Source organism: Hippoglossus stenolepis, chromosome 3 (assembly GCF_022539355.2).
Source record: "Hippoglossus stenolepis isolate QCI-W04-F060 chromosome 3, HSTE1.2, whole genome shotgun sequence".
In the NCBI taxonomy this organism is placed as follows: Eukaryota; Metazoa; Chordata; class Actinopteri; order Pleuronectiformes; family Pleuronectidae; genus Hippoglossus; species Hippoglossus stenolepis.
The window spans coordinates 7627067-7883941 of record NC_061485.1 but is presented as its reverse complement, the minus strand read 5'-3'; the positions used below and the strand labels follow the sequence as shown (position 1 = coordinate 7883941).

The 256875-nt window shown below is 41.5% G+C and overlaps 10 protein-coding genes and 1 long non-coding RNA gene across 31 annotated transcripts; 3 read left to right on the top strand and 8 right to left on the bottom strand.

Annotated features, from left to right (window-relative positions):
• Positions 1-3357: 3357 nt before the first annotated feature.
• Positions 3358-6948, bottom strand: LOC118104478 (troponin I, slow skeletal muscle). The gene is made up of 8 exons (XM_035151379.2): positions 6854-6948; positions 5553-5586; positions 5371-5377; positions 5210-5251; positions 4980-5111; positions 4797-4886; positions 3977-4153; positions 3358-3759 (listed from the first exon to the last, which is right to left on the bottom strand). The coding sequence occupies exons 2-8, from the start codon at positions 5564-5566 to the stop codon at positions 3670-3672; spliced, it is 552 nt and encodes a 183-aa protein (XP_035007270.1). The 5' UTR covers positions 5567-5586; positions 6854-6948; the 3' UTR covers positions 3358-3669.
• Positions 6949-10298: 3350 nt separating this feature from the next.
• On the bottom strand, positions 10299-14726 carry csrp1b (cysteine and glycine-rich protein 1b). Its single transcript, XM_035151378.2, has 6 exons — positions 14583-14726; positions 13615-13725; positions 12968-13136; positions 12244-12373; positions 12051-12144; positions 10299-11383 (listed from the first exon to the last, which is right to left on the bottom strand). Exons 2-6 carry the CDS (start codon positions 13721-13723, stop codon positions 11307-11309), a joined length of 579 nt encoding a protein of 192 aa, XP_035007269.1. The 5' UTR covers positions 13724-13725; positions 14583-14726; the 3' UTR covers positions 10299-11306.
• Positions 14727-21538: 6812 nt separating this feature from the next.
• Positions 21539-109049, top strand: nav1b (neuron navigator 1b). Of its 15 annotated transcripts, none has more exons than XM_047339276.1 (33): positions 21539-21681; positions 53298-54112; positions 54345-54433; positions 68246-68348; positions 70078-70431; positions 86561-86705; positions 88183-88483; positions 89820-90579; positions 91061-91471; positions 92388-92429; positions 92517-92677; positions 93191-93364; positions 93741-93793; positions 94159-94182; positions 94724-94801; positions 95567-95575; positions 96652-96735; positions 97699-97810; positions 97894-98015; positions 99158-99166; positions 99776-99957; positions 100168-100327; positions 100609-100804; positions 101164-101261; positions 101345-101440; positions 101845-102013; positions 103628-103863; positions 103959-104113; positions 104209-104280; positions 104918-105114; positions 105226-105344; positions 105485-105682; positions 105803-109049. In XM_047339276.1, the coding sequence occupies exons 2-33, from the start codon at positions 53325-53327 to the stop codon at positions 105884-105886; spliced, it is 5781 nt and encodes a 1926-aa protein (XP_047195232.1). In that variant the 5' UTR covers positions 21539-21681; positions 53298-53324; the 3' UTR covers positions 105887-109049. The 15 variants fall into 15 exon arrangements, with proteins under 15 accessions (XP_047195232.1, XP_047195227.1, XP_047195230.1 ...); XM_047339271.1 differs by having other exon boundaries at positions 97567-97810; XM_047339274.1 differs by lacking the exon at positions 94159-94182 and having other exon boundaries at positions 97567-97810.
• Positions 104030-105566, bottom strand: LOC118104479. The gene is made up of 3 exons (XR_004695042.2): positions 105199-105566; positions 104903-105080; positions 104030-104095 (listed from the first exon to the last, which is right to left on the bottom strand). It is a non-coding gene; the product is annotated as an uncharacterized LOC118104479 (long non-coding RNA).
• A 926-nt stretch (positions 109050-109975) lies between the features above and the next one.
• Positions 109976-121278, top strand: mybphb (myosin binding protein Hb). Of its 2 annotated transcripts, XR_004695041.2 has the most exons (12): positions 109976-110293; positions 112970-113104; positions 113760-113927; positions 116830-116918; positions 117013-117208; positions 117291-117430; positions 117540-117699; positions 118607-118743; positions 119878-120064; positions 120172-120225; positions 120873-120904; positions 120992-121278. XR_004695041.2 is itself a non-coding variant. In XM_047339286.1 (11 exons), the coding sequence occupies exons 1-10, from the start codon at positions 110041-110043 to the stop codon at positions 120201-120203; spliced, it is 1497 nt and encodes a 498-aa protein (XP_047195242.1). In that variant the 5' UTR covers positions 109976-110040; the 3' UTR covers positions 120204-120225; positions 120992-121278. The 2 variants fall into 2 exon arrangements, 1 of the variants encoding a protein (XP_047195242.1); XM_047339286.1 differs by lacking the exon at positions 120873-120904.
• Positions 121279-125683: 4405 nt separating this feature from the next.
• Positions 125684-157182, top strand: LOC118105330 (synaptotagmin-2). Of its 4 annotated transcripts, none has more exons than XM_035152961.2 (9): positions 125684-126403; positions 144485-144725; positions 144853-145013; positions 147105-147236; positions 148479-148646; positions 149719-149886; positions 150358-150475; positions 152251-152384; positions 152558-157182. In XM_035152961.2, the coding sequence occupies exons 2-9, from the start codon at positions 144509-144511 to the stop codon at positions 152771-152773; spliced, it is 1314 nt and encodes a 437-aa protein (XP_035008852.1). In that variant the 5' UTR covers positions 125684-126403; positions 144485-144508; the 3' UTR covers positions 152774-157182. The 4 variants fall into 4 exon arrangements, with proteins under 4 accessions (XP_035008852.1, XP_035008855.1, XP_035008854.1 ...); XM_035152964.2 differs by having other exon boundaries at positions 125687-126403; positions 147114-147236; XM_035152963.2 differs by lacking the exon at positions 125684-126403 and adding an exon at positions 126636-126722.
• A 1200-nt stretch (positions 157183-158382) lies between these two features.
• Positions 158383-165163, bottom strand: LOC118105429 (protein phosphatase 1 regulatory subunit 12B). The gene is made up of 7 exons (XM_035153184.2): positions 164780-165163; positions 161582-161598; positions 161349-161487; positions 160654-160755; positions 160196-160246; positions 160025-160075; positions 158383-158719 (listed from the first exon to the last, which is right to left on the bottom strand). The coding sequence occupies exons 1-7, from the start codon at positions 164879-164881 to the stop codon at positions 158633-158635; spliced, it is 549 nt and encodes a 182-aa protein (XP_035009075.1). The 5' UTR covers positions 164882-165163; the 3' UTR covers positions 158383-158632.
• Positions 165164-167614: 2451 nt separating this feature from the next.
• On the bottom strand, positions 167615-185455 carry LOC118104374 (immunoglobulin-like and fibronectin type III domain-containing protein 1). The gene is made up of 24 exons (XM_047339167.1): positions 184193-185455; positions 180209-180291; positions 177143-177265; positions 176916-177055; positions 176618-176717; positions 176482-176508; positions 176098-176143; positions 175823-176015; positions 175318-175431; positions 175059-175221; positions 174703-174975; positions 174282-174617; positions 173836-173960; positions 173545-173686; positions 173148-173441; positions 172764-173063; positions 172276-172452; positions 171803-171931; positions 171358-171666; positions 170617-170702; positions 170298-170490; positions 169512-169808; positions 168619-168945; positions 167615-168547 (listed from the first exon to the last, which is right to left on the bottom strand). Exons 2-24 carry the CDS (start codon positions 180240-180242, stop codon positions 168543-168545), a joined length of 3933 nt encoding a protein of 1310 aa, XP_047195123.1. The 5' UTR covers positions 180243-180291; positions 184193-185455; the 3' UTR covers positions 167615-168542.
• A 119-nt stretch (positions 185456-185574) lies between these two features.
• Positions 185575-198746, bottom strand: igfn1.4 (immunoglobulin like and fibronectin type III domain containing 1, tandem duplicate 4). 2 transcript variants are annotated; one of them, XM_035151207.2, is made up of 24 exons: positions 198590-198746; positions 195999-196101; positions 194356-194478; positions 193862-194001; positions 193435-193534; positions 193162-193237; positions 192886-193078; positions 192640-192753; positions 192318-192486; positions 191922-192194; positions 191432-191776; positions 190985-191041; positions 190214-190249; positions 189484-189599; positions 189094-189235; positions 188711-189004; positions 188314-188616; positions 187832-188011; positions 187608-187736; positions 187411-187490; positions 187017-187209; positions 186405-186701; positions 185963-186289; positions 185575-185873 (listed from the first exon to the last, which is right to left on the bottom strand). In XM_035151207.2, exons 2-24 carry the CDS (start codon positions 196042-196044, stop codon positions 185869-185871), a joined length of 3738 nt encoding a protein of 1245 aa, XP_035007098.2. In that variant the 5' UTR covers positions 196045-196101; positions 198590-198746; the 3' UTR covers positions 185575-185868. The 2 variants fall into 2 exon arrangements, with proteins under 2 accessions (XP_035007098.2, XP_035007106.2); XM_035151215.2 differs by lacking the exon at positions 190214-190249.
• A 2633-nt stretch (positions 198747-201379) lies between these two features.
• On the bottom strand, positions 201380-212592 carry LOC118104439 (immunoglobulin-like and fibronectin type III domain-containing protein 1). Its single transcript, XM_035151308.2, has 24 exons — positions 211703-212592; positions 209440-209507; positions 209166-209288; positions 208947-209080; positions 208751-208850; positions 208607-208648; positions 208478-208523; positions 208191-208374; positions 207981-208082; positions 207697-207859; positions 207328-207600; positions 206631-207203; positions 206425-206549; positions 206189-206330; positions 205803-206096; positions 205416-205712; positions 205154-205333; positions 204906-205034; positions 204525-204833; positions 204326-204411; positions 204008-204200; positions 202872-203168; positions 201985-202311; positions 201380-201890 (listed from the first exon to the last, which is right to left on the bottom strand). The coding sequence occupies exons 2-24, from the start codon at positions 209489-209491 to the stop codon at positions 201886-201888; spliced, it is 4176 nt and encodes a 1391-aa protein (XP_035007199.2). The 5' UTR covers positions 209492-209507; positions 211703-212592; the 3' UTR covers positions 201380-201885.
• Positions 212593-212738: 146 nt separating this feature from the next.
• Positions 212739-236408, bottom strand: LOC118104436 (immunoglobulin-like and fibronectin type III domain-containing protein 1). Of its 2 annotated transcripts, XM_035151305.2 has the most exons (25): positions 236221-236408; positions 232464-232549; positions 228348-228467; positions 227176-227318; positions 226981-227080; positions 226803-226847; positions 225697-225730; positions 225004-225187; positions 224781-224894; positions 224531-224699; positions 224115-224387; positions 223192-223962; positions 222692-222796; positions 219575-219699; positions 219293-219434; positions 218814-219107; positions 218378-218674; positions 216188-216367; positions 215936-216064; positions 215524-215832; positions 214969-215054; positions 214671-214863; positions 214272-214568; positions 213343-213669; positions 212739-213240 (listed from the first exon to the last, which is right to left on the bottom strand). In XM_035151305.2, exons 2-25 carry the CDS (start codon positions 232510-232512, stop codon positions 213236-213238), a joined length of 4491 nt encoding a protein of 1496 aa, XP_035007196.2. In that variant the 5' UTR covers positions 232513-232549; positions 236221-236408; the 3' UTR covers positions 212739-213235. The 2 variants fall into 2 exon arrangements, with proteins under 2 accessions (XP_035007196.2, XP_035007197.2); XM_035151306.2 differs by lacking the exon at positions 222692-222796.
• Between the last annotated feature and the right edge of the window lie 20467 nt (positions 236409-256875).

Below are 256875 nucleotides of genomic sequence, written 5' to 3'. Positions count from 1 at the left end.
AACACACAAACACACAAACACACAAACGCACAACGGCATGGAGCCCCAAGTAAATAAAAAACACATAATTCACTGTAACTTCATATGAACACGTTGATCGCACAAGCTTTACACTTCTGCAGCATCGTGTTTCTGCCACGATTTGATCCATGGACTGGAAGCGTTATCCAGTCTTAATTGAGCCTAATTCCAGTAGCAGGTTGTTCAAAGACAGGATTTTAAAAATAAAACTCTCATTCCTCTGGCTCCATCTCCTGCAGCTTCATCAATTCCCGCACCCCTTCCCTGTGTCCTCGCATGTACTGACGTGCTGTAAGCAACACCCTGCGGGAGCTGCCAAGTCTTTTGATGCTCCCAGTGTTTGTTGTTGACGTTGTGTGTGACCCCACAATGAGGATAATGACTCATCAGAGAGGATGACTCCGTTCTGGAGAAGGCCACCGTTTTCTTTTTCTTCTGAGGCAAGTTGGAGCAAATTCTCAAGTCACTGGAGACGCGTTCCGCTGATGTCTGCGGTCTTGTCGAAACAAGTCAGAAGCGAGAAGTTTAAATCAGTGACTCAGATGGCTCAATTATATGTTTTCTATGAAACTATTTCAGGTTAGAAGTGTTGCCATATCAGTTAATAATTACCATGATAAATGTCACAATATTATGTTGTTTTTGTCCTTAGTGACGGTTGTGGTTTTAAACTCTTCTTTAAGAGCAAAGAATGACAAACAATTCAAACACTTGCTTATGTGCTCACAAAACACATAAGCATCATATATATATAGATATATTAAACCTTTGTTACAGAGCTATTGATGAAAAATATATTGTGTGTTTTATTGTTTCTGTTTCGTTTCACAGCCCTTAAAACTATGCTATTGGTGTTTCCAATAATCAAAACAATTATCTATAACCTAAATTTAACATTTTAGGTGTTTTCTATTATTGTTTTCCTATTGAATTTTTTATTCTGTATGATTCAATGACAATTGAATGACGAGCAAAACTAATAAAATCACATATTGAGTCTTTAGGGAATTTATGTTTTTCAGGTCAAGTCCTTTGAAAGAAGGATAACACTGCGTATGTACAGGTTGTATATGTTGTATAATATGTCTACAATTACAAATGTTAAGTGTGTGTTCACACCAAACATTGTTGAACAGTGATATGCAGGAGGAATATGTATGTTTTGCATAGTGTGTGTGTGTGTGTGTGTGTGTGTGGTAATTCCTGGGTTGTGTCGAATATTTTTCCAGTGAGTGTTTACATACAAGTGAGCTGTGTGTGTGTGCTCGATGAAAACTGTGTTAGAACACACACAGTCAACAGATTGTCGACAGACCGTGTGTGTTTATTTTTGTGCGTTTCAACATGTGCCCTTGTGCGTAGGGACAGAAGGGGGAGTCACACACTCATAACCCAATGACCCAAATAAAATCAAATAATCCAATAAAATCACATTACTAATCACATTAGTAAAGAAACTCTTCACAGACAGGTGCCTAACATTTGTCTGTAAGGCAGATACTTTTACTACTCGCAGGTTTTCAGTCACTGGACAAAACTTTGTGTCTGAGTATTTCGAGCTTGTGTTACTTTACTTGGATCGGACAAAGCTGTGGCGCAGCATTAGGAAGTCAAACAATCACAGGAGTCAGATCCATGTACTTAGGGTTACCTAAGTAAGAGTGCAGCGTCCTGATTGTATTGTTGCAAACCCCACCCGTCTGGCACCGGAGTCGGCTCGAACAAACAAGAGAAAGTACTTAGGCCTTCAGCAGTGGGTGAACCTGACATGGCCGCCGCTCCTGAACCTGGATTCACCACACGTCTCAGGACTTTGAAGGGGTTTTATAGTGTTAATACACACCACAGCTTTTATACATGAACATGATGTTGATCCATGTTTTCTTCTTCTGATCTCAACTTTCCAGTCGGTTGGAATATTTCTGTCATGAGCTCATCACACTGACTGTGAGCGGATCCTGCTACCTTGTGGCAAAAAGGAGAACTGCAGGAGATGCGTCAAAGCAAAAACATCTGTATTTCATCCTCTGGGATTTTTATTTATTCATCCAAGATTAGAGAGTCACAGATTCAGAAGTAAAAAAATATTAATCAACAGTGTTAACTGGAGTCAAAGAGAGGTCTCACAAAATATAGTAAACACAAAATTCTAATTTAAAAAAGAGTTGCCTCCTGATTGTTTTTATTTATCTTTAGGGAAGCAATAATATCTAATGTGATTTTGAGTCAATGGATCACGTGACATTGAAGCTATTGAAAAATACATGTTTTTAAAAATATTAATATTCATATAAAATATAGGACACGCTAACACGTAATATAAAGAGGTGTCTACTTAATATTAAGTGTAAAAACAATACCTGATCCAAACTGGAGTCAGTGGGTCACATGACATGGATGCGGCAGGTTCCCCCTGTTCGAACCGGAATTTATTGACGGTCCCTGAGTTCTCTGATCCGTATGTGGAACATCCAACATCAAACTAACTTCAGTGTGGTGCTACACTGGCACATGTCAAACTCCTACCTGATGTGTCACAGTGAGGCAGGCGGTTTAACACCTGGTCAGGCTACTTCATTAATTCACCACCATGAAGCAGACTCACTGGTGTGTGTGTGTGTGTGTGTGTGTGTGTGTTGTCAGTCCAACACTGAGCTTCAAGGCCTGTGTCTCCAGCTTCAGTCTGGTCCTGAAGGATTTTCTCTCCTCTGAGATGTCAGGTATGATCTGCTCCTCTCAACATGGCTTCACTTTTCGCTCACTTCCTTACTGTGTCTCTTCTGCTGCTAATGTAATTTGGCCTGCATACATACATAGTTAAGTGATACTTGATATTTTGGTGAAACTTTGCATGCTGCCCTCAAACCTACTCCTCTTTGAGCATCTAAACATATATGACATTATTTTTAAAGGGAGCCCCAGCACACTGATGAGAAGGAGTGCATTTAAGTAAATACTCCATAACTCGTGGACAGAAAAATACTGACGTAGTATTTCATGAGAGAAGTTGATGTTTTGTTGTCTATGGAGTCTGAGATTTTTTTAGAGCTAGCCCCTAGCGGCGCTCCGTGGTATTGCACTTTAAAGCACTTCCCCATTGGCTTCACTTTTCTGTTTTTTTACAGACATATTGATATGATATTGTTTGTTTGCAGAAATACAACTACAAGAAACTTGTATTGCATTATATTTTTATTATTCAAGTTCCACATATTAGGTTGTGTTTTGTCTTTATTTGTAGTTATTAATTATACAGTTCATGGCTTAAATACCTTATTTTTTTTTAATATATATATATATATGACTTTTACTCCATATAATTAATATTAGCATCAGCCACGAAAAATCCACATCAGTTGTGCTCCAATAATTTAACGTAAGCATGTAAACAAAATCTTAAATCCACAGAAATTACATTAAAACAGCTGATTGATGATACAAAGCTTTTCTGCTTCCACCATTCAAAAAAAGAGAGTCTTCATTTGCTGAGTTTATTTCATGAAGCAAAACACATAAAACATACTGAATATGACAAAGCAAGTAATTGTCTGTGTGACCCTGTGGAGTTTTAGTATCTATGTATTTTGTGAAAAGTCTCCGATCTGATCACAAGTGACTGTATTTGAGATGAACGGCAGCTCGTTGATTTTACTGGCTGGAGCCCGCTGCGTCAAACATCTTCTTGCGGCCCTCCATGCCCGACATGGCTTCCACATTCTTCCTCCAGTCGCTCTTCTCCTGCAGCAGGCACACACACAATATGAGATATAGATTTTATTTTAAGTCTTTAACAGTGCAATGGTTCACTGACTTGGAGTAAGGAGAATGTTTCCTCTGTCATTCTCACTCCTCATTCTCACTCCTCACCCAATTCTCCGGATTTTACCCGGAAGTCATATCTGAAAACGGCTACAAGTGTAACTATATATTTTGTTTGCTTTTTTTCTACACTCACCTTCTCTGTGTCCTCCTTCTTGACCGATTTGAGGTTGGCTCTCAGATCCAGAGAGACCTTGTGTTTTGAGCCCAGCAGGGAGCGCAGGATGGCGTCAGCAGAAACCCTCACTCTCCGGAGGCTGGGTCTCTTAAACTTCCCTCGCAGGTCCAGCACCTTGATGTTCAGGTCTTTGATCTGCGGAGGAAGGGAAGAGTGACGGCCTGGTCACACACTAATGCCGACGTTTGGCAAAACAACCTTTTTGCATCTTGTCCACATGCAAACAGCGTTTTAAGTCTCTAATACAGCTGTATCCGCATGTACATGTAAAACAGAACATTTGGGAAACCATGACGTCGTAGCTCACTTTGCTATGTCCACTGTTTGTTTGTGTAATGAGCTTGAATCAGAGACAACAACAATGGCAGCTATGTACCGATTTCTCTACATTTGGTTAGCATTGCTTGGCCTAATTATGTGTTTGTAGCTAAATTTAGCATTACTGCTCCACATTACCGGCATTCGCAGGCATCTGCCCAATATTACCTGGACCACAGTCCTCTTCTCTGGTGTTTGATGGTGTAGAGTTTAGACTTTATCGCCACCTACTGGCCTGGCACGCTTGTTTGAACATTTGTAATCGTTTTTGTGTTCTCTTCTGCATGTTGATATTTTGTAAAACGAAGGTTGTGTAAACGGACTGCTGCAGTTAGTTAGAGTCACTCTAAAACTGAATTTTCTGCTTATGATACTTGTTGGAATATAACTCTGCAGCTTCTAGACATTGTTTATCGGAGCTTTCTCTTGTTTCAGTCTTTCTTAACTCAAACTCTTTTACCTCTCTGCTGTTGTGCATGACTTTGGCTTCAATGTCGTACCGCTCCTCGTCCACCACGTCTATTTGGGAGTGCAGCTCTTCACATAATGTCTGAATAGAACACAGCAGGGATCAGATGTTATTTCTCCTGAGAAAACTTTATTAGTGACAGAATTTTTTTAGTTGTTAAATAGGAAATTCTACCTCCAGCTCTGTCAAGGACAAGTAACTGATCTGCATCGGGGGAGCTTTCTCCTCCAGGTACTTTGACTTCTCTTCCTCTTTCTCCTCCATCTCCTGCTCCAGGTCCTCCTTCGCCCTGGCCACCATCATGCTCTGAAACATCGCACACATTCAAGATCTAAATCCAACACTTCTGATTTTCTGTTAATCAGACTCTGGTCGTCTCTGTGCAAACGTGACTGAGGACTCACCTTCAGCATGAGCTTGCGTGAGGCTGAGATTTTAGATTTCCTCTGCAAAAAGGAGGATTTTATTTTTAGTCTGACATTTTGTTGACCCAGAGATAATCTTGACATTAATGCTGGTATCAAAGTATTAGATGTCTTAGTCAGCAGTGTCTTTGAAGACTTACCTCTGGTCTGTGGGTCGAGAATAAAGACGGAACGTGATAGACACAGAAACAAGGCGTTAGCAAAAAAAGAAACTTCTATCTAATCATTGTTGTCTTTAATTATGTGTTTCCATAGATACATCTGGTGATTGAAACTGATACTCGTGTGTAAATGGAAAGAATAACAGACACTGGACACTTACACTTTCTCAGGCATCTTGACTATTTGAATTCCCCCTGAAGACAAAAATAAAACATTTTTGTGTTTGAAGCGCTCGACAGTCGGGCCCATTTGGGTCCGGAGCCCCAATGGGCCTTTACCATGGTTTCCACTTTCACTCCGCTACACACACATTCCATTACACAGCCAGTCGTATACTGTTACCAGGAAGAAAATTTGCAGTATATTTATAGACGTGAATTGATATTTTAAGGATTTTTTTTAATCTAGGATTGATTGTTGATGGGCGGATGAAATGATGGACGTGACCCTTTCCCATGTGTTGTTTTTGTTTATCGGTCATTGTTACATCCTCCTCATGGAGCCTGCTGGACACAATCAGCCAGTCACCTCCCGGTGTTGATGGTTCAAACCCCTGCCAGAGAGCCGAGTGGTGGCAGACGGGGAGACGCATGCAAGGCCCCCAACATGGCAGCTACTCTCGATAGATAACGTTTCCCACCTTCACCCCCACTTCTCCACTCGATAAAGACAGATATAGGCAGACTCCCCCAATTCTCGGAACAGAGCTGACCTGACTACTGTTTTTAAAGCACTTCTGACTTTTCCAAGAAACCGACCCCTTGATCAAAATTAGAAAGAGGAAAAAGGAAAATATCTACATAGATTTGGGCGATATTGACAATATAAGCTACGATATAAGTTTGCCGCAACTTATTCAACCTATTCAACACTTATTCTAACCTTTTCTTGAGTTTATCATTATTGACTTAATCTATTATTGAACCTTTTGCCATTTATTTTTCTCTTGATTTATTTATTTGACAAATTCAGCCTTAATTTTACAATTAGTGATTACTGTTCTCTTTGGTTATTTAATCAATGATTATTTTAGTTACTACATCGCGATATTAAACAACGATACAACATTTTACCCATTTTTTCCCATCCATTATTCTGCAGTTAAATTACTTGAGATCATGTGATATTCAATCCAGACAGCAGGGATTTAAAGCCAGTCATAGTTGTAGACATGAGATCAACTTTTTAAATGTTTAAATTAATTGGCAAAAAACTATATTGACAATTGATAAGTAGTAAAAGTAAAACATAATTTGTAGATTAATGAGAAAGTGAATTAGTTGCAGCTAATTTCTTGTCTTTGATTTCAACATGTTTGTTGTCTTATCATCAAATTGATCAAAGACAAAAATAAAAGCACACACACTTGATTATAAAAGTACACACTCTTAACAACTTCATATCTTAGAGGTAATAACTAGAGTTTGATCGATGTAGTGCCGCAGAGACACTTGGTCTTACCTTCTTGTGATGATGCTGCAGACTGACACAAAGTGATGGAGAAAAGAGCACGGCTGAATATTTATCCCACTTGTCCCCCGTCTTTCCCTTTGTCCCTCCTCTCAATCACAAGGAGACTGAAATAGAAACGACACACACACACACACACACACACACACACACACACACACACACACACACACACACACACACACACACACACACACACACACACACACCATGGGAGAGGGTGGTCTCAGGATTACGGTGATTGTGATGCTCGTGTTGTGTTGACAAATCATTGCTTTCTGCGTCTTTATCATAATGTGCGTGAACTTTTATTGGTGCCAGGTTCGGGATAAACTTCTATCTCGTCAGCCATCACTTCATTGGTTTTCAGGCAGTTGTTAATCTGTTTTTCATCTTTTACATGGCAGAACTATTTAAAGCTCTCGGTAGGATCATCTCAACCGTTTGTTCTTGCCAACACGCCCCCCCGCTGTGTTTACAGAAAGTTCAAGTGAAAGCCCTCTTTGTTTTTCCTCAAAGTCGAAGCAAACTTCAAGCAGCCAAAGCCAAACGGCCTGTCCTGTCACTGTGGATGATTTTCTGAGATTTTCTTTGGCTACTGAGAGAAATATTGGAGATGTGCTCCGTCCCCCCCGTCCCCCCCTGAGACTGCAGGGCCCCATTGCTCTGATTAGGATAATAGCTGTAGACAATGCTAAGCCATGGTTTTAAGGCAGGAATGCAGTTTCCAGTGCACATTTGGCCACGGCCGTGCAACTAAACATAGACAAAGTGCAGCAACATGTGATGCTGCCACTCTCTGAATACGTACACACGCTTCATATCGGCCTTCATTAGCGCTTCTCGTGAACCTATGTCCATCATACAAGGTCAATACGTCCCTGAATTAATCCACGAAATCACCTGATGTTTGTGTTAAAGATTTACTTGTGTTTGTCGAGCGCTTTCAAAGTCGGTCACATGCTGTACACGGTAAACTTTGTAATGACACAGCAAGTTTGATCGACGTAATCAAAGCAGGCGCCCGACCGATTTGCGTAGACTGTTTATCAAGATGGACGACATGTCTCCACTTCCTCTCACTTAATATCCCAGATGCTAACGCAACCATCTTGCACATTTGGAGCCTGGGTCTGTGCAGTACAGTCTCCATTGGTACGTTGTGCCCGTCGGTGGATGCTGCAGCGCCTCCTGCTGACAGAGGACGCAGTGTCAGCCTCATGAGACTAAGAGACGCACTTCTGAACTGCTAAACCTGCTGCTATTTAGTACAGTTTCATATTTACAGTTTGTCACTTCCATGGGAAATACAGACCAACAGTCTCTGCAGTGAAATAAATCTGTGGATAAGATTGTTTTTTACACTGTCTGCAACCGTATCACCTCATTATTCTTTTATAGGTATAAGTTAAATGGTAGAAATTTGCAGTAAAAGTTCTCTTGCTGAGTCAGGACTTTAAACTCCCTCATATACTGATTTAATTCATGACGCTGAGATCCAGGCTGTTGGCTCAAGGCAGCTGATTGTAATTCCACTGTATATATGGCAGCAGGATTAACACCAGGGTTTGCTGGACTGTCTCTATAGAAACTAACTCGTACATACAGATGCCTGGGGATTATAAAGCAGTTTGCAGTGAGGCGTACCTTATATGTGAGAGTTTGCTGGAGAATTTAAAATGCGTACGTCAGTTGAATCATGTTGGGGTGTAATGATGATGACAGAGACCTATGAACCCTATGAAGTAGATGGTCTGACTAGATTTAGCAACTTCTGACTGCAAACCTTTGCATTAATGAAGTGCAGAACAAGTTCGAACTGATTCCAGGTTTGTAAAATGTTAGTATTTACATCAAATGTCATATATATAATCTAATTAATGAGCTAATTTGCTTTAAAACTGATTTTCCGTGTGAACACACTGTAGGTAAAGAACAATACAAACTTTATTCTTACAGCACAGTCATCCCACCCTGAGCAGATTGTCTCGGATGGATTTTGGTGTCTCTTGCTGCCTTATTTGGATATTAAGTTTTTATTTTAAAAGAAACTGCTGGAGCTATAATGCTGCAGCTAATACAACAGCTGACATATTATATGTAGTGCCACACAGTAGATATTCTAATATAATGTAGTATGAAGTGCTTATTGGAGGTAACTGTGTGTTACTATGGGGAGCTGAGGCAGGGCAACATTTGAAGCTTATATGAGATCAGACACACAGGCCTCTTTATTGCCCTCTGGTGGGTAAAAGGCTCAAAGGCTCTAACACTCATCTGCCCTTGGTGGGTTGATATTGATGCCAGGATATTTAATGAAAACATTATGCCATTATTTGAGGATGTCTGCAAGGTCGGAGATGAAAAATTATTTTCGTTCCACTTATTTAAAATCCAACAACTTGGAAGCTCTGGAACAGCAGATCTGAGGTCTTGAGTGTAATACCCAGGTTCAGTCAGATTGCTTTGATATTTAAAATGTTATCTAATCTGAGAACTTTGGGATTAATTAAAAGTAAAACATTGAAAGTATTGAACCTTATATTCTTGAATTCCGCAAATATTCCTTCTTTTTCTTTTGAAACATCTCAAAACATTAATGCAATTAAAATGCATCTCACATCGTTATCTAGTTCAGTGGTTCCCAAGCTTTTCCTTGTCAGGGCCCCCAGATAGCTTTAGCTTCTGCCTGGGGGCCCCTTTTGAAAACCCACTGACAAATGTAATAATACAACTTCATATGTTCATTAATACAAGATTTACATTTGTATGTCAAAACTTTAATCATTCCTTTAGATTTCTGTTTTCTATTATAAGTATTTAGAGGAACTGCTGCTGCTTGAATCTATAATCTTGATTGAAACCTGCCACAAGGTGGAGCACTGCTCTTATCATGACAAAGAAGTAAAACATAATCCAGCCATAATCACAATGTAATCATTGACACTGTAACTATTACAAATGTAATCTGGGCTGATTATGTTGCTGTACCCTCATCATGTAATCCTCTTTTACATGTAATCCATTACTACCGCTGGTGGACTAATACTTTTCAACTCTGCATAGATCTCAGACTTTGTTTTGATGTTGATGAGACTCATGTTGCCCTCGGTGCCAAATCAAACAGCTGCCCCCTCCTCCTCCTCCTCCTCCTCCTCCTCCAACACCACCACCACCGCAGCTGCCTGGTACTCCGGTCAGCCTGCCAACTCCTCGGCTCAGGCGGAGACGGGGCAGAGTACTGCAACTCCCTTGTTCACCACAACAGCTGGCATTTTGCTCTGTGTGATGATGATGATGATGGTGATTAGATAAAAATAACAAACAGGCCCAACACCACATGAATGCACACAAACTGATTTCATCCCCTCAGATCAACAACAAGAGCAATTGTGTTAAGGAGGCCATCACAGGGAATTAGAGCAGAGCCTTGTTGTTGTGTTTGTTTCCAGATATTTATTTTGTGCCTCAGAAACAATGCATATTATAAGACAGTATCTACATTATTTGACATGTAAGGCAGTAAGGAGGGAACAGATATGTTTTATCTGTGAGTGAAGCAAGACGCGAGGCTGCTGGTCCATTGGTTGATCCTGAAACGTGTCTGTTCCCACTCACAGACACAAACTCTTTCAGATATTAGTCAAACTCAGTAATTGTTCAGTTCTGTTACAGGGTTTCCAAGGCATCTTGAAAAGTCCACTATACTGTCTCATTTTGAAGGCTCCTTCAAAAGTGTCCTTCCATCCCAGAGAAACAAAAGCTCGGGGTATGACAGACCATTTTTTAAGATGTAATGGTGCCGGCTCCTTCGTGGGTCATGTAGACCACGTCCATTGAAGTGTGTGTGTGTGGCCCCTATGGAGACCTACTGAGAAAACGTAGCATTTCGAAGGTTATTCTCTACGAGGCTACTTCACCTCATCTTCAATCATAGGGAAGCTAAAGTAATTCTGGGACACGGATATTTTCTCTTATCTGATGAACTTGTAAATCTTAACTTGACATGGGCCTTAAATTTCATTCACTAAGGTTTTAACAGGGTCTTGAAACGATCCTAAAATGTTAAACTTGTTGAAACCTGCAGGAACTCTGTGTTAATACAATGTAAGTGTCTCTTTATGACCATTTTCTATTCTAAGATGGAGCAGGGTTAATATTTAAGACTCAGTGTAAATAAACAGAATATGCACATCCAAACCGAGTTAGATTTCAGTCTGTTTCTTTTTTTTAACCTACTAAATTAGACTCTGTTCTATAGCAACACACAGTAAAGAGCTGGTGAACAAACAGCTTCGTATTGGCTTTTGTGCCTCTGTTGTTCTTTCTGTAGCTAGAGTGAAAGTGCAGAGTGAAATAAAGACAGACAGGACCGAAGGATCCTGGAAGCGATGATATGGAAACACACCACACGTTGGTGCCCTGTGAGCCCAGGCTTCAGGCTTCACTGGGAGTGAGCCAGAGCTCCTGCACCCTGACCGAAGCCGAAGCCCTTGGGTCCAAAGTTCTTCGCGTAGCAACCTGTGAATGAAAAGACGGGGAATGAGAAACACTGTGGATAATAACACAGTCTGGCATCTCAATTAAACACTACTGAGAACATAGATAAAGTTCTACTCAGTGGTAAATCTCAGTTTGGAGAGAATCACAAGGTTTGTGTTGATGCCTGTTGGCTGATTGTAACCCCTGATTGGTGCAACATGCAACTTCACCACTAGATGTCACTAAATCCTACACACTGAACCTTTAAGTAATTGAGAGCAACTGTCTCTGCAAAAACTGAGGCAATGGAAAACTGAAGTTAAAGTCATATCTTGATTTTCTTTAAAGGATCATACGAGTAAAAAAAAGAGTTCTGCATAAGTGTAAAAAACTGCAGATTGTACAATTGTGTTTAATGGGGAATTAGATTTTTAGATTTCTATATAATTTTATACATATATAAATATCATGGCCTAGTGGTAACATTTAATTTTTCTTACCAAACGTAACTGTCCAAAACCCAAAGATTTTAATTTGACTGTCGCATATGACAAAGAAAATCCATCACACATCCATCCAGATTTGTCTTTTTAGATGAGACATGAATAACCTCTCATCAAGATAATTGCCAATTAATTTTCTGCCCATCATCCAGGCTAATTGAATGATCCACCAATCTCTTCAGCTCTAGTTGCTCCACACAGACCTTTACAGTAGACCTCCCCGTCTCGATCAGCGACGGTCGTGGACTCCAGCCCTTTGCCACACTTGGCACAGCGAAAGCATCCTTTATGCCAGGACTGAGCAGAGAGCAAATGATTAGATTCAGGTAGAAAATACACAGAGAACGATCAAATCCTCCTCGTCGTGAGAAGGAAAGATTATCAGATGATTCTTACGTTTCCTCCTCCGATAACCTTCTCCGCTGCGTACACTGTTTTGCCACATCGAGGACACACGTCTGAGCCGCCTGCTTTCGAGGCAAACTTGGAGGTGTTGGGGTTGTTTGTCGGGCGGAAAGCAGTTTGTCTGGCCACAGAAATCAGAGCTTTTAATGAACGGAAACAGAACAGCTGCAAAACATCAGCTTCATTACATTTAAGAGGCAAAATCATTGTTTCATTCCTCATTTGAAACAAGAGCCCGACCAATAAATTGAATGTCCAATAATATCACCCTTTATTATAGGTGTCTATAATGTGTATAATGATGTTTACTTTCTTAATTCAAGTTCTATTGTCCTTATTTAGTAATATTTGTTTTTATTTATAGTTATTTATAATAAAGTTTATGGTTAAACTGTAAAATTTTCAAGCCTCAATTACATTTCTTCATCATAAGAGTTTGATAATATGTTAGGAAACATTGCTATTAAAAAAAATAAGTATAATTTGCCATGGTATCATACATTTTTTACTCCTTAATGTCGGCATCAGCTCCATTTCAATAATTTCCCAAATTGGGATCAATAAAGTACATTAATCTATAAATCCATATCGATCGGGCTCTATATGAAACTTTTTATCCAGCACCTGTAGAAGCTTTTTTCTTTTCGATAAATATATTAAAAAGTTACAGTTCTCTGTTGTTAACACTAATTGGGAGAAGTGATGTTTTGCTCACTCTTCAGGTTTGATTCCAAGTCCCTCTCCTGTGTCCATGCTCAGCGTGCCGGCTCCACCTCCGAAGCCGTAGCCCTTTGGCCCATATTTCTTGCCGTAGCACGACTTGCAGTAGATCTCGTCCACATGTACAGCCACTGTGGTGCTGTCCAAGTTCTTCTTACAGACCACTTCACACAAAGAGAAAGGGGGGGGAAAGCACAGTTTATATGTGTAAATCTATGATTATCCCTTCCCACACTTGAGCCCACGAGTTTCCACCGTGCAGCAAAGAAAAAGCAATCCATGACTTAATTCCACAGATGTTTCGCTGTGTCTTCACCACAAACTATGCATGACATCTTTAAAGAGGAAAAATGGCATAACCACTATGTGCTGTGCCTCGGATTAATGCTTGTGCAGTGCTGGAGAGGGAGGGAGCACTTCTACCTTCCTCTGCCATATAAGGACGACCAAGCCTCTGTCACATGCTTCGGTGGATCCAAATAAGGTCAAAGATGTGTGAGTGAAAACCTGTGGATGCTCACTTTCCTTCCCGCGTGCCAAATACCCTGCATTCCTTCCTGCCACCTCTTGTGATTCCACAGTGGTGAAGAGGAAGCGGTGGACAAACAAAGCGGATTGTACCTGCGAACCGAAGATACTTACTGCACAGAAAACAGGATTTGTGCCAGCTCTTGCCCTCGCACTGCACTTCCTCAGCGAAGTAGACGGTTTTCTGGCAGCAGCCGCACTTGCTTCCTCCTCCGAAAGGCATTTCTGTGAGAAAGGGAGGAGAGCACGGCTTGTGTACATTCTCTCAGTCACTGTGTATAGAGTTGCTCGGCAGACTGAGGCCATCTGCGGCACTCGAGGCTACACACAACAATTCCTATAAAAGGAGAAGCATCCGTTTGCTATGATGCGGAGCTCCTTTCGTCCCTGCAGCCTGCTGGCATCACCTGAACCCAACTATTCAAACCTGATTGTAAAATGCAAAGTACCAGTGTAGCTTAGATATAACTGAACTACTTCAAACAGGGAAAATGACATAATCCGTTGATTTAAAATTTGCAGTTTAAGACAGTTAATGTTTTTATATGGAGATGAAGTCATGTAGCTCAGCCGGCAGCTGTCATCCACATATATATTCATTAATATACTACTTTGCTTTGGATAAACAGGAAATTCCCTGCATTTTATTTTGTAATCGAACAATTCTGACCTCGGACAAACCAACAGGCTCCAGACAGATCTGACGAGTTTTATTATGCTTTTTTAAAACAATCCTTTAAAAACAGTGGTAAGTAAAATGTTTTTTAAGGACTAATATGGTGATAAAAAGTTAAAGGTTGTATTTTTCTATACAAAACTCTTGTTAGCAGAGCAGAGGCACCTTTTCAATGGTTGTTTCCTGTCTGATCACCTTCCTGTTGATGCTTGGAACAAAGTTTGCAGCCTGTGCTCCAAGACAATAACAGGATATATTCCAACTTCAAGGTCATTCTTTTTTCAAATGAGCTCATTAAGTGAACATATAAACACACACACTTCAGATCAGATCCTGTGGCTGTATGATATTTGTGTCTCTATGATAAGTTGTTCTGGATCCTTACAAATGTAAACTGGACTCTTACCTGAAGTGAGGCGAAAGTCTGCGGGTTCCTCTCTGTGGCCGTTGAGTGATAACGAGAGACGAGACACTTGTGTGATGACGAGAAGTGAGAGAGGCAGAGTGGTCACGCACAGGCTGCACTGAGGGAGGAGCCGGGGCCACGGAGTCAGACGGAGGGAGTGAGATGTGGGAAGGAAAAGGAGGAGAAAGTTGGTGAGAGGAGTCACTGATGGGGGGGGGGGAATTAACTTGAACTTTTAACAACTTCCTCCTCTGTCAAAGTAACTGCTGTTTATATTTAAGTCTGAATGTTTTTGTAGCAGGAGGTTTTCTGATTCGGCCAAGTACGACTGCTCTGGAATATATCGAGGAAACTGTTCAGCTCAGATTGACACTTGCCGCAGCCGCAGTCTGTTCTAGAAACCACAAGGCAACTTTCTCTTTCTATAGCAGCATAGGGAATTATTAGAAAATCAAGATTTATTGCCAGATGCAGTTTAATATGCAAGGAGAAATTGGGGGCTGTCTCACCTAGGTGCCCCCGAGACCTTGTTGCATATTAAACCGCATCTGTCCATCTCAATAAATGGCCCAAAAATATCTTTAAAATAATATTAATAAAATGCAAGGAGAAAGTAACAGCTGTGGATTTGAAATATGAATGCTTTGTAATTTATTAACCCCCATATGCACCCGGGTGATCACTTAGATCTGTGTGTGAAGCTCTGCTGGTTATTTTCCTCTTAAGTAGCGTTTGATAATTTTTCTCTCATTTCATCTTTAATTGAATGTGTCTACATCGACATTACCAGTTTATATACTGTACAATTTTTTTTTTAAATCAAAAGGCGTCTTATTTCAGAGGAGGAACTAACTCTGCAAATTCATATATTTTTAAACTCTTTAATCAATGTCTTTCATATTGAAAATGGACCAAATGGCTTCGTGCAAAGTCATGAGTTCGGTTGGAGTAATGAACCCAGAGGATTCAACTCTGAATTCAGCTCTAGCTGTTATTTCACTCAGGAGTTGGTGGAGATCAAATCAAAGCAGAGTAAATATTGGACTTAAATCCATCAAGTGGCCAGAAACTGAATTTTAATGTTGCGTGTCGGCTCCGTCCAACTCACCGTATCAAGTTCAAAGGTGAAAAAATGTCAACATTATGTTTAACTTTTGTTTGTGCTGCGCCCGTGTGGCCAAAAGCATCACTTAAGGTTTTCATTTGCAGTCTCTGACCCACAGCTCCTCCATCGACAGGCCCCCCCGGTGAGGGTTTTTCCTACTTGAAGCTTGTTGCTTCAGGGATTTCTCTTTTCCTTTTTTTTTTCTATCCGTCTGGTTTTTAGCAAGTTAAACACATGATCTGTTGGAATTGAGGTCAGATGACTGATTTGGCAAGTCAGGAGTATTTCACCGTTTGGCACCAGAAACCCTCCTCGTCCTGCTGTGTTGTGTTAAATTTGTGTGACTATGTTGAAAAGAGAACCACAATTCCTACAGTTCTCACCAAATATGGTTGTAAACGACCTCGAACAACCTTAAAGCTGAAATGTGACACCTTCCTAGTCATCGAGGGCTGGAATAAAAACCGTGTTCTGTTCAGCGAGGAGCCAGTCAGCTTGATAAGAGTATTTGTAAGTGATGTCTGCCTTTAACCACATATGACATTTTCTCCTGGTATTTCCTGCAGTTGTGTATTTTTCTGTTTGTCTGAGGGGTAATATGAAGGCTTTGTCCTCGTGAAATCACTCTGGGACGTTGTGTTAAGACGCATCTATTCTCTACAGACGCTCCTCCGTGTCCAACAACCATAAATAAAGGAGAAAGTACGAGCAGCAGTGATATCTAGAATTTACCGCTTGTAAATCTGTTCAAAAGGAACATTTAATAATCTCTCTGGCTGCTGCCTTACAAGGTAATTTGATGTCTATTTGGACTCTGTGAGAAACTGTGACCAGACAGTCCACTACAGATTGGTGTAGGGTTTCAGAGAGGTCAGGTCAAACAGACACTGTTTACTTGACACATATTTTGCATGCTTTTGTCTGACGTAGCTGAAGTCATCTGTCTGACTGCAACAACACTGAAGTCAACGTTTAAATTAAACTGAAGTTTCCATAAACTGCCCCACAATAAACCATTACTTTTTACTGTGTGTGTGTCTTCACATGTTTTATTTGGATATTTCATAAAATCTTTTTTAATTTATAATGTTTCTATTCAGATTTCATTGAAATGTTAGTCAATCAATCAAATTTAACTTTTATCGATATTCACAAATCCCAATTTGCCTCATAGGGCTGAACAAGGTGCGATATCTTTAACCATTAACCCTCGACAAGCATCTGCAAACTACAGCACATTCAAAAAAGGAATGATTGAGAGTTTATGTTATGTAAAACCTTAAATTACCACTTTAGTCTCATAAAAACAAGATGATAGTCTTCAACCCTATGTGAGACGAATTTAAGCAGAGATCAAAAACATCCATGCACACAGATCTTTGCCTTTGGCTCGATTCTTCTTATATGGAAACAGGTAACTTTAATCATCATTTTGGTTTAGAGGCTTTATTGCTCTCGATACGATTTATGGTGTGAATACTTGAGAAAGTTAGAGTTGTCCCCAGTATCTAATGTCATCCTCTGGCTGGATGATTATAAAAAAGTATGTGAAAGTTTGTGCATCGTGGTATTTATTTTATATTCCTGACGTATAACTGCAAACTTCTTTATGCCTTCGTTTCAGTCAGAGCCAGTGGCTGGAGGAATGATGTTTTTTGGGTTGTCAATCCATCCCTCCCTTTTTTTCGAACACAATATCTCAAGAACAACCTGAGGGAATTTCCTTAAATTTGGTACAAATGTTCAGTTGGACTCGAGGATGAAGTGATTTTGCTGGTCAAGGTGGCTGTGACCTCACAAAACACATCGTTTGCATTGGGATACCTCAGGGACATGTCTAGGGAATCCTTTCCAATTTGAATAATTATATTTGGGTGGTCAAAGGTCATGGTGGCCTCGCAAAACATGTTTGTGTTTGTTTGTTTTTTTAATGAAAATGTTGTCCAGTTGTAACTTGGACTTTGACATCAATCAATTAGATTTCAGTAGTCAAAGGTCACAGTGACCTCATTCGAGTCTGGGAAAAACGGTTGAAGGAGGCCTACAACCACTTGTAGCCTTTTGTATTCATTGTTTTGCCATGTAATGTTATATGTAAAAGCTGTTTCCTTTCTTACTAAATATTAGTTTGTAATTCCTGGTGTCTGGTGCATGCATGTACTGTAGAAGTGGAATACTACTACTACTCTCACTGAGGGCATCGTTGGCATTTTTCTGCTGATCTTTTACCCTGTGACATTCAACGATTGCACGGGTTCAGGCTCCCTGTCTTTCACACTTTCATCACGCATGTGACCTTTCTGTGATTCTGGACGGATGGGTGGTCACTGCTGCTCTCCAAAGCAAACCAGAGTCTCATGCGATCCGGAGAAGTTGCCGTGTTTAATCGTTCAGTCCCAAAAAAAAATACATGGACGTTTGCACCTCCAGCTCGGCTCAGATATCTCCCCACATGAGAGTGGAATCAGGAAAGGTGAAACTGATAGCGTGTAGTCGATAGCAGGCGGGGAGGAAACGCCATGAGAGAGTGATGCTGCTCGGTCCGCCTGCCTCGCTCTCTCCAAACCCTGCAGGCTCTTCACCATCATAGGAAGAGACAATGATGAACTCAAGAAGACTATTTATAGCCCAGCGTTTGGCCAACAGTAGCCCTGTGTCTCTGCTCGGTGGACATCCGCCTTGGCTAGTAGTGTAGTATATGTGCACATGTGATTATGCTCATGAGAGAGAGGGAGGGAGAGAGGGAGAGAGAGAGGAGTGACAGAGACTCAGTGGATTTAATCCAGAAGAGAGAGGAGAGGATAAGAGGCAAAGCCTGATAAGAGGCAGGGGCTGGGCTGGGCTCTAGTCCATCCATCAGTGTACGCAGGAGTGCTGGCGGCTGGTGGGAGTCTCATGAAGGAATTCGGCACCGTCTCTTTTTGTATTTTTGACCTGACTTGAAGCCAGGACTCCTCCCGCGGCGATGTTCTCCACTTGGCAGTGTTTCCCACAGAAGCTTTGCCAAGTTGTCAGGTGAGGAGGAAGAGCTGGGAGAGGTGAGCCGACTTCACACTGAGGATGTATTTTCAACTCGGCTGTCAGAGTGTGTGAGCTGGTGTTTAGTCTTAAATCCACTGGGGCTGACGGCCATGCCTTTTGCTTCGGTTCAGGCTATTTCAGCCAGAAGAACCTCATGTAGCCTCATTAGGCAGTTTGAGGGTGCATGTTGTTTTTTTAACTTTAATGTGGAGCTGGAAAAAATCTGTTCATTAACTATTAATTACTTGGCCGCTATTTTGGTAACTGCTGAATCATTTAACCCATTTTTTAAAGTTATAAATTCCACCTTCTCTAAGGTAAATATCGGTTAATTTTCTCAGTCAACACTGATATTAAATCACATAAATCTCATTAAAACAAAAAACATTAAAACGGTTAACTGTTTTTTAGCGATGTGCATATTTGGGTTTTGGAGTCGGACAAAACATTTTAATATGTCTGCTTGAATTCTGACAAACGTTGATCGGCAAATGTTGTATCAGTTTAATTAAGAAAATAATCTATAAATTCTGTGACAATCAAAATAATACCTATGAGTTGCAGCCCTAATTATTTAAGAATTTCACTATGTATGTATTTGTAAAATATATGGAACTAAATTAAATGTTTTTTTTCTTGTGTTAAGGAATTTACGTGACAACTTTGTTTAAAATCCACATTTTAGCAATGAGGGCTTGTTACCTCCAACAAGGAGATGATGTTTTCATCTGTTTGTTAGTTAGTGAGCACGATTACACATAAACTACTGGACTTTCTTTGACATTATGAGATTATGACTACGAGGCATTTTAAAAAAAAAATTGTGAATATCTAAATGAATGATACAGATAATTTGATGGAAAACAAATCTGTCATTTAGGGGATTTGTATCAATGAGTGGGTGCAGCTTGGTGCAGCTTGATTGATGACTGTAGAGGTATGCACTCTTCTAGAGTCCTATCCAAGCCAAAAGCAAGCTTCTCTTACACAAGTAGCCAAAAGTGTTTTAATATTTCAATGAACTGGGTTGATGATATAGAAATAACCCTTTGATAAACCCAATTTGGTAATTTTCAGGGGGATAAATGGTTTAATCGTGTTTCCCGGCTGAGGGAGTGTGTCTGCATGTCTGAGCTGAATGACCCTGCTTCATCAAGCAGCAGTTAGACGGAGGTTAACGTGCTTCCTGCTGACTCCTGCCTTGCAGCGCACTCTGCGCTGTGGCCACAACGAGAGGTGGAGACTTGCAGTTTCATGAATTAGTCAGTAGAGGTCACAGCCAGGCAAACATTTCACCGGAGCGAGGATGAGACACACCCTGGTTTCTCTGCCTTGCTGTGCTTTGGTGTGTATTACTCGCTGTAAGCCGCTCTGATGCAAAGAGGGTGAGGAGGTTTATTAGCTGGAGCAGGACGTGCAGGCGTCAGAGTGGGAAGTGCACGTTTAATCAGCTGTGGGAATAGGGCTGAGGGATGAAGGACTTTGCTATCAACTCATTTCACCCGGGCTGTTTGTACCTGTGAAGCTGATGCTTTATCTCGGCACCTTTTAATTAAGATGTGATTATGTTCAGCCTGTGCAATGGGATCTCATTCTGGAGATAGAAATTTGTATCTGTCAAGGTCAGACGGTGTGTGTGTGTGTGTGTGTGTGTGTGTGTGTGTGTGTGTGTGTGTGTGTGTGTGTGTGTGTGTGTGTGTGTGTGTGTCTGTGTGTATGCAGATGAATTACACATTTTTGAGTATTTCTACGTCCGGCCCGTCCGACGTCTCTGACTGTAATCCTCACTTATCTCCTGTCTGCGCCTCAACATGCAGGATGGAGGGCTCCAATTTCCAAACTGCCTCAGTCTTTAATCTCTCCTCATCAACTGTAGTCATCCTGCAGAGAGCTTTAACTTCCACCAGAAGCAATTTGCTCAAATGTGCAAGAGGGGATAGGACGTAACCCTTCATCACGTCCACCGGCCTCCTATCTTCACACCAGTATGCGTGTTGCTGCATTGCTCTTGGCACACGCTCAATTTGGTCTGGATCTGCCACATGTCCTTGGCCTGCACTGATCCTGCCTTGTATGTTGATTGTCTGAGTCATTTTCTGTGATATTTGGCCCCACATCACCATGGGGGGGGGGGGGAGTCTTAGTCACAGTTTGTAATCCCCAAACTCAAAGATTACTCGAGGAGAAAGCATGTGTGTGTGTGTGTGAGCCCATGCTGTCACCATATCCCAACTCCTGTCACTCTTTTTTCCTTGTGCTGACACCTCTCGAGTTCGCCCGCTTTGGCCCAGATTCACAATGAGGGCCGTGCCGAGCGAGCCCTGCGCCCTGTAGGCAGCCAAACGATAAACATGCAGTGACAATTCAAATCAGTCCAGTTCACTGGCTCTGGCTGTGACTCAGGACATTTTGAGCGCCGGGCGGAAAAAGATGCAAAGCTGGAACTGTGACGAGCAAAGAGAGAGATGGGGACGAAGCGAGAGAGCGAGAGAGAGAGAGAGAGTGGAGTGTGATGCGGTTTATGAGCTTCTCACCAGGTTTATGTCCCAGTTTAAGCTCAGCACTTTTGTTCAGAGACACTCGGCCTCGCTGGAATGGTCCATTTGCAAGTCAGAGAGAGAGAGTGAGCGCCTGCCGGCTAAGTAGACTGATCCACAGGCAGTAACTGCAGCAGAGGATCTGTGTTAGAGTATTGTTATGCAAGCAGGAAGGGAGCAGTCCCACTTGGAACCAGGCGTCGGACAGAGGCAGGGATGCTCCGGTCCTCGCTGCTGCACGAGCTGGAGGCTGCTGCTCACTGTCCCATCTCTGTGTTTGCATATGGCACAGTAGAAATACACGTGTCCTGGAGCCGCTGCAGAGTTGGGACGGACTGATGGACACTTGAAGATACTGCTCATCCTTCAGCTTGGCCTTTTATCACTAAATGGTCCCAGCTTCCTTTGCACTTAAGTTTTCTCAAGCTTCTTCTGGGTAAGTTTGAGTTTCTTTCTGAATACTGTGGATGAATAATGTTCATGTTAGACGCCATCATTTAAAAATGTGGATATTAAATTGTTTTTTTATTGATCTTAACTTTCTGCTCCCCCCAGAGTGACCTTGTTTTACAAACCCAGATAAACAGCTGAACCACTACAAGCGCATCACACTGTAGTATTTGTTGAGCATGTGAGCTGCCGGGCGACACAGTCCAAACACCGGGTCTTGTGGTCGACAGAGTATTTCTATCATGTGAATGGCTGCAGGCAGAGGGAGAAGGCCTGAAGGGACCCGGGGACACACTCAAGCTGCTGAACTAATTCCTGCAGAGACTTTTATTGTCCTGCCTGGGACGGGGAGTCATGTGCCCACTAATTGTCTGGGATATGCTGCTGACTCATACCAGAGGCTGCCGCTGCACCAGGCTCACACACTCACACTCACACACTCACACACTCACACACTCACACACTCACACTTTCTCACACACATCAGACTGAGATACAGTCGACTGTGATCATTCCTGTGTTTGATGTTCTTATCAAAGCCCTGAATCAACACGAGTTGTTCACTCGCTGCTGGAAGCAATTAATTCCTCTTGAAATATGCGGTTTCAGTGATGTTTGTTTTTGAAAAGATGATTCGGATGATCACAATCTTTCATCCCAAATCCGTGTTGTGGGTGGAATCATTTGAAATGTCTCAGTGGTAAAATGTTTTTAATCCGTTTCGTCCGCCCGTCACATACACGTGAATGGGAAAGATCAATATCTCGACCTGAGGAAATTCCCTTTAAATTTGACATAAACGTTCAGTTGGACTCCAGGAAGAACTTGTTCGACTTTGGAGGTCAAAGGTCAAAAGGTGAAGGTCACTGTAAGCTCACAAATCACGTTTTGGGCCGTAACTCGATACAACGTGATTTAACACACATGTCATTTTTATGTCCAAATTGTCAAAGGTCACTTATTTAAAACCGTTACCAGAACCAATGGGAGGAGATCAGCATCATATTTCCTGCTGCTTGACTTGTTGGCTGATGCCTGTAACTGCAAGGTGGTAATACTGGTAGTAAAACTAACTTTCAACGATTTCCAGTGATACACTATCACTAACATATCGGTATCAGCGTTATTTACCGACGTGACAACTTCAAAATTTACATTATAAACGATAAAGAAATGATGTACATTTATGTTTACATTTTACATAAAATATGTATATTTTCTTTTCCAGTTCTATATATTTGGCTGTATTTGTGTTTTGTTTTTATTAATGATAAAGTTTATGGGGAAACTGTAAAACATTGAAGCTCAATTACATTTCTTTGTCAAAAGTATTAGGGTCTATGTTGTTATTCCAATTATTATCAATATTTTATATCATCCAGCATGAATTTGTTTCCATCAGTAGGCAACATTTTACTTATTTAAAAAAACTAAACTGCATATACTGCGCTTGACTGGTTGACTGGTGGTGTGGTGCTTGTGTGGTTTTTCTGGTTTTCTGTGTGTGCTCCAACTTCCTCCCACAGTCCAAAGACATGCAGACAGGGGTTAGGCTGGAGACTGTAAGTTGACAGTAGGATTGAACGTGAGAGTGAATTGTTGTTTTTCTCTTTATGATTGATTAGCTCCAGCTCCCCCACAACCTTTAAAAGACATGAGGTATAGATAATGGATGGATGGATGGAAAGCTGCATTAATTGATTCCTCGGCCTCTTATAAACCAGAGTGCTGCATGAATGGAAGTTTTGAACTGATGGGGGCAGTCGATAAAACGTTAGGGGATCACCAAAGCCGATGTCGTGTCATAGATATTAATGATATTCATGAAATTTCACTGGATTAATGAGGAAAGACACGTTTTCAACCAGGCGTTCACTGTCATTTACTCGGTGCTCTGCTCCTGATGCATTCATTTCAGTTCCGCATTATGCTACAGCTCAACCCTCACATGCACTAATGCACACAACACAGACCATTGAGTAATTCAATTCTACACAGGGAGACCATGCACGGCTCTGGGAATACCACTAATGGTGGGTGATGTCACTGCCAATAGAAACACATGTATCGTGCATCTGCAACTTGCTGCCCTTTTGAACTTAACTCACTTCAGTGTCGCTGTGGATTACGGTGCAACAACACAGATTCAGTGTCCTGTGGTGAGACAACATTTACTGAAGTGGTGAAGAAAAACTGCTGAGGGCATCGTGTTGTCTTTTCCCACGACGCTTTCACAGCTGCTTCGATTCTTTGTTTGCTTCTTTCTGAAACCGAGCTCCTGCACTTTGAAAAACATAGCTGATTTCAAATTGGACCTATAATCAGAGTGATTACGATGATTGTGATATTACAGTGTGTGCGTGCACTGCGATGTTATGATAGGATGTTTCAAATAACTGGAGGGCATTATGTTCAAAGAGTGAGTTTGTTTTTCTCTCAACACAAATGCCACGTCTCAGTGTGTCCTGAATTCCTGTGTGTGTGTGTGTGTGTGTGTGTGTGTGTGTGTGTGTGTGTGTGTGTGTGTGTGTGTGTGTGTGTGTGTGTGTGTGTGTGTGTGTGTGTGTGTGTGTGTGTGTGTGTGTGTGTGTGTGTGTGTGTGTGTTTGTGTTTGTGGTTTGGAAAGTCTCTTCCAAGTAGCAGACACGTTCCACCTTGGCTAACCCAAAATGACATGTGTTCCGTCCTTGGAAAACCCGATCCATATTTTATTCAATCCATTTAAAGCTGTTCTACATTATTGAACGTTCAGATGAAAACTTTGTCAGAAATCAGAGAGAAGATGAGACATGAAGGGAGAATGTCAGGGGCCACTTGAAAAACATCTGAGATTTGAAAATAAAGTTGTGATATCAAGAGGATAAAGTGAAAATGAAGTTGTAATGTTACGTGAATAAATTTGAAATAAAGTAATAATTTTATCAGAATAAAGTTGCAACTTTACATGAATAAATCTGCAATCAATGAGAAGAAAAGTCATAACATGAGGAAAGTGGAGCATCTTCTTTATTCTGATTAAATTATGATGTCTTTCTCATATCATGACTTTCCTATCAATCACAGCTTAATTCTCCAAATATTACGACATTATTCTTTAAATGGTATAAAATACTCCGTCTGAAATACAAATAAACTGTGGCAAACGATTTTGTGAGTGGGCCCTTTTAATAAATATATAACGCCCTTTATTTGTTTTTGCTCGGAGTGCAGTCGGATAAAAATATATAAATCATTTGACTTGAACTCAGTCTTCAGGTTACAATTTGTGTCACAGTGAACATCTTGTCAGTCGTTGAGTGACATGTCGAAGTCGCTGCGTTTCCCCCGGAGAACTGACATTTCAGCTCAGCTTCTCCCCCAGTGAGCAGAAGCTGAGCTCAACCACATACTGAAAAAAATGTATTTCATCGTCTGACAGCCGCAGTGGAGGCTCTCCGCTGCTGGAATGTGCCCGAAACAGTCGACTGTGTGTGGAGTTAAACGGTGTCACCAGCTTCACAGGAGGATGAAGACAAACTCTGAAAACCCGGATGGTTGACGTTGGTGCTGAGATGACAGACGACTTGAAAGCTACGCCACAAAATATAGAGATAATTGTAGATGTGACAAGAGCACAACTATTTCCTTTTTGTTGTTTTCTGTGGAATATTTGGTTGCAGATGAGAATGTACAGTTAAAAAAAGTCTTGTTTTTGTATTTTCGTGCATGATGGCAACAACTTGTGTTTTTCTCTCTGTAGCATTTCACCTTGTTCCAAGTTCCTAAAGCCCTTCGTAGATCTGATTTGAGCTCCACTGAATTTGATCCCACATTCCTGTGAAAACCAGATACGCTCACTCACTCACTTGGAGTCTTCGAGTCAGGGAAAATGCTGAATAAGGGATTTTTTTAAAGCTGATTCTTATCCACAATAACAGAACAGCTGTTACCCACAGTGCAACAGAATTTGGCCAAATTTTGATTTCCCAAAGCTATAGTTCTTCCTACAGTTTTAACACATTTTTCTTCACCTCACAGACATTAATGATGGAAGAGAAATGATGCCGATGGGAAAGATCGTTAAAAAATGAGGGAAAAGTGTAAATTAGTCAGATAACGCTAGTTAAGGCAAGGAAACAGTTATGCTGTTGTAGTTATCAGCCTTTGATGGGTGTGACATGACAAGTAGGAGCCCAGTGAATTATTGAAGAGATCCTAGAAACACAAGTGGAATAATGATTTTTATTTTTCACTTTTCTGAAGATGGCAGGATAAGAAGTTTTCTTTAGTGGAGGTTTTCACTCTCCAAGCGCCCTTACATCTAAATCTTTATAAATCCCACACAAACTTTGTGAAGGGAAAACATATTCATCAAACACAGAGTGACAGTGTCAGTGTAATTACAGGCAGACGCAGTGTAGCTGTAAACATGGTGAGATTTGGACAATGCTGAAGATGACAGATCGTGCAGGAGGTTTGTTCCAAGTGACTGAACCTGGAATAAATGCTGATTCAACACGACTCCGCTGGAGATAATGTGCTTCTTAAGATGTGTGTGTGTGTGTGTGTGTGTGTGTGTGTGTGTGTGTGTGTGTGTGTGTGTGTGTGTGTGTGTGTGTGTGTGTGTGTGTGTGTGTGTGTGTGTGTGTGTGTGTGTGTGTGTGTGTGTGTGTGTGTGTGACAGATGGAAAAGGTCACATTTCAGTTGGTCACTTCTGATTCTGTGGTGTTAAATGAGCTCAGTGGTTTCACTGTGTGAACCATATGGAGCCATATGCATCCAGGTTTTCACTCCAACCATTTGAACTGCTTTCACTAAATAGTTCCTGGCTAAAGGTGTGTGTGTAAATATCACTGTAGTCAGATGCTTCAGACTTTGATATGAAAGTTACATGTATGTCATAGCACACTGTTTTCAAATACTGCATCAGTGTGGCATACAATAGTGTTTTCCATATTTCTATGAGGAAAAAGCCTGTGTTTATTCTGTCAGTCACCTCAGTGTCGGCTCTGGAGATGAGCTGTCAGTGACGTCAGCTGCAGAGATAAGAAGAACAGAAGAGGAGACAAGTTCTCCATCTTTATTTAAACCCCATGATATCCTTTATATTCACAATATAAACCTCTGTGAACCACACACGGGCAGAACTCTTGAACTGATGTTGAACAGCTTTTGTTCACACAATCTGTGGGACATCTTAAGGGTTAAATCATTATTTCCGTTATTTGACTTTCTCCCATATGTCATTGTTCCTATTTTTTGGTTTAGATCTAGACAAAGAACACACACACACACACACACTTGCTAAAGTTTTTTCTTGAGAGCCAGAGAGTGAAAAATCTTGTTTTATTTGCTGATGCATGAACTTAGTCACTTGTACTATTTTTGTATAGTTGTTGCTGCTGTTTGGAAGCTTTTAGATTGTATTTCCATTTTCAAATGCACTTCTCTTCTCCTACCTGTTCTAATGACCCAGTTCCACATACACACTGATGTTTGATCAGACAGCAGCCCACACTGACAGACTCATCACAGCGCTGCAGCCTGCTGTGTAACATGTCTTCCTTTTCCCACACCAGCCTCGGTTCACGTCACAGAACTGTGTCAGTTGCATAAGAGCAGCAGAGCTGCAGCGGCAGGTTGTTTCAGTTTGCATGTGGGATTTCACAATACAACATCGGCTGCACAGCTTCTCATCCTTCTTCTGATCCTTCAGGGGAAATGTCTAATTTAGTTTCAGGTTGAAAGAAATTATTTATGTCAAAGCAGCAATGTAACCTGGGATATATATATTTTTAATATGTGAAACGGCCTCGTTGACCCTGTTTGGCTGTAAACAAGACTCTGCAAGTTTTAAATGGTTCAGTTTGGGACTGTGAACAAACATTCAGAAGTAAATTGGTGATGGGAGCTTTTCAGAAAAATGCAAACCAGCACTTTGAGGCTTATGTTTCTTTTAAAGAAAATCAAGTCACTGCAGATTGAAATGTTTAAGTGTCACAGCTTGAGGCAATAAATAGCCATGTGCAGTTTATGTTTATGACTAAATGTTGCAGCTAAAAAGATGTTGCACCAGCACAGAATGTGCCTCAAACGTGTAGGTCCCTGTATGTGTGTTTTTATGGGTTATCTGTGGTTGTAAAACCGGATCTCCAGGCTGCACCTGGTTTATTGCACATTATGTTTTGTCTCTGGTGATCAGATGTAAGGAAAGATATTAATTATTAACACCAGCAGGGGTCCAGGTCCAGAGGGTTGGGAATCGCTTCTAAAATGGTGAATCCACAAAGAATGATGAGATGAAAATGCTGCGGCAATCTGCTCTTGTGAGGGCGGCACAGTGGTTAGCGCAGCAAGGAGGTTTTTGGTATTTATTGATCGTTGTTGTGATCCATTATAAGATCAATAAAATCTCTCTGCGATCACAATCGTGCTTCTCAGGTCTTCGATCATTAGTGAACGAATTTTCTAACCTTTTCAAACTGTATCACTCGGTCACAGGTGCCTGAATCGGTCTCTCCTCTCACGGCCTTACTGACCACAGTTAATCACATAAAGTGACTTATGAGGTTTAAGTCCCTGTAATGAGCCGACAGATTAACTCACTACACTAAACGCCCACTCTAATCTTGGGTGCTTCACAAAGTACAATAGGCTTTAATTAAAACTACAATGTGTTAGTGTTTAATAGTTTTATATTAATCTATCAAATAGTGTTGATCAGCAGAAATTAGAAAATGAACGATGGGACATGACGGATGGTGATGACAAGACAGATAAATATGATTTAAGCCTGTACACACACACACACACACACACACACACACACACACACACACACACACACCTTCATGCTATGAGATGTAGAAAGAGCTCATGGGACCAAAGCTCGGTTCTAATGGCGCAGACCCCCTGTGCTCCCCCTTCTCCCCCTCTTTCCCTGCCATGGTCCTCCTCACACTGGCTGCTTTCACACCAAGAGGACAACCTCTGCGACTCATCTTCTTATTTTTATTCTTTTTAACAGTTGTGACAGAAAATGGTTACAGAAAACATTTCATGCAGACTTTTTTTGGTTTGGATGTGGTAAACTGGAGCTCCGGTGAATCCACACCCCTTCAGTAGAAGACACGTATACAGCGGCGTCCTCGTTTAAAGTAATAACATTTCTACCGTTTTAAAGAATCTGCTCAAGGAGAAGAATCTGGACATCCTGCGGGTTTTTGGACATGTGGCTTTCCATAGAGGCGGCGCGATTCTTTCTCGACCTCTGGTTCTTTCGATAGGAAAGCAGCAGCGTTTCTGGACAGTCCCACATCTTACACAGGTCCTTGAACACGGCCTTGGCCAGAGGGACATTGATTATATCTGGGGACATGTCTAAGTCAATGTCTTGGACTTCGGGCCATGTTTTTCAAACAGGTATTGAGTGAGGAGTGTATTGATTCGTCCACACAAGTTCACTTTGGACTTTGCATACACAGTGAGCTGGTCAATGGCGAAATTGACATACATCTTTTTGGGGGCTCTGCCCGTTCCGTTGCACTGTTGATCTCTGAGACCCGGGAGATCCTACGATGAGCTCAATCTCCATTAAAGCGGAGGTCACCCTCTTGGTGTAGTCACTGGCCTGTTTTGAGAACCACCAGTTCATCAGTGCAGGAAATTGATCCTCTCTCCTTTATGTCAGCGTACATCTTTTTGTGGGACTTAGGAACCAGACACTTTAAATCACTTCAGCTGTACTGCGCCACTAAAATGTCAGTTGTGACGTACCTATAGAAAGGGACATCGGTAATGACAGGGGCGTTTGCAGGTGAAACTCTGTCCTTGGTCTCTGTCCAAGCAGAGACTCCACACTATCCATCAGAGACTTGACTGACTCACTGCTCCGGGACTTAGGTCTCCTTACTGAACTTCTTCCTGACTTGTGTACACATCTTGAGCATCGATGCTGTGGTCAAAAACTTTGCCAAAAGCTTCTTGATCCTCTTCCCCCTCCTTTCCAAACTTCTCATGGCTCTTTGAGGATTTGGAGCCTCTACTCGAATCAGATGATCTGACGCTCTCCTCTTCACTAATTATCTGATAGATTCATCTGCAGCAGCTTTAAACTCCAGAGAAGATTAGATATCCAGCCCACTCAGGTCAGATTCTGACATTTTCGTCACAAGGGGGCTCGATGATGTCGCTCACCTCCTTCCGATGATTTCTGGATAGCTCCACTTGTCCTATAGTCACTGCTGCCGGACTGATGATTCTGAGGATGTTCGTCTGTCAGGCGAGAACTGCATGATGAAGAGTCAGTGCATGAAGAGTTGGTTTTCCCCTAGGAACTCGTTTATAAGCTCAATGTCTTTTGACTGCGTAGTTTCCAGCTTGAACAGGCCTCGTGTAAGCCGGCAGATTTCTTCAACACTCTTAAACACAATTGACCATTTCTCAAGTTTGTTGGCTGTGGTCTGGTGACACTGTGGCAGTCTGGTGGGGCATCCGGTGGTGGAGCATCCGCTGGTGGAGCATCCGCTGGTGGGCAAGACCGGCGGAATTGACCCTCTCTGTATCATCTCCTCTGCAACCAACTCGGTGAGTTGATCCAAACTCACAGACTTTTCGCTGCCTGGTGCTAAACTCTGTGGGCGTCTTACAGACTGGACTGGATACTCTCCGCAGTAAAGAGGAAAGTAGTTATGTCCATGTGCTGTGATCCAGGTCTGAGGACACAGACAAAGTCATGTTCAAGAAAAGTTCTGCCAACGAAACCTTGTGACGTTGTCTGTGGTGGCGCCTGATTTTAACAGTTCCCACTGCTCCATGTAGTCAACTTGAGTATAAAGATCCTCAATCTGCATGCGAATAGTTTCAACTGTCATGCTGGAAGCTCAATGCATTAGATGCTTATCACATGGTGAATGTGTATTGCAGTCTCCTCCATATCTGGGTTCATGTCTATTTGATCCGTTTCTTTCCACTTCGCGCTGCTGACCAAGGTAGTACAAAACGCCCTTGATATGGGACATGAAGGGTATCTCCTTCCAACCATAAGTCATATAGACACATCAAAGAACGATAAAGAACCAAAGACAATTTTAAAGATCTCAAATAATGTTGAAGATCAAAGCCACAAAAAGATTGTGGCTCTAATGAAAACCCGGCCTCTTGTTCAAAGACATTGTTATTTTTAAGGAGCGTTTTCAGTCATGAATTGCGGAGGATGTCAGAGCCTCTTCTTCTTCTCTGTTTGGTTTATTGGCGGGCAGCAACCAACGTCCAAGGTGCATTAGCCTTCCACTGTGTGTTGAACCCCCCCGCACAAAATATTTTATAGAAGAGTCAGTGGAGCATGTAATGCTTCACTTTAATAAGTGTGTTCGAGAGCAGAAAAGCTCAAGAGGAAAGTGCAAAGCAGAGAGGAAGAACTAAGCTTGGAAATAGTAGTTACCTTTGGAATAGGGAGTATGTTCCATTAGCTGGGGAGACAGGATTGAATAAGCTGATTTAATATGAGCTAGATAACTCTGATATACACTCCAACACGGAGGTTGTCACCACGCCACTCAACTGAAGCGAAGGAGAAGCTGTCAAAATATCAATGGTAATAAGAGATACGCTACCGAATGGGGAAGAAGAGGAAGTAGGATATTGACACACACAGTAGGGCAGTAAGGCGCAGCAGCGTTGGTTGTCACCTTCCAATAAACCGAATAAAGAAGGAGAAGAAGACTTGGGACTGGACTTTCTCTGTGATCGTCTTTCTACGTGAAGAACGCAGCAGGAGGTCCTGGGCTCAAACTCTTAAATTCAAGGAAGCACAACAACCGAGAAACAGAAAGTAAATCTGGATGAGTTGTGTTTCACTTGTATACTTTTCTTAAAATAAAATAAAAGCAGATCAGAGATCAGGAAGTGTGTGTGTGTTGTTGTGATGGACACACATGTTTGAGTAGAGTAGAGAAGCTGCTGTTAAACAAACCCACATTTCTTCATGAGTACTGGCAGAGGTCTCTGTGGATGGAAAGCTACTGTTGGTCAGTGTGTGGAGTTGTTGCAGGGGAGTTGGTGGGCGTGTCCGCCTCACTCCTTGTTGTTGTGGTTGTTTGTGTATGTGAAAGTTCAGTGTTCAGGCTCCACGTCAAAACACTCTCAGTTTGTATCTGCACTCTGAAATCAAGGTTCAGGAATTTAGAAATAGCTACGACCACTGGGCAGAGGTGTGCTTGCCACATGCACTCACACACACACACACACACACACACACACACACACACACACACACACACACACACACACACCTTCCATGCTATGAGATGTGAAAAAGAGCTCATGGGACCAAAGCTCCAGTTCTAATGAAGCAGGCCCCCGGTGCTCCCCTTCTCCCCCTCTTTCCCTGCATGGGCCTCCTCACACTGGCTGCTTTCACACCAAGAGGACCCAACCTCTGCGACTCATCTTCTTATTTTTATTCTTTTTAACAGTTGTGACAGAAAATGGTTACAGAAAACATTTCCTTGCAGACTTTTCTTTTGGTTTGGATGTGGTAAACTGGAGCTCCCAGAGTGAATCCACACCCCTTCAGTAAGATACGTATGCCAGCGTCCTCGTTTTAAAGTAATAGCATTTCTACCGTTTTAAAAGTCTGCTCAAAGAGGAGAAGAATCTGGACATCCTGCCAGGTTTTGGACATGTGGCTTTCCTGGGGAGCGGCGATTCTTTTCTCGACCTCTGGTTCTTTACGATAAATGGAAAGCAGCAGCGTTCTGGACAGTCCCACATCTTACAGGTCCTTGAACACGGCCTTGTGGAGGACATTGATTATATCTGGGGACATGTCTAAGTCAATATCTTGGACTTGGGCCATGTTTTTCAAACAGGTAGGTAAGTGTATTGATTCGTCACACCCAAGTTCACTTTGGACTTTGCATACACTCGGTGGCTGAGCTGGTCAGCCCAAGCCAGAAATTGACATACATCTTTTGGGGCTCTGCTGCCCGTTCGTTACCTGTTGATCTCTGAGACCGGAGATCCTGATGGGCTCAATCTCCATTAAGCGGAGGTCACCCTCTTGGTGTAGTCACTGGCCTGTTTTTGAGAACCACCCAGTTCATCAATTGCAGAAATTAATCCTCTCTCCTTTATGTCCGCGTACATCTTTTTGTGGGACTTAGGAACAGACACTTTCGTCACTTCAGCTGTACTACTTCACTAAAATGTCAGTTGTAGCGTACCTATAGAGACATCGGTAATGTGAGGCGTTTGCAGGTGAAACTCTGTCCTTGGTCTCTGTCAGAAGCAGAGACTCACACTATCATCAGAGCTTGGCTGACTCACTGCTCAGGACCGTTCTCCTTACTAGGAACTTCTTCTGACTTGTGTCCCCATCTTGACATCGATGCTGTGGTCAAAAACTTTGCAAAAGCTGCTTGATCCTCTTCCTCCTTTCCAAAACTTCTCATGGCTCTTTGGAGGGATTTGGAGCCTCCTAATCGAATCAGATGATCTGGCGCTCTCCTCTTCACTAATTATCTGATAGATTTCATCTGCAGCAGCTTTAAACTCCAGAGAAGATTCAGATATCAGCCCACTCCAGGTCAGATTCTGACATTTTAGTCACAAGGAGTTTCGATGATGTCGCTCACCTCCTTCGATGATTTCCTGGATGGCCTCACTTGTCCTATAGTCACTGCTGCGGACTGATGATTCTGAGGATGTTCGTCTGTCAGAGCGAGAACTGCATGATGAAGAAGTCAGTGCATGAAGAGGTTGGTTTCCCCCTAGGGAACTCGTTTATAAGCTCCAATGTCTTTGCTGACTGCGTAGTTTCAAGCTTGAGCAGGCCTCGATGTCGCTTCGGCAGATTTCTTGGCCTCTGCAAACACAATTGACCATTTTCTCAAGTTTTGTTGGCTGTGGTCTGGTGACACTTTGGCAGTCTGGTGGAGCATCCACGCTGGTGGAGCATCCGCTGGTGGAGCACTCAGACCGGCGAATTGACCTCCTCTGTCATCTCTGCAACCAACTCAGTGAGTTGATCCAAACTCACAGACTTTTAAGCTGCCCCCGGTGCTAAACTCTGACGGAGAGCGTCTCCCAGACTGGACTGGATACTCTCCGCAGTAAAGGGAAAGTCGTTGTGTCCATGTGCTGTGATCAGGTCTGAGGACACAGACAAAAGTCATGTTCAGAAAAAGTTCTGCCAACAGAAACCTTGTGACGTTGTCTGGTGTTTCTGATTTTGCCAGTTCCCACTGCTCCGCGAGTCAGCGATATGGAATCCTCTCAATCTGCATGCGAATAGTTTCAACTGTCATGCTGGGAAGCTCCAACCATTAGATGTATCCATGGTGAATGTCTGTGTGCAGTCTCCTCCCATATCTGGGTTCATGTCTATTTGATCCGTTTCTTTCCACTTAGCTGCTGACAAGGTAGTACAAACGCCCTTGATATGGGACATGAAGGTATCTCCTTCCAACCACAAGCCATATAGACACATCAAAGACATGATAAAGAACCAAGACAATTTTAAATATCTCAAATAATGTTGAAGATCAAAGCCACAAAAAGATTGTGACTCTAATAGAAAGCCGGCCTCTTGTTCAAAGACATTGTTATTTTAGGCGTTTTCAGTCATGAATTACGGAGGATGTCGAGCCTCTTCTTCTTCTCTGTTTTGTTTATTGGCGGGTAGCAACCAACGTCAAGGTGCATTACCGCCTTCCACTGTGTGTTGAACCCCCGCACAAATATTTTATAGAAGAGTCAGTGGAGCATGTAATGCTTCACTTTAATAAGTGTGTTCGAGAACGAAGCTCAAGAGGAAGAAGTGCAAAGCAGAGAGGGAAGAACTAAGCTTGGGAAATAGTAGTTACCTTTGGAATAGGGAGTATATTCATTAGCTGAGAGACAGGATTGGACAAACTGATTTAATATGAGCTAGATAACTCTGATATACCTCCAACACAGGAGGAGGTTGTCACCCGCCACTCAACTGAACGAAGGAGAAGCTGTCAAATATCAATGGTAATAAGAGATACGCTACGGGAGAATGGGGAAGAAGAGGAAGTAGGATATTGTACACACAGTGCACGGCGGTAAGGCACCCTTGGCGTTAGTTGTCACCTTCCAATAAACCGAATAAAGAAGGAGAAAGACTTGGGACTGGACTTTCTCTGGCGATCGTCTTTCACACGTAGAAGAACGCAGCGGAGTCCTGGGCTCAAACTCTTAAATTCAAGGAAGCACAACAACGAAACAAGTAAATCTGGGCCGGGTTATGTTTCCACGTATACTTTTCTTAAAATAAAAATAAAAAACAGATCAGAGATCAGGAAGTGTGTGTGTTGTTGTGATGGACACATGTTTGAGTAAAGTAGAAGCTGCTGTTAAAACAAACCCCACATTTCTTCATGAGTACTAGCAGAGAGGTCTGTGGATGGAGAGCTATAGTGAGGTGGTGGAGTTGTTGCAGGAGTTGGTGGGCGTGTCCGCCTCACTCCTTGTTGTTGTGGTTATTTGTGTATGTGAAAGTTCAGTGTTCAGGCTCACGTCAAAACACTCTCAGTTTGTATCTGCACTCTGAAATCAAGGTTCAGGAATTTAAAGGGAAATAGCTCGACCACTGGGCAGAGGTGTGCTTGCCACATGCCTCACACACACACACACACACACACACACACACACACACACACACACACACACACACACACACACACACACACACACACACACCTTCATGCTATGAGATGTGAAGAAAATAATAGGTTAAAGCTCGAGTTCTAATGAAACCAGAACCCCCCCTGTGCTCCCCCTTCTCCCCCTCTTTCCTGCATGGGCCTCCTCACACACTGTGCTTTACACCAAAGGGACAACCTCTGCGACTCATCTTCTTATTTTTTATTCTTTTTAACAGTTGTGACAGAAAATGGTTTGAAAACATTTCATGCAGACTTTTCTTTTGGTTTGGATGTAGTAAACTGGAGTCCCAGAGTGAATCACCCCTTCAGTGAAGACACGTATACGCGCGTCCTCGTTTTAAAGTAATAGCATTTCTACCGTTTTAAAGTCTGCTCAAGAGGAGAAGAATCTGGACATCCTGCCGAGTTTTTTTTTGAACATGTGGCTTTCCATGGCGGCGATTCTTTCTCGACCTCTGGTTCTTTTCGATAAATGGAAAGCAGCAAGCGTTTCTGGACAGTCACATCTTAGGTCATGAACACGGCCTTGTGGAGGACATTGATTATATCTGGGGACATGTCTAAGTCAATGTCTTGGACTTCGGGCCATGTTTTTCAAACAGGTATTGAGTGAGGTGTATTGATTCGTCCACACAAGTTCACTTTGGACTTTGCATACACTTTCGAGTGACGAGCTGGTCAATGACAGAAATTGACATACATCTTTTGCGGGGGCTCTGCCCGTTCCGTTGCACTGTTGATCTCTGAGACCAGGAGATCCTACGATAAACTCAATCTCCATTAAGCGGAGGTCACCCTCTTGGGTATAGTCACTGGCCTGTTTTGAGAACCACCAGTTCATCAATTGCAGGAAATTGATCACTCTCTCGCTATGTCCGCGTACATCTTTTGTGGGACTTAGGAACAGACACTTTCGTCACTTCAGCTGTACTCGCCACCTAAAATGTCAGTTGTGGCCCGTGCCTATAGAGACATGGTAATGGCCAGGGGCGTTCCACTGGGTGAAACTCTGTCAGCAGTTCTCTGTGGGAAGCAGAGACATCCACTATCATCAGAGACTTGACTGACTCACTGCTCGGGACTTGGGTCTCCTTACTGAACTTCTTCCTGACTTGTGTCCCCATCTTGAGCATCGATGCTGTGGTCAAAAACTTTTAAAAAAGCTTCTTGATCCTCTTCCCCCTCCCTTTCAAAACTTCTCATGGCTCTTTGAGGATTTGGAGCCTCTAATGTGAATCAGATGATCTGGCGCTCTCCTCTTCACTAATTATCTGATAGATTTCCATCTGCAGCAGCTTTTAAACTCAGAGAAGATTCAGATATCAGCCCACTCAGATCAGTTATGTGTTTCGTCCACAAGGGGCTCGATGATGTCGCTCACCTCCTTCCCGATGATTTCCTGGATGGCCTCTTACTTGTCCACCTGGTCACTGCTGCGGACCCCAGTGATTCTGAGGATGTTCGTCTGTCAGAGCGAGAACTGCATGGTGAAGAGTCAGTGCATGAAGAGGTTGGTTTCCCCCTAGGGAACTCGTTTATAGCTCCAATGTCTTTTGACTTCGTAGTTTCAGCTTGAGCAGGCCTCGATGTCTTGTGATTTCTTCAACACTCTGCAAACACAATTGACCATTTTCTCAAGTTTGTTGGCTGTGGTCTGGGTGACACTGTGGCAGTCTGGTGGAGCATCATGGTGGAGCATCCGCTGGTGGAGCACTCAGGCCAGGCGAATTGACCCTCTGTCATCTCCTCTGCAACCAACTCAGTGAGTTGATCCAAACTCACAGACTTTTTTTTAAACTGCCCGGTGCTAAACTCCTGACGGAGAGCGTCTCCCAGACTAGACTGGATACTCTCAGCAGTAAAGGGAAAGTCGTTGTGTCCGTAATGTGCTGTGATCAGGTCTGAGGACACAGACAAAGTCATGTTCAGAAAAGTTCTGCCAACAGAAACCTTGTGACGTTGTCTGGTGTTTCTGATTTTAACAGTTCCACTGCTCCGCAGTCAACAGTATAAAGATCCTCAATCTGCATGCGAATAGTTTCAGCACAATAAGCTGCTCAGGAAGCTCCAATGCATTAGATGTATCCATGGTGAATGTCTGTATTGCAGTCTCCTCCATATCTGGGTTCATGTCTATTTGATCCGTTTCTTTCCATAGCGCTGCCCAGCCAGGTAGTACAAAACGCCCTTGATATGGGACATGAAGGAGTATCCTTCAACCATAAGCCATATAGACACATCAAAGACATGATAAAGAGACCAAAGACAATTTTAAAGATCTCAAATAATATTTGAAGATCAAAGCCACAAAAAGATTGTGACTCTAATAGAAAGCCGGCCTCTGTTCAAAGACATTGTTATTTTAAAGACGTTTTCAGTCATGAATTGCGGATATCGAGCCTCTTCTTCTTCTCTGTTTGGTTTATTGGCTGGGTAGCAACCAACGTCAAGGTGCATTACACTTCCACTGTGTGTTAGACCCCCGCACAAATATTTTTATAGAAGAGTCAGTGGAGCATGTAATGCTTCACTTTAATAAGTGTGTTCGAGGCGAGAAAGCTCAAGAGGAAAAGTGCAAAGCAGAGAGGAAGAACTAGCTTGGAAATAGTAGTTACCTTTGGAATAGGGAGTATGTTCCATTAGCTGAGGGAGACAGGATTGGACAAACTGATTTAATATAGGCTAGATAACTCTGATATACACTCCAACACAGGAGGTTGTCACCGCCATCAACTGGAAACGAAGGAGAAGCTGTCAAATATCAATGGTAATAAGAGATACGCTACCGAATGGGGAAGAAGAGGAAGTAGGATATTGACACAGTAGAGAGGGCGGTAAGGCACTATGACATGGTTGTCACCGCCAATAAACCGAATAAAGAAGGAGAAGAAGACTTTGGGACTGGACTTTCTCTGGCGATCGTCTTTCACACGTGAAGAACACCTTGGGGAGGGTCCTGGGCTCAAACTCTTAAATTCAAGGAAGCACAACAACGAGAAACAGAAAGTAAATCTGGGACGAGTTGTGTTTCACCTTCTTTTCTTAAAATAAAATAAAAAAACAGGTAAGAGATCAGGAAGTGTGTGTGTTGTTGTGATGGACACATGTTTGAGTAGAGTAGAGAAGCTGCTGTTAAAACAAACCCATTTCTTCATGAGTACTGGCAGAGGTCTGTGGATGGAAAGCTACTGTTGGTCCAGTGTGTGGAGTTATTTGCAGGGAGTTGGTGGGCGTGTCCGCCTCACTCCTTGTTGTTGTGGTTGTTGTGTATGTGAAGTTCAGTGTTCAGGCTCACGTCAAAACACTCTCAGTTTGTATCTGCACTCTGAAATCAAGGTTCAGGAATTTAAAGGAAATAGCTACGACCACTGGGCAGAGGGTGTGCTTGCCACATGCACTCACACACACACACACACACACACACACACACACACACACACACACACACACACACACACACACACACCTTCATGCTATGAGATGTGAAAAGAGCTCATGGGACCAAAAGCGCTCAGTTCTAATGAAGCAGGCCCCCGGTGCTCCCCTTCTCCCCCCTCTTTCCTGCATGGGCCTCCTCACACACTGGCCTTTCACACCAGGACAACCTCTGCGACTCATCTTCTTATTTTTTATTCTTTTTAACAGTTGTGACAGAAAATGGTTACAGAAAACATTTCATGCAGACTTTTCTTTTGGTTTTGGATGTGGTAAACTGGAGCTCCCAGAGTGAATCCACCCCTTCAGTAGAAGACACCGTATACCCGCGTCTCGTTTAAAAAAGTAATAGCATTTCTACCGTTTGAGAATCTGCTCAAAGGAGAAGAATCTGGGCATCCTGCCGGGTTTTTGGACATGTGGCTTTCCCATAGAGGCTGATTCTTTTCTCGACCTCTGGTTCTTTACGATAAATGGAAAGCAGCAGCGTTTCTGGACAGTCCCACATCTTACACAGGTCCTTGAACACGGCCTTGTGAGACATTAGAGATTATATCTGGGGACATGTCTAAGTCAATGTCTTGGACTTCGGGCCATGTTTTCAAGCAGAGTATTGAGTAGGGTATATTAGTTCGTCCACTGAGTTCCTTTGGACTTTGCATACACTCGAGTAGCGAGAGCTAGTCCAGCCATGAAATTGACATACATCTTTTCTGCGGGGCTCTGCCCGTTCCGTTGCACTGTTGATCTCTGAGACCAGAGATCCTAGATCGCTCAATCTCCATTAAGCAGAGTCACCCTCTTGGTGTAGTCACGGCCTGTTTTGAGAACCACAGTTCATCAATTGCAGGAAATTGATCCTCTCTCCTTTATGTCCGCGTACATCTTTTTTGTGGGACTTAGGAACAAAACCTTTAGTCACTTCAGCTGTATAGCCACTAAAATGTCAGTTGTGACGTACCTATAGAGGACACATCGGTAATAGCGGGCGTTTGCAGGTGAAACTCTGTCCTTGGTCTCTGTCAGAAGCAGAGACTCCACACTATCCATCAGAGACTTGACTGACTCACTGCTCAGGACTTGGTCTCCTTACTGAACTTCTTCCTGACTTGTGTCCCCATCTTGAGCATCGATGCTGTGGTCAAAAACTTTGCAAAAGCTTCTTGATCCTCTTCCCCCACTCCTTTCCAAAACTTCTCATGGCTCTTTGAGGATTTGGAGCCTCAATCGAATCAGATGATCTGGCGCTCTCCTCTTCACTAATTATCTGATAGATTTCATCTGCAGCAACTTTAAACTCCAGAAGATTCAGATATCAGCCCACTCAGGTCAGATTCTGACATTTCGTCCACAAGGGGCTCGATGATGTCGCTCACCTCCTTCCCGATGATTTCCTGGATGGCCTCACTTGTCCTATAGTCTGCTGGGACTGATGATTCTGAGGATGTTCGTCTGTCAGAGCGAGAACTGCATGATGAAGAGTCAGTGCATGAAGAGTTGGTTTCCCCCTAGGGAACTCGTTTATAAGCTCAATGTCTTTTGACTGCGTAGTTTCAGCTTGAGCGAGCCCTCCGATGTCGCCCGGCAGATTTCTTCAGCACTCTTGCAAACACAATTGACCATTTTCTCAAGAATTTTGTTGGCTGTGGTCTAGTGACACTTTGGCAGTCTGGTGGAGCATCCGCTGGTGGAGCATCCGCTGGTGGAGCACTCAGACCGGCGAATTGACCCTCTCTGTCATCTCCTCTGCAACCAACTCAGTGAGTTGATCCAAACTCACAGACACTAGCTGCCGGTGCTAAACTCTCTGACGGAGCGTCTCCCAGACTGGACTGGATACTCTCCGCAGTAAAGGAAAATCGTTGTGTCATGTGCTGTGATCAGGTCTGAGGACACAGACAAAGTCATGTTCAGAAAAAGTTCTGCCAACAGAAACCTTGTGACGTTGTCTGGTGTTTCTGATTTTAACAGTTCCCACTGCTCCATGATCAACTTGGTATAAAGATCCCTCAATCTGCATGCGAATAGTTTCAGCTGTCATGCTGGGAAGCTCCAGTGCATTAGATGTATCCACTTGGTGAATGTCTGTATTGCAGTCTCCTCCATATCTGGGTTCATGTCTATTTGATCCGTTCTTTCCACTTAGCGCTGCTGACAAGGTAGTACAAAACGCCCTTGATATGGGACATGAAGAGGTATCTCCTTTAACCATAAGCCATATAGACACATCAAAGACATGATAAAGAACCAAAAAGACAATTTTAAAGATCTCAAATAATGTTTGAAGATCAAAGCCACAAAAAATTGTGACTCTAATAGAAAGCCCGGCCTCTTGTTCAAACATTGTTATTTTGAGCGTTTTCAGTCATAGTGCGGAGGATGTCCGACCTCTTCTTCTTCTCTGTTTTTGTTTATTGTGGGTGTAACCAACGTCAAGGTGCATTACCGCCTTCCACTGTATGTTGAACCCCCGCTAAAATATTTTATAGAAGAGTCAGTGGAGCATGTAATGCTTCACTTTAATAAGTGTGTTCGAGAACGAGAAAAGCTCAAGAGGAAAAGTGCAAAGCAGAGAGGAAGAACTAAGCTTGGAAATAGTAGTTACCTTTGGAATAGGGGAGTATGTTCCATTAGCTGAGGGAGACAGGATTGGACAAACTGATTTAATGAGCTAGATAACTCTGATATACCTCCAACACAGGGAGGTTGTCACCCGCCACTCCAACTGAACGAAGGAGAAGCTGTCAAATATCAATGGTAATAAGAGATACGCTACCGAATGGGGAAGAAGAAAGGAAGTAGGATATTGACACACACAGTAGAGGGCGGTAAGGCACCTTGACGTTGGTTGTCACCTTCCAATGACCAGATAAAGAAGGAGAAGAAGACTTAGGACTGGACTTTCTCTGGTGATCGTCTTTCTGCGTGAAGAAACGCCTTGTAGGAGGTCCTGGGCTCAAACTCTTAAATTCAAGGAAGCACAACAACCGAGAAGCAAGTAATCTGAATGAGTTGTGTTTCACGCTGTACTTTTCTTAAAATAAAAATAAAAAAACAGATCAGAGATCAGGAAGTGTGTGTGTTGTTGTGATGGACATGTTTGAGTAGAGTAAACTGCTGTTAAAACAAACCCACATTCTTCATGAGTACTAGCAGAGAGGTCTGTGGATGAAAGCTACTGTTGGTCCAGTGTGTGGAGTTGTTGCGGGAGTTGGTGGGCGTGTCCGCCTCACTCCTTGTTGTTGTGGTTGTTGTGTATGTGAAAGTTCAGTGTTCAGGCTCCACGTCAAAACACTCTCCAGTTTGTATCTGCACTCTGAAATCAAGGTTCAGGAATTTAAAGGGAAATAGCTACGACCACTGGGTAGTGTGCTTGCCACATGCACTCACACACACACACACACACACACACACACACACACACACACACACACACACACCTTCATGCTATGAGATGTGAAAAGAGCTCATGGACAGCTCAGTTCTAATGAAGCAGACCCAGTGCTCCCCCTTCTCCACCTCTTTCCCTGCATGGAGCTCCCTCACACACTGGCTGCTTTCACACCAAGAGGACAACCTCTGCGACTCATCTTCTTATTTTATTCTTTTTAACAGTTGTGACAGAAAATGGTTACGAAAACATTTCATGCAGACTTTTCTTTTGGTTTGGATGTGGTAAACTGGAGCTCAGAGTGAATCCACACCCCTTCAGTAGAAGACACGTATACCCGCGTCCTCGTTTAAAGTAATGGCATTCTAGATTTTAAGAATCTGCTCAAGAGGAGAAGAATCTGGACATCCTGCGGGTTTTTGGACATGTGGCTTTCCATAGAGGCGCGGTCTTTTCTCGACCTCTGGTTCTTTGATAAATGGAAAGCAGCGTTTTCTCTGGACAGTCCCACATCTTACCTGAGTCCTTGAACACGGCCTTGTGGAGGACATTGATTATATCTGGGGACATGTCTAAGTCAATGTCTTGGACTTCGGGCCATGTTTTTCAAACAGGTATTGAGTGAGTGTATTGATTCGTCACACAAGTTCACTTTGGACTTTGCATACACTCGAGTGACGAGCTGGTCAATGTAACCCAGAAATTGTGTACATCTTTTGCAGGGCTCTGCCGTTCCGTTCACTGTTGATCTCTGAGACCGGAGATCCTACATTCGTCAATCTCCATTAAAGCGGAGGTCACCCTCTTGGTGTAGTCACTGGCCTGTTTTGAGAACCACCAGTTCATGGTGCGGGAAATTGATCACTCTCTCCTTTATGTCCGCGTACATCTTTTGTGGGACTTAGGAACAGACACTTTCGTCACTTCAGCTGTACTCGCCACTAAAATGTCAGTTGTGACGTACCTATAGAGGACATCAGTGTGTGAGCGTTTGCAGGTGAAACTCTGTCATGGTCTCTGTCAGAAGCTAGAGACTCCACACTATCCATCAGAACTTGACTGACTCACTGCTCAGGACTTAGGTCTCCTTACTGGAACTTCTTCCTGACTTGTGTCCCCATCTTGAGCATCGATGCTGTGGTCAAAAACTTTGCAAAAAGCTTCTTGATCCTCTTCCTCCTTTCCAAAACTTCTCCTTGCTCTTTGAGGATTTGGAGCCTCTAATCGAATCAGATGATCTGACGCTCTCCTCTTCACTAATTATCTGATAGATTTCATCTGCAACATTTAAACTCAGAGAAGATTCAGATATCAGCCCACTCAGGTCAGATTCTGACATTTCGTCCACAAGGAGACTCGATGATGTCCTCACCTCCTTCGATGATTTCCTGGATGGCCTCACTTGTCCTATAGTCACTGCTGCGGACTGATGATTCTGAGGATGTTCGTCTGTCAGGCGAAGACTGCATGATGAAGAGTCAGTGCATGAAGAGGTTGGTTTCCCCCTGGGAACTCGTTTATAAGCTCAATGTCCTCTTTTGACTAGTTTCAAGCAGGCAGGCCCTCGATGTAAAAGCTGCCCGGCAGATTTCTTGGCACTCTGCAAACACAATTGACCATTTTCTCCAAGTTTGTTGGCTGTGGTCTGGTGACACTTTGGCAGTCTGGTGGAGCATCCGCTGGTGGAGCATCCGCTGGTGGAGCCTCAGACCGCGGGAATTGACCCTCTCTGTCATCTCACTCTGGCAACTCAGTGAGTTGATCCAAACTCACAGACTTTTTAAGCTGCCCGGTGCTAAACTCTGACGGAAGCGTCTCCCAGACTGGACTGAGATGCTCTCCGCAGTAAAGGGAAAGTCGTTGTCCATGTGCTGTGATCAGGTCTGAGGACACAGACAAAGTCATGTTCAGAAAAAGTTCTGCCAACAGAAACCTTGTGACGTTGTCTGGTGTTTCTGATTTTAACAGTTCCACTGCTCCATGATCAACTTGATATAAAAGATCACTCAATCTGCATGCGAATAGTTTCAACTGTATCATGCTGAGCTCAATGCATTAGATGTATCCATGGTGAATCTCTGTGGCCCAGTCTCCCCTCCATATCTGGGTTCATGTCTATTTGATCCGTTTCTTTCCCTTGCGCTGCTGACCAGGTAGTACACCAGCGCCCTTGATATATGGGACATGAAAATTATCTCCTTCAACCATAAGCCATATAGACACATCAAAGACATGATAAAGAACCAAAGACAATTTTAAATATCTCAAATAATGTTGAAGATCAAAGCCACAAAAAAGATTGTGACTCTAATAGAAAGCCGGCCTCTTGTTCAAAGACATTTGTTATTTTAAAGAACGTTTTCAGTCATGGTGCGGAGGATGTCGAGCCTCTTCTTCTTCTCTGTTTTGTTTATTGGCGGGTAGCAACCAACGTCAGTGCATTACCGCCTTCCACTGTGTGTTAGACCCCCCGCACAAAATATTTTGAAAGTCAGTGGAGCATGTAATGCTTCACTTTAATAAATGTGTTGAGCGAGAAAAGCTCAAGAGGAAAAGTGCAAAGCAGAGAGGAAGAACTAAGCTTGAAATAGTAGTTACCTTTGGAATAGGGAGTATGTTCCCGTGCTTCAGGGGAGACAGGATTGGACAAACTGATTTAATATGAGCTAGATAACTCTGATATACACTCCAACACAGGAGGTTGTCACCCGCCACTCAACTGAGCCGAAGGAGAAGCTGTCAAATATCAATGGTAATAAGAGATACGCTACCGAATGGGGAAGAGAAGAGGAAGTAGGATATTGACACACACAGTAGAGGCGGTAAGGCACCTTGACGTTGGTTGTCACCTTCAATAAACCGAATAAAGAAGGAGAAGAAGACTTGGGACTGGACTTTCTCTAGTAATTAAATCTTTCCACCGTGAAGAGCGCGGCAGAGTCCCTGGGCTCAAACTCTTAAATTCAAGAAGCACAACAACGAAGAAACAGAAAGTAAATCTGAATGAGTTGTGTTTCACGCTAATACTTTTCTTAAAATAAAAATAAAAAAAAACAGATCAGAGATCAGGAAGTGTGTGTGTTGTTGTGATGGACACATGTTTGAGTAGAGTAAGAGAAGCTGCTGTTAAAACAAACCCACATTTCTTCATGGTACTGGCAGAGAGAGGTCTGTGGATGGAAAGCTACTGTTGGTCCAGTGTGTGGAGTTGTTGCAGGAGTTGGTGGGCAATGTCCGCCCTCACTCCTTGTTGTTGTGGTTGTTGTATGTGAAAGTTCAGTGTTCAGGCTCCATTCAAAAACACTCTCAGTTTGTATCTGCACTCTGAAATCAAGGTTCAGGAATTTAAAGGAAATAGCTACGACCACTGAGGCAGAGGTGTGCTTGCCACATGCACTCACACACACACACACACACACACACACACACACACACACACACACACACACACACACACACACACACACACACACACACACACCTTCATGCTATGAGATGTGAAAGAGCTCATGGGACCAAAGCTCAGTTCTAATGAAGCAAGACCCCCCTGTGCTCCACACTTCCCTCCCCCCTGCCTGCATGGGCCTCCTCACACACTGGCTGCTTTCACACCAAGAGGACAACCTCCTGAAGCTCATCTTCTTATTTTTTATTCTTTTTTAACAGTTGTGACAGAAAATGGTTATTTCATGCAGACTTTTCTTTTGGTTTGGATGTGGTAAACTGGAGCTCCAGAGTGAATCCACACCCCTTCAGTAGAAGACACGTATACGCGTCCTCGTTTAAAGTAATAGCATTTCTACCGTTTAAAAGAATCTGCTCAAGAGGAGAAGAATCTGGACATCCTGCGGGTTTTGGACATGTGGCTTTCCATAGAGCGGCGATTCTTTCTCGACCTCTGGTTCTTTACGATAAATGGAAAGCAGCAGCGTTTCTGGACAGTCCACATCTTACACAGGTCCTTGAACAAACATGGAGACATTGATTATATCTGGGGACATGTCTCGTCAGTATCTTGGACTTAGGGCCATGTTTTTCAAACAGGTATTAGGTGAGGTGTATTGATTCGTCACACAGAGTTCACTTTGGACTTTGCATACACTTTCAGTGGCAGGCTGAGGTCAATGACAGAATTGACATACATCTTTGCGGGGCTCTGCCCGTTCCGTTACACTGTTGATCTCTGGACCGGAGATCCTACGATGGGCTCAATCTCCGTGTGGAGGTCACCCTCTTGTGGTGTGTGATCACTGGCCTGTTTTGAACCACAGTTCATCAATTGCAGGAAATTGATCACTCTCTCCTTTATGTCGCGTACATCTTTTTGTGGGACTTAGGAACAGACACTTCGTCACTTCAACTGTACTCGCCACTAAATGTCAGTTGTAGCGTACCTATAGAGGACATTGTGTGGGGGCGTTTGCAGGTGAAACTCTGTCCTTGGTCTCTGTCAAACAGAACTCCACACTATCCATCAGAGACTTAAGCTGACTCACTGCTCAGGACTTGGGTCTCCTTACTGAACTTCTTCCTGACTTGTGTCCCCATCTTGAGCATCGATGCTGTGGTCAAAAACTTGCAAAGCTTCTTGATCCTCTTCCCTCCTTTCCAAAACTTCTCATGGCTCTTTGAGGATTGGGGCTCTAATCGAATCAGATGATCTGACGCTCTCCTCTTCACTAATTATCTGATAGATTTCATCTGCAGCTTTAAACTCCAGAAGATTCAGATATCAGCCCTCAGGTCAGATTCTGACATTTCGTCCCTGAGAGGCTCGATGATGTCGCTCACCTCCTTCCCGATGATTTCTGGATATGGCCTCACTTGTCCCTATAGTCACTGCTGCCGGACTGATGATTCTGAGGATGTTCGTCTGTCAGAGCGAGAACTGCATGATGAAGAGTCAGTGCATGAAGAGGTTGGTTTCCCCCTAGGAACTCGTTTATAAGCTCAATGTCTTTTGACTGCGTAGTTTCAGCAGGCAGGCCCTCGATGTCATGACAGATTTCTTCAACACTCTGCAAACACAATTGACCATTTTCTCAAGTTTGTTGGCTGTGGTCTGGTGACACTGTGGCAGTCTGGTGGAGCATCCGCTGGTGGAGCATCCGCTGGTGGAGCATCCGCTGGTGGAGCACTCAGACCGGCGAAATTGACCCTCTCTGTCATCTCCTCTGCAACCAACTCAGTGAGTTGATCCAAACTCACAACAGACTTTTTAAGCTGCCCAGTGCTAAACTCTGACGAGGCATCTCCCAGACTGGATGGATACTCTCCGCAGTAAAGGGAAAGTCGTTGTGTCCATGTGCTGTGATCAGGTCTGAGGACACAGACAAAGTCATGTTCAGAAAAAGTTCTGCTTAAACCTTGTAGCGTTGTCTGGTGTTTCTGATTTTTAACGGATTCCCACTGCTCCGCCCAGTCAACTTAGTATAAAGATCCTCAATCTGCATCGATAGTTTCCAGCTGTCATGCTGAGAGCTCCAATGCATTAGATGTATCCATGGTGAATGTCTGTATTGCAGTCTCCTCCATATCTGGGTTCATGTCTATTTGATCCGTTTCTTTCCACTTAGCGCTGCTGACAAGGTAGTACAAAACGCCCTTGATATGGGACATGAAGGGTATCTCCTTCCAACCATAAGTCATATAGACACATCAAAGACATGATAAAGAACCAAAGACAATTTTAAAAAGATCTCAAATAATGTGAAGATCTAAATACAAAAAGATTGTCACTCTAATAGAAAGCCCGGCCTCTTGTTCAAAGACATTGTTATTTTGAGGCGTTTTCCAGTCATGAATTACGGAGGATGTCAGCCTCTTCTTCTTCTCTGTTTTGTTTATTGGCGGAATTGCCCAATCGTGTTTCTGATTTTAACAGTTCCCAGTTTTAACAGTTTGAACCCCCGCACAAAATATTTTATAGAAGAGTCAGTGGAGCATGTAATGCTTCACTTTAATAAGTGTGTTCGAGAACGAGAAAAGCTCAAGAGGAAAAGTGCAAAGCAGAGAGGAAGAACTAAGCTTGGAAATAGTAGTTACCTTTGGAATAGGGAGTATGTTCCATTAGCTGAGGGAGACAGGATTGGACAAACTGATTTAATATGAGCTAGATAACTCTGATATACACTCCAACACAGGAGGTTGTCACCCGCCACTCAACTGAACGAAGGAGAAGCTGTCAAATATCAATGGTAATAAGAGATACGCTACCGAATGGGGAAGAAGAGGAAGTAGGATATTGACACACACAGTAGAGGGCGGTAAGGCACCTTGACGTTGGTTGTCACCTTCCAATAAACCGAATAAAGAAGGAGAAGAAGACTTGGGACTGGACTTTCTCTGGCGATCGTCTTTCACACGTGAAGAACGCAGCAGGAGGTCCTGGGCTCAAACTCTTAAATTCAAGGAAGCACAACAACGAGAAACAGAAAGTAAATCTGGACGAGTTGTGTTTCACGCTGTACTTTTCTTAAAATAAAAATAAAAAAACAGATCAGAGATCAGGACTCGTTTCTGAGGGGTGGGGTTTTGGTCCGGTTGTCCACAATGAATGAAGATCAATGCAAAGTCCTCGTAAGGACAGCTGCACAAAGCTGCGAGTGTTTGAGAGACTGGTGGCATGACACTGGATATGTTGTGTAGACTGCACTGGCATCAGCCATGCAATCAAAAGAATCACACACACACACACACACACACACACACACACACACACACACACACACACACACACACACACACACACACACACACACACACACACACACACACACACACACACAGGTTTGTTGCAAGGCGTGACACATAAAGCCAGCCCCTCTCCTCCATCCTTCAGTTCCTGCCTTGGTTTTGAAGTCACTGAATCTCTGTGGTTGTTACGGTCTTGTTGTCACCAAAAGTTTCAAACACCTGGCAGAGATCACACACACACACACACACACACACACACACACACACACACACACACACACACACACACACACACACACACACACAGAGGAGTGGTGTGGCTGAGTGCTGTAATTACATTAGAATGTCTGATGGATTGAACAGGTTCCGTCTGACTATTATCGACGTTGGAGAGACGTTTAACGTGATTATGAAAAATATTTCATTCTATAACTGGAGTCCTCAAACATGTGGGGGTTCAAACACCTGACATGTTACAGCTCCGGAATATCAATCATTTAGAAAAACAGCTTTCAGTGTTTGTGTGTCAGGGAAAAACAGCAGCTCCTTGATTCACTTTACTTTGGCTGTAATGTAATCTGTAGCCGGGGGAATTAAAACATAACAGTAATCAGATTACAACAAAAATAGATGTGTATATACATTTTGGGTTCTATTAAGAACAGAAAAAGGAGGTTTCTTGCAAAAAAAATTGTTAAAAATAGTGTTAAAGTGTTAAATAATGGTTGTAAATGTCTTAATTTATTCTCAGTTGAGTGCTGTAATGAAACGACACATTTTAATTGACTACATCTGGATTTTTATTTGGCTTTAATTATTTTCCATTAATATTCTCTGCCACATCTCGAGATGGTAAAGAAATTGGAAAGAAAATCCTGGATCTGCCTCCTGATGCTAAATTTCAATGGGTTGTGCCAAGTTTCTTTGTAATCCCGACAGTAGTTTTTGAATTATCTTGCTTAATAAAAAACATATAAACAAACCAATAAGCCAATAAACACAGGGTGAAAACATGTGTTAAATAATGTGTAGCTTTGAGTTTCCAGCTGTTGTGTGGTCCAAGTTAAACACACAGCTGAAAACCAGTGTTGCTGGAAGAACGGCTGAATCACAAAAGTGCAGGTTTTAGGCGTCAAAAAACAAAAGCAACACAAAAGCCTGAACTGGTGTCACCTGACAGTAAATATGCCTTCAGCCAAATGTAAGAAGAGCCAAGCTTTACTTGTGTCCACTTGTGTGCTCATCTGTTGACATGAGTGTGTTGTGTGTGTGTACATGTGTGTATCTTTAACACAGTGTGCGACGCCCTTAGTTAATATTCGTCCTCCACAAAAAAATCCTCTGCAGTGAAGCTGGGACACGGGAGGAAGGAGTGGAAACGAGGAATCTGGGACTTGGTGCTATATATAAAAATTAGATCAGGTCTCTTGTAAAACTAGAAAGTCCGATGCTCTTGAGAAAATTGAGTTATGTAGACGATGATGCACTTGTTCACCTCATTTTATCTTCGGCTAGGATGGCGAGGAAAGTGGAGCACAAGGAAGAATCAGAATTAAGTTTTGTGTCTGCAAGTGAAATTAAGTTTTTTACCATCTTTTCTTCTTTATGTGACGCATAACAATTACCGGAAGCATCATGAAGCCTGAAAATCATCGACTTTATGATGATGCTTTCCAGATTTAGACTGTCTTGTGTTTTTTCTCTTTCAAAGTGGTTTTATAGCATTTATTAAACTGTCTCTTCTGCTGTCGTACGAGTGCATTATCGGACCATTTGTCTCGGCAGAGTGGAGACTTCTCCAGAGTGAAATTGATCCAGCGTTTACAGGCTGTTGGTCTGAATGAGCATCCTCAGTCAGGCCCTCATTATGGGATCTGGGGTCAGTTTTAGCTCCTAGTAACACAAGGCTTTTGATGATGGCGTGTTACAAAAGAGGCTCAAAGTCACATTCACACTGTGACTGAGAAATTAGCCTCTGGGGGGGGGGGCAAACGAAGCATGATGTCACCAGAGAAACACGGACACACCGGTCACTGATATGTCTCTGAATCACTGTAAACTGCACCACGCTGTTGTAGCTCGTTTCAGTGGAGAAGAAGTTAGTCTGCTGTGTTTCTCCTCATGTCCTTGCTTTGCTGAAGATGACTAATGCAGGATGTTTATTCATTCAGGTAAGACTAAATAACATCTGCACTTATCTCAGCCTGTCACTTTAGATCCACAGAAACAGGCTGGAGTTTTTATTTTACTTTTTTTGTTAGTATCAGGTGGCTCAGAAATCATATCGTGACAAGATGATGATCCTGTTGCTGCTTTTTTTATTTATTAGCCAAAGTTCTGTCCTCTCCATTATAAGTAAAAAAATTATATATATATATATATATATTGTCTCTTATTGCACTGAATATTAATTTCATTACTTCATGTGCAATTGCATTCATTTTCCTCATAGAAATGCATACAGATAAATGTGGCAAATAATTGTATATTACATTTGAAATAGATGTTTGTGTGTAATATCTACACATGTATGTGTGTGTGTGTGTGTGTGTGTGTGTGTGTGTATATATATACAGAATTACAATTTTTTTGTATAGACCTACACTATTAAATTCAGGACTATATACAAAAAGTATGTTTAGAGTGTAGATACATTTTAACAAATACTTTCAGGGTAAAATTGGATTTGTTTAAGAGCTATACATTTTGAATTTATACTGTTTCAATATGTCGTAGCCTGGTTTCCTTATAATAAGAATAGATACTTTCGGTCATGGTCAGCTTGTAGTTTGCTGTGGGATATGGGATTATGAAGGGATGGAGGTGTCGTTGGGGTTGTGGAGCTCTGTCCCACCATCGGTCTGGACGTGTGCTTGGCGGTGAGGTGCTGTGTGCAGGGCCGTGGTGGGGACAGCCGGTGTTGGCAGGGCCTGAAAGGAGCCATTCTCCTGCTGCCTGTGCCAAGTGGTGTCAGTCTGTCACTAGCTTTCACAGCACGTTTCACACTGGAGGTTGTGGCTAAAGGACCGGGGACAGATTAGGCAAAGCTGTTGAAACATATGCTGTGTTTTAAGATGCTGCTGATGCTTTCATTGATTTTCTGCAACGCCGTTTGATTCCTAATCTCACTCTCAACACAAGATTTAAATGAATTTCTCTTTTTGTCCTTATTTAACCTGTGATTTTTTTTTCTTTTCTTACTGGCTTAAATTCCTCAAGGTGACTTTTACAATGTTCAACAGTAAAGTTTCACTCACTTTTCTTATCTCAGCATTTGTGCCATGTAGAGAAACTTGAACCAGTGACAACTCTGGTTCTCAGACTTTCAGGCTACTTTGATGTTGATGATGCACAGAAGTACAATGCTCCTTCCCCTCAAACCATCTTCTCCTCTTTCCTCTTTCCCACTCACTCATACTCACATTCAGTCAGTAGGTCGTGTGGTTAGAAGCCCTCTCTGCATGAGGCAGACACCCTGGGGTCCACAGCTGTTTTACAGTATTTTACACAATGGAAATCTGCAAATGAAAGCTTGTTATCCATAATGCAAAATACAACACGAATACATGTCTGCAGCCTCCCTTAAGAAGGTGATTTATATACAGACAGGGTGACTACAATTTCCGTTTAACCGCCACCGATATTTGCATTGTTTTTTTATGATTTTTGGATTTAGCAGAAAATCCATTTAGATTAAAATAACTCTAAACAATGATCAACTCATATTTTCTATGTCTGTGTTCGGACTTGGAGAAAAAGTTAGATTTCTTTTGACAAATAAGCATATTTCTTCTTCCTTGCTAAAAGTTAAATGAGGAAATTGATGCCACTCTCATGCAAGGATTGCTTAATATGAAGCTACCGCTAGCAAGCTAATTGGCGTAGCTTCAAACCAGTGGAGATGTAAATGGTCGCGACCAACAAGACATTTTTAGTATTCAACTTCCTGATTCTCCATTTTAAAGCAAGAAACAAACTTTGCATAATGTTTTGTATGTTACAATAAGTGCACATGTGTCTGTTAGACAAATAAACAATTACCTTAATTCATTGTACTAATGGCAGAATGGCTCTTTTGGAAACCATTTATATTTCTGTTTTGTCTGAAGAGTTTTTCCAAATCGTTTAGCTTAGAGCATAGAGCTCACAGGGGGAAGACATTTTGGCCGGTCCTAACTTTTTTAAAGGGCTGTTTGATGGTCAAGACTTGGTTTAGGATTAGATTAAGATTATGATAATGACAAGGGTTAGGCATTTAGTTGTGATGGTTAATGTTAGAGTAAGAGGCTGTAGGGAATGCATTATGTGTCCTCACTTTGATACAGTACGTGTGTGTGTACATACGAATGAGAACTGTGTATTTTAAACTGTTGCAGCATCCTCTTTGATTTTCCTGCTCTCTTTTCCAGACCTCAGTCCAGTGACGCTCACCAACCATGAGCGGTGGAGTGAACATCAAAGTCACATCCCAGAGCCAGAGTGACGCAGATGTCAGCTCGAGTCTCCGTTTACCCAGAAGCATGATGCCACTCTCCAAGATGGATCCCAAACTGCACAGCAGCGGCCTCCCCAATCCTACCCTGCACTATCAGCACGCCACCAAGAGACGACCTTCCTACTCGTCGTCCTCGGTATCTCCGGGTCCTGCCGAACTGCTGAGAGGTGCAGCTTTAAAGAACCATCTGCTGCAGCAGAAGAGCAGCATGTTTTCTCACAGAAGCCCAGCGTCAACAGAGCGGACTGACGGAACGTGCTCGGCATACAGCAGCCCCCAGATACCGAGGAGGGAGGTCCAACGCTCTAAAGACACACTGGACCTCCGCGCCACCACGCTCACCCAGAAGGCAATGCGCGACCTCCAGTTAAGACGACATGCCAACAAGAATTGGACCTTTGGACATTGTCGTCTGAGGAATGTGGACAACACAGACGTGAATGATTCCTCCTCGTACCGGCTCTCGGCGAATGTCCAGCAGGGCCACGGAAGAGGACGTCACCTTTTCCCTCAAGGTGCGAATGGGAATGAGATATCGGGAGTCTCTCCAGGTGGGATGGGATACTTCCAGAAGGACATGAGAAACATTTCCAACCAGGCGGTGGAAGCTTGTGAGGGACACCTGTCAAGTGACAAATCAAAGTCTTATCATCAGACATTCAACATGCCACGCAGAGCGAGTGAGCCGGGGAAGGTCAACATGGCGGCTGTTGCTCCCTTTAGGTTCAGGTGAGGGCAGTGTTTCCCCTTTTTTACGACGGGAGGATAAGCTCTGCTGCACAGAGGGCAGTTTATTTTAGGACACACTGAATATGATGCAGCCTCGGGTCATCCCATGCTTTTTCTTTTTATGTCGCCATCTGTTTCATTTTCCACTTTTACTGCCACTTGATCACAATCCTGTCTGTTTTTTGTTCCTCTATTATCCATGAAAGCTTTGTGTTTGTGTCTGTTCCTGCAGGTTTCAGGTCCACGAGGACACAGACGCCTCCCTGGACAACCTGAGTGACTGCTCCTCTGACTCCATGGAGGTCTGCTGCGACGATCTTGGTAAGTTTGTCTGAATTTGATACTGTTGATCTTTTCATATTGGGACAACAGACACACATGGTGCTGTAAACCAGTGGTTTCCCAACCTGCCCCATGGGTTTGCAAGATGTCTGAGAAAAACAACAACAAGATGTTCATAGTTTCTTTGTAGTTTAGAGTCAGGCTATTGTTGTGAAGTCATTGCCTTGTGAAATACTGAAAATTGTTATTTTCAGCCTCTAGAAATTGTTCATATTAATAATTCTGAGAAGGAAAACTTGGTTGAAATTCCTTACTTGAGCTGTTTTGAGAGTCCGGAACAAGTCTGGACAACTGGGTCTGGACATTCTCTGGACTTTCACCTATGAAGAACGCAGCAGGAGATTGTTAGGATATGACACGTTCACAACATGAAAATGTCTGGAGCGTTCAGGTGAGAGATGGCGTCTGTGTAGAGCAGCAGGAGCCAGGACATGACGTGTGAATAACACTGCTGGAATCACACGTTTGTGTTTACAGTACATCAACACCGGCATCGGCCCTTATTGTAAAAAGCTCTCAAATCTTATACTTTATCTTTCCAAGTTGACATCCTCGTTGGCATCTTCTACATTTATGACACCTCTATTACATCCTGAGACATTTGCATTCTTTTTGTTTGTTCGCTCGTGGTGAATTCTTCAGACATCAACCAGCTGTGTTCTCACGTGGACTCACTTTGACATTCATCAGAGTTTTTACTTTGGGGTTGTCAGGAAAAATAGAGTAACTGACTTGGACATTTGCGTTCTCACGTACACAGCCCCTCTGGATAATTTAAGAACATTCTCCTGAGGTCTGAAAGCAGCTTAGGCGTTAAAGGCCCTGGAAACATATTTTTTGGAGACAACCTCTTCCTCTCAGTGACGGGAAAACTATGTGAGAAAGCCAAATATTTCATCTGACGGAGCCCAGTTAGTTAGAGAATAAGCAATTCTTAAAGTAAAGTTTTCAGACGCCAACCATAAACTGCAACGTCCTTGATCCGTGTCCATTCTGGGATGTTCAACGTACGTCACTCCCTTACTTCCTAGTTTCTGTCAGATATCCAGTAAAGACATAAAATTCACCCCCCAAAAAAATAAAAAAGAAGTGTTTACAGCTCAGAAGGAAAAGATGAAGGGTCACTCACATGCATGGCTTCATTCCTTCATTAAGGGTTCACAAGCCTGACAGGTTCAGAACCGCTGCTGTAAACCCGGTAGTGAAACCTAGAGGTGATCATCTAGGATCTTAAATTTTAATAGCGGGCAGTTCATAATGTTTAATCACTCTGTCGACTTACAATTTTATTTTTTTTGCTCTAAAGTCCTTTCAAAAGTTCTTGTCCTCCTGCAGTGTCGTTATATCAGAACAAACTTCTTCACACAGTTCACAGGGTTCAACCAGTTGTGCAGAACACGTTTTTTTTCTTTCCAACTGTATTAAATTGCATCCTGTAACGGCCGAGCTGTGATACGGCTGAATGTTGACACTGGGCTCTGTTCAGCGTGACAGTTGTTCTCACCACAGCGGCTGCCAGCTCCCAGCCAGAGCTGCGTACTGTACCTACCACCTGTTATGTGCATCAGGACTTCCTGACGTACTTCACTTCTTTCTTTATGTGCATGTGGGAAAACACAAGATTCTTGGCACGGGGCACGTCTCTCAAATCACACATCCGCGCCGTTAACCCTGCGCTGCCTCCTCATTGTTTCTGTGTCTCGGCTGCAGCATCGGACTCAGGTTTATGTTATTAATTGTCAGAGTTTTATAAAACATTAAAAGTTGAAGGTTTGGTTTGTTTCGATGGCTGCAACAATCCTGTGCCTTATACATCATGGGTCTTAGAAACTCATACAAACATGACATGTACAAACCACTGTATATAATAACAGCTATCCAAAGGGGTCTCTATCACCCCCTGGTGGCTGACTGCTGTATCTCCATTTCAGTGGATGGTACATGGGACAAATTATTATAATTTTTCTCAAAGATGGTTTCTGTCATTTTATTTAGTTGTTATCACTCTTATGTCAGTTCAAGTGCTCATCATTGGTTTTAATTAGTTGTATCATGCTATAAAAACGGGTTGAAGCATCATGATTGACAGCTGGGACTGACTCATGATTGGTCGAGCTCGGGTATTGGCGGGATCTTGCCATCGCGGCTCCACCCCCTGATCGCTGCTGCACAGACTCTGGCTCCAAATTGTGTCAAAGCTGAAGTGGAGACGCGACATCCATCTTTATAAACAGTCTATGCTACACACACACACACACACACACACACACACACACACACACACACACACACACACACACACACACACACACACACACACTCACTGTATTTTCCTTGTCAGTATGTCATTAGCTAAACTCTGAGTATGTTACTCAGTAATGCTACTTCTCCGTCAGCAGAAGACACAACCACAGGGTCCCAATCAATTAAGTCCAATCAGGGGGAGATTACATAATTAACGATCTATTGTAAATAAGTAGTATTGATTTAGGTAAGTAAGCACACACTGTTGCCTCAGTGGTAACAGCTGTGACCGCGAAACCAAGTTAATACGTAAACATGTTTGTTGTGTGAGTTCACGTCAAGAGATTAGTAGATATTTATCCAAAGGCTTTGTCTTGATTAGATGTTTAAACTTAATGTCAGACCTCGTAGTAAATGATCTAATATTCACCAGTCAAACCCCAAACGCACTTGTGTTCGTCTTTCCATTGTTAATGAGATCTTTCAGATGGACATCCCCAGAGCTGCTATCATACAAGGAAAACATGAAAAATCTAATTAAATTGTGGTTTGACGTAAATTCAGCAGCACTAAAACACTACATCTCAGAAATTGGTGCGTATTTATCGTCCCTAATTTTAAAAATGAGCTCATATAAATGCACCAGGCTGTTATATAGCCCTCTAACTGGCTTCTTAATTATCTTAATGACTGTGAGGGCCGAGCGCCTCCCGGCCAGCCTCCTCAGGGAGAGCGAGAGGCCAGAGACTGAGTGGTCCTTGGCGGAGGGTGGACAGACGCGGGCGCTGAGAGACTGAGTGGTTTGATGGGAGGATCGGCTTTCACCTCCTGTCTGGGAGTTCCCCTCGTTCCTGCCGGACGGACCTCAGGGGCGCTTAAATTCAGGTTTTGACAACAGGGCGGAGAGATGTGTCTTCGTGAGCTGTCATCCTGGTTCAACAACAAGTTAGCTGGAAAATTATAGGTTGTTGAAATGACAGTTCCACTCAGGAGAAACATCTGCACAAACAGCGGTTCGGTCTGGGTCTCTGGGGCGAAATCTGGCTTTAAAACGACTACGGTTTCAGAAATAAGGGAATTATTTGCCAGGATTAATACAAGAGAGCAAACTAATCATTCAAGCAGTAACAGTCAGAGAAGTTGGGTTTACCTTGTAGTTTTGTGCAGCTTGGTTTAAAAAAATATCCAAAACAGACCATTGCTTTGCACACCAGAGGGATTTGAGTGAAATAAAAACACTGTCTTCATCCCTCGAGCTGCTCACATTCCAGCCAGCACATTGATCCCATTAGATCTCGATTCAGAGGCTTTTGATTACCACATGAATCGAACAGCATGCGAAAAATTGCTTTCAATACTTTGCTCGGCTCTCAGAACATGTGGCACGTTTACGTCGTTGTTCTCCCTGTGCGTCTCTGCTCTGAGCACACGTGGAGGTCGTCGTGATGTTTTCAAAACTATTGCATCATTTGCAGCTGAGCAGCTCCAAAGTGATTACATGCGCTGTCCAGGGAAAATTCATAGCACACAGCTGTGCAACACACACACACACACACACACACACACACACACACACACACACACACACACACACACACACACACACACACAGAGTCTCCATGACTTCAGAGAACATAACGTTGATTGCATTGATTTTCTGGAGACTTGCTCTAACCTGAACCATAAATACTACTTGCCTAGCCCCCTAACCTTCACCCTTACCTAAACCATGTGATGACTAATGTTATAAAATAAAAAGTACACACACACTCTCCAAAACCTTACCCCTAACCAAATCCAAGTCTTGATCCTCAGGCCTTTTGAGTTTGTGAGAACTGTCTAAAATCTCTTCACATCAAAGCTTTTGAACCAGACATATAAGACATGTCACTCACGCACACACACACACATATAGGATTACTCAGATGACCAGTTGGAGAGTAAGGATCAGCCCCAGATGTGAAAGCAACCAAATGAAAGATGCAGCTCCACCCTCGTCTCTCCTGAGACCTGATGGTGGTTGAATGTTTCTGCAGAATGGAAACAACAGTCGATTCAGGAAAAAAAACTCTTTGGATTAAATTATGGACAAACCCTGAGGAAGCTAGAGGCACAACTGTGCAGATGTTTAGCAGGTATGTTTAGCATGTTCACTATCTTAGTTTGAGGGGTTCGCATGCTAACACAGCAGTGGGTGATTGGAATAACATTAAACACTTAATTCTCTAGCTGATGTCTGAACAAATGTTTCCTCCATTCGGTCAAGGTTGAGATGTTAGCATGCTAACACTTCCTTATGTACAAAGTAAGGTTATGTCTGCTTGGAATTAGTTTGGCAGGTATTTGGTCAAAAGAAAACGGATGATGGTGCTAGTTGAAAAGTCAAGTGATGCCAAAGTCTGTATAAATGTCTTTATAGAAGTGAATGGCAATCTATCTAATAGTAGTTGAGACAATTAACAACAACAAAAGAAAAGAATCAGGCTTAAATAAGTATTTCAGTCTGGAACAATTAATATGATTAGAGAGATACAGAGGGATACAGATTATTGAGCCTACAGAATTCCATCGCTGTAATATGAACCTAACTCGTGAGAAGAGATGATTGTCTCATTTATATATGATATTAACTTTATGTATAGATGCCATTTTGAAAGCATTTAAAGCACGCAGGAAATTTGGCATGTCCGGATTTGTTACCATGTGACTCTTTAAGAAATTTTCCCTTCCCAAAACAAGTGAGCTATTCAGTGCCTCATGGGGCTAAGGTCAGCGATCTGGAGTCAGCAGGGGAGCCTAGGACCTCGTGATGAGGAGAAACAAGACATGACATTGTTACCAGAAAACAAATTGCCATATCAAACAATCTCACTGGTCCATGAGCCACCCCAGGTGCCTTTAAACCCAAATAAAAAAGGCAGTGGAGTGTGATGCACAACCCACTGCAGGAGTGTGGGAGTGTGGGAGTGCTCCCCTCCTGGCATTGTAGGTAACAGGTCAATCATATCCAGTGGATGTGCCCCCATTCACCCGGGCAACTTTTGCTTCAAAAAGATAATAGAGAAACGCATCCAGAAACACTGGCGTTGGGATATTTAACAAAAGAAATTCCTTTTCATACATCCATGATAACATGTGGGCTGTATCGCAATAGTTTATGGAAAAGGTTAATGCGTCTGTGGCAGCTGTGTTTGTGCAGAGCAGTGAGGTCTGGTGCAGAAGAAGTGCAGGCGATGAGAGAGGGTGGTTTCCATGGAGCGGCGCTGCATGCGAGCGCTGCAGAGCCTCTTCCATCCTCCTGAGAGACGGCTGCTTGGAACTGGCTTAAAAAGATGATCACACTCATATGTCCGCAGAAGACCCTGCACAAAACGGTCTGACTGGATTCTCAATTTAACACAGTCACATGTGTGTCTCTCTGTGTCTGTGTCTGTATATGTGTCTCTGCCTGACTTGAAGATATTTCCAACGTGTGGTTTTGGGTGTGTTACGCTGGCACATCTTGTCGCTCGCTCAGTCTGCTGGAGTGAAGTCACCCATTCGGCCTCTTCTCTTGCCAAGTTTTCTCTCTCTCTCTTTCTCCTTTTCAAGCTGCAGTCAAAACTCAGTTCAGTATGCATCAGTTTTCATTAACGTCACATTATATACGTGAATATTGATGTCATCATTGCTGGTATTATACGAGGAGAATACAGTTATCCGTTTAAAGCAGGGCAGCACGCTGCTAATGTTTTAGTGTATGATTTATCCAGCTGCAAATCTGGAATTGATATGGTAAGAAAGCTCAGGGAGGATCAAGAGATAATCTGGATGCTCCAGTGGCTGCATTGACACTAACAATGCTGCATGCTATGCTCTGTCATTCCATGTCTTAATGTTTATCCATTCGCGCATTAATAACTCCTCCACATCACAAATCATGCATCATGTTGAGCGTATTGAACAGCGAGCACTGGAGGTGAGGGAGGGGGAGGGGAAGAACAAAGGACTCGGAGGAGATGGTGGGAAAACATGGTGTGTTAGAGGAAGAACGGTGGCTGGTTTTAAAAGCCACAGATTGATCCATTTTCTGATCGCCCCCCCACCCCCCCTGCACTTCATATATTCTGCTGAGATGCAGCAAAGCATCTCTAAGAGAAGGAGGAAAAAAATGTGGGAAGGAGGAGGGAGGATGGGAGGGGAAGTAGGAGGCGAGGGAGAGGCAGCAGAGAGCACAGGGAGGAGGGAGCGTTGTTGCGTCTGCCGGCGCTGTCATTCTGCTGCTGCGCGGTTCGACGGCAGGAGGGTGTGCTGAAGGGAGGAGGAGTGTGGAAAAAACTGAGGAAAGGAGAACAGGAGAGAAGGAGAGAAAGGGAGCGCCTGGGCAGCACTGCAACAGCTGCAGCCGCAGCAGCCTGTCAGAAGGACGGAGGGAAAGGAGGCAGAGGGAAGAAAGAGAAGGCTGCAGGATTGCCTTAAAGGAAACATTATTTTTTTTTTGCATTGGAAGAAGGGTTTGTGTAAGGAAGCCATATTTCTCCCCACTCATGCTTTTCTATATGGTCTCATGCAGGGGGCATGCTTGGAAATAGTGTGAAAGGCAGAGAAGGAGATTTGAAAATGGAAAGGACGGACAGCACAAAGGCATACGGCCAAGCAGATGGCAAAGGAGTTGGTATGGCAGCGAAGAGGGCAAAGTCTGGAGTGCCCCAGAGCACGCAGCGGGGTGAACTGAAGGTTTACCGGGTGGGTAGCTCCGAGGGCAGGATACCGGTGCCATCCAACCTCCGCAAGCAGAGGTCTATGACAAACCTTGCTGTGCTGACCGATGCTGAGAAGAAGTTGCATCTCTATGAGCCAAAGTGGTGCGATGACATGGCCAAACCTGGAGCAGGGCAGACGAAGATGGGCAAGCCAAAGACAGCAGGAGGTGGCCCCGGTGCCGGAGGGGTTTCCCCTCTCTCTCGAAACCTATCCAAGTCGGAACATTCGCTGTTCCAGGGCAAACCCAAGCCCTTCAGCCCTCTGGCTGCTCCCTCTGCCCTGAGCAAGCAGAGCCGCATACCTCGTGGTCCTTATGCCGAGGTGAAGCCCCTGAGCAAAGCACCTGAGGATGGAAAGTCAGATGACGAGATCCTCTCCAGCAAAGCAAAGGCCAACGCTAAGAAACAGGGAGCTGGTGCTGGAGGGGAGTCTGGTTCCAAAGGCCAGGGGGAGGAAGGGGGAGACAAACCCTTCCTGAAGGTGGACCCAGAGCTGGTGGTGACAGTGCTGGGCGACCTGGAACAGCTGCTCTTCAGTCAAATGTTAGGTGAGTACAGCACAGCAGTCTTGATACTACCACCGTTATAGTATGTTTGGCCGCCATGTGCTACAAAGCAAATGCCACTGCTTCCCAGTGCTTCTCAACGTCGGCATCACGCCCCCTTTAACACAGCCATCACACGGCACCTGCTTGCTGCTGCAGACCCACAATTCCCAAGGAACGGATTTTTATGCAGCTGAACGACCGTGGGGGGAAAAAAACAGGAAGACGTCCTCATTGTGCTTGCAGAGCATGCGTTTCCTCTTATTATTTGATTGAATGCTGCCTCAGCTTGGCCTTTTCAATGAATGCTCAATGGCTAGTTGAATACCGAAGCTACAATAATGCTCCATTGTTCCTATTCCTGCAGGATGTCACTCAGGTGGCTGAGGCTGTGGTGGAATGGAATAGGTTAAATGTGCTTGCTCTCAAAACATCGCTGTCTGATTGCATGAAAGAAATCCTGAAGGTTCGTGAATAACCGCCAGCGACTGATCTTTTCAAAGCTCTCGTTTGTTGCAACATGTGCCGATGCACTCAAGGGTCCATCCGCTGCTCCACGCATGCTTCTAGAAGGAGATTTGAAACATAGCATGCCATATTGAATTCATTTCAGGCACACATACACATGTTTAGCCTCCTCCCATCTCCATTCATCTGTAGAGCTCAGTCATATGGTTTACACCCTATATACTGCAATGGTGAAAAAGAAAATGGCTTTCTCTCTGATGAACCTGACCTAGACCCCAATAAGACTTTATGAATATGACATGATTTCGATCAGTTTTTTGTTTCGTTATTTCCTTTGCATATCAAAGCATTCTAGATGCTACTTTGTCTTTGGAAACCTAAATTCAGTGTTAACCAAATGACAATCAAAGGTCAATATTTTGATATCCGGGCCAATAGTCCGTCTTCTGTTCGCCGTACACTGTTTACAGACTATTTTCTTCTATCATAGGAGTCGAATGTTTCTCCACACAAAACACAAACAGTGTTTTAGGTTCAGACAACATTTTGGATTATGTATATTAACAGCTACCTTCTAATGAATGAAGATAAGCTCATAGCAGATGCATTTTCGTCAATATCCTCAACCCCTCTTGCTATTTACATGGATTGTTTACCTGCAGGCAACCAAAGTCTGCTCAAATGCGATTGGTCAAACTAAAAACAGAAACCAGAAGCTTCTGGCCCCAACATCTTGTCCCTACAGATTCCGTATATTCACATGCAGTTTGTAGAGATTATCAGAATGATGCTTTAAGCTTCAAGCCCAGTTTTCTTCTCAGCTTTTCCTGACGTTATTGGTTATTTTACACCTCAGATTTTATTTCTATTTTCCAGACTATTTAAATAAGGAGGGCTGATTTATAAACTTCATGGCTCTGGTGTCTAAAGATACTTTCGACAGATGCTTTTCAAACATAAAGAACTGGGATATTCGGGTGCAACAGAAGATCTCATCCACTGACACTTTGCATTTCTTCATGTTCCTATCACTATTCACAATTATGCTTCAAACAAGTCATATAACAACAAGGAGCATTTCATGTACCATTCAAAAATGTGTCATTCCATGGCTTCAGTATCATCAGGAGTGCATGTTCCCTTTTGCATTTTAATGAACACATCTGCGATCTAATCTGTTATCCACGGTTCGTTAGCCTATGTGGATGTCTATCACTCATTTTCGTCACAGTCAAAGCTAAGCGAGATGTTTAAACGCTACAAGACACCATGGGCAGCAGCATGGAATCATTGCTCGTGTGATTTGAGTTTAAAACCACAAACCAAAAATTTCCAGGAGCCCTGCAGATTTCTGCGCCACACCCACATCTGCTTTATTCACCTATAATTGCAGAAAATTTGCAACTGAATGCCCTGGGCCGTCACATCTATTCCGCTCAATGTATTGCATTGAGCTCCATGATGTCTCCCCCCAAATCAATTGAAATCCATTATTTCTCAAAAAGGCGAGTTCATCATCCTACTGAATAATTTATCATCATTTACGATGATAATCCGGCGCGGGCCTTTGACACAAGTCAAGTGCTTTGTGCCCCTGAAAGGAAGAAGACTATGGAAAGAGAACATTTTGAGGGAAAGAGAATGGCAGCACTGATTATTGACAAGGGATGGAGACACATATTTCTTTTATTTTAATAATAGCTATGTCATGTATTCAGTGAAGCATGTAGTACAGCGATGAAAGCTGTTATTATATTAGAGTCGACTTCCCCATGCATGTGCTGACTGTACTCGTACAGTGGGCATGCCTGTCACTGTAAATAGATCTTTTTATTCATACGCTGCTGTATATTTAAGGCCAAGTTAATGCTGAATGTCGACCTCTGCTCCTGCAGTACATCTCATTATGAGCTTACTGAAAGGATGCCTTTATAGCTATAAATAGAGGCTCTGTTGGTTTACCGACATGACATCAAGAATGGTCAACGTTCCTAACAGGCTCCTTTATTAAACTTTGTTAGGTTTGTGCACCATGGACGTCATACAACACTGGAACTCTGCATACCGCTGCCTCAGCACGAGACTCGCCTGCAGATGCTTAATAAAAACAAAACCACCTCTTTAAGATATAGGTCGAAGTTTTCCGTTCTTTATTGTGCAGCAACTCCTGTTTAACTCCTCCCCTTCATGTGGAGCAGTCGAGTTTGCACTGGGAATAAATCAAATCACTTTCCATATTTTTTCAATGATGAACGTACTATGACAAATATACCTCAGGTTATTAGGACGGCAGAGTCATATCCACTGAGACAGCAGTGGATTAAAGTGGTGCAGGCAGCAGTACTCATGGAAACGCTCTTTTTTTTTTTCTTTTCTCTAGACAATGAGGAAATGAGCAAACCTCATTTCAATGTAATTGTATGTGATCTGTCATGCAAGATGTCCACAAGCAAAGCACTGGCCCTCAGAGACTGTATATAGACTCAGAGGAAAACACACTCCTCCTGCGGGACAAGGAATAATCATAGAGCTCTGCAGGCGTGCAAGGTCACAATGTTGACTCTCAAAAGTCAGAGCGAGATGTCATTGTTAAGTATTTTTGGATTATGTATTAATTGGATAACATGGAGGGAAACGACATGCAGCCTCAGATCTAAATTGTTAATTCCTCTCTCTCTCTCTCTGCTTCTTATTACTTGTAAGAAATGTTATGCAAGAAAGAGAAGTTGGGGTGAGATTGAACAGGAGCACGTAGACTGTAGTCTTGTTTTTATGATCAGCAACAGAGATAAAAACACAAACTGATATGAAAGCATTTAGATAAAGAGGTTAAATGCCTTCTCAAACCAAACCAAACCAAACTTGCAGCCACTGATCATGCAGCTTGCAAACATGTTTTATAATTTTTGTGTGTGTTGGGTTATGTTGTATTTTCTTTGTAACAATGTATTGTGGCCTTTTTTTAGCTTAGAAAAGCCTAACTAGGGACAGGGATTGCAAATAAGCCTTGGCTAGATATCCTGTCCTATCCTACAGATGTGTACAATTTTCTTTCAATCCGGTTTTAAATGTTTCTCTCCATATTCCCTACCGAAATAACAAATGAATAAAAAAATCTGAAATGATTTGATGCTACTACTTTCAGGAAAACTTTAGCCAATGCTGCAACACAACAGCACAACACAACATGGACCAGTGAGCCATTTTGTCTGCAGTCATTAAGAGCTGAAACTATTTATTTTAAAAATACTATTTTGAATATGAACTGTACGAGAGGTGAATTTTAAAAAAAGCAACCGCCCACTTTTGGCTCCTTTGTGAACCTCTGAATGTTTCCTCTTATCGCAGCCCACACACTAGTTTCCACTGTATCACCTGCTATTGTGAAAAACTCTTAGCTACAAAAACTTCATCCTCCTCTGAAGCAGCCTCTCGTTTTTTTTTTTCTGTTCTGTTTCTGTTCCTCAGTGAAACGAGCTTTACAACAAACTGTGGATAAAGTCTATCTGTGTTTCCCCGATCATCTTGTTTATTCATGCAAATTATGCTAATGTAAAGATTTAATTGGCCCAACATCAAGAACATATAATGCTTTTCTAAGGTTAATTATCGAGGGCCTCTGACAATATTCGAGACTAAATGCTGCTCGACTTCCTTCTGCCTCTGCTCTGTGTAAATATGGAGCACTTCCTGTGGTGTTGCATCATTCATGGGTCTTTCCCGCTTTAGATCTGCTTCAGTATTCTGTCCAGGTTTTTCCTGTCTCTGTATTTGAGGCATCACTGCAATGCAGGGTGCCAGAGGACTGTCATTCACTGCACAGGAAGCACATTGAATACAGGATATAATGCTAAATATATCCAATACAGATGTAGCTATTCTTCCCTGAATAGAATAAGCAGTATTACAGAATAAGAACGTGATTATGTGGATGTGATGTGATCGAGTCCAAGATTTTTATCCAATATTTGATTGCAGTCATTATAACATTATTAAATTGTCCCTATAATGGTTCAGTAAAGGAAATACCATAGTTTTGGTGAGTTAGAGCACAAAGTCACAATGCTTGTAGAAAGAAAACTTGTGTGTGAACATAAGAAAGTCAGCAAACAAGAAATATAAACATCATAAACTTAATTTCTAGTTGAAAGTTGTCGGGGGAGGAGACACTAAATTAACTCTCAATAACAGTTAAGAATCTTACAATAAAACCAGATTAACCACCCTCGACGACTATTGAGCACATCTCACATATTTACTGTTTATCATTTATTCAATTGCATTGTGAAATACAAGTGGGCAAAATGTTTTATTGATTTGATTGAAGGAAGTTGTTGAGAAATACTGTGGATGACGCTGATCATGGAAAGACAGCAAAACCCTGTTAGTGTCCAAAATCACTTCTTATTTCTGCTAATAATCCCATAATGCCACATTTGTTAGTTATTCTGCGAAATTGTGATTTATTTGTTCATTTTTAGCTTCATGCTTGTTACACCATAAACTGATCTTTCTGTTGTAAGGAGTAGTGGATGAGTAAAGTGGTTTAGGACACAGCCACCGATATAATTCGATTGGTGGATCTTTCTCACGATAATTTCAAGATTTTTGAACCTGACCTGTTGTTCTTGTGCACTTGTGAATCAATTTGCAAAGATTTCTGTTCCGTAAAACAATTTAAACACGGGGGAAAGAGCACGGGTTCAATAATCCCAGAGTCACAGTTTAATAGTGTTTGCTTCTGTCCAGCTCAGATTCATGAATTATAAATGTCTGTGCTTGTCAATATTGTACATGTACAATACACAACTATATTGTATTATACTAAGATGCACATGCTTCCAATAGAATTAATTGATAGTTTCTTCTCTGTCTGAAACCATAAATGTGCAGTCTTTGGAGTTTATACTATTAAAATCCGTTTATAGAAAGTTCTGGAATGAACAAGCCCGGGTTTCTTTACACACTGGGCCCCACATGTCTACTTCTAGTTTTGCATAAGGGGTCAGGCATGTGGTTTGAATCTGTTTATTGTGTGTGTGACACTCACAGTTCACACCCTCTAATTATTCCAGCAGCCTCTTATGATAACACCACATTATTTGACATACACTCCCCTGACATCATCGCCTCTTCTGCAGCTTTTTCAGTTTAATGCACCGAATGTAATGTCTCTGCCTGAAGGCGTTTTGTCTCCACACACTTCAGGGGGAAAACCCCACCTCCTCTCCGATTGTCTCACTGTCTGCAGCTAACACAACAACACTCCTAATTGTTCTGTGTTATTGAGGTGATATGGTCGCGACCCACTGACTGGACACTTTACATTGCACACAGCTGAGGTGTGGGGAAATGGCTCTTATTGCTCTGACATCACACTCTACACATCAGAAAAATAAAAGCACTGTACCTGACATAAAAATACCTCAAAAGAGATCCTGGTGTGGCATGAATACATCCCCCTGGTGGTCGAGTAGGTCGCAGTCCACCTTTCAATATTAAATTTTCAGGATGTACCATGTCAGAGCAGAGGGGGGTAGAGCTGGAGTGAAGCGGCCCATGGAGTGGGATTAATCTGCCTAATGATGTGAATGTACTTTGGCTGCGCGTGTACAAGGAAGACACCTGTCACATCAGTCCAGACACGAATAATACGAGCATGTGCAGCCAATAAACCTGTGTTTTCCGCATGACCTCTCCTAAAACGCACACACACACACACACACACACACAGTAAAACAAAGCAATACTGCATCTTTTATAAACGTTTGCTGTGCATGACTGACCCACAGACCCCGAGTCTCAGAGGAAACGGACGGTGCAGAATGTCCTCGACCTTCGCCAGAATTTGGAGGATACCATGTCCAGTCTGCGGGGGTCCCAGCTCAGCCACAGGTAACTGCACTACATCTGCATTTGAATATTGTGTGTTGTTCCTCAATGGTGTGTCCCACATCCCTGGTTAATATCACGTTTAAACCACAGCAGTTCATGTTCTGTTGATAAGATCTGAGGTTAAAACAATAGAACCGAATGCTGTGTATGATTTAACCCGAAAGGAAACAATCTCAAACGTTGATCTGGCTCGTTGGATCGATACATAACGCAGTCATGTGTGAACAGACGCTTGGAGACTGGCCACCTGTTGCCATCTGGCTTCCATCCTTCTCAAACAGCCTCTTTTTCTTGGTCGTGACCTCATTCCAAGGCATTTATCTGTTTGGCTCACGCAGGCGAAAGAGGCCCCCCCCGGCATCCATGTGTTGCAATGACCACAACATAATCAGACACTGGCAGAGAACAAGTCTTTATTTCATTTGGACGTTTAACCTTGGAATGAAAAATGCTTTGTTTAAATAATAAAAATGGGGAAAAATTGATGCATATATCGTTGTTATCTTACATTCCAGAGTATTTCTGCATTAACACCAAATCAGTTATATCTGTGATTTGAAACAGACTGTGTTCAAACAGCGTCGTCCGAATCTGCCAGAGATATGTTTTGAGTGTCACCGTTATATATCTGTCCCGCAGAGACAGACATTTCCTCAATTTATCATTTTTTCAAATATTGGTATTGACCTCTAAAATGTAGCTTTAATGCGTCATAGCTTCTACAAACAATAAATACAGAAAAACGAATTACTGTGAAATATTGGAACCTTACATTTGTGACATTGGCTCAACAATGTTAATAAATGCTTGAAGAGACAGTAAATATCAGTAGTCATCATCTTGATCATTCAGACGATTCATGGACAAAAGTAAAATTTTCCCCCCCTCACTTTCCGTACTGGCACCACTTGGCCTCCATATGGATGAATTATCCATCAACAATGGATAAAAATACCCACATGGTCGTAGCTCGTGCAATATTTATTTGGGTGAGTTGGTACATTATGTAATCAGCAGACCCAGAAGACGCTTCCAGCCATTTGGAGGACATTTCTAACCCCGACCCTGATCCACTTACTGGAGAGAATTGGGAAAACTGGGATGCACGTTAATAGCCGATGGTAATAGTGGTGTTGGTATTTGCAGCATCTATAAGGACTGCGGACACGTAAAGTGAAAGTCCTTGGTGTCTGCTAGTGAGTGTGACACAGATGCCATGTAAAGACAGATATCAGGTCGTCTTTGTCTTGGGATTCTGAGATGCCACATGTCTAGCTTCAGGCCCTGGAGACAATATGGCAACTGCTATGTCTGACTGAACAGCGACTCGATGCCACTAAAGTGTTCCTGACGGAGAAAGAGAAATGTTTTTTTCTCTGGTCTCATCCTGTTACATTTTTAATCCCGCCAAGAAGTTTTGGTCTGTGGTTTTTTGTTTGTCTGTTGGTTTGCAGACTTTTTTGCAAAATCTACTGGACGGATGAAACATGGGGGAAGGATGTGATGTAAGAACCCAAAAATGTTTGGTGCAGACCCGAATCAAGGGGGCGGATTGTGAGATGGAGGATTTGGCGACATTTTCTTTCATTTCTTAGAGAATAATTCATGGATAGTCATGATAAAATCAGACATGTTTAGGGGACTGATACATATTCATGTTGGACAATGTCGTCTAAATGCCTCAAACATGCAAAGGTAACACGGATCCTCCCCCCATGTGTCTCTCCAGCTGCCTGGAAAGCAGTAACGTGGGATATGACAGTGACGAGACCAATGCCCGCAGCATATCCAGCATGTCCAACCGCTCCTCCCCTCTCTCCTGGCGCCACGGCCAGTCCAGCCCCCGTCTCCAGGCGGGCGACGCCCCGTCCGCCACAGGTGGAGGATACCAGGGGAGTAAGGCTGCCTCCCAGTACACGGCCCACACGATGCCGGCTCGCACCCCGGGCCGCCTCAGCAGTGCGTCTCGCATCGAGCTCATCGAAGGCCTGGATGACGGCGACCTTAAGTCTGGTTATCTGAGCGACAGTGACCTTCTGGGAAAGAGCCTGCCGGATGACGATGACGACAACCTGGCTAACGGGTAAGATGGTGTGAGGATAAGCATGGGTTTGAGCCTTTTGTTGCCATGACGACGTGAGCCAAGTAGGGACTGCAGGGCGGCTGGATGCCAGTTTGTCCTCGCAGCCTCTACCTTGTGACTTTGAAAAGGTCAGCGGGCAGTTCCTGTCGAATTTCATTTCACTCTCGGGAGTCGAGCTGATTGACCTCCTGCTGTTACTGCTGGATATTGTGTCATGCCACATTTCTCAATCTCATTTTTATCATTCAACTGGTGCCAAAAACTTTTGTGAAGGGAATTATATTATTCTATCATGGTGGGTTTGTGCTTTGTCTTTGACATCTGACTTGTTGCACTTGGCAGGCTCATCAAAGAGCTTTCATCTGCAGTCTGGCTCTTTAAGGATTTCTCAAAGTGCTCATGACAGAGGCAGCTTTTTTCTTTTTTGCTGACTCTGACTGAATGCCGAGAGAATTTATCAGGTTTATACAAAGGAGTATTAGGGCCAAATCAAGAAAAAGAAAATTGTAGATTTCAAGAATATGGTCATAACATTGCGACAAGAAAGTTGCTAAAAGTAAAAAATTACAAAAATGAAATCAGAGAAGAAAGTCATAATGTTACGAGAATAAAGTTGTAATATGTGGTTCGCTCCTTCTTCCTTCTGGATCCAAAGTCTCATTGATTGATTCTTTTGAGAAACTTTGAAACCCCTTTGAATAAAACAGATGCAATCAAGCATTTACTCCTCCACACAAAAGAGGCAAATTCCTCTAGGTGCGTGTGGCATCAGGCCATCAGGGGAAGACTGGGACCGAAAGAACAACCTTCTGGTTAGAGGATGACCGGCTCTATCCCATGATCCACAGTTACCTCCAGATATATAGCAAAGTATGACTTAATAACACGCCACCCATGCCTCATACAGGCTGATCCTCTGATATCCCCACTCTAACATGACTTCTCATAACTTTATGACTTTTTCTTGTAATGTTACATCTTAATTATTTTTCCTTCAAGTGGCCCTGATACTCCGTCGTAGGTTTTGCACAATAACCGCCCTCTTGCCTCTTGACTGCGTCTGAATCTTGTGACGACTTTGTCAACAGGTACGGAAGCAACAAATAGTTTAGATCAGACGTTTGACAATATTTTGTATTTTTCGTGCCACATCTTGCAGTCGCTCCCTTTTGCGCCTCTCCTCCCTGCTCTTTGCCTTCACCCTTTCCACCCTCCTCCTACAATCTTTTGTGCGTCTTTATCTAATTCCCTCTCTGAAGTTGACAACTGACAGCGAGCGTCAGAGGGAGAGAGAGAGAGAGAGAGAAAGAATCCAGGACAGTTCTCTGGTGTGGTTTAGCAGCTTTATCTCTGTTGCACATGCAGTGGGATTTAGGCTCAGCCCCTAGAGCGCTCACCAGGGCCTGCAAGCCGGGTCACGTTCTTACTACAGAGCGCAGTAATTAGAAAGAAAAAAAAAAAGATGACACATTTTACACGAGAAGAAATTAGAGCAAAGAAGAAAAAGTGTCGAAATGAGGTGGGTCAGTTTAAGTGAAGGGCTGTAACAACTGGGAGGATAAATGAAGGAAGGAACAAATGAGAAATAAGAGGAGTTCTACATATCTAATGTTTTTTTAGAAATCTCTGTATGTGAACTCACTAATCTCTTCATCTTATCAGCGTCACACTTGGTCATGTGTTTTGTTCAAAGCCCAAGCAAGTTGAATTTGGGGCAATTTGGACATATATGTTCTATATTGATCAATTTTGGATTAGCAGGTGACCAGCGCTCTGCAGCAGGGGCGGCTTGGACTCATCATCACAATTGACGTTGTTGATAACAACAACTGATTCTCTAGTTCAGGGTTCCGTGTACTGAGTCAAGCTTCACTGAACTTTGAATAAACAGACGAGCAGGTCTGTGTGCAGCAGGGATCTGTGAACTGAGTCCTGCTGCAGGTATTTTCTTGCCACAGCTCAATTGCTGCTTTAATAGTTTGATAGAAAGCTGCAACCAACATTACCTCAGGCCAAACAAACAGGCAGGTCTACAACGGGCACTGCACTATAGCTTCAAAGAATAGAGAGAGATATCAAATAGAAATGGACGATTACCTCCATGTGTACAGGTTTAGCTTTTTGGGAGCAGAGAAGTGAAAAGGATCAACTCTGATGGGGTCGGGATTAAATGAGGATTTTGTCATTATGGGTCCGTTCCTGCACAGTAACATCCACGCACCCGAAATCCACTTAAATCTGACCTGTATTTTGTCCTGTTCCTCGCCACCGCCGCTCTGCTCTGATTCAAATTCATGTGTGTGAGGTGAACGTTCAACCCCCCCCCGCCCCTCCCCCTGCTTTACAACACCACGGGCACCAGAGATGCTAATCATTTTTACGTAACCAGTTTATTTATTTATTTTCAGAAATGCCTTGTCATGCTCAGAGTTTACCGCCAATGCCGCCAGTCCCCAGACTCGCCGATTGTTACGGCTGATCCCGACATGAGATTACCACCATTTGCAACAAGAGGATTATGGGTGTGTTTGGATGCATATGCCATAAAAATAACCAGGCCAAAACTGACGGAGATATAGAAATACAGCTATTTTCTCTTTGACTTGTGCAGCTTGCTTGCTTTTTCTTTCAAGATAAAACAGATCTTTTATGCTTTACTGTTTGAATTAGTTTCAGTGGAAGGTACTCCTTATCATTTTTGCAAGAATGCTGGAATCCTCTATATCAAGAGTTAATCCCACATCATAAATCCTTTTGGTGTAGATGATGAGCTAATCTTTTTTTTTCTTTTTTCTTTTAAAGCAAAACCAACTGCTCCTGCAAAGTCTGGTGATACATTTGCATTCCTACTGTACATCCCCCTGTCACACATTCACAGCTCGGCTCATTGAGAACCATTAGTTACGAGCTCTCGGAAAATAGATCAGGCTCCTCCTGCGTAACCATGGAAACCAGCTGGAAATAGGCTGTTAGGGAGAGGTGCGAAATCGGCTCCCTGTTTTACTACAGCCCCACTTTTAAATTCTCATACATTTCATTGGATTTAATTATCTCAAATTAGCCCCTAGCATAATGAATATAAGTAGAGTGGGATTGTTTTCAGTCTAGTATGCTCGGATAGTCAAACAGCTCAAACAGTCTGGAAAGCCACGGTGAAATAATAACATGTTGTTGATTGTCTCTTTTTATATGAGACGGTGGAGCAGAATGTTACAGCGGCGCATCACCCGTCGTCTAATGGATATTGATTAACCCACAGCAGACGGCACTGGCTATAGCTAAGGCTAAATGTATTCACGCTGACAGTAATCACTGCTGCTGTGTGTCAGCCTCATCAATAACCTGAGGCCACATACATCCCGTCTTTCCATCGGGGAACAATGGTCACATCTCCACAGCGACACACAGATTATTGATGGTTGGGTTCGTCCCAGTTAAAGGAGAAATTATTAACGAGGCCGTATATATATAGCCCTTCTGTTGCAATTGATCTGTTACCAGTTGTTATCATTGTAAATATGTTGTAACATAATAAACCATAAATACCTGAGATAAATAAAACCTTTTTAATATTTGATAATCAGATTGATAGCATAGCAAACATTTCCCCCTTTACAGATATTGAACTTGAACACTATTACGTGATTTTTCACCAATAGGGGCCTGATACACTCAGTGGCCACCGTATCAGATACAACTGTAAAATCGAATTTAATCCAAAACGGCTCAAATAGCCACAAATTGCTGCCTGTAGAGATTTCTCTTGATTAGTGCAGCTCATTCTGGCTTCGACCAATGAGCTGAAAGAGGCTTAAATCTAGTAGAGCTGCAGAGTTTATTTGTCAGTGATTCCTGGGTTCGTAACACATTTTTATTAGATATTGATTCATTTTTTGCATTGATGAAGCCTTAAAAATGAGTTTTCTTTGTGGCTGTGCATTATAATGCAAGAAAAAGGTTTCTATTATGTTTTGTCCACTTCACTGATGCATCCTAATATAATGAGATCCATTATATTACCGTTGAGTTGTATCACTGCCTCTTTAACACTATTTAAAAATTTTTTAAATCAGTTGTATTAAATTGCACTATGCACAGCGGTTGCTATTTGTACGGTCGATTAACAGTTTCCTGTCGTGGAGAACTCTTTACTGTCTGTACCAACTGACATTTACAGTATATTATTACAATTATTCATCATTCTGCATCTCCCTCATAAGCCTGTCTGCTTGAATCACTGGCTGGCATTTAATGAACTGGAGACCTCCACCTCTCAGCGAGTGAGTTCCACGTGTCGGAGGAATGTCGAGATGGCTTCTCATCTAGCCCCCAACACGTCTGACCACGCCAAGAATCATAACCGTTTCCTTCGGCTACATTCCACACACCGTACTGGCAAAGGTCAACCATCAGTCATATGATATCATCCGACTGCGAGCCATACTTTAAGTGCTGGTTTATGAGTGGACCAGTAATCACATTTTATTATTGGTGTATGGTTGACTTTTTCCATCTCTGGCATACAAATTATGACTCGTATTCAGCGTGCAGTGTCATTTCTGTGGTGCTCAGTCAATCACGGTTGATGTTTTACAGGCACTCCGCTGTAGTTTAAGTAAGAAGTTTGGTTCCGGTTGATTTCCTATGTCTAATACAGATGTTCCCTGGCAACATTACTTGTTTTTTCCATAGTGTCATTTAGTTGGTGGGATGAACACGAGCCTTAATGTTTGTAACAGAACACAATAATTTCACAGGAGGACCAATATGCATCTGACAGATTTATGTGGTTTATCTTGGCAGGTGAGTAAGTGTGAGAGGTTGGAAGATATGAATGAAAAACAGGCAGATACCTGTCAGTATTTGGTTTAGATCCAAACTCTTGACTGAGGATGGAAGCAGCGAACGGGGCTTTCCTGCATCAGAGAGCTACTGATGAGTGCAGAGCCTCTTAAACAGCTCAGGAGCTGCTTTACTTCAGCTTTTGTTCCACAAAAATGTTTTTAGTTCATCGATCACTCTCCGTACCTGAAACACTAGAACACTAACACTTAGTATTGTTGTGTCAGAATAATCCATAACAGGTCAGCGCTCTTAAACCAAAACAAGTCACTGAAAGGAGCTAAAATGGGGGGAACTTCAGGCCATTATCACTGTTTAAAAAGATGGACGACATGACAGCGGCCCAAATGTGAAGCCAAAGCGTCTATATCGCCCCCTTCTGGTTGGCTTTATATAGTTCATAAACCCTGCCACCTCTATGTAAGTGACTGGTGGTATTCGATGGGACCTCGATACCACGGCTCCGTCCCCTGATCGCCTCGTATCTGAGATATTTTAGCTTCATTATTGGACAGTGGGAGGAAGTGAAGAGGCAACCTCCATCTTTACATACAGTCTCTACATTTAAACATCTATTTTGACAGAGCCAGGCCATTGTGTCTTATCTCTAATGTATATGTTGCTATTGTAAGGAGATATTTTGTCATAATATAACATATAAATATAAATTATTTGGCTCCAGCTCCCCCTGCAACCCTCAACAGATAAGCAGTATGGATAATGGCTGAATGAAATGGATGGATATTGAATATGCTATCGATATGATGGAGAATATAATTTTTTTTTATGAGAACCGCATTAAATGGTTTTACTGTTATCGTGTTTTTAATCTGGCAAATCCTCTTGATCCCATAACGGCAACCATATGCTGCTCGTAGCCTCACACATGACAGGGGACAAAGCACAGTTTCATCACAGCCGCTGCATACAGATTAGACACTGTGGGAAAAAGAAATGGTGAAGGTGAAACAAAATGGCTCGTTTACTGTCCTGCTCTCCTCTGGGTAACCGAGGGGTTTCGAGGTAGAGGACTAACACGTATCTGGGGAGATGTGGACTGTACCGGCTCGTGTTTCTCTATTGCAGCACACAGGCAGCAGCAATGCAGTGCAGAGAGAGAGAGGAGCCTCGTTCAGCAGCATCACACCTCTGATCATGCGGCAACATGGCTCGGGATGTGCTGCCATGGCAACCGGCTTCCACTGACCCAGTGATGGGCTGCCTTGTGTGTCAGTGGGATAGCTTTTGAACCTCTCTGTGTGTGTGTGTGTGTGTGTGTGTGTGTGTGTGTGTGTGTGTGTGTGTGTGTGTGTGTGTGTGTGTGTGTGTGTGTGTGTGTGTGTGTGTGTGTGTGTGTGTGTGTGTGTGTGTGTACATTGCTCGCTCAGAAAACATAGAAATAAAACAAATAGAGAATGAGAGGGGGACAGAGTGACACTGATGGATTGACGCAGAGAGGGACTGGTGTGAAGCCGGCATGCTAACCACCTAATTACATCGTTGTGTAATTGTCATTGTGGGGGTGAACCGTCTGCCTGACAAGCTATTGTTTTTAATTTCCATTTGTGTCTTGTTATTTCCCAGATTAACAGTAGCCCTGCTTGTGGAAAATGATGATCAACCAATTCTTTCCTGAAATCTCTTTACTGTCCTCACGAGCACTGCATTGCTCTCTTTCCCTACATTAGCTTAGTTTTCTCTTCGGGCAATGTCATTTCCATGGTAACAACAACAAAGCTTTTTAGTGAGTGGATGTGTTAAAGTGCTCAGCGTGTACAGTATGGACGTGTGCATGATTTAAAAATACAAATATTGGAATACTTTACAGCCTCTATCATGGAAACTGTGCTTATCGACAAACGACACAGAAATGGTTTGGTGCAGTCATCTGATCTTGGATCTGTGCCTCTGGCTGTCTCGGTTTAATTTCCTCTTCCTGCCTGTGTTAGACCTTCGTTCAGTCACTGGGAGCGACCATGACTGATGAAACCCCACACGCGTTCTGACCCACTTATACTCATCTGTACAGGAACCGGGCTGTGGCCGCCCTGGTCCACTTTACTGAGACCTGGGCTCTGTCCTTTATGGGCTGTGGCTCAGTTAGAAGGGGATGTGGTTTTTCTGGCCTCTGAATTCTATGCACACTCACGGGAGGGGACACACATTATTACCTCAGACGAGAAGATTATGTTTTTGTCTTTCTTTGTCTGTTTGTGAGATTTTTAGCAGGTTTACACAAAAACTTCCCAAAAACACTTTGTGGGGAGGGGTAGCTCCATGACCCAAAGAAGAATCAAATCAATTCTGATGCGGTCTCAGTTCAGAGGAAGGATCCAGGAATTCTTTCTATTTACTTTGTTTAATATTGCGAGATTTTTCAACATTTTTGTTTATTACCCAGGGACTCATTCATAGATCTTGATGAAAACGATATATTTAGGAAACTGATATCTATGACTTTGTTAAATTTGGTGTTGCTTCATTGAATTTTAGGGAACTTGACAGAGGTATGCACTCTATGGAGGGGCATTCTAGTTTGTTTGATTGTTAGCAGGGTTACGCAACAGTTGCTACACAGTTAACCACAAAACTTGATGGAAATCCCAATAAAAAATCTTGTCTAGTGAATTTAAATGTTGGTTCATAACAGGATTCTTAGGTCTTTGCGGAGATATGTGCTCATATTAGTAACATTCTCTATTTCTTTTATGTTTCCTTGGAGCTGACGTTTCAACGCGGTCGAAAACTGAGCAATAATAAAAAGTTCCTCCCCTAGATCCAGCTGTGAGTTACTGTTACACACAGACCCCCAAGGTCATCAGCTGTAGCACATCTGGGGTCAATATGGAGCTCTCCCTCCCCAACAAAGGTCGGAGGAAAATACTAGATCCACGCGTTACCTCACCGTCACCCACCCCCTCCACACCAAACCTGCCCCCACCTCCACTTGCATCCTCCGCCACATGAATAATGGACCATTACAGCTGCACCCCAGGGTTTGTGAATCATGCCTGTATCATGTCTGCGTGTGGTCACCAGGTTGTGCAGTCTGGATTCCACCAGTGTATAATACTCAGCCCCGGGTGGAAAATATGACACAGCTGCAGTTTTTTTTCCCCACAATGTTATGTTTTAAAATATAAATCATATGGAACCTGCTTAATCCAACGTTACCCTTTCATATCTGTGTTTGTTGGAGTTGGTACAGGAATGTCAGATTATCTGCTTAAAGTGTGACTGCGCTGGTCTGTGTTTTTCCGATTAGTTGTTGCTTTGAGTTGAACTTGGCTCTGCTTCAACTCTGCGTTATCTGAAACTGCACGACTCAGACAGCGAAACGGTTCAAAATCCAATATTTAAGTCCAATATCAATCAAGTTATGAATCTGGCTGAGGGGAGCTGAGGTGAAAAAAAGACGAAATAATACACCATTATGCAAGAACAGCACAATATTCCAGACTATCGCGCTGTAAATGTGTCTGACTGTTGGTCTCAGGAGGAATTTTTGCATCAGCTGTTTTTTGGGCTACATCTGCGTTGGGGGGGTATTTTTCTGTCTGAGGTCGAAGGAGACTGCATGTGCATTTATTTTTTCCAGTTCGATAACCAGACGACGAGTCCATTTCCCGGGCCATTGCAGAGATGGATGGGTCGGTCGGTCCCAGGCACGGCCGCTGATGCATCTTAGAGCTGTTTACTAGAATGATTCAACTCCCCAGTCCTATTCACCTGGGTGTGTTCGTGCACGTAACAGTGACACTGTGCACGGAGAAGATCAGAGACGTGCTCACACACACAAAGCTTCTCTGGATTCTCTGGATCATTTTTGAATGAATAATAATAAACAGACATAAATCACCGAACAGGGTTTTTTTTTTCCCCTGTGATGCTGGTTTTCTGAAACAGTTCCTGTTCCACTGAACTAAAGTGGAGGAATGTCTCCTTCTGAGTATCAATGGGGTTGAAAAGTACCATTTTCTTCCAGAGCATGTAGAGACCCAACTTTAACTCACAGAGCCTCCTGCTGGATATCTGATGTCATGACACCACATAGAAACAGCAGCACAGATCAAATCCAGATTCACCACCTTATTTTAACCTCCTGTAAGATTTACACTTTTGGATTTGGATACTGAATTCATATTTTATGACTGATATTGGAAACTTTAGCATTAAAAGCTATTGTGGTTCCCCCCAACTTTTTCTTCTTCTTCTTCTTCTTCTTCTACTTCTTCTTCTTCTTCTTCTGACCTCGGGCTGTTTTCACAGTGCAAACTAAGCCTCTCTGATCCAATCAAGATAAATCCTAATGCTGCAGTGATTCTCAGAAAATACAGTAACATGCCCCAAACTTTGTGGCAACAGTTTGACGAAAGCTTTTCTTTTCTTTTTTTTTTTTTTACACAACATTGCTCCCCATACACGCACATCCCAGTTTATGTTCATGTTTCATGTTAAGAGATTGTCAACAGTCAAATGTAAAACCTCATTGTTCACATAGCAACATACTTTAGGCCTCACGATTTATAAAAAAACATGTTTTCATCCTGCTCTCTGTTGAAAATTGACTCTTGTCTTGGGCTTTTGCACAAACAAATTCGAAAACATATATTTTTAAAGGACCTTAAGAGAACTTGAGATTTCATGTCTACTTATCTCCTACAATATATATTTTAAAATCAATTTTAGACTCGTGTATTGCATCATAGTTTACAGCACCGGGGGGGTAGACAGCAGCACTGATGGCTCAAAAGCCACAACAGTAAAGGTCAGATCATGAAAATGATTTCCTGTCTGGTGCCCTCAGTAAACACAGTGAAGGTCCTCATGGTGTTTTAACTCCACCCTGATGGGCTCAAATCACTGTTTTTCCACTGTGTAAATACTGAGACCGGGTGATGCATGGTCACACAAGTCAATGACCTGAGCAAACATACTTGGGATGTTTCTGACACAAGCCTTGTGGTTATCGGTGTAGAACAGCTGTGACTATACAGCACAAACATGACTTCAAGCCTTTTTTAGACAAAAGTGTGTTTGGCAGCTCCGCGACTCGGCCGAGATAAACAGGACACGTGAAAAACAGGGTTCCTTTCCTTTTGTACTGTAAACTGTTTACTTCAGTCATCTCTATTGGCAGATGAATGAGTGTCCAGAAAAAAATACAGTTTGGAAGTAGCCAGGTGGTGTTAAAGCAGAAATGTCTGTGAGCAAAAAAAAGAAAGAAGCAAAGCTCCTTCTCGGATTTTGATCAGAAGAGAAAACTAGAGGCAGACACAACAAGCCTGTATCAAACCATCGTCTCAGTCTGTTAAAGAGACGTTGGAAGAATTTGTTTGTGTGCGAATCTCGTACACACACCAACTGCAAAACAGCTGTTTGATTTTTCACAAAAAGTAAAAACCACACTCATCTAAAATTCCATTGAAGCTGACTCTGCGTTTGTATTACAAAATGTGGCTTGATGTGGAAAAGCCGAGAGAAAACTGTGAGGCCGAAACACCACAGAGAAGAAAATAAGTTTGTACTGTTCAAAAGTGCTTTTGTTGTTGCCTCTGCCAAGGAGGTGGTTTTAACCCCTGTCCGTTTGTTTGTATGTTTGTAATTGCAAGGAAGAATACACACACAACAAAAAAAGAAAACCTCAACAGATTACCACTGAACTTAGTGGAAAGGATGCGGTTTGGGTCCTAATGAGCATTTTTCCACATTTTTGTTGATTTTCCAGTGAATAATTCATGGGTCCTGATGGAAAAAACATGTTCAGGAAACTGATTCCTCTGATTGTGTGAAATTTGGTTCAGCTTGATTGAATTTCAGGGTTCTGTTGGGCCTCGGCCGATCTTTCCACTCCACTAAGTGCCATGCTATACTTGGTTTGTTTGTAAACAAGAGTACGAAAGAACTACTGGACAGATTTCCACGAAACTTGGTGGAGTGATCTGGTTCAGTAAAGAGCCCGGTACGTTTTAGTGCAGATCCGGATTAGAAGGTGGATCCAGGATCTTTTACCTTCGTCGCATTGCATAGATAGATGGAAAAAATTGAGACCCATAAGGTAACTGATATCTATGAGTGTGTGCAATTTGGTGTAGGTTGGTTAGGTTGGTCCTGAGTGGAGGTATGGAATCTCCTTTCTGGTTTGTTTGTTTGAAAGCAGAATTATGCAAAAACAACTTGACAGATAGTCACGCAACTTGAATTGAATTTAAACGTGGTTTCATAAGAAGTGGACTGTTGGGCCATGGCAGAGGTAAGAGAACCCTTCTAGATTTCAGTATCTTTGACATTTAGGGAATGGCTCCTGTAAAATGAAACAAGGATTAGGTTATGTACGATCTTTTCTTCCTATGTTTTGAACCTAAAAAATAATTCCAGCTCGACTCACCCTGAGCTGACTGTGATGGAAGACGTGTGCTGGGTGTGTGGGATCTCTTTTGGCCCAGGGAGGCTTTTACCTCCTGGAGTGGTTAGTTTACAGAGCAGAGGCTCTGGTGAGATCATCACCGTGGGATCTGTTCCACTGCTAATGAGAAGGGGAGGGAGGTTTTCCAAGGCTACTCATGCCTCACTGGAGGTCCTCGTGTCATGTGTGGTTTCGTGGTTGCCCTTGCAGTGATTCAGACTTTACCTTAAGCTGAGTTTTTCCAGCTCGGCCACAGAAGGCAATGTGTGAAGAAAGAGCAGGTTTTTTTTATTTTTAGGGACATCAATTATGGTCATCATCTCTTAAACATAAAAGGAAGTCTCATGCTTGAAAGGTCTTTTTATGAGCTTTTAAATGTGTCTTCTTAAAGTTTAAATCCTTGAAAATGACCTAAAAAATCCTTACTTGACAAACGGCCAAGGCTATTTTAATCTCAGAGATTTATTTCACGGCGTTTGTTCAGCTTGAGATGGACCCAACACTGTTTACATTGGATCCGGTGAGTTTTAGTGACTCATACTTAAAAACAACAAGAAGAGAAAGAGACACTGCCAAACAACCTGGAAGAAAGTTGGTCGTAATATCCGTTAATATCTGCCCAGAGCTTTTGGCTGAAGTGGAAAAGTTGACTACTTAAGGACCTGATTTGACCCTTCTGACAACCGCGGGGCCGTTCTCAACCATTTTCATCTTCCTCTTCCTCTTCTTCTTATTCATCTACCTCTTCATCTTCTTCCTCTTCCTCTTGATCTTCTTCTAAATCTTCTTCTTCTTCTTCATTTTCTTCATTTTCTTCTTCTTCTTCTTCTTCTTCTTCTTCTTCTTCTTCCTCTTGATCTCATTCTTAATCTTCATCTTCTTCATCTTCCTCTTCCTCTTCCTCTTGATCTTCTTCTTCTTCTTTTTCTCCTTCTTCCTCTTCCTCTTCATCCTCTTCTTCTTCTCCTTCTTCTTCTTCTTCCTCTTCCTCTTCTTCCTCTTCCCCCTTTCTTCCCTCTGCTGTCACGGGAGGGGCGTGTTGTCTGCCCAGTGGCCGGCTGCCTCTCCCTGCTCTCCGGGTGAAAGCACTGAGGGTCTCGGTCTCTGGCAGCGGAGGATGTGAATTTAAATGTCCGCTCACTGAGGATCCGGGGAAGTTAAGTTCTCTCTCTAATGAGCGGCCGTGTTTTCCCGGTGAAGGCGTCAGCAGCCAGAAGGACTTTGCTCTTCACGTCAAGGTAACGAGGATGTTTTACAGCTGCGGGTTGATATGATTCAGCGGCTTTTTCTAACGGATCCGACGGTTAATGGCGCCGAGTGATACATTTATCCTCTATTTCTCTATCAACGACTGGTTTTTAACGTTATAGTAAAGTAACGTTAGCCGATTAGATAAACGTAAGTAGAAGATTAATTCGGCTTGCATGACAACATTTTTGGTGTTTTAATAACGACGTTACACTTAATTAATTAGTTAATTCTCTGATTTTACAGTGGAGTTTTGTCTCTTTTCAAATTATAGTAAAGTAACACTAGCCTACTAATTAATTATAGATAGACTATTAATTCGGCTTCATTTACTGTGTTTTCAGTGTTTGAATAACGACATTACACTAATACTTTGATTTTACAGTGGAGTTGTTTTAAGTATTTACTTTTGAGTCAAGTAACACTGGCAGATTCATTAAGGATAAATAGATTAATTCGGGTTATTGTAATGTGTTTGAATAATGACATGACGCTGATGAAGTTGAATGAGATTTATATGTCGACACCCTGGTTGACACTGATTTGGAACTAAAACTGGATAATATATATAATCTATATATCTGTGCTGACAGATTTTATGGATCTGTATAATAGTGGTTGTCTCCACCATTCAATCAGCCATAGACATGACTGTGCAGGAGCCTTTTCTTTATGGTCCTGATACACAGAGAGTAAACCCAGAGCCAGAAGTGAACATCATACTGAATCCTTCCTGTGCACTCAGACATTATTAAATCTGCTTTTATAGATTAATACTGATCTGGTTTCAACTTGTCTTTATTCTTCCGCTTGCTCCATCTTTGCTGTGTCTCCCACAAATCATACCGACAGATTTGTAGGACTTTCCATGCAAAATACTTAAATGATAAAGAGCTGTGGCTCAGGAAGTAGAGTGTCCACTATAGCCAGACGGTTGGTGGTTCGATCCCCGGCTCCGAAGTGTCTTTGGGCTGCATACTGACCCCGACACTGACGACTGTTCAGTGATAGAGAAAAGTGCTGCACATAGATTCACTGTGTGAAAGTTAAAACTCTTTGAGTGGTCATGAAGGCTTGTAAAAGTAAAATAGTGAAATCCTAAAAGAGATGAGAAAAGGATAATGATAAAATGCCAAAGAAGATGTGAAAGGGATAAAGCTAAAATGAAGATACAATAATGAAATGCAAGAGGAAGTAAAAAACAGAGATAAAAAGTTGCGTATTAAAGTGCAAACAATTCTACCTAAGTAAGTTGATGATTCAATAAGTAAATCAAATAGAATACGAGGATTATATCTGTAAAACCAACAATGCAGTGATTCTTGCCATAGTGGCAGCCAGCTTGTGTGTGTGTGTCTGTGTGTGTGTGTGTGTGTGTGTGTTTTCACTGATGCTGATTGCAACGTCTCCGACCTGCTCCACCCCACCAATCATCCCCAGATTCTTCTTAAATCACAACATTTTCACTGCAGCCCAACTCAAATAACACCGTGGACGCACAAATCAGAGAGACGTTGGAGTAATGCCACTGAAAACAACATTTTTAATTGCCACCCTATGCATGAAGAATGCACTTTGCTGGTGCGCTCCCACCCTCTCGCTGTCTGGATTTCCCCCCCGAGAGCTGACAGTTTGGCTCGTAACGCCGACAGCCCGCAGGCCCTCCTGCCTCCTCTCGCGCTGACATCCCTGTGGGGTTTATTCATGGCCGCTCCGTGGCTCCTGACAGAGGTGGTATTGTTCAAACATACCACGAACATCTGCACTCAATGTAAATCAAAACTTATTCTCCTTATTGATGGTATGTGAAAATATATAAAAAAAACATTTAAAATCAAACATTTATTTTAGGTTTTTTCTTTTTCCCCCTTCTCATGTCAAACTTTCCCACTGAGCTCATGTATCTGTGGCCGCAAATCTTTAATATATCAGAGTTTTCAAAGCCAGCATGAAGTGTCAGCGTATACGCGACTACAACTCAAATCCAGCCGTGTGATTAAATCCAGTTCTGAATGTGGACGGGACCATTTTTGTCTCCCTGTATTTTTCTGTGTAGCTCCGTGTTCCGTGCCTCTGCTAATTACAGCCTGCACAGCCACAAAGAGCATTTTCATTTCAGCGGGGGAAAGTGAGGAAAAGGGGGAAAAAGAACTGATCCAGCTCAAGCAGCGACTTTGCATTTAAAGGGTCTTATTAATGTACCTTTTTCCACTGTGCTGTGTTTTTATGCGCCAACACAAATTTGATTACCACCCGTGGTTGCCAGAAGAAATGATGGGGGAGCATAGTTACACAAAACCCAAACTGGACGTGCATTTATCTCACAGGAGATATCATATTTAGACCCAACGAGGCATTATTGCTCTTCTAAAGCGCATAAAAATGTTTTACTGTTTCATTGCAAACTCCCCTTGGACTGCGAACTGTAATGTTTCGGTTGACTTAGAGGCTGCAGCTCCAAGTCTGCATTCTAATTATCTTTCAGTATGAGTGCAAGGAGATATCTGATGCCCCATTGACCAGTTTTGTTTCCACTGTGCCAGGACTATCCGTCCCTGCTTTCCTTCTGCAACAGGCCGCTCATTGCAGCATCTGTTTCAAGGCGATGTCGGGCGATTCAGGGTGGATGGAAGGGTCAGGGAGCCTGTCACTCTGATTTCTCTGCGTCTTTAGAGACCAGCAGACTCTTTCTAAACCCCGAACTGTCAGAACACATACTTTTTTAATCGTCATGATTTATCTGCACATCCTGTAAAGATTCTCTTGAAGCTACAGTTAAAGGTGGCCGTCGTTTGACTTTGTTTAAACACGGCTACATTGAGGTAGTATTCTCGAAACAATCTTAGATGAAAATGTGAAAGAACTCGAATCCTACTTATATAGATGTTTGGGGGCGGATACGGATATATAAGAGTAATTGGCAATGATTCCTTAGACATCCTTATCAAACATTTATGACAAAGACTTTATATTTTACAGTTTATTGGGCAAGAGGTTGGGTCTATAGAACTTGAATGAAGAAAATTAACATTTTTTTATTACATAATGCAAACATAAATCTTTTCTGCATTGTTTATTCTGTGAAATAAAAGTTTTCATATATACCAATGTATCTGTTATAGGCTCATATTGGACAATCTTATTGGCCAATCGATAAATCGTTTGGGCTTGAGAATATACTCAAAGAAAATTAAATCTTCTTCCTCCCATAATGCAGCTCATTAATGATTCAAACAGGATGTTCAGACAAATGGTCACAAGTTCAAATTGCTTTTTTTTTCTCATCAGCTGTTATGATGTAGACAGTTGGCTGATAAATGACAGACTTATGGTTTATCTCAGTCAAACTGAAGTGTCCACTCCTGAAGGGTTTGTTCGCCATATGTCCTGGAGCTCTGATGTATGAGATGAACCAAATCAAAGCAGCTGCAGCCATGTTGGAATTACCTGCTTGTTTGAGCACGTGGCCTCCTCCAGAGACAACTTATTGCAGACAGATCGACGTATCACTGCTGCAACCAGCTTTATTTCATCCCTCCCAACACATTTCTGCAGCTTTACCGACTGCACATTCACCTGGTTGTCAATTATTTGAATTTGTTTTGCTAACTTGTCATCCATGTATGGTTTCAGCTGGGACGAGAGCAGCTCCATAAGCAGCGGCCTCAGCGACGGCGATGGTTCGGACAACCTCAGTTCAGAGGAGTTCAACGCCAGCTCCTCTCTCAACTCCCTCCCGACCACGCCCCTGGGCTCCAGACGCAACTCTTCGGTCATGGTGAGCTGAAATACTGTTGCTCCAACGACCGTGTGGTGACATTTCCTTTTCCTTCGCCTTGTTTTGTTTGGAAAAAGCGGTAGCTAAAGAAAGTGATCTGCATTGTACTGTGTGTTAAATGTGAGTTGACAAAGGGCCACAGGAAGAAGCCACAGACCTCACCTCTGTCATTACGCTGGAAGGACAATCTGTCACAGTGCAAAACATCCACTGCACAAACACTGAAAACGGAAGTAGGAGACATCTTGGGTTCAGTAGATTTACTCTAAAAGAACAATAGTTTATTATTTATGGCTCCACGAGGGCGACACCCAGTGGCAGGAAGTATTTTGTTTTTGGGTTGTTTGTCCATTCCAACCCTTGTGAACACAACATCTCAAGAACGCCTCATGGGAATTTCTTAAAATTTAGTACAAATGTTCAGTTGGACTCAAGGATGAACTGATTAGAACTTGGTGGTTGAAGGTCAAAGGTCAAAGTCACTGGGATCTTACAAATCACATTTTCGCTCTTATAAACACAATTTCAGATAAACTGATTGGATTTGAGGGATACAATTTCAAGGTCACGTTGTCCTCACAAAACACATTTTTACCTTTAACATAATATCTCAAGTGCCTTTAGGAGATTTCTTAAAAATCTGATCAGTTGTCATTTGGACTCAAAGATGAACTGGTCAGATTTCAGAGGTCAAAGGTCACCGTGACCTCATGAGTTCGGGGGAAAAAACCATGTCGATTAAAACTGCACTGGCAGACGCATACAACCGCAGGGTGGAGACTCTAGTTATAGATTGTTTTTTTAATGAGGAAGAAAAAGTAGATGTAATTATAAATTTTGACTTTTAACTTGGCGACTGAACTTTCTATGTGAAGAAACCACAAGACATTGTAAAACATGTCTGGAGGAGATCTTAACATTTGTTTTAGATTCACTTTTTCAACAGTGGCAGTGGCTCCTACCTTGCTCCCAGGTTATTACAGGCAGATTGCTCACTGTGAAGAAATGAACATTAGTGGGACTCAATGAGCCATCTGTCGCTCTGGATCACATTCATATTGTGCCAAGAAGCAGCATGTCCAGTTTTGTCCCCGATGCTACCTCTTCAATGCACCACAGGGTCTTTCTCTTGTAGTGCAGCCTTCTTTTATTTTGTCTTCTGCACAGAAACACATTAAAAAATATATAGGCTTGACTTTTACTCTATTTTAAAATTTTCAGTTTTATCCCCCAACAAGCTGATTTATCTCTGAAAGTTTTGAATCAATAAACTTTTTTTGTTTTGTTTTCATTTTATTGCTTTCTTTCCTTTGTCTGTGTTTTTCTTGAATCCGCTCTGGGTATATCTATCTTACTCCTTCCCACTGGAATGCAGCTCAGATGAAACAAAGATTACAGAGCACAGCCAATTCCACAGATAACACGGACCATAACTGAAGGTTACCCTCACTCCCCCCCCCCTCTCCTCTCTGTGCAGCTCCGCACTGATGCAGAGAAGCGCTCCATGGTGGAAAGCGGACTGTCTTGGTTCAGCGAGGACGGCAAAACCATCCACAAGCTGGAGAGCTGCAGCTATGAAACGGGGAGTCTCAAGACAGAGGCCCCGAGCAAGTGGAGGAAGAAGCCTCCAAGCCTCAGTGAAGATCCAGGGAGTAAAGGGGAACTGAAGAAGCCGCAGAGTTTGGGTCAACCAGGGAGTTTCAGGAAGGGTCGTAATCCCCCTGTGGGCGTCACCTCCCCCATCACCCACACATCGCAGATCATGCTCAAAGTCGCAGGTGAGATCTCATGATAACATGTTGTCACTTTTCATCTGCATGTTTATTTCTCTGTCTTTTTGTCTGATGTGCCTCTCATATTCAAATTCCTGGTGGATCACTGCCACTGTTAACTTGTTTTATCTATGGAATCTATGTCATCCATTATGTCTTTGTGTAACGAATCCAAACATAAAACAGAGTCTGTTTGTAGAGCAGCCAAACTGGATGTCTGCTTGGTGTCAAGATGAATAGAGAAGTGAACCCCTAAGCTCAAGCCAGGTTTTGATTTGTAACACGCTGCAGTATACTGATGAAAAAAATTCACCATGAAAAACCATTTTATTGTGGAAAAAAACCCAGCATGGCCCAAAGCCATGTTTCTTCCGAGGCCTGCAAAAGCCAGTGACTGTACAGAGACACTGTGTCTGCTGTCTACATCAACTACATTTATTTTTATGTCCTCTAATCCTCAAGAAAACAGTCCTTGATTAAATAAAGGGGTTTAAATTGAGATCCAATATCAACATTTTTCTTGACCTTCATTTTGCTTAATTTCAGCTTTAAAAACAAGTGATTATATAATTATTTCTGATTCTATGTATTTTGGCAGCAGGATAAAGGGAAAAAACGTACTTAGTGGATGGATTTTTTTTAGGCAAATGCCAAGTTAACAGATTCACATAAGACGTCAGATGTGTTGCTTTATTTTACTTTATTTTTTAACTTTAATAGTAAAAAAAACCAACATAATTTACCCTCTTTCTCTCATCTTGTAATGTCTTATCCAGCTCTTACTTTTTGAGAGAAATGATGTATGACTGCTGATTAGCTATTTCAGTCTATGCATTCAATATCATTTATTGAGAACCTAATGATGCATTCATGTGGCCTAAGAATAATCAGAAAAAATTGTTTGTGACTGAGAAAATTCGTGGGAACACAACGTCAAATCAAAACAACAACTTGGAAAGTTGGCAGACATATTTGGTTGCCGAGTTGCTGACGTCATCACTTCAAAACCAATTTGTATCATTTTACATCTCTAACTATTAGCTTTTAAAGTGAAGTTACACTTTTTTACTTGCAAGCACCTAGTACCAGACCTTTTAGCCAATACAGATGTTTTTATTATAACTTGTATACGTTTATTATTTGTTTATATGCTTGTCACAGCTGATACTCTTTGTTAGCGCTTTGTTAATATGCAAATAATAATAACAAAGGTGTCTTTGAGTTTTTTAAATGCTCCTAACACATGAAACCAGCTTGATGCAGCGTATCCTCATTGAAATTGTAAATAAAATTGCCGTAATGTTGTTACTTAACCAGGCAGCTTTGTTCTTTCTTTATGCAGCACCTAAAAGTGAGAGGCCACTCGACAAATCCAAGATGTCCATTAAAACTGCTGGTCTGCAACGGTCTCGCTCCGACGCTGGCCGGGATCACCACGGAGAGCACCGCAAGCCTCCGTCAGGTTTAGTTAAACCCTCTGCTGGAGCGTCCTTTGGGTATAAGAAGCCACCGATAGCCACTGGCACCGCCACTGTTATGACAGCAGGGGGCACCACCATCTCCAGTGGCTCTGCTACCGTGGGGAAAATCCCCAAGTCCTCTGGCATCCCCATGAAGCCTGTGGGTGGAGGGATACCAACAGGTCGGAAGAACAGTTTTGATGCCAGCAGTGAGCAGAACTTCCCAGGGCCAATTGCCCGAAACAGCATTCAATACCGCAGCCTGCCTCGACCGGCCAAATCGAGCACGTTTAGTGTGATTGGTCGCCCGTCAGGTCGGCCTGTCAGCGGCACCATTGACCCCGGCCTGTTGAGCCTGAAGCCTGTGCCCATGGCCTCCGCAGGCCCCAGGCTCAAAGAGCTGAGTAGCTGCGGCAGTAAGATGTCGACTCGAACCAGCACAGGCCCGGTGAACCAGACAGACCGAGAGAAGGAGAAGGAGAGGGCCAAGGCGAAGGCTGTGGGCGCTGACATGGACTGCGGCTCCCTGAAGGGAGACGACACTCGGTCTGGGACGGCAGGAGAGTCCACTGTCAAACTGCACGGCCTGAGACGGACCAGCAGCGGCAGATACCCTGAGCTGTCTTCACCCACCACACCAAGGTCTCTCATTTACATTCTGCTTTAAAGGGCCATTTCACCTGAATCACAAAAAAAGCACATTTTCTCACTGACCTCTTGTGGTTTCTTGGCTTGTGGGAAGTTTTTAGTTTTAAAATATTCAACAGCGATTTGTCTTCCCAGAGACAGTTAGTCTGAACAATCCAGTGAACTCACTGTCTGTATTTTTCTGGATCTACTTTCTAAAGAAACAGTCCAAAATATTGTTAATGTTGCTGTTTAATTTCCAGGCAGACATCTTGGATTCAGATGTCAAATACAAACACAACTAGCTGCCTCAGCATGTAGGAGTAGATGTTAGAAAATAAGATTTTGGGGATTTGGGTGAAAGAACAAAAAAAGAAATGAATAATACACATCATACACATGCTTGAGTCAAGTGATGATTTTGTTTTGAACATCATAACCCAGGACACCTTAGTTTCTGTTTTTGACATCTTGTCTCTTCTGTCTGTTTTCCTAGAATGCTGCACACGAAAACTCTGGGTCGCCCCCCCAGCCTGGCTCACCTGGACAAGGTTAACTCGAACAGCCTTGACTCCTGCGTGACCATTCATGACCTCCCACCCAAAGTCCCCCCGTACTCCAAGCTTCAGGACTTGGCTGGTTCCCACACCGCCGGCCGTCTCACCCCGAGCCCAGCGCCCATCCTCCACATCGATTCCCCCAGCTCCTACACCAGTGACAGCCTGAGCCTGAGCGGATCCCCACTGCTCTATCCCAAGCTGATGCACCGCAGCATGGAGTCCCTGCCCCTGACGATGAGCGTCCCCTGCAGTGCGAGGTTTCTCACAGCCGAGAGGCACGATAAGCAGGAGAGGACCACGGGAACCTGGGGGGCCGGGAGCAGAACGTCCCTCAACCTCACTGATAGGCAAGTCTTGGAAGAAAGAAAATGTGATTCTGTCATTTCTTGTTTTATTGTACTTTTTATATGTGGTAAGATCACAAATAAGCATTTTGGGCCTAATGCAAGAACACATTTGTATTGTTATCCTAAATTTCCCCATGTGTTTGTATGGTCAGTTTGGTTGAACACTACACGTCAGAGAACGCTTCTATCTTCAGAAAAGTGTGTAAATGACGTGTAAACATGGTGAATGCCAGAGATTTGAGCGATAGCAAATTAGCACAATTAATGCCCCAATAATCCCATCAATTACAATGCAATTACTCTTGGTTTACTGCATTACCACACAATATGTAGAGAGCACTTACGACTGCAATGACAGAGTCAGAACCACTTTGGAACCTAACAAGTTCTAAATCACTCGACCCGCACAGGAGACATTTTCTTTTTTTGTAATTCAGAGTTTATTATTTTTTGTTGCACAATCAAGCAACTCAAGAAGAAGAGTCCACTTTGTCCAGGAACTCTTAATCTTAATCCCCCAGAAATGAAAAAAAAAACTACATTAAAAACATAAATAAATGAACCTTGGATCTGTCATCCTCACGTCAATGGACAACAGCCAGTGTTTCAGCATCAAGCTTTAATCTTCTTGGCAGTTCACAGACATCCACCCATATTTGATGTGCCTGTTCTGGGAACAGAAAGTCTGAGCTGTCGTTTAGAGGATGAAGGTTTGTAGCCACTGAAGGACTGAGTTTGTCAAGATGGCCCAAATGATTTCCTGCCAAAGAAGGGTACCCACGCAGTGTGTATGAAAGTGCCCAGTGCGCCACATGGACTAGATTTACAGGAAGGATTAAAAAGCCTTGAGATTTGTGCAGGTTTTATGACAAATCAACATGATTTTAACACTTTTTTTCATTTTTCATTTTTACAGCTTGCAAGCGGACAGGAACACCTTGCCGAAGAAAGGCTTAGAGTACGTCCGAACAATTCAGATTTCTAATATCTCCCACCGTGATGTGTCTTCAATGGTTTTAAGTCAAAGTCACCTCTCTTCTCTCAGACGCTACGGCTCAAGCCTGTCGGACAGTGATGGAAGCAAACCGGGCAGGCGCCACTCCCACACCATAGCTGGCATGACGGAGAGCGACAGCCCCCCCCAGCTGCCCTCTCCCACCCGCTTGCTCCACCCCTCATCCGGCAAGGCTCCTCTCACCAACGTGGGTGAGTCTGCCTGCTTCTTCACTCTGGCTGCCAAGTTCTAAAAACACTCGAGCTCTGAAACTAATGAGACCTGAGATCTTTGATAAGCCATCCGTCTTATCGTAGATAATTACCCAGCAGAGAGGTATTGAGTTCACACTCGGGGGGGGGGGGCATCCAGATAACTTTTCTGTAGTTTATAAATGTTGACACAACAATCTGTCATATCCAAGTGGTGAAGTGGTGACCAAATAGTTTAATATCAGATACAACCCTGTGAAGATGATAATCCTGTAACTGGACTTAACTTAAAGTCTGAATTATGCAGGAGATCGAGGCAGTAGGGGGGGGTCAAGTCAGTCTATATTTAGCTCTTTGACTGTTGTGGAACCAAGGAGTTGCCTTTCGCAGAGTCATCAGAATGAGGGTGCCACACCTAGGTGTAAGACTTCTGTGTGTGTTTCTCTGCAGCGCTGCATCCTCCAGTTTAAAAATGTGTCTCCATCTTACCAAATGTGTCTCTTTTGTTGGTAGTTGCCCCAATTTCCAGCGGCTCTCCGAGGATCTCGCGCTCGAACAGCATCGGCCCCCCCGGTGACTCAGCCGGTGATCTCTTCGGAACCTCCCCCCTGGGCAGCAGTCTGTCGCTGGCTGACCGGCCAAAAAGCATGATGCGGTCGGGGTCTTTCCGTGAACCGGGGGATGATGGTGAGCCTTCCTCAAGTGGCCTCCCTGCAGGGGAGTCGCCCAACATGGCCTCACATGAAATAAAGCTGGGCACACAAGCCAAACATCAGAATATAATTTATTTTAAGTGGAGAGGAGTCTGTGTGTCATCGTTTTAGATTAAAAGGGAGTTACTCAATGACCTAATCTGTGATTCACATGTAGCCATCACAACAAACCACCCACCAGCAACTTAGAAATTGAATGACGTAAATATTTATAACTTATTTTTCTAACACAAAGTTGATAATATACCGAAGTTGTGTTTACATTGTGTGTTGTTCTTAAAAAGGAACTTCTTTAAATCGTTATTAGAAATCATATCATGATATCAATGTTTATCTTAACTTTCTTACAGTACATGGCTCTGTACTGTCTTTGGCATCCAATGCTTCATCCAACTATTCCTCGGTAAGAAGAAACTTTATTTAATCTTATTGTCTTTGTTCTTATTACTGTTGTTATTGTTGTCATGGTCATTTCTCAGGCCCCAATCTCAGTTTCCAATCTGCTCAGAGATTTCTTATTGCCACTTTCCATTATGTTTTATGCCCTGTTGCCTTCTATTTGAAAATGTGTCTACTACAGCTAATATGTTATTAAATGAATTTATCTTCAGTCTCCAGTTGGTTACCAAATACGTTTATATTACCTATTTCAAGCTTGTATTTCACTCTTGTCATCTCTATGAAACTTCAGTATTGTCCGTCTCACAGTGGGTAAGTAGTAAAAGTACTAAAATGAACTCTCTTCATTGTTTACCATGCCTTCATTAGAATGAGGAGAGGATACAAGGGGAGGTAAGGCCAACGTGCCACAGCTCTTTCACCCACTCTGCTTTTCCTCTGCTTCATCTGTCAGTCATTTCCTGTCGAACCAGGTCCATCCATCACATGATGTTATCAGCGCTGTGACCACCGATCTTTATCTCCGGAGCTCATAACTCAGTTCCTTCTGTTTTACGTCTCATATTCTTTGTCCTTCAGCGCCAGCCGCTAACATTTAATGAAGTCATTTTCAGACCTCGTAAAAATTCTCAGCGCATGAGGAAAAATCCATCAACATCCCATGATCGTAACATTTTGATTTGGTTTGGAATGTGTTTACCTTGTTTTTGAATTATTCCTCTTTTTTAATAAGGAGCGATACCTTCCATAGTTTGTTGTTTGTATATTTGTGTGTTTTGTTTTATTTTATTTGACCAAACAACACATGTAACACATTCCACTATCACATTATCACCATTAAAACCCATGTTAACATTTCCAGCATCTCAAGCTCCTGTTTAATATGATTTGAATGCTCATACTGCTCAGACTCACTTTGTAAGTTTGTCTGCAGCAAATCCGGAAGCTGAGGCGCGAGCTGGAGTCCTCCCAGGAAAAGGTTGCCAACTTGACAATGCAGCTCTCTGCCAATGTAAGTAGGACTTTTTTTTTTTTTTTAAGTGACTTGGACGCACTTTTTATCAGAGTGGTATGAATCCAAAATGTAAATTAAATGTCCTTAGAGTCAGTATTTAACGTCAGGGGACATTTGGAAGGAAGGAGGAAAGGCCAAGGTGTTCTTGGTAACTTCAGGAGTTGTGCACGTCCACACAGGCAACTGGACTCGCTGGTGTTTCTGGAAATTGTGAGAACTGAAGACGCCTTTTTGATGAGTCATAAAACGTCTTCAAGAAACACACGAGCAAGTCCAGCTGCTTATGTACAAGTGCTGAAGATTCCATGACTTCGCAAATTATTTAGGATCCATCATCTCGAGTGTCGCAGCAAACATGCCGTGCTTCCTGTCGTCTCGCTGCCTGTCACCTCTGGCCACTTTTACTAAAATCCTTTATCCCTGATAATTTGATGGATACTCATTTAACCTTAACTCTTAATTTCACTTTTAACCCTTTATTTCTATCTTCTCCTCCTTTTTCTATTTCTCTCATCGTGCCGCACATTTTACTCATTGCCTTTGCCTAACTTCCAACTAACCTGTGTGTGTTTTGAACACATTAATGAAGTCTATCTTCATGTGTGTGTGTATTTTTGAATGTTTTTAATGAGAAGCTTTATCACACGCCTAACGCCCCTGTCCCTCTCTTTTACCCTCGTGGCCGTATTGACTACTGGACTCGCTGCTGTCCCCCCGCGCCCCCTCCCGCTGACCCGCACCTCTGGATGCTGGGTGAAGCAGCTTGGCCAGGTTTGTTGGACTGCTGCCCTTCAGAGCGCTTTCTGTTGCTTCCCTCGTGATTCTGATTGGACGTCAGGCTGACGAGTTGCTGTCACACATCTCTGCTGAGGCTGACAGTGTGCTACAGTCGAGCCTCGACGCCTACCTTGAAGCATGTTGACGAGGGCGAGAGCAAATTATTATTGTCATTAACCAGTAATCTGTCCTCTATTCTGTCTGTTATTTATTTGGCCTGTAAAATGTCATAACACAGTCAAAATACTTAACGTAACACAACTTCAAATTTCTTGTTTTGTCTGGTCTACATGCCAAAAGTCTTACAATGTTTCTTAGGCATAAAACACTAAACAAAGACAATCAAGGAAAGGCAGATGAACATTTTTTGTTCTATTTTTTAGATAAATATGATAGAGTACATTTAAATGTATTAAAAAGAGGTGAAGACACCCAGGTCAACCACACAACAGGTTTTCATTAAATTACCAAAATAAAAGAAGACATAAAGAGATATGAAACCAAATTAAAAGGAGACTCAGTAGAGCACACAACTCTCCCAAGGCCCAACAGTCTCCTAATGAAACCACATTTACATTCTCGAGATGTGCACCAAATTGCACACACTCATAAATATGAGTCTCCAAACACACTTCAGTTTTGTGGGGGTGTAAACTTGCTCACGAACAAATTAACACACAAACCGATAAGCATGCAAAGGTAAAAAGAAGACACTGAACCAAAAACCTAAAAAAAAACACGCCATCATCGTCAGCGATGGTGTGAGGCATCTTAGTCTAAAGGTCAAACATGCTGCAGGAGGTTAAAGAGGCTTGTCTGACTGTACCACGCTGCCCCTCCTTCACCACCATTACCCTAACCTCCTCTTTCATCTCTGACATCATCCACAGCTGTCCGCCACTCCATCCCCTCCCTCTCCTCCCCGCAGACGGAGACAAGCCATTTGTGTGATGTGCTCTTGAGTGCGAGACTGCAGAGTGATTTTTATTCAGCCGGTGACTCATACCTGTTTCCTCTCTCGAACACCCCTATCTGTCTCTTTCTCACCGCCTGTCTCTTTTCCCTTAAAGGCCAATCTGGTGGCAGCATTCGAGCAGAGCCTGGCGCTGATGACGGCGCGCCTCGAGACCCTGTCGGTCTCCTCGGACCAAAAGGTATCTCTCCGATATCATGATGCTAATGGTTGATGTGCTGCCTGTTACATCCATGACTGTTTCCTTTTATATGTAAAATAAATACATTAGAAAAAGAGTCCAGAACACTTGAAGTGAACATTGGGGAGGGGGGGGGCAAAATCTCACAACTCATTAACACACATTTAAACAATGTTTAATACTGTATAGTAATTCTAATGTGTGCTTGGTAATGTGTATTTTATATAACTTTATATATTCATTTTTATATTTTCAAAAATACAATTACATAAGTATATCAAATTATATAACACATTAGGGCCCACAATGTTTAGTATTTTATTGTATTATTTTTTAAACCATGAACAGAAATATATGCATTGCTATAGATCTATGAAGACAAGTACAGTTGTTTAGGCAAAAGGTTTAACAAATTGGTTTTGATTGATCCTTCACTAACCTTCTCTTCAGTCATCTTTTCTCCTTTCCTCCCCTCTCCAGTCATCTCTCCTCTCCTCCTCTCCTCCTCTCCTCTGCACTCTTCTCCTCTCTCCTCCCCAGTCATCCCTCCTCTCTTTTCTCCTTTCCTCTCTTCTCCAGTCATCTCTCCTCTCTTTTCTCCTCTCCTCTCTTCTCCTCACCAGTCATCTCTCCTCTCTTTTCTCCTCTCCTCTCCAGTCATCTTTTTTGCTTGTCGTCATAGCATAACAGTTTTATTATTGTTATTCGGCCAGTTTACAATTCAGTTTATTTGACCATATTTTAACATTGTTTTAAGATCTATAGCAATTCAGTGTATATTTGTTGAGGTCAAAGGTTTGCAAGGTGTGATAACTTCCGTGTTGTCACCAGCCTCTCAGCCCGACCAGCCAGCCCCATCCGAGCGCAGATAGTCCTACCACAAATCCCCACCTCAGAAGCATCTTGGTTCAGTTACCCTTCTACGAGCTGACAGGAGGTCATATCGATGTTTCTGCTCTTCAGGACTCGGAGCTCACTGAGCTGAAGGAGACCATCGACATTCTGAAGACTCAAAACACAGAGGCCCAAGAAATCCTTCATGGGGCTCTCAGTGATGCAGACATCACGCCCAAAGGTACATGACATGCTGAGGAGGAAGGGTGTGATTGGAAATTTCAAAAACCTTCCTCCCAATATTCAATTTGCTCTTGTTTTCAGAGCTGGTGATCAATCGGCAGAACTCGTCAGAGAGCATCTCCAGCCTGGCCAGCACCACCAGCCACTCCAGCATGGGGAGTCTGAAAGAGCAGGAGGCCAAGAAGAAGAAGAAGAAGAGCTGGGTGAGGACTCATGGCCAGACGCACAAGTGGTGGTCACACTGATTAGAAACACATATATATAAGAGTTTGGTTAGACTATTGGTTTGTTGTTTGGCGCGCCAGAGGATTCGGGGTTTACCACAGCAGGAGTCAGCAAATTGTGTTCTGCAAAACGTCTCACAAATGCTAGAACACATACATTTAACCAACAATTTGCAGCGGTTGAGGAATCACATGTTTTTCTCTTCAGAGCATCACAGAAAGGGATGAAAGTGGTGGAACCAATTTTCGAATAATTCTCCTTGTTGGGTTTTATATTAGGGCTGGACGATTAAACACATCAATAATAATATTCACAACATCATCAATAGCAATAAAACATTTCAACTTATATAGATATGTTGCTTATATATTGTGTGAACACAGTGAGGGGGATAACATTTGATCAGATCTGTTTATCAAGTTTTCTCTGCTCATAAAACCACAACCTTCACTGAGGAGAAACAATCGGTCTTTAAACATTAAGGAAATAATCATCTGACGTCTGTTGTGATAATTAATGACATCAACTTATAATGATGCTTTTATCTTGATTATTATCACCATATCACACACTTTATGGGCCTGTGTATCCTTGTAAAAAGCACTTATCGCAAAGTACAACAAATACCAGTGCGTATTTGTTTTGCAGGTTGGTTACAGAGTTTCATCCTGTGGAGTTTGTTCATGTTTGATCAGATTTTCATGGCAATCCATTCGTATTTGATCAACAAATTAATCACCAATAATCAAGAGTTAATCTAATGTAGTAATAGTCTTGATTAGCACTACGTTACCAAGGTTAAACTAGTCACATGATCAATATGTGCAGTGAAATCCATCATGACACACTTTCCTCTTTATAAAGGTATGAAATTTAAGTACTAAAGTGAAATTTAAGTACTAAAGTGTTTATACGTAGCGTGTAGCTGAGATGTTTTCTGACCTTCTCTGTGAGCAGTGTAGCTCAGCGGAGGCATTTGATGTGAAACCTTCAGTCAGCTGCTGTCCTACTTTGTGCTCCTGCATGCGCACATGTGTGATTCTCCTCCTATCTTGTTCCCGATCTGTTATTAAGTATGACTCTGGTCTTTCCTTCATGCTGCCCTGCTTTTTTATTTTAGGTCTTTGAGGTGAGTGATGTTGCTCCAGCAAATAAAGCTGTTAGTCCCACCATCACCACCCCCCCCATCCCCTCTCCCCCCGTCTCCAGCTAGCACTTTATGAGTCATACTTGTGGAACACTTTCTGTCATACGTGTCTTTTTAAATGTGATTCATCAACTTACTTTGTGATGTGCTCTGAATTCATCAAACATGAACCGTGTATTGATTTAACCAACACGTCATTTAACCTTCATGTAAGTGGTTCAATGAAGATGAGTCTTTCTGTTGAAGTGACTTTTACATTGAGATGGTTTTCATCGTTTTGTTTTGTGGCTCTCATTTCATTCACACATCTCGTGCACGTGTGCTTTAAAAGTTAAATATTAAACCAAGTTATTGCCTCAATAATACCTACTTTGAAAATGTTTAAAACTAAGTGGTTACATAAAGAAACAATAGAACAACGTGTCTGAAGAAATTTAATAATACAAGGTGATTCAGAAAGGAAACAAATGTTGATGACTTGTCTCAGATGCAAAAAAAAGGCTCATCTGACAGAAGCAGCTCAACACCAATTCTTGTGTGTTACAATCTTCAGCTATATTCCTCATTGTAACCTCACTCTTCTCTGAGCAGTTGCGCAGCTCCTTCAACAAGGCCTTCAGTAAGAAGGCGGGTTCCAAGCCGTCGGGGCCGTATGCCGACATCGAGGAGATCGCCACCCCAGAGTCCTCTGCACCTTCCTCCCCCAAGGTCCACCATATCAGTGACGATCCCTCAGCCACAATAAGATCCTCGACCTCTGCATCATCATCCGGGTAAACCTTTAACTGCAGTGATTTTTTAAAAAACTTGATAGAACAGGAGTTTACCATGTGTCATCTGGTGTTATTGTCAGTAAATGACTTCTGTGTTCATTTTTTGAACTGAAAACTCTTGAAATGTATTATTTTTCGTCTGTCAGTCTGCTGCTCCACGCTGCCTCCGCAGATCTCTAATGTGTTCTGGTGTGAACTGAATGTGTGCAGACTGTGTGAAGGAGGTGATGAGGAGGCGGATGACAAGGTCGTGACAGGGCTGCGTACAGAGCTGTGGCAGAAGGAGCTAAAACTGACAGACATCCGCCTGGAAGCTCTGAGCTCTGCTCATCAGCTGGAGCAGCTGCAGGAGGCCATGAACGGCATGCAGGCACGTGTCATAGCTTCCTTTTGCAATATTTTTATTTTTAGATTATTAGATTTTTCTCACAAAACGTGGTACTGTGCTGAAAAGGAAGCCAACATTTGAATACTCTACTGTGGGCAAAATTGATTGTTCCTGTAATGTATTTACAAATTTAGATTTCATGATGGATTATATGTAAAACTCATCATTTATTGCCTTTATTGCTGTAATTGTTTTTAATCATTTGATAGAGATGGTAAGGTGATGTATGAACACTGCTGTAACAGTTGTGATTTGGTCTGTAGAAGACAGTGGAGAACCTGAAGGCTGAGAACGACCACCTGAAGACGGGTACTTCGTCCCCCTGTCCGTCCCCCGGACCCTCCAGCTCCGTCTCCCAGTCCTCAGGTCTCGCCACGCTGGAAGGTTCCTCGCCGCGACAGTCAGTGGCCTTGCAAATGCCAAAAAGCTTCAGCAGAGGGCTGAGTGAAGGGGGCTCAGGTAAAGTTAAATCCCTGAAAATGTAGACTTGCATTGTTTTTACCAGTTTGGTAAAGATGAAGACACTGTGGTAAATGGTACTTACACACACAGGACAACAGGTAAATGTATGTAGATATTTAAAGTTTCTATCTTCTGGCCCGAAAATCTTGTCCCTCGCCTACAGATTCTATCTTAACACCCAGAATCTGTTTATAGAGATTAGTAAAAACAGACATTGGGTTGCATTTTAACCATTTTTCTAATACCAGTTATTAATCTGTTATATTTAGTGCGTGACAATCACATCATTTGAAAATTAAGCTTTTATTATAAATGTTAGATGTCCTACAAATCCTCTTTGGTTTTCTCCTGTTTAGACGTCCACACTGCAGAGTCCCTCAGCCTTTCCTCGCAGAGGGACGATCACCGTGTCCGGGTGGTGGTTTGTGTTGCGGACCTGCACGTCTTCAAAGATGTAAGTCTTGTACTTCCTCACTTTCATCACACTTATAATAAACATGATTACAAACATCTTTATCCCCATTTCTGTACCAACAGGAGGTGAAACAACAGGATTTCTTCGTGGGCACCGTCCGGGTGAACGGCAGGATGGACTGGACCATGCTGGACTCGGCCGTCAGTCAGGCTTTCAAGGTGAGACACTGCCTGTATCAAGCTTGATCACATTTGTGTTTCAGCTGTCACGTTAATTTTAGCATGTCCAACAACTGGGCAGTGGTGAGGTTGTAATAAAACGGACAAAGATAGTTTAAAAAGTATTTAGATTTACCGTGACCGTAAAGAATTTTATTTACAAGGCTCCAGTGAGTTGCTGATTCATTTCCCAGTGTATATGGGACCTAATAAACCCAAAGGGCTCAGGAGCAGGAGCTTGTAACCCTCGTGCACAGACCATGTTTCTCCTGGGAGACCTATTAAAGCTCTGAAACGTCACATTTGTCATGATGTTGTGTTTTATTGTGAATTTATATTAATTCTTAACAACATTCCGGTTCTACAGTTTTATTCTGTTCTCTTTTCTGCCCTTTTCCTTCCAGGTGTACATAGCCAAAGTTGATCCCACCTCCAGCCTGGGCCTCTCCACCGACTCCATTTACAGCTACAGTATGGGCCACATCAAGAGGGTGCTCGGAGGAGACGCCCCTGAAACGCAACCCTCTCGCTGCATGTCCCGAGGCCCCAGCAGCATCACCGTGTCTCTGAAAGGTTTGTGAAGACGTGTGACACGTGCAATCAGACTGGATTTAGGACTGACGCTTTATTTCATGTAGTCATGATGCAAGATTGAAGAAAAAAATACGCAAAAACAAAATGCAGAGTATGAAATAAATATAGTTTTGTTTTTTTTAAATCAAAAACCTACTTAGTGACCATCTATTCTCAATCTACTGTATGTATGGAGTGTTTAATGGACACGTTTGACATGTGTACTATTCTGGAATCCGGTTGTTCTTGTCTTCACACTTTTAAGTCTGTTATGAGAGGAGAGATATTTGAAGAGGCAGTTGAGGGGTCTCACCAGGTAACTGCCTGGAGCGAGTCCAGTGTCACCTCTAATAATGGTGCAACAAATATCTGCATTAAAAGCTGCATCCTCACAGATTCACTTCTCATCACATTGATGTTCAAGTGTTAATTCTCCACATAGTTTGGTTTTAATTAGTTATTTGACGCTATAAAAAGGGGGTGAAACGTCTTGATTGACAGGTGAGACTGACTTACGATTGGTACGACGCGTGGTTCTGCACGACCTTGCTACGGCGGCTACGTCCCCCGAACGCTTTTGTGCAAGGTGTTGCTCCAAATGCATAAGAAGTATCCAGGATATTTCTGTCTTCATTTTTGGATAGTGGGAGGAATTAGACACCAGTCGGCCATCTGTATTTACAGTCTACACAGTCAGAACGTCTGCATCAGCTGTTTAGTGCAGTGTTCATGCAAATCCTCATGTCTGTTTGTTTACCACAGCAACTGCTGCCGTCTGTACGTCACGTTCAGTATTACTTTACAACTCTTTTCTTTTTATGTCAGTATGTGTTTACGTACATTGAGCAATATAATAGAAATGTGTCGCAGAAACTCAAATAACCCTGCGGCAGCTGATGGACTCATTAATTCAACAACATAAAAATATGTTTTTCTGGAAATAGGCATATTAGGTAGTTATATAAATTTGGTTCTATTATGCATTCTGTTGTAACACTACCAGTAGAGATTAAATGTAGATTATAGACAATATTCGCCACAGTAACAGCAGTGTTTTGATTTGTGAGGAGCACATATGTGGAGCCCATCAGTGATTCTAAACTCGAGCTGTGGTTGGGGCTTGGCAGTCGACCCCCCTCCGCACCTTCGCACGCAGGAATGCGAGAAGCGAAGTGCTAGGAGAGCTGGGAAAGCAGCGGCAGCCCAGACAGAGCTCTGGGTAACACGATCCCAGTGTAGCCAGGCCCAGCTGGCCGACCAACCCTCAGACTCACAGGCCCCATAGAGGTTAAGGCGGCGGAGGCCGCACAGACTCACTACACACACGCAAAGTTATTTTCGGAGCAAAAGTCTTGAGCTCCATGTTGCTTATGAAGGACATGGGAGGTGATATCGATCCGTTCTCACAACATCTTCCTGCCGTCGCTCTTCCTGTTTGTAGTGTATAATCTTGAACATGGATATTAAGATGATTCTGAACAAGCAGTTAAATATCAAGTGTCAAACTGGACTTCATCACCAACCTTAATATGTCCTGGGTAGTTAGCAGGTAGTCATCAGCTTCATTGCTTGTTACCGCGCCGGTCATTCTCACTCTTCCCTCACTATGTCCAGGTTTAAAGGAGAAGTGTGTGGACAGCCTGGTATTTGAAACGCTCATTCCCAAACCAATGATGCAGCACTACATCAGTCTGCTGCTCAAACACCGCCGCCTCATCCTGTCCGGGCCCAGCGGGACGGGGAAGTCCTACCTCGCCTCCCGCCTGGCCGAGTACCTGGTGGACCGCAGCGCCCGCGAAGTCACCAACGGCATCGTGGTCACTTTCAACATGCACCGCCAGTCGTGCAAGGTGAGGGAAACTTACATCTCTTAAGCATCTGTACACCCAGTGGTCCACGCAGTCGACTCACTTCTGTTTGTCATCTCTCGCTTTCTCTCCTCTAGGATCTGCAGCTTCATCTTTCCAACCTGGCCAATCAGATTGATCGAGAAACCAGCACCTCAGAAATACCGCTGGTGATCATTCTGGATGATGTTCACAATCCTGCCTCCATCAGCGAACTTGTCAACGGTGCTCTCACCTGCAAATATCACAAATGGTAACCTCCGCATTCGAAAATGACTGGAAAATAATAAATAAAAATGTATGAGATGATTATTGATTATATAATTGTCTGTGCCTCTCTCCTTTCAGTCCTTACATTATTGGAACAAGCAACCAGCCAGTGAAGATGATTGCGAACCATGGACTTCACCTCAGCTTCAGGTTGGTGAAAGAAACAGCTGTGGATCTATTTTCTTCTCCTGTACTGTTTCATTTGTGTATTATGGTCTGTGGATAAATTCCTCTTGATTAAACTGAGATTAGATTTGAAGCTGACGGTAGAATAAACCAGTCGATACAATAAGAGCCTCTTTAATCTAGACGATAACAAAGTGGGCGTTAATGTGTTTATGTATATAAGTGAAGTTTGAATTCATATAATCAATATTGCAGGGAGCTTTTGTAGTTGTACCAGTCTTTAACCAGTCCCTCCCTAGGACTTTAACTTAAAGATTGTGTAAAGCAAAGTTAGTCAATTGTCTCTTAACATGCTTTACATGTCAGAAAGTTGTTATTGAAAATATGTAAAGGGAAAGGGAACAATGTTGTACTGAATTGTAAAGTTTGACCGTTTTACAGCATTCCTTGGTTTTCATTGCATATTGTTCTGTGGTGTGACAAACTCAGAAAAGACATTTTCTAATTGCTTCACACGGTCTTTAAAGTGTGAACTGTTGATGTGAGGGATAAAAGTGTAACTAATGCTGTAGGAGGCTAATGCACCCGCCCACTCATGTTCACACTCACAGTATTTGTATGGTTTATATGACTTTTTGCATGTTACCTCTCATTTTCTAAGGATGGTGACCTTCTCCAACAACGTGGAACCAGCCAACGGCTTCCTGGTGCGATACTTGCACAGGAAGATGATGGAGTCGGAGAACGAGAGGAACCTGACCAACGAGGACCTGATCAAGGTGTTGGACTGGGTCCCCAAACTCTGGTATCAGCTGCACGCCTTCCTGGAGAAGCACAGCACATCAGACTTCCTCATTGGTATGAAACACGACTTCAGGGCTGGACAGGGTCGCTTAAACTTTATATCTGTGACTGGTGAGTTTCCCTGTGTCCTCACTTCACCTTTGTTCCCCCCCCTTGTGTCCTCAGGTCCGTGTTTTTTCCTGTCATGTCCGGTCACAGTGGATGAGTTTCGATCGTGGTTTATTGATCTTTGGAACCACTCTATTATCCCATACCTGCAGGAGGGGGCCAAGGACGGCATCAAGGTGAGTAATGGCAGGTAGTGAATCCAGAAAACTGTCCCCAGGTTGCATTAGACTCTGTCCTCAGGGAGAGCTGCTGGCTTCCCTTTCACAGGAAATGTTGCGCTCTAATTTTACTGTTGTGGCATGTTGTGACATCTAAGGTGCACGGCCAGAAGGCGGTGTGGGAGGACCCAGTGGAGTGGGTGAGGGGCACTCTGCCTTGGCCGTCCGCCCAGCAGGACCAGGCCAAGCTGTTCCACCTTCCTCCCCCCAGCATCGGCTCCAGCAGCCCCGGTCAACCCCTCGAGGAGAGGCCTCACAAGGAGACTCCGCCCAGCTCCATGGAATCCGATCCGCTGGTAAGAATCTCACGCGTTTCGTGATAATCTTTTAAGAGTCTTGTCAGAATTATTTTACTCAAAACTCAACTGGATCCTTGCGGGTTTCTGATTTCTCAACTCTTCTCTTCTCTGTTGTAGATGGCAATGCTTTTGAAACTTCAAGAGGCTGCCAATTACATTGAATCCCCAGACAAAGAAGATCCTAGTCTGCCTAAACTTTGAACACAAAGCCCCAAATCAAACACTCAGCACTTCAGATCTTATTTTTCTGTACGCTGCACGGACACAGTGCACATACAGGAACGTGTGAACCCTCAGAAAATGGTTGTCGGGGGGGATTTAAACTCTCATTTCCACAGTAGGTTAACAATGAAGCTGGGTTATTACAGATCCTTTTAATATGTGCAGTATTTTCAAAAACTGCTCAAGCGTTGAATGAAAACTTATATATATTCTATAACTTCATTACATATTTAACCCTTTATTAGCCCTCCGTCGTGTCAGATCGGTGCTAATAGATCACCAGGAATCTCATCGTCTCAGCACTTAAACTTCAGGTGATTTCTGCAGCAGCACACACACGATTCATCCTGCATTGTGACCAAGTGCATCATGGGATACGGTGTTCCTGTCAACAAGCGCTGTTCTCATCCAACGGTAAAAGACAAAAAAAGAGTATGACAGCATGCCAGAAGCTCCTGTTTGTTGCAAAGTGCTCTGGTACATATCTAGTGTTAAAGTCTCTGAAGGCCAAACTTATATATGCAATCCTGAACTTCACAGCCCAAGCAGGTGAAACAGATAAAATGCCTTAAAAATATAAGACATCAGCGTCGGCTCGACTTCAGCAGAGTAAACTGGTGCTTTCATCCATATCATCCCGGCTGAAACAGTTATCTCCTCGACTCTATGCTTTATTTATTTCAAATTATCATTTTTATTTTACACAAAGAAATAGATAAACAACAACGTGGAATTATTCTTTAAGTTGACACATATTTTAACATCTACTTGTCAGGTTTCTAAATTAAACTTGCTGTCATACTCTTTTACATACAAAATGTTATTTATTTGCGATGTGGGTTCGTGGGATTGTCGTACCATTCCAACTTCTTAATTTAGTTTCTATTTAATTGCTTTATGTTTAAACAAGTTGTCACCAATGTTGCCATATATATCAGGTATTAGATACTTATTACACAGGGATAATACATATACATAACATAACAAACACCCGATTGAGAAAATGCTATTTGAATCCAATTCAGATTTCTTACAGAAAGAGTATGGTGTGTTTGATTCGAATCTTTCCCCTCATGTATCAGAGTAGTAACTGTATATATATAATGTACATACAATCAGACATCACAGTTATTTTATCTACCATTAGTTGGTGCAAATATCTAATATACTGAACCAAATACTGTACTTTAATCATGCGTATTGATTGTCGAGTAAAGGGTTTAAGTTTAACTATAAAAAACAGTATTCATCCTCCAGTAGGTGCTTTTAAAGGACGCCTTAATACAAAGCTCCTCCGCAAAACAAATGGCTGAGAAGAGTGACTTTTTATGCCCATTCCATGTGCAGCAGTTCACACACACTCGTCACTCATGCTTTTCTCATCATTTAGGTTCGTACGGTGCTCTTAAACAACGTCCCAGACTGTTTTAATGTCAAATAAAGGTTATGTAGACTTTCAGGGTAGCTTAGCGAAGAGTTTTCGTGTCTTAGATCAGTGAAACGCTGGTGAAGTTGATCTGGATGATCGTTTTTTCTAAGGTGACTAAGTGTTGAGGACATTACGTAGATGCAGTGAGACGTCATGTGACGCGTTGTGTGGTGTGTACGCCCATGTTGATGTCGTGCATATTCTAGAACATTCTGGGAGCGCAACACAGAAACACAGAAACAAAAAAAGTTTAAAGAGTTAAAAGAGGAAGATTTAGACACTTTGTAGATTTTTGTAAAGAAGCCGTTATCGGGTAAATGACAGATAAAGCTTATGGTTGTGGCGTCGAAAATGATTCATCTGTTCATCACAAACTACACATCAACCCTGTAAATGAATGTCAGACCACTTTTAAGACAGCTCGATGAGAAAGTTTCAAACTTTAAATTGTGTCTGAGCTGCAGATCGCTTTTTTTTTATTTAAATGCACAGATAGAATATTGCCGAAAAAAACTTCACGCTAATCTGCAGCTCTGATTGGCTGCCAAAAAAAAAATGAATGAATGAAATGCATTACAGAAAAAAGAAAAAGATGCCAAATGATGCCGTTTTAGAATCATTTCCGTTATTGTAAATATTCCAGGTCGCAGACAGCGTCCCCCTCCACGATCTGTTTCCGCAGGTCAGCAAAAGCCATCGTCCGCCTGTGCTTCTCATCTCATTCACTGGTTGTTGTGCCTGTTGCTTTTGTAGCGGTGTAGCTGTGATTTGTGTTTGCTTACTAGTGCATCGGGACTATGCAGCAACTTCTACTGGTGTTGGCGGTCAGCGAATGTCTGAGCTTTGACGAGCAAAAAAAAAAAACCGCGGGCGTGTTTCCATCCGGTCTGTCTTTGGGTTCTCGATTTGGACCAAGGTGCACCATGGGATAGAAGTGGGGAGCGTAATATACTGAGCCTTAAAAAATGGAGGAGGATCCGTTTTGGCATCAAAGAATCAGCTGTTTGGAAGCTGTTATAACGTGTTTCGTCTTTATGAATGACAACAAAGTTAATGCAACTGGTCAAATGACGATAAAGAAATTAAAAAAATCAAGCAATGAGCCTGATGTAGTTGGCAAAATGAATCTGCTCTTCACAGTTAGTTGATTTTCAAGTAGAATCAAACCTGATAATGAGGTAAATCTAATATCTTCAGGCCAATACAGGTTGCTGAATAGTCATATTTTTGCAAAGCTTGTTGTGGACTAAACTATGATTCCAAAAAAAAGCTGTTATGCGGTATCTAATGTCACTGACGTGCAAATGTTAGGGGTTTCTAAGTGTTGTAAATGCATGTAAACCTGCTGTGTGATGAGGAAAATAAAAATGTTAGAATTGACGTATTGTTTAGGAAAATCACTCTTGATGATGTTTTCCTTTTTAATACTCAGATATTTGATATTTCTTTTTTTTTTTTCTTTCTTTTTTTTTCTAAAGAATCCTTTGTAAAACTTAATTTCTCTATTTTGTACAGGGCATCATTGTAAAGATTGTAAATAGGTCGGCGTTCTGGATGCGGCAACAATCATTGAGGAGGAGAAAAAGAATATCACTGACAGAAAGGTTTATTTCTTCAGAGTTGGGTCCGATACAAGGATAAGGCTTGTTTGTCTGAAGACTTTCATCCACCTATCACTGTTTGTTGGAATCAATAAAATTCATGTTATATTTATTCTGCGGCTTCTTGTGTGTCGATTTTGAAACTGTGGCGTATAAACTATATATATAAATATATACATGACACAATTAAAGCAAATAAATGACATAACAAATACAAGCTTTATAAAAGTCAATAATGCACACTTATTTTTAGATACAGGCTATAAATATGTTTATATGCATTAGGCTATATAGATGTTACTCTACTACATATAGATATATCTATACAATATTCACAATATATATCGTATAATACATATCTATATTGTAATGATGTATATTTTTGCTCATATATATTTAATTAGGAAACAAGTCAAGAATTTTATCACGATATACCATGAAAGCAATAATCCTTTCATCCCTAGTGTATAAATATATATATATATATATAATTCATATTTTAAATATAAACATATTTTTGGGGCCTTTATTGGACAGGACAGAGTGTTAGTGGGGAACCGCAGGCCGGAATCGAACCCTGTCCGCTGCAGAGGCGTAGAGCCTCATCATTGGGCTGCAGCTCTATCAGCTTTATTTAATTTTTTAAGCTTACTTAGTGCTTAATGCTAACTTACATGAAAAGAATCATGGGTAAAAAGTAATAACCATTAAAGGCCTGTAATAATATTATCAAATAATTTCTTCAAAAGTCCAGGAAGGTTTGATCAACATTAACATAAAAGCAGAAATAAAAAAAAGAAAAGTCTATATCTCAGGATTGTATTATATATAGATACATATTTTTACATGTATATTTAATGAAGCTGTGAAGTGAATGTAAAGAAGTAGTTAATGATGCACTGAGAGTTGATGAGTGGGACGAACAGAATGAGTCATACATGGTGTCCTGTGTTCAGAGGCCTATATCTATTACATGTGGAGCAGCAGGGGCGGAGCTTCAACCGGCTCAGCCCTATAAGAGTGTCCCCCCCCTGCACCCGCGGTGGAATTGGACTCACTTTTTTCGGACTTACCTCAGTTGGGAATTAGCTGCAACCTTCAACATGCCGTCCAAGCCTGCCCCCATCAAGAAGGCGGCCAAGAAAGAACCGGCCAAGAAGGAGGAGAAGGCTCCAGAGCCAGCGCCCGCACCGGAGCCCGCACCGGAGCCCGCTCCCGCAGAGGCAGCCCCCGCAGAGGCAGCACCCGCAGAGGCGGCCCCAGCCCCCGCTGAGGGCGAGGCCGCACCTGCCGAGGAGGCCCCCGCGGCCCCGCCAGCTGAGGAGCCCAAACCCCCCACCCCTCCACCCGCTGATGGTAAATTAACCAGAGCGTATAAACCACATCCACCTTAATGTTCCTGGTTTAGTCCCGGTGCCAGGTTATCCATTACGCACAAGCGCTCGTGCGTAAAGGTGGTAAGTGCCGTAGCTGCAGCCATCGTTATAAACCACAATACAAAGATAAAGCTGCATGTTCCTGCATTGTCCACCTGCCTGGACTCTTCAGGCTGCATCAGATGAGAAAGTCACTCAGTCACTGACGCGCTTTTACAGCTGTGCCGCGAAGTCTGTGCGCCCTGTTCCCTCAGTGATAAAAAGTAAATATTAACAAGCCTGGATTTACCAACGAGCAGTGAAACACTTGTTGTGCTCACGTTACAAACTGATGTGTGACAACAACTGTTTCATGACAAAAACAACAACTTCCTCAAAATCAAGATTTTAAAATTTCCAAATTAACTCTTTAATTTTGATTCAAATTCCCTTTTATAGCATCTTGAAATGTCATGTGAACATTTTAAAAATGTTATATTTGTACTAACATCTCCTAACCTCTTGTATCAGCTGCTGCTCCTGCTGCTGCAGATGAACCCGCTGCTGATGGTATGTTAAGACCCTCAGAGGGTCTCTCTCTCTCTTCAACCCTCCCTGACTCCATATTTTTTTTAATTGAAATGTTAAAATTGCCAATTTTACTTTATTAATTTAAAAAATATTAAATCCCCTTTTATAACATCTTGAAATGTCTCTTAAACCCTTTCAACATGTTATGTGTGTGCTGACATCTCCTAACCTCTTGTATCAGCTGTCGCCCCAGTTGCTGCAGAAGAACCCCCCGCCCAAGGTATAACATGACCCTCAGAGGGTCTCTTAACCCGTGACTCACATTTCTGCCAATTTTAACTTCTTCTCTCCATTTTTAACATTTAAATCCCTTTTATAACATTTGGAAATGACATTAAAACCCTTTCAAACATGTTATATACTGACATCTAACTTCTAATATCAGCTGCTGCTCCTGTTGCTGCAGAGGAACCCGCTGCCGATGGTATGATGCGTGTCTCTCTCTCCACTCAATCTTTCTGCTCATTCTGATCATTTGAACAGATTTAATTCTATTTATAACATTTTAAAAATGAAATCAAAGCCCTTTCAAAATGTTATATATCTACTGACATTCTCTAACCTCTTATATCAGCTGCTGCTGCTCCTGCTGCTGCAGAGGAACTTTCTGCTGATGGTATGATGTGACCCTCAGAGGGTCTCTCTCTTCACTCCTCCCTAACCAATTTTACAATTGAAGTTTTGAAATAATATATTTATTTAAACATATTTAATCGCTTTTTATAACGTTTTGAAATGTCAATGAAAACCCTTTCAAAATGTTCATATATCTACTGACATCTTCTAACCTCTAATACCAGCTGCTGCCCCTGCTGCTGCTGCTGCTGCAGAGGAGCTTTCTGCTGATGGTATGATGTGACCCTCAGAGGGTCTCTCTCTTCACTCCTCCCTAACCAATTTTACAATTGAAGTTTTGAAATTGCAACATTTTTAACTTAATATATTTATTTAAACATATTTAATCGCTTTTTATAACGTTTTGAAATGTCAATGAAAACCCTTTCAAAATGTTCATATATCTACTGACATCTTCTAACCTCTAATACCAGCTGCTGCCCCTGCTGCTCCTGCTGCTGCAGAGGAGCCCGCTGCTGATGGTATGATGTGACCCTCAGAGGGTCTCTCTCTTCACTCCTCCCTAACGTACCCCAATTTTACAATTGAAGTTTTGAAATTGCAACATAATTTAACTTAATATATTTATTTAAACATATTTAATCGCTTTTTATAACGTTTTGAAACGTCTTCTAACCTCTAATACCAGCTGCTGCCCCTGCTGCTGCTGCAGAGGAACCCGCTGCCACAGACGCAGCTGAGGCTCCTGCTGATGGTAAAAAAGATGAAGATCACATGAGCCACAACAGATCTGATACCATAGAGTATTACTAAAGTTTGACCCTTCAACTCTTAGAGTAAATCTGACAACACGTACGGATTCCTTTCTAACACATCGAACTCAGTCACACGTACTATCACATTGTTCAACATGTCCTATCTGCTTAATGCACAGTTGATTAATATCTAACATTTAATAACAGCCGCTGCCGCTCCAGCCACAGACGAAGCTGCTCCTGCTGCTGAAGCACCTGCTGATGGTAAAACCAAACTTCCAACGTGTTCCTATTCTCTGTTCTCTTTAGTGGCTCTAGATTCTGGTTCTGCCGTTTCACCTGAATTGGATAAAAAAATCCTCTGAGTGATAAGATAAATCCATGAAGCCATAAGACATGTCTGCTGTTTGCTTTGCTTTACTCGTCACATGCTGCCAATAATAACAATAATGCAAATGCTTATTTAACATTAGCTGAAGCTGCTGAGGCGCCTGCACCAGAGGAGCCTAAAGCACCCACCCCCCCACCACCTGCACCCGAAGGTAACGCTCCATTCAGAGGATGAACTCCGTCGCAGTGTGATTTTCCCCTCCATCGTTTCTTCTCCCCTTCTTTTATTTCAGTGTAAAGATAAAGAACTGCTCTTCTCCTCTTCTCAGCTCCTGCCCCTGAATTTGATTTCTGATTGTTCTGGGACTTTTCTGCCACTCGCAGGTATCAGTGGAATAATTCTGTGTTTCCACGGTTTCCTGCAGAGCCCACCAGCGTTCCAGTTGAGCTGTTTATCGAGGACAAGAATGACACGTCTGTGACCATCATCTGGAGCCAGCCGGAGAACGTCGGGCCGTCTGGCCTGGACGGATACAACATTGAAGTCTGCAAGGATGGAAGTAAGTGGAACTGTTGACCAGGTGCACCGAGCACAGAAAGACTCAGATATTAGTACAAAATGCCAGCGGCCCTTTGAGTTTTATTTCAAAGCTTTTATTTTGAAGCTGATTTAACGTTTTTACATTATATCATTAAACAGTATGAATGCTTGGCACATTTTAACTGTACTCTGGAACATGTTAAATTGCCGGTTTAATGTGGGTCAGCGGTATATCGGTTGCAGCTGTCCCTGAAGTGTCACTGGCAGAGTTATATCCTGAGCTACCAACCTTCTCCCTACAAGGAGAGAAGGCGTTTCAGGAGCTGCTGTGGTCTCACTGGAGGTCCTGCTTTTAGACCAGCCCTATGCTAATATCAGCAGCGGGTCAGTGAGAGCTGGATTTAGCAGACGGGGGAATGTTACAACAAACACCACAGAACAGCAATTTTCACGTCTAGTGCAGGAAAATTGTTTTATATCGTTTCTATTACGATGCGTAACAACTTTACTGTTCACAAAGCTGCAAAGCAAGCAGCACCGAGTGTCTTAATTAGTTTGTTCTCAATCCCTGATCTGTATGAATCAGAATCTTTTCCCGCTCTTTCTGCACAATTAAAATCAATAAAGAGACGAACCCGTCGTCTGACTTCACTGTGTCTAACGTTCCCATTCAGCCGAGGACTGGAAAGCTGTCAACGAGGACTTGCATAAGTCCTGCCGCTACGTCATCAAGAACCAGATCACCGGTGACCGCCTGAAGATCCGCGTGGTGGCCCTGAACGCCGGCGGCCGCAGCCCCCCCTGCGCCCTGCCCGAGGCCATCCTGGTGAAGGAGGTCGCTGGTAAGAAATGTTTTAGGGATGAGAGAAAATGTAATATTTGTGCTGTCATTTAACCAGTGACTTTCATTTTGTTGGTCCCACACATTGAAACTGAAGTGAGCAGCAGCTAAATGAGAGATACGAGCAGATTCATCACATACACATGTTATATATTCTGTTAAATAGGCTACGCATGATGAGCATTAACAAGATAAGATACAGGAAAGACAGGAAAAAGGCCCTTTTATATGAGTCAGTGATAATACGAATAGGAGTATCAAGTCTAGAAAATAAATCAAATTTACCGTGCTAAGTATTTACAAAAATACAGGTGTTCAACACAGCTTTCTCTATGTACATCATGAAGCACTGAAATACTAGTATAAGGTACTAATACTACATACAAATTTGTACTGAGACACATAAGTGAGAAAACGGGCTGTAAAAGTCATTATTTGGCCATTTTCTCTGTTTAATCTTTACAATTTCATCCTCAAAATCTACAACCTGGGTCTGGTTTCACCTCCTACATGGCAAAAATTGTAACCAAACCCCAAACAGGTCTAACTGTAATGGAAAAATATTTTTTTATTTAAAATGTGACCACAGGTAGAGGAGAAAGACAAAACTCATAACAAACCGAGGTTAATGTGATGATGACCAGTTTAATCCAGCTATAAAATAACAGTTAAACAACAATACAACAAATATGAGTCACACCATTCGACTGAGGCCCCTGGTTTAAACTTTATGGGGCCGTTTATCACTGGAAAGCTGCTTGTAAAATGCGGGAGTCAAACGGGAACATCTCAGCTATGTGTTCCTCTCAGCTGTCCGTGTCCTGTTGGCACATACCTGCCACGTTAACGGCATAAAACCCTGGTCTTCTCTCTCGTTTCCACTTTGAACTGGAACCCTGATCCAACCGGGGGGGGGGACGGACAGTGCGATAACTCCACACTTGTTAAGTTTTACTTGATTGGGTTCGGCCTTGCAGTGTTAATCGTGGGCAGTATATCTGAAGTGATTTGTGGTAAAAAATGATGATTGGACCCCGAGGACTTTAAAAGGAAGGAGCTGCGTTACTTTGGCACAAATCGTTAGTTGTGCATGACGGAGAGTCGGGCGGGAAACTCGATCCCTGCTGAACTGGAAACATTTCAACATTCAGGTTCATGTTCCAGCTGCTCTGCTCCACATCGGCCACATTTAGACCTGTGAATGGTTTCGTGCAAAATGACCACGAAGGTGCGGGCAAAATATCTGGGATGACCCTGATGTTAGCACAGATTTTCTGCTTGGGTTTGTGATCCCTGCCTGAATTCATCTTGAGGGGGTGAGGGGTGGGGGTGTCAGAATCCAGTTCCACAAGATAGACGGTGGCGAGCAGGTGGGGGAGTGGAAGGGGTGGATGGTAAATTCCAGAGCATCCTGTCCCTGAGGAGAGGTGGGGCGGCGGTGGTGTTAGGGGGTCGCATTGGGGGTCGGTGGGTTTGGATCCAACTTCTCAGGTCACACTGGATCTAATGACACGTCCAGAGGTTTCATGTTTATTTTGAAACATGCCAGAGACTTTACAGGTGCAGTTTTCTTTGAGACTGATCCACATGAAGGAATAAGACTGAACATGTGCTGGATGTACTCTCATATAGAGTTGCACTTTACTTTAGTACATTTAGTACAGTCTTTTTCAGGTTTTATTTACAAATACAAGTTGCTTTGCTGTGGTGTGTTAGCATAAAAAGAAAAATAGAAAAACAGTGTAAAATATCGATAAAACTAGAAACGAGAAAAAAAACAAGTGCGATATCAACGGTAGATATATTAAATTTGACGTTTGTGCAGTGTAACCTTTATTGATCAAGTTTTATATTCACAGTTGCAAGTTCTGATGTTGGTCATTTCTATGATTTGAATGTGTTGTGATGTGATGTGTGGGGGCTGATATACTGAAGCTGCTTTATTTAGAGTCCTAAAGGTTTCTAAAGGCCTCAGTATCATTTCACACGTCTCAGTGGCTAATTTCCTTTTTTATGTTTTATGGGCTATTTTGGGCTTTTTACAAGCTAATACACAGTGAGGGGGTTGTTGGCAGCTGAGGGTCTGGGACATGCAACAGGCATTTTGCAGGTATACAAGATAAATATATCGACCGACTGAGCCACCAAGAGCAGTTACTGGCTTTGATATTCTAATAATTGTTACTGTCCATCAAGAAGTAATGTTCAGCACTTATGTGAAGGTTTAAATTTCATGTGTACTTAAATTAATTCATCAAGGTGAACACAGACTCACAGTAAAGTCAGAAACAATAATTATCAGGATTTAAAAAAGTTAGTTCACCAAAACCTGATAAATCATTACATTTATTATACATATACATTATACATACATTTATTTCCAGGTCTTTTTCAGGGATTAATAAATTGGTACGTTTCCCTGCAGGAATAGGAAACTAAACAAGTTCAATTCATGGAAGTAGATGCAAACATTTCATACAGGAGCCTCAACTTTTGTTGATGTCTTACAAACCATCTTAATGTACAAAGACTGCGTTGAAACAAAACTTCATCCTCTGGTCTGTGACCAGGACAGTAAACGTTCATGAGAACTCCTGCTGTGTTGGGACAATCTGGACAATATTCAAAAGGCCTGAGTGGGACTCGTAAGACAAACTGTCGCTTTTAAAGCCAGTTAAACCACAGAAAGCCCCTGATGACACCAGTGAAAGTTCCCTGACTCAGATGGAATTAGTTCTGCTCAACATGTTCATCGAACAGATCTGAAATCCTTCACTTTCACTCCACAGATATTTGAATAAAAATCCTTTCTGGCTTCGTTCACAGATGAGATGTGGAAGCAGAAGATAAAAGTGCTGATTAACTAACTAACTGGTTGTCTCACCCTGTGTTTTTCTCTCTAGATCGCCCCAAGGTTCGTCTGCCTCGTTTCCTCAAGCAGAGATACGTCACCCAAGTCGGAAACAAGGTCAACCTGACAGTCCCCTTCACAGTAAGCCGAAGACCACTGCATCTCCTTGTTCCTGCAGGATTAACAAAACAACCTTGCCTCCTTGAAACACACATGTCTGCCCCCTCCCCTCAAGGGTAAACCCAAACCTGTGGTCACCTGGACAAAGGACGGACAGCCCCTGGACGCCAAGAGGGTGAACGTCCGCACCAGCGACAGAGACAGCATCCTGTTCATCCGCACGACCGAGAGAGACGACTCCGGCATCTACGAGATGTGCGTGAAGGTGGACGACTTCGAGGACAAGGCGTCGCTCATCCTTCAGATTGTCGGTGAGGAAAATGTTTTCGCATATCACCAGATTATAGTTTTAAACTGTAAGGTTGGATACAAGGATCAGTGCTTTGTCCACAGAGCTGCCAGGACCTCCCGCCACCTTGAAGATTATTGATACCTGGGGCTTCAACGCGGCCCTGGAGTGGACTCCACCTAAAGACAGTGGAAACACAGATATTAAAGGCTACATGGTGCAGAAGGCCGACAAGAAGACTGGAGTAAGACCTGTTCTGCTGTAATGTGTTGATAAATCCCACACTTTAAATCCTCTGCACCTTATTCATCACTGTGTGTGTCGGTGTGTGTGTGTGTGTGTGTGTGTCACAGGACTGGTTCACTGTGCTGGAACATTACCACAGACTGAATGCCACCATCTCTGACCTCATCATGGGCAACACCTACAAGTTCAGAGTGTTTTCAGAAAACAAGTGTGGACTGAGCGATAACGCTGCCCTTACAAAGGGGGAGGCCGTCATCCTGAAGACAGGTACGTCTCTCCGTCACCGCTCCTCAGGCAACACGTCAGGACGCCATCCGGTCCTTTGTTCAATCAGCTGTGATGTACTGAAGTCCCCTCTGAAGCCATGGGCTCACAAGTCCTTCTTTTTAACGGATTCTTATCTTAAACTAGACGGATGGAAATTCAAAGTTCAAATTTCATCCTTGTCCTTTCGAAACAGTTGATTTTTAAAACATAGTTCACTTTCAAAATACCACGAAATGCAGTAAAAAAGCTCCAAACGTTTATTTTGTTTCAGTTTGAATTTGACAAACTTTATTTTAAAAGAATTGTATCATTTAGCTGTTTTCACTGACAGATAAATGTGCAATATTGCAGCAATGCAACAGACCTACTGTAAAAAAAGGGAAAGTAAACAATAATAATGATGATAAAAGGTTTCTGAGAACTGATGCACACACAATGTGCTTTAAACTAAAACTTAGCCAAGGCCCAACAGTTTCCTTAAATTCAATCCAGCTGCACCAGATAACAGACAATCTTAGATATCATTTAATTATTATTTTTAAATCAAGATCCAGGAATTATTCCGTGAGAAAAACAGTTCAAATGTCACATACTCTCACAATGTTAAATAAAATGATAAAAAGCTGCTTCTGGATCCGCACCTTTGTCCAGATCTGAATCAAAGTGAAATGTGTTTTGACTCATGTCGCATCCTTTCACTTAATTTCATGGAAATCCGTTTGGTAGTTTTTGCAGAATCCTGCAGTCACACAAACAAACCAACCACACAAACTGACAGGGGGTGAAAACATAACCTCCTTTGTGGAGGAGATAAAAATGACAAACTAAAGACCAGCTGACACACAGATCAGCTGAGCCTTTGCAGAAGCAGTTGTATACTGGGTTGTGTTTCTGCTCCGCTCTGCAGGTATCGACTACAAACCTCCCAACTACCAGGAGCACGACTTCACCGAGGCTCCCAAGTTCACCACGGCCCTGAGCGACAGAGCCACCACCGTGGGCTACAGCACCAAGCTGCTCTGCTCCGTCAGGGGAGAACCAAAGGTGCAGCCGCACTTCTGTTTTCATACCTGAACAATGTGACGCCGATTTAACAGTTCAGACTAAATATTAACTCCATTACCTGAGCAGTTAGGACCACTGAACTGTATTGTCTCTGATTGTTTTGCATGTTTTAACCCTGTATCTTAAAGTCTGGCTTCCAGTTTTGGAAATTTTTTTAACTATCAAATCTCAAACTTTGCATGTCACAGCTGACACAAAAATAACTTTCACTTTCAGAATTTTAATATTTGAATTACAGATGTGCAATATAATGGTTTGACTAAGTCTTTTCAAATTGATATGTATGCATTTTGCAAACCAATGGCTCCCTGAAAAGTAGAAATAGAGGAGAATAGAACGGAATATAATAGAAAGCCTTTATCATCATTGTACATCATTGTACAAGTTCAATGAAATTAGAGAAAAATTGTTTAAAATCCGACGAAAGACACAAAAGAATAAATACCAGACTAATAAATGCAGTTTTAAAAAGTAACTGAATCTTTAAAGTATGTCTGGTAGTTTTGTAACTAATAAAATCTCCCAAACCAGCGGCCATTGACATGTTAAAACTGTTTAAGTGCCTTAACTGTTGGCAGGATCAACAGTAACACCAGTGGTGCCAACAAGCCAATCCTCACTCTCACTTCTTGTCAGCAGCTTAGTGATGGTAATAAGGTTGAGCCTGGACTTATGAAGAGCTTTTAACAAACTCCTCTCCTCCATCACTGTCAGTGGGATCTTCATCTGACCCTGCAGGCCTCATGTCTGAGCCTCTCACCTCCTCTTCATCCTCCTAATCCCACCAGGTCCCCGTCAGGACAGTGGGATAGATAGATGGTTGTGATTAGAAGGCCAGAGTTGGTATTCTGGTCTTTTGAAGCAGGGATGGGAGGAGAAGGGACCGCGAGGGTCAGCAGAGAAGCGCGGTCACATGTCTGACATTCCCTGCTGGGCCCCAGGGGGTCCTCACCATGTCAGGGTCATTAAAACTCCCACAGTGTGGCGTGCGCTGCGTGTCCCCTTCAATCAACAGAGCGTTTGTCGCCAAGTGGCACAAACCAAAACAGAAACAACCCTTATTTATTGATTAAATGCCTTCAAATAATTGCTGGAATAAATGTTTTTCTACAGCCCAAGGTTCAATGGATGAAGAACCAGATGATTATTGGAGATGACCCTAAGTTCAGGCAGATCTGCGTCCAGGGCATCTGCTCTCTGGAGATCCGCAAGCCCGGTAACTTTGACGGTGGCGTGTACAGCTGCAAAGCCAAGAACGAACACGGAGAGGCGACTGTCTGCTGCAAACTGGAGGTCAAACGTAAGTCAGCACCTTAAATGTCCATTCCAATGTCTACAGTTTGTTTATGGCTGTAAACATTAGGTTTTGCTTGGTGTCTGATCACAAATAACTTTTCTGTTAAACAGAGGCAGCGGTTGTGGATGCACAGAAGAAATAGGTCAACGTTCTCATCATTACAGGTCAGAAATCATTAGGATGATATTTTATCACTACATTTACAAAGTAAACCAATAAAAACTGCATTGATGAATCTAAAAACCAATGATCTAGTTAAAGTATCCACCTTTTAAACCGTAATTAACCTTATAAACATACAGTTCTACGCTGAGAATGTGCGTGGTAAAAGTTTGCATCGGGTCAGTCGGTCTAAATGAGTCCCGAGGTGACATGTGCCTCCTGCGTGACTTGCTTTCCATACATGGACGGCACTAAACTGGGAAATGGTGGCCTCTGCCACTTAAAGGGTGCGGGAGGTAGCACCCATAAATTACATCTCTGATGGCTCCTCGTGAACTTGGGCCGGAGACTTAATCACATTTCCTCGACTCAGCAGCAGCAGCAACAACCTCCTTTAAGCGTTTCACGTGCAGGTTGCTCTCTGAACACGAGAAAACCTCAGAGGTTTAATCTGTGAAATGTTGCAGTTTTCTATCCGTAAAGATTTATTTCTAATGCATGTTTTAAAAAAATACAGGAAAGCATGTTTGCATAGTTTGAGTTTTTCCCCTCGTGTGATTCTGGATTGCTGCCACTGAAGCGACTGCACCTCTGACTGTGTGTAACACCTGTTGCTGTTATTTGTGCATCTGTTGCGATCCCAAATTAGGAGCAGAAGGAATGAGGCCTTTGCAGCATAAGGTGCGTGACACTTTTAGCGTTTCTAAAACCGTCTTCCTCAACGGCGACGAATAAAAGAGCCAATGATTTTTCCTTTTTCTCTCACAGGACGGTGCTGGATTCCTGGCAGAACATGTATATATGGCTGGTGACCACGCTCCATGAGGGTTGTTGCCTGTGACCTCTTGACAAGTGTTGCCCGATGTTTGTTGTCGCTTTGTGCCTTTTCACTTTATCAAGTCCACATCCATGTCCACTATCAGCTCCCCCCCCCCTGGTTTCCCACCCCGTCAGTGCAACGAGGCGAGAGTATCACAGCATGAATTCACTGTTCCTCATTGGAGATCTACATATAACATCGACATGTTTTTATCAATAAATAATTTAATTTCTGGTTTTGTTGTTTTTCAATACGGTGTCTTCAGTAAATTGAAATCTACAGCAGGATTATTTGAAAGCTTTAATCGTTATTATCAATAATTGAATCCGTAAAGAAGAGACAGTTACTCAGCTTGAGTTTATTCAGATTCTTTATTACATAGTTTTGGTTTGATTTGACATATTTTAGGAGATATATTGAAGAATGTGAAAGAAAATAATTTTAGACTTTATTTAACACAATTGTAATTTATAATATATTATAAAAGTTTCTTATATTTTTATAGAAAGATCTGTGTCATTAGGAAATATAGACTCCAACTAGTGGTCACTGTAGAACAGGTCAGTCAAAAATCAGTAAATACATCTACAGTACACAATATAGCTTATATTTATTTTTATTAATTAAGATTATTTTCACGGAAAGTACATATACAATTCAACAGGAAATCAAATAACAACAAGTAACATGTTAAAAACAATTATCATGACATGGACAATATCAATTATGTAGAAGCAAAATACAAAGAAATATCAGCAGAAGACAAACATTAATTTTGATTCTTTTAAGGAAAACAACACAAACACATAAAAATAAGGTCAATTAATAAGAATAGAGTATCTAATAATAAACGAGTGACAATGAAAATGAGCTCGGCCTGACATAATTTGAAGAAATCAATTTTAAATCAGATAGCACCATTTTTAAACACTTTTCAAGCAAAGTAAACGATTAAAAAGAGCAGAACAAAAGAGGTCAAAGAAATAAAAAGGATAGATCTAATAATAAGTAAATTGAAGGAGTAAAATAAAATAGTTAGAAATGTGTACAATATTAAAATACAGTCATGGAAAAAACAATAGATTCTATAGAATAGTTTAGTTAAAGCCTCCAGTGTGAACTTTACAGAATAAAATGACCAAGAATTAAAAAATGTATTATCCTACAGGCCTGGAAGCTTCTGTATCTGCAGATTGATTTAATTATTTCCACCACAGTTGGACTCGGTGGCTGAATTTACTGGCAGCGGCCCCCTGAGAACCTGGATGACAGCGGCACAATTCATTTGGCTCGAACAGACCCAGGAGTACACAGGAGAATGCCAGCACTTCCATAATAATCATACCAGTCTATAAGACTGATCTTGTAGCTATCTTGTCCCGGAGTTCGTGGCATAGTGATAAGGGGCCGGATGCCAGAGCCTTCCAGGTTGCACAGACACATGGGTTCACATGGAGGCTGATAAAATTAGCTGCAGGGCTCCGTCGTACCCAGGTTATTTTAGGAAGTGGCTCGTCTGGCAAAATGTGCTTTTACGTTACCTTAAATAACGGAATGGGGGAAATGGAATTCATAAATGGAGTGGAGACAAAACTAAACGAAAAGGGAGATAGTGCTGTTATTATAATTTAATTTAAAAGGATGAAAATCTACCTCACATGACCCTGAAGTGTGTTTTGTACGAGAATAAAAGACACCAATAGTATAACTGTGTGGAAACATAAAGGTTTGAATGACCCAACTCTGCAGTTAAAGCCATGAGGAAGAAAAACTCATTATCCGTCTCCTTCGGCGTGGCTCCCTCTACTGTCACAATCAAGCAGCAGCATGTGCAAGCCTCTAAAAAGGGCGAGAATTAAGAGTCACGTCGCACGTCAACAACATTCAGACGCTGCTGCTTTAAAAATACAAAACACGGGGATGTTCGCTCCAGAGATCAACGGCAAAGCCAACTGTCCATTTGATTTACAGTGTTTTGAAATGGATCAACTGTTCCCTCCGTGTCACTTTGAGCCGCACGGTGCAGCGTTAACCCGCGGGCTCGGAGCCATACTGGGTCTCAGGCCTACTTCTGCTGGGTCCCTGGATGCTGACACGCTGCAACAAGGTCACAGAGCGAGAGACTTCCTGTCTAATTTAGGTCCTGCTCCCAAAAAAGGTTTCAAACCTCCAATGAAAACCACAAAACCCCGGGACACAGAATGTAACTCCTCATATTTGATATATTAAAGTGTAGTATCATATAATTCAAGTTATGTTTGAATCGTATATAATTCAGTTTGATGTTGATGTGTGTGTGTGTATGAGTGAGTTTGTGTTTATATGATTAGTTGTTCTTCTTTAGATGGTTGTAATGGTCCGACATCACAAAGATGTTGATCCCCTGACTCTTCTGTCAGCGCCACCTGTAGGTCAAACCTTTTAAACCGTCAGACGTTCATGTTTCCCAGAGGATGAAGCTGTAATGACTTTAGTGATCCCCTGACTTCTCCTCTACTGCCACCATCAGGCTGAAATGTGTGCTTTTGAGTGAAATGTCTCAGAGCTGGTGAGTTAGATTCCATAACAACATGTAAACACACTGTGGGGATCTCCTGGACCTTTGGGCCTTTACCACTGTCGGAGCAAAACTAAGATTTCATCAGACACTTTAGTTAATGAGAGAAAACCTGAAACCTGATGACGGTGTGTCTGTCGTGGAAGGACGTAGCACGGGGCCAAGAAAGACGCCATTAAACTTTGGCGCGGATCTGGACAAAGAGGCAGATCTAGGAAATTTGATCACTGTCTTTGACATTCAAAGAATCTTCTTTTTAAAGATTATTAAAACGTATTTTCATGGATTTGAGGTGTGTTTAAGGGACCTTTGAGGTTGCACAGTTTAATGCTGTTTGACTGAATTGAAGGGGGCAAGGTGCAGGTATTCAAGTTTTCATGCCAACACACCAAACTCAGATGGTGAACACACCTGCTCAGAGTATTGGTTCTCCTTCACGTTCAGCCTCACAGAGCTGCTGCAGCCTTCAGCTGTGTTCCCGTGGTTTGTCTCCTCCATCTTCATTTTGCGTTTGAGGCTCATTAAACTCCGAGCTTCACCTTTATGAAACCATACAGCTGCTTCAGGCTCATACTCCGCCTCTCATCCCCATGAATGAATCACCTCTGCGTCTCTGTCCCGTCTGTTATGATTTATTGCTGCGAAGTCCACAACAGGGTGATCACCGCAAAATATCCTCTGGCTGAATAATTAGATCCTATCAAAAGTTGTTCTCTCTGCTGCACCCTCCTCCTGCAGGGGAACGGTCGCAGATGAAACAGAACCGGATGGAAAGTTAATTTATTAAAAAAAGCTCAACGTGCGGTAGTGATGCAGCATCTCTGCCTCGTGTACTGGTGTTGCTTTAATCGTTGGTAATGCACTGAGTGTGATGTGGTGGCTGCTCCATCAAGGGTAACGCCAAAGGTAATGAAATGGTGCGTCCTTCTTGAAGGGAGCTGAGGTTTTGGCACGTTCCCTGAGGGTTTAATAAGTGTAATGGTGGAACTGGCACTGTTGTTGCTTTTCATTAATGCAAATGTTGCACTGCTAAATCAGCTGGGTAGACGCTCCCAAGGCACTTTTTCATTCGCTGCAAGTTACGGTGGAGATTCGGGCGTTTCTCTTTTGTTTTGAAACCATTCAGATGCTTTAGATGTTGTTTAATCTCACATATTTCACACATTCACCTTCAAACTGTGGTTCCGTGTGTTTCATGCTGCCTCACAGTGGCTGTATGTGATTCTCACAAACCAGCACAACCTGTGTGTGGATTTCCCAGGAGGAGCCTGCAGCAGCAGCAGTGTGATGCAGCTCTGCTCGGCTGTCCACTGGAGGAAGTCAGCTCCTCTATTGATTCCACAATGAGATGCTGTGAAGTAAATTTAATTAAAATTGAGGCACTGGATTGTTGTGAGGGTGGGAAATAAAAAACACAACAGACGTGTGTGTTTTAAACTCTTACATCTTTGTTCTTCTTATGCATCATCGCACATGAAGAATCCTTAAAGGAAACATGAAGTATCAACTCGCTGAACTGAATCATTTCTCCGCTACATTAAACACATTGCACATCTTACTACTGCACACAGTGACTCTTTGACTTTTACACCTCGTGGTTAATTAGGTGACTTTATAATCTGCGTGTCCCCTGATGATGCAGGAGCAGTGATCTGTGTCGCTCCTGCAGCTCCTCTTTTAAATCATTCACCACTCACACGTTCATGCATATTAACAGGAAAGAGAGGAACGGGTGGAATTTTTTTTTTTTTGTGTGTTGCTACTGTTGAGTCGGATGCTGGAGCTTGACATTTTACTGCTGCTGGAGAAAAGCACCGACAACTTCCCATCTGCTTCCTGCCTGCTCCTGTACTGCAGCAAAACCAGCCCGAGCAGACCAGTAACAACCCTCCTCTCCTCTCCTCTTCCTCTCCTCTCCTCTCCTCTCTCTCTCCTCCTCTCCTCTCCTCTCCTCTCCTCTCCTCTCCTCTCCTCTCCTCCTTCCTCTTCCTCTTCCTCTTCCTCTTCCTCTCCTCCTATCCTCCTATCTTCTCTGGTCCTTACACCTCATTGCACTCAGGTCCCTGCACAGCTCCCTGCAGCAGACGAGAGGCACAGGGACCTGCAATCTAAAAAATCTGTGAGAGCTGCTGCAGCCTGCTTGTTGCCATCTGTACCTCTCCTCTCACCACTCATCGATTCCCCCCCTCCTCCCCTTGCACTTCTCTCCATCCCCTCGCTCCCTCTCTCTTTTTTCCTCCCTTTCCTTTCCTCCTGCGTCTCTTTCTCAAAGCTCAGCACTCCCTGCATGTGTGCCGGTGCTGGGGGTGAAAAACTGATGGAGCAAAGAAGAGGAGAGGAGGAGCAGCGTTGTTAGTGCGCCACAGAAAACCTAGCCCCCCCCTCCTCCTCTGCCCAATTGATGACAAGGAGGGTTTTTATTGAGCTGCTCCTCAGCCAATAAGGGAACAGTGCCGGGAAATACAGCAGTGGAAGTGCACTGGCTCTGATGCTTGTGCTGATTTCAGTGTCAGAACAATGTTAATCTGTGTGAGTGTGTCTTGATTTCTCGTCCGTGCCCGGTGTGAATGCACCTCAGCTGCAGCCTGAGCCCAGAGAAGTCCTGTGTGTGAGTGTCAGAGGAGGGGAGGGGGGCTCACGGACAGAAACAGACCCCACAAGGAAGGAGTTCTGCAATGTCTTTTGAGAGTGGGATCAACCAAAGTGCAGCTTGTTGAGATTTTTCCTTTGCTCGTTCCTCCTGTCAAGAATCTCTCCGGCCCTGTTCTCTCATTCCAGGGGAGGCAGCACATCTCTGTTCAAGGTAAGATGCATCCTTTTTGTTTCTCCTCCTCCTCTCTCCTCCTCCTCTTTTCCAGAACAGCTCCATCAGTAACTCAGGCGTTGCTGTGTGCCAGGTTGTCACAGAGGCACCTAGCCTCATTACACACATGCTGCTCTGCAGAAAGCTCTGCAGAGAGAGAGAGAGAGAGAGAGAGAGAGAGAGAGAGAGAGAGAGAGAGAGAGAGAGAGAGAGAGAGAGAATAAATGGCTCAGGGGTTAATTAGAGCAGACGGTGTGTGAGCGCTCTGCCAGTCGCCTTCTCATTTTTATGCAGAGAGTGGAACTTTTACAGCATGCCGGTAAGTCCTCATGCTGCGTAGCATCATGTAGTGCTGCAGTATCATGTTACATAATAAAACAAACGTGTGTGTGTGTGTGTGAGGGTAGAACTTAAGATGCCAATTTATTAGTAAAACTATTTTCATTGGTTTATTATAGGTGATTACACATTCAGATCTTTTTCTTTTTTTTATACTAACATAGAGCTAAATGTGTTCATGAACAAAAACAGAGACATAGATGGAGAATAAGCTCCCTCATGTTGGCACGTTATGATTTTTCTTTCAGTCTTTCTTTACTGTTCTCTCTCCAGTGTGTCAGTGTGCAGATGGATGAGTGGGCTCACTGCTCCACAGTAACAGCTCTGAGGGAGTGTGTTGCAAAGTAAAAATGTGCTGAGCCAGCAGGAGTGAAGGGCCCACGTTAAAGAGCCTGCAGAGCTCGCTGTGCTCACATTGGTCTGTGTTGTCTCATCAGCAGTTAACCGCTGCATTAATACAAGTCACGTTGGTTCCTTATCTCTAAATGCTTTGTGAGCAAATATTCGTATTGTTCACCGCGATGGAAGATGTTTGCAGAGGGCTTTTAATAATGTGCATGGAAATTTGGCGCATTACGGCCTCTGATGGACACTGATTACCTGCAGCTGAAGCATCTTGACTTTTTCTTGTCGTGTTTGAAAAGCCTGTCGTCCTCGTCTCCTTCTGTTTTTCCAATTGATGAAGAAATGTTATCACAGATACAGATGTGCATGTTGGTACTTGAGGTTAACGGGCTGATTATGATGCAGTGGTGAGAAGAGATCATGTGATGCAGTGGTTTCCTGTCCCTGGGGACGTAATGAGTACATGGCTGGGATACTCCTGAGTGTGTGCGTGCGTGTGTGTGCGTGTGCATGCACCAAATGAGGACTTCCTTTTGGCTTCAGCAGAGGTGAAACAAGGCATGTGTGTGTGTTGCTGCAATGTGTCTCACACACTCCTCTGTGCTGTAACGTGTGCACTTGACTTGGTGCATTTTTTATGCTGCAGTAGATGTTTTTTTTTTCAGGTTAAAAGTGAGACACCTTCAAATAGAAGATACAGTACAGTGAATATAAAGTGAATGTGTGACCTAATAATGTAATACGAGTGCAGGGTAAGGTGCATTAATCAATATGCTCTATAAATGTCAATTATTTAATCACTTACCTCTTTTACTAAGCGTTAAGTAAGTCTGCTACTGATATGGCCAATCAAAAAAGACAGTGCAAGATATTAATTGCAAGAGTTCGAAGCAAAATCCCAAAGTGCAAAGAGTCCGATAAAGTATTTTTAAACTGTCTTGCTTATCAATATACGTCAATTTAAAGGGTAAATGTCATTCTGCATATATCTTTGTGTTTTTCTGCTGAATTCGTCCAATGAGACAGGATCTCTGTTTTACCGCCTGCGCCTAGAGTCACAAAAATATGCGAGCACACATCTTTTAATCCTCGATGATGCTCTATCTGTGGAGATGTTGGTTTATCACTAGAGGCTGATATTCCCATTGGCCTCGGTCTCACTTACTGATCAGCAAAATGGTGGCCAGCTTATCAGCAAAAATCTAAGTTCCTGGAATCATTACAGAGAGGTCACGAGTCGCACAGCTCTCCCTTTCTTTCAAACCCTTTCTTTTGTATTGTTGAACTGGGTGAATGTTAGCCTAAATGCTAACATCAGCATGTAAGCATTTCCATTGTCGGCTAAGGATGTTGACGTCAGCATTTAGCTTGATGCACCACTGTAGCTTACCATAGACTGTAAATAAAGATGGATGCCGTCACTGGCGTCTTGCTCTATTGACGTCATTCAGAGCTTTTTCCTGTCATTTCCTGCCAATACACACACACTCGACCAATCGTGAGTCAGTCTCAGCTGTCAATCATGACGTTTCCCCCATGTCATTAAAACCAACCAAGAACAAAATTTACCAGAAAAACGTGAACATGCATTATCCCAGAGAAAATTTTATTTGACGTCTTCTGCTTTGACATTTTAATTTGGCCCGTGTCTCATTCATTAACAAAGAGGAGGCTGGGTTTATCACCTGCACTGCAGCCAGCCACCAGGGGGCAATTGAGATGCTTTGGCTTCACTTTTGGGGAGCTGTCATGTCGTCCATCTTTAGATACAGTCTATAGAACTTTATCATGTTGTTGATTCAATTTTAAATTGATAAAATCTTTTTTTTGTACTTTTGTGCACAGTAATCCACACTCAATAACCAGTAGTGACAAAGTGAAAACATGTTTTTAGATTCTTTATTTTTGTTGCTTATTTATTGAAATGAATGTGTTCAGACCCTCTTTACACCTCAAAACGTGATCAGGTGCATTTTATCCATTTACAATTAAATCTACAACATGATAAAATGGAAAAGTGAAGGTCTCAACACTTTCTGAAGCCAGATTGGACTCTCGTGTCAATTTATTTTATTTGTCATTCAGTCAAATGTATTAGTTTCTTGTTGTCAGCACACAACTTCTCCATGTTGAATAAAATATATGTTTGCTTGGTAACATCCTCCTAAACCCTCCAGGGGTCCACATTGGTCCATACACATACCACTGATCATCCCAATCTGTTCACCGAATCTAAATCAATAATGTTTTCCTTGCGGTTGTCGGTTGTTGCAGTCGTCAGGACGCCACGCTTCAGCCCCTTTGAGTTTCCACATTACAGCTGAAGAGAGGTGTGCCCCCCCCCGAGCTCTTCTGATGCTCGATGGCTCATGAAATGGGATTCTGCTACTGCAGCCTATAATCCTGTCCTGACTAAACTGAGATCCTCATTCACAGGCTGTCAGGTGCATCATCATACACGAAGCACGCTGAAGATGTTTTTCATTCAGACTGTACACACGACGTCTGGATCATTACTAGTAGTACTACAGTCGGTGTGTATACGCAGTAAAGCCAGGTCATGAAATGGGATTTCATGATGTTTTTTGTGTTGAGAGACATTATTGATAGCTGTGATGTTATAGGAGAGTACCTGTAGACTTTGATAGGCCGTGCAAGTTGCTGAACCATTATATTGTGCTAATGCTGCAGTGCATTTTCTATCCGTTGAACGCCATTAGCACGACACCTCTCCGCCCGAGGGTATACGGTGGAATAGAGGCGATTTGAGGCTTGACCTTCCGTGAAAAGAGAAGCGTATCCACCTCTGTCCCTCTCGGTCTAAAGTGCATTCAGACTTGTGAAGAACGAGGAGAACAAACCTTCAACTGCTGGCAGTACTGAGGTTTTTGTGGTGAGCCAGTGTCTCAAAAAGCTGATGAATGAGTGGAGAAGATGCAGCACGACACATCCAACAACAGAGGGACAGAGGGTCGTAACAACTGGGACAGAATCTGTTTGACTTTATAAACTGTCGAGGTAAAATATATGAGCGGTCAAGAATGAAGAGAGAAAGACTGGAGACATGCAGGGACATGGAGAAAAGCTTTTTGAATTGAAGCTGCACTTTAACAATATTTTGGATCATGTGCTGGTCCTCTAGTTTTAGCATCTTTCAGCTCATTGTTTTGGTTTTACAGCCCACGTATTTATGTTTATACACACTGTATTTAAAGATGGACGATGTGATGGCTCCCCAACAGTGAAGCCAAAGCATCTCAAACGCCATCTGGTGGTTGCATATTAAATTTTTCATTATCCCTGCGTCTGCAAAATTAATGGATGGGATGTGGACTAAAAAGTCAAAATAAACGTATGATACATTCTTAGTAATTCTTGTCCAACTGAAGTATGTTCAAGTTTTCAGGTTAGTTTGGTTTTAATTAATAGAAATGTGTTGAAACGTCAGGATTGACAGCTGAGATTGCCTTGTGATTGGTGGAGCATGTGTATTGGCGGGACTTTGCTACCTCGGCTCCACCCCCTGACCACGACTGTACAGGCTCAAGATGGCAGCTTTTGTATCTAGAATATTTAAGCTTAATTTCTGGATTGTTGGAGGAGGTGGAGACACGTCGTACAATCTAAAGTTTGCAACTAGCTGGTGAAGAATTTTACTTTCCATCATATTGAGAAAAAGATAAATGATTATTTAAATTTCCACAATTACAAAATCCAATATTACATGACATTGTCTTGTGCTTTATTTACTTAATATGTTTCCAGTTGCCTCAGTGGAGACGATGCTCCTGTCTCTGGTGCCTGTTTCAGTCCAACCACTGCAGAGGATGATCAATACTCCTCAGCAGATCAATGCTGAGTGCTTCAGGAACAAATTAATATTTTTAAGTACTATTTCCACCAGAGGGTGAGTCTGTATGTGAAATGTTGAAGCTTAGGCAACAGTGTTTTAAGAAAAATATCAATATTATAACAATGTCAGAGTACTTTATACTTATGGAGTGATACAAGTACATTGTTATTGCCAACAAATCTACTTGAATGATCAAAAGTAATATTACTACAAGTAATTTCGCACATCTCTATTTCTGTGTCTCTGTAAATTAAAGAGTTTATGTACAGTGCTCCCTACTGGTCATTATGAGTCCTGCACTCTGAGCTGGCTGAATTCAGAGGCTTGTAGACCAGGAATTATAAGAACATTAAAGTAACATTATCTCCATCTAATTGTGAAATAAACAAAATCTTACATGAAGTTTCTAATCATTTATAACAAGAATCCCCAAAAATATTATATCGACACATCCAGCTCTTGTATTCACGCAAAGTAATGAGAAAATGAAGATAAATACTTAATTAGCAAAAGTCTTGGAATAAACCTGATTGGAAATGCGTCCAATTTCACAATAAAAGAGGAGGAAATGTAGGAAGTCGGGACAGAAGGATCGGATAATTACTGACTGAACTTACGGCCCCTCTGGCTTCTCTTCACCCAGAACTACTCTGTCATGTTGCCCTAGATCTGTGCCACTGGGCAACACATCCTCCATTAGTGGGGAGATGTATCAGCTCCCTCTTCTTCACCTCCTCCTCCATCTCTAAATATCTCTCTCTCTCTCTCTCTCTCTCTCTCTCTCTCTCCCTTCTGCTCCTCCGCCTAAATGCACCAAATATCCAGCGCTAGTGAGTCCGGCTATTTTCAGCACCAGCAGGAGGGAAAATGTATGTGTGTAGACAAACATATCTTGTGTACTTTGTTTATTCGTCTTTATGCTATTACTATCTACTGTATTTAAAGATAGTCAAAGCGTCTCCTCCCACAATTAGGCCAAAATATCTTGTACTTGAACACCGCCATCTTGTGCATGTGGGGCTAGAATCTGCGTAGTGTCATCCGGCGATGGAAAACCCGCCGATGCACGTCCTTGACCAATCGCAAGTCAGTCTCAGCTGTCAATCATGATGTTACACCCGGTTTTTATAGCATCAAATATGTAATTAAAACCAAACTTACAAAAAAATAAATACCCGAACATACAACAGTGTGATAAGAACTTAAAGTACAAAAAACATCTTTTGGGAAAAAAATAATTTAGACTGACGTACGTTGTCTTTTTATATTGGCCCATGTCCCATCCACTAACATGGAGGAGGTGGGGTTTGTAATGCAGCCAGCCACAAGGGGGCATGTAATACGTTTTGGATTCACTTTTGAGAGCTGTCATGTCGTCCATCTTTATGTACAGTCAATGAAATGACAGCTAAGTAACAAGGAACGATCATTGTGGGTTTTTGTAACATGACGAGCACAAAGACACTTTGTCAGATTGTGTCGTGAACTGTCCAACTCTCTGGCCAATGAAACTCTTTGACGTGATCGTCTCAGTGATAGTTTTCGCCATGCACCAAAGGGAAAATAGCTGTCGGCGTCATATTTTGCTTTTTAGCAAACAGATGTTGATGAACTCGCAGGGGAAATTAAGAGGAAAGACATTATGCAGTTAATTACAGTTGTTAGTTTTACTCCTGTGATCAGAACTGTTTTCCTCTTCTTTCATCATGAAAATCAGCGGTAATCAACCAAAGTGTGTAATGGTAACGTCCTGGTGATGGACCCAGGAGAGTGTTCGGATTGAAGGTTCAACTTTTTAACACTTTTAGTTGCTTCCGGTCATTTTCTCACAGCCAGTTTGAAAAGCTGACACTAGGGTGACACATCTCCTGCTGTGCTACACTTCGTCATCCTGGTTACGTTCAGCTCACACGTCTGACTCAGGGGACTCGTCCGCTGATGTAGCACCTGGTCAGCCTCGGCCCTGAGGAAGGACCTTCAGCTCACACAGCATCTTCTCCCACACAGGTCGAGTTCTTCCAATGCTGATTCTGCTAATACACACACTGAGTTGTTGAGCTGTGTTTAAAGATAAATGTGTGTGTGTGTGTCTCAGTCCCTCATTAACGAGTCCTTATCCTGTCGGTGGCGTTCAGACACAAACAAAATCGCTTTCACAAAACGTGTAAATAATTTCCAGTCGTGCAGTTTTACATATTTTGTGTTCCAGTGTGTGTTTATTGCACCAGGATGAGTCAGAGCCGTGGTGTGGATCACTCATGTATTGTTAATCCTTGTTGAAGCAGCAGTAGAGCTCCACATCACAAAGGGATAAACTCTGGATCACAAATCAGAAGCTGATTGTGAATAAGACGAATTTGTTGAAGGTTTTGGCCTTTTAATTAGATGTTTTTGAATTTCATCATCCTCATCCTTCAAGTTCAGTTTGAATAAATCAACACAGTGGCTTTGATAGACCTTATCAATGGCAGACACTCGGTACAGCAGGTTAATCAGGGTGCGATCGATTCCATCAATGATGGCTGCACTTCAATGGATTTGTTGGATTTCAGGGACCTGGGAGAGTGTATGATTTCATTAGATTTATCCTCTATTTAACCAGGAAGTCCCCAGAGTTAGACCTGCATGGCCACATTTCAAGTTTACAAAATTATAGAAGTAAAGAATATAAAAAACTGAATTAAGGGATATAGAGCATGTTTAAAACGGATAAGAGACAACAGATACATGTGGCACCATGGTGTTTAGGAGTAGCAACTGCAAATCTTCATTTTGAAATCTCCCCAGAGAGATAAAATCCCTGTGAAACTTATCCAATGACCATTTTCTGAAGGTTACTACATTACCAGGGCGAAAAATAGGAGAAAGCTGTTCTACCAAGTTCCAAGCGAATCCTGGATCGAGAAGACATCGAGTGGAGCAAATATGATGTGAAGGAAGTTTGCTGCCTAATATGGTTTTATTAATAAAAGTACAAGATGCCGTCTCATTAGGTTTTAATGGAGGACAGGAAACCAGATCATGAAGTGCACAGTGATATAATGGGACAATGACATGGACGATGGTTCAGTTGATCACTTATTGATTCTATTTCCCCGTCCTTCACTGACGAGAGAGACACTGTGGTATCGTCATGGCAGTAACTCGGTTAGAGTGAAAAGCTGCTGTCAAAGCACAGTAGTTAGATCTGACAGCCATCTATCCACTCACACTCACACACACACACACACACACACACACACACACACTCTCATACTTCCTTAACACCCAGTCACTGCTGCAACAGAGCCAACTCTGACCATATGCTGCTCTCTGTTTACCACTGTTTATGCTGCAGTAATATCTGGCCAGTGTGTGTGTCTGTGTGTGTGTATTTGTGCAGATATCTTTGTTGAGCATTTTGATCCCACAACATACAGAGTGAGGACATTTTAGCCTGGTCCTCACTTTCTGACCTGCTTTTTATGCCTGTTTCAGGGTTAAAACTTGGTTTTAGGGTTAGAATTAGGTTAGAATAGGTTTGGGTAAGGGTTAAGCAGTTAGTTTTGATGGTTAAGGTTAGGCGGCTTAGGGGATAAGAAATGCCTTATGCCAATGAATGACCTCATGTACGGGTGTGTGTGTGTAGCAGGTATTAAAATTAATATTGCATTCCACCAAAAATCCCTCAGTTTTTGTTAATTATTGCTGTTTATTGTATTGGGTGTTTTACATGGGTTTGGCGCCCTCTATTGGTCGTGGGCGAACATTGTGTTTATTTTCCCGGCTCTCGCCAAAATGCACTGGAGCTGGCCGAGAGCTGTACGTATATTGTACAGCGCGACATTAATGTGTAAATTTCTAAGCTTAAGACATATGCAAGTGTTTAGAATTATTCATTTGCTTGTAATATCATAGCAGTCGAGCCGTTTCATTTATTTTTGGTTTATTTTCATTTGTGAGTTAGTTCAGAGTGTTTTAGCGAGCTAGCAAACATGCGTTATGTTTCTGTGCATGTGCGTTGGCATTCGCCATTTTGTGTCCTGAAGTACGCCTGTTGAATCATATATTTTTTTATGTTAGGCATGTACTGAAGACAAATGACCAATGCTGTTTCTTTTCTTCTGCTGAAACTTTGAACAGGTATGTTTTGTTGCATAAGACTCTTGTTGTAAATAGAAAATGTGAATCTTTTCATGATGTGTGACTGTGGTATGAGTGAATGTGATACATTCAAAGACAATTTTAAATTATAGTTTTGTTTATTTTTATGAATACTTAAGTATTTTTGCATTCATTATTTCTTATATAGGCCTTTTTGTTTTTATTAGGCAAGATTTGTAAATGTACTAAGAATGCACTGGAGCTGGCCGAGAGCGGCATGTACTGAAGACAAATGACCAATGCTGTTTCTTTTCTTCTGCTGAAACTCTGAACAGCAATAAAAGTTCTGTTCCGAAAATCAAGTCCCGGTCTTCGACTTCATAAACTGATACACAACGCAGAGCATACGACACAAAGGACAGACCGGTTACATGTGCGTGTGTGTGGATAGAGGAACAGGATGAGAGTCCAAACAGAATAGAATAATACAGAATAATAGAAGAAAAATAAAAGATGAAAGCATGGCAGGAGAGGAAGGAGTGAGGCATGGCAGGAGATGGAGGTAGAGTGCGAGCGGCTGACTGTTGGACAAACTGCCTTCCAGCTTCGCATTTCTCTGTGACACCCCTGCATTGCAGCACTCCCTGCAGGAGCTCACAGGGTGCAGTCTTTTCCACATCCTCCGTGCTGCCTCACAGGAGACAAATCACTCTGACCAAGTCGTCCCAGCACAACTCGGCAGCGGCGCGCGTCGGGACCAGCTGTCGTCTTCGTACGTGTCGGTAATCAGGGGCTTTGATAGTGGTGCTGTTGCTCTGATCGACGTCCCAGTGCAGCACTGTCCTGACTCATCCTCTCCGTGAAGAGAATGACTATTTGGGCGGAAGGGAAAGGTTTAGTCATTCAAATGCACTGGAGTATCCCACAATGCACCGGGTGTCTAAGAGTTACTGCTTCGGTTGATGCTGAAACTGCGTTGTGACCTTGCACTAAACTCTTAAAGCTGCTGAGTCAGGAAGTCAGGTGGGGAATTATCAAACCAGGTCAGGGACATAAACTCATCTACTGAGCACATACAGGAGAATGAAATACCATTACTGAAACAAACGTATTATCCAGCTGCTATTAAATATTGTTTCCATTGATAATGATCCTTTTATCCTCATCTTGTTCATGACCAGTTTCGGATCCTGTGTGGAGTTTGCATGTTGTCTCTGTGTCTGTGTGGGTTTTCTTCAGTTACTCCAGCTTGAGTGTAGGTGTGAATGCTTGTTTGTCTCTATATGTTGGTTCTGTATTACACCCACCTCTCGCCCAACGCCAGCGAAGATTGGCTCCAGCCCCGTAATGACCCTCAGAGGAAAAGCGGTATGGATAATGTATGTGTGGACAGACATTGACGTCATCACCGAGCTAAATTGTGAACTCATCAGCAAATGGGAGCTTATTCACTCATTCAATCGTTCCCAAGCAACATTGTTCAGTCACAGTTTACCACCAGGTCAATGAAAATCCTACTTACTGTTTTTTAGCTCACTATTAACTCCTGAGGTGAATATCTGGATCTGGGTCTGTTTGGCATCTGCTTGTGATCAGGTCGTGCACAGTGGCTTTTCAGAGATTCATCATCGACAACAGTTCATTTCTTTGGATGATAACTCCTCTATGACAGCAATGAGTGAACTAAACCAAGTTACGGTGCGGACAGAGAGTTAAATACTGTGTTTTTCGCCGATTTTGCTGTCATTTGCCATGTTGAATAAAAATAAATTATAGCAGATTTAGAGTGAATAAAAGGGTTGCTTTTTAGATACTAAGGTTTCACAGATTCAGCCCAGTTTTATGTATCTTTATATTTTTAAGGTATGACACCCTAGTGTAAAAAATTGCATCATTGCACCAGGTAATAACACAGATCAGTAGAATATAAAATCTAATACACTGATGTGAAGGTTCTATGAAGAAAAGCAGTTATTTCATTGGAACATTAAACATTTCAGGGTTTTTACACATTTGGTGACAGTTTATTCCCCGATTAAATATTGTTCTTTTTCTATTTTGTGAGGGTTTAGATTAATTAAAGTAATTAGTTTAGATTAATTGAACTGGAACCTCAGTATTTATATTACATTTAGATTATATTTAGATTTATTTTGGACCAAAAAACAAATATTCATTGTAAACCATTAATTATGCAGCCTTGGTAAAATTTCATTTCACTTAGAATGACGTGGTTATTCGTCTCATATCTGATATGTATTGGATTTCTGTTGCCATTGACGAATGGGCTGCTCGGTTTGGCCGTCCGCCATCTACATTTTATCCATTTTCCCTGTTTGCAATTTATTTCACAATCCACCTTTGAGGGAATTAAGTTATTGCTGTTGCCAAGTAGATTTCTCTGACAATGCAGATTTAAAGTGCCATGATTACCGACTGTAAGTTTCCATTGAGGCAGCACAATGAATGGTGCAGCTCTGCACGAGTTACAACCACTTCATCTCTTCTTGTGTTTTACTGTCTCTCTCTCTGTTAAATAATGTAGAACCAATTAAAATAAAAATCAGACGGAAAGTAAAAGTAAAATTCTACAAATTCAAAAGGGAAATGGAGTTTCTTTTTAAAGCTGGTGTCAGACATGCCCTGAACTCCGTGGATCCTCCATGTTGTGTGAACATGTGTGAACGCAAAAAGGCAGAGTGAGAGGCTCCGGGTTCATCTGCTGACTTTCTTCGCCTGGCTTACTAGTAATAAGTTCGTAGAAAATCAGGAGAAATCTATGAGAGAACACAGGGGATCTCGGCTGGATTCACAGCGAGTGGGGGGGGGGCGTTGATGCACAAGATGTTCTAACATGCACAACATTTTTACAGAGTTTGTTGTGATAAGAGCTGAGTGTCGGGGAGCTATAGAATTAATACGTCACTTCCTGCCTCCACCTGCTGCACCCGGCTGCTCCACCTCTCGCCTGAATAACGCGGAGGATTTGTTGCTGTTGATAGATTTTTTAGTCGTTGGACAAACCAGGCTTTTGTTTCCCCCTGTCCGAAATCTGTATATTAAGCAATGGTGACTGTTTTCAGCCTCATTTTCCAAAAAATATATAGACTGGATATGAGGATGGACAAAATGACAACTCCCTAAAGTGAAGCCAAATCATCTTGATCACCCCCTGGTGGCTGGCTGCAGTATAGGTCATAAACCCCGCCCCTCCATGTTAGCAGACAAAACATGGATCAAATTTAAAAAGTCAGAGTACATGTTTAACTTTTTACGTAAATGGTTTCAACTTTTTTAGGTGTTCGTGTTTCTGATAAATGTCGGCAACCATATCTAGGATATTTTTGCTTAATTTTTGTTCAATGGGAGGAAGTGGAGATCTTTCATAAATCTGTGATACAAACGAACATAAGAGGGGCATCAATTTTCACCTCTGACTCATAAAATGTCCCACTGTTTTAAATTAAGTTTTCAATTCACTTTTACTGATATAACAAATCCTAATTCCATCTCACCTTCATCTTTAACTTCAGGTATCTCTCTCCAGAGGCCATAAATTCTCCTCACCTCGCTACCACAGTTCTTCCACACGACATCCTTTCTCATTTTTATGTTGTCTCCTCACTCCTACTTCAGCCCACGAATCCACTTCAAACTTTTCACTTGTGCAATTTCGTTTTCATATAGATGGCAAGGTCATTTAAGTCTCAGAAAAATGTGATAAAAGGAAAAATCACTTAAGAGGAAAAATAAAGAGAAGCAGGTGAAAAGATCCAGTTCAATTAAAGACCTTGGTGATTATTTCTGTCAAATGCATGAGTCACTTTCACTGTTGCAAAATTCTTTTCAAAAGATGAAGCCAGGTTTGGTGAAATTATTCAGTACAAATATCTCTGGGCAAACCTTTGCAGTACACTGGTGAGAGAGAGAGAGAGAGAGAGAGAGACAGAGAGACAGAGAGAGAGAGAGGGGGGAAAGGATGCTGCTCTGTGATGCAGCAGTTTTGTATGAGATTCCTGCCCCCCTCTGGCCTGAGCAGCTCATTGCAGGGTAGAGTGCAGGGAGAGGAGCCACCTCTCACAGCGGCTCCTGACAGCTGCTGGATGAAAATGAGCACACAGAAAGGTATTTCCCCAAGGAGAGTGCAGAGGAAAGGAGGATTTCAGGAGAAGACCAGGGGAAAAGAGTGAACGCTGGGATTGAAAAACGGTTTAAATATGTACAGAAGTAACCACCTGAGGGGCGTTTTAACGCATTTGCAGATTTTAGAGCAGTGTGTCACGCAGAGGTAAAGCAAGGCCGAGCTGCAAGGACTTCCATTCTAATACCCAGAGTTTCATTTTAAAGCCTTCACACACACACACACACACTGTGTTTGCATTGATTCTTTGTCCACACATCAGTTGTTTCCATGATGTAATGGTTTTAAGCTCAATGTTGTGGGGTCGCATTTGTTGCTTTGCAATCTGCTCAATTCCAATCATGCTTGACGAGCCTCCTGGGAGATCGGTGAAAGGCAGACAAGTTGACCTAATCATCCTCGGGTTCACTTGTTCGTTTTTTGAAAAGGCTTTAACCAGCGAGGATCCCTCCGGAGCGTTACACCGCACTTCTGAGATCAATTGTTGCGATCCAATTAATTGCGCGAGCTCGGCGTGATGGCATCTGTGGAGCCAGCACACCCTGAAGAGTTTCTCAGCTGTCCTACAATATCTCTCCTACATAATGCATCTCTGATCTGAGCAAACTACGACCTTATTCAAATGCACCCCCCCACCCCACACACAAACATTACCCCGACCCTGAGGATTGTGCATATTGATCTTTTACAACTGCCCTCCGATGCTCGACCAAAGAGTGGCATGCTGCAATCAGTTGTGTGAGCAGCATCATAAATGAGGTTTTGGGGGTGGGGGGTGTGTGTGTGTGTGTGTGTGTGGGGAGAAATGGGTTGAGAGGCTGCACGCATTACATTGAGGGAGAGACAGAGGGGGGAGTAGGGAGGTGTGTGATGGGGAGGGTGGGTGGGTGGGGGAGATGGTGTGCGTTGGAGGAGGAGGCGGAGGAGGAGGAGGGGTGTAGTGCTGCAGTGGAGAGAAGTGAGAGGAGACTGCAGTCTCTGTTTATGGGAGAGATCAGACTATGTTGCCACAGCTCTGAGGAGCCGGAGCCCGAGCAGTGACTGATATTGGATGGGCCGCCTGGTGAAGGGGAACACCTCATCTGACTGGTGAGCTTCTGGTTTTGGGGGGATATTTTTAACATTTGATATTTGACATGCAGGGATTCAAAACCGCCCAGCAGGTGTAGAACATGGCTGTGAGAGATGATCGGCTCTGCACGTTCAAAACTAAGTCAGTGATGATACTGTAACTGTAGCACTGTGACCGCACAGCTCTGTATCTGCACATCATGTCTGAGCCTCTTTCTTGATGATACAGGGATGAGCTGCAGAAATCAAAGACAGATAGGGACAGAGCGCTAATGGCACAGAGCTAAACACTCAGGCTAAAACAAACGACTGTGTTTCAGTGTCTTTGCATTCAGTCTCTGTCCTCGTCACAGGGAGAACATGCTGAGCCATGGAAGTTAGGGACTTGAGTTATTTCTCTCTGTGTTTCTCACGGCTGCCGACATGTTTCATCAGGGCTGATTGTAGTTGATGATTCTCTGAGTGACGATACAGACACAAAACCACGTCACATTTCTAGGAGGGACCCCTGCTGCAGCTCAAACTTTAATCATAATCATCACACATCACAGCAGGGCGGGCGTTCACATCGTGAGCGTGTACCCAGCGCTCAGGCAATGACTTGACACTGGCCTTGAGCCAATTGGTTATTTGATTGGCTGGTCACCTCGGCTATAGGCAGGTTTATGCGGGCAGTTCTGTGTAGCTGATAGACACTATCAAGATTGCTTAGCAACAAAGATGTGCTGGCCCGCTGCACACAGGCCTCTACTGTACCGAGAGTGAACAGCAGGCGTCTGACCACAAAATCCAACCTGTTAGAATGAGAGACTCACTGAAATACACATGTTTGAATAGAATATTTATTGATCTGAGTCGATAGAGACGATGTTAAATTAAGACTGTTTGGCCACAAAGTCAGAACGCTGCCGGCTCACTGTCATGTTATGATACAGACATCCTCACACACACACACACACACACACACACACACACACACACACACACACACACACACACTGTGAGCGTATAAGGACACATGTTTTCTCTATTGCTAAAGATTCACTGTGTATTTTTTTTATTTGAAACGTAAACTTGTGTGTTTGGATCTGGGACTTATTTATTGTCCTTGTTTGTACATCTATCTTAGTGAGGACACTCATCGACATAATGCATTCCCTAGCCCCCCACCCTAACCTTAACCATCACAACTAAATGCCTAAGCTAAATCATATTCTAACCCTAACCTCAAAACCAAGTCTTAACTCTCAACCAGCCCATTGAAAGTGGTTCACAAAGTGAGGACCAAAATGTCCTCTTGTAGGTTGTGGGCGCAACATGGTCCTCACATAGATATCTGTACAAGTACACACACTTACACAACCTTGTCATAGTGAGGAGCCTCATAATGCATTCCCTTATCCCTTATCTTAATCTTAACCCTGACTACTAAATGCCTAACCCCAACCCCAACCTAAACCTAATTCTAATCCTAACCCTAAAACCAAATCTTGACCCTCAAACAAGCCTTTGAAATTGTGAGGACCAACATAAATTTAACCAAAATTGGAAGTCACAACTATAGATATGTGCGCACACACCCACACACACGCACACAATTTTATGTACACTTTCATTTAGTATTTTTGTGTCCATCTACCTCCACATTGTACTTGCACTAGTCACGGTGATGATATAAAACCAGTGAGACTGAATCACTTACTTTTCTCTAGTTGCAATAAAAATTTTTTTATTTCCTAACCTTTTCCATTAAAACACTTTTCTTCCTTTGGGCTTTTCACTCTGACGCAAGCGTAAATGAACTCAGAAACATTAGAGCGGCAGAACGAGAACATTTGCCAAGTTGCCAGTTATTCTTTAGCATTAAGTTGAGGTGGGGGGGCTGGGGGGAGCATGACAGCATCACAATGACTAGAAGTTCCCAGAAATGCATCACACTGCAATAAAAAATATTCTTACTCATAGGCTTTAAACAGATGAACTGTGCTTTAAATATCCCCATTACTGTCTACTTTCAGTAATTGAATAACTGAGCACTCGAAGAAAATAATTCTCTCTCTGTGCACCAAAATAAAACGATTCCAATTTAATCCAAAGTAAATTGATTTAAAGTTGTCAAGTGCTTCCAGTTATCAGCAACATATGATTTTTTTATGTTTTGAGGGTTAAGAAAAAAGAGAAGCAGGCCGTATTTGGACCAGTGTAATGACACCTTGGCGCTCGGCAGTAAATGCTAATAGTGTGATGGTGTCACTCGTCTTAATGCAAAGAGCAGACAGAGAATAAATTGTAATGCTCACTCGAGGCTGAGAGGTAAATTGATTTTGTCGGCTGTTTGCGGTGGATTAAATTTCCGGAGGCAAAAAAAATAAATAAATACAGAGCGTTGTGAGGAAACACTTGTTGTATTAGTCTCTGATTTGTGGTGAGAAGGATTCACACTGCAGCTTTAATTGCTGCATGGATTTGAGTTTATTCCACCTCTTCTACCTCAACTAATGAGTATTTCTATTATTGATTGACCTGCCATTCGTTTTCTCCACTAATGACTTAACCATCTGGGTTATATAATGATAACATTTTACAGAGGTAGATGAGCATCCCAGTTTCCTATAAAACACACGGTAAAAACTTCAACTTGCTTACAACTGCTAAGATGGCAAAAACTACATAACAGACAAAAATGTTTATTTAAAAAATAATAACATGTTCAGTCAGTCAACGGACACATTTTTCAGCTTCAGTTCGTCAAATATTTTTGGTAAATAGATTGAATTCATTTCCCAACCGCTATTAAATATGTGATTCATAACCAAGTTACCCACAAGGGAGAACATGTTAACTCCACAATGACAATGGAAAAGTTTGACAGTTGTTCCTTCTCGCTGAGAGTTTGATAAGAAAATCTGACCTCTGTTACGTCAGGAAGGTAAATATGGAGCTATAGCTAGGCACCATTAAATTTAGCTTTAAGACCAAAAGTATCATCTGCCCACCAGAACCTCTATAGCTCGATAATAAACAGTTTAAATATGTTTGTGCATTTTATTATCCTTTGGACAGGCTAACTAACTAGCTAGCTAAGCTAACAGCTAACTGTCTGCAATAGAGGGGATTAGCATATTTCCCAAGATGTCAAACTTTACCTTTAACATTTGAATCACAATCAGCCTCTTTCAAGGGGAACATCCTTAACTCTCTCCAGGTCTCCACCGGTAAATCATCACATCATCTGCATAGTGGATGTGTTTAGTCTCATGGGCTTTTATGTCTTGTAAGATTTTCTCAGTTGAGTTGATGTGTGTTCATTCACATGACTCATGACTTTGCTTGTGGCTGATTGTGAAGGCGGAATGATTTAAAATCCACTCCTGTGTCTCACAGTAGCTTCTTTGCTGCTGTTGATCTCAACATCGCTCAAGAAAATGGGATCATTCTTATCCATTAGTGTCTTAGTGGAGGAGCTATGATGTATTAAGTCTGAACGTGAAGAGCTGAGACAACAATTTCAACACAATAACCATTTAGTATCTGTTCTGGAGCTTCACATGATCTTCATTGTTAGTCTGAGTTTGCAGAGTTGTAGGTATTCAGATTTCCTTTTTTCTCAGCAAGGTTTTTTCATCCATAGTGAATTAAAAAGCTGCAGGTTCACATGAAAAGCATTTATGTTGGACTGGAACTGGAGTTTACATCTTTCCTTATATCTGTTGATAAATTAGTGATTTAGTTTAAAATATCAGAAAAACTGCTGAAAAGTACAATTGATCTTAAAGTATTGAATTGCATCCAATTTTATCTAATCTAATCTAATTGCATTGTGTCGTATCAGAATGTATCGTAACATATCAGAATGTATCGTTTTGTATTGCATCATATCGTATCTACTCTAATTGTATCGTATTGTATCATAATTGACTTGAAATCTACAGATGTATTAAAGTTATAATGATACAAATCAGAAAGCATCAAACAAATCAGAATAATGGTCCAGTTTTCTGTGCGTCCACAAATATTAAGTCTTCTAAATGAATAATTGTTTCTATGCTACACCATCCTGGTCTAGAATTAATTTAGTCTTTTAGATTCTAGCACAATTCAGTCAATTTCTGTAACGATAATCTTTCGCTAAGACTTCATTCCAGTCTTCACCTCTGTTCTTATAAACTAAACCATAACAAACTGTTACTGAGTTTGTGTGCTGACTTTCATTCTCCCTCCCTGTCTGTCTGATCTCTGTGTGTCTCAGGGACGCTGCACCTAGTCTTTGACAATGAAGTTTAACTTGTTCAGAAGGCCACAGGCCGTGGCGGCCGCGGAGCCCACCGGTGCCACCGGTGCCACCACCACCATGACCATGGCGCCCAGCCCGGCGGTTATCTCCACCACCGCCCTGGACATGTCCGGCTCCAACAACACAGAGATCAGCAAGAATGACATGTTTGAGGAAATCAAGAGTAAATTCTTGAATGAAATTGATAAAATCCCATGTAAGCAATCTCGCCTTGACTTCACAATTCCTTCTCAGATGCAAAAGTTACAGTTTTTTTTGGAAGTGAAAAACACCATAGCTACCATTCAATTTAAACTGTCCCTCTGTTGTTCTGACACCGGCAGTGCCTCCATGGGCCCTGATTGCCATCGCTGTGGTGGCCGCGTTGCTCATCCTCACCTGCTGCTTCTGCATAATCAAAAAATGCTGCTGCAAGAAGAAGAAGAACAAGAAAGGCAAGAAGGGCAAGGACGGCTTCAACATGAAGAACATGCAGGATGGCGAGGTATGTCGCCTTGTGCTGAAATGTCATCGTAACGGGAAGATGATTGGATGCTTTACCTCTTCTCTTCCACTGTGCTACATTCAATTATCTACTCAAATGTTTATCATCATTTATGACACTTATTGATGAGTTTTTTTATATTCATTAACCAAATTTGATCTTTCACCAGCAGCTCTTTTAGGCCAGGCTGTAGAGGACACAAGGAGAGCTCCCTTCCCCTACTCTCATTTGATGTTGTTGTGGTCGTTTAATTGTGTGATGTATTCCATTGTGGCCCGTGGTGAAAAATGACACGCTTTGTTACCAGGCGGCAAAGAATAATGAGAACCGTGAGGTGGAAAGTTTCATTTGACCAGTCGCCGAGCACAAAATGCTGCATTTCACAGCGGATGAAAGCACGAGACCTGCAGGAAGAATTTTTTTTTATCAAAGTGCCGAAAATGTTGGGAAATGAAGAAACGATAGTAAATCCAATGATTCATTTGAGGTCAAAGCGGCTGACATCACCACAGATTGCCTCGTGCTCCGGTGACAGTTAATTAAGACAATCAACAACTTGTGTCCATGATGTTAAAACAAGTAAAAAAAAACACTCGGGTGTCATTTCTCATCATAGCTGTGTTGGTGGTGTTGTTGACTGCCTCTCTTTTTGTAGTGTGTTTGGTGTCTTGTGAGTTGAATCTCTTCCTTTCTCTGCTCTCCTCCTTTCTTTTTTCCGCTTTGTGTCCGTCTTGTGTGTGCCTCGTGTTTCTTGACTGTGGTGGACTCCCGCTCTACGGTAGGTGGATAGCTCACGTTGACGCTCTCTGGCCCCTCCCCCGGGGCGGAGGTGGGTTTCATGGAATGAAAAGTCGTAGCTTCCTTTGCATTTTTTTCATTTTATTTTGAGACTGATTTTCACTTTTTTGAATTGAGACAGCTTGAGAATGTAACACTGGAAAGCTATGATGTGCTCCATAAACCCCAAAGAGGAGAGTCTAACACATTGTTCCTGGGACAATGTAACTGTAACTCACGCCAATATGGAAAGTATTGGACTAAGAGATGATATGCAAGACACTTTTAACACTATCAATCTGTGCATGTGATAAAGGGCATGGTTGGTTGTTTGGGAGACATGGAAACGATGATAAAACTGCATGAAGAGCCCAAAAAAAACCTTTGATTGTAAAACTCAAGGAGGAGGCAGAACGTGGAGACACTGGATGGCCTGAATAAAAAAGAGGACAAACACTTTAAAGTCAAGGTCGCCTCGGCAGTGACGCTTTTACTTACCTGCAGGAATAAGAGCGAAACAACAATAAGACTCTACATTATTCAAATAGCTGTCTGTGCCCTTTGATCCTGATGGGACATTTATTGTAATGATGTTGAGCTGAGAAGACATTTCTTGAGTGCCTCATACATTTAGAGGTGAAACAAGGCATGCAGATTCAAAAAGTTCAGGATTATATTCCTGAACTATGAAGGTAGCGAAGGTAGGTTTAATAAAACAGCAAATTTCAATCCAGCTAAAAGTTTGAAAAGGATAAGGTTACTCCAAAGTCATCTCCTTTCATGGAATAATATATTTACCATTTAATATGCATTGGTATTTGCTGTTGTGAGCTAGTTCCTTAGGGGTTTTCAGCCAAACACTCATCGCCTTGTTCATTTGAAGTTAAGCCCTTGAAAATTAGCCGTTTGAAAAACAAGCGAGCGATGCTAATATCCGATATCATGGAAAAACCCCTCCTAGTGGAACTAGCATGCAATGCCTCCACTGCCTCTGGCTGTCACCGAACTGCACAAGCATGTCAAAGGAAATGCCCAGTGATCCCAAAAAGGCTGAAGACAGAGGTGTGCACAATTATCCCCAAGTTTAAACATGTATATATGTGTTACCAGTAGCGATTTCTCCCCTTGTAAATGTTATTATCATCAGGTGCTGTGCAGGTAAGCAGTGACCAAAACATGTATCTCCCATGTAAAAATAAAAACTCCTGGACTTCCAGTGTCTGTGGCATGCTGGCTGCTATAGGAAGCCCTGTATCCAATCCTGAGTCCCTGACTTTTAACATTGGGTCTTGTTTTGCTACCTTCAAACCACAGATACACCAGGACGATGACGATGACGAGGGAGAGACCGGTTTGACGGAGGAAGAGAAGGAAGAAGAGGAGAAAGAACAAGAGAAACTGGGGAAGCTGCAGTACTCTATAGATTATGACTTTGAGAACACAAAGGTCTGTGGTTATCACATGTAAACGCTTTAAAAGAGCTATAGACATTTAAAGAGGCGTAGTTGGTTGTTTCTTAAGATTAAAATCTGGTATAACTACATATGTTATATTATTGCATATATGTTATCGTATAGATTGCATTACATTTGTTTAAGTTTCATCCGCCTGAGATTCTCCTACATTTTCAGCAATAGTTTGACATTCTGAGAAATACACGATTTGTTTTCTTGGCAGGAGTTAAATCAAAAGATCACTGTCTATCATGTCTGTTGGATAAAATACCATGTGAGGGTAACCAGCAGTTAGCTTAGCTTAGCATAAAGACTGGCTCACAGATTGTCAGTAAAAATGGATGACACAACAGAGCCTGTGGTTTAGCAATCACAGCGTGGAGCTGCGGTATTGAAGTCCTGTCGATACGTGTGCTCGACCAATCACAGTCCAGTCTCAGCTGTAAATCATGACTTTTCTCCCCATTTTTTAATAACAAATAACTTGTAAAATCAAATTTACCGGAAAAGCACCTGTTTGATAAGACGTAGCTAAAATGACAGAAACCATCTTTGTGAAAAATGTATTTAACGTACACCTTGACTTTTTAGTCTGTGTCCCATCCACCAACATGGGGGAGATGGGGTCCACGACCTGTACTGCAGCCAACCACTAGGGGCCGATCAAGATGCTACAGTGTATGGTCAATCTGCGTATGAGCTATATCAGGCTAACTATAACTTTAGAAGGTGAACAGATTGTGTTTTCTTCGGACAGAGTTCAGGCTCGCTGTTTCCCCCTGTTTCCAGTCTGTATGCTAAGCTAAGCTAGCCGGCTGCTGGCTCTAGCTTTATATTGACCAGACAGACATTAGAGAAGTATTGATCCTCCCGTCTAACTCACAGCAAAAAAAAAAAGCAAATCGGTGTGTTTCCCAAAATGTCGCCCTATTCCTGTAAGAGCTGATCCTGGCAACAGCTGCTTTGTAAAACCTCAGCAGAGCAAGACAATGATCCTTTTTCACAGAGAGACTGAATTATACTAAGAGGATTAGATATGCAACAATTCCAGGTACGGAAAAACTGAAAATACAGCTGTAATGGTCTCAGCAGCATTTAGGCACAGAGGCAATGAATAAATTCCTAAATGCTTTAGAAACAGAGCAGAGACTAGAGGTGAAGTTAAAGTATTTTTTTTTGTCTAGTAAAATCTACGCTTCCCTACTCCACATCCCGCTCTCTCCTCCGCATGCAGGTCACGGTCGGCATCCTCCAAGCTGCGGACCTCTTGTCCATGGACTCGGGAGGAACCTCAGATCCTTACGTCCGAGTCCTGCTCTTCCCCGACAAGAAGAAGAAGTTCGACACCAAAGTGCACAAGAAGACGCTGAACCCCGTCTTCAATGAGACGTTTGTATTCAAGGCGAGTTTCTCACCACACATTAAAACTACAAGACACAAGGAGAAACATGGATGAAACATTTATGTGATTGTGAGCAGACATCTTAACCCCCTGACTCCTTGTCCCTAATGCTGTGTCAGTGTAATAGCTGTGACACTGTGTCTTGTCAGCTTTATGTGGATGTGAGTACGCTCTCAGTGGCCTGTGCAGCCGACACGCTGCTCTTTCCTGTCCTGGCTAATAAGGTCCGCAGAGACCTTACTTGAGGCTCTGAGCGGCGCTGGAAGCTCTGCCTGTCTGCAGAAAAACAAATCCTCTCCCTCCTCTCAGGCACAGACACGTTCACAGTCACGGTTATTGTTTCACTGGGAGATTTATTTCCCTCGGCTTTATTTGAGAGAGTTTCAGTCAGCTGGAGCATGTCATCTTTTCTAATATCTTTAATATCTTTTTTAAGATGATTGAATCCGAGTGATTTGATTTGTATTGTAAGAAATACTACTTGACTCTAAAATGCAGTGGGTTATAAACACCACAAACATATATTAACATTATGATCAATTTAACTTCTGGTTTTTACCCATTTTTTTAAAAGAAAACTGGACCAACCAGAGCTAAATCATGGCAACATGTGGTTAATATATAAAATGCATTTGAAATATTTTTTATTAACTTTATGAAACATATATTTTAAATTTACATTTTCCATGTACTCATTATACTTGAAATATTGAATTCCCTGTTACACACAATACAAATATGTGGCTCAATATGGCACCTGTTCTAACTAGGTAACTTTATATACTACCCATGGGTAAAACCCCACCTAAGACAAAGCGTAACTGTAGATAATGTTCCACACAGTTAAAATCTACTTTACTTTTGGCAAGTTTCTCAACAGTAAAATAAATAACACCAACTCTAGGTTTAAAAACCTGTTTTAATAACCTGCTGGCACTGAGTAAAGTAAAGTTCATGCTATATTTACCCAAACCAGGTGACTTTTAGCCTTTAGTCAAACTGTATAATCACTAATTGAGAAAATAAGGCATCAAGGTCTAAAACAGTCTGTACATTTTTCTTTCTGGATCAGGTGCCCTACGAGGAACTTGGTGGGAAGACACTGACGATGTCTGTTTTCGACTACGACCGATTCTCCAAACATGACGTCATTGGGGAGGTGAAGATTCCCATGAACACCATCGACCTTGGACGGCCGATCGAGGAGTGGAAGGATCTGGAGAGCGCCGACCAGGAGGAGGTGCAGCGAAGAGCCACACTGAATGAAAATGAGCGTCGAGTCTGTTGATGTTCTTCATGCTTTTCTCTGTCAACAGATCCTAAGAAAAGACCGACGTGAACAGAACAAACACACTTACTCCTTGTTGGATTCAGTCTTTTCATGGGATTTGTTGCCAAGAAAAATATATGGAGCAAAACCATCTTTAATGGTTTTTGGATAATTTTGTCAATTGCTCAATTAACAGACATCTAGTATTCTGTTTCTTACTGACATTTTCTTTATGCTCATATTGGTATAATATAAAGTATAGTTTAATTTCTCCCAATATCTTTGTTAACTTCATCACACTCATCTAAGTGAATGCTGGAATTTTCAGAACTATCTTACTGGTGTAATTTAAGATACAGCGGCCCATGATAAATTAAGAAGTCTGTTTTTTGCTGTCTGACAAACATGTACTTGTCATTTCTGTCTCTTCTCTCGGCTCAGCCTGAGAAACTCGGAGACATCTGCATCTCCCTTCGTTACGTCCCCACCGCCGGAAAACTCACCGTCTGCATCCTGGAGGCAAAGAATCTGAAGAAGATGGACGCCTGCGGATTATCTGGTAGAGAAATGTCACATTCACTGCAGATGCTGTGAACAGAATTTACATGATGCTAATGAGAGGAGTTTAGTCTCCAGTTTTTGTTTATCTAAAACAGTAGTGTTGAACAAAATATTTACAAACACAAAACAAAACGGAAAAATCCAGCTTTTCCCATTTAGATACAAATCAAGCATCAAGTGAAACATGGCTTTCCTTTGTCACAGTCACAATCGTAATCTCCTATGTCCAAACGTACAGAAAACTTTAATTAATACAAAAAGCAATCAGGCTAAACATTAGCCTGATCGTTACTGTGAATCTCAACATGAGTGAAAGATAAACTGATCTGCAAAAGACCTGAAATTGCAGATGAAACATATTCCTCAACATTTTAAGCAAAATGAGTGTATAGGGTCGGGGATTTGAAATTTCTTCTCCTACTAACATCTCGGTTCTTATTTGGCTTCTTAGGGCCACGACTTGTTCACGATCAATATTACAAAAGGCAGAGCGATGCATATTTTGAACATTTATTAACTCCTTAGAACTTAAAACAATAAGCAGCCATGAGCTCAGCTGCCAAACACTGAAAAGATATTAAAATAATGTCAATAATCTCGATAATGACAAGAATTGATTCCCAGAAAGCAGGAGGAGGTTTTCCGGAGAAAGCAGAGTGTTTTCAGGTGTCATACCAGGTATCATAATAAAGAAGGTCAAGTTGAAGAGAGAACTACTTATGACGGCTCAGATTCAGCAGAAGATTCCCTGTTCCATGGTGCAGTGACACCTCCACAAACAAAATGACCTTCATGGAGGAAAAACCTTTTACCGCAACCTCTGCACAAAATTCATCGTCGGAGGTTTTAATGTCTTAACAAGCCTGATCGATTTTAGAAATAAGTCCAACAGACTGATTCAGTTAAAATTGAACTGTTCAGCCTCAATGAGCAAAGGCGTGTGAGCAAAAAAAAAAAGGGGTAGAATTACAATTGCTGAGGTGGATCGATCAAGCTTTGGGTTTCTGTTCCAGCCAGTGGCCACGAGCACATTTCACTGTTAGAGTTTGTCTGTAAAAAAGCAGATGGCTTGTACAGCAGGATAATGATCTGAGACACAGCTCAAGATCCACGACGGACGACCTCCAGAGACACGAGCTGAAGGTTTTTGCTTTGGCCCTCACAGCCCTTCAAACTTAACTTCATGGAGAATCTGTAGACCCACGACGGCCCCCAGAATTTGAGGCTTTTTACAAGAAAGAATGAAAAAACATCCCTCAAACAAGAATTAGGACTCTTCGTTGACAGCTTTAACTTAAACTTTAAACTTCAAATGATTGAATACTTGAAATATGTAAGAAATGTGTGATCTTTATCCCTTTTAGAAGTCAGGTCATCTTTTACTCTGTTGGATATTCCCGCACCAGTTTTGCCCTGGGAACCCCAGACACTCTTACCGCCTTGCATATCATTTTCCGTCTAATTATTCCAGAAGTCTGTCCGTCTGTATGTGGAACCATCCATCTTGTTGGCTTCACACTTGGCACATGTATTGTTAAAAGCCCAAGAAAGTGCAGTGTCGATTATGGTGCAATTTGGAAATGCAATATGTAAAATCTTGATAAAATTATGATAAACAGGCGTTTACATACAACAGGCGGCTGGGACTCATCAACATAAGTGACGTTGTTGATTTTAGAACGGGCACTGCACTAGTAAGTAATACAATCAACGAACATATGAAAATCTTGCCTTGATGGTCTCTGTTGTTGATCATTTCGATGCCCTTTGCAGATCCTTATGTGAAGATCCAGCTGCTGCAGGGGGGTAAGCGTCTGAAGAAGAAGAAGACCACGGTGAAGAAGAACACCTTGAACCCATATTATAATGAATCCTTCAGCTTTGAAATCCCTCTAGAACAGATGCAGGTACAGTACAAGTCAAATGTCATCTTTTGGACTCCACTGATATGTAACAAAATACAGCTGATCTGTGTCTCTCTCCTTCAGAAATATCTTTACAATCAATCTGCGCTCATATTTTGATAATGTGACGACTCAGTAACAGAGAAATCACAGAGTCTCTCTCATGTCCCACTCAGAAAATCTTGGTGGCGGTCACGGTGTTTGATTATGACAAGATCGGTAAGAACGACGCCATCGGGAAGATCTTCGTGGGCAGCAAGGCGACCAGCTTGGGCCTGAAGCACTGGTCCGACATGCTGTCCAACCCCCGCCGTCCCATCGCCCAGTGGCATCCATTGCAACCCGAGGAGGATATCGACGGTCAGCTGGCATCTCTGGCGGCCAAGAAGTAACGTGCTCCACCGACCAGCTCATGCACTAACTCAGAAATCCAACCCCCCCGCCCCTATTTTGCATGAAACCCATGACTTTAACACACGGTCATGAAAACTGCTCAGCAAAAAAGAGACGTCGTAGATCCCCCGCTCATTTATGGTTAAGTCGGAAAAATAAAACAGTTTTTAAAAATGAATCATCACATCTCACACATTTAGCTGAGAAGAGTTGCCGTCGAGTTACGGGGGTGACCGGCTCCTGAACGATCGAAGAAACATAGAAACTGATTCGTAGGGTGCTGTTCACTGATCGAAAGTCTCGGTGGAGACAATACTGGAAATAAAGCTTTAGTTTAGTTGAGCATGCTTTACTTACCCCCCCCACCCCCCCCCACTGCTCTGCATACACCACACCCAGTATTGTATCCTGCTAATAAGTGTGCTATAACTTGCAATAGAGAGTACTGTAGTATTGGGCTATTTTCCGCACAGAGTGTGTTTAAGTGATGCAGAAAAAAAGAGTTAATTGAGAACGGATGAGGTCATCGAATGCATTTACTGTGAATTCGATACACACGGTAGAGAAGTGCACAGTGTGGCACCGGGGACGCCGCAGCTATCTGATCTCTGTCGCTTGTTCTGTGTGTCGCCAATGGAGGCATCGTCTATGCATTTAGCTTCGACACACGTCTCTGTGTCTTCAGACAGATGTAATGTAGGACAGGAGTACATGGGTGCCTTTCCCTGATATGTGACACTTTGAGAAAGGCGGCGTTTAGTGGAGAAGGTGGGGGGTTGGGGGACTTTTATTGTTCAAAAGTCGTCAGGGACACTGTGAATGTGCCATCGGAAATGTGTCTTGAGCTGCGTCGACCACTTGGATGTAAAAACCCGCACTTACCCGCAGGGAAGGTCAGGACACTGTAGGAGGATTACCAATGACGTTCAAAACAGTTGTGACTTTGCTTCTGCATTCTGCCGACGCTTCTGAAACACACCTCTCGCTTTTTATTTTCACATCCATTCAGCGCTCTGTGACGGATGTCGTAGTTTACACACAAACGCAAATAATCGGTGATGAAACAAAGTGAGCATTTTCCAGATGTTTTTATAGTGAACTGAGTGTGAAACGTAAGATGTGACTGCACTTTTTAAGAGAACGGGAATTCAACTACAAAGCGAATGTCAACGCGGCTCAAAGTGCTGCATCGAAACACATTAAACAATAAACATGTCCAGGAGCATTTGCTTGAACCAAATAGAGCCGCAAGAATCGCGCATGTGTCTCACACACCTCACAGTAGTCGTTTAAATCCCATTGATCAGACACAGGCTTTGTAAACCTGGAGCCAAAGTGCTACACTCACTTCATCATAGATTTACTGTGTTAGTGTGATGTGCAGATGCATGGAGGCAAAAAGGCTTTAGAGCAACTGAACACCGGGTTTAAGAAAAAGAAAATACAAATCTCACTACCGCATTAAAAATTTAAATGATCTTATTTGGAGCCATCTGTCTAAACTTATGTGGAAAATTTCCAATTTCCAGTTTTTTTTTTTTTCAGTCTAGTGGAATCAAACATAAATCTTCAGCTGTTCATTATTAGATAAAACCTCCCAAAGCAAATCATATATTCAAGTTGATTAAATTGTCACTTCTGGATAAAAAAATAACGCTAATTTCGTTTAGAAACCAAAAGAACTACAAATACCACCCTGCAGTTGGATGCCTCCACTAACCAGTGCAGTCATATGATGTCACTGTGACCTTTGACCTTTGAACCACTGAAATCCCAAAATGTGAAGAAATCCCCTAGAGGCAGACTGGAGACATCAGGTTCAAGAAGCCAAAAAACATATTTGTGTGGCCACAATGACATTGACCTTTGACCTCTGGCTACCACAATTAAATTAATGAATCGTTGAGTCCCAGTGAATGTTTGCACCAAATTTAAAGAAATTCCCTCGAGGTGTTCTTGAGAATGGGATGGACGTACAACCCCAAAACATATGTCACTGGTGTGGAGCCATAAAAAAACACATGAAAACCCCATTTATTTCCGTAAAATGAACGAGAAAAGGGATTTTAATTGGTGGGATGTGAATCTTTAGAATATATATCGTACTGCACAGAACACGAGTCTGACAAACTGCTGCAACTGAGAGTTTGAGCAGAACATTTCTCATAAAAAAAAATGAGACATCCTGCATTTTTCGGTCGTGATTAATGGAAGATCTGACAAAACCTACAGAGAAAAATGGAAAGAAAATATTTCAGCCATATCTAATTTTAGATATTGAAGAGTGTTTTAAATGATAAACTAGCCATTTGACCATGAGATCAAAACGTTGGGGATCCTCCGTCCAATAGATGATGTGTTTTATCATCATGTGATCCATGTGAGAGGAGATGTGAGATTAGAAGCTCAGCAAACTACACAATGTGTGTAAATGAAAATAAAAACGAGGTGTTCAGCTGCTTTCTTTGCCTCCGTATAACCACCAGAAATGAAAAGTGAGTGTAAATGAAGGGAAACAGCAGCACACACTGACCGGTCCACCCACAGTACTTCTGCTATATTACTATCAACCCCATGCATCGCTGCAGATTTGTGAATAGGCTACAGCATGAATTTACAAGATGATGTAAATAGCAGCATGTTTTAAAGAGGAACCATTATTATATTGTGTATGTGTGTTTGTGTTCTATGTCATTTTTGATAATAAAACAGAGTAAAAAAAACCTGTATGCACTGACTGCAAAGTGTATGTATTTTTGCTAAATGGGACTGAATGTACATGTCTGGATACTTCATGTTATATATGGTTCACGGGCTCCTTTAAAGCCTGGAGTTATAGCAGGGTTGCTTTATGTGTCATGTGTGAAGATCTGTTTCATTTTTCTCACAAAACTGCACGAGTGTCTAAATTTCCCTGTCATTGCTTGTATGTGTCCTCTGTGCTGAACCCAGTGTATCCGTGTGCTCGGGCTACAGGTCGTGTAACTACTGTTCATTCCTGCTTGCACTTGTTGTTCAGTCTGTCTCGGTCGCTGACCAGCAAACTGTATAGATTTCAAAAAAACAAAAGAGGAGAATATTTGCTGGCTCCTTGATTTTCTATCTCAGTGTACCGTAAGTGTTTCCTTCATTTACTCCTGCCAGATGAGTGTCGAGTCCCAGTTAATCCAATGTAGATATACAGTCGACGACTTAACTGACTTGTGGCCCGTTCTTTTTCCTTTGATTCACTCTTTATTAAACTGTACCTTTTCAACATGTCGCCACTCGAATAAACCTGCTCCCAGCTGTCGGATCACACATTAGAAGTGAGTGAAATCAGTAATTTGCATCTAAAAGTAACCAAATCCTTTTATTTTTTTACATTTGTGTGAAATATCATTACTGGATATTATTGATGTCGCTCTCTCAAGTAGCTCCAGTCTGATAATTAAGCAATCAATAATCTTTTTCATTACAAATGCCACTGTATGAGTGAACACACAGTTTAAACGTGCATGCTCTGTGAGATACGGATGCTCTATCAATCACGACATCTCTGATGTGGGGATCTGTTTTCTCCGTCCGTCCGTCCATGAAGATGAATAATCACAGTGACAGTCCATCTCTTAGAGTAGAAGGTAGTATGTGTCTTTAGAGTTTGGAGGAAGAATAAACCAGGCAGACACATTTACATTTTAGTATCGAGAAGAAGATTAAGTTTCACATTTAAGTTCATGACGTTACGTTTCTATAGTATGTGTAATGTCTTAAATCCTTTTCTCGGGATCATCCAATATACTCACTCTCATCCCGTCTATCTACACATGATCTATAATCTCCATTTTGTGTAATTTGTGTATTTGCAATAAGAACCCACTTGACCCTGTGTTTGTTGGTTTGGTGTAATTGTTTGGGATTTAGTGAATGGACTGTATGAGTTTATCCATTTTCTGCAATGCAGGCAACAAAATCCCAGTCTTCCCGGTCTCACGCGCTCTCCTGAGCGCCGAGCCGACCCATTCAGTGCAGAACCACATTCGCAATGCAATACTGCCGACCTGCTGCTTCCTCTCTAGTCACCCTCCTCTGGACGCACAGTAGCCATGATGCAGAACATCCAAAGAGACGACTGTCATCACTCACTTACTGAGCAACACAGACTGCTTGAACTCGACTCTCCCTTTCTGTCTTGATGTAGACGTGTGTCAGTAGTTGTGCCCTTTTTGTGAACTGCATGATTTATTTCCTTATAAAATCCATGTTTTCCAGCAAAGGGGGAAACAAAAAAGACGACAAAAAAAGAAAAATAACTGTACTCATATATCACTCTGTAGAGCTGAAGGGAACCAAAACATGGGAAGTGGTCAGGGCTTATCTGTGTTGTAAAAAAACTGTAATCATAGGAAATAAAGGCATTTTAAGTAGCCTTGTCCTGTGTGGTGTGTAAATGGAATGAGAGGCTGCTTTTCCACTTATGACCAGTGGGTGGCATCATACACAGCAAATGTAATCACAGAAGGAGGAAGACAAATTAAAACACAGCACGTCTGCATGAGATCAGGTGTTTAACTCAAGTTTGGTTTATATGGTGAAGAATATTTATTTAAATAGATGTATCTCTAAATAATGTCATAATGTTTGAGGGAGTTGAGGTAAATTATTCTTGTTATACATACAATATTTAGCTATCTATAAATAATCCAAATTAAATATAAACAGAAAATGATGTATCTATCCGGCAGACATCCCATGATCATTTTCAGACAAGTTCACACATAAATTTAATGAACAAAAATCAACCTGCAAGTTGCTCATTCAAATTGCTTAAGTCTATTCTTGACTTTTATTCTTGGATCCCTGCCAGCTGGTGTTTGCCCAGTTGTCATGGAAATATGGATCTGCAGATTTACTCCAGTTACATCTGAATTGATGTTGGTTTAACCTCAGAAGTTGAGCTTCGAACTCTTGAACTTGGAAAACAGCAGAACAATCATGTGATGTGTTTAAAAGCGCCAGTAGCCCTTAAAGGGATAGTTCACCCAAAAATATAATTCACTCATCATCTACTCAAACACTTCACCCACCCCTCCAGTAGATAATGAGTGAATTTTCATTTTTGGGTGAATGATCCCCTTTAAGGTAAGGTCATCAATTATTATTTCTTGTTTCAAAAAGTCAAAAAAACAACCATCGTGACTTCATAACAGATTGATATTTTACATGTGAGTCTGATTCTGTCTTGGTGCTCCCAGTAGGTCAAACATAAGGCATATTTTTCCCGTGCTACCATTCTGCATTTTGTTCAACTGATTGTTTTACACGTTGCAGGTTAAGGAAGAGAAAGTCTGAATCGAAAACGAAACAACGCTCTCCCACGTTTCTGAGAACCACAGCTCATCCATCATTCGCTGCACCTGATAGCGCTGAGCCCGGTTTTAGGGTCTGCATATGGTAGCGAGGCGAATATTGCAGTTTCCATGGCAATACCTACGTGGCCATATACCTGCAGTATTTTGTCTTTTTAAGTATGCAGGGATATTCTTGATAGGACTCTGGAGATTTATCACTTTTCCTGTGGGTGATTTGTTCCTTTAAACACAGAGGAATAAAAAAACAGAAGACGTGGTCATGCTACATTTGTCTTTATGTAGAAATATTTAAAGAATATACAGTATAAAATGCAATTTAATGTATTTTCCTTCAAGCAGTCTAACTTCTTTAAATACAGTACATTTGGATGAATGTGAAGAATGGACTAACATTTACAAAATGACTCATAAATATAGACAATCATTCTTCCGGGGGATTCTCCTTATTGATAAACATTTAAATATAGCTTCTGGTGTCGTGTTCTTCTCTTCCATCTTCTCCGTGTCTCACTTGGACAGTTTAGTGATGACACGGATTAAAGCTCCATTTTCATCCTTCAGTCTCTGGTTCTCCATCTTAAGTTCTGCTTTAACCTGAAGAGAGATAATAATGATTATAACAATAAATGATGCCAAAATATCCCCTATACTGGTACAGCCATCTTGTGCTGGTGACATCATTTGGATTCTGCAGAGTAGCGATCGGCTACTAATTAAAACCAAACTGTTGAACATACCTCACTGTGATAAGAACTACTACAAACGACTGAAACCATATTTCGAAAACATGTATTTGATGTGAACTTTGACTTCTTAATTTGGCCAATGTCCCATCCGCTAACTTAGAGGAGGCAAGGTTAATGACCTGTTCTACGGCCAGCCAGCAGGTGGCGATCAGGATGTTTTGGCTTCACTTTTGGGGAGCTGTCATGTCGTCCATCTTTATGCACAGTCATCAGAAGTCACTTTAAACACTAAATTACCAAAACACCAGCCCACGCTTATATGAAATGTGTTACATTTTTGCCTTATGATAACATTAAAAGTAATTTTATGGGTTAAAAATCAGTTAATGAAGGGTCGGTCGTAAAAAATGTTGCCACCTATCCAACATCTTAATATCAGGTTCATGATGTGTTACACTCCTGCTTCAATACAATGCTTTCTCTTGTATTCACTATGTAGTAGATACACACTTGAATTTCTGCTTTGAATTGATAAAGATGTTGCTCAGTTCAACTTTAATGTTACACATAAATATTATTAGAAGAATTGGATTTGGTTAACAGCCTAAAAGTATTTCATAGACACATGATACAAATGTTTATTTATTCAAAATGTAATAATTTAAACTGTTTTGAGGCCTCATCCAAATCATCTGCTCCAGCTTCATCTGGGCGTTTTATTATGATAAAAGAAATAAACAACACACACACGCTCGCCTTCACTGACGCACAGACCCACAGACCCAATTGGACCACAGTCGCTCATTTGAATACACATCACAGTGCTTCTCTGTTGTGAACGTCAATTTCCCGACCATGTTTGTTTAAAGCTCTCATTCACAGATAACAAGAGGGTTTTGTTTGCGTCCTCTTGGGCATGACACAGCAGACATTTGTGAACGTTAGACTGCAGATGAATACTGATGGCTCGCTCGCCGCCGCGTCAAAGTGCTCAAACATTCCACAGCCAACGGGGCATAATGTTGACGAATGAAAACCGCTGTAGACAGAGCCGCTAACACCCTGGCACCAAGTCCCACAGACACTGATTTGATTGTTTGTTGTTTCTCTCGTTACAAACGAGCTTCGCTTTCTCCCCGGGTGAAAGAATCGTAGAAAATTCTTAATTGCCACCATTTTTAAATGAAAGTAATTTTTGAAAACATTGCTTTACCTTCAACTGGTCTTCCATATCTGTTATTCTCTTTTTAAGACTCCAGCTTTCCTATGAAGAACAACATTCAATATAAAGAAGATTCAGATGAATAAATGAAGATACGGAAAAACTGACAACACTTTGCTACGACTACACTCGTGGAATTTTGGTATAATGCTGAGTTCATACCTTCTTTTCTGCCTCGAGCACAGTGGAGCCACAATCTCCTGCTCTTCCCTTCTGCAGCAATGAAAAATTATTACAAGAAAAGATTATAGCACAGCGTGTTAAAGCTGATGTGTCATTTTAAATCTCACATGTGTCGGGTATGAAATATCCAATATACTTACAGTCACACACAGGAACTATTATGAGTGCGGTGATTATTCCCAAATTCAGTCCTGACAGTAATAACACTGCAGCTTCATTGTGAAAATGATTTATTTCATTCAGATTCCTCTATTATCTGATTTCTCATTAGAACATGTGGAAGATATTTCTTCAAACACTGATGATTTAATTTATGACTCACAGAAAATTACTTTCTCAGTCGTCTCCCTTCAGCAAACTTTCCCTTTAGCTCTTCCCAGACCCATGAATCTGAAAGGGGCAGATTAACTGTTGACAGCAGCAGATATGTGCAGTACCTGAACTCTCTGCAGCTGGTCCTGGATCAGGACCAGTTCCTGTTTACTGGTTTCCAACTTGGATTTGAGCCTTTGATTTGTGGACAGGGCCTTTTCATACATCTACAAAAGACACACTTGTTAGGAGTTTGACTGTTTTAAGAGATAAGAAGAGAAGATAGGGTAAGATGAGATAAGATGAGATGTGATAACATGAGATAAGATAAGACAAGATAAGACAAGACAAGACACGAAGAGAAGAGAAGACAAGACAATATGAGATGCGATGAGAGAAGAGAAGAGAAGAGAAGAGAAGAGGAGAGAAGAGAAGAGAAGATCAGACAAGATCAACCTTATCGATCCCACAATATCAATACATTTCACAGAACATGTTTAAAATAAATAAGTATAAAATACTATATAAAATTTCCCTACAGCACACAGATTAACAAGCATGGACATCAACACTGCGACGGTTCTCACTGGTTTAATGGTTATTTTCATCATTCATCATGAAGGTAACAGTTTTGGTTGCTAATACACAATCCTAACAACAATTTAATGGATTGCCATGATATTTGCTACACAGCTAGATTGATATCCACGGTGCCCTCGTGAATCATACTGGCTTTAGTCGTCTTTTTTTATCCATCACCAGTGTGAGGTTCATGTTTGTGTTTCTGAGTGTCCATCAACATTCCAGCTGCAGCACCTGCCTTTTTATAGTCATTGTTTTCTGTCTCTTCTACGGCCTTTTTCCTCGCGGACAGTCGGTTCTCTCTGCGCAGGAAGTAGGACTCGGCGTGGTTCGTTGTCGAGTCGTTGGAAACATCCGACGATCCAGACGAGCTCAATCTGAAAACACAAGACAGGTATAGAGCATTCGACACACATGACCACATTCTTTTTACATGTAATAATTGTGTGAATTAGATTAGAGGAAACTTACCTTGACGGTCTTTCATGCTGAAATAGAGGAGACACACATTAGAACTATAGGTTTACTGACCAAAAATGCAAATAAACAATGATAAAGTAAGTTTTGTAATGATATTCCTGATTATCTTCACTAAGCTATTTTAGACAACACCATCATGGCCCCATCCTGGATTCCAGCAGATGCCCATTAGTGCCTAAGTGTTTGTGTCTCACACAGTTTGACGTCATCATTTGTTTGACAGGCTGTTTGGTCCTGACGTGAGATTTATTAAGTACGATGTGGAATCAAATCCACAAATTAGTTTTTTTTTTTGTGTCCTGCTGAACAAACACATACCACAAGCGTACACTCACTTGCCCTCAGGATATATTTTTAATACTTGAACAACATCAGTATTAGGTGACAAACTGAGCAGTAGTGATACTAGGAATCAACGCATTTCAAGTTTTCCTAGAAAAGGTTTATGGAGCACACAGAGTCCAGTTATAGGGGAGAGGAAATGATTCCTTAAATAAACCGACAAGCACAGATAACCAAACACATCCAAAAAAGGTAAAAGCTCTGGCAGTGGCATTCGCAATTTGCTCATTATTGCCTTTTAAAGTTAAAGGTATGTGTGCTGACAGATTTTCAAACATCATTTCAGGTCTGTGAACTCAGCCGGCTGATACTTTGCTCCAAAGACTTTTGAAGTGCATTTAAATTCAATTAGAACGAGTGCTGTCCTCAGAAGAACAACACTGTCAGTTGTTTTGGCAGCTGCCCCCAAATGACATGTTATTTTTAAAAAATACGATCATGTCTGTAATTTCCAAACATTAACCTACTTATTATAATCACCATAACAACTTAAAGTCTTCGACCTCACCTTACCTGTTTGTCTGTTAGTTAGCGGGACAAGACAAAAAAGGACCTGACAGATTACTATGATGTGTTTTTGTGTTTGTTTTTTAACGGAGAATCTTTTCTTGCTTCTGTTTTGGAGCTAATCAGATGTTTCTTAGTTCAATGTCTCACTGAGAAAAAGGTTGCAAACACTGATTAAAAACCCATTGAAAGCGACAACACAAGCTTCTCGGTTCTCAGCCTTTCTAACATGGCTCCGGGATGAAAATGTCTGTCGCTCCACCACTTTTTCCCAGGTTAAAATGACTTAAATGAACTTAACACCAAGTTAAAGCTCGCGAGGCATAAACACATTCTTCCAGGCCATCATCACCCTGTCGTCTGTTTTCAGTAAAGATGCTCATTACTGCACAAATGTTGACTTCACACAGCTTGGCCTCGGTGTTTGTTTGACAGGCCGTCTGGGCGTGATGGGAATAATTCTCTGCTACAATGCAAGTGTTTAGGTTTTCAGCCAGGCAAGCAAAGTGGTGCTGGAAAGGATTTGTCCTTCTGTCAGTTCATGTGTCCACCACTTTGGTCCAGATATGAATATATACAAATATTTGAACACAACATCTGCTGCCATTGTCAGCTATCTATCCATCTATTTATCTTTTTTTCTTCCTTCCTTCCCGCCGTTACATACTAAGCCAGGATATAGAACATGCTAATTATTATCTGCTTTAACATCTGTGTGCTAGTATTGTCATGGTGATGTTAGCATTAAGCATTGAGCCTAAGCACAGCCTCCCAGCACCACTAGCATGGCTGTGTACCCAGTATTTCTTTCAACGCTTTATATAAAAGACACAAAACTGACGATGAGACCAGATTTAAAAAACAAACACATCGCAAATTAGTGTGTTGGAATATATTGTCTTTAAACCTGCTCAGCACATCATCTTTTTCCTTGAATATAATGTATTTTCATTTTACTAATCAAACTAATATGACTCACTCTTTGCGTTTTATTGCATCCCTCACTACAAACAATCAACATCTAAACCTATAAGAAGTATTTATCTTTTCTGTAACATTAGTATCGCCAGATTATTACAAAGCAGACTGGTTGACCACTGCTGGAATATTTACATGCTGGACAAAATCTGAGAGACAAGTGGATTTCTGCAAAGAAGAAGCAGGGATTAAAGTTTCAGGCACACAGTGTAAACACGGTGATGTGCCTCTGCTCAGACATTTACAGATCTCTGGATCTTCCCCAGACTCTGATGTCAGCTCCTTTGAGTCTCTCTCACTTTGGACACTTGGATGTGCTGGGTAAACGGTCACTAATGATATACAGCACGCAGACTTTGAAGAAGCTCTGGTTTAGATTAAGGGACATCACATATAAACAGATGCTAATGGAAAAGCAGAGGGTTTTTTTTTTAAGCGTTGTCCAATGTATGTGAATATATCTCAGTTGCTAAGCTGTGCTCCAGCCTGTCTGTATCCCATGGGGAACTTCTGGTCCTCTGACCAGCCATTCCCGAGTGGAAAATTTGAGCTTCCCGTAGGACTAGCAGAGATAAACATCCATAAATACTGCGTCTGAGTTCCCAGCCAGTCCTGAGCACTCTATCCCTCCTTCCCTCTGTTCTATGTCATCCTGTCTTTCGCCCCTGCTTTCTTTCTCTCACTCTTTCTTCTCCCTCTCTTCCTGTTCGCCCCCTCTCACACGCTGACGTCGATGCTTCCCCATTTATCTTTCCCCAGTGGATTCTGTAGTTTACATAAACAGATATGGCTAACTGCAACTTTGCCTAGATTAAACTTTCAAAGTTTTGAACAACATCATGCAGTTTAATTTCAGTATGTGAGTGTAAACAGGCCTTTAGTACCATATACAAACTTCTGGGATTTGTCTCTGTGAATAAGTTTGTGAAGTTTAAAGTTGTTGAAAACCCCTGTTTCATCTGATCAGCATGAACAGTGAATGATTTGATAAATAATCCATTGATGAACAAAATCATCTGCAATTATTTCCATGTGATTGTCAAGTACCAAAGTAACTCTGATAATATCATTAATACTGTAAAGTGGATTATAAGAGAACATTAGTCGATTAGTCTCTAGAGGTCATGACTTCACAGCGTTTTCAATTGATCCTATAGGTCAAATAATCCGCCTACATGAAGACAAATACAAGTCAAATCAAGTGAGACATGTCCTAAGTCTCTCTGGCACAGAACTACCACTGTGGCTTGTTACGTAGCCATTTGTTTGATAGTACTGAAACTTTAATGCTGCTGTTTGCATTATGTCAGCTTTGGCATTTCCGCTCAATAAACAACAAGATGAAAGACGATCAGGCCTTACCCTCAGGCTCCTGGTGGTGGCAGCGGAGGAAGTCGGGGAAGAGTCAGAGAGCGACTTTCTAATGTGCGGCCGATCTTTGTTGTGAGAAAGTAGAGATGACATCGCTCCCGAGCTGCTGAAGCCACATGCAGCTGTAATGTAACGTGGTCCAAACTACAAGAACTTAAAAAAAAAAAGTTAACCACTTCTTCTTAAGCTAAAAGAAAAAAAACAGAACTCAAAATAAGATGTTGATGAATTCATTTATCATCAACGGATATGAAAGTCAGATGTTTCCTTATAGTCAAAGTGAGCTGCTCGAGTGTGATCTTCATGTGATGGTGAGACATTGCATATCTGATGAGAGTAAAAAAGCAGCACAAGTGTGAGAGCTCTGGAGGAAGTGGTGGGACTGAGCAGGAGGCGGGCTGTGGTGCATGTGTGTGTGTGTGTGTGTGTGTGTGTGTGTGTGTGTGTGTGTGTGTGTGTGTGTGTGTGTGTGTGTGTGTGTGTGTGTGTGTGTGTGTGTGTGTGTGTGTGTGTGTGTGTGTGTGTGAACACAAGGATTTGACAGCAGCATTGTTCACATGGGCTCTCAAGGGATTTGGTAATTTCACCAAAAATAGAAAAAGAAAAGCATTGTTAAACACTTTATTCAAGATGTTAGGCTTCTATTCAAGTGAATATGAAGATCTTGATGTTATCAGTGTATGAACATGTCTCGAGGTAATGCAAAGGGAAGTAGATTCATTATTTCAATGCTAAGGAAGTGTTGTTACATTAGGTAACAAAATGTTTCGACAAAAAGGAACTAAGACTGTTCGAAAAGTTCCAGCAAGTGGCTGAAACTGCACCTGAAAGTAGAAGTAAGATTAAGAAGTAAGATTAAGAATACAGGTAATGTGGGTTCATGTTGTGGAAAGTGTACAAAACAATATTCCAATTCTAAACTTGGTTCTATTATTCTATTCAATTCTAAACTAAAGTTAGCTGCATCCTGGTAACTTGATATTTCTGAAAACTTACCATCATGAAATAATCATAAAACAGATCCCTCACCCCCACTGTCACATTTGTTGCTTGTGTTTCATTATTGTGGCAGTAAACAGGCACCACCTGCTGGCAGAAACTAGCACTTTTACCTTTTCACAAAAAAAGTTAAAGACAAAGAGAACAGTATGTACTCAAGCTATAAACTATAAATAACTATGCAGGTAATACACATGTACTTTTTACTGCAAGCTTTAACGACAGTTTCATTTATTCTCACAGCTGCTATTTGATACTGTAGCCTATTTTTTATTATGTCGGTTGTAAATAACTCAACATAATGAAATAAATCTTAAATCATGTATGCCCATAACTTATTTTTTACATGATCTAAATGCCATTTGCCGATTCTGGACCATACAGTAAGTTTGTTGAAATAGCTTTACAATAAAAGGTTATTTGTTGCATGAAAAATGGTTCCAAAGATTCGATATGGGGTCACATGAACAAATCCTGGTGGGCTGCATCAATTTACAGCCAACATTGGACTTTCCATAATAAATGTATTAACAAAAGGACTTATAGCAGCAATAATTATTTTAGAATATAGGGCTATAGATAGTGAATATCACTTGTACATTTGAAGGTCTTCTGTACCAGGTGCTAGTGGCCACCAGCGGATGTTAGGGACATAACTTCAGTTGTGCACCTTAGCGTCATCAAGTGTTTTGATATTGTCTTCAGTGATACAGGCCGAACTTGAGGCTACGCTGACGCTAAAGGTAAATCTGACTGGCTACTGGTTTCTATGGCAGCACTGTGAAAGCCATGTGGCCGCCCAGTAGATCACACATCGTTACCTTTATGCCTTTTGAAACTAAACCCTGTCCCGTTTTAAGATGGAGACTACGCCTTGTATGTTCTACTGTGATAATTGATGCCAGTTGATGTTAGTGACATATCTTCAGTTGTGTATAATAATAATAATAATAACTAAAGATAATTAGTAGCATTATTAGATATTATAATCACCTTTTGGGCTCATTGATAGTGTAACATGACAATTAGATTGTGATTTGGGACATACTAAAAACAACAGGCTTCATTACTAGTGTTAAATTACCTAGGGTAATATTTCACTACAAATATGAATAGGCTACAAACTGCTAGTGACATAAAGGATTTTAATCACTTCACTTCCTCTTATTTTGCCTAATCTTATTTTAAAACAAATAACAACGGCCGTGATCTTATTTTGAAAGGAAAGGACACAACTTCCTTGATATTACCCTCTTCCTTCTCAGAAAGACCCGCCCACTCTTAATTATCTGCGCAGAAGTCTCCTTTACGGAATCTTGTGTTTCATTTAAATTCGTGTTTTTACAAGAAAGTTAGAAACAAAGTCAGTATTTTCAAGTTTCTTATCGTTAAGAAGACGAGTCTGGTGGAAAACAAGTGATTGTAAATGAGCTTATTTACCTGCTGAGTCACCTGCTGAGGTTTAATGGAGACTCTGCGGAACAGCACCGTCACTGAGGTGGAGAAACACCGGAGTTTCCATCCTTCCTCTGGACGGTGGTACTGAAAACTCCCAACTACAACATGGAGGTGTCATGGCAGCAGCAGAGGAGGAAGAGGACGCACCTGCAGAGCTGAGTCTTCTTCACTGGATTAACTCAGGTGTCTACTTTTCTGAACCCTCTGACCTCCAGTCATTAAGTGGATCTCTAACTGCTGGGTTGTGAGGGGCCATCAGACCAATTCAGGTTAAGAGTGATACTAAGGTGCACAACAATATGGCAGCAGTTAACGATTATTTTTATCATGTGCGTAAAATAGTTAAAGACACCAAAGGATTCAATTAGATTAGATTGGGTCAAACTTTATTGTCAGAATCTCTTCAGAAATTTGTCTTATACACAAACGGATAACATTGGACATTTAAAAACAAGTGGCTGAAGTGCAATTCCTTTAACATTCTACTGCTCGGCCCTAAATGTCACATAGTATATTGCTAATAAAAGCATAATTTATTAAGACTGGGTAAACTTGAACCATCACATTTTGGATATATTTCATTGATTTATTTTTCCCCTTGAAAGTTGACTTAAGTTTGTCGTTGTCATGTTGCAGACCTTTTTATTCCAAGCAGCAACAGGCTCATAATTCATTCACACCACAGTTCTCGTCTTCCTTAGTTTTTTAAACCAATTTATTGTAAAGTACCAGCAATGGCCCCCGCTCTTTATTTGAATGGACACAATGCATTCACAGGATCTTTCTCGCATAATGCTCCAGGAAAGGTTCTGAATAAACAAGAGTTGGTAAAACTAGGAACTGCAACAGCTACTGCAACAACACAGAACCTCAGCATCTATGCTACGTTCATGTTCCATTTCTTTGGAAAATGACACAAGCTTAAGTTAAGTTTTAATTTCACAGTGTAATGTAATGGCATGCATACAATACAAAGAAAGCAGGGGCCCTCTCATGAAAGCATTACTCAATAGTGCCACTAGAGGTCATTAACTCCAAATGATACCTTCAAGGATACATAATTGTAACTTTAAGTTTGTCTATGCTAAAGAGTTGAGATGTTTTAAGTAGTTTTTTATGTACTTTATAAGCTTTTATAAAGATTAAGGAAACAACTAAACTATATAACATGCGTTTTCTTGTTTTTGTTTTACGCTATTTAAAATATAAGAGAAGACTATAACAGATGTAGTCTAATTAATTCAAAACGCTGTCGGGAATCTTTCCGGTCAAGTCTCTGTTCAGCAGGTGCAGGTCTTCACTCTGTAAAGAAACATATTTTTTAGCTTGTTTCATCTACACCCTGTTAAAATTAATTGTAATGTAAATATTACCTCTGACACTCAGGATCATTGAGCACTCGGCTGACCCCAGTTTGTTCTCAATAACGACTTTGTATTCGCTGTTGTGTTTGACTCCGACCCTCAATATTAGCAGGGAGCAGACGCCGCAGACGTTGGTGATGTGGTAGTTGGTGTTGGTGTTCAGGCTGATGTTGTTGCGGTACCATGTCACACGAGGAGCTGGATCGCCCTTAACGGCACAACTCATGTGACACTCGTAGCCTTGTGGAGCCGTACGCATCTTCAGGGGCACGATGAATGCTGGAGCTGCCTGGAAGTCCAGGTTTTTTTTCTTTGGCGTGTTCACTATGAACTTTTCTGAAATACAGAGCAATGCATAAAAGCTTCACAGAATTGTGTTGGTTGAATAACGAGTTTAAACATGTGTCCCTGAGACATTTCCCCTAACTAGATGGATAATTATTTAGTTCTGGCAGCATCCACTCGAGCCTCGGTTCTTCTAACTTCTATAACTCAATGAAATATCTGCTTAAAAGTTTCTTACCTCCACCAAGGAGATTATTCAGCCCTGTGCGTTTGTTGTTTTTTTGATTTGTCTGCAGGATTAAGCATAAATTTCTGAAAGCATTTCGAACAAAACTTGGTGGAAAAAGGGGACACGGGCCAAGAAAGAACCCATTCAGCCTTGGCAGAGATATATGCTCTATTGAGTGCCATTCTACTTGTTCTCTTGTCTTTCTGGAAAAAAGGTTTTTATCAGCCATGTTCTTTTGAAATTAAAATCTGAATATTTTGGCCTGTGTTGCTTCGATTTTCGTTTTTTGTACGTCTATATCCATGATAACAGAACTACTGTTCTAAGTAGGATGCAAGCATAGAAAAACATGATTTAGCGTCTCTCTGATTGAAGTGGTGACACAAACCTTTTTCCTTTCTGGTTTCAAACACAGGGGGTTCAGAAGGTGTTGAAAGGCCCATGTCGTTTTTAGCAAACACCCTGAAGTGGTACTCCCATCCAGGCAAAATGTTGACAACTGTGAACTTGTTGTTGAAGAGGTTGTCTGCCACGGTCCTCCAAGTGCGCTTGAAGGAGTCCCGTTGGGAAACCGTGTAGTGTAGCCTGTCGTCCCTCTTCTCGTCTGGGGAGGGAGACCAGGACAGAGTCACTGTCCCTGGGATGTTTTGGACCAGCTCCACTGGTCCTGGAGGCCTGGGATCATCTACAATCCGATGTAGAGACACAGTCATACAGAGTCCTGACATTACAGTCTCAGTTCATTTCAATGTGAATTCCACCCAACTGACTATAAGGTTATGGTGCTTACTTTTTATTATACTGTGGCAGTGGGATGTAACAAAAACATTGTTGGCTACGATAAGTATTTTGCTGTCTTTACTTTGTGTTGACCTTGGCTTGGTTGGAGTGTTGAGTGCTAAAAATGAGCTGGAAACTTTAACCAGGGGATTTGCAACAGCTGGTTCAGATAAGAGTGTTTGCAATATTCAGAAATGTTAAAATATACACTATACTTTCGTCTTGGTCTTCTTTGACAGATTAAACTGGCTCATCTGATTCTACAGACCATATTTGAACACCGAACAATGATAATGATAAATAAAATTCTACTTTGTATAAACTGGTGGGATCATAGTCCAGTCACATTATTACTCTTGATTGGAGTCAGAATTGTAAAAATGGCTCCATTTACCTGTAACTCTGATTTCAACATTGAAGCTCTCCTGGCCGACCAGGTTCTTGACGGTGATGGTGTAGACGCCGCTGTCGGAGCGCTCGGAGGTGGGGATCAACAGCTGAGAGCCTTTATCGGAGTTGGTAATTGTCACATGTTTAGCCACTGGAATACCATCTTTTAACCAAATGATCTCTGGCAGTGGGCAGGCCTGTAGACATTGAGATAATATCAGATTAATACATTGATAAATACTAGCATGATGTTGATTAAACATTAAAACAATACAATATATTCTCCACTGAACCTGTTTGGAGGGAAAGCTGAAGCAAAGTACCTCGAAGTTGATGTTCAGACGGACTGTGTTTCCAGATCTCACCACCACAAAGGTTTTCATGTTCCTGTCTTTAAATCTTGGCCTCACTGCAACGATAAAATACAAACTTTAATGTTTAGATTCTTCTTGTATTTATACAATTTACTAAATAGTATAAATGTACTTTTTCATTGTGCTTGAAATAATATTTAAGGGGAGGGAGGAAGAGGAAGTTACTACACATGACATTTACCACCTTTATAAATTTAGACCAGTTTCCGATCATGTGCTTGTTGTGATGTATTTTGCTCATGAGTATAACAGCTGTCAAAATGTTCACATTACTCTCTGTTACTGGAACCTATGTGTTTTCCACAGTGATGCTAGTTTCCCTCCATTGTCGTGGTGTTTTGATGCTTTAAGAATTGTTTAAATGAACTTTGAATTAGAACTTCATTGTTGTATTTGTGCTGAAATGTCCAAAGTCCTGATCTTTCCTGTCTTTTCACAATCCCACTGTTTAACTCAATCATCCACAGATTTTGAAGAAGTAAATATTGTATCTTGCTTAGAAGAATGAAGAATAGCTGTTATACAAACTATTGTCTTGGTGCAGAGCTCTACTGTATTTTTACAGTTTTAGTGTGTAGATGTATTTTGGAAGGAAAAACACATTTGTGGGGACTTTCAAACAAATTTCAAACAAAAAACCAAACTATGAGAAAGTGTCACAGTCTCGATTTAAACTTCACATCCTCTTACCGGGAGGGGGCATGGCAATGACGTACTTGTCAAAGCCCTGAGGTTCTCCATCACCTCCGTAATTGGTGGCAATTACTCTCACCCAGTATGTGGCCATCGCCTTCAAGCCAAGCACAGTGTAGGAAGTTAGAGTAAATGGGACGGCGTTACAGCGGCTCCATTCAAGGCATTCTATCAGTCTAATCTCCACATAGTATCCCTGGGCTTCATCCTCAACCCCTTTCACTTCTCTGGGTTTAGTCCAAGCCAGTGAAAACGTGGTGTAGCTGGAGGATGTTAATTTCAGGTCTGTGACTCTGCCTGGAGGTTCTGAAATGATAGTAAAGTCAGGTTTTATGGCACAAAGAGCTACAGACACTGTTGTGTTGAGCAGCACACATAGGTTATCTTTCGATTATTATATTTTCATTGTAGACAACCACAGGGAAATATAAGATTGACTTACTCATTGGATCTCTTGCAATTACTGTGTCACAGGGGATACTAGGATCTCCAGCACCAGACAGGTTGATAGCAGACACTCTGAATTCATACGCTGCCCCTTCGAAGACGTCTTTCACGGCAAACTTTGTATCTGGAGAGAAAGGAAGATGTGGTGATCCTGTCCCTAGAGATATCAATTTATTTATGCTGATTCTCACAAAATGAAACCAGTGGAAATCTTTTTATAGAAATTAAAAAACAAACATTTTAGACATATTTTGAGCAGTATCCTCATGGATGCAGTATTCAGTTGTAGTCCTAGTTTGAGGAGGTTGATCTTCCCATAAGATCATATCACGATTTAGTAACAATCTCTAGAATTGGGATTCTACATCTGTTCATCCTTTATTCTGAATCATACTAGTTGCATACGTGCATGTAAATCCCTCTGCACACGTACAGATTCAGGGCAGCCCCTCCCACTGATAATCTCACCTGTAATTGGCCCTCCTTGGTTTACCAGGCTCCAGTAATTGGTGCCTTTCTTGTTCCTTTCCAAATTGTATCCCACTATTTTGGTTCCTCCAGTGTCACAGGGAGGACTCCATGCCAGGTTGATGCGGTCTTTAAAGGCACTGATTACTTTAGGTGCTGCTGGGGCTCCTGGATATCCTGTGGGGGGGGGGACATTAAATTCTGTCAGCTTTGATGAGGTTATCCATTGCTCTATACATCTGATACAATTCCTGTATAGAAATCAATATTTAATGGCTAAAGGCAAATGTCAAGATGAGAGTCAATCGTGAATTTGAAACTTATTCATTATATAGTATTACATTTTCTCAAAAGATGTAAAAAAAAAAGAATTAATTGTTTGCTTGTTTACTCTACTCGCTTCCCAAGAAGATGCTATGTTTTCATTTGAGAGTAGCTAAAATTGCCCTTTTGGAATTGCTAGCATTAGGCTCTGAACTAATCCTTACGCAGAACTCCAGCAGCTATGTCCTCTGTTTGCAGGTAATCACTGATGCCTTCTGCCGTCTTGGCTCGAATCCGGTAGCAGTATCTTCTTCCAGGGTCCACGCCTGAATCCCTGTAACTTGCATCGCTGCCACAGATCTCGCCGAGATTCGTCCATTTACACCGGCCCACTTGTTGGCGTTCTATGATGTAGCCGGTGATTGGGCACCCACCACTGTCTTTTGGTGGTTTCCATTTGAACTCCACAGATGTCACAGCACTTTCCACAATGTCCGCAGGTCCCTGTGGTGGTGTGGGTTTGTCTATTGACAAAATGATAAGGAATCATATTGTGCTACAAGAAAATACCCAAATTATATATTTACAAAGTCTCTTTATCAACTCACCTAGCACAATAAGTCTGGACGTTGCTTCTGTTGTGCCAAATTTGTTTTTGATTTTGATTTTGACCTCTCCACTGTCTTTCCTTTGGCACTTAGTAAGGCGTAGTTGGCTTTGAGTAGCTGATGTCTCAGTTTTCACATTGAGGCCAGGCAACAGCTCATCATCATCCTTGTACCACTGTATATTCATCGGGTCTCCACCTGAGAACGTCAGCTTCCATTCAGCGCTTTCACCTGCTTTTATAATAACTGGCTTTGTGAAATTAACCAATGCATCGCTGTCTATTTGTGGCGGATCTGGTCAGAGAGTAAAAACGAAAATTGTCAAAACCCTGAACCCCTTTAAACTAATGCAAATCATTAAATTATATCAAATCAAGTGACTCATTTTGATTCTGACCTTGAATATTAAGTGTCGCTTCTGATTTGCGTCCCTCAGCCTCAAAGCAGTACACTGCTGTGTCGTCTTTTTTACAGCAATCAATTATCAACTTGTGACAGGCCCCATCTTTGATGATTCTTACACCGTCTCCATTGGTTAACTTGTCAGAATATTCACAAGACAAATTCATTTATTCAATGGATTATATGTATTTTTACTAAAGTGTATTATATGTATTTTTGCTAAATCCACGGGTATGCATTGACGTGGTTCTGTACAAACATAATCCCTCTGGAGCAGTTGACTCACCAGCTTTCCATTTTTGTACCAGCGTCCCCCTGAGGCCTCAGTGCTTAGTTTGCAAGTGAGCTCTGCCCGTTCACCAATATTAGCAACAGTATCTGACAGCCCACTCACAAACTGGACACCTCGATCTGCAACAGTAAGAGCAAAGTCAAATTTAAGTTTTCTGTTGTTGAACTTCAGGTCATAGTGAACATTTAATTGGAGAGAAAATCCAAAAATCATAAATAAAGATTGGAGCAGAGAGTCTTTCGATTATATCTGTGGAGGAATAAAACCAGTGCTGCAGAAATCAGTCCAGAATGGTTTAGGCGTAGCAAACCTCAACCTAGAATTTTTCTCTGACTCTTGATGATAACAGGCCCTCAGAGCAAAGCTGACAATATATGCAGTTGTAAGACACCTTAAGAGCACTGGAATTAAAACTACCACAATGCAATGGAGGCTCTTACCTGAAACAGTGTCAGGAACCAAAGGACCAGTTCGTGATCGCTTCTTTTTCTTATCATCCCCGTCGCCCATATTGTTTTCATCATCTCCATCTCCAAGGAGGTTCTCGTCTCCTTTACCTCCGTCAGTCTTAACTCCAGATGCATCTTTCGATCCATCACTAGACCCGTCACCAGAACCCGCTCCTCCGTCCCTCAGAGCGGCTCCAGCTCCTGAATCAGCCGAATCTTTTTGATCCTTTGCTCGATTGTCTTTTCCTTGTTCCAATGCAAGTTTAGTCAAATCACCCTGATCCCCAGTTTTGATGCCCTTACGACCTTTACCGCCGTCTGGATCAGCTGAAATATAGACAGCATGAATTCTTTATTCCGTTGGAACTGTTTGGAAGCCTCTTAGAATGATGTTATAAGTAGTTACACCCACCTTCCACTGTGAGAGCAGCACTGCTGGAAGTTATCCCAACGATGGCATAATATTTTCCATTATCTGCCATTGCACAGTCTTTGACTCTTAATGTGTGAGTGAGTTTGTCCTCTGAGACGGTGATTTCATATTTGTCCCCATGTTCGAGTGACGCGTCCTGTTTTGACCAAGTGATTCTGTTGAGCGGTGTGGACAAGACGCACTGAAAGACGGCGTCCTCGCTTTCAACGGCCTTTGCGTCCTTGATCTTGGCTACGAACTTCACATCAGGCACTAAAAAGAGGAGTAGAAAGTTCATATCACCGCCTGCTAATACAAATATCCTGTTTTATTTAAAGTAGAACATTAAGCTTTACCTTGAAAGTCAGTTGTCAGGACATTTGCTTCTTCTACATCAACCTGGTAAAATCCAGCATCTTCTGGTTGAGGGTCATTGATGCTGAAAACATACTTTGTCCCAGTTTTCTTGAGGCTAGGGTTTGAATTGTCATCATCACCATATGGCACAGATTTCCCATCCTTTTGAGAGACAGGAAGTCACACATTTGTTTAGTTTTTGAGCTGTTATTAATCTTTAAACAGAATACTTTGGAATATCGTGGAATTTGAACCCACCTTGTATACATGAATTTTACTGTTGGGGTCCAAAAGTTTCATGTTGAAGCTGAATTCCGCTCTCCCGTTAGGTTTCACTTCGATCTGTTTCACATCCTCCAGCTTCTCTACAACCTGCGACAAAATTTAAAGTATGCATCCTTAGATCTGGCTCAATAAAATTAAAATGCAAGCAGCCTCGAACACAGCCTTGGATATTTACTTGTTAAGATCCACTCGGCTGTATCCTCAGGGCAAAGCTAACGTCCATGAAAATCAAAAATGTAAAAGTTTCAAAGATTAACTCGTCACTTCATGAAAATAAAGTTTTATTCTGAGTGCAGTAAAATACTTCTTTACAGACTGGTCTTAAAAGACTCCAGATTCTCTATTTCAGCTCTTTTAGGTAAAAGCTATAAACCCTCACTCCAAAATATGTGCAAGTTTTTACTCATTGCTCGAAACCTCACCGAGAAGTATATGAATTAATGTGCAGTTGTTATAGTTGTTCTTCTTCATGCAGTACCTTGGCCTGTTCGTCTTCCCTCTCTTTTCTCATCTGGTTGAGTCTCTTCAGCATCCAGCGGAAGTCAGTCACTCCAAAGTCCAAACAGATTTTCTCGTAGTCTTTTCTTTTTGCACTGAGAAGCAGCTCCCAGAGCTTAGGATCAATTTCTCCCTCTTTCTTTGGTGGAAGTTGTTTTTTTCTGGTGACAACACTGGGGGAAAAAATAAGAGTAGAATGTTTTACTGTGTTTACAGCATTAAACGTTTAACAGCCAAACTTTGCCATGAACTCACGTTTTCTTTAGCATTGATCTGAAATCCAGTGGTGCTTGTCCATTACCTGAAAAATAAAAAATGCAACCACATATCTCTGTTCAGTAGAGTTTCTTTGAAACCTTAAAATGTAGGAAAAGCAAACAAACAATAATTTATTTTATTACTTTTTAAAATAATTCTTTGAAACCATAAAGGTCTTTTCAACTAAAGCAGAATCTTTAACTATTACACACTGAATTGCTCATCTGTTTTTTATTGTTACACTCAAAACTAATTAATTTCTTGCCTGCAGGAATCAAAATAAGTAATAAGTAAGTAAGAAAAAAAAAAAGAATCTTGGACTGAGAACCATGCACTGTTACAAACACAACATTCTGCATAGTTCTGTTATAAACGTCTTACCTGCCTGACCCTTCTTCTTTAAGACAACTAGAAGAAAACAAAATAAAAGGGAATAGTCATACCCACAGTATATAATATTGGAGTTTAATTTAAATTACCATTCCTATTGATGGTAACTAGTAAATCTGTCTTGTACCTTCTTTAACATTGAGTGTTGTGGTGCAGACAGCGTTTCCATACACATTGGTGGCGAAGCACCTGTAGGTGTCAGCTTGGTCTAGTTTGACTTTCGGTATCTGATTAAACAGAAACAAAATCATTTGAAGAAATGTCTGTCCCACTGACGGGAAGAATTAGATCATCTGTTTTTCTCAATAATAGCAGTTAAATAAAGTCCTGATCTCATACAACAATATATCTCGTGTTTTGAAAGTGTGAAAGTATTTGTTAATATATAGTAAGTTGTGCATTTTATTTGAGTACTCTTTTCTCACCTCTAAATAGTGCTCTCGAGCTCTTTCATCATATCGGGTCTTGTACTTTTCTGGGTCATCAACTTCCCCGTTCTTGCGCTCCCAGGTGACCGTCGGTGCTGGCTCTCCGCTAACCATAGCTTTTAAAACTGCTTTTTTACCTAAAAGAATAAAACACAGTGAGCCACATAATCCTAATGCAGTTATAAGTAGTAGCTGATAATGTTATTAGAATCTTTTTTTTTTACCCTCTTGTACAGTTGTGGCCAGTGGCTTCCGTGTGAAGTCCGGTGTTGACTTCCCCAGAGGCACTTGCTCAACACATTGAGTGATTACAACCCCAGGAATTCTGGACTGTTTCCTGATCGCCACTGTTAGGACCAGATATTGATAGTTTGATAATCATGTGATAAACAGAAATCATACATGCTTCATGTATTAAACAGTTTATATACATTATTCACACTGGAATAGTGTGAATCCCATTGGATTGAATATAGTTCAAAATGTCTTAAAGGTCATCCCACCAATCAAGTCTCCATTTTCCAAATAATTTAAATACATTTTTTAAATATTTGATATAAATTATATCCAAGATTTGCAAGAAAAAATTACTTAATATGATTTCTTGGTAACTTCAGATGGGGGATGGAGTAACATCTTTACCATGCAGCTGCAGTTACAACTGTGTCTCACCAGAGGGCAATATTTCCTTTCCTTTTCTCTTCATCTCAATCATCAGCCATGACATCATGAGACCTTTTAAATTTTGTGAACTGCTCTGATTAAGTTGTTTTTTGGATTAAATTATGTATTTATCTCCATTGACGTGTGTTTTATATAAAGACGCCAAAGTGACAAAAGTGAGAGAGAGAGTGAGGGAGAGAGCTGAAGTGTCACCAGCCGGCTGTTGCGTACTTGTGCAGCTGCGACTAAAAACAGCAATACATCTCTGACTCACCTCCAGCCCGCGCTGCAAAAAGTATACGCAATATGCAAAATTAAAGTCACGCGAGTGTTGCACACTCCAGTTCTGTAGGAGTTCTGAGCCTACAAGTTGTTTGCCAACCGCCATAAAGAAGCTGAAAAATAAGAAGATATCGCAAGTTTCTGTGAGATTTCAAGTCTCTGGAATCGCCACTACAAAATTGTATGTGTGTGGTGTGATGTTCTGGCCAAATGGTCCAGTGTGTCTGAAGATTATGAGATAACAAATGGGTTAAATCTGTTTTTAAGATTGGTCAAAAGTTGTAAATCCTCTAGTGTGCAGCGGCACTCAGGCTTAAGCGTTTGAAGCCATTAACACTTCTTCTCTGTGGTTGTGGAGACGGCAAAACAGAGGAAGGTGTCACATTTTTCAGCCCTTTTCCCCTCTAACGTTTCAACTGTAGGATGAGTCACAGCTCAACACTAAGCTCATCCAACAGCTGTTAAAATCACAAAACTCCAACTGACCATCTGTTACTTTTTTTCTGCTCGAGCATCATACCTCATTATGACTCAGAGTCACCTCGGGGCCTAACGATTTCAACACACCGCCGCGGCTCATAAATAGGTCAAACAACTAATTACCAGGCAGCTATTTGCAGAATCAAATGCATCCTGTAATCATGATAGTTTAACGTTTTAAATCGTATGCATTATTCATTCATAGGATTAGGATGTTTGTATTGCGGCACTTGTTTTCCAAAGGCATGGGTCACAATCTGGTGAATCAGGGCTGTGATACAACTCAACCACACTCATACAACTGCTCAACAAGTTTGTCCACATCTGTGCACGTTTGAAATTTGAGTGATGCCCTGAAATCACTTATGGGACTTTAAACTTTTAAAGGTTTCATAGCTCCAGGTTTTAAAAAAAAAGTGAAGGTTCACAGTCCTGTCAGGTTTTAAATGAGAACACAAAAAGGAAACGTGGATAAAAAACAAAACAAATGGAAATCAGATCCTCTCTGAAGTGAAAGATTTGCTCAGACAAATATTAAACTCCAGCGTTAGCTTCGTGTTTCACTTTCTGTGTGAGCAGAATTTAGATAAGTCTCCATCACTTCTTTTTCAGTAGGATTGAATATTCATCAAATTCCATGTGTCATTTCTCAAGGGGTTGGTTTAACACTGGTATATCATCTGAATGCAGGCGGGATTATCGTAACCTTTTTCCTCGAGCATTGATTCCCGTGTAATCCAAGTGTGGTAGGACAGCAGTGGCTTGTTTGCTTCTGCATACCAATCGCTTGTGGAGGAAGTGGAGGCTGGAGCACACCTTCAGTGAGATTGTGTGGGCTGTATAAAGCTGACATCTTTTTTCATAAACCACTCTGAGCCACCAACACACGAGGCCTCTTGAACAACTGTGAATGGTTTTCAGACACTGGTATAGTGCTTCTTAGAGATAGAAAATGAGAGGTGTACACTCCTTGTCCTTCAAATGTCTCCACAGGAAACTTCCCTCCAGTCAAGTGGGACTTTTGACATTAAATTAAGTTCCAATGTTTTGGAGTTGGTGCGGTAATAGTTTCTTTCAGTCTGTCTTTGTTGCATTCGTAATTCACCCACTCTCACAAAGGCCTTTTCATGTATTTAAGGGTGTTTTCACACCTGATGGTCGGAACCAAGGCTCATGTCTTTGTTGCATCATTTGATCTGTTTAGTTAAGTTTTCACATAGAAGTTTAGAGAGTGGACTTAAGACTTTTGCAGAACACACAAACGTTCTGTCGTCAGCACCTAGATGTGCTGCGTCTACCTTTCTAGAGATTGATTGGCTCGTTGTCAATCAGGCTATTGTATTCACTAATGTTTTTGAATATTGGCATACAAAAAGTCGTCTTTCCTTTTTTATTTAAGAATTAACCTGTGCAACCTGTCCTCATCCTTCAAACTTTGTATCATCAGAGGCGCAGACTGCAAGAAATCCCGCTTCTTTTTCTTCTTCTATCGTTTAATGCTTTCTCAACTTCCTGCAATTGGTCCGAAATCTCTGAACTCTCCAAATTGACTTACTTCCAATAATCCAAATGGTGTTTCCTTGATCCAGACCGATAAAATTGATCCAGACCAATAAAACTGGTTTGTTGATTCGGATGCTGGAACCTTTCACAACAGTTTTTTTTTACAATCGGACTAAACTGAAAAGTTGGAAGGTTCAGACCAAACAAGGTCGATGTGAGAGCCCCCTACGACTTTGTATTCACATGCGTAAAAGTTTAACCTGTGTGTAAATGTACGTATATATGAGGGACGGTCTTTGTTTGAACTGTTTATGTAATTAAAGATAACAGCGCTAAACAGTAACACATAAACAGCCACTTACCTACGGCCTTTGGGTCCCGCTTTTTATTCAACATTGCAGCGTTGTCAGTTATTTGTCATATAAAAGCCGTTATCGCTCCCCAGCTGAAACACAAAGAAAAGCTGTCAGCGCTCTGTGCGTTGTGGTTGATGGTTGTTTGCACTTCTCTGTGGCAGGCATTTGAACAATGAAAGGGTTCCCGTGAGATACACAAACTTTATCATCAACCCATAAAGTGCAACAATCAAAATGGCTTTCAAATAAATGTTAAAGAAGGAAAGACTTATATGCTTCACTGTCCTCATATCCCTTTGTGGGCCCTGTGGCAGCGTTTCTCCAACCTTTTGGGTCACAGCCCTCAAGGCTCTCATAATATTAGATGTTATTGTTATTGCCACAGTTTTCATTTATATAGCAGAAGAGCACGTTACTGTAAAACAACTAAGTGATACAGGAGGCACAAGGTTAAAAATTGTCTCAGCAAATGATTTTCTTTATGATTAGTACCACTACTCTGCAAATTCACAGCATCAAGTTACAGCATCAAGGGGATAGAAAAATAGACACGTCAGTAGAAAAGTAATTAAGTAATAAATAAGTGAGCAAATATATATACATGGAAATAAAGGATTGCGCATAAGACTGGTCAAATAGGCATAGTTCCCAAAAAGGCTTAAATTTGAATTTATTATTCATGTATTTGTTTATCACCCAAATTTGACATAACATTAAATAATGTAGTTGGTTATAATGTTGTGGCTAATTGGTGTTCATTGTCTGAAGTGTTCTCCTTGGCCTCACAAGCCATTGGTATCCAAACATTTGAATATTGAACATTTACAAATTTCGATTATAGACCATTGAAGTGTCAGCACTGCTCTTAAACTGTTTTATTTCTGGTTTCGAGATGAACTGGTTTTAAAATTAGGGCAACAGCTTCCCACCGACCTGCATAATGGGTTTATGGGGACACTAAGCTTGATATATTGATCTTCTGATGGTACTGTATACTTTTGTTCGGCCTGCTCACACTTTGCATACAACTCATCCAGTTCCTGCAAAGTGTTTTAGGGCTTTAAATGCACTGCCTCACGGTCTGACTCTTGAGAGAAAGCCGCTCTTTGCTCAGAATAACAATTTGACTTCTGACTCTTTCACTTAGTTCTGGGGCAGTTTTCTTTCTCCTTATCACAACACTACTTAAAGCACAGGTGAACACTGGCTGCAGTTACTTGAACAAGCCTCTGATGAGTTAATACAATCCACATGAGTGTCATCTGGGTGCATGCTTCAATGGAGCGGACACAGCTCAAGGAAACTTGACCTTGTTTATCGACCACTGACTGTCCAGGTGAAAAACCTATAATTTGACTGCTACCTCGACACAAACAGCAGAAAGTGTCCAGACCCCTTTGTGCTTTTCACATTTTGCAATCCTTGCAGCCTTAAGCTGAAATGTGTTTTTCTTCCTGCTCAACATGCAATAACGCTTACTGACAAAGGGAAAGTAAATCGTCAGAAATGTAAGAAAAACTAAAATATCAGATTTACAGTTTTTTATCATTTAGACCCTTTACCCAGTACGTAGCTGAAGCTCCCTTTGCAGTGATTATCCTCTTAAGTCTTAAGTCTTCTTTGATATGACACCACAGGCTTTGCACACCTGGATTTGAGGATTATCTTCTGTCATTCAGATTCACTCACTTCAGATCAGCTTGAATAGGGGACGTCCGTGTGCAGCCTTTTTCAGTTCCCTCCAGAGACGTGTGATTGGGTTCAAGTCAGGGCTGTGCGGCCACTCAAGGACATTCACAGGTTGTCCTGACCCCGAAACCACTTCTACATTATTTTGTAATGTGTGAAATATTTTCATAGCCTTCCCCAGATCAGTGTCTCGAGACAATTCGGCCTCTAAGCTCTGCACACAGTTCCTAAATCATCACGGCCTCTCAAAGTCATATTGAATCAGGTGGACTCCATTCAAGGTATAGAAACATCTCAAAGATGATCGACCTGAGCTACATTTCAAGCAGTGGATGTGAATACAAAGAGATATTTCAATATCTGATATATGTACATATCAGTGACATAAGGAAAAACCAGAATAGATGCAGAGGCCTCCACAAAGAACACGAATGGTTTGATGAGTGTGGAAATGATGTGAATCGTATGCTCTGAGTTTCAGGCACTAGATAAGATAAAACTCTTTTAGCTTTTAGAAAGCAGTTCCATTCTTTCTGTAGCGTTTCAAGGGACTCGAGAAATCAAGGTCAAGGCAGATAAATTCTATTCAGATGGCAACCATTCTTTAATCTTTCTTTAATTTTTCTCACTGTCCCTGTGTTTATGTATATTGATGTATTATGTAAGATAGATATGACTAAATTTGATATACTTTTGCTTCAAGATGACTCTAATGGATTATGCACAAGTATACATTTTAAGTCGATAGACCCCCACTTGAAAGTATAGTCAAGGTTGCATGACTCAACTTCTGTAATGGAAACTCGACCATTCTTTTGCTGCTCGGGTCATGAGAACCTATAGGACACCCAAAAAGGGGTCATGGGCCAGGGATGGCTGGGCCGGGTAAGACTCGCCCTGGATGTTCTCCTCATGTATCATCCATGTCTCTGTATGACATCAGTCTGTCAAAGTGTGGATGACTTGACTCCCTGTGTGACCTGTGCAGACAGTTGGAGACGCGTTGGGAAACTGTAAAAGAAGAATGTGAAATCCCACCTAGTGGCTGACTCTGCCTGACTGCCTGTGGAGTCAAGTGGCTGTGCCAGCAGTTTAACTGCTCATGATCCAAACATAGACGGGAGCAGAATGTCTTTGCATCAGTCTGTTAAGGCAATGCAAATATCTGTCAATTTTGTTTATGCCACAAATCTTTTAAAATTGTTTTCCATGGTGATTCTCTTTGGACGCTACAAGCAAACGACTGCAACAATACACTTGAAACTCAAACTAATCTCCTGATAGAACGTGTAGCTTCCTCTTGTGTTTGAAAGTGACAAACATCGATTGTTCACTCTATTTAAAAAAAGTGACAAAAACCATTCCAGGGAGTTTTAGATACAGAATTTAATTTAACCAAGCCCTCAGCTATAGGCAGTAAACTAGAGATGACTTTGACCTGCTTTCGTGTGTCAGGACTTGTAGGTCCGGTGCCAGTGGATGGTAATTATCCAAAAAAGTGTCAGTGCAGAGTATTTTTAATCTCTGAGTCAGTTGGGTAATTATTTTAGTATCTGCAGAGCCGAGGGGTTAATTAGAGCAAAATGGGCTGAATATCAAGATTATGGCCATAAGGCTTTTTATGCGGTTTAATTTTTAGAACCTCAAGAGGAAGAGAACATTTGGAAAAAAGAATATTTGACCCTGAACATTTCCAAAAAAGCTGGTTTTGATGTATCACACTTTTGTGCAAACTGATCTTCGGCTCCTGCTAAATCCTTTTTCTAGTCACAGTAACCCGGTTGAAACATGGCACACAGTTGAGATCTTTGATGTCAGAATTACAGGATGATCTCAAAAGCTTCATTTATACTTTTCTTTTGTGTGAAATCAAATCCCTCAACAGTGGATTGAGATGATCTCGTAGGCGGCTTCTCTCTGCCTGTGACGGTTCATGTAGTCTACAGTATATTCTCACTCTTCTTATAATGATGGTTATAGCAATTAACATTTTCACCTAGGTATACAAAAAAGAACAATATCTGCTTATCATAAGAATTAAAATTGAGCAGAATTAAATACTGACAACATTTTATCCCTTTAACCCAACTATGCCTGAAAGTTCAGTAAATCAAGATTGATTAAACTGAAAAAATTAAGTAAAACCTCCTGTACTGCTCCCTCATTTGAATAATGCATTTGACTTGAACCATCCTGAATGAAGGTTCCAACCACATCATTAAAATGTTCTCCTTGATCTCTATTTGCCTCATTCGATGAAAATTATTCACACCGGTTGCTGAATAACCAAATCGGACTTACTTTCCGTTCTTCTACCTTCCGTTGTCCGTCTTCAGCTTGCACTCGCTCGCTCTCTCTATCCCGTATTTCAAAGTGGACACCCCCTTTTTGTCTGGTTGTTGGATGTGCATTGAAAATCCCATACATGGCTGAAATGTACTTGGTAAAACCCATATTATGGCAATGGTAAAAGGTGGAGGTTCATCTTTCTTATCCCAATGAAAGGGATCACTTTGCAGCTGACACTGGAAATATACTATGACTGTTCATTCAATCTGTCATTGGACACATCCAGTCGAGGTTTTCCACTGTGACTGTTGACAATATAAAAATGCCCGCAGCATCATATATTAATAGTTGTATATATCAGTATCCCCACCTGTCATAAAGGGATGGAATCTAGCAAAGTATCACTAATGTCATTCTCATTAGTGATGGATATATCTGCACTTGACCTTCACGGTCTAGACTTCGCGAATGGTGGATCCGCCTTTGACTGGCAGCTTAACAAGGTCTTGGGTAATATGATCGATTCCCCGTGGTCTTCATTGGCCAGTTCACATCAACACGAGACATTTTATTTGGTAAAACAATCTGCGGTTGATGTGAATGAATTGGCCCATACAATTAGCCTCTGAACGCATCAACGGAAATTCTCGCAGCACCCGTTTGGTATTTAGTGAGTCACATTGTGGTGGCATTATAAAAAGATGGTTACTCATGATGATGGTGTTGTTGTTGTGTTGTACTCAATGTTCTGAGCAGTATTTCGGGTTCATCATTGTCAAAGGTTAAACAAGCACAACTCATGGACACACGTTGAACAGTCACCTCGACCTCATAAACGGGAAGGAACTGCAAGAAAAGCTCTGACACCAGAGGAGAATAAACATGGAGTTCACCCCTGACCTGAACGAGGAAATGAGGCAAGTACTCAAACATAAAGCAACAACTGTGCTAAATATCCTCAACTTGGCTGCTTCACTCGACTCCTAATTGTGAATATAATGTCCTTAGTAGGCATTTGATATATGTTTAGGGTTAAAGGTTATTTCTGACCAGACATTTTGACCCAACTCCCAACTGTATATATATATATATATATATGTGAGTATTTTATAGAAGCAGTTAAAGATGTTGTTTAGATCTTTTTTAAGGGTTATTTGACTGTTGATATGAAAATAACTACTTTAACATTTGCAGTCAAGGATCCTCTTATAGATAAGTTCACTGGGCAGCTCAGGTGGATATACATGGAAGAGAGTGAACCTGGATCCTTCAGGCTCAATGCAGTTACTGCCATGTGCGTGGTGTCATGGGCTCAGAGACGAGCTGCTGGTGAATTTAGTGAAAGATGTTTGCACAGTCAAGCCTCTTTACAAAAAAGCACAGGAACACCGATGTCAGTTTGTTTGATTTATTGTTGTTAGAAGCTCATATATTTGACAGATGTCTCAATTATTTACTAAACAATTAACTACAGTAACAATTACGATTCATTTGCATTTAAAAAAAAAAAAAAATGTATTCATCATGATTTAAAATGATCATTAGATCATTTTAAATCATTTGATCTGCTTTTACCTGCTCAATATGTATCACCGGCTTTCAATGCAGTCTTTGCAGTAAAACATTCAATTTTCTTACTTTCCAGAATCTCAGTCGGAGGAAAAGTTGCTTAAAACTTTTTTGCCATTTTAATCTGTGGAGAAAAGGCAGGAATAATGATTAGAACAATAATCATAGCATGAACGTCTGAATACAGAAATCTACTCTTAGGATAAACCTTACCTCTAACAACAAGTTTAGTGGAACACTCTGCCTTTCCCAAAGAGTTGACCGCAACCACCTTATATTCACCACTGTCTATTGGCCGCACTCGGAGGATATACATGGAGCACACTCCGAATGAGTTGGTGATGTAGTAGTTTTTGTCTGAGTTGATGCACACGTCGTTCAGGAACCAGGATACCGAGGGTGTAGGACTTCCCCGGACAGCGCATGTCATGTACAGCTGATAACCTTTAGGTGGAGCGTGGACTTTGAGAGGAACCAGGATGGATGGTGACCTCTCAAAGGAAATGTCCTTAGAATTAAATCCTTTCGAACTTACATTAACTTTAAGGGAGAGAAAAAACCAGACATTTTTTATTTAGAAATTGATTGTTACTTCAAATGCAAGATGTTACTGTGATTACATGATGAAACATTGCCGAAGAGGGGAACATCCCACCTCTGTTGCTGTTGGCGCCCCATGTTGGTGACTGAGACGGATCTGAGAGGCCAACGTCGTTCTTGGCGTAGATCTGGAAGTGATACTCTATCCCGGGAAGGATGTTGTTGGCTGTGTATGTGTTAGCGCTGAGGCGGTCTGCCATAGTCCTCCACACTCTGCTGTTGGAGTCATGTTGAGATACCACATAGTACAGGCGGTTGTCGAGCTCCTGGTCGGGAGAGGGCGCCCACGATACCACCACTTTGCCGTGGACCGTCTGCTCCAACTCCACCGGTCCTGGAGTCTTGGGTTCATCTGAGTACAATAAGAGGCAGGTTATACTACTGAGAGAGGAAATAATCGTTTTCTAAACCTTTGTCTTATTTGAATTATTTTTCCCCCGAGTTTTGGGGAAATGGTTTTATTTTCCAATTGACACCGGGGTGCCAATACATTTGTGTTTTTGGCATTTAATAGACAAAATGTTTCCCAACCTAATACAAGACATTAACTAATGTTCCTGAACAGTGGAACACAATGAGGGTAATTGAAAATAATTTCCACCAGTAGTTTCAGCACATAAATGCCACTTCTGTTTTCATAGTCTAGCACTCTGTTACTTGTCCTTACCTGCGACTCTAACCTCAACGTCAAACGAAGCCTCGCCCACAGAGTTTTTGGCTGTGATAGTGTAGATGGCTGAATCTGACCGCTTCGATGAGGGAATGACAAGCTGAGACATTCCCTCTGTATTAATGATATCGATCCACTGGGATAATGGCTCATCCTCCTTCACCCAAGTGATCTGAGGTGGAGGCTCAGCCTGGAGATATTAACGTCAGATAAATGAGATAAAGTGTGAGACATAAGCAGTCGCATCACAATGTGGTAAACTCATCACTCAAGACATGACATGGCTGGATTGGGGCATAAAATCCAACAACTGGAACCGACTGATGGATTTTAGATTTACACCGAGCAGCAAGGACACTGTATGCAAACCAGATTTTGGATTTATTCATACCTCATAGCAGATTTTGACCCGGGCAGAATTTCCTGCTCTGACGACAATGAAGTCCTCTGGATCTTTGAAGCAAGGTCTCACTGAAAGGAAAACGCAAGCTCACAGATTATGAAACGCAGACAAGGCAGCAGACAATATGTGGTGGGACAACAAGGTTAAATCATTGATGTGCACCGTGAATATGCTTTTGTACGTACTGTTGGGATTCTTTGCACACACCATTGCAGAAGGAGGGCTTAGATCTCCAGATCCTGACTCGTTGATTGCCGCAACCCTGAACTCATACTCCGCTCCCTCCGTAACATCTTTAACAGCGAACTTAGCATCTAGATATAAGATGAATAGCACAGCGAGGACAAAAGTCAGGGGAAAAGGAGCATTTTTCGCTGTCATATGTGATATGTATGCTTTTGTTTCTGACCTTTGATAGGTTCGTTGAGTGCATTCAGGGCCATCCACTCATTTGTGTCTTTCTTTCGCTTCTCTACTTGATAACCGATGATCGGTACCCCTCTGTCGTCCTCTGGAGGGGTCCACGTCAAATTGATACACGTCTTAGAGGCACTCACCAAGTTGGGAGCACCGGGTGGACCAGAGAGTACTAGGAAATGATGAGTAGTCTTATTAATCATGTAAGCGCGGGTTTAATGATTAAGAAGTAATTAAAGACACGAAATGCATTAAGAACTCCATGGTGTTACTCCCTAACCCTTGCACAAATAAATCCTCTGAGATAAACCTGTTTTTATTGTGGGATTTCTACAACAGCTGAATAGTGTGACAGACAATCTGAAGCCATCACAAAACCTATCTAAAGACATTTTCATTTATTACAACCTGAGGGAGATTATCATGGGACTTGCTGAGGAAAGCTAAATGAGACTTCTTCTTTCCTGCACTCACTCATTATGCCAGCCATAATGCTGTCAGCTGTCTCCAGGGCATCACTGAGGCCCTCAGGGTTCTCTGCGTGGATACGGTAGTTGTATTTCTTTCCATGAGTCACATTCCTGTCTCTGAAGGAGGTCCTGTCAGCTAAAACATCCCCAAGTTTCATCCACAGACTCTGTCCTGTCTGCTGTCGTTCGATGATATAGTTGGTGACAGCCGAGCCGCCGTCGTCCTTTGGAGGGTTCCATTTGATCTCGATCACAGATGAGGTGGTTTCGACGGTCTCCACTGGACCCTCTGGTGGGCCTGGGCGATCTGTCAGAACAACACAGTGTAGCACTTTATATGCAGCTCACACAGTGGTTCCTAGTAAGGTGCAAGTTTTGTATTAGATTCCTTGATTTTGTACCAAGCACGATAAGCTGAGATGTGGCCTCCACAACTCCAAATGGGTTTTTGAGCTGTATTTTTATTTCGCCTGCATCTGTCCGCAGGCAGTCTCTGAGGAGCAGGCGGCTGTGATTGGGCTCCTTCAAGATCTTAACTCCTCCCCCATCTTTGATCTCGGTGCCATCCTTAAACCAACTGACCATCAGAGATTCCTGAGGAGTGTAGGGCATCTTGAAAGCAGCATTCTGCCCCACTCTTACTATCACAGGTTTGGCGAACTTGTGAAGGTCGTCCGGGTCAAATTCCGGTACATCTGTAAAGCAGAGAGTAATTAAGTTTAATGCATTTTGCAGCAGCCATTTCGTACATGTTCTGCAATTAAGGGAGGAAAGTAAATCATACCTCCTACAGTAACCTTTCCTTGTGTACTCTGCTCCCCTGACACAAAGCGATAAAGTCCAGAGTCGTCATCTGTGCAGCTTTTAATTGTCAGCATGTGAGAGGTTCCTTCTTTGGTTATGCTGACCCCGGCACCTGAGTTTAACTAGCAAATTAAAAGGAAAAGGGAGACCTTGAAACTTTTCTGTAATGCATAACTTAAATTTAATGAAGTACTTGTGAACACCATTCCAGAGACCATTTGTTAATTTGCAGTTTATACTGTTGTGATGAAATATATCACGGTTTAAAGATTGTCTTAGTGATACACTTACTCTAAATGAAAGTGTGAGATTGCAAATTGTAAGATAGGAATGACGTAATATGATAATAACAGATATTCATGGACTTGACCTGCTCTCCATCTTTGAACCAGGAACCATCACGCTCCATGTTCATCTTCACAGGTAATTTCGCTGTCTTTCCACGAAGAAGGTAGTTATCCGAGAGTCCACAGGTGAAGACGGGCTCTGGACAACGTGAAACAAAGTTACCCTTTTCTTTCCGGGACCATCATACTGAAGCTACACAATTCGGTTATAGTAATCAACCTTTTATAGTGATCAATTTGTCCCGGGACAAAAGTAATCACTATAAGTGGTTTCCACTGTATTGGAAAAAGTCAATATCAGTCGGGGTCTAAACGTCATTGTTGTTTTGCACAAAAGAAAAAGGTTAATGATATTGTATGCAGTGCTAATATAGTGCATAGTTTACATATTAGATCAGGCTGTTCTGTTCGTAAAGTTGATGTTAAATACAAATGACCGTAAGAGGCAAGTTAATGATTTTAAAATCAAACATAATTACTACAAGCAGCAAATTTAAAGTTTTTGCAAACCTTTACAGAAACCCAGTGGCCTAAAGCAAATCTTTTAGTCTTTGATTAGTCTTTTAATATCTGCGTTCTTGTTTGTTGCTCAGAGGTAAATATCTGGCATACCACCTCCTGCAACTGCCTGTGGTGGATCACCACCAATGGCTTCCTCAGCTGAGTGGATAACAGCAACAACAAGAGTAAGTCACGTGAACGAGCTTTGTTCAGTCACCTCCTCAGTTTTGTTTGCACCACTGTCTCTCTTACCTTCTACCAAATCCCCCGCTGCTGTCGGTGGTTCATCTGAAGGACAGGCAGTTTGTAAACACATCTATTTATCTCGGCTTTAAGTATTAATTCATAATACCTTCTACAAATCCTTCGCACTTGACATTGTTATGACCATTTTCCAAAGTATGCCATTATGTCATACGTTTTTGATTGTGTTTTTCAAGGTTTTGGAAAGTGTTATAAAGAGTTATTTTAAGACATCTTAATGTGTCTGGGGGGGGGGTGTTTAGAAGTCAGCTGGCAGTGAACTTACAGTCTTGAGATACAGGATCAATGTTAAGGTCATGTATGTTTTACAACTGTCCCAACCAGCCTGCACTTATGTCTCATGATAATGGTATCAACAACAAGACCAGACATGACCTTAAATGAGATGGATCACATAACTCGGGTATGTTGCAGATCTCAAAATAGCCTCATGTTCTTTGCATAAAATATTTAAACACATTTAAAAGCACTTGTAATCCTATGTTATCAGTCTTTTCGCAATTACTCATTCATACATCTCATCTAGTAACTGTGATATAAGCTTGAATTGAAATTAAAATAATAAATTGTGGAAGAGGGATAATAAGTCTGCATTTATCAATTCCCTTCTTCCAATGTTTTAATAAGTTACAGCCTTACTCAGTTTGAGTGAAATTCAAATCAGCACAATTAAATCTAAATTAGAAAAACAAAATCGCTTGTTTAAATCCTGTCATTCATCTTTAACTTCATGCAAAGCTTATCTAAACAGTTTCTTACCTGTGATCACTTCCCCCACAACTGGTGGAGCCGATGTCACCACTGCCGGCTCGCTCACTGTTTCAATCAAACATTACAACTAGTTAGTGGTCACCATTATCAGCAAATTGTCATATTAAGCATTACATGCAAATTGATACAACAAAGATTAAATCTCAATTAATTATTTATTTAATTCATTCATTGTTTTGTGTATAAAGTGACTGTATATAAATAATACATGTCTGTTATATTTTCTTATAGCCTAGGCTGACTTCTTTAAATTAGCTTATTTAGACACTGAAATACAAAAATCTTGATGTTTCCTATGGTTTGTAAAGTTAAGAAAATATATACAATAGTTACAAAAATCTGCTTAAAGAGAAAGGCAGGAACTAAAATACATTAAATAGGATTAAACACAATAACAATCCTGTTTAAAAAAAAAACTTACAGCCTAATTCTTACCTGGTTCGGGATCTTTTTGTGCCTGAGCTGCAGGAGCTGCAGGAGCGGCAGAAGCTGCAGGAGCGGCAGGAGCTGCAGGAGCTGCAGGAGCTGCAGGAGCTGCAGGAGCTCCAGGAGCTGTAGGAGCTGCAGGAGCTGCAGGAGCTGGAGGAGCTGGAGGAGCTTCAGGTGGAGGCGCAGCAGCGGCCACTTCTTTAGCAGCTTGAATCTGTTCCTTTCTTTCTTCTCTTTCTTTCACTAGTTTAACTTGTTGTTCTTGGGCCACTTTCTGCAGGTCCACTCCAGCTCCTCCAGCCCTCGTGGTTTTCCTTGCTGCTTTTTTCCCCTTTGGAGCATCTTTGTCAGCTGATTTAGGAAAAAACAAATTATTTGCCATGGGTTTACATTTTAAAATGCCATAATATGACTGGACCCAGCCACATTTTTCTCAATATCACTCCCTTACAAACTTGATTATTATCAGTCAGTCTTTTAATGGAGTGAATCGTACCCTCAACAACAAGCCATGCGTTACAGGATTTTATTCCTGCGCAGGCTGAGTAAATTCCTTTGTCCACCACCATGCAGTCTTTGACCACCAGTCTGTGAATGAGCTTGTCCTCTGAAACCTCGATATCGTGCTTGTCCCCTTGTTCCAGTGGCATATTCTTGCCAAACCACAGAATCTTGGCGAAGGGGTTTGACAGGACACACTCGAACACGGCATCTTCTCTCTCCTTTGCCTTCACTTCCTCAAGTTTCACCAGGAACTCCACCATGGGGACTTCAAAATAACAAGTTATTAGTTTTATATCAATAATATTATCAACATCTACATAGAAAAAACATTGTTTTCCTTTGCTTTAATTAAGGTTAATAATTAACTGTATGCAAGTATGAAACTTACTTTTAAATTCAGTAGAAAATATATTCACATCCTCTACATCCAACTGGTACAGTCCAGCATCTTCTGGCATAAGGTCCCTCATACTGAAAACATACTTTCTCCCCACTTTCTTGAGGCTGTGCTTTATCTTGTCTCCCAACTCCTTTGTATATGGAACCATTACACCATCCTACAGGGGAAATATACAAGAAATATTCACTTCTGGGTTCATGGTTGAAATTGAGGGCGACTGCTCCTGATTTCTTTGGGGTGACTCCCCCAAACTGTAATGCGGTGATATGTAGAAGGGCGGCTGGACGTGTAATTGTGTTTCCACACTAACCTTGTAAAGGAAGATGTGGCTGCTCGCGTCAATAAGATCCATGTCGACCTCAAAGGATGCGGAACCATCTGCATTGACTTGAATAGGCCTCAGGTTACACAGTTCCTTGATGAACTGGGACAGAAACGGAATAAGAAATAAGTATCAAGGGAAAAGAGAACTGACTTTACCTTCTGTTATCGCAGCATGTGTAGTCGATATCACGTCTCATAGAAAAAATCAAATCATCAAACAAGTGTCACAAACCTGAGCTTGTTCTTCCTCCCTCTCCTTCTTCATTGCATTCAGTTTCTTGAGCATACATCGGAAGTCAGTGATTCCAAACTCTGCACAGATTCTCTCGTAATCTTTCTTATCAGCGCTGATTAAGAGCTCCCAAAACTTCGGATCATTCTCCCCGTCTTTTTTCTCAAGTTGCTCAGACTTGGGACGGATCTTACTGGAAATTGAAAATAGGATGAATCGCTTAGACAGTCTTGTAAATCTGTAGAAGACACCGTTAGTATAGAAGCTCAAACGCACCTTCTCCTCTTTAGCACATTCTTAAAGTTTTCTTCAGTAACTTCTGCTGTTTGTTGCTGGTTCTTCTTGAAACCAACTAAAGGCAGAAAATAGGAGAATTAACTTTATCATACAGTGTTTTTAAACAGCCTGCTGAGTGTTGAGCATTGGAATGAGTGGCCTACACCAAAGGGTTTTCAGTCGAGAAGTATCACATTTAGATAAAAGTGTAAATCACCTTCTATCATATTTCACATTACTTTTTCTTTTGCATTGCCAACAAGTAGCCCTTACCCTCAATAACATTCAGTACGACCGTGACCGTGGCTTGTCCATATTCATTTTTGGTAAAGCATTTGTAGATGTCAGCTTGATCCGGCATGACATTTGGCATCTGAAAGAACCAAGACATGCTAAATATAATGGATATAATAATAACTGTGTTAGTTGGTTTAATGCAAAGTAACACCGCTTCCACATTTTCTGTTTATGTACCTCCAAAGGCTCAATGGTCAAGCTGAAGTAGGTTAAAGTGTCACTGGTCTGTGAGCAGTTAAATGTTTCCAGTGTGTGTTGATAGGACTGACTTCCTTCAGAATGTAAAAAAAAATCAAAGTGATGGTCTGAAGACCAGGATGACCTTGATGCTATTTATTTCTCTATAATTTTCTCCATGCTGCTGTACAGTCTCAATGCGATTTGATAACCCCATATCGCTTGCCTCAAATGTATGCTCATTGGAATTGGCATCGTATTTGGTCTGGTATCTTGAAGTATCAGACACATCTCCATTGTTTCGGCCCCATGTGACAGTTGGCTCCGGGTCTCCGGTGACAATGGCTTTGAAAAAGGCAAATTTCCCTGTAAAAAAAGATAAAAAGGTCACCTCATGTTCTAAATCACCTGGAAAAACAGTAGTATGATTCTTATTAATATACACAAATACATATTATAGCTTACACTTTAAAAACATAGAATTCGTGGTATGATAACACAATAAATCATTTTTTGTTGGTGCTGTTTTTACTCCAAATCAGGGTGAGTGTGTGTTAAACTTTATCCGACTCTTTTATGCATCTAGGTGTTGAATGTTGCAAGGCTGTGCTGCTAATGGCCTTTCACACAAATTCATGGATTAAACCATTATGCAGAATCATGTAAATTCCCCCTTGGAGTATTTTGTGTTAATAATGATTCTGTAGCAGTCAGTCCTACCCTCTTGGATGGTCAAAGCAATTGGCTTGCGGGTGAAGTCTGGGTGGCTCTTTCCTTCTGGCAGGGTCTCAATAAACTGTGTAATCATCACGCCGGGGACTCGAGATTTTTTCTTGAACCCCGCTGTCAGTGGAAAATGAAGCGTCAGTGACACAATACATTTGGCACTTAAAACATCGAAAATAATCACCATGATTATATCCAGCCGTCAATCTGTTGTTGTTTTTGTAAATCGGATCATCACTCGCATAAACAATGTGGAGACCCATTCTAATACATGACATATTAGAATGTTCCATGTTACTCAGTTAATCGTCACTTGGATCTAAACGGTACATACATGTGGCTCTGGTGCAGTAGATGAGTCTTGTGTCAGTCGACATTTGCATTTATATTACGTTTATCTGTTTAACCTTTTTTCTTGGGAATCCATGCCTGATATTCAACCTGAGAGCAGATATGTAGTGATGCATCCACATATCTTTGCACAGAATATATGTGCACGTAATGTACAGCATACTGCAGATCAGCTTTTCATGCCTTCAGCAGCAGTATGGAGATAAAAAAAACTGCTGTTGATTACCATTACAATTCTCTGCATCTGGACCTGATAAGGCACACGGGAAAGAGCATGTACAGCACACGTCAACATGGTGTTAGAATTAGATTATGGATTGACATGAAGTAATTCAACTGAGAGACGAGAAAATGCTGAAGAAGAATGGGTGTATACACTGATGTCTTTACTGTCACTTGCCAATATACAAAAATACATGTGCTTATGGGTTCGGCTGTCAAGTATTATAACTCCTCTGCTGTTCAGTGTACAGTCTTTTGATCATTCTCCAATTAGTCTTCACCTACTTTATAACCTCCCATTGGCCTTGAATACACAACGTGCAGTCAAATGGTTTCTGATGGAAAAATTGTGGACTTTCTGAAGAGAGTTTTATTTGAATATTACTATAAATTACGAAAGCAAATGCTTTGTGACAGAGTAGGAGCCTTGATAATGAACCAAACTCAACCATTTGATGCATCAAACAGATACATAATTCCACAAATTATGACAAGTCAATCTTTCAAAATTTTCTTTAGATTGATTCATTAAAGGTTCAGTGTGTAGAATTTAGTGACATCTAGTGGTAAATTTTCATGTTGCAGCCGAATACCCCTCACCTCACCCTCCCCTTCCAAACATGGAAGAGAACCTGTAGTAGCTTCAGTTTCAGCCTTCTATCAATTCTGTTTGACTTTGACCAGAAAATGTGTCTTATTATTTTAAGACGTGTTAATTGAAGATGTGAAATATGATTTATACATATTTTGCACACACCTAATATGGCTTTCCTAACTGCAACTGCATCCTAAGATAATCAATAATAAACATGTTGTAAGTTAGTGTAAACTGTTGTTGTTATAATAATTATTACAAATGTTTCCTTTTAGATTGAAGGTTGTTGGATCCACTATTTACTTCAAACGATTCTCAGTTTTTCCCTTCAGGTTCAGATTACAGGCTTTATTTGGTTGCTTGTCACTTTCGTGTTTGCTAATGGATAAAAGACCAAAGATTAACTTCTCACAATCTTGTTGTTTCTTAAAGACTCCTGCAGAAAATAAGATTAGTATTCAATGTTTACCTTGGCCAGATGCGGTCCCATCCATCAGCTTGGCTTTTCTAAACATCCCGGCTCCTTTGATTTCAAGATTGATTTAGAGATTTCTTCGGAGAGATTTCTCCAACTATAAAAATAGGATGGAGAAAGTATAAGTACATTAGTTGCAGCTCAACTGATCAATTCAAATAGCAGGAAAGATGTTTTTCTCCTGAAAGAAAGAAAATCTACAGTAGACTTCCAAGAGACACACACTTTATTCAGGAGGAGATTTTAACAGAGAACTCCACTTCACAACCATCTAAAACCAGTGATGAAAATTTGAATAATTAGAAAAAAATAAACTTTGGCTTCATCTATCTTCAGTAAATGATTTTAAACCACATCATCTAATCATATTCTAAATTATTCTTTACTGCAAGACTGAAGAATTTACTTCTCAATCACAGTGTGGGTTCAGATGTTATTCTGTGGTGGAGGTGAGTGTGAGAATCGCCTGGAGCTAGAATATATTTCCTGGCAGTTCCTTCCCTGTACTGTTTATTCTCCTCACAACTAAATGTTGCTGACGTTGTCTGATCTCTTTGCTCAGAATGAATTCCTCCTCCTACAAGACCAGTTACAACTATAACTAAAAAACCCATGACAGGTGTTTGGGTTTGTGGTGGTAGTGAATCACTGGATTGTGCATTTTACATGAGCGGCAGATTTATGCGTCTCTGATCTAATAGGAGAGCAGGGTGTAAAAGCAGTACAGCAACCAGACTGTAATATAAAGCCTCAAGGTGAATAAGCAAACAAACAGACACATGCTCTCACAGACTGACTGACTGACTGACTGACTGACTGACCAACTCACTAACTGGCTGTATTGTCAGTACTGGAGTGTCTGTTGCTTCCCGCTGTAAGTTTCCAACATGAATTCAAGCTAGAGAACTCGACTGTACTTCTTTCAAACGTAGATTCACTGGCTCATTAGCTAAACCAGATTGTTGGACCAATTTCATAGTTTTCAACAAACCACTTGTTACAGTGTTGACCATTCACACGTCGAAATTTCGATTTGTCAGCCGTTAAACACCTCTAACCCTCTTGAGTGTTTGCACAAACCCAGCAACTCCCAGTACAGCCGCGTGATAGTCTAGAGTGTCGATAGCACACGGCTGTTGAAAGATGAGAAAAGTCGATTGTAATTTGATAGGTCACATGCCACATAAAACTGTTGAGCATCTCATCTTGAACATCTTAATAGGCTTGTAAATCACTGATGACACGAGTGGATCGTACAGAGCTGGATCCTGCTCACCACATCATCTATATCTGTAATCTGAGGCCGAAAGAAAAACATGTAATTGATATTAATTACACCCCGACTCTTGATAAGTCAGCTTTAATTAACATCTTGCTCGGTTTTGTCAATACAGCAAAAATCTGTGTTTAAGTTTGTTTTATAATTTCCAGCGCTACAATGTGATGAAAAAAGTTTTGTCCCAATTAGGCTGCGACTACACTTGGGGTAAATAAGAGGAGCACTTTCCATGACTACAAATTGCATGCCTTTTTAAAAAATGTCTTAAACAGAGGTTGCACACAGTTCAAATTCTAGTACTCATTAAACATTTGAGTTGCACTTTCAAGGTTTAAAACTTGCTCCGTGTACTTGTCTTCTGACACGGTCCCACGCTAACGGCCCCCTTGCCGTGAGAGCTGATTTTTTATGGGTTTCATGTGACCAGTGCTGAAATATAGCACGGGACGGTGTGCGCAGTGACTCGAGAGCATCATAAAAATGCTTAAAAGGAAGACACAGCCAAGGGCATGTTCCAAAAGCATGTGGCTATCTATGGAGATGGTGCTGATGATGTGCAGACGCTGACAGTGGCATTTTTTCTTAATTTGGGTTATGTTAAGGGCCCCTCTTGCCTTTTTTGGTTTGTAATCAATATTTTTCAGTAGTAATACAGAATAATATAACCCAGAAACAATTGTGTTGTGGTAAATATAGAAATATATTGAGTTTGAGAAAGGATGCTCCTAAAAAGTTACATTTTTAAAGCTTTTAGATGATTAAAAAGACATAAATTTGCCAAACGACTGTAATACTTAAATACCTTAAACGTCCCTTAGATATATAATATAATTAGTTTCTAAATATTATTGAAATAATTTGAGTTGTCACATTTACAAATTAAAGTAGTATTGGTAAGATCTGGTGACCACACAAACTGCTATTGAAAATGGCCTTAGTGTATTTTTACATTTTCTAAATTATAGGAAATTAGCAAGACGACCTTTTGAATTCTAATTAACATCAACTAAAAACTGTGAAATAACAAAAAATAAAAACACATTTGTACAGAGCCACAAAATTAGGAAATATATATAATAGAAATACTGTACTATATCAGATCCCTTGACAGTCCAGGCAGTTTAATTGCGTTTACAGGCAGACACTTTAAACACTTTGCCAAATTAACTATTATAATGCTTGGACGAGATGTTAGGAGTGCATCAGTCGCAGGATTAGTTCTTTGTGAAAGACTGAAACCAACTTTCAATAGTAAAACACCTCCATCTAAGACTGGTGCAGATTGTGAGATGAATGATGAACTTACCTCGGTTCTCCTGTGATCCTCTTCAGTGGACGGCTTCCCGGTGTGATATTCGAGTGTTGCCTCCGATGCTCTACAAGCCTATTAAACCCTTACTGGAATGCCAATGACCCCGCGACAAGCACCCACGTCGTCAGACTTGGTGCCTGCCAAGAAAGGGGATTGCTTTTTTGTTTTTGGCATAAATCACAACTTCTAGGGAGAGCCAAAGCCTTACTCTGGGATGACCATGACCTCTGGTTGATAAATGCTTGATCTTCAGGGAAAGTCCAAATAATTTTTGTTTTTTTCATTTGGAAAATTGAATTAATCAATTTTAGATATGGTTATAAAACATAGGTCCTCTGTTGTGAATTATACTGGTTGTAAAAAATTGTTTTTATTTTACTGTTTTTTAATATTCTCTCCTCATGTTTGGCATCCTGATCCTTTAAACTAATCATTTACAACTATTGATTATTGCTTTCACTTATTAAATCTTGGCAAGTCAAATGTTAGCAAGAGAAATGTTTGTGTAGCTTTAAATTTGACTTTTAACACAAACACCTTTTTGGGTTTTTCGTCTTTGTTCTGATTTGTCAGTGTCTCTTATGTAAGTCAGTGTCGTCATAAGACGGAGCTGCTGAGTGTTGACAGCCGAGTATGCCCGTATTGACACTCTTGTGAAATTACGAGAACAACAAAACTTCATATGAATGTTCAGACGCGCTAATGACTCCTATTGTCTAAAAATACTTTGTGTTTATTGCAGCCTTGAATAGCAATGGTGACAGAATGAGCAATAAGTGTGATCTCATAGCGTCATTTGGCTGCAGACGTGTCTTTGGAGCGGAGTTCTTTTAACGTTACGACATTTCTTAACCTGACACACACCAGATGGTTTGTCACATAGAACCATCTGGGAAAGCTACATAGGAAACTGATTGGAGAAAATACAGACGTCGTTGAAGCTAATTGGGATAAAAGTTTCATCTTAATCTTAGTATATTTACTTGTTACAGATTGATACAATCATTAAAGCCAAAAAGAATAGTGAATTAGATATTCTTTTCGAAAGATTTAGTTATTTCACCATTTTTGTTCACCAAATCCTCCTCTTCTTGCAGTGGAGGAATACATGACCCTGGTTGAGAAGTTCATAGATTGGTATGCTAGCAGCCACCTTCAGCTCAACATCTTGAAAACCATAACCTATATTTATAAAGATGGATGACATATTGCCACGTCCTCCCATTATCAAAAAATTAAGCCAAGTTATTCTGGATATGCACCAATGGATCGACTTGGGTCAACTTTTCCTTGTAAATGTCATTGATTCATTGTTAAAACCACATTGTTAAAAGGTAAGTTTGATTGGGTGGAAGTTTCTCCAAGGAGTCACAATTATCTCCTTCCAACATGTTGTTGCTTATTGCTATTAGCAAACTTTACTTTCTTGGGTTGCAGGTTGGATCACAGGTAACACAATGTACCACATTACCACCATAACAGTGACACAGACATTTTAACACCAGGCTTATGAGAGAATAAATAGCAGCTGGAAAAAACGAATACATTTTAAATAAGGTGTTAAATAAACAAATCATTGTCTTATCTTTAAAAATTACTTTTTATTTTTCATGTCACAGAAAAACAACTTTTCAAGAAGAAGAAATTGATTACACACTTTGAGGGCATTTATTTGCGTGTTATTGGTCTTAGTAATAACAGAGCTGTGGTCAGTTTAGTCAAGATTGTGTGTGTGTGTGTGTGTGTGTGTGTGTGTGTGTGTGTGTGTGTGTGTGTGTGTGTGTGTGTGTGTGTGTGTGTGTGTGTGTGTGTGTGTGTGTGTGGATATTTCAAGCAGTGTAATAAAAGTGAATGCGAGGCACAGGAAATATGACTGTTCTCAGGCATGGGAAGCTGATATGAGGAGCTTGATGTTCTTGGAGGCTTTTATTGCAAAAGGTCACCGAAGTCAGGAGCTTTGAATTCTACCATAGAAAACAATGACAAGGAACGTTATATAACCCAACGCTGCATGGACGGCAGTAACCTCATCTGTGTCTGTGTCGGCGGACTTACATTTTTCTATTTCTATTTCTATTTATTCATTGCAGCAAATTGAAATACTTCTTTTACTTTATATGTTATTGGCCTGTGGTCAGTTGCTTCTAAAAGCCAAAGCCAAGTACAGTCAACTCCCAGTGAAGGGCTGTGTCAATAACAAGATGCCAAGTGGCTACTGTATAATGGATAATTTTAGTCTGTCGCCGGACCCTTGCACAGGAAGATGTGCAGTTGTTTGCAAGGTTGCGCTTGCAAGTCATGCACAGGAATTTTTTTTATCATTTATGACTTTCTATTATAGACTCACATCATCCCCTGAAAGCGCGCGAACACATGTTCGCCGTAAAAGAGAAATTTGAAGCCATGTGACAGTTGGCAGAGCGGAGGCAGCTCACGTGAAGTTATAAAATGAAAAGACACGATATATTTACCTCCCAGTGGGCGACAGTTACGTGCCAAACTGAATGTAACTGCAGCAGACAAACCACTTCATATAGTCAAGTACTTGTAAAGCTTTGGGAAGGAAATTATATATTCTTAATTACTTGATGAATGTAAATATACAAATATGAAATAAAAGTATATCTTAGGCCGATATAACAAACTTCAGCTTTATATTTGTGATATTTTCATTAGCATGCTGACAAAAGTATTTATCTCAGAGTATCTTGCTCTGCATTGAGTGACCGACTCATGACTGAGTTCAGGTTGAAGTAAGACACTGCAGTTCACTTTGAACAGGTTTGATTTTATTTACATTTTGGAAAAATCCTTAATGATGAAAACATTACACATGAACACACAAAACCACTAAATTTGTATGATCAAATTGTCAATTCTCCAAGAGGTAGTTACTTCAGAAGAAACAGAAAAATATTCTTGTTCAGGAAACAGCAGATGGAAGCTTGTCACAGCTCAAGAAAAGAAAAAAAAAAAAAAATAGGACCATAAATAAACATGTTTGGGTGCCGGATTAGCATTTCACTAATGTTGAATCACAGATGTCACGTCTCAACCTCCTCACTGCGTGTGGAGAATAAATTTAGTAGATTTCCCACTTGACTACGACATTTGTTATCGCTTCCAAACACAAAAAGTCTCTCTTTTAACCTTTATTTTTCTCATCAGAGTTTATTTAAACACATTAATACAATAATTCACAAAAACACTGATAACTGGAGGTTTCAAATTGGCAAATCCTTAATTTTCCGTTATTTTCCACTCGTCTTCAGGATGTCAGGACCGCAGCTTCATTCTGATGTGGAAAGGGAAGAGAAGGGCGTTGTTACAACATATTCCGCCAGAGGATCAGAATAATACTCCAATGTGATGTGTTGGATTTTCTTTACCTTGAACAACAAGTTTCGTTGTGCACTCCACTCTGCCCAGATTATTTTCCGCTGCGACTGTGTAATCTCCACTGTCCTTCGGCCCGACTTTGAGGATCACCATGGAGCAGACCCCACAGGTATTGGTGATGTAGTAGTTGGTGTTGGTGTTGAGGCTGATGTTGTTCCTGTACCAGGTGATATGGGGTCTGGGATTTCCCGTCACTGCGCAACTCATGTAGCACTCGTACCTCTCTGGACTGTTGTGCGTTTTTAGCGGAACGGAGAATGACGGCGGCATCTCGAAGCTGCAGTCCTTAGAGGCAGGGATGCTCACGGTAAATATTTCTGGGATTGTAAAAGAGAGAGAGAAAAGTTAAAAAGATGCAATTGATAATGATCAATGCAGTTTTCACTTCGCGATTGTCTTATTCACTTATCTCAATTCAGTGTGTATATGTGAGGATGCAACATTTATATGAAATGCTGTTAGTTTTAACGGTGCTTTGCAATCTGTTGTACAGTAAAAATGTGAAAAAATGAATTGCGACAAATCGGTGGAAGGCAGTTTTCTGATTATTCTTTGAAATGATCACTCTTTATTATTTTTGGTATTGATTAATCTCCCAATTGTTTTTTTCTCTTTAAATTATTAATCCTATGAAGTGTCCATCACAACCTCTCAAAATAATGAGGTCAGATGCAGCAAATCGTCACTTTTTAGAGGCTGGAATCATTAATAAGGGCTGCAAATGGGGAAAATTTACCAATAACAGGTTTGAGATCCCAATGTGATATGGTCAAGTCTTGTCCAAAAAATTGGCGTTTAATATTGTGTTGATCAATCAGTTAAGTAATAGCTTACATTTTTTACTACACAATTTTGCAACACCGTCGTTTTAACCTGCCTTTCGCTCTCTTCACTTCCCACGTTGCTGACTTGGAGGCTTCGGAAAGCCCCATGTCGTTCTTGGCGTAGACCCGGAACTGATACTGTCTCCCCGGCATGATGTTGATGGCAGTGAACTTGTTATTGAAGAGATGGTCTGCCATGATTTGCCAGGTACGCTTCACGGAATCCCGCTTGGTGAGCATGTAGTGCAGCCTGTCGTCTTTCTTCTCATCTGGAGACGGGGTCCAGGAGACTGTCACTGTCCCCGACACGTTCTCATCCAGCTCCACGGGGCCTGGAGGCTTGGGGTCATCTAGAAACGTGGAGGAATCCAATGTTTAGTATCTTTATGCATTATGTTTCTGCTGGCCACAGAGGGGAAGCCTGCATGCGCACAGTCGTTCTCTTTCTGAATGTTCCCCACATGTTGCTTAAATCCAAAGCAAATTCAGACTATAGTGAAAAAGTAAACACCTTTTATTTCTTTATACACTGTTTATAGTCATTCTTTAGTTACCATTGACTTTTTTTGCATAAAAATCTATAACTTAAATAAACAGTGTGTAAGATTTAGGTGAAAGGGACCTATTAGCCAGAATTGAATACAAAATAATCCTAGGGATATTTTTTCCAGTGTGTTTCATCTAAATTGTATACGTTGTTGTTTTCTTTACCCTAGAATGAGCACTTTATATTTAAATACTTTATAATCACATCAGAGTGGGTTTGCTCTAGGAGGCCGCCATGTTTTTTTACAGTAACCCAAACTTGACAAACTAAACACCTTTTTGAGTTTTTGTGACAACTGAAGGTTTCCACAGGTTCTCTGTAATGTTTGGAAGGGGAGGGTGAGGTGAGGGGTACTCAGCTGCAACATGCAACTCCACCACTAGGTGTCTACACATGGAACCTTTAAACTGCCAAATATTTTCCTAATCAATTGATGAAATAAAGCAAAGGAGCAGAAGATATTTACATTTGTGAAGCTGAAGGCATTATCTATTTGGCTTTGCTGGAAGTGTGACCAAGCATTTTGCCTCTTTCAGAAACCTGAATGATTATACATACCTAAATAATGTCAGCTCCACACAACCTTAGCTACATATTTCACTTTTATCTGAAGGATAAGTTGAATTTTTTTATTCAGTGTACCTGTAATTCTTATCTCCACACTGGAGGTTTCTTGACCAACAAGGTTCTTCACAATTATGGTGTAGATTCCGGTGTCCTGGCGTTCTGATGAGAAGATCATTAGCTGCGATGATGTGTCCGTGTTGCTCACCGTCACATGCTTGGGCACAGGCAAGCCGTCCTTGAGCCAATTAATTATTGGTATTGGAGAGGCCTGTCCACAAGAGGAGATACACAGCTTAAACCTGGGTTGATACTTTTATACTTATTCATAAAATGTTTAATCTGCATTTTCGACGGGATATTGACTCAAACTTTTGTATGATTATTATACTGAACCTGAAAGTTAAAGTTGACTCGAGCAGCGTTCCCAGCTCTCATTACAATGAAGTTCTTTAGTTTTTTGTCAGTGAATTGAGGTCTCACTGTAACAATGTAGGAGGAGAGAATATTAGAGAAAAAGCGATTTAACGATGGTAAAATGTGTCAACGCTTGACTGTAGATAGTTAATTGTCGACTCAGTGTCTACTGACTCACCTGGAGGTGGCATCGCAATGATGTAGTTGTCCAACTCTTGAGGCTCACCGTCTCCACCCTCATTGGTGGCTACAACTCTTACCCAGTACATGCCCATAGACTTCAGACCCATAATAGTGTAAGAGTTGATAATGATTGCACTGGAGTTACAGCTACTCCACTCTGGGTTTTCTGCTGGTCTGAGCTCCACGAGGTATCCTTTGGCCTCATCCTGGACCCCTTCCTCCTCGGTGGGTTTCGACCAGCCCAGAGATAAGGTGGTGTATGTGGAGTCTGTCACCCTCAAGTCAATGACTTTACCAGGGGGCTCTGGAAGATTCAGTTGACGTGTCAGAAAATGAAGGAATTCAACAATAAAGCGGATTTCGGCCTGTTACTCACTTTTTGGATCTCTTGCAAACACGAATTCGGTGGGTGCGCTTGGTTCTCCTGCTCCAGAAATGTTGATTGCTGATACACGGAACTCGTACGCGAAGCCTTCAACAACATCCTTTACTGCGTACGTTTTCGCTGTTGACATGTAAAAATAAAGTCCCACTTTACAAGTTCGGATCTAAAATCAAGCCTTTAACAACCCACAACATAACACTGGAGATAGTCAATGAATGTGAAATGTGACTCCAATTAACCTTTAATGGGCTCTTCAGGCGGGTTGACGAGGCCCCACAGATTACTGCCGTTTTTGCGTTTCTCCACGTTGTATCCGGAAATGTTGGTTCCTCCGGTGTTAGTAGGTGCAGGCCAAGCAAGATTGATGCAGTCTTTGAAAGCACTAACAATCTTTGGCACAGAAGGAGGACCAGGGTAAGCTGAAACAACGAGGAAATGGAAAAAACGGTCACTTTTCAATTAGTTTATTAAAAAAGACCACTTGCTTTATTTGAGACTCACCCTTTGTCCCTGCCTGAATGTCGTCTGTTTCCATCATTTCACTGATGCCATGATCGGTTTCAGCCCTGACATGGTAGCAGTACTTTCTGCCATGATCCACATCAGAGTCCCTGTATTTGGGCTCTGGGCCAATCTTGCCTAGTTTTTTCCAGCTGTTGCGGCCGATTTGCTGTCGCTCCATGACGTAGTCAGTGATGGGGCAGCCGCCGCTGTCTTTGGGAGGGCGCCATTTGAAGTCAATGCAAGATGATGAACTTTCAATTATATCCGCAGGGCCCAGGGGTGGGGTCGGTTTATCTATAGTAACACAAAATAATAACTGTACTGATGTGCATGACTTTTATACAAATTAAGAACATGCAGTATCTAAGATTGCAGTTTACAAACCTAAGACATTAAGCTGTGTAATGGCCTCAGCTGTCCCACATTCATTTTTAATCTTAATCTTAATTTCTCCTGTGGTCCTGCGTTGGCACTTGGTGAGAACCAGACGACTGTTTGAGGAAGATTTTTCAATCTTGATGTTGGTGTCGTCAAACAGCTCCTCGCCTTCGTTGTACCACTGGATCTTCATCGGCTCCCGGCCAACAAATGACACATTAAACACTGCCTCTTTCCCAGATTTGATCGTGACAGGTTTTATGAACACAGCGAGGTCATCTGTGTTTATTCTTGGAGGATCTAGTAGAAAAACATACGTCTTTGAAAAATGAGAAGAGCATTGTACACATTTTCAGTGGTTTGCCTTTTTCTTTTGCATCTGATCACAATACCTTCAATAAGTAGCACAGCTTCTGTTTTTCGCCCATCAGCTTCACATCGGTACTTTCCAGCATCCTCTTCTTTGCAGTTTTTGATAATTAGTTTGCGATAAGTCCCGTCTTTAACAATACAGACGTCATCTGTAGCTGTTATCTGTAATGCACACACAGGCACATACGTTAACACACCTAACTCTAACAAGGTGGAAGGTGAAAGCTACAGCTCCATCATCTCTTAAATCCCTCACCTCTATCCCTTCTTTGTACCAGACTCCATCACATTCCTCACTGCTCAGTCTGCACACCAATTCTGCATCAGTGCCGATGATGGCGTTTACATCAGAAAGTCCACCGGTGAAGTAAACTCCAGGGTCTGAAAGAAAGACAAACTTTTAATTTGGAACAGAAAAAGTACTTAAGATTATGTAATGTACTATGTTCTGAAGCCGCTCACCAATGACTGTATCAGGAACAAGTGGGCCTGCCCTCACTCTCTTTCTTTTCTCTTGACTAGGCTGCTCTTCTTCTTCTTCTTCAGCTTCTACCTTTTTCTCTGGTTTTGAGGGAGTAGATTCAGCTGCTTCGGACACTTCCTCTTCCTCCTCCTCATCCTCCTCATCCTCCCCTACAACTGTTTCTGCACCTTCTCCCTCTTCTGCCTTTGCCTTTGCCTTTACCTTTGCCTTTGCCTTTACCTTTGCCTTTGCCTCAACCTTTGCCTCTGCTTTTGGCTTCCCTTCGGCTTCGGCTTCGGCTTCTGCTTTAGCTTTAGCTTTGGCTTCTGCTTCTGCTTTAGCTCTAGCTTTGGCCTCTGCCTTCTCAGCTGCAGCCGCAGCAGCAGCGGCTGCAGCCGCAGCAGCAGCGGCTTGTGCCTCCGCTTTTATCTTTGCAATCATCTCATCCCTCTCTTTCTGTACCTTGGCATTTTGTTCTTGAGCTATCAACAACAGATCAGCACCACCACCACCACCTGCCCGGGTTGTTTTGCGAGCTTTCTTCTTTCCTTTTGCTTTTGGATCATTGTCCACTGATAAAAAAAAAAGATAGACAGTACCAGAACCTTGTAAAGACGTATTGGGCATTTTTTTCATTTTTGATTGACTAGTGTTGAACAATAGGAAAAGATACAATTTGACAAATGTAAACAGTACCTTCCACTATAAGCCAGGCACTGCAGGATGCAAGTCCAACCACTGCTGCATAGATTCCTTTATCCAGTGGCTGGCAGTCCTTCACCACCAACGTGTGGATCAGCATGTCGTCGGACACAAGGATGTCATATTTGTCCCCTTGCTCCAGGGGGGTATTTTTACCCTTCCAAGTGATCTTTTTCATAGGTTGTGAGATGAGGCACTCGAACACAGCGTCCTCTCTTTCCTCTGCTTTCACGTCTTGCATTTTAACCAAGAATTCTAAAGGGGGAACTGTAGGAAACACAAAATTACGGGTTAACGTGAGATCTGCTAACATTTACGTACATTTTAATTCCGTAAATGATAAATTAGGATGCATTATCTTACGCTTCAAATCAGCTGAGAAGATCTTAATTCCATCAACCTCCACTTCGTACAATCCCGCATCCTCCATGTCGACACCATTCATGCTAAACATAAACTTCTTTCCCACTTGCTTCAATCCGTGTTTTATCTCTGTTTCAGCATCAAAAGGGATCATAATTCCATCCTGTTCAAACATATGAGGTCATACAAATGCATAATAATGTATATTGTGTTGTGTATATATGTCACATTATATGCTTTCATCTATTAACTAGAAAGAACATATTTAAGATGAAACATCTCACCTTAAATAAGAAGATTTTGCAGATGGGCCGTTCAACTTCACACTCTGCATCACCAGTAGGTTTCAATTCAACGGCCTTCAGGCGGCAAAGTCTTTCCACCACCTGTTGTCCAATAGAAAGTTATTTGAATGTTGGTGTTCTTGTATTTTATGCCACTTTATTATGAGGCTGTGTCGGTTTACATGAAGATGAAGTTGAAACACACGTTACCTTTTCCGCTTCTTGCTCCTTCTCTTCCTTCATCTCATTTAGTTTTTTCAGCATCCAGCGGAAATCAGTGATACCGTACTGTGCACAGATGCCCTCATAGTCTTTCTTTTCTGAACTCAGCAACACTTCCCAAAACTTGTCATCGAGTTCTGGTTTTTCCTCCTCTTTTGGCTCAGTGTCAACCCTCCAAAAGGATGAGAGCATAAATTACTTTAAGGTAATAATTATACATAGCAAGAAAAAACAAAGTAAAGTTTGCCCTTGACCTAAATCACAGCCATACTTACATTGTTTTCAAGGACTTTTTGAAATCCTCTGGTAGTTCTCGGACAGCTGCAACACAACAAGCAGCACGGTTACAGTTTTAATTCAGTGCACGATTGACTGTGTTATTATAAAGTAATTATAGTGTGTACCTGTTCTGGATTGTTGCAAAGCTTTGCTCTTTTTGAAGCCAACTGAAATGGAAAGAAATACCTTCAAGTGAGACAGATGTAATATATCATCATAATAAATTAGTTTGGATTGAATATATCCTGAAATAGAAGCTAGTGACGCACCTTCAATAACATTAAGGGTTGCCGTGACAATTGCTTTTCCAAATTCATTTTCTGCCAAGCACTTGTATGTGTCGGCTTGATCCACCGATACATCAGGCAGCTGTCATTAGATGCATGGAGAGAACATTTTACTGAAGTTGTTTAGTTGTTGTTATTTGAAAGAAGCGTTCTTAGTGACACATTGTCATGACCTCACCTGTAGCTGCTGTTCACCAGAACCTGTATCGAAGGAGATGTTGTACCCTTCATCAATTTCTCCATTGTTTCTCAACCAGGTCACTGTTGGTGTTGGTTTTCCAGTAACTACTGCTCTGAAGATCGCCGGTTTTCCTACAGAATCGGCAACGATATTATCTTAGAAATCGGCACAGTCGAGTGAAATGAAGTTGAACACACGTATTTTACTTGACTTTACCTTCTTGAACTGTCATAGCGATTGGTTTCCGAGTGAAATCTGGCGTGCTCATGTCTTCTGGTAGTTCCTCCACATATTGGGTGATCATAACTCCTGGCACGCTCGACTTCTTCTTAATTCTCACTGTCATTAAATGAGACGAATGGCATTATTTACAATTGATGAAGAACTTAAAGAATCATTTGATTGAACTACATTGCTTTAAGAACGTTTACAACAAATTGAATGATCTTGCAACTTGTTATTTGGCAATGTGAAGTGAAGTGTTACTCACCCTGCCCTGGAGCAGTTGGCTCCTCATCTTTAGATTTGCGTATCTTAAACATCTTGACAACAGCTTCTCTGTCAATGCACAGGTATTACAAAAACACTGTTTAGTTTGCATATGCATCATTTACTCAGTCTTTATTTTGAAAATTCTACATTTATTTAACAGATTCATTCGTTCCCATGTCAGTATGATGGGATTTCAGGGTAATCTTCATCTGATGGAATGTCTTGGCCACTTGTTAAACTCCATATGAATTCCCATCTGTCGGTCTGAATCTCCCACAGATGGTCTGAATCTGCGCTGGCTATCGCTCACCACTGTTTAACTTGTGGATTAAGGCAGCGTGCTTACTTTAACAACCTGATGTTAATGCACTTTTAAGTAAAGCCTGTCCTTGGAGGAGACAGCATAGATGTAAAGAGACACGATTTATTCATTATTCCAAAAACAGAAAGTGTGTTAAATAATATTTCAGTGTGAGTTTTATGACGAGACGTCGCTGCTTAAGAGAGTGAAACTTATTTTGGGCAAATCGTGTAAGGATGCATGAGTTAGTAATTCGATCTGTACTATAAATGTAAGAATTCCTGAGATCACAGAGTAGTTGACATTCCTGAGTGACTGGCCTAGTTTTGCAGTCAGTAGGTCGAGGTATGTGTGAACCGTCTCGCATGACTCAATAAGTGGTGTAAACAGCTGACATTTGTCACAACCCTCTCTGTATTAGGTGCTGTTCTCTTCCTCCTTCACCTTTCTGAAGGAATTAGTTCATTAATTAGCAGATTTCCTGTTGCTGGTTGAAAGTCATAGTTTATAGTTGTCTCATTAAGTCAAAGTTGTAGAGATTATAAAACATTTTAATGACCATCTTAATCACGTTAAATGGCTTATTGTCATTATTGTTTATGCAGTGTACATGACAAATTATATTATATTAAATCAGCAAGCACTAATTTAATTATTTGTACTACAAAATATCTTAAAAACCATGAAAATGCTAATATTATACTGAAATGTGACATGTGATATAGAAAGAAAACTGTTTGTTTCTGCTTAAAGTATTTTTTAAGTATATTTATAACCAAGATATAATTTGAGAAGTAGAATTTGACCTAGGAAAAAAAAACCATGTTTAAATATTACTACTTCATACAGAATGTTGGATGCAAACATCTTATTGTATCCTGAATATAAAGTAATGAGACCACTCGGCCTTGTCTGTGTAAATCGTACTTACTTTTGATGATCTCATTAGTCCACTGACAGGAGCCTTTTGTTTTTGGATTATATTTGATGGCCCCTTAAACTATTCGCATTCAATTTAATAACGATTAAAATAAGATCCAAGGTTCAATGGTTTATTGCCTTATCACCGTGAATATTTTTGAATTTGTCTTCGTCAGCTTAGTTAAACAAACACATGAAAACCAAACTAGCAGAACCACCCACTCAAAAGCATGTGATACATCAAACAAGTGTAAAACAGATGCAATAACAAAGGGTGAGATTCAGCTGTTAACATAACAGTGCATTTATTAAACAATGAATCAAGTTAGAATAAAATTAATAAAATATTCTGAGTTGTGTCAAGTTCCCGCATAGTTAACTGATTTGTACATGGTGCACTGCTGTGAACCTATATTTTTAGCTTTCCCGAGGGTTTTATGAGTGAACTGATTTATGAATAACCTGTCAGGCCCATGTATTCAATTTCTGAGCTCCATTTATTAACGGCACAGTCTTGTGCTCTTTTTATTGTGCGGTAAAAAGCTTAAATATAATACCAAGGAACAAAAGAAGGAGTGATTTTCAGTCAGAACACAGTATAAGAGTGTGAGTTTAAAGGGTCTTTTAAAGGCTCTGCTCTGTAGTTCAATCACCAGCTTCCACTGTTGTCTCACATCTGCACTGACTTTTTCTTTTTGTTCGATTTAATGCGTTTACTCAATAAGCTCTGACAGTTTGTGAAAAGCAGGTCAAATAATCCGCACTATCACAGTTCAACTTCAGAGGAACTGAAAATGTATAAATTGGTGTCAATATACCATTTGTATAAGATTTCTGACTTGCGTTAACTTTTTAGATGTCAATCTAAGATCTTATATAATTTAAAACAAAGTTGATATTACATGTCAACTGTGTGTACGTCAAATAGGGTCATAGAATATACACCTATCTAACACACATTAGATGATAAAATGTTGAGGATTTTCTCATATCTTCATATCTTTAATCACATTGTTTGATAATGATGATGTGTACTTACTTGTTTGCCAAGTAAACTGCTGTGTCTGAGTTGGGTGTTGCCAGGTTCCAGCTGACTCCAGAGTGTGGGCTCTCGGTTTTAAGAGGCAATAAAACCTTTCAGAGACACGCAGAGCCCCTGCTTTTTCACTGTGGCTCGTGCGTATAGGTTTACTTATGTGCACTTTGGCCCTATGGTGCCATAGGCTCTTGAATACGGGGCACCAGAGGAAATGCAGCAGCGAAGCTCCCTGATCCCTCCCTCAAAACTGGAATTGAAGCTTTGCTCCTGCAGCAGGGTGCTTTCGGCTGCCCATGGGAAGTGACATATAGAAGTGGCTCACCATTAGCTTAATTGCACATGTGGGCTGCCTGATCTTCATCCCAGCATTTAACAAGAGTAAGTTAGGTTAAGTGTCATTTCAATTTCGATTTATTAGCTCATTTCATTAATGATTTGTGTTTGGTTTTGTGTGTTATACAAATGTCAGAGTTAATGAACCATTATTTTCATATGTTGGAAGCCTGTTTTCAAAAGTAGACACTTTGCATGAATGTTCTCACTTGTTCACTGACATTGTTTTGGACAAAACAAACAAAGCATCAATATGATACTTATGATCTACACTTATTTTGAGTGTGGTTAAACCCTAAACAGAACATAACCAAGTTAGCATTTATTTTAGCATTGTAATAAGCACTTCTCTTGGAAACTGAGTGGTGTCATCCTACACTGGTCAGTCGTGGTTTAGCCCAGAGTGCAACTGTTGACCCTCTCTTCTTCAGTGACACTAAACTGGGACTAATGTCTGACCGCACAGAACTTCTCCGAGAGGTAACACAAGAAGACTGAACATAAATTACTCCCATAAACCTTCACGGAGGTGAACAAGTGAGATGAATTCTCTTATGTAACACTTTATGTTTAACCTAGAAACCATAGCCATAATATGCTAAAGCCACACATGTATACAATCATAGCATTTCTATTCATTTTTACTTTTAACTGTTTTGTTATGTTTATAAGTGAAATGTCGATTTCAAATTTCACATCACGATTGCAGTACAAAATATTTATTCAGACCAAACCCACACATTAACTTTCTGACATCACACTAAGTGCCATAACAAACAATAAGCATCATACAAGTTTTTCACGTCAGGGGAAGATCCAAGCATATGGAAAAAAAATAAAATTTGCAGCCAGTATCTAAAAGTGAATTCAAGGACCTGATAGTTCTATTAACTTTAGGCAAACAATTAAAATAGCACATTTAAAAATCAATAAATATCTGCTACACAGTTTATTAAAATGTGCAAGATTACACGTTAGTATTTCTTTCATTCCATTTTATTGAGGTTGCACATTTGAAATCAAAACAAACAACACATTTGTGGCTTTTACCTCAGCAACAATCGTTTGATTCAGACTTTATTCTGACTTCTAATCTATCCACATTGACAGATCAGGCTTTACTCATGTGAATCTCCAAAAAAAAAACTGGTTCCTCTTTTGGGTTTTACAGAAATCCTATCATCTTCATGATGTGTTGTTTTATTCTGAAAGAAAAATACAAGAGTTATTGGATTCCGATACCAAAGATCGTCACCGTAAAACATGAGAAATCATTTATAACACGAGTAGACTTTGTGAAGATTTACCTCTGACTGTCAGTTTAGTGGAGCACTCTGCCCTCCCCAAGGAGCTTTCTGCAACAACCTTGTACTCGCCCATGTCATGGGATCCGACCCTCAGTATGAGCAGAGAACACACGCCACAGGTGTTGGAGATGAAGTAGTTAGTGTTGGTATTCAGACTGATGTTGTCGCGGAGCCATGTAACATGAGGCGTGGGGTCTCCTTTCACAGCGCAGCTCATGTAGCACTCGTACCCTTGAGGAGCGGTGTGCAGTTTCAGTGGGACCAGGAACTTCGGAGCGCACTGCAGATTACAGGTCTTCGACTCCGGCATGGTCAAAGTGAACTTATCTGTTAAGGAAAATAAAATGCATCAAATCAGAATAAATTTCCTGTTCAAGGCAAGAAGGTGGTGCTACAAAGACATTTACTGTTACAGTAGAAATATAATTCACTCCTTGTTCCAGCTAACAGAAAATATGATGGTCTCAAGATTAGTATTGGAATTCTATGGGTAGCCCTCATCTCACTGGTTTAGTTCAATTTTATTTTATAATACTTAATTTGGTGTCAAGCTTGGACAAATTCAAATCAAAACCCAAGTTTTTGACAGATTAATTGAATTAATATCAATAAACACTTTTCATAGAGAGTTAACATCAGTGGAAATCTGTACTTTCATGCAATTGACTAATGAGGAGGCCTAAAGAATTATTGTATTTCTCCCAGAATGTATCCCTGCATTATTTGTACTGACCTATGCACACTAAGTGGTACACTTATGGCACAGTTAACATACATGGCCTTTATCTTTTCAAACTGAAAATAGTGATTTCATCATCAAACATTGTTATGATACATGCATAAGGAAAGAAAAGACAAAGACAACTCAACTTTATTTGTAGCCTTGGTGATTAGTCAGGGGCGGGGGGGGGTTTAAAAATGAGTCTTACGTTTTTTGGCATGAATCAGCCACTTTGTTGATTCCGACGGTTTGGACGAGCCCATGTCGTTCTTCGCATAGACCCTGTACTGGTATTCCCGGCCTGGCAGGATGTTGCAGGCCGTGAATTTATTGTTGAAGATGTGATCTGCGATGGTGTGCCAGGCTCTTTTGTTTGAATCCCGCTTCATCACCATGTAGTGCAGCCTGTCGTCACGTTTCTCATCTGGAGATGCGTCCCATGAAATCGTCACGGTGCCGGGAACGTTTTCATCCAGCTCCACAGGACCGGGCGGCTTAGGTTCATCTGGAGTTGAAACACAAAAGGTTTCCCCCGTCTTTTTAGTCTCTGTGTGTGGAACAGGACTTATTTATCGAGGAAGAAGGGACAGTATTTTGCCAGTCTCACCTGTGACTCTAATTTCAATGCTGAATGTTTCTTGGCCAACAATGTTCTTGACGATGATTGTGTAGATTCCGGTGTCTGCGCGCTCGGAAGACGGAATCAGGAGCTGGGATGTGGCCTCTGCGTTGCTGATGGTCACTTTTTTAGACACGGGTATTCCGTCTTTCAGCCAGATGACCTCAGGCCAAGGGGAGGCCTACAAAACAAATTCGATTTTGTCAGATTCATCACAAGAGGAAATTTTGTTCACTATATATGCACACTTGTGGATATTAGTCGTTTGAATCACTGTCTGGATTACCTCAAAGTTGATGTTGATTCGAGCGGAATTTCCGGCTCTCACCACCATGAAACTCTTGATTTTTGCATCTGTCAATCGTGGCCTCACTGGGTGAACGGCAGGATGGAAGGAAGGTCATTAGCTGGAATTGTTTTTTCGATATTGACAAATGCTTTTTGAATGATAAACAGCAAATCTGAAAAAAATCACAATCTCACTGCAAAGCTATGAAAAAGAAATATACAGTAGTTGTGTTATTTGAGCCTTAATAGATTTTATTACTAATCCAACATTATAATTAACCAAAGTGACAACAAACATATTGGTAGACGTTCATGTGCACATGTTTGTTTTGGTGTTTTGTTTTATCTCTTTGCGAATGTACGCATCATATCGAGGTTTAATAAACCATATCAGCATTTTAATCCATTGGCACCTATGTTTAATGATATTTAACGATAATTAAAATGCTCAAATGAAAGTAAAAGAAGAGCATTTTAAACTTAATTACTCTCTTTGCATCAATTTAGGTTGAATACTAAGTGCAATAATACAATCATTTGAAAGGACTCTTACCAGGAGGAGGCATAGCGAGGACGTAGTTGTCGAGTTCCTTATACGGTCCGTCTCCTCCATCATTAGTGGCATGTACTCTTACCCAGTACATGGCCATTGACTTCATGCTTTTCACTGTGTAGGAAGTCATGGTTGTTGCGTTTGCGTTGCAGCGATCCCACTCTGTGTTTTCTGCCGGTCTGATCTCCACAAAATATCCCTTGGCTTCATCCTCAACCCCCTCAATTTCCTTGGGTTTGGTCCAAGACAGGCACAGGGTTGTGTAGGTGGAATCTGTCACTTTGAAGTCAATGATGTTACCAGGAGGCTCTGCAACACACGATTCACAGTGAGTGCTGAGATTTGCAGGTTGTATGAAGCGTGAGGAGGACAAAATCACGACTGTCATAATATTTTATCGACGTCCACCTACTTTTAGGGTCTCTGGCAAACACAAACTCAGATGGTGAACTGTATTCACCCGCTCCAGAGTCATTAATTGCTGCCACGCGGAATTCGTACTCCATGCCCTCAACCACGTCTTTGACACCATAGACCTTGGCTGTATAGAAAAAATAAAATAGTAAATCACACCCCATAGACACACAATACAGGAATGACATGCATTGGTTTGTTGTAACAGGCTGTATCTCAACATGAGCAAACTCAAACATTGAAGAGTCACCTCTGATCATTTCATCGGCTGGGTTGACTTGGCCCCACAGGTTGCTGCCCTTCTTGCGTTTCTCAACGTTGTATCCCAGGATATTAGTTCCTCCGGTGTCGGCGGGAGGAGTCCAGGAGAGGTTGACGCAGTTCTTGAAGGCGCTGACAACCTTTGGTGCCGATGGAGGAGCAGGGTACGCTGTGCACACAAAGAATTGGGATCTGTGATCAGGCCTATGTCTAAAATTGGTCACTGTGGAGGTGAGGGGGCTGGGAGAGCACCCTCACCTGCTATAGAGGATCAATCAGCACAGGTGAGAGCTGTTAGCTGATTGGTCCTCATGCTTAAAAGGCAGCATCGGCGCTGCCTCAGGACTCAGAACTCAGGAAGGAACTCAGAGAGACTGAGGCTCCAGAGACTCCCAGACACTGAGTGGAGGACTGGGCTGCAAAGCCAGCCCGCTTTAAGTTGGCACTTTGAATTTATGTTTATTTGTGAATAAAGAATGTTAAAAAGGAACACTTCCGTCTCTGGCTGTGTGTGGGAGAGCCCCGTGGCAAGGTCGATTGCCACACTGGCGCCCAACGTGGGGCTCCACACAGCCACAGACGTGGACCAGCAGGCGGTATGGGAACTGGTACCGAGGATGGAGGACCTGGTGACGGCGTACCGGGAGGAGAGAGACAGGACCAGACGGGGGATGGAGGCACTCCTGAGGCAGGTGGAGAGGGAGGCGATACGGACGGGGCGGCAGCCGGCCTGGTTGGGACCCGCCCCAGCCTGCCACTCCGCGCCGAAGGAGGCGGTGAGCACGGCCCCAATTTCGCGGCCGCGGGCGGCGACCGGCGTGCCACCGATTCCGCGTCCCCGCACAGCTCCGGTGAAGCCAGCGTCCCCTGTCCCTGCACCAAGGCTGGCGGTGACGCCAGCATCCCCTGTCCCTGCACCTAAGCTGGCGGTGAAGCCAGCGTCCCCTGTCCCTGCACCCAGGCTGGCGGTGAAGCCAGCGTCCCCGGGCCCCGGACCCAGGCTGGCGGTGAAGCCAGCGTCCCTGTCCCTGCACCCAGGCTGGCGGTGAAGCCAGCGTCCCTGTCCCTGCACCCAGGCTGGCGGTGAAGCCAGCGTCCCCTGTCCCTGCACCTAGGCTGGGGGTGAAGCCAGCGTCCCCTGTTCCGGCACCCAGACTGGCGGTGAAGCCAGCGTCCCAGGGCCCCGGACCCAGACTGGCGGTGAAGCCAGCGTCCCGGCCCCGCACCCAGGCTGGCGGTGAAGCCAGCGTCCCCTGTCCCCGCACCCAGGCTGGCGGTGAAGCCAGCGTCCCCGGGCCCCGGACCCAGACTGGCGGTGAAGCCAGCGTCCCCTGTCCCCGCACCTAGGCTGGCGGTAAAGCCAGCGTCCCCGGGCCCCGGACCCAGACTGGCGGTGAAGCCAGCGTCCCCTGTCCCCGCACCTAGGCTGGCGGTAAAGCCAGCGTCCCCGGGCCCCGGACCCAGGCTGGCGGTACAGCCAGCGTCCCCTGCAGTTCCTGCGTCGGCGGAGAGACCGACGCCTGCAGCCCCTGTCCCAGGTCCCCTGTCGGCGGAGAGGCCGACACCGGCAGGCCCGGTACCTTTTGCCGGGGCGTACGTCGTCGCCCACCTGCTCGACCTCCGGAGAGCCGCGGTGGATGGGCTTCCTCTCCTGGTCCGTTGGGGGTGGGAGTAGGTCAGGCCGGGATAAATCCCTGGCCTGAAATTTGCGATGGAGGTATGTGGAGGTGAGGGGGCTGGGAGAGCACCCTCACCTGCTATAGAGGATCAATCAGCGCAGGTGAGAGCTGTTAGCTGATTGGTCCTCATGCTTAAAAGGCAGCGTCGGCGCTGCCTCAGGACTCAGAACTCAGGAAGGAACTCAGAGAGACTGAGGCTCCAGAGACTCCCGGACACTGAGTGGAGGACTGGGCTGCAAAGCCAGTCCGCTTTAAGTTGGCACTTTGAATTTATGTTTATTTGTGAATAAAGATGTTTAAGAGGAACACTTCCGTCTCTGGCTGTGTGTGGGAGAGCCCCGTGGCAAGGTCGATTGCCACAGTCACTTAGTATTGTTTCAATAGCTGCCAAAGCTTCTTTTGTGTTTCTTCTTGTGTTTAATGTTGGTTTAACTTGTCCTTTATATTAAAATGACCATTTTACAGATGACACAACTTCAATTTACACATTTGAGTTTTACCTTTTGTACCAGCTTGAATGTCTTCTGTTTCCATCAGCTCACTGGTGCCCATTTCAGTCTCCACTCTCATGCGATAGCAGTACCTCCTGCCATGGTCTACATCAGTGTCCTTGTAATGGGCCTCCGAGCCAATTGGCCCCACCTTCTTCCAGGTGTTGCGTCCGACTTGCTGCCGATCAAGGATGTAGTTTCCTATCTTGCAGCCACCACTGTCTTTTGGGGGTCTCCACTTGAATTCAACAGAGGAGGAGCAGGCCTCAACGATCTCCAGAGGTCCCATTGGGGGAGTAGGTTTATCTTAAAAAAAAAAAACATGCATCACATACACAACATTAATCTTTGCCTGATGCATTACCCAACTCTGCAACTTTCTGTGTTGGTGCATGCAAAACAACGACAGAACAATGCCTGTAGGTCTTTTCTCTCTTATACGTACCCAGGACAAGAAGTTGGGTTAAGGCCTCAACAGTGCCGAACTCATTTTTGAGTTTCATCTTGATTTCACCACTGTCTTTGCGCTGCAGCTTGGTGAGAAGCAGGCGGCTGCACCCCTCTGTGTGCTCAATCTTGATATTTGATTCATCCATTAGCTCTTCACCATCGAGGTACCATTGAACTTTGATAGGATCCTGTCCAATATAAGGTAATTTGAAGATTGCCTTTTGTCCCTTTTTCACTGTGATAGGAGTTATAAATGCTTTCAGTTCCTCAGCATCAAACCTCGGTGGATCTAAAAAATCAGAAAGACTGATATTTTAAGCAGTGTCATGTATGCATATACGTAAATGCATTATATAAACATTAGATTGATATGCAGCACTCTTAAATGTCGATTTCCATCATGACATTGACCTGCATGGACACGCTAATGAATGATTCAAGTCCTGTATGCAAGGAAGTAACACATATTTTTACCTTCAACAAGAATGATGGCCTCTGTTTTACGTCCATCTGCTTCAAATTTATATTTTCCACCGAATTCCTCTGTTACTTTGTGAATTTTCAGCCTGTGGAAGGTTCCTTCTTTTGAAATGGTTATACCCTCCGATGATTGAATCTTAAAAAAAAATGACACAACAGAAATAAAATCTTGACTAAGGCTCTGACTCATACAAATATGTGATAATCATCGATACCTCTTTTGCCATATTTATGTTAGAACATGCAGATTATGACTTCTTTTGACTCTGGGCTTACCTCTTCTCCGTCTTTGTACCAGCTTCCCTGACACTCCTCTCTGCTCACTTTGCACTCCAGCTCTGCTGCTTCTCCCATAATGGCTTTGCAGTCCGAGAGGCCAGCATGAAAGTGAACTCCTGGATCTGAGGATTGATCAACCAGGCAAGTTAGCCAATGCACATATCCCACAGCTGCAGCTTGCATCTGCATACAAGCTGTTGCTCCTCAGCTGTTTCAGGTTTTTGTAATTGTGTCTTTAGTTACAAGGACTATATTCGTTCTTGTATGGGTTAATGCAGAATATACACATTTGGATTTAATCCAAGTGTGTACACACTTACCTCACTTTTTAAACAATCATCAGTTTGTCACCTTGTAGCATGTATTTTATTATTTACCTTTATAAAATACATGTTTTAAATGTAGGTTTGATGTCAAAACACATTTGAAGAGATTATACCATCCAAGTTTCTAAGGGATTTAAAAAGAAGAGTGCATTTCGCAAGTATTTTATGCTTGAGGAAGATTTCTTCTTTGGTCTGTAGCTTGATTGTCTTGTTTTGTCCTTCAACTTGAAAGTCTGCAGAGTTGTAGTCCTTGCACAGCTCATACGAATGTCCTCAGCGAGGCGTTCAGATGACTCTTTAAAGAAACATGCACTCTGAGTATATAATACCTCATTCAGGACTGACCGATCCTTGGTCAGTGGAAGAGAACAATCATTTTGTCTATTTAACGTGAATTCAGTCTTCAATGTGAAGAAACTGCGTTAGAGCGTGGTCATCCTCCGAGGTCAGTCCGACTGTCGTCATCCTCGAAATATGCAAGTGTGTGTCTACACACAGGCTGTGGTATCAAGAACCCGGTCGGTTCTGCAGTTGTTAACTCAAGAACCTCAATGCACCGACTCATCCTGAATTGAATAAGGCAAGCGACATTGTTAACATAGGCAAACAGAGCACAGATGCATTAAGAGGTTACTCATACACACACTGTCGGCAAACACAGTACATAACAGACAGAAGTGGACACACAATAAACTGCTGATATCCAACCTGTAAGTCATAAAATAATATACCCAGTGCTGTACTAATCTCTGCAGAACATAAGACTAAAGCATTTCTTATTTTACCATTATGACCATTAAATAGTCGTACGATGCGCTATAGACACAAATTATTCGTGCATAAAATGTAATTAGCATTTTTACAAGCAGTCTCACTGTTAAATCCACTCTTGCTGAGCTGTCGGATCATTGTAAGAGGCCATTTGAACAATTAGCATTAGCAATCCTGCTCAGGGGTCACACACTTTTATCTCAGCCCCCGAAAGCACCGAAAAAGTCATCTGCTCGTCGATCGACTTTGTTCAGTGATAGTGCTTCCCATGCAGCAGTTAACACAGAGCCCGTAGTCTTACCACTAACTTTCTCCTCAACCAACGCTTGCCAGCCGCAGATGCCTCACCACCGTCTGCACCCCTCACCATTTCCAGCAGATGCATCACTGCCTGCCGCTGGCCCAGTGCCATTATCACCACTGGCACCACTCGCTTCTCAGTTTTGTTTTTGTGCTTTTCAGTTTTAAGGGATATCATCGTAATTACCATCAATCCAAAGTGTCTCATTTGCTGTTGGATATGCCGTACAGATAACATGAATGAGAACAGTAACAGTAAGAATTTAAGTGTCAACATGGAGCATGAAAACAACAACAACAACAACAGAACTGACATCAACAGAACGTTCATTTCAATGCAGAAAAAGGAGGCTGGTGGAAAAGGTGACATCCAACTGGCTTTTCAAAATCAGCTCTGTGATGGCAGAACTTTAATGTTACTGGATCAACTGAGGAGGTTTGTTGATTTTGCTATTAATAGTCTCATTGATAAATGGTATAATTTTTTTAAAGATATTTTTATAAAAGATACCTTATTGCCCCATGGATACCTTTTAATAAGTGCTGATTTTCAATTTTAAAAGTATTCAATAATCATTGGACACGAGTTTATGATATAGTTAATTGTGAAAACAATTTTTTTCCCCTCAAAAATACCAAACCTCAAAATCTATTATCAACAGGCATCTTAAATATTCTCATCTTGAATTCATATTTAGGTAAATCACCTTTTCCACTTTTGTACCCTTTATACAAACTACATCTATTTAAGGTTATACATACAAGACTTTATACATTAAGATAGCAACCAATAACACTTTTCTGTTTAAAGATGCAGTGGTTTCCCTCTGTGTGTGTATGTTGTTATCTGAACTTCTCTGTTCTTGGTTTTAGTATCTGGTCATGTTCATGTTAGTTCATGTTAGTGCACATGGGTCCCTCACTCTCTTACCCAGTTAAGATTGGCATTGCTTTCAACACCTTTCTGAGAACACAATGGGGGGGTGGAGTGTTTGCAGATGCTAGTGCGACATATAGCATCTTGTATATATAACCTTTAAACAAGGTACATTACTCAACGTGTTTGCAAACGGCAGACGTGTTACACACAAATCACAAATATAGACAAATATCTATATTTATCTACTTAAAGGATTAACAAAGGACACTTAAGCTTTGCATATGTAGTGAGCATATACTACTGTGTGTTTCAAATATATAGAGAAAGACTGGTTAAATTATGTTTTATTAATCAATGTTGACTAATTAGGTTTAATTTTCTGCTAATAGTTAGCGTATAGTTAATGAGGTAAAGATTTAAGCCCAGGGAGAGAAAACCATTTGAGTAATTAACACAATGGGTTAAATGAGAACCAGACTGCATTGCACTTTTAAATGTAGGTTTTAGAATTACAAGGGTTTTCATTAATTATGAAATATAACTTTAACCCATGCTACATATCCTAGATAAAGCAACTTCATTCACTGAGTCTCGATAAGACCTTTCTGGGATAACTTCATAAATTCACCTGGAGCTTTAAGTGAATCGTATGATCAGCAAAGCGGAGAAGTGTGGAGCTTTGTAAAGTGTCAGTTGTTTAATAAGTTCAGTGTAAATGGGAAATGCAGCTACTTCTAAGTTCGGAAGATCTTAGAATTTTACCAAAGCTGCGACTTTCCCTGATGACGTTAATGGTCAGTAAATCGTCTACAACATGCGACCTCTGACATCTCTTACCAACAACAGGTTCTTCAACTTCCACAATTCTCCTTTTTGAACGTGTTCCTTTCTTCCCAGAATTTTCACCTTCTTGATTTGTGGTTTCGTCGTCATTATTATCTCCTAATAATAAGTCATAATAAATAGCAACTTTATACAGTCTGTTATACAATGATTACAAATGTAGTAATTTACTGTCATGATATACTCTTCTTCTCTCGAGGAAGTATATTTAAGATACAGATTTAAGATTGATAGAATAAGAGGAATCTGACACGTTACAGAAAAGACAAACATCAATACATGACACATACAATTGTAAACATCAAGACAACATCGACAACATTGTAAGACATCAACAACAACAACAACAAAACGCATACATACCTTCTACTCTTCCTATTACTATTAATCTTAATACCTTTTAAAATTATATTTCTCTATTAACACCTTATATTGCATTTCATCCAGGTAAGCATTTCTCTCATTATACATCACAGTGTGTATTCATTTCTTACCTATGACTGTTTCTGGAACAAGTGGACCCTCTCTCACGCGTTTCCTGCGTTTTCCTTTTCCACCTCCTTCTCCTCCCTCTCCTCCTTCTCCTCCTTCTCCTCCTCCTGCTCCTCCTGCTCCTCCTGCTCCTCCTGCTCCTCCTGCTCCTCCTACTCCTCCTACTCCTCCTTCTCCTCCTTCTCCTCCTTCTCCCTCAGCATCAGAATCTTCAAATGAATCGTATTCGTCTTCATCCTCAAAATCTTCTTCCCCACCTCCAGCTCCAGCCGCACCACCGGCTCCTGCTTCAGCCCCACCAGCTCCTCCACCAGCTCCAGCACTTCCAGCACCACCGGCATCACCGACACCAACGGCACCTCCAGCACCATCTGTACCAGAGCCTGCACCACCAGGACCACTGGCCCCTCCGGCACCATCTGCAGTGGAGCCTGCAGCACCCACGTCTTTTCTCTTAGTTTTTTTCTGTTCAGCTCCATCCTTACCGGCTGCTGCCTTCCTCGACCTCGCAGCAGCCTTGGCCGCAGCCTTGGCCGCAGCTTTCGCCTCAGCTGCTGCCTTTCTAGCTGCTTGTGCCTCCGCTTGAGCGATGGCTTCTGCAGCTTCTCTCTCTTCTTGAGCCTTTTTGGCCTTTTCCAGTTTTTCTGCCATTTCTTTCTGGTATCTTTCCTGCTGCTCTTTAGCTATTCTGATCAGTTCTTCGTCGTCACAGGCTCCAGCCATAGTAGACTTACGAGCTGCCTTCTTCCCCTTGTTGGCAGGCTCTTTGTTAGCTATAAAAGAGAATACATCAAATGTATTTAGATCATTAGCTAAATGTTGAAATCAGAGATTTATCCACAAAACATTTACAAATGTTGCATCTGCTGTTCATACTCTATAATGAGCATTTCCAAAGGTAGAAAAAGTTGCAGAATTTTCTCACCTTCAACCACAAGCCAGGCATTGCATGATTTGACCCCGGCCACAGCAGCATAGATCCCAGCATCCAGAGGCAGACAGTCCCGCACAATCAGCTTGTGGATAAGCTTATCTTCAGATGCACTGATTTCATGTTTCTCACTCTTTGACAGCGGGGCGCTTTTACCGTACCATATGATCTCGTTCATGGGGGCAGTCAGGACACATTGGAAAAGGGCGTCCTCTCGTTCCTCTGCCTTGACCTCATGTATTTTCACAGCAAAGTCCACTTCAGGGACTGCAGGTTTTCAAAAATGCACAAAAAGAAGGACAGATGGACAATTAGATTTCTTTCATCTGTCCTATTCTTCTTCCAGACAACATTTAATCAGTAAATACTTGAAAGTAAGTGAATGTATATCCAATCTGACCTTGACTCACCTTTAAAGTCTGTGGAAAATACATTGACGCCCCCGACATCCACCGAGTAGAGTCCAGCATCGCCTGAACCTAATCCTTGAATTTTGAATACGAATTTCTTGCCCACTTGTTTCAAGCTATGCTTCGTGTCATCGCTTTCATCGGTGGAGAAAGGAATCATGACGCCATCCTGCAGGATTCACAGACGCATTCTCATCACACATAATTAAGAAAATAAATACAAAATGGCAGCAGGTAGTTAATGTCCCACCTTATACAGGAACAGTTTGCTGGCAGGATCTTTGAGGTCCATGACCAGCTCGATTGTTGCACAGTCGTGGTCGTTGACCTCGATGTGTTTGAGCGTACTGATATGTGTCACAAACTAAAATAAATGAAACACAACAACAAGTTACACGGAGGAGAAACGGGGTCTGTCTGTCCAGTTCAAGATTGACATCAAACACTAAGGAAACCGGTGGTGTGCAACATACCTCCGCTATCTCCTCCTCCCTCTCTCTCTTCATCTGATTGAGTTTCTTCAACATTCCTCGGAAGTCGGTGATGCCGTAGTCAATGCAGATCTGCTCATAGTCTTTCTTGTCTGCGCTCATCAGAATCTCCCAGACCTTCTCCTCCGGCTCCATTTGCTTCTCCTCCCGCGTTCCGTCAGGTTTACTGCAGCGGGGGGGGGATTTCATTTATTTAATTTTATTCCACTGGAACAATATTGATCCATAGAAAAGTCACTGGTGGAATGGACTGGCAAAAAATATACGGAGCTATTTATTGTAACAGCTGAGTTAAAGGTTCAGTGTGTAAGATTTAGATGAAAGGGATCTTTTGGCAGAAAATGAATACGAAATAATCCTAGTGATGTTTTCACTAGTGTGTTTCATCTAAATTGTGCGACTTGTACTTTTCTACCCTAGAATGGGCCCTTTATATTTAAATACTTTATATTAACATCTGGAGCGGGTCCTCTCTACGGAAGCTGCCATTTTTTTTTCTGTAGCACAAACTGAACACTTTTGAGTTTGTATGACAACTGAAGGTTACCACAGGTTCTCTTTCATGTTTGGAAGGGGGGGGTGAGGTGAGGAGCATTTAGCTGCAACATTCAACTTCACCACTAGATGTAACTAAATTCAACACACCGAACCTTTATTAATAATTATTTGACTCACCGTTTTTTAAGGCCTTTTCTCAAGTCGGTTATATCTGTGGAACCAGAAAAAACAAAAAACAGTCCATCACTGAATGACATCATGAGGCATTAACAACAATTTAAACCTAAATTCGTGGTGGGCAGGACTTTGTCTATTTCTTTTTAATGAACTTAACTTTTGAGCTTAAAGCACAAGTTACTCATAATCTACATTTACAGTATGTGAAGTGAGCAAATCCCAGGGAAGGATCCACACGCTGTCTATGAAACGTAACTCAAAGGACATTCATTTCTCTTAAAGATACAGTATAGAGCTGTAACATGGGTCACAAACTTATATTCTCTATTTCACAAAGGCTCAGTATTTTCATTAACGTTACCCCAATGCTGTGATCTAGCAGCAACAGGTAATGGTGCATTTAACTTACTGCTACTTGTGTTTTTTAAAATACTGTTTTGACAACAACCAAGCTTTGAATACATAGACCGTACTTATTAGAAGGTCCATTGTTGTGTTGGTTCGTGATTTGTAGACAAAAACACAGAATATCTACAGACTAATCCTTTAACAGAGGCTTAATTGAGAAAGGATTCCAGAACCCAGACCCCTTAAGTGATCCAACTTTACATTGAGCTGTTTCCTTGACTTTGCTCACATCCAAGAAGAACGCTGGACTAAGTGACAGAAACAAAGTGATTGATTACACGCACTCTGGTATAGTTTCGAGTGATAGTCCAAACTTTTCATTCAGTTTCTAAGAGAGCCATTCATTTGTGTCAGTACACAGTGAAACTACTCTGATGTGACAGGTGAACGATGACAGGCAGATTTTTTCCAATAAATCCAATTAATGAATAAAACGTCACATTGTTATGAGAATCGATGGGCTAATTTGTAGCACCACCCCAAGTATTGATATTTTTGATGAAAACGTGTATTTGTCTTTGTCCACACCTGGTTGCCCTGTTCCTTAAAGTGTCATATTTTTTATAACGTGAGAAATTTACAGTACTTTTAATTTCTAGTTTGTCTGCTATTGGGTGTCTGAAGAGGGCAGGGACAGTACAGCCAACAAACACAACCCGTACCCTCTGCTCAAACTCAAAATGCATTTGAAACCTCACCTTTTCCTTGTGTCATTTGAAGTTCCTTGGTCTTGGAGAATCCAACTGTGAACAAACGATAGTCTTGATTTCAATCATCTGTTTGTCACAGTTTAATTATGCCATATCCTGAGGAGACTATTTAATACAAATATTACCAAACACACTAGAGTGATCCTTGGAATAATAAGGAATGTACCTTCAATAACATTCAAGACAACAGTGCAAACAGCCCTTCCATGTTCATTAGTTGCAAAACACTTGTAGGTGTCGGAATCCTCCGGGGCAACTTTTGGAAACTGTTAGAAGGCAAAGACAGAATTAATGGCATCATCAAAAGAAAGATGTAGAACAAATTGTCTTCCTTTGTACCAGTGCTGCCAGCGGAGCTTACCTCCAGCGTGTGTTCCTGAGATGCATCATCGTACTTCTGCAGGCACACGTCAGGGAGAAAAGTGAGCTCTCCTTTCACCCTGCTCCATGTCACGTCAGGAGTGGGAGTTCCCACTATTTTGGCTTTAAAGACTGCAAGTTTACCTGGAATAGGACAAAGTGAGGATTTCCTTAATAGTGGCAAAGTATTCATGGCTGTATTGTAAGAAAGAAAATGTTTTTTTCACTAAAATTTGGATTGATGTAGGATTTATGTGGAAATACACTTATTGGATTTCATTTGTTTCATGTAAATCTTTGACTTTTTTTGTACACTATCAATATTGATAGTATTGAGGGAAGAGAGAAATAGGGGATCACATGCAACGTCCCTATCTGGGCATTAAATTATTGTCTGTGCTTTAACCCACCAAGGGGCCGCTTTGTTCTATACTTTAACAGTATCTTCACAATTTAAGGAATTTAACCCAGTTTCTGTTAAATCTCAATAAGGTGTTCTTAACGTTTTGATGGAGACTTTCTATCCAAAGAGACTTTTTATGCCCCACTTCTACAGGCATTGGGAGCAATTGGGGATTCAGTGTCTTGGTCAAGAAAACTTGGGAGTGAAGCACTAAACTTTACAATGAATGACAATAATATGGAGATTATACTAAACCACCGAAGATTCCCCTGTCACCTGTATGTCTGTAGGAATTTGTTGATTACATTTTTTCAGTCATATGAATTGAGTGAATTGAGGAGTTTTTCAATCCTAAAATGAGTCGTAGAAATAGTTCTCTACTCTTCCTCTCTTAAGTCTAAATGTTGCTTGTTGACATTTTTGACTAAGGTCAAAGTGTTTGTCCTGTGTTCGGCTGTGGCTGAGCAGTAGAGCGGTCGTCCTCCAACCAGAAGGTCGGCGGTTTGATCCCAGTCTTCCCTTCTGCATGCCGAAGTGTCCTCGGGCAAGATGCTGAACCCCGAATGGCCCATTATAGAAAAAAGTGCTGCCCATTCACTATATGAATGTGTGTGTGAATGGGTGAATGGCAAGCTGTAAAGTGCTGTACTGTGAAGCGCTTTGAGTGGTCATCAAGACTAGAAAAGTGCTATATAAATACAGACAATGTGCTGTGATAGGAGAGAGAAGCATAAACGCTTTCCATTCCTCTCAGTGGCATAAATACTTACCCTCTTGAATAGTCAGAGCGATGGGTTTGCGGGTGAAGTCTGGAGTTGACATTCCCTCTGGAAGTTCCTCCTTAAACTGCGTTATCATGACGCCGGGCACTTTGGACTTCTTCTTGATGCCTAATCGAATGAAAGCACATTGAAAATGAGAATAATGTGTGTGAGATAAATGGTCACAAAACATGATGCACAGTGAGCAATGCAAGAGAACAACACACACAGATGTTTTTATTCAGAATATTCATTAAAACGGAAAAAGTAATAATGACTTAATTTCAGAATCCATTTTGATGAAGAAAAGAGGCTTAACAATACTATATTCAGGTTTAGTGAAGACGATAAGTACACAATCCACAACCCAGACAAGTGACGCAGGGAACATTTGTCAGTATAAACGTCACACATAGTCACATTCATTTGTCAAGAGTTCATTTGGAAGACGGCGACATGTTTGTGAATAAATGCAGACAATAATTGGAACTTGTTGAAATGTCTATGGATAAGAAAAGACAAGATAACTGTAAAGGTCCAGTGGTTAATTTGATCATATGCATGATCATTATCTCTATAAAATGACTGACATGTAAAGAGGAAAATCCGAAGCAAGTGCAAATGTTCTGAATCCCGTTAACATGACCTGCTGTTGCCTGAAATCTGACCTCACCAGAGGGAGGTTGTGTGGTTGCTCTTGTATTCTGCAAAAACTCTAAATCTATCCTCGCAAAAAAACACACAATACAAATGAGATTACATCCCCGCCCACACTGCTTCCTCTGTGTTTTGACTTTTACTCTTGACACTACATCCTTACAACAAAGTTAGCACGGAGCTCTCCCACCGGATTAGCAGTGCTCGTAATGAGCAGCTCACACTGTAAGAGCAACAGTGGGGTCAGAAGTCTAACAGCTTCCCGTGGGGACTTCCTCTCTCTTATTTATGCTTCGATATGATTTTCCAGATGTGCAAAACAATTTTTAAGCAAGTTTGAAAAGGCACATTATGCTAACTGTTATTTAATGATGTACTTTAGAGTCTAACACCTCGTGGGCCTTTTTTTGCATTAGTCGTGAGTTTGATCCTGATATAAACATGCACGCAAGAGTTACTTTATTCATGTAAGTAGCAGGCCCTTAATTCATAACATTAATGTTTATGTTTTGTTGAAAACGTGAACAGAAACCGAGTTATTCAGGATATGTGAATATTTTTTCTCTGTCTTGTGAGTCTTTGCAAAAAATAGTTGGTTAATTTCCAGGAATCAGATAAAATTTCAAGGTAATAAGCAAATTTTATCCATAAATTGTTACAATAGATTAAAAATAGTAGTTAAATTTAAAAAAACGTAAAACTTTCTCATCCTTCAGTTTTCTTTGTCCCCACATGACTCCTAAAGTGCTTTGGAAAGATGAGCAGCAGCATCAGTTGCAGCAGGGACATTTAATATATGCACAGTGGTGATTTATTTTTTATTTTTTGCAAACTAGTTCAGTAAATATAGTTCAACCAATTCTGGATAATGGGGGTCGCATGTCTTATTCTTGCTTCTTCACATAGTTCAGTCAATTTTCTTGAGCCCTCGAAACCTGAAATACCTGTTTAGCTAATTTAACTCACACATTGAGGTATTTAAAATATGTGTCTGTGGAATTGGGCATTGTTGCAGAAAGTCCCCGAACCCCCGAAAGAACCAACATAAACTAACCCACAGAAATCTCGAGGAGGGCATCACCAAGTGCTGATCACAGGGGTTCAGCTGGTCCAGGGATCCCTGGTCGTTAATTATTTTCACTTGGCCAGAAAGACCTGTAATAGGCAGAATATTAACTATAGTATATAGACTTAATGGAATGAGGAGGATGCCCCAGCGTTTTGCAGTCCGAAGCGGATCGGGGGGTAAATTGCTTGCAGCAGTTGCTGAACAGGATGTTCTGATAACATCACATGGATTCTGCCACTGTTAACAAGCTGAAAGGTAACACTCTGGAACTGCGAGGATGACACAAACATCGTTAAAACAATGTGTTTACGTGGAAGTATTGATCAGCCTATTAATGTAGAACAGCAATTAAGACTGCATAAGTAAGCCAGGCATTGATTTCATGGGTCAGTCAGCAGAAAGTTATTTATGGGGTGTTATCAGCATAAAGTTGGGATGAAAAGACTCACAGGTGTCATTCCTGAGCAGAGTTAACAGGATTTATACTAGATCCATTTCGTGTACAGCGGCCGTCAGGTAGATAATACTACGAATACAAGGTTTTCTTTTACAAAACCTTGCATCAAACTCATAATCGACTATTTTCAATGTCCCTGCTTTATTTTCTTGTGTTTTTACATCGTGTTTATTCAACTAATTATTAGTAGCTGGTTTTCACAACTTAACTGATACCAGAAAAGGAAATCCTTCAAAGTAAATGATGGCAATTTTGCAGTTTGACAGGAATTAAAGCAGATTATATAAACTCTTTCCCCTTCATATTCATGTTTTTAATTTATTCTGTACCGTACGACTTATTCTGAGGTCAGTGAAGCTAGACAAATACTGACTTGTACTCGAATTCCTGAATTAACCAAACGCGGTTTCTATCTGTGTCAGTCGTGCTTGTGTCAAGTGAAGCCATGGAGGGTTTCATTTTAGTTTTAAATCACAGGATGAAGGAGACACATGACACTCAACTGCAGCGCCCTCTAGCAACAGCCTGCAGCTCGTGTTCATACGGAGGTTGTTGTGAAGTGTCACAACGAAGTGCGTCTGTTGTGACACTGAAAGCTGAACCATCCATTTCGGATGACACCTTTCAAGGAGTGATGAAGACCACATCCTACATGCAACTCAATCAACATGGAGTCATGCACTTACAGAAGGGAAATCTTTGGTGTGATTTCATTTCTTTTTTTTTTTTGTTGCTCGCATACCTTTGTCGTCTGGTTGAACTCCTTCAGAACCGTCGACTTAACACGCAACGTGAGAGCAGGAGAGGGAACAGGACAGTTAAATATGAACCCTGACAGAAGCCCCATGGCAGGTTGGAACTTCGACAGGATTACGGACACATAATTAACACAAAACACCACAATATACAGTGTATAACCCAGGGATGGGAAGCACACACACACAGACACACACACAGAGACACAACTTAAGCAGAACAAAATCTAAAGAGACATCACACGATCAAATGTTAGTCAGGGTCAAAACATATAATGTAGCAATACGGTTACCGCAGCATCTGAATTATCAGCCTTGGCTTCAAGCTCGCTCAGGCATTTCTTCACCTCAGGATGATTCCTGCGCAGTGCTTGAGAGAAATTATGTGCAGACATAATTTGTAGGAAGTAAATTTTAAATGAGCCTCCATTTTGTCTTCTGCTCGGGTAACGACAGCATTTCATTTTCAAGTTCCTCTTCAGTCGCGGCGGCTGCTGGATTGATCCTCCGTGATGATTTTGTCGTGCTTGAGCTCACGTGTCAGCGCTGTTCTTCACATCCACTCTCAAGATTCTTCGTCTTGACATCAAGGGTTTTCTTTTCTCCCAGCGTGGTCCCGTTCAGTAATTACAGCCTCTTTGCGTCTCGTTCTCTGACATCACTGACGCCTGTGATCATTTATCTGACCGACATCTTCACAATCACGTCCCCGCGAAGGAGAAGTTGATCAATGATATGATCAGTGCTCCTGGATTTTCTTTTCTCAGGCAGGGAAAAAAAAAAAAAACTGAGTATGTGCCTTTGTTGGAAAAACATCTTTGCTGTTGAATTTTTTTTGCAGTAATTTGATTTTTCCGTTATTTGGACTGACTCCACTTGACAAAAAGAAATCGTTGCAGCAGAAATGGTCTTCAGTCAAATTTCTTGGGGATTCCATATCTTCAAAAAAGATTTTGTGCGTGATACACCGACCTCATGTTTTCTTTGATGTCTTTGTTCTCTGATGTCTCCATCTTCTTCTGACTTGCAGGTGGGTTTTTTTGTGTTTTTTTTCTTGGCTGGTGGTTTTTCTCACCGAAAGATCAGTCATCAAATGAATTCTGTTCATCATCAAACCTCAGACAAAGATGGAATTCAGCTGCAATACCAACCCTCGACTGACCTAACAAGACTCATTCTGCACTTACCTGCCTGCCCAGCGGCAGTCTGGTCGGTCACCTTTGCCTTCTTCCACATCTTTGCGTCCTCTGGAGCTCTGTTGATTCACAAGGCTCTGCAACAACAACAACAAAAAACAAAACAGAAGATAAAAGAGTCAATCTTTTAGCAGAGCATGTAAATGCGCGGCTCAAAAGCAAAACAGTGAAAGGGACATTCTCTCCAGATTTTGAGGTGTCAGTCTTTTTTTAGGTCGGTCGTGCTTTTATTTGCTCATTCTCTTTTTGAAACTTTAAGCGGATGCCAACTAAAAGGGTCGAGGGTTTAAAACCTTTGGAGGGAATTCAACATCTCTTTCACACCCAGATGAAACTGCTCCTCTCCACCAGTGCAGTTGCTCTGACCAGTCAGCGAGCGGCAGCAGCCAGTGGCCTTTACAGTAACTCCTGGGCTTGATATCCACCTTAGGAATCCTTTTCAAGAATGTATTAACTAACAAGCAACTTGCTTGAAGCCTTAAATAAACAGGGCGGAGGCTAAAGTACTGCAGCCACTGCCACTGCCCTGTCCTGACTAATATCAGCCAATTTATATCTTTACAAGTATGAAGATGGAATAAATAGAAGCTGCCTCTACACAGGCTTCAGAAAACTAAAAGCTAAAAGATGCAAATCCAGTTCTCCATTCACTTGATTTTAATATTTATGACGCACATTAATCTAAAAATACACATTCTCTCTCCAAATGGAGGCATATTTCAGCCCCTTGAATGTGAGAGGGAAGCATTTGTTCAGCACCATCATTATGTAATTTGCAAGAAGTTACCAGAAGAGTTTTACATAAAACCATCGGGTGTAATGTGACACTGACGTGGATCTGAACTGACTCGTGTTGCACTTGCCTGTACGTGACTCATCTCTCTGTAAAGAAAGGTCACATGCATCACTTTATACCTTTTCTATATTTTGTTCTTGTAAAATTCGACCTAATGACTCAGGTTGAGAGGACTTGACTTCATTCTAATTGGACGAGGACTCAAAGTGGGAGTGGTTATGAATGATAAATTCATATTCTTGACATAATTACTTTGCAAGTTGAGCAGCTTTTCAGAAAATACTGTTGACATCCACGAGGTGAGTCCTGCTTGGGTTCTATGTCGATGGCTAAGTATGAATAACAAAATTCAATTCAGAAAAATAAATATATAACTAAATAGACAGTTTCCCTAATTACATTTTTCCGCAGCTACTTAAAAATACTTGATTTTGTATAAGATTATGGGTATTTAAATTCATATTAATATCATAAGATTATTTGCTCTTATACCTTTTAAAACGTACTCATACAGAAAAGAACGAAGCCAAAATACTTGATTTTGTGCGTTTTACATGGAACTTCCCCAATTACTCCATCTAATGTTTCTCTGAGTTGATCACATCTGCCTGTTGTACATTCCGCTCACTCTTCAGCGTGTGCACTCTGTCCACTCCTCTAAACCTTTAAAGACCTTGAAATCTTCAGTAAATCGTATTTGTAGTAAATCTTTCATGGGATCAGGGGTGAGTTAGATGTTAAAATGTTAAAAGTGAATCCTTAATCTTCGTCTTATCAGCTAATTAATATCAGATAATTGTACGGTGCAGCATCCTTCATTGTGATTTACAGGAAAAGCCTTTAAATATGTAGAAAATAGTCCATAACAACATCCAAATTTGTATCGGTGACGACTTCTCTCTTTAACTCGGGACTAGAGTTCTCCTCAACACCCTCTGTTCAATGTTTCACCTCGACTGTTTATTCTCGCCTGATGACCCACTGAAAATAAAACCACTCATCTTGTAAAGTAAGGGTTTTATTTTTAGTTCGTACACATGCTCCGGCATATGTTCAGAATGGTTTCTGTGCTCGGGCGGCAGCGATCTTGGCTCTCGGCACTGAACCTCACAACACATATGGTAAAAGCAAAACAGCCTGCAACAGGAGACAGTTTGGCAGGAGGCCCTTTGCATTAGAGGAAAGCCCGCCCACTGGATGGTTTGCCATTTTAGCCGATTACATTTATAGTTTGATGTTTGGCCGAGGCTCTGAAGCTAGCTTGTGTGGGAGAGGAGACATATTGGACAAAATATCATAGATGCTAAACATCTCTCCCAGTCGTTGTCCCTGAGATCTGAAGGATCTGTGCTGCAGGCTGCGTTACAGTTAACACTTCTTCTTGAAGGAAGGGCTGGCTGTCACTGCAGAATGTGCATCAGATCACTAAAGTTATATATATAGACTGATAGTAAAGTTATATCTATAAATATGATAAATGAGGATGTTTTCCTCCCAGGATGTCGGTATCTTAATTTCGAAAAATTCTTATTGTTCGTCAACTATTTTGAGTTTGTCTCTTGTAACTGCTTCCCCATCAATCTTGAGTGATTCGGTGTTTGATTACTTCTGTCTCAGTGCCTGGTCAAACCCTGCGGCGTTTGTGATTACACTGTTTAATGCGCCGGTGGAGTTCCCTGAAGTTTGTAAAGAAAGCGGCGCCGGAGACGCTGTGCAGCAGACAAACAAATTGCACCTGATGTGTCGGTGGTACGTGACATGTCTCTGTGATCCCCCCCCTCCCCTCAATGTGCCCATCCACCCACAGATGTCTGCACGGCTGACCGCATACTCCTGAAACAGCATCTCCGTCTTGTCTCCTCGCCGCATTTCCCCACGTCACAGACTGCAGTTGAGTGTTCGAGACAGAAAGTGGCTTCGACCGCGTAACGCACGAAACCAGGCGTGACCACAAGGCCCTTTGGTGTCGAATGAGCGCTAATGCTGCTATTTGAACTTCCCCCGGGGGAACGGCACATTTGTTGAATTGCTGTATGAGAGCTGACAGGTTGATGCATTGACTCCTGTATTTTCAGTGCATAAGAAATGCTTCAGCCTTAGCGTGTTGTGTTGTGTTATGTTATGTTGGGCAGTGTGTTTTCATCAAGCCGTCTTTTTGATCGATCGTGTCATTTCTGCACAATTGCATTGCAGATAATTGCTTTCTATGACAATATATGTTTGCAATTTTTGCGATGTGAAGATGTTTTTTTAAGGAGAACTGCTACAGTACCAACCACAACGCCGTGTGTTCCTCAAATGTTGAAAGAAAACCTTCTTTCTGCCAAAGCACATCCCCCCCCCACCCTACCCCCTTTGAAATACTCCGAATCTCAGGCTCCATATTGATTTGAAAGCTCCGTCTAAAGTTAGTCATCAGCCAGCAACCTCGCAGCTCTGACCTCACCGCCGCCATCCAGCTTCCCAAATTTAATACCATGAAATTCAAACTGAGAAGCCTGCATGCATCACTTAAGTGATTTCATGCAGAAAACCAAATCTTTGTCCTCCATGTAACAAAATCCTGCTGTGTTTGAATGTTTATCTCGATCATTAATACGGTAACACGCTGTAATTTGAGCAACTGAAACGAGATAGCACATAAAATTCCATTTACTGTAAGTCACTTTATTGCTCCTTTTAAATACAGCACGTTCAGCCGGAGAGGAAAATAGAAGCAGGTCTTCATTACACTTGAGAAACTACAATTTTGTTTGTTTTTTCCCGGCAGCCACTTGTGCACCTGCTCACAAAGTGCTGTCGTCTTTCCGATGCTAATGGCGACGTTTACGCAGCGTATTTACCCTGACGTGCATTTGCATGGGCTGACCAACAAGCAACAGGCTTTCTGTCATCCATTTCCTCTCTGATCAGTGCATCTCTCACCAGCCTTTCACTTCCAGGGCCACCTACCTGCTCCCGGTCCTCAGTGCTCTCAGCTCTGTTCCCTGTTCCCAGTCTGGTCACCCTGTGCCGCTTGCGGATTTCTTTTTTCTTTTTTTTCGTTGCAATGTAATAGATCCTTCCAGCAGTGCGCTGGTGCAGTGCTTGATGCTCCTCTACTGCCTCGACCCAGTGACTGCCAAATGCTGTTTAGGCTTTTTTTGTATTTGCGGATACTCCAAAGACATTGGAGGGTGGGTGGGCGGTGAAGCAGGAGGGGGTGCAGAGGGAAGGCAAGGTCAATGAGCAGGTTAAATACCCATTAAAGAATCATTTGTTTCCATAAAACAGATGTGATAAGTTACTTTCTTTACAAGCTTTGAATCTAGGTACGAGCTCACAAGCCTAAAAACTTGTTTACAAATGTTTGATGTTAAAGTTAAATGTCCTGATTTGCCCTGAAGGATTCTTCGTGAAAATAAAGAGGTTGAAGCTTTGAGTGCAACCACACCGATGTTGTTCTTGTTGTTGTTTTTTGCAAGACACATTTTATAAGAACACTATACTGGACAGGAGAAAAATGATCGATTGGCCACATCACAGTTGATCAACATCAAACCAGTACAAGCTCTCTGGTTTACATATATACACAGATCAACAGCTGTCAAAGTGATTTTTGACATAAAGTGAAAGCAAAAGTGTGCAGACCCCTTTGAAATATTAATTACTATCACTCTCATGTGAAAATATGAAGCAGTGATAATGTTTATTGATTGAAGATTGATATCCAGGTTTTCCTTTTTGAGGCGAGACGATGAAAGTAGTCCATGGCAGGTTGATGGTAAAAAAAACAACATACAAATAACATACAGACAGATGTCAACAGAGAAAAATAGAAAATAAAATGAACAAGCATATACATACGTAGACATTTTATGACTACGATTACCATTGCACATACCAATGATTAGTTAAACATTGAAGACATTGCCGTTTCAAAACACAAATTATTAACATTTTATTGTAATTATATATTTATAGCAGATTATTTAACGATAGATATGCTCGAGAGTTTTATTCTGGGTTTGGCTTTGAATAAACTCTAAAGATGGACAGTTAAATATAAATCCGAGGTCAAGGCTACAGCCCCCCGAACGCCTTTGTCTCCCGTCTTTCACGCAGCGCTCTGGTGTCCCAGTTGCCTGCCTTGTCCAGAGTTGTATTATTTGAAGACATGTCAGGGGCCGTCAATAGAAGCTTAAATAAAGAGGTGAGGTGTAGGTGCATCACATTGTTCCCCCCCCCACCCCCCCATCGAGGATTCTTGCCCAACACAAACCAGTTGCTCCATGTTTATGTTCCTGTGAACACGTGAAACCTGATCAAGAGTTTAAACAAGAAAAACATCCTCACCAGAAATACATAAACAGTAAAACATGATAGTCACAAACAGAGTGAACCCTACTTATGCTGTAAGTATTTACAGTATATTTACAGCATTGGTTCACATTTTTCTCAGTATTTAAAACTCCAGTTTCCAGAGTTATAGACGTGAATTACTGGATTGACATTTACCATTAAACAATGAGTGTTATGCCCTTTACCTTTTACACGGTTGTTTGGGTTTCTGCAAAAAAACTAAACGGATATGAAATGAAGATCAAATTTGTTTCCTAAAGACTCCTAAAGTATGACGGACCCCCTCAAATGTTTTTTTTTTCTCCCACATACCAGTCCCCTCCACTGCTCGAACCTTTCACGCCCCGGCAGTGAAACCAGTGAACTTTGCCTACAGCAAACAACAACAACCATAAATCTGTCGGACTTGAATAAATGTCTTCAGGTATTATTTTCTAGCAGATGGTTGCAAGTCTGGGACTATTTAAGTCACACAGAATGCACTTCATGTGCAGCTGTGGCTCATTGCACGTATACGTTATTTTGTGATTAACCTTTTTTTACTAAGCTTTATTCAGTACTCATTAATAAACAGTGTGCTATTGCAGAATCCAATACAGATATAGTAGCTACAGAGGCTTACATGTGTCTGGAAGTGTTTGAAGCTTAATACATACATGTTCACTCCTGGTTGACTTACATGGGAAAAGGACCCCCCACAGGCATGTTCTGGTTTACTAGCGAGAGGTTTAACAGATGTCAGGTTGTCAGGTTGTGGTCTCAGGGGTTAAAGTCCGACTCCCGTGCTATATTTGGACGACTGTGATGACGAAGGACACAAATGATAAAATACAAAAAATGTTAATGACTCATAAGATTGACATATTTTCTCTGAGGAAAAAAAAGCATGTTGTTATATTTTTATATGGTTACATTGTGAATTTGATTACATTTTATTTGTATCGGGCCAAATCAAAAACATATCATACCTCAAGGCATTTTATACAGTAAAGTCAATACCTCACAATATAATAAAGAAACCCAAGACAAACACTTGGTGCCAGTTGAGAGAAAATAACTCTGGAAACTCACAGGAAAGAACCAGAAAGTAGAAACGTCGGACAGAACCAGACTCGACGCTAAATCTGCCTTGATTGTTATTGTTGGGAGAAGAGGATGATTAATCATAACTGAGCATAACAGTGATCGTTTCTTTTTAATATACAAACACGTCACTTGATATTGATAATTGTTCAGTTGAATGTCACATTATTATTTATTTTCAATGTAAAGACTTGACTTTTTGCTCCTGAGTGAAGTTTGTGGTTTTAAAATGATGTGTTTTTACCTCCTCACTGTGCTCACACATTGCTTAAAGAATATACTTACATATATTTAGGCTTTTGTTAAATGGCAATCGACGAAAAATATATATTGTGATTATTACTGATACTGTTTTATCGCCCAGCCTTAATATTGTTGATTTGTTTGATATGGATTTGTGGTTTTCCAAGACAAGACTGGACATAGACATACATGGCACAATAATAAACAGCTAACTCCTTAGTTCAGAATGCAGAATAAACATTTTTATATTTCCATGTTTATATTTCGTTGATTTTGATCATTCCTTTATTTCAATTTAATACAATTTTATATCAATACAAGAATTGATCAAATGTAATATGTCTACATTTTATTCAAAACATGATAAAATCATTTAATCAACTTTATATTTAAGTTTTATAAAAAACTTGTTAACTCTTCATCTTTAAATCCCTGCATAAACTGCTGTAAGTGAAATAACTGGCGCTCAGACTTACCTTGTGATCTCTCTCAGTTCTCCTGGCCTCCTTCTGGAGTCAGCAAATGGTATCATCACCCGTGATGGATGCTCTCATCCCACTCACACATCGATTCTGCATTGCAGGGAAACATAGACAGAGTCGTTGCTGCTACTTGCTATCTGTGCTCCTGACAACTGTTTCGCAGACTGGAGCTTCCAGGTATGTTTGTACTGTGAAGTTTCCACATGTCAATTGGCTCCTTACAACTGTCTGCATCTGTTTCTAATGGTCTGTCTCATAATTCACACTCCACCTCCTCTGGCTCCCCCGCTGCCCGTCTTTCACTTCATTACATCTCCAGCCATTCTTTGATATTTGAGTCATTCCCCCGAAGTCGTCTTCTTCAAACAATGTCTCATCTCACTCTGTCATTTTGATCTGTCTCGAGCTTTGGAGTGTTTTACTGCTTCATTACTGCCAGATAGCTGTATTTGATATTTGCCCGTAAAGCATTCACTGGTTTGTAACTTTTCTTTTTCAGATGTTGTCAAAGTAATTTGCTGTGTTTTGTAACTTTTTGTAATGATGGTAAAATAGGTTTTATTTTGTAGTGGGAGAACCTGGAACACCAACATATTCCCAGGTTAAACGTACAGGACACCGACTCTCCTCCTCGGGTGTCTGTGCCTGTACAATATTTTCTTATGAATTTCAATCATGTCAAAATCAGAGACACTTTTTATCATCTGGGGATAATATGGTGGAGCTCGGGGGTAATGCCCCCAATCCTTGTGGGAGGCGAGGGGCTGATGAGGTCACACCATGTGTCTGATTTATTGCTCTGCTGGCTTCGTGTTGCTGAGGCTCTCTTGTCAGAAGCCGGCACTCGGCTGATTATGTCAATCAGGAGATATTTTATATATATTTCTGATACCTTTGGTTGTAAAAGTGTGAATCTGTTCGGTTTCAAAATCCTTCAATGTTGACTTTGTGTATAGTATTGCTATTTTAATATTTCTGTCAAGGTTATAGTTCTTTATTTACTAACTTTTATAACCGATGCTCCTTCTTCATCTCAAACCTAAAATGGAAAGTTTTCCGCTCTCTTTTCCACCGAGCACTTCCTCACTTCAAACTGTCTGGAAGTTTGCTGTTTTTCTAAACATCACTTTCTCTATTTCTGGCGCTCGCACGCATTTGTATTCATATTGTGTTTTCAAGATCAACAGTCACGAAAGAAGGGGAAACGGCTCGATCTCTGACTGCAGGTGTCTCGTGTTCCCGTTGAAATCTGGCCTCTGCGTGACCTCTGAACCAGGATGTTCCAGTAAATAAAACCTTTTCACACTTTCCACCTCTTTAAAGTTAATCCCACAGAAGCGACCAGTGAGCTGGAGGACTCAGCTAAACTTCCTACTTTACCCCCATGATAATTGAATGCTTGCTTTTCACACTTCTCTGACTCTAAAGTGCCATTCATCATGTCCCCGTCATGGACTCAACAGTGTGGAAAACTCAATTTGGGCTGAATTACACTTTGAAAAGGAATACTTTACTGGAAGTGTGGTAGCAGACATTGACCAGGGTCGTCATCGCAGCTCCTCACGCTCTGCAGACCCGCGGACTGATGTGAATCAGGTGACATCCTCACCGCCACCTGTCCGTCAAACAGACGCACGCGCTCGCCAAGTTAGTGCGACATGTGTCGGTTGTCATTTCAATATCATGACTCCAAGAGCAGTCAGCCTTACGTTGTGTTATCAGTCTGAGCAGTGGTGCAGTGAAGAACATGCTGTTAAGTGTTAGATACATGAAGAATGACTGACTGGACCCAGTTTACTGAAATATGATGTGACTTACAAACCAAACTGGAGATACTGTTGTTCTAGTGATGGAGAAAACACTTAAACTGTTGTTTAAGGTAAAGTAGGATCACCTCAATATAAAAATACTCTTCTTTTGTCAAATTATACTCAAACTATCAAAAGTAAACACATACAAATATGTTTAACAAACATATTCACATCTCCACTTCCTCCCACTGTCCAGACATACCATGTTGTGCCGATGATGTCATTTGGTAACCGCGCTTGACCAATCACAAGTCAGTCTCAGCTGTCAATCATGACCTTTGGTTTTATATCACGTAGGAACGAAAACTATCAGAACAAAACATTATTTTGTTTTGTTTTTTATGAACACTACGTTTTCCCGGAGAACAAACGTGTGTAGTGTGAAAAAATCCAGTAGAAAACCCAGATCACAACCATCATAAACCCAGATCACAACCAAGTTACAATACATGTCAAATATTATTTGACATGTATTGTAACTTTTTTAGTTTGGCCCAATGTCCCATCCACTAACATGGAAAAGACAGGACTTGTGACTCATTCTGAAGTCGGCCAACAGGGGGGGGTTACCTGTTGAAGTTTACCAGTGTAAAGTATATATATATATATATATATATATAATAATCTAGTTAAGAACAAATTTCTCTGTAGCACAGTACCTGAGTAAAAATACTTAGTTACCACTGAAAACTGAGGTACTTTAACATCTATAATGAACTAGAATATATTTTCCATACATTAATAATCTAAAGTAAATTGTGTCCCACTCTTTTAATGCTGTGAATCTCCTCCACTGAACGATATGAATCTTCTCTTCTAATGAGGAGACGAGTGTGAGCCACATGAACTGAATCATCCTCGGCTGTGCGGCCCGTACGCGGCTCTGGTGCGGTGCCGCTAACAGATGGTTGAACAGACGCAGGCAGTACTTTGAGCGACGATACTGTCGTCATACATGTTAATTGACAGTTTAGCAGGAATGCGACATGGTCACGTCCTGGCCGGCCGCCCTCACGAGACCGGGGAGCGAGTGACAACCTGTCAACGTGGCACATCGAGCTAAATTGGTTTTCGCATGACTTCTTGAGCTCAAGGATGAGGGTTAGCATCGTCAGAACGAGGCATTAATTATGTGGGCGGGAGCAAGGTTATGGTAATTATGTAAAAAAGAGCAGTTGCCGTGTTGAGCAAACAGACAGAACGCACGCACACACACACACACACACACACACACACACACGCACAACCTCGGAGAGAGACAAACAAAGTGCTTTCTCTGCTTTTATGTGATGCCAGTGGGTGTTAATGTATTGTCGACGACAGCATTGATTAACCTGGCGACTGCTTTGAACTGGAGTGACTCGCTGACAGTGGGAATGGACATGAGCCTGGATCCGGGTCAGCTCAGTCTCTGGGACCTTTGACCTCTTGCGTCCTCGATTTTGGGGAAATATTGGAGTCGGTGTCCTTCACACAAATAGAAGCTGTTGAACTGTTGATGTGATAATTCATGTTATCCATCTTCTTTCAATGACGTTCATCGATGCAACATTTTCAGGTACTGTAGGATTTTAAAATTGGTTGAGATTCTCTGGGGTCTGATTTTGTGACACGATTAGATGCTGCTTGAGCTTGGAGAGACTCAGGGGGGCGGCGGGGGGGGGGAGGGGATCGAGGTTCGCGTGGCCTCACTGGAATTCTCTCTTCATCATGTGGTTCGGCCGCCGGGGTGTGTGCGATAACTGAGATGTCTCTATTTCCAGCCCCGGGGAGGAACGATCTGCCTCCTTTTCCTCACACCACTTTCAAAAAAGAGAGAAATACCCTCAAACCCCGGGGATATTTTCCCCCTGATGTGACATTTCCCTCCCCCCCCTTTAGTCCTCACACGTTGCTTGTTGGCACTGATCCGTTGACTTTCACCTTGCGTGTGTCTCTCCCCTTGAACGTGGTGATAAACCCATAGCTGTCACTGTCATGTAACCCCCCGGGACACCCATAACGGCGCCACCTGTTGCTGATGCATTCCGGGACGCTTAACTTGGAATACTGCAAACTTGGCACTACTCAGTGGTTTACTGCACCCCCGCCTCCCCCGCCATGCCCTACCCTAGTGTCAGTTTACTGGTGACGTGTTTACAATGAATGCTGCTCAGTCGGCTGCACAGAAGGTGGAAATAATGCAGGAAAGAAGCAGGACTGTGCCTGGCTTCTAGGGAAGTTTAGGATTAGAGTGATTGATGCAACGGTTAATCCTGGGGCTGTAGAGATTGTATTCAAAGCTCAACAACATAATAACAGCATTAAACGCAGGGTTTTCTCACTGTACCATCATCCCCCAACAAAATAGATTGTTATTCTGCTGCAATTTTAGCAGAAAATATAGAATATGTGTATATATTTACAACTATTACCTCAAAATTCACACGATAATATTTCTAAACAAGACTGTTCTCACAAAATAATGACATTTGTTTCCTGTGATGACTAATACGACCTATGTTTGTCTTTATTCGACGAGGACCTCTGGCAGCGCGTGTGATTTGAGGCGGGCGGGAACAAAGGCAGAGGCAGCGTGACGTGGGGTGGCTCCTGTGGGGGGGTGTATGGATTGGGCATCAAACTTGTGACTCAAACACATGTGGTCCACTCTTTGTTTCCTGTTTCATACCAACACAGTGACGCCAACCCTCCATTACCTCAACGTCTGGGTTGACCTCTCTTTAACCCGCACATTTACTTTTGGATTAACCGTAACCAAATAAGGATTCTTGCAGAAACCAGACATTTTTTGATTCTTCAAAAACATCAGTCAGAGCAGAAAATAATCACGTACGATGTTGTTGTGGTGATTTACTGGTGTAATGTTTAAAATGTTCTGCCGGCTGACATCAACACTCAAGATTAAATTCTGCTAAATTAGCTCACAAAAAGCAAAGGAGAAACGTGTTTTTTGACTGAGGATTTATTTATTTTTTTACTAAGCAGCTGTTGCAACGTAATTATAATTATCTCAAGTAATTTCCTGAGCAGAAAAATATGTTTGTAAATTAAACGGAATTAAAAGAAAACTCTCTCAGTTTGCAAAGTGTTAAATACTGTACTAAAGTGTAATTGCACGTCAATGCCTCACATCTTCCAACTGCTTTAATTGTTGGCTCTGTTTCGCAGCCTCCATGATAATTGTAGCACGTTTTGCTTGTAATTATATACCTGGGATCCGCTGACACGTAAATGTTAGTCTCTCCAGTGATAAGTTAAACATCCAACTGTTTGTAAATGTGTTGTTTGGCTCCGGCAACTGCAGCTATAGCGTCAGGTACTCGTTGTGACTTATGGCCAATATACTGTATATCCCATAATAAACTTTACTTATGTAGCCCTCAAGTGCTTGAAACAGAAAGAAAGAATGGAAATCAAAAGAACTGCAAATAAAGCATCATGTTACATCCTGATCATTGCACAGAGAAATGAACACTGTCAAATAAACCCTAACCCTTTATTTTTGATGCTGAGTGTAAACTTTCATCTGCATCTCATATTCGTCCTCGGTGGATGGAATTAGCTGAGGAAGATTCATCCTCTCGTGAAAACCATGAGATGCAGTAGAAAACTCCAGGAAAACCAAGCAAGTGGATTTTGATTTAACTATTAGTAACTTTTTAACATTGTTTACAAGTGACAGTCACTATTTCGAAGGCAGTAATGAAATGATGTGGGTTTTTCTATCGCGCTGCTGTCAGACCTTCATCCTTCTTTGGTTGTATTTTTCTTAAGTGAAGAATTGAGCTGTTCCATAGACTTCAAGGCTCCGTTGGTTTCCTGGCAACCATCTCAGCTCCGGTAGGTAACAGTGCCCCACCAGGAAATAGTCTGATTCACAACCTCACATAGAACAACTATGTGTTGCTTTTATTTTACCCAACAATCTTTTAAACTAATTCGTCCACTAATGTCCAAATATTTTAATCTTATCAAACAATCTCAAAGTTCATACGTTAACGTTTCCATCTTTTACCAGATCCCTGAAACAAACTTTGTTTAACAAGTTTCCCTGGCAAATAAAACTCTTCTACAAAATGGTCATTATAAAACTTTATACTTTCAAACTTCTGAAAAGCAGATTTTGCTCTGATTGGAGCTGATTACCTCACATGGTCTGGGTATTGATCTGTTTTTTGCTCCAGTGACCCGCAATTTTTAAACAATCAATTATAGGGTAATTAATCTACTGCCATCTTGATGAATTTTTATCATCAGCTGGGAAAGCGTGAGTGTCTCCATTCCCCCAGTCCGACCCCGGCCAGCAGATGATGGATGATCCACTGGTCCAGAGCATCTGACCCGTTTCAACCTGACTCTTCTGCAACAGTAAACTGACATTTGAGTTTCCAGCACATTCTCGCATGAACGGCCTCCATTTTTTCCGCAGCTCCAGTATTTCTTAAAGATGCTGTGGCAGAAATTCAAGGCTGCATCTGAGTTAAAGTGATAATCCTCAAAATGTTTCCGTTGAACAAAATGGACATTTGACCAGTTTACGTCCACATGTGCTGCTCAAAACTGCTGAAGATGGAAGTTTATGCATACTTTTTTAAGCCTGAAGCAAAAAGGATTTATGATTTGTGAAATTGTTTAAACAGACAAAGAAAATAGCGCCACCTACAGAATCCAAAACTTTATCAACAGAAAGTCAAGTTATTATTGTCTCTGTAAAAGGCTGTTTAAAAACAAACTGTCCCATTGAATTCAATCAAGCTGCACCAAATGCACACAATCATAAATATGCCTATTTATTTTTTCATGGAGATGCAAATTATTAAAATAAATTCAATTAGTCAGTTAATTTCGGTTTAAAAAAGTGAGGATAAGTTTCGTGGAAAATCTATTCAGTCGCTTTTACGTAATCCTGCTGAAAAATAGAACCTTCTTGGTAGAAGTAATTCAAATCTCATTGGCTTATTTTTAGATAATATATACATTAATATTTCCATATGATGGGATAATAAAATAATAAACGTTATTTCTACTCTTTTCTTTTCCCTCTGCAAACGGCAGCTATAGACCGTTAAGCCTGTTTACATCCAATTTAAAACAACCAATCACAGAACTGAGATGATCACAACCCCTGAATTAGTTATATGCTACTTACAGTCATATTAGTGATCTCAGAATTTATTTTTCACCTCAATGTCACACTCTTTATTACTTGTGATTATTAATTAATGGTATTTTTCACTGTGAAAAAGAAACTTGACTTGACTTTTGTGAATCTGCAACTATTTAAAAGCTGAGTGGCCTTGTGTTTTACTTTGAAAGGTCTTCAGGCAGGAAGTCACTCTTCAAATAACATGATTTTAATTCTAAGTCGTTTTTTAATTCATTCCTCTCCACAGTGTTTCTTTTTTCTCACAGATTTAAATAGACAGAAACACAGACAGTAATGCAAACGTATCTGTAACGTAAAAAAGTCAACAGATACAGAAAAGAAAGGAAAAAACAAATGCAGCATTGGTCGGCTGGATTTTATATGATTGGCTGGTAGTTTACTGCCTCATATTGATTAATGAAGCAGAGCTGCTGGTTGGGTTTTCATGGGTTTTACGAGACATCGCCCATTAACTAGCAAAGTGCTTTTGAACTTGAATCCGTCATTACCAGTGGAGGTGATGGGGATGTGTCTGTGACAGGGGGAACTGAAGATGACCTTTCTGTGACTTGTCAGGACCAACTTTGGGAAACATTGATCTCTGCGTGGCCTCATCCATCACACACTTCCATAAACCACGATCAAAGCTGTTGAAGTGTTAGATCCAAATTGCATTTCATAGATTGAACCCACCCATGGGTATTGCATGAACGTCAAAAAAAAAAAGGTTTCAGTCCCGGTGTTAAGAAAAAGGGATTGTTGCTCATATCATGAGCAAACTCGGTCAGTCAGTCAGTCAGTCAGTTTCAATCTGTCAGCACCAGGAGACGGCCAGATGCATGTTCTGGTGTCTGTCGCCTGTGTGTGTGTGTGTGTGTGTGTGTGTGTGTGTGTGTGTGTGTGTGTGTGTGTGTGTGTGTGCGTGTGCGTGTGTGTCCAGCAAGGATAAAAATAGTTCCTGGGAAACTGATCGTTGGTGCTGAGCAGCAGTGAAAACCTCACAGATCAGATTTCTACTCAGAACGAGGACAAGAAATAAAGATCCTTAAAAAAACAAGATTATGGAATAGTTCCTCAAACTGATTTATTCATTTCTCTGAACGTCCAATCAAGATCTCAACAAACAGTGAAGCACTATATTGACTGGGTTCCTCGTCATGTCCTCCACAGTGTGAGATTGTGCGGGTGTTGCTGCCACTAGATGTCGTTGTTACACTTCATTGTGCGGCGCCACCCACTGAGGCCTCCCCCATAGCAGGGGGACAGGCTCAATACATTAGAAACATGAAGTCCTGGACTTATCTGGAGCACACTGGTCAGAATTTATAGACCCTGTGTTACAGTGCGGTTTGGCGAGCGCGCTCCCATTGTGTTGATGCATCTGGTGCGACCGTGAACTATTGATTGCAGCAAGAAATTCACTTAGATGATAAGTGGTGTCCTGGAATATGTATATTCATAAACAGAAAGACCTCCATTTCTTAATGGCCAGCCATTTCTTAGCAGCCAGACAGCAGTGGGCCGAGGCCAGAGAAGTAAAATTGGATTGCACTTCCAAAGGGAAAGCATTTTTTATACCGTTCCAGACGTTCACTGAGGGGAACCGGCCCATTTGCTTTGCTCTTTTCTATCACCTTAACCATTTCTCATGTGCACGGCTTTCTGGAGGTGGCTTTGAGAAGCAGTTTAAGAAATTGGGTTTGTTAAGAAAATGAAAATATGGTAATTACAAGCTGCCACACAGAGCTATTTTCTATTCTTCACGATGTAAATTAATTAATGACCACAGGGCTCCTCAGCTGTACTCGACTATAGACACAAATATATAAATATATAAAAGAGTTGTTTACGCTTTGAAATATCTATATACAATTCATTAGAACAGGTTCGAAGGAGGGTTTTTATCTTATTTTATTTATTTCAATTGTTTTTTATTAAGATTCTCTGGGCATTTCAATGCACGGGAAAATTTTTGTAATTCATAACTTTCATTGGTCAATAGAGAGAAACAAAAGCAACAATAGACAACATGAGCTAATTCCTCTTTTTTATTAATTCAGCTGTAGAGCATTCAAATATTGAAGCCAATTGGAGTTTATGGGTAGCTGGGATCAAACCAGTCTTCCATGATTTGTATGTATGGTTTGCCGTCGACTAACAATAAGGCAAACAGTGATTATCATTTCACGAAAACAGACAAAGATTTGTGAAAGTACTGAATTGTCATTTGCATTCCCCTCAGTGTGAGATCAAACACTAAGAGGATTCCTGATCACATCATGAATTACCCAACAGCGCACTTTTAAGAAGATTAGCATATCTTTATTTTCTAAGAAAATGACGTTAGGAATCAAACATCCAAACTACTTCTTCTTTCCGGTGAATGTTGAAAAGAGACTCGAGATGTTTTTCTTCTCGCCAGGTGTAATGATTAGTTGTGTATTATAAAACCAGAGGAAGTACTTCTCCGATAATCTCTAATGCATATTGTTGAATCCTGTTAAATACACCTGAGTACACTGAAGCAACGGCAGGAGAACAAATAGTGTGTGGGTTAGAAATATCACTTGAATAACAAACAAGCACAAGAACATTCGGAAAAATGTAATTATATTTAAAAAAGGCTTGAATATACATCAAATATTTCACATGATGTACGGTAATTATTGCAATTTGTAGGATAAATTTACCCCATGTACGATGTATGGTCAGTAATGTGTCTGTGTACACATGTTTCCTGTGATGATCAATGTGAATATGGACCATGTGGGTTTTTTTTATGCCTCTATTCCCATGTGACGTCTTTCCAGCCAATAACTCTTGTTGTGACGATCACGACTCGTGAGCACGCACAAAGTTTTTCTGGCGCTCGTCGCACATTTCATTCAAAGAGTTGGACGACGACGACGTCCTTGTAGTTTTCATGACAGAAACATAAATGCATGAACTTTATACGCACGAGGCTTTGACGGCGTCGTTCAATTCAAACTCTGGCATGTTCTCGACTTCAATGCCTGGTCAATTCAGGCCCATTATCTCAATCCCACTAATTACTTGATGACGACCAGAGTGAAAACATCAAGTCTTTCAAACATTGTAAGAAGTGAAGCTGGCTCCAGTCCAGGCTGAGCAGAGAGAGGAAAGTGCCAACGACCGTCCTCACCAGAGGTCAACGGCTCAAATGCTTCAAACAGCTAATGTTCATGTCTTCTTATGCAGCAACCTCTTGTCATCGTGCCAACATAAAAAAGGCAGCAGTAATGTGAAATCATATTTAGGTCTAAAGGTGGAGGTCAAGATGGAGAGATGGCGAGGAGAGCAACTTGCATCCGGTCTCCCACCGATAGTCAATGGTTGTTTATTAAAATCTTGTTCAGATGAAGTGAATATTGTAAATTGTGATACATGAATCATGTCAGATTTAAACGCTGTGACGATAAATATTGGAAATCTGGGGTGGAAAATTTTATGCAAAAACATGGTGAAAGCACAGTGACAGGCAACTTAAACATCCACTGAACAACAGACATAGTGGAAACAAAAATAACACTTTGGGAAACTTTGATCTTCCTCAAAACAAATATGAACATGTCCATATTTTCATCATATTTTTCTACATGGTTTTCCACCATTCCAGGTTTGACTGACACAATTTCAATCATATCTGGCTGCGTCCTCTTCTTACAGTGGTTTAATGGTTCTGGTTGAACCCCCTCATGTCCGTGAAAGCTACAGGACGGATATATGCATTCGTTTGCATTTTCTTGAGCAGATTTATCATTTTTATACAATTTGGAGATTTGGTTAAAGTTTGTGCTACAATTGGACGGAAATCTGACCAGTAATTGGTGTATTGTGTAACATACATTATTCAATTTAAGTCCGGATATTAAATGAAAAGCCATCCAGCTATTTTCCACTTTTATTCTGCTTATTCTGTACAAGAAATTACATTGAAGGGAAAATATTTTATGTTATATTTTTCAGAAGGACACCATAATAGAATGGCCTCATCCACGAATCACAGCTTAAAGGGTTGCGCATGTTCTTCATGTTGCAGTGATGGATGATGGGATGATAAAATAGAGCAAACCTTGTATGTTAGAACCCAAAAAATCACGTCCACATTATGTGGTTTTTCTCACCTCTATATTCCAGTTTCTCTCAGCCTGTTGGCCTGTCTGACACCCAACCACCCTGACAGACGACCTCAAACCACCTCTGAATCATGCCACGGCCTTTTGGTATATATCACCACCGACCCTAAGCACCAACAAATAAGCCCAGGCAAAGTAGTCATTCATCATGTGATGCTCGGCCGTTATTTATCTCTCCGTCCTGGTCACCATAACTCTTCCTTATAGTAGCCGCTTGAACACTGCAGTGTTACCAGGGACAGAAGTGATAACTCTGATGTAATAATGGACCCGTGTGGAGCCACCATGATAGACGAGCACCCCCCCCTTGTTGGAATATATTCCTAACACGAGGCACTTCTTTAATAAAACTCCTTTCTGTGGGACGTGTCATGTGGGGGGGAAAACTCAGGAGACTGGAACCCCTGCACAACACCTGTGTAAGTCTGAGCCACTCGTTGTCAGTATGGTGAATAATTTGTCGTCCGCTATCGCTGGAGAAAACTGTAAAAAAGAGACGCATATCTGGGCCTAACAGGGTCAGAGGTCGCCTATATGAATCTCAGCTGCTGTTTTTTGTGGTTCTAATGATGGCAGAGTCAACCCCCCCTGACAGAGAAGGATCCCAATGGACTGAGGTGATCCCCTGACTTTGTGCCACCAGCAGCTCCCATATCCTGCATATTATCTCAACATCCACCATCTGCATTGACACAAAATGTTGTTGAGTCTTTCTCGGTTCCCAGACGACGACTCTATCGGACTTTTCCTCTTGTGCCACCATGAGGTCGACATTTGCAGTTTGATTAAAATGTGTCTCAGCTACAGATTCATAGATTATCCTGATATTAATGGTCCCCTCAGGAAAAACGGCAACAACTCTACTGGACTTTGACTTGACTTTTAATAACTTCATCAGGTTGTAACTCAACCCAATACTCAATGACTGCAGATATAATAAAACTCCCATCAGCTTCGTTATTAGTGCAAATTAATAAATGTCAACATGACAAACTAAGATAGTAAAATTAAGGTCGTAAACATTAAACGTGTTTTGTCGTGAGCAGGTTAAATACTGACATTTTCATTTAACTCAAATATGATGTTTAATTAGTCTCAGAATTTGCAAATATAAAATCTTCGCCCAGGCATATGTGCAAATTCTAATACTAAATAAAATCAATATTTAAAGCTGTTTCCATAGTAAGTTTACAGCCTCACTTAGCTGTTAGCATAACTGTTTACTCTGAGGGCCCGATCGTACAAAATGGTGCCACACTTACCACACTTGTCATCTCATGGACGTGTCTGAAAACCAGGCCTGGTCATCTCTGGTGCACTGCTATCTTGATAAAAAAATAAAAACTTACTCCATTGTATTTCACTCATCCAAGGGCATAGTTCCAATATAGAAATAGGCATCTGTACAATCTGGGTACACTCAGCTTGTACAATGATGGTCCACTCACAAGGTTTCACTTGCAAGCACATTTCCTGCAGAGAAGCATTTTCTTCTACTTACTCATAAGCCGCCTGCATGGTGGATTCTCCAGGTTGTAAGTTATCACATACATGATTAATTAAGAGACTCATTATAACCTTTTTGAACCGTGGTGCAACAATATTTTTTCCCCATCATCATTTATTTACAGCTATAATTAGATTAGATTAGATTGGATTCAACTTTATTGTCATTGCACAGAGTACAAGTACTGAGACAACGAAATGCAGTTTAGCATCTAACCAGAAGTGCAAAAAAAAGCAGTAAAAGTGCAGAGTATGTGCATATGAAAAGTGGAATATGTAAATAAATAAGATATATACAGTAATAAATAGATATGGAATATGAACAGTATTGATACAAGACTAGCAGCAATAGAGGTAGGTAGTGTAGATATGATAAGTGTATATAAAGTGCAGGTGTAAGTATAAGTGGTGGTAGTAAGTGAGATAAAAATGAGAAATTAAGTGAATGAGGTAGTAGTAATATTGTATACAGAGTAAGTTGAAAGGTATGGTATGATATAATTACGATGAATACACTAATAATAGATTTCGACATCCATGAAATGCACCTGTGGACACAAAGCCTTTTCATCTTAAATCCTGCTGTCTACACTATCTTCAATTCTCTTCTTCCTCCTATCGTATTTAAATATAAAGGGAAGTTTGCATAACAAGTCCTCTACTGGTTTTATATTTTCCAAAATCTTCTTCAGTCATTTGTTATTGCTGTTGTGGCCACTATATTGCACCAGTTCTACCAAACAACCTTATCCTCTGCAGGGGGAAATGGCAGTCATCATTTAGGCTAATATCTTAAGGTCCCCATCTCAGGCTTTGGTTAACGCTGAATACCATTCATCTGCCGTGGGGCTGATGAGCTGTCTGATAGGCCTCATGGTAATGGCCCCGTGAGATACTTTCCCATATCGGCCTCTTGCTATGGATCAGGTGAAGAAAAGGGCAAATGGAATCTGAATGACAAATCAGTCGGCCTTTTGTCACTTGACCTTTGATCCCTATCCAGCATGTCAGGCACGTCATCTTTCGGGAACATGTTCGAGAAGGCAGCTCGCTGTGAGCCTGGAACCATGTACAACAGCTCGGATGCTTCATTTACTCTAGAAAAGAAAGCAAATTAGAGGAGAAAGGTAAGAAGTGTCGCTGCCACATGTTCAAAACTCAATCTCATCCATATTGGAAGGGGAACTATCTTTTAAAAAGCAAAGCTAGGTAGTTTTATACCTTCAAATAACAGCTTCAGAATCATTTTGATGACACACAAACTTATAATAGGGGGAATATGGCATGTCTGGCACTGCCACAGCGCCCCCTAGACACCTGGGACTGCACTATGTAACTCCGGTGTACCGTGAGCATTAGGACCAGAGCTGAAGCTAACAGCTAAGAGAAACAACTAGCTTGGCATTCTCAGTGTGGACACCACGGCAGAGCCACCGAAGAAACAAAAGAACACATTGTCAGAGGAGACGAAGAAGAGGAGAAGAGAAAGTGACAGAATACAAAACAACAGTGAATATCGGAGCAGTTTGTTAATATGTTGGCGAGAGCTGAAAGAGGCCAAAGGATGCAGGACAGATGTGGACCTGGTGTTGTTGTTATTGGACAAGTAAGATAACTTTCCTGTGTCTTTTGCTGCTCTGCTTTCTCTACGATGTGAAGTGAAGGGATTGACTCACTAGCATGTATTTCAGCTAAACTAAAACACTGTCATTCTTCAGTGAATTACACACCCCACCTTGCACTGTGTTGCTGTAAGTGTGATGGATTAAACACATAAATAGTGTTTGTGGAACATTTTGAAAAGTAAGAAATAGAATCGTGCACAAAGAGAGTATCATGTGTGGACTGGAATTGCTCATTTAAACCTTCCTGCTGTCTGGGCGGTTTCTGACCTTGGGAACAACCAATGAGGAAGAAATACAATAACTATGTCTGCGCACTCTTTCACTTTCCATCATAGCAGCCATTCATCCTGTGGTCCGGCCAATTCCACTCCAAACCTTCCCTCAGTGTTTCCAACAACAAATCACTGCAAAAGTAACACGTCTGAGAATGGAAAGAAACACACGTGCAAAGTTTACGCGGCTAAGCCTTTACTCATACAACTACTTTTAAACATAAATATTTCACATCCACATCTCTTCAGCGCGAGTCGGTGTGAGTGACAAGCGTAGCCCCAAGGTCGGAGGGTAAGACGCTACGATATTACATTACTGTAGACAGCAGTGAAAAAGTAATCTCTCCGGGCTCCCCGTGTGTCACACTGTGCAAACAGCGGGGCTTCGCTTATTTTAAACTCGAGCTAAGCAGAAAAAAAGGAAAGTGGAAGTGAAACATTAATAAAGAAACTCCCTTAAATCCAGGGGATGATTCCCCCTTTTCAGAAAGTGACGTTGACTCAGCACCACCATGATATTGGCTGCCCTGCTCAGAGGGATCGTCAGTGTTAAAGCACGAGGAGCATGGTGGACTAACTACCTTCTTACCAGTCTGCGGTGCGTGCACTTATCATAAGTGTTTTGTATTTTCTTGTTTATTCTCTCTCAGCCTTGATACTTAGCTCCGACACATTTATGGTGCCCAGATGTACAACGAGTGTGTCATCATTCTTCCCGTTCATACGACCAATAAGAGATGACTTCCTGATGAGCTTCCGATGGAAGAGATGGGGACAGGATCAGCCGATTGAGTTAGAAAAACACTCACAGACCTTTCAGTGCAAAATGTCCTTTATGTGCTATTATGCACAGGCAGCTCAGCAAGGACGTTGTTAAAGGAGAGATTCTAAGTTGACTTCGGAAAATATGGATTTTATTTGATTAACCTGGACCTTCAAAGCCTCCTATTGACTTCAGATAAACTTTGTTTTGCACATAATCATAACTGTGAACGTTGTCCCTCATTTGTTCCCCTAGAGAAATGTGAGGGGATCTTTTAATAGCCAGAGTGAACAGGACAGGTTTGAAAGAATGAACCATATATATATTCATATATGTTTTTTAATGCATGTTCCATATAAAAAGCTAAACAACGATGTGTAATATCCAATCGTTATTAATATTATCATTATTATTAGACAGCCATGATGATAAGATGTGAAAGTACAACATGATAAACTGTATTTCCATGAAAGCAGAATGTAAAGCCCTCATTTATTTAGCTTGTCACACAATCTCCTGTCAAATTCTTTATATGATTTTTCTCTGACACCATTTTTCACAATGTGCCTTCGAGCCTCTCACCTCCCTTGTTTGTTTCTGACCAGGATTTTGCAATAACTACTGATCATATTTCCACAGAACTTGGTGGAAGGATGGGACATTGGCCAAGAAGGAACCCATTAGACATGTGGTTAACAGGGCAGATCTAGGAGTTAACCCTTTTAAAGGAGTTTAAAAATAATTTATAGATTTTGAAAATAAAAAAAAACATGCACACTATGACTGTGTAATTTGAGCTTGGAGATTCAAATGTGTTTTCACAAAGCGATTGTTTGACCTAAGAAACACAGAAAACTTCCCATGCTCCGCACCACAAAATTCATTTTATGGTATATAGAATAAATCCAATGAGGTGCTACTGTAACACTGTGTGCTCTGTTCTCTGCTAAATATCCAGGACAATTTGACAGTAACATCCAAGGAAGGGGACGGCATTACTCATTTGCTTCACCTACTGTATGTCTGCAGACTATGAGTCATGAGTCCATCCGATGAGGTTCATTCATTCTCCTGTACTTGCACCTTCCTCTTGTGCTGTTTGTTTCCTCGTCAGTGTCTCCGGTCATTAGAGCAGCTTGAAAGCCGTTTGTCAGCTTCAAGGACTCGTGATTGTACTCAAACAAAAGCAGCGGGGAGGCCTCTCTCTATCGAGTGCTGCAAAATACTCAAGCACCTGCAGGCTGTTAAAGTGATGTACTCCACCTGAAACCTGCAGTGACACACACGAGCTCTGTGGACTTGATAGATGCTTGTAAAAGTTTATTCAGTTTTGCTTCTTCATGGAGAATGAAAGGCTGCATGTGTCCAGCTTGAAAGCTTCGAACTTCTTAAAAACACCACAGCAGCATCATCTGCGTCCCCACCCTCCGTCTAGATTCTAACTATTTACTCGAAATTAACATTCACATACCCAAAAAACATCCAAATCCTTCCACACTGCTCATGAGCAGCACGAGTGTTTGGCTTGTGCATGGCTGCATTGACTCACTACATCGCCCAGGGACAAAAATGAGCTGTGAGAACCCACTGACCTCAAATTTGCCTCCACTCTAAGTGCACTGTGTACATAACCCAGTCACCTTCAAGTGGTCATCAAGTTAAGTGCACACAGCTGACTACACATGGTAGCCGGATGATATTTTGCCCCGAGTCTTCGCCTTGTGTCAAACTGGTTTGTAGTGATTTGGTTAAACGGGGGAAGGGGGGGTTGGATAGATGGATGGAAGGATGAATAAAATATTTTAAGAGCCCGGGTTGCTTTAAAAAATGTTGTCCACATTAAATGATTCTGCATCCAATGATTTACATCCAGTGCCGACGTTTTGTGCGAGCGCAGCAGGTTGAAATAATTTAGGCGAATCTTGTAGTAATTTTCTTTCCAAAGTGCGTAACAGAAAACAATAAATTCCCTTTATATCACTTTAAAAAGACAGGAGGGAGTTGGAATAGTTTCCATTTAAGACAAGAAAAAATTGACAAACCATCTTTGGTTGAGCATTTTGTGTTTATTGTGGTGAGAAAGTGCCCGAGTCTCATCTCCTCTATATTCAACGGCAACACAAAAGCACGGCAGGTGAAGATAGTGAAAAACAAACGCCGCTGATGAACTAAGCT

Bases quoted from the DNA above. Each gene is read 5' to 3' on its own strand.
- LOC118104478 (XM_035151379.2), bottom strand. The intron at 4,154-4,796 runs GTAAAAGAGTTT...CTTCCTCCGCAG, and splicing joins TCATGCACAACAGCAGAGAG to ATCAAAGACCTGAACATCAA. The intron at 3,760-3,976 runs GTGAGTGTAGAA...TGCCTGCTGCAG, and splicing joins AGAAGGAGGACACAGAGAAG to GAGAAGAGCGACTGGAGGAA.
- csrp1b (XM_035151378.2), bottom strand. From the start codon at position 13,723: ATGCCTTTCGGAGGAGGAAGCAAGTGCGGCTGCTGCCAGAAAACCGTC. The intron at 13,137-13,614 runs GTAAGTATCTTC...CTTTGTGTGAAG, and splicing joins CAAATCCTGTTTTCTGTGCA to TGGTCTGTAAGAAGAACTTG. The intron at 11,384-12,050 runs GTCTGTGTGGAG...TTTCATTCACAG, and splicing joins CGGGGAGGTCTACTGTAAAG to GTTGCTACGCGAAGAACTTT.
- nav1b (XM_047339271.1), top strand. From the start codon at position 53,325: ATGAGCGGTGGAGTGAACATCAAAGTCACATCCCAGAGCCAGAGTGAC. The intron at 103,864-103,958 runs GTGAGGGAAACT...TCTCTCCTCTAG, and splicing joins TGCACCGCCAGTCGTGCAAG to GATCTGCAGCTTCATCTTTC. The intron at 105,115-105,225 runs GTATGAAACACG...TTGTGTCCTCAG, and splicing joins CACATCAGACTTCCTCATTG to GTCCGTGTTTTTTCCTGTCA.
- mybphb (XM_047339286.1), top strand. From the start codon at position 110,041: ATGCCGTCCAAGCCTGCCCCCATCAAGAAGGCGGCCAAGAAAGAACCG. The intron at 110,294-112,969 runs GTAAATTAACCA...GGTTTCCTGCAG, and splicing joins CACCCCTCCACCCGCTGATG to AGCCCACCAGCGTTCCAGTT. The intron at 116,919-117,012 runs GTAAGCCGAAGA...CCTCCCCTCAAG, and splicing joins ACCTGACAGTCCCCTTCACA to GGTAAACCCAAACCTGTGGT.
- LOC118105330 (XM_035152961.2), top strand. From the start codon at position 144,509: ATGAAGTTTAACTTGTTCAGAAGGCCACAGGCCGTGGCGGCCGCGGAG. The intron at 149,887-150,357 runs GTGCAGCGAAGA...CTCTCGGCTCAG, and splicing joins AGAGCGCCGACCAGGAGGAG to CCTGAGAAACTCGGAGACAT. The intron at 152,385-152,557 runs GTACAGTACAAG...TGTCCCACTCAG, and splicing joins TCCCTCTAGAACAGATGCAG to AAAATCTTGGTGGCGGTCAC.
- LOC118105429 (XM_035153184.2), bottom strand. From the start codon at position 164,881: ATGTCATCTCTACTTTCTCACAACAAAGATCGGCCGCACATTAGAAAG. The intron at 160,756-161,348 runs GCAGGTGCTGCA...TGTCTTTTGTAG, and splicing joins AAAACAATGACTATAAAAAG to ATGTATGAAAAGGCCCTGTC. The intron at 158,720-160,024 runs GTAAAGCAATGT...ATCTCTCTTCAG, and splicing joins ATATGGAAGACCAGTTGAAG to GTTAAAGCAGAACTTAAGAT.
- LOC118104374 (XM_047339167.1), bottom strand. From the start codon at position 180,242: ATGTTGAATAAAAAGCGGGACCCAAAGGCCGTAG. The intron at 176,718-176,915 runs GTGAGAAAAGAG...CTGTTTAATCAG, and splicing joins CTCGAGAGCACTATTTAGAG to ATACCGAAAGTCAAACTAGA. The intron at 175,222-175,317 runs GTGGGTTCAAAT...GTCTCTCAAAAG, and splicing joins GTAAAATTCATGTATACAAG to GATGGGAAATCTGTGCCATA.
- igfn1.4 (XM_035151207.2), bottom strand. From the start codon at position 196,044: ATGTTTAGAAAAGCCAAGCTGATGGATGGGACCGCATCTGGCCAAG. The intron at 191,042-191,431 runs GTAAGAATTAGG...TGATTGAAACAG, and splicing joins ACAAAAAGATCCCGAACCAG to TGAGCGAGCCGGCAGTGGTG. The intron at 190,250-190,984 runs GTAAGAAACTGT...CCTGTCCTTCAG, and splicing joins TGTGGGGGAAGTGATCACAG to ATGAACCACCGACAGCAGCG.
- LOC118104439 (XM_035151308.2), bottom strand. From the start codon at position 209,491: ATGTTTAAGATACGCAAATCTAAAGATGAGGAGCCAACTGCTCCAGGG. The intron at 206,097-206,188 runs GTATTGTGATCA...TTTTTCTACTAG, and splicing joins AGCTGTGCTACTTATTGAAG to ATCCTCCAAGAATAAACACA. The intron at 204,412-204,524 runs GTGAGTCAGTAG...ACATTGTTACAG, and splicing joins CATTGCGATGCCACCTCCAG to TGAGACCTCAATTCACTGAC.
- LOC118104436 (XM_035151305.2), bottom strand. From the start codon at position 232,512: ATGTGGAAGAAGGCAAAGGTGACCGACCAGACTGCCGCTGGGCAGGCA. The intron at 225,731-226,802 runs GTGAGGTTTCAA...CTGGTTCCACAG, and splicing joins TCAAATGACACAAGGAAAAG to ATATAACCGACTTGAGAAAA. The intron at 219,108-219,292 runs GTAAAAATATGT...CTGATTTTTTAG, and splicing joins GGCCATCATTCTTGTTGAAG to ATCCACCGAGGTTTGATGCT.